Here is a 288,358-nt window from a genome sequence, read left to right as displayed (position 1 = left end):
GTCCAAGGGGGGGAGACAGCTCACACCTGACCGCATCCAGTTAATTGTAAACATGCCACCACCCAAGACACAAAAGGAGGTACGGGCCTTCATAGGTCTCACTTCGTACTGTAGGCAGTGGATCCCCCAATATGCATTTCTAGCAAAACCACTCATTCAGTTGACAACCCAGGAGGCAGCGACATCGACTGTCTTCCCTTGGACTCCAGAACATACACAAGCTTTTGAAGACTTAAAGAAAGCCTTATGCCAAGCACCTGTTTTAGCGACACCATGTTACAGTAAGCCTTTTACACTTTTTGTTACAGAACGTGAAGGTACTGCCTTGTCAGTACTCACTCAGGAACAAGCAGGATCACACAAACCGTGTGCTTACTTTTCTAGCACATTAGATCCCGTAGCTCAGGCTCTTCCTGCGTGCCTGAAATCAGTCGCAGCGACAGCTTTAGCGATCAGACAAAGCGATTCCATAGTATTAGGACATCAATTGACAGTACAAGTACCACACGCAGTAGAGGTTCTCTTGAACCGGACACAAACACAACACTTGACTATAGCACGACTGACGGGTTATGAACTAACATTGTTTCAGCCACACATAGAAATCAGACGTTGTAGTACATTAAATCCTGCCACACTTTTGCCATTAAATGGAACAGACCCATTGGCACATGATTGCATTGAAGTCATTACTATTACGACGAAACCCAGACAAGACTTGACAGACATTCCATTATCAGACCCATACCTAACACTTTATGTGGATGGGTCATGCATGAGAACAAGTACAGGAGAATTAGTGGCCGCTTATGCAGTCACAACAGACACTGAAGTCATTGAAACGAATTGTATTAACACTTTGTCAGCTCAAGCAGCAGAGCTCATCGCTCTGACACAAGCCTGTATTCAAGCCAAAAATAAAAAAGTTAACATATATACAGATTCACGTTATGCATTCGGAGTTGTCCATGACTTCGGAGTCCTTTGGCGAGAGAGAGGTTATTTAACTTCTCATGGTGCCAACATTCAACACGGTCCCCTCATTCAAGCTCTATTAGATGCAATACATCTACCTACTGCGATATCTATCATGAAGTGTAAGGCTCATACAAAAGTCACCGATATCATTTCCCAGGGTAACGATCTAGCAGACCGAACAGCTAAGCAAACAGCACAGAATAGGACTCATGCAACTGACTTGACAAAGACAATAGTCCCGACACACTGCATGACAGTTAGGGATCCCGCCCTTGATGTAATTGACATACAGACACATGCTACACCAGAGGAAATAAAGAAATGGACTGAATTAGGAGGGATCCAAACAGATCAGGGATGGATGACGAAGGGAAAATCTATATGGTTTCTCCCCGACTCCATGGTTCAAGTTATCATTAACACAATACATAGTCCAGCACATCTAGGAGAAAAAGCTATGTTAGACAGTATTCAACACATTTGGTTTAATAAACACTTACGAGCTGCAGCCAAACAGAAAGTCCGTACTTGTATGATTTGTTGTCAGTTCAATCCAGGTAAAGGCGTACCTGTAGAGCAGAGTGGATTTCAACCTCCCGATCACCCTTTTGAAGTCCTCCAGATGGATTATATCCAGATGGAACGATGTCGAGGATTCAAATATGTCCTCGTAGTCGTATGTGCTCTTTCCCGTTGGACAGAGGCATATCCCGTCTCAGATTACACTGCCCCGACTACTGCCAAACAGTTAGTTCGTGAATTCTTCCCACGGTATGGTTTGCCCCGTATCGTGTACTCAGATAACGGCCAGCCGTTCTCATCCGAGCTAATGAAACACATTTCACTCTTGTTAGGCTATCAATGGAAATTCCACTGTGTCCGACATCCCGAGGCAGCAGGTCTCGTGGAGCGTCATAACCAGACTCTGAAAATTCGACTTTCTAAAATCTGCAGAGAGAAAGGTGTCGACTGGATAGTAGCCTTACCAGTTGCACTATTTTACATGAGAATGGTAGCACATTCTCGCACAGGGCTATCCCCGTACGAGGTGGTCTTCGGTAGGCCACCAAATATGTGGGGGACGCCTATACCTCGTAAAATCACTGATGTTGATTGTAATATGCTGACAGATTACCTTGCTTCCTTGATGTCTGCACTACAATCTTGCCGTTCACAGGTAGCTGCAGCCTTTCCCGACAACACCGAGGTGAAGCCCCATGAAGTGGTTCCTGGAGACCTTGTTTTCATAAGAAATTTAGACAGGAGGAGCCCGTTGGAGCCTCGCTGGCAAACGCCAAAACTGGTACTTCTGACCACGAGGACAGCAGTGAAGGTCGAGGGTCGCAAGGGTTGGCTACACTCGAGCCATATCAAGAAATTTCATGGACTACCGTCCGATTTGAACTCTCAGCCCTGCCCCCTTCCACAGACTGATTCAAAACTCCCCCTGGTTGAAAAAACCGAATCACAAAACTATAAACTGAAACTAAGGTCTAGCAAGTCAGACAATTCGATTGTTTAAGTCCTCTCCTAGGTGAATCGGTTGAATTAGTCTCTGACATGTATCCTCTAGACCGAATTAGAGAGAGAAATAGACAAACAGCTCAAGAAACATGCATACTGTAAATCACTTCGTAGTCACTGTATAGTGACATTATTAATTATGTTTTTCCTAAGTTTTTTTATTATTGCTGCAAGTATACTGTTGCACATGTACTATCCTATTTCCAAGCGTGCTTACAATGTTACTGCCGAACATTCTTTTAGTGAATTACCTCCACAGGAGTTGTCCTACAGATTTGCGCTGCGCAACAACACATTCATTAGTACGTTACATCATTCCCATCAGACAAGCAATGCTACAAATTGTTGGATATGTGGCCGACTCCCTCCCTATCAGAAATACAAAGGAGTTCTGCCTCTCTTTCCGTATCCATTCACACATAATGGTTCCTGTGGAGCATGGTTTAGTTTGATTAATTCTTTAGATTCAAACACTGTAGTTTACCAGAGCAACTGGGTATGGGGAAACCTGAACTTAGTCTTGCTTAAAGCCTGTTACCCTAACAAGGAGGGACTTCCTAAAAGGACAGGAACTGACCTAGAAAATGAAGTATATGGATTAGGTAATTTTACACTTAACCTCATGATTCTGAATGTTGAATCCGAAGCTGCACCAGTCTTGCCCGCTATGTCAGTATTTCCAGTTAGAGGTGAATTATGTGTAAGAAAGAATGGTTCAGTACACCTGGGTCATAGTAAATGTACTACTGTGATCGAATTCAATGATCAAGGCAAGTCTACATTTAGAGCTTCTCGTCATTCCTACTTCATATGTGGTCATACCGCATATATACGTTTACCTCTAGATTGGGATGGTACCTGTTACATTGCATTCCTTCTGCCACCTGTTTTCCTAGCCCCTCCTGATTATCATAGAAATACTCATCTAGTACACAATAGACCCCAGAGAGATATCCCGATTGTTGACTACACTGAGACAGCATGGGAACAATATACAGATTTCAATAAAGGTTTCTTTCCCTACATAGGTGTTGTCACTAATAGTAAACTGATACGTAGATTAACCAGAACCCTTGAAGCAGTAGTGAATGAAACTACCTCTGCCCTAGGCAACTTAACAGAGGAGCAGTCTGCGATGCGGATTGTTGTTCTTCAAAATCGTCTTGTCCTTGACGTCATCCTAGCCGATAGGGGCGGAGCCTGTAGGGTCATCGGATCAAGTTGCTGTGTTTTCATTCCAGAAAACGCGCCATCCGTATATAAAGCCATAACTCGTCTTCACAAGATTGCAAGCCAGATACATCAGAATCCAGGCACCTGGACATGGTCCGGTAGGTTCTGGAGTGTGTTGTCAGCCTGGGGATGGAAAGTCCTATCCTTCCTAGGAATTGGCCTTCTCATAATATTCAGTTGTTGCCTGTGTCTACAATATGGACCAGCGATTTGCGGCCTGTGTGCCACATCATGTATTCCACGTTCAAGTTCTCATTCAAAATCCCGGAAGAAGAAAGAAGAGCAAATGATGTTACATGAACAGATTGATGGATTCCTGAGGATCGATATTTCATGAAGGGTCCGTAGGGGACAAGGAGGGAATGAGGAAATATGAATTTTTATGGTCAATTGTGTCCCCTATCTTAGACCCCAACGGCTCCATGTACATGCTACAAGTACATGTATGTTCCCTCCACTTCAAGCTATGAAGACGCAAATACAATTGTGTCCAACGTTAACATGACCTCTTTCAGATCTGCCATGAATGGGTCAGATATTCCGTTCCTAAGTATGCCTTGCCACCGTCTTTATATGGTATACTTTTCACGTTTTCCAGCTCTGCAAGGTAGGCCCTGAATTCTGCCATCGAGCCTTTTCCTGCTTCTGCCTCTGAATGCTCCAGCCTGGACCTGCATCTGTATCCATGAACTTTGTCCTACTCCCTGCGCGGCTAACGGAGCCCGGCCCGGCCGGTTGCCTGCCAAGACTGTATTCAGCCTTCAAGTTATCTGCTCCGCTCCTCATCCAATACATTCCTGTCTAGTAGTTTAGGTAAACATCCTTCCAGCTGCAGAGCAAAGGGCCCGGCCTTACTGTCTCCGTGCAAGTAATTCATGACTTTCGTTACCATGGTAGGCCCATGCCCCCTCGCATCTCATGTAGACACTTAGACGCTTGTACACGCACTAGCAGTCAGTATAGAATAGCCTCTGCCTGAGAGACCTTTCCTTCCAGATAATATAGTTCCTTAAACACAAGATATTAGATACGATTTGGGATTAGGTTGTTCTGACATCCCAGACATCCCAGACTTCTGTCTCCTCATGTAGGGCTAAATGTCAAAGCCCCCTTCACCCTCTAGTTACACGTCAATCACACGTCATGCGGCTGCACGCGCATATCTGCCATGTATTTTTGCTGACATTGCAGGATTCTCTTATGGATCCACCCACCTGTGACATTCTCTTAATGACGTTTCTAGTATACGCCTTTATGCACGCCTACTGTAACGCCTTTTTCATTACGTATGTGTATTCTTATCAGCTGTTACGCCTCCTACATCTGTCTTTACTGTAATGCATTTACTATATATATTGTAACTTGTCAATAATGTATTGCCGATCCCTTCCTGAACCTTCGTGGTGACGGAACCCGATTGCCTGGTTCGAACCATAATTCCTTTGTAAGGAATAAATTCCCTTTTATAACCTCAAATACCACGGATTCTGCCTCTTATTTTTACTGAGTTATTCTTATTGAATTTTACCGCATAAATTAAGTCTAGGTAATTTAAATTTACCACAATATGGAGCCAGGATTCGTGTGGCCTCTCAGAATATGGAGCCAGGATTCATGTGGCCTCTCAGAATATGGAGCCAGGAGTCGCGTGGCCTCACAGAATATGGAGCCAGGAGTCGCGTGGCCTCACAGAATATGGAGCCAGGAGTCGCGTGGCCTCACAGAATATGGAGCCAGGAGTCGCGTGGCCTCACAGAATATGGAGCCAGGAGTCGCGTGGCCTCACAGAATATGGAGCCAGGATTCGTGTGGCCTCACAGAATATGGAGCCAGGATTCGTGTGGCCTCACAGAATATGGAGCCAGGATTAGAGTGGCCTCACAGAATATGGAGAGAGGATTCATGTGGCCTCTCAGAATACGGAGCCAGGATTCGCGTGGCCTCTCAGAATACGGAGCCAGGATTCGCGTGGCCTCACAGAATACGGAGCCAGGAGTCGCGTGGCCTCACAGAATATGGAGCCAGGAGTCGCGTGGCCTCACAGAATATGGAGCCAGGAGTCGCGTGGCCTCACAGAATATGGAGCCAGGAGTCGCGTGGCCTCACAGAATATGGAGCCAGGATTCGTGTGGCCTCATAATATGGAGCCAGGATTCGTGTGGCCTCACAGAATATGGAGCCAGGATTCATGTGGCCTCTCAGAATATGGAGCCAGGATTTGTGTGGCCTCATAATCTGGAGCCAGGATTAGAGTGGCCTCACAGAATATGGAGAGAGGATTCATGTGGCCTCTCAGAATACGGAGCCAGGATTCGCGTGGCCTCTCAGAATACGGAGCCAGGATTCGCGTGGCCTCACAGAATATGGAGCCAGGATTCGCGTGGCCTCACAGAATATGGAGCCAGGATTCGTGTGGCCTCACAGAATATGGAGCCAGGATTCAAGTGGCCTCACAGAATATGGAGCCAGGATTCAAGTGGCCTCACAGAATATGGAGCCAGGATTCGTGTGGCCTCACAGAATATGGAGCCAGGATTCATGTGGCCTCACAGAATATGGAGCAAGGATTCGCGTGGCCTCAGAGAATATGAAGCCAGGAGTCGCGTGGCCTCAGAGAATATGAAGCCAGGAGTCGCGTGGCCTCAGAGAATATGAAGCCAGGAGTCGCGTGGCCTCAGAGAATATGAAGCCAGGAGTCGCGTGGCCTCAGAGAATATGAAGCCAGGAGTCGCGTGGCCTCAGAGAATATGAAGCCAGGAGTCGCGTGGCCTCAGAGAATATGAAGCCAGGAGTCGCGTGGCCTCAGAGAATATGAAGCCAGGAGTCGCGTGGCCTCAGAGAATATGAAGCCAGGAGTCGCGTGGCCTCAGAGAATATGAAGCCAGGATTCGTGTGGCCTCATAATATGGAGCCAGGATTCGTGTGGCCTCACAGAATATGGAGCCAGGATTCATGTGGCCTCTCAGAATATGGAGCCAGGATTCGTGTGGCCTCATAATCTGGAGCCAGGATTAGAGTGGCCTCACAGAATATGGAGCCAGGATTCATGTGGCCTCTCAGAATATGGAGCCAGGATTCGTGTGGCCTCTCAGAATATGGAGCCAGGATTCGTGTGGCCTCTCAGAATATGGAGCCAGGATTCGTGTGGCCTCTCAGAATATGGAGCCAGGATTCGTGTGGCCTCACAGAATATGGAGCCAGGATTCGTGTGGCCTCAGAGAATATGGTGCCAGGATTTGTGTGGCTTCTCAGAATATGGAGCCGGGATTCGCGTGGCCTCACAGAATATGGAGCCGGGATTCGCGTGGCCTCACAGAATATGGAGCCAGGATTCGTGTGGCCTCAGAGAATATGGAGCCAGGATTCGTGTGGCCTCCGAGAATATGGAGCCAGGATTCATGTGGCCTCAGAGAATATGGAGCCAGGATTCGCGTGGCCTCAGAGAATATGGAGCCAGGATTCGCGTGGCCTCACAGAATATGGAGCCAGGATTCGCGTGGCCTCACAGAATATGGAGCCAGGATTCGCGTGGCCTCACAGAATACGGAGCCAGGATTCATGTGGCCTCTCAGAATACGGAGCCAGGATTCATGTGGCCTCATAATATGGAGCCAGGATTCATGTGGCCTCAGAATATGGAGCCAGGATTCACGTGGCCTCAGAGAATATGAAGCCAGGATTCGCGTGGCCTCAGAGAATATGAAGCCAGGATTCGCGTGGCCTCAGAGAATATGAAGCCAGGATTCGCGTGGCCTCAGAGAATATGAAGCCAGGATTCGCGTGGCCTCAGAGAATATGAAGCCAGGATTCGCGTGGCCTCAGAGAATATGAAGCCAGGATTCGCGTGGCCTCAGAGAATATGGAGCCAGGATTCATGTGGCCTCTCAGAATATGGAGCCAGGATTCGTGTGGCCTCTCAGAATATGGAGCCAGGATTCGTGTGGCCTCTCAGAATATGCAGCCAGGATTCGTGTGGCCTCTCAGAATATGCAGCCAGGATTCGTGTGGCCTCTCAGAATATGCAGCCAGGATTCGTGTGGCCTCTCAGAATATGCAGCCAGGATTCGCGTGGCCTCTCAGAATATGGAGCCAGGATTCGCGTGGCCTCACAGAATATGGAGCCAGGATTCGCGTGGCCTCACAGAATATGGAGCCAGGATTCGCGTGGCCTCACAGAATATGGAGCCAGGATTCGCGTGGCCTCACAGAATATGGAGCCAGGATTCGCGTGGCCTCACAGAATATGGAGCCAGGATTCGCGTGGCCTCACAGAATATGGAGCCAGGATTCGCGTGGCCTCACAGAATATGGAGCCAGGATTCGCGTGGCCTCACAGAATATGGAGCCAGGATTCGCGTGGCCTCACAGAATATGGAGCCAGGATTCGCGTGGCCTCACAGAATATGGAGCCAGGATTCGCGTGGCCTCACAGAATATGGAGCCAGGATTCGCGTGGCCTCACAGAATATGGAGCCAGGATTCGCGTGGCCTCACAGAATATGGAGCCAGGATTCGCGTGGCCTCACAGAATATGGAGCCAGGATTCGCGTGGCCTCACAGAATATGGAGCCAGGATTCGCGTGGCCTCACAGAATATGGAGCCAGGATTCGCGTGGCCTCACAGAATATGGAGCCAGGATTCGCGTGGCCTCACAGAATATGGAGCCAGGATTCGCGTGGCCTCACAGAATATGGAGCCAGGATTCGCGTGGCCTCACAGAATATGGAGCCAGGATTCGCGTGGCCTCACAGAATATGGAGCCAGGATTCGCGTGGCCTCACAGAATATGGAGCCAGGATTCGCGTGGCCTCACAGAATATGGAGCCAGGATTCGCGTGGCCTCACAGAATATGGAGCCAGGATTCGCGTGGCCTCACAGAATATGGAGCCAGGATTCGCGTGCCCTCACAGAATATGGAGCCAGGATTCGCGTGCCCTCATAGAATATGGAGCCAGGATTCGCGCGGCCTCAGAGAATATGGAGCCAGGATTCGCGCGGCCTCAGAGAATATGGAGCCAGGATTCGCGCGGCCTCAGAGAATATGGAGCCAGGATTCGCGCGGCCTCAGAGAATATGGAGCCAGGATTCGCGCGGCCTCAGAGAATATGGAGCCAGGATTCGCGCGGCCTCAGAGAATATGGAGCCAGGATTCATGTGGCCTCAGAGAATATGGAGCCAGGATTCATGTGGCCTCAGAGAATATGGAGCCAGGATTCATGTGGCCTCTCAGAATATGGAGCCAGGATTCGTGTGGCCTCAGAGAATATGGTGCATGGATGTTGGCAGCGCTGATCTGAGCAATTTCTCCTCCTCTCAGCGTCGCTTTCACTGTGTCGATCTGCATCGGGTGCGAAGTCGATAGATCCAGCAGGAGGGAATGGTGATTATTTACTTTCCTCCTATGGTGGGGCTTCTGAAAGAGGTAGTGTGGAAATGTCTGGGCTATTAGCCTATTGCTGACACTATTAAGCCTCATGCAGAGGAGAGTTGGCTTTCTGCACTTGGTGAGGCTCGTGGGCTGGAGTCTTCCCCGGCCTCAGGGCTTGTCTCCTCCTAGTCTTGCTACTGAGGCGAGTTCCTCTTTTGTAGATATGTTAAGGAGAGTGGCTATGGTCTTGGAATGATCTCTTCCTCTGGTGAAATCTACTGATCCCCTGATTGCTGTCCTTTATCAGGGTCAGAGAGGGGTGGAGCCTGCTCTCCCATATAGTGAGGCCTTGTACAACATTTTTGGGCACTTGAGCTAAGCCGGATACGGGGGTCTCGGTGGATCCCGCTATATCTCGCAGGTACTTGCCTGCTCCTGGAGATCCGGCTCATCTCCTCAGGCCTCCTACCTCTCATAGTTTGATAGTTCAGGATGCTTCAGCCTCTCAGAATATGGAGCCAGGATTCATGTGGCCTCTGAGAATAAGGAGCCAGGATTCGTGTGGCCTCTCAGAATATGGAGCCAGGATTCAAGTGGCCTCTCAGAATATGGAGCCAGGATTCAAGTGGCCTCACAGAATATGGAGCCAGGATTCGCGTGGCCTCACAGAATATGGAGCCAGGATTCGCGTGGCCTCACAGAATATGGAGCCAGGATTCGCGTGGCCTCACAGAATATGGAGCCAGGATTCGCGTGGCCTCACAGAATATGGAGCCAGGATTCATGTGGCCTCACAGAATATGGAGCCAGGATTCAAGTGGCCTCACAGAATATGGAGCCAGGATTCGTGTGGCCTCACAGAATATGGAGCCAGGATTCGTGTGGCCTCTGAGAATATGGAGCCAGGATTCGTGTGGCCTCTGAGAATATGGAGCCAGGATTCGTGTGGCCTCTCAGAATATGGAGCCAGGATTCAAGTGGCCTCACAGAATATGGAGCCAGGATTCATGTGGCCTCACAGAATATGGAGCCAGGATTTGCGTGGCCTCACAGAATATGGAGCCAGGATTTGTGTGGCTTCACAGAATATGGAGCCAGGATTCATGTGGCCTCACAGAATATGGAGCCAGGATTTGCGTGGCCTCACAGAATAAGGAGACAGGATTCGCGTGGCCTCACAGAATATGGAGCCAGGATTCACGTGGCCTCTCAGAATATGGAGCCAGGATTCATGTGGCCACACAGAATATGGAGCCAGGATTCATGTGGCCACACAGAATATGGAGCCAGGATTCATGTGACCTCTCAGAATATGGAGCCAGGATTCAAGTGGCCTCACAGAATATGGAGCCAGGATTCGTGTGGCCTCTGAGAATATGGAGCCAGGATTCAAGTGGCCTCTGAGAATATGGAGCCAGGATTCGTGTGGCCTCATAATATGGAGCCAGGATTCGTGTGGCCTCAGAGAATATGAAGCCAGGATTCGCGTGGCCTCAGAGAATATGGAGCCAGGATTCATGTGGCCTCTCAGAATATGGAGCCAGGATTCGTGTGGCCTCTCAGAATATGGAGCCAGGATTCGTGTGGCCTCTCAGAATATGGAGCCAGGATTCGTGTGGCCTCTCAGAATATGCAGCCAGGATTCGTGTGGCCTCTCAGAATATGCAGCCAGGATTCGTGTGGCCTCTCAGAATATGCAGCCAGGATTCGTGTGGCCTCACAGAATATGGAGCCAGGATTCGTGTGGCCTCACAGAATATGGAGCCAGGATTCGTGTGGCCTCACAGAATATGGAGCCAGGATTCATGTGGCCTCTCAGAATATGGAGCCAGGATTCGCGTGGCCTCACAGAATATGGAGCCAGGATTCGCGTGGCCTCACAGAATATGGAGCCAGGATTCGCGTGGCCTCACAGAATATGGAGCCAGGATTCGCGTGGCCTCACAGAATATGGAGCCAGGATTCGCGTGGCCTCACAGAATATGGAGCCAGGATTCGCGTGGCCTCACAGAATATGGAGCCAGGATTCGCGTGGCCTCACAGAATATGGAGCCAGGATTCGCGTGGCCTCACAGAATATGGAGCCAGGATTCGCGTGGCCTCACAGAATATGGAGCCAGGATTCGCGTGGCCTCACAGAATATGGAGCCAGGATTCGCGTGGCCTCACAGAATATGGAGCCAGGATTCGCGTGGCCTCACAGAATATGGAGCCAGGATTCGCGTGGCCTCACAGAATATGGAGCCAGGATTCGCGTGGCCTCACAGAATATGGAGCCAGGATTCGCGTGGCCTCACAGAATATGGAGCCAGGATTCGCGTGGCCTCACAGAATATGGAGCCAGGATTCGCGTGGCCTCACAGAATATGGAGCCAGGATTCGCGTGCCCTCACAGAATATGGAGCCAGGATTCGCGTGCCCTCACAGAATATGGAGCCAGGATTCGCGTGCCCTCACAGAATATGGAGCCAGGATTCGCGCGGCCTCAGAGAATATGGAGCCAGGATTCGCGCGGCCTCAGAGAATATGGAGCCAGGATTCGCGCGGCCTCAGAGAATATGGAGCCAGGATTCGCGCGGCCTCAGAGAATATGGAGCCAGGATTCGCGCGGCCTCAGAGAATATGGAGCCAGGATTCATGTGGCCTCAGAGAATATGGAGCCAGGATTCATGTGGCCTCAGAGAATATGGAGCCAGGATTCATGTGGCCTCTCAGAACATGGAGCCAGGATTCGTGTGGCCTCAGAGAATATGGTGCATGGATGTTGGCAGCGCTGATCTGAGCAATTTCTCCTCCTCTCAGCGTCGCTTTCACTGTGTCGATCTGCATCGGGTGCGAAGTCGATAGATCCAGCAGGAGGGAATGGTGATTATTTACTTTCCTCCTATGGTGGGGCTTCTGAAAGAGGTAGTGTGGAAATGTCTGGGCTATTAGCCTATTGCTGACACTATTAAGCCTCATGCAGAGGAGAGTTGGCTTTCTGCACTTGGTGAGGCTCGTGGGCTGGAGTCTTCCCCGGCCTCAGGGCTTGTCTCCTCCTAGTCTTGCTACTGAGGCGAGTTCCTCTTTTGTAGATATGTTAAGGAGAGTGGCTATGGTCTTGGAATGATCTCTTCCTCTGGTGAAATCTACTGATCCCCTGATTGCTGTCCTTTATCAGGGTCAGAGAGGGGTGGAGCCTGCTCTCCCATATAGTGAGGCCTTGTACAACATTTTTGGGCACTTGAGCTAAGCCGGATACGGGGGTCTCGGTGGATCCCGCTATATCTCGCAGGTACTTGCCTGCTCCTGGAGATCCGGCTCATCTCCTCAGGCCTCCTACCTCTCATAGTTTGATAGTTCAGGATGCTTCAGCCTCTCAGAATATGGAGCCAGGATTCATGTGGCCTCTGAGAATAAGGAGCCAGGATTCGTGTGGCCTCTCAGAATATGGAGCCAGGATTCAAGTGGCCTCTCAGAATATGGAGCCAGGATTCAAGTGGCCTCACAGAATATGGAGCCAGGATTCGCGTGGCCTCACAGAATATGGAGCCAGGATTCGCGTGGCCTCACAGAATATGGAGCCAGGATTCGCGTGGCCTCACAGAATATGGAGCCAGGATTCGCGTGGCCTCACAGAATATGGAGCCAGGATTCATGTGGCCTCACAGAATATGGAGCCAGGATTCAAGTGGCCTCACAGAATATGGAGCCAGGATTCAAGTGGCCTCACAGAATATGGAGCCAGGATTCGTGTGGCCTCACAGAATATGGAGCCAGGATTCGTGTGGCCTCTGAGAATATGGAGCCAGGATTCGTGTGGCCTCTGAGAATATGGAGCCAGGATTCGTGTGGCCTCTCAGAATATGGAGCCAGGATTCAAGTGGCCTCACAGAATATGGAGCCAGGATTCATGTGGCCTCACAGAATATGGAGCCAGGATTTGCGTGGCCTCACAGAATATGGAGCCAGGATTTGTGTGGCTTCACAGAATATGGAGCCAGGATTCATGTGGCCTCACAGAATATGGAGCCAGGATTTGCGTGGCCTCACAGAATAAGGAGACAGGATTCGCGTGGCCTCACAGAATATGGAGCCAGGATTCGCGTGGCCTCTCAGAATATGGAGCCAGGATTCATGTGGCCACACAGAATATGGAGCCAGGATTCATGTGGCCACACAGAATATGGAGCCAGGATTCATGTGACCTCTCAGAATATGGAGCCAGGATTCAAGTGGCCTCACAGAATATGGAGCCAGGATTCGTGTGGCCTCTGAGAATATGGAGCCAGGATTCAAGTGGCCTCTGAGAATATGGAGCCAGGATTCGTGTGGCCTCATAATATGGAGCCAGGATTCGTGTGGCCTCATAATATGGAGCCAGGATTCGTGTGGCCTCATAATATGGAGCCAGGATTCAAGTGGCCTCACAGAATATGGAGCCAGGATTCATGTGGCCTCTCAGAATATGGAGCCAGGATTCCTGTGGCCTCTCAAAATATGGAGCCAGGATTCCTGTGGCCTCTCAGAATATGGAGCCAGGATTCGTGTGGCCTCACAGAATATGGAGCCAGGATTCGTGTGGCCTCACAGAATATGGAGCCAGGATTCGGGTGGCCTCATAATATGGAGCCAGGATTCGTGTGGCCTCACAGAATATGGAGCCAGGATTCGTGTGGCCTCTCAGAATATGGAGCCAGGATTCATGTAGCCTCACAGAATATGGAGCCAGGATTCATGTAGCCTCACAGAATATGGAGCCAGGATTCATGTAGCCTCACAGAATATGGAGCCAGGATTCGCGTGGCCTCACAGAATATGGAGCCAGGATTCGTGTGGCCTCACAGAATATGGAGCCAGGATTTGTGTGGCCTCACAGAATAAGGAGCCAGGATTCATATGGCCTCACAGAATATGGAGCCAGGATTCAAGTGGCCTCACAGAATATGGAGCCAGGATTCAAGTGGCCTCACAGAATATGGAGCCAGGATTCAAGTGGCCTCACAGAATATGGAGCCCGGATTTGTGTGGCCTCTGAGAATATGGAGCCCGGATTCGTGTGGCCTCTGACAATATGGAGCCCGGATTCGTGTGGCCTCTGAGAATATGGAGCCCGGATTCATGTGGCCTTTCAGAATATCGAGCCAGCATTCAAGTGGCCTCACAGAATATGGAGCCAGGTTTCAAGTGGCCTCACAGAATATGGAGCCAGGATTCATGTGGCCTCACAGAATATGGAGCCAGGATTTGTGTGGCCTCACAGAATATGGAGCCAGGATTCATGTGGCCTCACAGAATATGGAGCCAGGATTCATGCGGCCTCACAGAATATGGAGCCAGGATTCATGCGGCCTCACAGAATATGGAGACAGGATTTGCGTGGCCTCACAGAATATGGAGCCAGGATTCGTGTGGCCTCTCAGAATATGGAGCCAGAATTGGTGTGACCTCGGAGAATATGGAGCCAGGATTCATGTGGCCACACAGAATATGGAGCCAGGATTCATGTGACCTCTCAGAATATGGAGCCAGGATTCATGTGGCCTCACAGAATATGGAGCCAGGATTCATGTGGCCTCAGAGAATATGGAGCCAGGATTCATGTGGCCTCTCAGAATATGGAGCCAGGATTCGTGTGGCCTCTCAGAATATGGAGCCAGGATTTGTGTGGCTTCTCAGAATATGGAGCCGGGATTCGCGTGGCCTCACAGAATATGGAGCCAGGATTCGTGTGGCCTCACATAATATGGAGCCAGGATTCATGTGGCCTCAGAGAATATGGAGCCAGGATTCATGTGGCCTCAGAGAATATGGAGCCAGGATTCGCGTGGCCTCAGAAAATATGGAGCCAGGATTCGCGTGGCCTCACAGAATATGGAGCCAGGATTCGTGTGGCCTCACAGAATATGGAGCCAGGATTCGTGTGGCCTCACAGAATATGGAGCCAGGATTCATGTGGCCTCTCAGAATATGGAGCCAGGATTCATGTGGCCTCGCAGAATATGGAGCCAGGATTCGTGTGGCCTCATAATATGGAGCCAGGATTCGTGTGGCCTCATAATATGGAGCCAGGATTCATGTGGCCTCTCAGAATATGGAGCCAGGATTCACGTGGCCTCTCAGAATATGGAGCCAGGATTCACGTGGCCTCACAAAATATGGAGCCAGGATTCATGTGGCCTCAGAGAATATGAAGCCAGGATTCATGTGGCCTCAGAGAATATGAAGCCAGGAGTCGCGTGGCCTCAGAGAATATGGAGCCAGGAGTCGTGTGGCCTCTCAGAATATGGAGCCAGGAGTCGTGTGGCCTCTCAGAATATGGAGCCAGGATTCATGTGGCCTCACAGAATATGGAGCCAGGATTCATGTGGCCTCACAGAATATGGTGCCAGGATTTGTGTGGCTTCTCAGAATATGGAGCCGGGATTCGCGTGGCCTCACAGAATATGGAGCCGGGATTCGCGTGGCCTCACAGAATATGGAGCCAGGATTCGTGTGGCCTCACATATTATGGAGCCAGGATTCATGTGGCCTCACATAATATGGAGCCAGGATTCATGTGGCCTCAGAGAATATGGAACCAGGATTCGCGTGGCCACAGAGAATATGGAGCCAGGATTCGTGTGGCCTCACAGAATATGGAGCCAGGATTCATGTGGCCTCACATAATATGGAGCCAGGATTCATGTGGCCTCAGAGAATATAGAGCCAGGATTCATGTGGCCTCAGAGAATATGGAGCCAGGATTCGCGTGGCCTCAGAGAATATGGAGCCAGGATTCGTGTGGCCTTACAGAATATGGAGCCAGGATTCATGTGGCCTCTCAGAATACGGAGCCAGGATTCTCGTGGCCTCACAGAATATGGAGCCAGGATTCATGTGGCCTCTCAGAATATGGAGCCAGGATTCATGTGGCCTCATAATATGGAGCCAGGATTCGTGTGGCCTCATAATATGGAGCAAGGATTCGTGTGGCCTCACAGAATATGGAGCCAGGATTCATGTGGCCTCACAGAATATGGAGCCAGGATTCACGTGGCCTCACAGAATATGGAGCCAGGATTCACGTGGCCTCACAGAATATGGAGCCAGGATTCACGTGGCCTCACAGAATATGGAGCCAGGATTCACGTGGCCTCAGAGAATATGGAGCCAGGATTCACGTGGCCTCAGAGAATATGAAGCCAGGATTCGCGTGGCCTCAGAGAATATGGAGCCAGGATTCGCGTGGCCTCAGAGAATATGGAGCCAGGATTCGCGTGGCCTCAGAGAATATGGAGCCAGGATTCGCGTGGCCTCAGAGAATATGGAGCCAGGATTCGCGTGGCCTCAGAGAATATGGAGCCAGGATTCGTGCGGCCTCATAATATGGAGCCAGGATTCGTGCGGCCTCATAATATGGAGCCAGGATTCAAGTGGCCTCACAGAATATGGAGCCAGGATTCGTGTGGCCTCTCAGAATATGGAGCCAGGATTCGTGTGGCCTCTCAGAATATGGAGCCAGGATTCGTGTGGCCTCACAGAATATGGAGCCAGGATTCGTGTGGCCTCACAGAATATGGAGCCAGGATTCGGGTGGCCTCACAGAATATGGAGCCAGGATTCGGGTGGCCTCACAGAATATGGAGCCAGGATTCGTGTGGCCTCACAGAATATGGAGCCAGGATTCATGTGGCCTCTCAGAATATGGAGCCAGGATTCATGTGGCCTCTAAGAATATGGAGCCAGGATTCATGTGGCCTCACAGAATATGGAGCCAGGATTCATGTGGCCTCACAGAATATGGAGCCAGGATTCATGTGGCCTCACAGAATATGGAGCCAGGATTCATGTGGCCTCACAGAATATGGAGCCAGGATTCATGTGGCCTCAGAGAATATGGAGCCAGGATTCGCGTGGCCTTAGAGAATATGGAGCCAGGATTCATGTGGCCTCTCAGAATATGGAGCCAGGATTCGTGTGGCCTCAGAGAATATGGTGCATGGATGTTGGCAGCGCTGATCTGAGCAATTTCTCCTCCTCTCAGCGTCGCTTTCTCTGTGTCGATCTGCATCGGGTGCGAAGTCGATGGATCCAGCAGGAGGGAATGGTGATTATCCACTTTCCTCCCATGGTGGGGCTTCTGAAAGAGGTAGTGTGGAAGTGTCTGGGCTATTAGCCTATTGCTGACACTATTAAGCCTCATGCAGAGGAGAGTTGGCTTTCTGCACTTGGTGAGGCTCGTGGGCTGGAGTCTTCCCCGGCCTCAGGGCTGGTCTCCTCCTAGTCTTGTTACTGAGGCGAGTTCCTCTTTTGTAGATATGTTAAGGAGAGTGGCTATGGTCTTGGAATGATCTCTTCCTCTGGTGAAATCTACTGATCCCCTGATTGCTGTCCTTTATCAGGGTCAGAGAGGGGTGGAGCCTGCTCTCCCATATAGTGAGGCCTTGTACAACATTTTTGGGCACTTGAGCTAAGCCGGATACGGGGGTCTCGGTGGATCCCGCTATATCTCGCAGGTACTTGCCTGCTCCTGGAGATCCGGCTCATCTCCTCAGGCCTCCTACCTCTCATAGTTTGATAGTTCAGGATGCTTCAGCCTCTCAGAATATGGAGCCAGGATTCATGTGGCCTCTGAGAATAAGGAGCCAGGATTCGTGTGGCCTCACAGAATATGGAGCCAGGATTCATGTGGCCTCGGAGAATAAGGAGCCAGGATTCAAGTGGCCTCACAGAATATGGAGCCAGGATTCATGTAGCCTCACAGAATATGGAGCCAGGACTCGCGTGGCCTCACAGAATAAGGAGCCAGGATTCATGTGGCCTCACAGAATATGGAGCCAGGATTCATGTGGCCTCACAGAATATGGAGCCAGGATTCATGTGGCCTCACAGAATATGGAGCCAGGATTCAAGTGGCCTCACAGAATATGGAGCCAGGATTCAAGTGGCCTCACAGAATATGGAGCCAGGATTCGTGTGGCCTCACAGAATATGGAGCCAGGATTCGTGTGGCCTCTGAGAATATGGAGCCAGGATTCGTGTGGCCTCTCAGAATATGGAGCCAGGATTCAAGTGGCCTCTCAGAATATGGAGCCAGGATTCAAGTGGCCTCACAGAATATGGAGCCAGGATTCATGTGGCCTCACAGAATATGGAGCCAGGATTTGCGTGGCCTCACAGAATATGGAGCCAGGATTTGTGTGGCCTCACAGAATATGGAGCCAGGATTCATGTGGCCTCACAGAATATGGAGCCAGGATTTGCGTGGCCTCACAGAATAAGGAGACAGGATTCGCGTGGCCTCACAGAATATGGAGCCAGGATTCGTGTGGCCTCTCAGAATATGGAGCCAGGATTGGTGTGGCCTCAGAGAATATAGAGCCAGGATTCATGTGGCCACACAGAATATGGAGCCAGGATTCATGTGACCTCACAGAATATGGAGCCAGGATTCGCGTGGCCTCACAGAATATGGAGCCAGGATTCGCGTGGCCTCACAGAATATGGAGCCAGGATTCGCGTGGCCTCAGAGAATATGGAGCCAGGATTCATGTGGCCTCTCAGAATATGGAGCCAGGATTCATGTGGCCTCTCAGAATATGGAGCCAGGATTTGTGTGGCCTCTCAGAATATGCAGCCAGGATTGGTGTGGCCTCAGAGAATATGGAGCCAGGATTCATGTGGCCACACAGAATATGGAGCCAGGATTCATGTGACCTCTCAGAATATGGAGCCAGGATTCGCGTGGCCTCAGAGAATATGGAGCCAGGATTCGCGTGGCCTCAGAGAATATGGAGCCAGGATTCATGTGGCCTCTCAGAATATGGAGCCAGGATTCGTGTGGCCTCTCAGAATATGCAGCCAGGATTCGTGTGGCCTCTCAGAATATGGAGCCAGGATTTGCGTGGCCTCACAGAATATGGAGCCAGGATTCATGTGGCATCAGAGAATATGAAGCCAGGATTCGCGTGGCCTCAGAGAATATGAAGCCTGGATTTGCGTGGCCTCAGAGAATATGAAGCCAGGATTCGCGTGGCCTCAGAGAATATGAAGCCAGGATTCGTGTGGCCTCATAATATGGAGCCAGGATTCGTGTGGCCTCATAATATGGAGCCAGGATTCAAGTGGCCTCACAGAATATGGAGCCAGGATTCATGTGGCCTCTCAGAATATGGAGCCAGGATTCGTGTGGCCTCTCAGAATATGGAGCCAGGATTCGTGTGGCCTCTCAGAATATGGAGCCAGGATTCGTGTGGCCTCACAGAATATGGAGCCAGGATTCGGGTGGCCTCACATAATATGGAGCCAGGATTCGTGTGGCCTCACAGAATATGGAGCCAGGATTCGTGTGGCCTCACAGAATATGGAGCCAGGATTCATGTGGCCTCTCAGAATATGGAGCCAGGATTCATGTAGCCTCACAGAATATGGAGCCAGGATTCATGTAGCCTCACAGAATATGGAGCCAGGATTCGCGTGGCCTCACAGAATATGGAGCCAGGATTCGCGTGGCCTCACAGAATATGGAGCCAGGATTCGCGTGGCCTCACAGAATATGGAGCCAGGATTCGCGTGGCCTCACAGAATATGGAGCCAGGATTCATGTGGCCTCACAGAATATGGAGCCAGGATTCAAGTGGCCTCACAGAATATGGAGCCAGGATTCAAGTGGCCTCACAGAATATGGAGCCAGGATTCGCGTGGCCTCACAGAATATGGAGCCAGGATTTGTGTGGCCTCTGAGAATATGGAGCCAGGATTCATGTGGCCTCACAGAATATGGAGCCAGGATTCATGTGGCCTCACAGAATATGGAGCCAGGATTCAAGTGGCCTCACAGAATATGGAGCCAGGATTCAAGTGGCCTCACAGAATATGGAGCCAGGATTTGTGTGGCCTCTCAGAATATGGAGCCAGGATTCGTGTGGCCTCACAGAATATGGAGCCAGGATTCATGTGGCCTCACAGAATATGGAGCCAGGATTCATGTGGCCTCAGAGAATATGGAGCCAGGATTCGCGTGGCCTCAGAGAATATGGAGCCAGGATTCGTGTGGCCTCTGAGAATATGGAGCCAGGATTCGTGTGGCCTCTGAGAATATGGAGCCAGGATTCGTGTGGCCTCTCGGAATATGGAGCCAGGATTCAAGTGGCCTCACAGAATATGGAGCCAGGATTCATGTGGCCTCACAGAATATGGAGCCAGGATTTGCGTGGCCTCACAGAATATGGAGCCAGGATTTGTGTGGCCTCACAGAATATGGAGCCAGGATTCATGTGGCCTCACAGAATATGGAGCCAGGATTTGCGTGGCCTCACAGAATAAGGAGACAGGATTCGCGTGGCCTCACAGAATATGGAGCCAGGATTCGTGTGGCCTCTCAGAATATGGAGCCAGGATTGGTGTGGCCTCAGAGAATATGGAGCCAGGATTCATGTGGCCACACAGAATATGGAGCCAGGATTCATGTGACCTCTCAGAATATGGAGCCAGGATTCATGTGGCCTCACAGAATATGGAGCCAGGATTCGCGTGGCCTCAGAGAATATGGAGCCAGGATTCATGTGGCCTCTCAGAATATGGAGCCAGGATTCGTGTGGCCTCTCAGAATATGCAGCCAGGATTGGTGTGGCCTCAGAGAATATGGAGCCAGGATTCATGTGGCCACACAGAATATGGAGCCAGGATTCATGTGACCTCTCAGAATATGGAGCCAGGATTCATGTGGCCTCACAGAATATGGAGCCAGGATTCGCGTGGCCTCAGAGAATATGGAGCCAGGATTCATGTGGCCTCACAGAATATGGAGCCAGGATTCAAGTGGCCTCACAGAATATGGAGCCAGGATTCAAGTGGCCTCACAGAATATGGAGCCAGGATTCGTGTGGCCTCTGAGAATATGGAGCCAGGATTCGTGTGGCCTCTCAGAATATGCAGCCAGGATTCAAGTGGCCTCACAGAATATGGAGCCAGGATTCAAGTGGCCTCACAGAATATGGAGCCAGGATTCGTGTGGCCTCTGAGAATATGGAGCCAGGATTCATGTGGCCTCACAGAATATTATTATTATTATGTGTTCTTATATAGCGCTCAACTTACCCTTGGGCATCTTGGCGCTTGCATTGGGAACCCGTCCTGGTTTTTCCCTGTGAGATAACCCGTACTGGGCATCCCCAAGGTGAAAGCCAGGCATCCCGCCGCGGGGGGGGCCGTTGTGGAGATTAAGCAAGCTTGTTGCCCAGAGTTGAATAGTGTGAACTCGTGCTTAGAGTGGGCACCAAAGCGAGAATTATCGAGTCCGTGGACAATTGGGCTCCGGACCCTGCCGCGTCGGGAATTGAACCCTGGTCCCGGGTCTGACCTCTGCTTCAGGGTATGCCTCCTCTAACCAGTGAGCTACACTTCTCCGATGGACCCAGGATTCATGTGGCCTCACAGAATATGGAGACAGGATTCATGCGGCCTCACAGAATATGGAGACAGGATTTGCGTGGCCTCACAGAATAACGGAGACAGGATTCGCGTGGCCTCACAGAATAACGGAGACAGGATTCGCGTGGCCTCACAGAATATGGAGCCAGGATTCGTGTGGCCTCTCTGAATATGGAGCCAGAATTGGTGTGGCCTCAGAGAATATGGAGCCAGGATTCATGTGGCCACACAGAATATGGAGCCAGGATTCATGTGGCCTCAGAGAATATGGAGCCAGGATTCATGTGGCCTCTCAGAATATGGAGCCAGGATTCGTGTTGCCTCAGGGAATATGGTGCCAGGATTTGTGTGGCTTCTCAGAATATGGAGCCGGGATTCGCGTGGCCTCACAGAATATGGAGCCAGGATTCGTGTGGCCTCACATAATATGGAGCCAGGATTCATGTGGCCTCAGAGAATATGGAGCCAGAATTCGCGTGGCCTCAGAGAATATGGAGCCAGGATTCGTGTGGCCTCACAGAATATGGAGCCAGGATTCATGTGGCCTCTCAGAATATGGAGCCAGGATTCATGTGGCCTCTCAGAATATGGAGCCAGGATTCATGTGGCCTCTCAGAATATGGAGCCAGGATTCGTGTGGCCTCTCAGAATATGCAGCCAGGATTGGTGTGGCCTCAGAGAATATGGAGCCAGGATTCATGTGGCCACACAGAATATGGAGCCAGGATTCATGTGACCTCTCAGAATATGGAGCCAGGATTCATGTGGCCTCACAGAATATGGAGCCAGGATTCGCGTGGCCTCAGAGAATATGGAGCCAGGATTCATGTGGCCTCACAGAATATGGAGCCAGGATTCAAGTGGCCTCACAGAATATGGAGCCAGGATTCAAGTGGCCTCACAGAATATGGAGCCAGGATTCGTGTGGCCTCTGAGAATATGGAGCCAGGATTCGTGTGGCCTCTCAGAATATGCAGCCAGGATTCAAGTGGCCTCACAGAATATGGAGCCAGGATTCAAGTGGCCTCACAGAATATGGAGCCAGGATTCGTGTGGCCTCTGAGAATATGGAGCCAGGATTCATGTGGCCTCACAGAATATTATTATTATTATTATTATGTGTTCTTATATAGCGCTCAACTTACCCTTGGGCATCTTGGCGCTTGCATTGGGAACCCGTCCTGGTTTTTCCCTGTGAGATAACCCGTACTGGGCATCCCCAAGGTGAAAGCCAGGCATCCCGCCGCGGGGGGGGCCGTTGTGGAGATTAAGCAAGCTTGTTGCCCAGAGTTGAATAGTGTGAACTCGTGCTTAGAGTGGGCACCAAAGCGAGAATTATCGAGTCCGTGGACAATTGGGCTCCGGACCCTGCCGCGTCGGGAATTGAACCCTGGTCCCGGGTCTGACCTCTGCTTCAGGGTATGCCTCCTCTAACCAGTGAGCTACACTTCTCCGATGGAGCCAGGATTCATGTGGCCTCACAGAATATGGAGACAGGATTCATGCGGCCTCACAGAATATGGAGACAGGATTTGCGTGGCCTCACAGAATAACGGAGACAGGATTCGCGTGGCCTCACAGAATAACGGAGACAGGATTCGCGTGGCCTCACAGAATATGGAGCCAGGATTCGTGTGGCCTCTCAGAATATGGAGCCAGAATTGGTGTGGCCTCTCAGAATATGGAGCCAGGATTCATGTGGCCACACAGAATATGGAGCCAGGATTCATGTGGCCTCAGAGAATATGGAGCCAGGATTCATGTGGCCTCTCAGAATATGGAGCCAGGATTCGTGTTGCCTCAGAGAATATGGTGCCAGGATTTGTGTGGCTTCTCAGAATATGGAGCCGGGATTCGCGTGGCCTCACAGAATATGGAGCCAGGATTCGTGTGGCCTCACATAATATGGAGCCAGGATTCATGTGGCCTCAGAGAATATGGAGCCAGAATTCGCGTGGCCTCAGAGAATATGGAGCCAGGATTCGTGTGGCCTCACAGAATATGGAGCCAGGATTCATGTGGCCTCTCAGAATATGGAGCCAGGATTCATGTGGCCTCTCAGAATATGGAGCTAGGATTCGTGTGGCCTCATAATATGGAGCCAGGATTCGTGTGGCCTCATAATATGGAGCCAGGATTCGTGTGGCCTCACAGAATATGGAGCCAGGATTCATGTGGCCTCTCAGAATATGGAGCCAGGATTCGTGTGGCCTCACAGAATATGGAGCCAGGATTCATGTGGCCTCTCAGAATATGGAGCCAGGATTCATGTGGCCTCTCAGAATATGGAGCTAGGATTCGTGTGGCCTCATAATATGGAGCCAGGATTCGTGTGGCCTCATAATATGAAGCCAGGAGTCGCGTGGCCTCAGAGAATATGGAGCCAGGATTGGTGTGGCCTCTCAGAATATGGAGCCGGGATTCGCGTGGCCTCACAGAATATGGAGCCGGGATTCGCGTGGCCTCACAGAATATGGAGCCAGGATTCGTGTGGCCTCACATAATATGGAGCCAGGATTCATGTGGCCTCACATAATATGGAGCCAGGATTCATGTGGCCTCAGAGAATATGGAACCAGGATTCGCGTGGCCTCAGAGAATATGGAGCCAGGATTCGTGTGGCCTCACAGAATATGGAGCCAGGATTCATGTGGCCTCACATAATATGGAGCCAGGATTCATGTGGCCTCAGAGAATATGAAGCCAGGATTCATGTGGCCTCAGAGAAAATGGAGCCAGGATTCGCGTGGCCTCAGAGAATATGGAGCCAGGATTCGTGTGGCCTTACAGAATATGGAGCCACGATTCATGTGGCCTCTCAGAATACGGAGCCAGGATTCGCGTGGCCTCACAGAATATGGAGCCAGGATTCATGTGGCCTCTCAGAATATGGAGCCAGGATTCATGTGGCCTCATAATATGGAGCCAGGATTCGTGTGGCCTCATAATATGGAGCAAGGATTCGTGTGGCCTCACAGAATATGGAGCCAGGATTCATGTGGCCTCTCAGAATATGGAGCCAGGATTCACGTGGCCTCATAATATGGAGCCAGGATTCGTGTGGCCTCATAATATGGAGCCAGGATTCAAGTGGCCTCACAGAATATGGAGCCAGGATTCATGTGGCCTCTCAGAATATGGAGCCAGGATTCGTGTGGCCTCTCAGAATATGGAGCCAGGATTCGTGTGGCCTCTCAGAATATGGAGCCAGGATTCGTGTGGCCTCACAGAATATGGAGCCAGGATTCGTGTGGCCTCACAGAATATGGAGCCAGGATTCGGGTGGCCTCATAATATGGAGCCAGGATTCGTGTGGCCTCACACAATATGGAGCCAGGATTCATGTGGCCTCACACAATATGGAGCCAGGATTCATGTGGCCTCTCAGAATATGGAGCCAGGATTCATGTGGCCTCTCAGAATATGGAGCCAGGATTCATGTGGCCTCACAGAATATGGAGCCAGGATTCGTGTGGCCTCATAATATGGAGCCAGGATTCGTGTGGCCTCATAATATGGAGCCAGGATTCAAGTGGCCTCTCAGAATATGGAGCCAGGATTCATGTGGCCTCACAGAATATGGTGCCAGGATTCGCGTGGCCTCTCAGAATATGGAGCCAGGATTCATGTGGCCTCTCAGAATATGGAGCCAGGATTCATGTGGCCTCACAGAATATGGAGCCAGGATTCGTGTGGCCTCACAGAATATGGAGCCAGGATTCATGTGGCCACACAGAATATGGAGCCAGGATTCATGTGACCTCTCAGAATATGGAGCCAGGATTCATGTGGCCTCACAGAATATGGTGCCAGGATTCGCGTGGCCTCTCAGAATATGGAGCCAGGATTCATGTGGCCTCTCAGAATATGGAGCCAGGATTCGTGTGGCCTCTCAGAATATGCAGCCAGGATTGGTGTGGCCTCAGAGAATATGGAGCTAGGATTCATGTGGCCACACAGAATATGGAGCCAGGATTCATGTGACCTCTCAGAATATGGAGCCAGGATTCATGTGGCCTCACAGAATATGGAGCCAGGATTCATGTGGCCTCACAGCATATGGAGCCAGGATTCGCGTGGCCTCACAGAATATGGAGCCAGGATTCGCGTGGCCTCACAGAATATGGAGCCAGGATTCATGTGGCCTCACAGAATATGGAGCCAGGATTCATGTGGCCTCACAGAATATGGAGCCAGGATTCATGTGGCCTCACAGAATATGGAGCCAGGATTCAAGTGGCCTCACAGAATATGGAGCCAGGATTCAAGTGGCCTCACAGAATATGGAGCCAGGATTCAAGTGGTCTCACAGAATATGGAGCCCGGATTCGTGTGGCCTCTGAGAATATGGAGCCAGGATTCATGTGGCCTCTCAGAATATCGAGCCAGGATTCATGTGGCCTCTCAGAATATCGAGCCAGGATTCAAGTGGCCTCACAGAATATGGAGCCAGAATTCATGTGGCCTCACAGAATATGGAGCCAGGATTTGTGTGGCCTCACAGAATATGGAGCCAGGATTTGTGTGGCCACACAGAATATGGAGCCAGGATTCATGTGGCCACACAGAATATGGAGCCAGGATTCATGTGACCTCTCAGAATATGGAGCCAGGATTCATGTGGCCTCACAGAATATGGAGCCAGGATTCAAGTGGCCTCACAGAATATGGAGCCAGGATTCGTGTGGCCTCTGAGAATATGGAGCCAGGATTCAAGTGGCCTCACAGAATATGGAGCCAGGATTCGTGTGGCCTCATAATATGGAGCCAGGATTCGTGTGGCCTCACAGAATATGGAGCCAGGATTCAAGTGGCCTCACAGAATATGGAGCCAGGATTCATGTGGCCTCTCAGAATATGGAGCCAGGATTCCTGTGGCCTCTCAGAATATGGAGCCAGGATTCGTGTGGCCTCTCAGAATATGGAGCCAGGATTCGTGTGGCCTCACAGAATATGGAGCCAGGATTCGTGTGGCCTCACAGAATATGGAGCCAGGATTCGGGTGGCCTCATAATATGGAGCCAGGATTCGTGTGGCCTCACAGAATATGGAGCCAGGATTCGTGTGGCCTCTCAGAATATGGAGCCAGGATTCATGTAGCCTCACAGAATATGGAGCCAGGATTCATGTAGCCTCACAGAATATGGAGCCAGGATTCGCGTGGCCTCACAGAATATGGAGCCAGGATTCCAGTGGCCTCACAGAATATGGAGCCCGGATTAGTGTGGCCTCTGAGAATATGGAGCCCGGATTCGTGTGGCCTCTGAGAATATGGAGCCCGGATTCGTGTGGCCTCTGAGAATATGGAGCCCGGATTCATGTGGCCTCTCAGAATATCGAGCCAGGATTCAAGTGGCCTCACAGAATATGGAGCCAGGATTCAAGTGGCCTCACAGAATATGGAGCCAGGATTCATGTGGCCTCACAGAATATTATTATTATTATTATTATTATGTGTTCTTATATAGCGCTCAACTTACCCTTGGGCATCTTGGCGCTTGCATTGGGAACCCGTCCTGGTTTTTCCCTGTGAGATAACCCGTACTGGGCATCCCCAAGGTGAAAGCCAGGCATCCCGCCGCGGGGGGGGCCTTTGTGGAGATTAAGCAAGCTTGTTGCCCAGAGTTGCATAGTGTGAACTCGTGCTTAGAGTGGGCACCAAAGCGAGAATTATAGAGTCCGTGGACAATTGGGCTCCGGACCCTGCCGCGTCGGGAATTGAACCCTGGTCCCGGGTCTGACCTCTGCTTCAGGGTATGCCTCCTCTAACCAGTGAGCTACACTTCTCCGATGGAGCCAGGATTCATGTGGCCTCACAGAATATGGAGACAGGATTCATGCGGCCTCACAGAATATGGAGACAGGATTTGCGTGGCCTCACAGAATAACGGAGACAGGATTCGCGTGGCCTCACAGAATAACGGAGACAGGATTCGCGTGGCCTCACAGAATATGGAGCCAGGATTCGTGTGGCCTCTCAGAATATGGAGCCAGAATTGGTGTGGCCTCAGAGAATATGGAGCCAGGATTCATGTGGCCACACAGAATATGGAGCCAGGATTCATGTGGCCTCAGAGAATATGGAGCCAGGATTCGTGTGGCCTCTCAGAATATGGAGCCAGGATTCGTGTGGCCTCAGAGAATATGGTGCCAGGATTTGTGTGGCTTCTCAGAATATGGAGCCGGGATTCGCGTGGCCTCACAGAATATGGAGCCAGGATTCGTGTGGCCTCACATAATATGGAGCCAGGATTCATGTGGCCTCAGAGAATATGGAACCAGGATTCGCGTGGCCTCAGAGAATATGGAGCCAGGATTCGTGTGGCCTCACAGAATATGGAGCCAGGATTCATGTGGCCTCTCAGAATATGGAGCCAGGATTCATGTGGCCTCTCAGAATATGGAGCTAGGATTCGTGTGGCCTCATAATATGGAGCCAGGATTCGTGTGGCCTCATAATATGGAGCCAGGATTCGTGTGGCCTCACAGAATATGGAGCCAGGATTCATGTGGCCTCTCAGAATATGGAGCCAGGATTCACGTGGCCTCACAAAATATGGAGCCAGGATTCACGTGGCCTCACAAAATATGGAGCCAGGATTCATGTGGCCTCAGAGAATATGAAGCCAGGAGTCGCGTGGCCTCAGAGAATATGGAGCCAGGATTCGTGTGGCCTCTCAGAATATGGAGCCGGGATTCGCGTGGCCTCACAGAATATGGAGCCGGGATTCGCGTGGCCTCACAGAATATGGAGCCAGGATTCGTGTGGCCTCACAGAATATGGAGCCAGGATTCATGTGGCCTCACATAATATGGAGCCAGGATTCATGTGGCCTCAGAGAATATGGAGCCCGGATTCATGTGGCCTCAGAGAAAATGGAGCCAGGATTCGCGTGGCCTCTGAGAATATGGAGCCAGGATTCGTGTGGCCTTACAGAATATGGAGCCACGATTCATGTGGCCTCTCAGAATAAGGAGCCAGGATTCGAGTGGCCTCACAGAATATGGAGCCAGGATTCATGTGGCCTCTCAGAATATGGAGCCAGGATTCATGTGGCCTCATAATATGGAGCCAGGATTCGTGTGGCCTCATAATATGGAGCAAGGATTCGTGTGGCCTCACAGAATATGGAGCCAGGATTCATGTGGCCTCTCAGAATATGGAGCCAGGATTCACGTGGCCTCATAATATGGAGCCAGGATTCGTGTGGCCTCATAATATGGAGCCAGGATTCAAGTGGCCTCACAGAATATGGAGCCAGGATTCATGTGGCCTCTCAGAATATGGAGCCAGGATTCGTGTGGCCTCTCAGAATATGGAGCCAGGATTCGTGTGGCCTCTCAGAATATGGAGCCAGGATTCGTGTGGCCTCACAGAATATGGAGCCAGGATTCGTGTGGCCTCACAGAATATGGAGCCAGGATTCGGGTGGCCTCATAATATGGAGCCAGGATTCGTGTGGCCTCATAATATGGAGCCAGGATTCGTGTGGCCTCACAGAATATGGAGCCAGGATTCATGTGGCCTCTCAGAATATGGAGCCAGGATTCATGTGGCCTCTCAGAATATGGAGCCAGGATTCATGTGGCCTCTCAGAATATGGAGCCAGGATTCGTGTGGCCTCACAGAATATGGAGCCAGGATTCGTGTGGCCTCACAGAATATGGAGCCAGGATTCATGTGGCCTCACAGAATATGGAGCCAGGATTCATGTGGCCTCAGAGAATATGGAGCCAGGATTCGCGTGGCCTTAGAGAATATGGAGCCAGGATTCATGTGGCCTCTCAGAATATGGAGCCAGGATTCGTGTGGCCTCAGAGAATATGGTGCATGGATGTTGGCAGCGCTGATCTGAGCAATTTCTCCTCCTCTCAGCGTCGCTTTCTCTGTGTCGATCTGCATTGGGTGCGAAGTCGATGGATCCAGCAGGAGGGAATGGTGATTATCCACTTTCCTCCCATGGTGGGGCTTCTGAAAGAGGTAGTGTGGAAGTGTCTGGGCTATTAGCCTATTGCTGACACTATTAAGCCTCATGCAGAGGAGAGTTGGCTTTCTGCACTTGGTGAGGCTCGTGGGCTGGAGTCTTCCCCGGCCTCAGGGCTGGTCTCCTCCTAGTCTTGTTACTGAGGCGAGTTCCTCTTTTGTAGATATGTTAAGGAGAGTGGCTATGGTCTTGGAATGATCTCTTCCTCTGGTGAAATCTACTGATCCCCTGATTGCTGTCCTTTATCAGGGTCAGAGAGGGGTGGAGCCTGCTCTCCCATATAGTGAGGCCTTGTACAACATTTTTGGGCACTTGAGCTAAGCCGGATACGGGGGTCTCGGTGGATCCCGCTATATCTCGCAGGTACTTGCCTGCTCCTGGAGATCCGGCTCATCTCCTCAGGCCTCCTACCTCTCATAGTTTGATAGTTCAGGATGCTTCAGCCTCTCAGAATATGGAGCCAGGATTCATGTGGCCTCTGAGAATAAGGAGCCAGGATTCGTGTGGCCTCTCAGAATATGGAGCCAGGATTCAAGTGGCCTCACAGAATATGGAGCCAGGATTCATGTAGCCTCACCGAATATGGAGCCAGAATTTGCGTGGCCTCACAGAATAAGGAGCCAGGATTCATGTGGCCTCACAGAATATGGAGCCAGGATTCATGTGGCCTCACAGAATATGGAGCCAGGATTCAAGTGGCCTCACAGAATATGGAGCCAGGATTCAAGTGGCCTCACAGAATATGGAGCCAGGATTCGTGTGGCCTCACAGAATATGGAGCCAGGATTCGTGTGGCCTCACAGAATATGGAGCCAGGATTCGTGTGGCCTCTCAGAATATGGAGCCAGGATTCAAGTGGCCTCACAGAATATGGAGCCAGGATTCATGTGGCCTCACAGAATATGGAGCCAGGATTTGCGTGGCCTCACAGAATATGGAGCCAGGATTTGTGTGGCCTCACAGAATATGGAGCCAGGATTCATGTGGCCTCACAGAATATGGAGCCAGGATTTGCGTGGCCTCACAGAATAAGGAGACAGGATTCGCGTGGCCTCACAGAATATGGAGCCAGGATTCGTGTGGCCTCTCAGAATATGGAGCCAGGATTGGTGTGGCCTCAGAGAATATGGAGCCAGGATTCATGTGGCCACACAGAATATGGAGCCAGGATTCATGTGACCTCTCAGAATATGGAGCCAGGATTCATATGGCCTCACAGAATATGGAGCCAGGATTCGCGTGGCCTCAGAGAATATGGAGCCAGGATTCATGTGGCCTCTCAGAATATGGAGCCAGGATTCGTGTGGTCTCTCAGAATATGGAGCCAGGATTCGTGTGGCCTCTCAGAATATGGAGCCAGGATTCGTGTGGCCTCTCAGAATATGGAGCCAGGATTCATGTGGCCACACAGAATATGGAGCCAGGATTCATGTGACCTCTCAGAATATGGAGCCAGGATTCATGTGGCCTCACAGAATATGGAGCCAGGATTCATGTGGCCTCTCAGAATATGGAGCCAGGATTCATGTGGCCTCTCAGAATATGGAGCCAGGATTCGTGTGGCCTCTCAGAATATGCAGCCAGGATTCGTGTGGCCTCTCAGAATATGGAGCCAGGATTTGCGTGGCCTCACAGAATATGGAGCCAGGATTCATGTGGCATCAGAGAATATGAAAAGGAAAAAATTGGTTCTGTTGGGGGTGAACTTGATTTAAGGAACACTGAATGTGTACAAGAGGTTATTACAAAAAAGTGTACCTAATCACAGGCAAACACACACACATAAAAATTATTACTCTAACTAACGCAAAGTGATTTTCGTTCTCAATGTATTTTTAAATGTATTTTTAAATGTACACAATTATTATTGCAACATAAGACTGACCCAAAAGACAATACATAAACACATTTGGTGAACAATAGTGTACAATCACATTAACAATCAACATAGACTTGACATCATGGACATATATTTAGACAAAAACATTAAAAGATTGATGATCCGTGGTTCGTAGCATAAAACACCACAATATGTATTATTCAATATTCCAATGGTGGAGTTGCATGGATCAATCAAATAGATAACGTAGACGTTTCGACCCTAGGAATACGTGTGAATTTATACGCATCAAAGTCGGGTCTTCATCAGGACAACGACAACCAGTCAGTCTGTAATTACAGAACATATAATCAAAATCTCAAAGTTATGTGTGTGTTTACGTAATTATTATACAGCGATTATGTGGCTGCTGCTCACCTGAGGACTAAGAATCGATTTGTATATATATCCTTGTGTCGCATACGGTGAAAGCAATCCAAATTATCCCTGCGACATGGCAAAAACCTACAACAAATAACGCAAATTAACTCTCAAGTATGGTAAAATATATACTCATAGTCCGTAAGGTAACTTATCGCCGGCACATACCTTACGAAGCTCCTGCGTAGGGCAGACAATTACCATCAAGGCGATCAACAATGTCTACAAATAAACGCATATTGGATTTCGTTAGTAGCGTAGTTAATAACGAAATTAATTTAAACAGCCACGTCTTTATAGACTAAAATGTACATAGCCCGGTCTGAGACTGAATCTATGATACCGTCCTTCGACTGGTATCCACACTGAATGGTAACTCCCAGAGCGATGTCAAAATTCGTCTACAGTGACCCCTGAACGTAAAGGCATACTCAAAATACCAATACACAACAAACGTATTCAAGCTATGAAAAACAAACAAACCGAAAAAATCCGGTTTAGAAACTTGCATTAACGCCCTACAGAAACCCGTGAAATTGACTATAACAAGGGCAAACAACACAGAGTGAGTAACGACCGCCGCTGAAAAGCGTGCGCCTCTGATCTAAATGTAAATGCTCCCAGACTTACTTAGAGCCGAATATGAAGCCAGGATTCGTGTGGCCTCAGAGAATATGAAGCCAGGATTCGTGTGGCCTCAGAGAATATGAAGCCAGGATTCGTGTGGCCTCATAATATGGAGCCAGGATTTGCGTGGCCTCACAGAATATGGAGCCAGGATTCATGTGGCATCAGAGAATATGAAGCCAGGATTCGCGTGGCCTCAGAGAATATGGAGCCAGGATTCGTGTGGCCTCATAATATGGAGCCAGGATTCGCGTGGCCTCACAGAATATGGAGCCAGGATTCATGTGGCCTCAGAGAATATGAAGCCAGGATTCGCGTGGCCTCAGAGAATATGAAGCCAGGATTCGCGTGGCCTCAGAGAATATGAAGCCAGGATTCGCGTGGCCTCAGAGAATATGAAGCCAGGATTCGCGTGGCCTCAGAGAATATGGAGCCAGGATTCGTGTGGCCTCATAATATGGAGCCAGGATTCGTGTGGCCTCATAATATGGAGCCAGGATTCAAGTGGCCTCACAGAATATGGAGCCAGGATTCATGTGGCCTCTCAGAATATGGAGCCAGGATTCGTGTGGCCTCTCAGAATATGGAGCCAGGATTCGTGTGGCCTCTCAGAATATGGAGCCAGGATTCGTGTGGCCTCACAGAATAAGGAGCCAGGATTCATGTGGCCTCACAGAATATGGAGCCAGGATTCATGTGGCCTCACAGAATATGGAGCCAGGATTCAAGTGGCCTCACAGAATATGGAGCCAGGATTCGTGTGGCCTCTGAGAATATGGAGCCAGGATTCATGTGGCCTCACAGAATATGGAGCCAGGATTCATGTGGCCTCACAGAATATGGAGCCAGGATTCATGTGGCCTCCCAGAATATGGAGCCAGGATTCATGTGGCCTCCCAGAATATGGAGCCAGGATTCGCGTGGCCTCAGAGAATATGGAGCCAGGATTCGTGTGGCCTCTCAGAATATGGAGCCAGGATTCGTGTGGCCTCAGAGAATATGGTGCATGGATGTTGGCAGCGCTGATCTGAGCAATTTCTCCTCCTCTCAGCGTCGCTTTCTCTGTGTCGATCTGCATCGGGTGCGAAGTCGATAGATCCAGCAGGAGGGAATGGTGATTATTTACTTTCCTCCCATGGTGGGGCTTCTGAAAGAGGTAGTGTGGAAGTGTCTGGGCTATTAGCCTATTGCTGACACTATTAAGCCTCATGCAGAGGAGAGTTGGCTTTCTGCACTTGGTGAGGCTCGTGGGCTGGAGTCTTCCCAGGCCTCAGGGCTTGTCTCCTCCTTGTCTTGCTACTGAGGCGAGTTCCTCTTTTGTAGATATGTTAAGGAGAGTGGCTATGGTCTTGGAATGATCTCTTCCTCTGGTGAAATCTACTGATCCCCTGATTGCTGTCCTTTATCAGGGTCAGAGAGGGGTGGAGCCTGCTCTCCCATATAGTGAGGCCTTGTACAACATTTTTGGGCACTTGAGCTAAGCCGGATACGGGGGTCTCGGTGGATCCCGCTATATCTCGCAGGTACTTGCCTGCTCCTGGAGATCCGGCTCATCTCCTCAGGCCTCCTACCTCTCATAGTTTGATAGTTCAGGATGCTTCAGCCTCTCAGAATATGGAGCCAGGATTCATGTGGCCTCTGAGAATAAGGAGCCAGGATTCGTGTGGCCTCTCAGAATATGGAGCCAGGATTCGCGTGGCCTCACAGAATATGGAGCCAGGATTCGCGTGGCCTCACAGAATATGGAGCCAGGATTCGCGTGGCCTCACAGAATAAGGAGCCAGGATTCGCGTGGCCTCACAGAATAAGGAGCCAGGATTCGCGTGGCCTCACAGAATAAGGAGCCAGGATTCGCGTGGCCTCACAGAATATGGAGCCAGGATTCATGTGGCCTCACAGAATATGGAGCCAGGATTCAAGTGGCCTCACAGAATATGGAGCCAGGATTCAAGTGGCCTCACAGAATATGGAGCCAGGATTCAAGTGGCCTCTGAGAATATGGAGCCAGGATTCGTGTGGCCTCTGAGAATATGGAGCCAGGATTCGTGTGGCCTCTGAGAATATGGAGCCAGGATTCAAGTGGCCTCTGAGAATATGGAGCCAGGATTCAAGTGGCCTCTGAGAATATGGAGCCAGGATTCATGTGGCCTCACAGAATATGGAGCCAGGATTCATGTGGCCTCACAGAATATGGAGCCAGGATTCGCGTGGCCTCACAGAATATGGAGCCAGGATTCGCGTGGCCTCACAGAATATGGAGCCAGGATTCGCGTGGCCTCACAGAATATGGAGCCAGGATTTGTGTGGCCTCACAGAATATGGAGCCAGGATTTGCGTGGCCTCACAGAATAAGGAGACAGGATTCGCGTGGCCTCACAGAATATGGAGCCAGGAATCGTGTGGCCTCTCAGAATATGGAGCCAGGATTCATGTGGCCACACAGAATATGGAGCCAGGATTCATGTGGCCTCAGAGAATATGGAGCCAGGATTCATGTGGCCTCTCAGAATATGGAGCCAGGATTCGTGTGGCCTCAGAGAATATGGTGCCAGGATTTGTGTGGCTTCTCAGAATATGGAGCCGGGATTCGCGTGGCCTCACAGAATATGGAGCCAGGATTCGTGTGGCCTCACATAATATGGAGCCAGGATTCATGTGGCCTCAGAGAATATGGAGCCAGGATTCGCGTGGCCTCAGAAAATATGGAGCCAGGATTCGTGTGGCCTCACAGAATATGGAGCCAGGATTCGTGTGGCCTCTCAGAATATGGAGCCAGGATTCGTGTGGCCTCTCAGAATATGGAGCCAGGATTCGTGTGGCCTCATAATATGGAGCCAGGATTCGTGTGGCCTCACAGAATATGGAGCCAGGATTCATGTGGCCTCTCAGAATATGGAGCCAGGATTCACGTGGCCTCACAAAATATGAAGCCAGGAGTCGCGTGGCCTCAGAGAATATGAAGCCAGGAGTCGCGTGGCCTCAGAGAATATGAAGCCAGGATTCGCGTGGCCTCAGAGAATATGAAGCCAGGATTCGCGTGGCCTCACAGAATATGGAGCCAGGATTCGCGTGGCCTCACAGAATATGGAGCCAGGATTCGCGTGGCCTCACAGAATAAGGAGCCAGGATTCGCGAGGCCTCACAGAATAAGGAGCCAGGATTCGCGTGGCCTCACAGAATAAGGAGCCAGGATTCGCGTGGCCTCACAGAATAAGGAGCCAGGATTCATGTGGCCTCACAGAATATGGAGCCAGGATTCAAGTGGCCTCACAGAATATGGAGCCAGGATTAAAGTGGCCTCACAGAATATGGAGCCAGGATTCAAGTGGCCTCACAGAATATGGAGCCAGGATTCAAGTGGCCTCACAGAATATGGAGCCGGGATTCGCGTGGCCTCACAGAATATGGAGCCGGGATTCGCGTGGCCTCACAGAATATGGAGCCGGGATTCATGTGGTCTCAGAGAATATGGAGCCGGGATTCATGTGGCCTCACAGAATATGGAGCCGGGATTCATGTGGCCTCTGAGAATATGGAGCCAGGATTCGTGTGGCCTCTGAGAATATGGAGCCAGGATTCGTGTGGCCTCTCAGAATATGGAGCCAGGATTCGTGTGGCCTCTCAGAATATGGAGCCAGGATTCAAGTGGCCTCACAGAATATGGAGCCAGGATTCGTGTGGCCTCACAGAATATGGAGCCAGGATTCATGTGGCCTCAGAGAATATGGTGCCAGGATTTGTGTGGCTTCTCAGAATATGAGCCGGGATTCGCGGTGCCTCACAGAATATGGAGCCGGGATTCGCGTGGCCTCACAGAATATGGAGCCGGGATTCGCGTGGCCTCACAGAATATGGAGCCGGGATTCATGTGGTCTCAGAGAATATGGAGCCGGGATTCATGTGGCCTCACAGAATATGGAGCCGGGATTCATGTGGCCTCACAGAATATGGAGCCGGGATTCATGTGGCCTCACAGAATATGGAGCCGGGATTCGCGTGGCCTCACAGAATATGGAGCCAGGATTCGTGTGGCCTCACATAATATGGAGCCAGGATTCATGTGGCCTCAGAGAATATGGAACCAGGATTCGCGTGACCTCAGAGAATATGGAACCAGGATTCGCGTGGCCTCAGAGAATATGGAGCCAGGATTCGCGTGGCCTCACAGAATATGGAGCCAGGATTCGCGTGGCCTCACAGAATATGGAGCCAGGATTCGTGTGGCCTCACATAATATGGAGCCAGGATTCATGTGGCCTCAGAGAATATGGAGCCAGGATTCATGTGGCCACACAGAATATGGAGCCAGGATTCATGTGGCCTCACAGAATATGGAGCCAGGATTCGCGTGGCCTCAGAGAATATGGAGCCAGGATTCGCGTGGCCTCAGAGAATATGGAGCCAGGATTCGCGTGGCCTCAGAGAATATGGAGCCAGGATTCGCGTGGCCTCAGAGAATATGGAGCCAGGATTCGCGTGGCCTCAGAGAATATGGAGCCAGGATTCGAGTGGCCTCAGAGAATATGGAGCCAGGATTCGCGTGGCCTCAGAGAATATGGAGCCAGGATTCGCGTGGCCTCAGAGAATATGGAGCCAGGATTCGCGTGGCCTCAGAGAATATGGAGCCAGGATTCGCGTGGCCTCAGAGAATATGGAGCCAGGATTCGCGTGGCCTCAGAGAATATGGAGCCAGGATTCGCGTGGCCTCAGAGAATATGGAGCCAGGATTCGTGTGGCCTTACAGAATATGGAGCCAGGATTCATGTGGCCTCTCAGAATACGGAGCCAGGATTCGCGTGGCCTCACAGAATATGGAGCCAGGATTCATGTGGCCTCTCAGAATATGGAGCCAGGATTCGTGTGGCCTCAGAATATGGAGCCAGGATTCGTGTGGCCTCATAATATGGAGCCAGGATTCGTGTGGCCTCACAGAATATGGAGCCAGGATTCATGTGGCCTCTCAGAATATGGAGCCAGGATTCACGTGGCCTCTCAGAATATGGAGCCAGGATTCGTGTGGCCTCAGAATATGGAGCCAGGATTCGTGTGGCCTCATAATATGGAGCCAGGATTCATGTGGCCTCTCAGAATATGGAGCCAGGATTCACGTGGCCTCAGAGAATATGAAGCCAGGATTCGCGTGGCCTCAGAGAATATGAAGCCAGGATTCGCGTGGCCTCAGAGAATATGAAGCCAGGATTCGCGTGGCCTCAGAGAATATGAAGCCAGGATTCGCGTGGCCTCAGAGAATATGAAGCCAGGATTCGCGTGGCCTCAGAGAATATGAAGCCAGGATTCGCGTGGCCTCATAATATGGAGCCAGGATTCGTGTGGCCTCATAATATGGAGCCAGGATTCAAGTGGCCTCACAGAATATGGAGCCAGGATTCATGTGGCCTCTCAGAATATGGAGCCAGGATTCGTGTGGCCTCTCAGAATATGGAGCCAGGATTCGTGTGGCCTCTCAGAATATGGAGCCAGGATTCGTGTGGCCTCACAGAATATGGAGCCAGGATTCGTGTGGCCTCACAGAATATGGAGCCAGGATTCGTGTGGCCTCACAGAATATGGAGCCAGGATTCGGGTGGCCTCATAATATGGAGCCAGGATTCGTGTGGCCTCACAGAATATGGAGCCAGGATTCATGTGGCCTCTCAGAATATGGAGCCAGGATTCATGTGGCCTCTCAGAATATGGAGCCAGGATTCATGTGGCCTCACAGAATATGGAGCCAGGATTCGTGTGGCCTCACAGAATATGGAGCCAGGATTCGTGTGGCCTCACAGAATATGGAGCCAGGATTCGTGTGGCCTCACAGAATATGGAGCCAGGATTCATGTGGCCTCACAGAATATGGAGCCAGGATTCATGTGGCCTCACAGAATATGGAGCCAGGATTCATGTGGCCTCAGAGAATATGGAGCCAGGATTCGCGTGGCCTTAGAGAATATGGAGCCAGGATTCATGTGGCCTCTCAGAATATGGAGCCAGGATTCGTGTGGCCTCAGAGAATATGGTGCATGGATGTTGGCAGCGCTGATCTGAGCAATTTCTCCTCCTCTCAGCGTCGCTTTCTCTGTGTCGATCTGCATCGGGTGCGAAGTCGATGGATCCAGCAGGAGGGAATGGTGATTATCCACTTTCCTCCCATGGTGGGGCTTCTGAAAGAGGTAGTGTGGAAGTGTCTGGGCTATTAGCCTATTGCTGACACTATTAAGCCTCATGCAGAGGAGAGTTGGCTTTCTGCACTTGGTGAGGCTCGTGGGCTGGAGTCTTCCCCGGCCTCAGGGCTGGTCTCCTCCTAGTCTTGTTACTGAGGCGAGTTCCTCTTTTGTAGATATGTTAAGGAGAGTGGCTATGGTCTTGGAATGATCTCTTCCTCTGGTGAAATCTACTGATCCCCTGATTGCTGTCCTTTATCAGGGTCAGAGAGGGGTGGAGCCTGCTCTCCCATATAGTGAGGCCTTGTACAACATTTTTGGGCACTTGAGCTAAGCCGGATACGGGGGTCTCGGTGGATCCCGCTATATCTCGCAGGTACTTGCCTGCTCCTGGAGATCCGGCTCATCTCCTCAGGCCTCCTACCTCTCATAGTTTGATAGTTCAGGATGCTTCAGCCTCTCAGAATATGGAGCCAGGATTCATGTGGCCTCTGAGAATAAGGAGCCAGGATTCGTGTGGCCTCTCAGAATATGGAGCCAGGATTCAAGTGGCCTCACAGAATATGGAGCCAGGATTCATGTAGCCTCACAGAATATGGAGCCAGGATTCGCGTGGCCTCACAGAATAAGGAGCCAGGATTCATGTGGCCTCACAGAATAAGGAGCCAGGATTCATGTGGCCTCACAGAATATGGAGCCAGGATTCATGTGGCCTCACAGAATATGGAGCCAGGATTCAAGTGGCCTCACAGAATATGGAGCCAGGATTCAAGTGGCCTCACAGAATATGGAGCCAGGATTCGTGTGGCCTCACAGAATATGGAGCCAGGATTCGTGTGGCCTCTGAGAATATGGAGCCAGGATTCGTGTGGCCTCTCAGAATATGGAGCCAGGATTCAAGTGGCCTCACAGAATATGGAGCCAGGATTCACGTGGCCTCACAGAATATGGAGCCAGGATTTGCGTGGCCTCACAGAATATGGAGCCAGGATTTGTGTGGCCTCACAGAATATGGAGCCAGGATTCATGTGGCCTCACAGAATATGGAGCCAGGATTTGCGTGGCCTCACAGAATAAGGAGACAGGATTCGCGTGGCCTCACAGAATATGTAGCCAGGATTCGTGTGGCCTCTCAGAATATGGAGCCAGGATTCGTGTGGCCTCAGAGAATATGGAGCCAGGATTCATGTGGCCACACAGAATATGGAGCCAGGATTCATGTGACCTCTCAGAATATGGAGCCAGGATTCATGTGGCCTCACAGAATATGGAGCCAGGATTCGTGTGGCCTCACAGAATATGGAGCCAGGATTCGTGTGGCCTCTGAGAATATGGAGCCAGGATTCGTGTGGCCTCTCAGAATATGGAGCCAGGATTCAAGTGGCCTCACAGAATATGGAGCCAGGATTCACGTGGCCTCACAGAATATGGAGCCAGGATTTGCGTGGCCTCACAGAATATGGAGCCAGGATTTGTGTGGCCTCACAGAATATGGAGCCAGGATTCATGTGGCCTCACAGAATATGGAGCCAGGATTTGCGTGGCCTCACAGAATAAGGAGACAGGATTCGCGTGGCCTCACAGAATATGTAGCCAGGATTCGTGTGGCCTCTCAGAATATGGAGCCAGGATTGGTGTGGCCTCAGAGAATATGGAGCCAGGATTCATGTGGCCACACAGAATATGGAGCCAGGATTCATGTGACCTCTCAGAATATGGAGCCAGGATTCATGTGGCCTCACAGAATATGGAGCCAGGATTCGCGTGGCCTCACAGAATATGGAGCCAGGATTCGCGTGGCCTCACAGAATATGGAGCCAGGATTCATGTGGCCTCTCAGAATATGGAGCCAGGATTCGTGTGGCCTCTCAGAATATGCAGCCAGGATTCGCGTGGCCTCACAGAATATGAAGCCAGGATTCGCGTGGCCTCAGAGAATATGAAGCCAGGATTCGCGTGGCCTCAGAGAATATGAAGCCAGGATTCGCGTGGCCTCAGAGAATATGAAGCCAGGATTCGCGTGGCCTCAGAGAATATGAAGCCAGGATTCGCGTGGCCTCAGAGAATATGAAGCCAGGATTCGCGTGGCCTCAGAGAATATGAAGCCAGGATTCGCGTGGCCTCAGAGAATATGAAGCCAGGATTCGTGTGGCCTCATAATATGGAGCCAGGATTTGTGTGGCCTCACAGAATATGGAGCCAGGATTCATGTGGCCTCAGAGAATATGAAGCCAGGATTCGCGTGGCCTCAGAGAATATGAAGCCAGGATTTGCGTGGCCTCAGAGAATATGAAGCCAGGATTCGCGTGGCCTCAGAGAATATGGAGCCAGGATTCGTGTGGCCTCACAGAATATGGAGCCAGGATTCGTGTGGCCTCTCAGAATATGGAGCCAGGATTCATGTAGCCTCACAGAATATGGAGCCAGGATTCATGTAGCCTCACAGAATATGGAGCCAGGATTCACGTGGCCTCACAGAATATGGAGCCAGGATTTGTGTGGCCTCACAGAATATGGAGCCAGGATTTGTGTGGCCTCACAGAATAAGGAGCCAGGATTCATGTGGCCTCACAGAATATGGAGCCAGGATTCATGTGGCCTCACAGAATATGGAGCCAGGATTCAAGTGGCCTCACAGAATATGGAGCCAGGATTCAAGTGGCCTCACAGAATATGGAGCCAGGATTCAAGTGGCCTCACAGAATATGGAGCCAGGATTCAAGTGGCCTCACAGAATATGGAGCCCGGATTCGTGTGGCCTCTGAGAATGTGGAGCCCGGATTCGTGTGGCCTCTGAGAATATGGAGCCCGGATTCGTGTGGCCTCTGAGAATATGGAGCCCGGATTCGTGTGGCCTCTGAGAATATGGAGCCCGGATTCATGTGGCCTCTCAGAATATCGAGCCAGGATTCAAGTGGCCTCACAGAATATGGAGCCAGGATTCAAGTGGCCTCACAGAATATGGAGCCAGGATTCATGTGGCCTCACAGAATATGGAGCCAGGATTTGTGTGGCCTCACAGAATATGGAGCCAGGATTCATGTGGCCTCACAGAATATGGAGCCAGGATTCATGCGGCCTCACAGAATATGGAGACAGGATTTGCGTGGCCTCACAGAATAATGGAGACAGGATTCGCGTGGCCTCACAGAATATGGAGCCAGGATTCGTGTGGCCTCTCAGAATATGGAGCCAGAATTGGTGTGGCCTCAGAGAATATGGAGCCAGGATTCATGTGGCCACACAGAATATGGAGCCAGGATTCATGTGACCTCTCAGAATATGGAGCCAGGATTCATGTGGCCTCACAGAATATGGAGCCAGGATTCATGTGGCCTCAGAGAATATGGAGCCAGGATTCATGTGGCCTCAGAGAATATGGTGCCAGGATTTGTGTGGCTTCTCAGAATATGGAGCCGGGATTCGCGTGGCCTCACAGAATATGGAGCCAGGATTCGCGTGGCCTCACATAATATGGAGCCAGGATTCATGTGGCCTCAGAGAATATGGAGCCAGGATTTGCGTGGCCTCAGAAAATATGGAGCCAGGATTCGTGTGGCCTCAGAAAATATGGAGCCAGGATTCGTGTGGCCTCACAGAATATGGAGCCAGGATTCATGTGGCCTCTCAGAATATGGAGCCAGGATTCATGTGGCCTCTCAGAATATGGAGCCAGGATTCATGTGGCCTCTCAGAATATGGAGCTAGGATTCGTGTGGCCTCATAATATGGAGCCAGGATTCGTGTGGCCTCATAATATGGAGCCAGGATTCGTGTGGCCTCACAGAATATGGAGCCAGGATTCATGTGGCCTCTCAGAATATGGAGCCAGGATTCACGTGGCCTCACAAAATATGGAGCCAGGATTCACGTGGCCTCACAGAATATGGAGCCAGGATTCATGTGGCCTCAGAGAATATGAAGCCAGGAGTCGCGTGGCCTCAGAGAATATGAAGCCAGGATTCGTGTGGCCTCTCAGAATATGGAGCCAGGATTCAAGTGGCCTCACAGAATATGGAGCCAGGATTCAAGTGGCCTCACAGAATATGGAGCCAGGATTCGCGTGGCCTCACAGAATATGGAGCCAGGATTCGCGTGGCCTCACAGAATATGGAGCCAGGATTCGCGTGGCCTCACAGAATAAGGAGCCAGGATTCATGTGGCCTCACAGAATAAGGAGCCAGGATTCATGTGGCTTCACAGAATATGGAGCCAGGATTCATGTGGCCTCACAGAATATGGAGCCAGGATTCATGTGGCCTCACAGAATATGGAGCCAGGATTCAAGTGGCCTCACAGAATATGGAGCCAGGATTCAAGTGGCCTCACAGAATATGGAGCCAGGATTTGTGTGGCCTCTGAGAATATGGAGCCAGGATTCGTGTGGCCTCACAGAATATGGAGCCAGGATTCATGTGGCCTCACAGAATATGGAGCCAGGATTCGTGTGGCCTCACAGAATATGGAGCCAGGATTCATGTGGCTTCTCAGAATATGGAGCCGGGATTTGTGTGGCTTCTCAGAATATGGAGCCGGGATTCGCGTGGCCTCTCAGAATATGGAGCCGGGATTCGCGTGGCCTCACAGAATATGGAGCCGGGATTCGCGTGGCCTCACAGAATATGGAGCCAGGATTCGCGTGGCCTCAGAGAATATGGAACCAGGATTCGCGTGGCCTCAGAGAATATGGAACCAGGATTCATGTGGCCTCAGAGAATATGGAACCAGGATTCGCGTGTCCTCAGAGAATATGGAACCAGGATTCGCGTGTCCTCAGAGAATATGGAACCAGGATTCGCGTGGCCTCAGAGAATATGGAGCCAGGATTCGTGTGGCCTCACAGAATATGGAGCCAGGATTCATGTGGCCTCACATAATATGGAGCCAGGATTCATGTGGCCTCACATAATATGGAGCCAGGATTCATGTGGCCACACAGAATATGGAGCCAGGATTCATGTGGCCACACAGAATATGGAGCCAGGATTCATGTGACCTCTCAGAATATGGAGCCAGGATTCATATGGCCTCACAGAATATGGAGCCAGGATTCGCGTGGCCTCAGAGAATATGGAGCCAGGATTCGCGTGGCCTCAGAGAATATGGAGCCAGGATTCGTGTGGCCTTACAGAATATGGAGCCAGGATTCATGTGGCCTCTCAGAATACGGAGCCAAGATTCGCGTGGCCTCACAGAATATGGAGCCAGGATTCATGTGGCCTCTCAGAATATGGAGCCAGGATTCATGTGGCCTCATAATATGGAGCCAGGATTCGTGTGGCCTCATAATATGGAGCAAGGATTCGTGTGGCCTCACAGAATATGGAGCCAGGATTCATGTGGCCTCTCAGAATATGGAGCCAGGATTCACGTGGCCTCACAGAATATGGAGCCAGGATTCATGTGGCCTCAGAGAATATGAAGCCAGGATTCGCGTGGCCTCAGAGAATATGAAGCCAGGATTCGCGTGGCCTCAGAGAATATGGAGCCAGGATTCGCGTGGCCTCAGAGAATATGGAGCCAGGATTCGCGTGGCCTCAGAGAATATGGAGCCAGGATTCGTGTGGCCTCATAATATGGAGCCAGGATTCGTGTGGCCTCATAATATGGAGCCAGGATTCAAGTGGCCTCACAGAATATGGAGCCAGGATTCGTGTGGCCTCTCAGAATATGGAGCCAGGATTCGTGTGGCCTCTCAGAATATGGAGCCAGGATTCGTGTGGCCTCTCAGAATATGGAGCCAGGATTCGTGTGGCCTCACAGAATATGGAGCCAGGATTCGTGTGGCCTCACAGAATATGGAGCCAGGATTCGGGTGGCCTCATAATATGGAGCCAGGATTCATGTAGCCTCACAGAATATGGAGCCAGGATTCATGTAGCCTCACAGAATATGGAGCCAGGATTCGCGTGGCCTCACAGAATAAGGAGCCAGGATTCATGTGGCCTCACAGAATATGGAGCCAGGATTCATGTGGCCTCTCAGAATATGGAGCCAGGATTCATGTGGCCTCTCAGAATATGGAGCCAGGATTCATGTGGCCTCTCAGAATATGGAGCCAGGATTCATGTGGCCTCACAGAATATGGAGCCAGGATTCGTGTGGCCTCACAGAATATGGAGCCAGGATTCGTGTGGCCTCACAGAATATGGAGCCAGGATTCATGTGGCCTCAGAGAATATGGAGCCAGGATTCATGTGGCCTCAGAGAATATGGAGCCAGGATTCGCGTGGCCTCTCAGAATATGGAGTCAGGATTCATGTGGCCTCTCAGAATATGGAGCCAGGATTCGTGTGGCCTCAGAGAATATGGTGCATGGATGTTGGCAGCGCTGATCTGAGCAATTTCTCCTCCTCTCAGCGTCACTTTCTCTGTGTCGATCTGCATCGGGTGCGAAGTCGATAGATCCAGCAGGAGGGAATGGTGATTATTTACTTTCCTCCCATGGTGGGGCTTCTGAAAGAGGTAGTGTGGAAGTGTCTGGGCTATTAGCCTATTGCTGACACTATTAAGCCTCATGCAGAGGAGAGTTGGCTTTCTGCACTTGGTGAGGCTCGTGGGCTGGAGTCTTCCCCGGCCTCAGGGCTTGTCTCCTCCTAGTCTTGCTACTGAGGAGAGTTCCTCTTTTGTAGATATGTTAAGGAGAGTGGCTATGGTCTTGGAATGATCTCTTCCTCTGGTGAAATCTACTGATCCCCTGATTGCTGTCCTTTATCAGGGTCAGAGAGGGGTGGAGCCTGCTCTCCCATATAGTGAGGCCTTGTACAACATTTTTGGGCACTTGAGCTAAGCCGGATACGGGGGTCTCGGTGGATCCCGCTATATCTCGCAGGTACTTGCCTGCTCCTGGAGATCCGGCTCATCTCCTCAGGCCTCCTACCTCTCATAGTTTGATAGTTCAGGATGCTTCAGCCTCTCAGAATATGGAGCCAGGATTCGTGTGGCCTCTGAGAATAAGGAGCCAGGATTCGTGTGGCCTCTCAGAATATGGAGCCAGGGTTCAAGTGGCCTCACAGAATATGGAGCCAGGATTCGCGTGGCCTCACAGAATATGGAGCCAGGATTCGCGTGGCCTCACAGAATAAGGAGCCAGGATTCATGTGGCCTCACAGAATATGGAGCCAGGATTCATGTGGCCTCACAGAATATGGAGCCAGGATTCAAGTGGCCTCACAGAATATGGAGCCAGGATTCAAGTGGCCTCACAGAATATGGAGCCAGGATTCGTGTGGCCTCTGAGAATATGGAGCCAGGATTCGTGTGGCCTCTCAGAATATGGAGCCAGGATTCGTGTGGCCTCTCAGAATATGGAGCCAGGATTCAAGTGGCCTCACAGAATATGGAGCCAGGATTCATATGGCCTCACAGAATATGGAGCCAGGATTCATGTGGCCTCACAGAATATGGAGCCAGGATTTGCGTGGCCTCACAGAATATGGAGCCAGGATTTGTGTGGCCTCACAGAATATGGAGCCAGGATTCATGTGGCCTCACAGAATATGGAGCCAGGATTCGCGTGGCCTCACAGAATAAGGAGACAGGATTCGCGTGGCCTCACAGAATATGGAGCCAGGATTTGTGTGGCCTCTCAGAATATGGAGCCAGGATTCATGTGGCCACACAGAATATGGAGCCAGGATTCATGTGGCCACACAGAATATGGAGCCAGGATTCGTGTGGCCACACAGAATATGGAGCCAGGATTCGTGTGGCCTCACAGAATATGGAGCCAGGATTCGTGTGGCCTCACAGAATATGGAGCCAGGATTCGTGTGGCCTCATAATATGGAGCCAGGATTCGTGTGGCCTCATAATATGGAGCCAGGATTCGTGTGGCCTCATAATATGGAGCCAGGATTCAAGTGGCCTCACAGAATATGGAGCCAGGATTCATGTGGCCTCTCAGAATATGGAGCCAGGATTCCTGTGGCCTCTCAGAATATGGAGCCAGGATTCGTGTGGCCTCTCAGAATATGGAGCCAGGATTCGTGTGGCCTCACAGAATATGGAGCCAGGATTCGGGTGGCCTCATAATATGGAGCCAGGATTCATGTGGCCTCACAGAATATGGAGCCAGGATTCATGCGGCCTCACAGAATATGGAGCCAGGATTCATGCGGCCTCACAGAATATGGAGACAGGATTTGCGTGGCCTCACAGAATAACGGAGACAGGATTCGCGTGGCCTCACAGAATATGGAGCCAGGATTCGTGTGGCCTCTCAGAATATGGAGCCAGAATTGGTGTGGCCTCAGAGAATATGGAGCCAGGATTCATGTGGCCACACAGAATATGGAGCCAGGATTCGTGTGGCCACACAGAATATGGAGCCAGGATTCGTGTGGCCACACAGAATATGGAGCCAGGATTCGTGTGGCCTCACAGAATATGGAGCCAGGATTCGTGTGGCCTCACAGAATATGGAGCCAGGATTCGTGTGGCCTCATAATATGGAGCCAGGATTCGTGTGGCCTCATAATATGGAGCCAGGATTCGTGTGGCCTCATAATATGGAGCCAGGATTCAAGTGGCCTCACAGAATATGGAGCCAGGATTCATGTGGCCTCTCAGAATATGGAGCCAGGATTCCTGTGGCCTCTCAGAATATGGAGCCAGGATTCGTGTGGCCTCACAGAATATGGAGCCAGGATTCGTGTGGCCTCACAGAATATGGAGCCAGGATTCGGGTGGCCTCATAATATGGAGCCAGGATTCATGTGGCCTCACAGAATATGGAGCCAGGATTCATGCGGCCTCACAGAATATGGAGCCAGGATTCATGCGGCCTCACAGAATATGGAGACAGGATTTGCGTGGCCTCACAGAATAACGGAGACAGGATTCGCGTGGCCTCACAGAATATGGAGCCAGGATTCGTGTGGCCTCTCAGAATATGGAGCCAGAATTGGTGTGGCCTCAGAGAATATGGAGCCAGGATTCATGTGGCCACACAGAATATGGAGCCAGGATTCATGTGACCTCTCAGAATATGGAGCCAGGATTCATGTGGCCTCACAGAATATGGAGCCAGGATTCATGTGGCCTCTCAGAATATGGAGCCAGGATTCGTGTGGCCTCAGAGAATATGGTGCCAGGATTTGTGTGGCTTCTCAGAATATGGAGCCGGGATTCGCGTGGCCTCACAGAATATGGAGCCAGGATTCGTGTGGCCTCACATAATATGGAGCCAGGATTCATGTGGCCTCAGAGAATATGGAGCCAGGATTCGCGTGGCCTCAGAAAATATGGAGGCAGGATTCGTGTGGCCTCACAGAATATGGAGCCAGGATTCGTGTGGCCTCTCAGAATATGGAGCCAGGATTCGTGTGGCCTCTCAGAATATGGAGCCAGGATTCGTGTGGCCTCTCAGAATATGGAGCTAGGATTCGTGTGGCCTCATAATATGGAGCCAGGATTCGTGTGGCCTCATAATATGGAGCCAGGATTCGTGTGGCCTCACAGAATATGGAGCCAGGATTCATGTGGCCTCTCAGAATATGGAGCCAGGAGTCGCGTGGCCTCAGAGAATATGAAGCCAGGAGTCGCGTGGCCTCAGAGAATATGAAGCCAGGAGTCGCGTGGCCTCAGAGAATATGAAGCCAGGAGTCGCGTGGCCTCAGAGAATATGAAGCCAGGAGTCGCGTGGCCTCAGAGAATATGAAGCCAGGAGTCAAGTGGCCTCACAGAATATGGAGCCAGGATTCGCGTGGCCTCACAGAATATGGAGCCAGGATTCGTGTGGCCTCTGAGAATATGGAGCCAGGATTCGTGTGGCCTCTGAGAATATGGAGCCAGGATTCGTGTGGCCTCTGAGAATATGGAGCCAGGATTCAAGTGGCCTCACAGAATATGGAGCCAGGATTCGTGTGGCCTCACAGAATATGGAGCCAGGATTCATGTGGCCTCAGAGAATATGGTGCCAGGATTTGTGTGGCTTCTCAGAATATGGAGCCGGGATTCGCGGTGCCTCACAGAATATGGAGCCGGGATTCGCGTGGCCTCACAGAATATGGAGCCGGGATTCGCGTGGCCTCACAGAATATGGAGCCAGGATTCATGTGGCCTCTCAGAATATGGAGCCAGGATTCACGTGGCCTCACAGAATATGGAGCCAGGATTCGCGTGGCCTCTGAGAATATGGAGCCAGGATTCGTGTGGCCTCTGAGAATATGGAGCCAGGATTCGTGTGGCCTCTGAGAATATGGAGCCAGGATTCATGTGGCCTCTCAGAATATGGAGCCAGGATTCGTGTGGCCTCACAGAATATGGAGCCAGGATTCGTGTGGCCTCACAGAATATGGAGCCAGGATTCGTGTGGCCTCACAGAATATGGAGCCAGGATTCATGTGGCCTCAGAGAATATGGTGCCAGGATTTGTGTGGCTTCTCAGAATATGGAGCCGGGATACGCGGTGCCTCACAGAATATGGAGCCGGGATTCGCGTGGCCTCACAGAATATGGAGCCAGGATTCGTGTGGCCTCACATAATATGGAGCCAGGATTCGTGTGGCCTCAGAGAATATGGAACCAGGATTCGCGTGACCTCAGAGAATATGGAACCAGGATTCGCGTGGCCTCAGAGAATATGGAGCCAGGATTCGCGTGGCCTTACAGAATATGGAGCCAGGATTCGCGTGGCCTCACAGAATATGGAGCCAGGATTCGCGTGGCCTCACATAATATGGAGCCAGGATTCGCGTGGCCTCAGAGAATATGGAGCCAGGATTCGCGTGGCCTCAGAGAATATGGAGCCAGGATTCGGGTGGCCTCAGAGAATATGGAGCCAGGATTCGCGTGGCCTCAGAGAATATGGAGCCAGGATTCGCGTGGCCTCAGAGAATATGGAGCCAGGATTCGCGTGGCCTCAGAGAATATGGAGCCAGGATTCGCGTGGCCTCAGAGAATATGGAGCCAGGATTCGCGTGGCCTCAGAGAATATGGAGCCAGGATTCGCGTGGCCTCAGAGAATATGGAGCCAGGATTCGTGTGGCCTTACAGAATATGGAGCCAGGATTCATGTGGCCTCACAGAATACGGAGCCAGGATTCGCGTGGCCTCACAGAATATGGAGCCAGGATTCATGTGGCCTCTCAGAATATGGAGCCAGGATTCATGTGGCCTCATAATATGGAGCCAGGATTCGTGTGGCCTCATAATATGGAGCCAGGATTCGTGTGGCCTCACAGAATATGGAGCCAGGATTCATGTGGCCTCTCAGAATATGGAGCCAGGATTCATGTGGCCTCACAGAATATGGAGCCAGGATTCACGTGGCCTCACAGAATATGGAGCCAGGATTCATGTGGCCTCAGAGAATATGAAGCCAGGATTCGCGTGGCCTCAGAGAATATGAAGCCAGGATTCGCGTGGCCTCAGAGAATATGAAGCCAGGATTCGCGTGGCCTCATAATATGGAGCCAGGATTCGTGTGGCCTCATAATATGGAGCCAGGATTCAAGTGGCCTCACAGAATATGGAGCCAGGATTCATGTGGCCTCTCAGAATATGGAGCCAGGATTCGTGTGGCCTCTCAGAATATGGAGCCAGGATTCGTGTGGCCTCTCAGAATATGGAGCCAGGATTCGTGTGGCCTCACAGAATATGGAGCCAGGATTCGTGTGGCCTCACAGAATATGGAGCCAGGATTCGGGTGGCCTCATAATATGGAGCCAGGATTCGTGTGGCCTCACAGAATATGGAGCCAGGATTCATGTGGCCTCTCAGAATATGGAGCCAGGATTCATGTGGCCTCTCAGAATATGGAGCCAGGATTCATGTGGCCTCTCAGAATATGGAGCCAGGATTCATGTGGCCTCACAGAATATGGAGCCAGGATTCGTGTGGCCTCACAGAATATGGAGCCAGGATTCATGTGGCCTCACAGAATATGGAGCCAGGATTCGCGTGGCCTTAGAGAATATGGAGCCAGGATTCATGTGGCCTCTCAGAATATGGAGCCAGGATTCATGTGGCCTCTCAGAATATGGAGCCAGGATTCGTGTGGCCTCAGAGAATATGGTGCATGGATGTTGGCAGCGCTGATCTGAGCAATTTCTCCTCCTCTCAGCGTCGCTTTCTCTGTGTCGATCTGCATCGGGTGCGAAGTCGATGGATCCAGCAGGAGGGAATGGTGATTATCCACTTTCCTCCCATGGTGGGGCTTCTGAAAGAGGTAGTGTGGAAGTGTCTGGGCTATTAGCCTATTGCTGACACTATTAAGCCTCATGCAGAGGAGAGTTGGCTTTCTGCACTTGGTGAGGCTCGTGGGCTGGAGTCTTCCCCGGCCTCAGGGCTGGTCTCCTCCTAGTCTTGTTACTGAGGCGAGTTCCTCTTTTGTAGATATGTTAAGGAGAGTGGCTATGGTCTTGGAATGATCTCTTCCTCTGGTGAAATCTACTGATCCCCTGATTGCTGTCCTTTATCAGGGTCAGAGAGGGGTGGAGCCTGCTCTCCCATATAGTGAGGCCTTGTACAACATTTTTGGGCACTTGAGCTAAGCCGGATACGGGGGTCTCGGTGGATCCCGCTATATCTCGCAGGTACTTGCCTGCTCCTGGAGATCCGGCTCATCTCCTCAGGCCTCCTACCTCTCATAGTTTGATAGTTCAGGATGCTTCAGCCTCTCAGAATATGGAGCCAGGATTCATGTGGCCTCTGAGAATAAGGAGCCAGGATTCGTGTGGCCTCTCAGAATAATAATAATAATAATAATAATGTGATTTATAGAGCGCGAACAGCTACCTCACAGGGAGGTGTCCCGGCGCTAGAAGAGGGGAACGTACCACAGAGGTCCAGGGGCAGGAGAGGGAGACCTAGCGAGGCTGAGAGAAGAGCCAAGTCTTTAGCAACTTCTTAAAGCAGGGTTCAGATGGAGCCTGCTGGATTGCTTGAGGTAGGGAGTTCCATAGCACAGAGACATTTGCTGAAAAGGTGCGACCACCAAGGCGCGCCTTTTTTGCTCGTGGGACAGCCAGCAGGATACGGACATTAGACCGTAATGCACGGTGTTGGGTATACCTAGGAAGGCGTTTTTTTAGGTAGAATGGGCAGGAGCCATGCAGAGATCTGAACGCGAGTGTCAGGGCTTTGAATTTTATCCGGTTGGCGACAGGCAGCCAATGCAGGGTTCGAAGATGCGGAGAGACTGACTGTTTGAATGGAATTCGCAGTAGCAGCCTCGCAGCCGCATTTTGAACTACCTGCAGTCTATGGATTAAGAATTTAGGGAGGCCCAGGTAAAGACCATTGGCGTAGTCCAGCCGTGAAGTGACAGTTGCGTGGACTACCATTTTCCTGCAACTCTCGGGAAGGAGTTTAAGAAATTTACGGAGGTTTCTTAATTTACTTAGGCAGCCGCCGGCCACTTGTTGGACATGGGAAGAGAAAGACATCTTATCATCCCATCTCACTCCAAGATTTTTTGCCGAATGACTGGGCAAGGGTGAGGGACCCATTTCCACCGGCCACCATAGCTCTGGGGCTGGGACAGGGCCTTTACCGAAGAAGATGACTTCGGTTTTATTGGCGTTTAATTTTAGTTTGTTGGTATTCATCCAGTGTGCAATGTCCTGGAGACAGCCTTTGAAATTTGCAAAAGATTCCTGTGTCATTTCTGTGTAGGGGAATACCAGCTGGGTGTCATCGGCATAAGAAGAATATGGAGCCAGGATTCGCGTGGCCTCACAGAATAAGGAGCCAGGATTCATGTAGCCTCACAGAATATGGAGCCAGGATTCGCGTGGCCTCACAGAATAAGGAGCCAGGATTCATGTGGCCTCACAGAATAAGGAGCCAGGATTCATGTGGCCTCACAGAATATGGAGCCAGGATTCATGTGGCCTCACAGAATATGGAGCCAGGATTCAAGTGGCCTCACAGAATATGGAGCCAGGATTCAAGTGGCCTCACAGAATATGGAGCCAGGATTCGTGTGGCCTCACAGAATATGGAGCCAGGATTCGTGTGGCCTCTGAGAATATGGAGCCAGGATTCGTGTGGCCTCTCAGAATATGGAGCCAGGATTCAAGTGGCCTCACAGAATATGGAGCCAGGATTCACGTGGCCTCACAGAATATGGAGCCAGGATTTGCGTGGCCTCACAGAATATGGAGCCAGGATTTGTGTGGCCTCACAGAATATGGAGCCAGGATTCATGTGGCCTCACAGAATATGGAGCCAGGATTTGCGTGGCCTCACAGAATAAGGAGACAGGATTCGCGTGGCCTCACAGAATATGTAGCCAGGATTCGTGTGGCCTCTCAGAATATGGAGCCAGGATTCATGTGGCCACACAGAATATGGAGCCAGGATTCATATGGCCTCACAGAATATGGAGCCAGGATTCGCGTGGCCTCAGAGAATATGGAGCCAGGATTCATGTGGCCTCTCAGAATATGTAGCCAGGATTCGTGTGGCCTCTCAGAATATGGAGCCAGGATTGGTGTGGCCTCAGAGAATATGGAGCCAGGATTCATGTGGCCACACAGAATATGGAGCCAGGATTCATGTGACCTCTCAGAATATGGAGCCAGGATTCATATGGCCTCACAGAATATGGAGCCAGGATTCGCGTGGCCTCTCAGAATATGCAGCCAGGATTGGTGTGGCCTCAGAGAATATGGAGCCAGGATTCATGTGGCCACACAGAATATGGAGCCAGGATTCATGTGACCTCTCAGAATATGGAGCCAGGATTCATGTGGCCTCACAGAATATGGAGCCAGGATTCGCGTGGCCTCACAGAATATGGAGCCAGGATTCGCGTGGCCTCACAGAATATGGAGCCAGGATTCGCGTGGCCTCACAGAATATGAAGCCAGGATTCGCGTGGCCTCAGAGAATATGAAGCCAGGATTCGCGTGGCCTCAGAGAATATGAAGCCAGGATTCGCGTGGCCTCAGAGAATATGAAGCCAGGATTCGCGTGGCCTCAGAGAATATGAAGCCAGGATTCGCGTGGCCTCAGAGAATATGAAGCCAGGATTCGCGTGGCCTCAGAGAATATGGAGCCAGGATTCGTGTGGCCTCATAATATGGAGCCAGGATTTGTGTGGCCTCATAATATGGAGCCAGGATTCATGTGGCCTCAGAGAATATGAAGCCAGGATTCGCGTGGCCTCAGAGAATATGAAGCCAGGATTCGCGTGGCCTCAGAGAATATGAAGCCAGGATTTGCGTGGCCTCAGAGAATATGAAGCCAGGATTCGCGTGGCCTCAGAGAATATGGAGCCAGGATTCGTGTGGCCTCATAATATGGAGCCAGGATTCGTGTGGCCTCACAGAATATGGAGCCAGGATTCGTGTGGCCTCTCAGAATATGGAGCCAGGATTCATGTAGCCTTACAGAATATGGAGCCAGGATTCATGTGGCCTCTCAGAATACGGAGCCAGGATTCGCGTGGCCTCACAGAATATGGAGCCAGGATTCATGTGGCCTCTCAGAATATGGAGCCAGGATTCATGTGGCCTCATAATATGGAGCCAGGATTCGTGTGGCCTCATAATATGGAGCAAGGATTCGTGTGGCCTCACAGAATATGGAGCCAGGATTCATGTGGCCTCTCAGAATATGGAGCCAGGATTCACGTGGCCTCACAGAATATGGAGCCAGGATTCATGTGGCCTCAGAGAATATGAAGCCAGGATTCGCGTGGCCTCAGAGAATATGAAGCCAGGATTCGCGTGGCCTCAGAGAATATGGAGCCAGGATTCGCGTGGCCTCAGAGAATATGGAGCCAGGATTCGTGTGGCCTCATAATATGGAGCCAGGATTCGTGTGGCCTCATAATATGGAGCCAGGATTCAAGTGGCCTCACAGAATATGGAGCCAGGATTCGTGTGGCCTCTCAGAATATGGAGCCAGGATTCGTGTGGCCTCTCAGAATATGGAGCCAGGATTCGTGTGGCCTCTCAGAATATGGAGCCAGGATTCGTGTGGCCTCACAGAATATGGAGCCAGGATTCGTGTGGCCTCACAGAATATGGAGCCAGGATTCGGGTGGCCTCATAATATGGAGCCAGGATTCGTGTGGCCTCACAGAATATGGAGCCAGGATTCATGTGGCCTCTCAGAATATGGAGCCAGGATTCATGTGGCCTCTCAGAATATGGAGCCAGGATTCATGTGGCCTCACAGAATATGGAGCCAGGATTCGTGTGGCCTCACAGAATATGGAGCCAGGATTCATGTGGCCTCACAGAATATGGAGCCAGGATTCGTGTGGCCTCACAGAATATGGAGCCAGGATTCATGTGGCCTCACAGAATATGGAGCCAGGATTCATGTGGCCTCACAGAATATGGAGCCAGGATTCGCGTGGCCTCTCAGAATATGGAGCCAGGATTCATGTGGCCTCTCAGAATATGGAGCCAGGATTCGTGTGGCCTCAGAGAATATGGTGCATGGATGTTGGCAGCGCTGATCTGAGCAATTTCTCCTCCTCTCAGCGTCGCTTTCTCTGTGTCGATCTGCATCGGGTGCGAAGTCGATGGATCCAGCAGGAGGGAATGGTGATTATCCACTTTCCTCCCATGGTGGGGCTTCTGAAAGAGGTAGTGTGGAAGTGTCTGGGCTATTAGCCTATTGCTGACACTATTAAGCCTCATGCAGAGGAGAGTTGGCTTTCTGCACTTGGTGAGGCTCGTGGGCTGGAGTCTTCTCCGGCCTCAGGGCTGGTCTCCTCCTAGTCTTGTTACTGAGGCGAGTTCCTCTTTTGTAGATATGTTAAGGAGAGTGGCTATGGTCTTGGAATGATCTCTTCCTCTGGTGAAATCTACTGATCCCCTGATTGCTGTCCTTTATCAGGGTCAGAGAGGGGTGGAGCCTGCTCTCCCATATAGTGAGGCCTTGTACAACATTTTTGGGCACTTGAGCTAAGCCGGATACGGGGGTCTCGGTGGATCCCGCTATATCTCGCAGGTACTTGCCTGCTCCTGGAGATCCGGCTCATCTCCTCAGGCCTCCTACCTCTCATAGTTTGATAGTTCAGGATGCTTCAGCCTCTCAGAATATGGAGCCAGGATTCATGTGGCCTCTGAGAATAAGGAGCCAGGATTCGTGTGGCCTCTCAGAATATGGAGCCAGGATTCAAGTGGCCTCACAGAATATGGAGCCAGGATTCATGTAGCCTCACAGAATATGGAGCCAGGATTCATGTGGCCTCACAGAATATGGAGCCAGGATTCAAGTGGCCTCACAGAATATGGAGCCAGGATTCAAGTGGCCTCACAGAATATGGAGCCAGGATTCGTGTGGCCTCACAGAATATGGAGCCAGGATTCGTGTGGCCTCTGAGAATATGGAGCCAGGATTCGTGTGGCCTCTCAGAATATGGAGCCAGGATTCAAGTGGCCTCACAGAATATGGAGCCAGGATTCACGTGGCCTCACAGAATATGGAGCCAGGATTCGCGTGGCCTCACAGAATATGGAGCCAGGATTTGTGTGGCCTCACAGAATATGGAGCCAGGATTCATGTGGCCTCACAGAATATGGAGCCAGGATTTGCGTGGCCTCACAGAATAAGGAGACAGGATTCGCGTGGCCTCTCAGAATATGGAGCCAGGATTGGTGTGGCCTCAGAGAATATGGAGCCAGGATTGGTGTGGCCTCAGAGAATATGGAGCCAGGATTCATGTGGCCACACAGAATATGGAGCCAGGATTCATGTGGCCTCACAGAATATGGAGCCAGGATTCGCGTGGCCTCAGAGAATATGGAGCCAGGATTCATGTGGCCTCTCAGAATATGGAGCCAGGATTCGTGTGGCCTCTCAGAATATGCAGCCAGGATTGGTGTGGCCTCAGAGAATATGGAGCCAGGATTCATGTGGCCACACAGAATATGGAGCCAGGATTCATGTGACCTCTCAGAATATGGAGCCAGGATTCATGTGGCCTCACAGAATATGGAGCCAGGATTCGCGTGGCCTCAGAGAATATGGAGCCAGGATTCGCGTGGCCTCAGAGAATATGGAGCCAGGATTCGCGTGGCCTCAGAGAATATGGAGCCAGGATTCGCGTGGCCTCAGAGAATATGGAGCCAGGATTCGCGTGGCCTCAGAGAATATGGAGCCAGGATTCGTGTGGCCTCTCAGAATATGCAGCCAGGATTCGTGTGCCCTCTCAGAATATGGAGCCAGGATTTGCGTGGCCTCACAAAATATGGAGCCAGGATTCATGTGGCATCAGAGAATATGAAGCCAGGATTCGCGTGGCCTCAGAGAATATGAAGCCAGGATTCGCGTGGCCTCAGAGAATATGGAGCCAGGATTCATGTGGCCTCATAATATGGAGCCAGGATGCGCGTGGCCTCACAGAATATGGAGCCAGGATTCATGTGGCCTCAGAGAATATGAAGCCAGGATTCGCGTGGCCTCAGAGAATATGAAGCCAGGATTTGCGTGGCCTCAGAGAATATGAAGCCAGGATTCGCGTGGCCTCAGAGAATATGGAGCCAGGATTCGTGTGGCCTCATAATATGGAGCCAGGATTCGTGTGGCCTCATAATATGGAGCCAGGATTCAAGTGGCCTCACAGAATATGGAGCCAGGATTCATGTGGCCTCTCAGAATATGGAGCCAGGATTCGTGTGGCCTCTCAGAATATGGAGCCAGGATTCGTGTGGCCTCTCAGAATATGGAGCCAGGATTCGTGTGGCCTCACAGAATATGGAGCCAGGATTCGTGTGGCCTCACAGAATATGGAGCCAGGATTCGGGTGGCCTCATAATATGGAGCCAGGATTCGTGTGGCCTCACAGAATATGGAGCCAGGATTCGTGTGGCCTCACAGAATATGGAGCCAGGATTCGTGTGGCCTCTCAGAATATGGAGCCAGGATTCATGTAGCCTCACAGAATATGGAGCCAGGATTCATGTAGCCTCACAGAATATGGAGCCAGGATTCGCGTGGCCTCACAGAATATGGAGCCAGGATTCGCGTGGCCTCACAGAATATGGAGCCAGGATTTGTGTGGCCTCACAGAATAAGGAGCCAGGATTCATGTGGCCTCACAGAATATGGAGCCAGGATTCATGTGGCCTCACAGAATATGGAGACAGGATTCAAGTGGCCTCACAGAATATGGAGCCAGGATTTGTGTGGCCTCACGGAATATGGAGCCAGGATTTGTGTGGCCTCACAGAATATGGAGCCAGGATTCATGCGGCCTCACAGAATATGGAGCCAGGATTCATGCGGCCTCACAGAATATGGAGACAGGATTTGCGTGGCCTCACAGAATATGGAGACAGGATTCGCGTGGCCTCACAGAATATGGAGCCAGGATTCGTGTGGCCTCTCAGAATATGGAGCCAGGATTCATGTGGCCTCACAGAATATGGAGCCAGGATTCATGTGGCCTCAGAGAATATAGAGCCAGGATTCATGTGGCCTCTCAGAATATGGAGCCAGGATTCGTGTGGCCTCAGAGAATATGGTGCCAGGATTTGTGTGGCTTCTCAGAATATGGAGCCAGGATTCGCGTGGCCTCACATAATATGGAGCCAGGATTCATGTGGCCTCAGAGAATATGGAGCTAGGATTCGTGTGGCCTCATAATATGGAGCCAGGATTCGTGTGGCCTCATAATATGGAGCCAGGATTCGTGTGGCCTCACAGAATATGGAGCCAGGATTCATGTGGCCTCTCAGAATATGGAGCCAGGATTCGTGTGGCCTCATAATCTGGAGCCAGGATTCAAGTGGCCTCACAGAATATGGAGCCAGGATTCATGTGGCCTCTTAGAATATGGAGCCAGGATTCGTGTGGCCTCTCAGAATATGGAGCCAGGATTCGTGTGGCCTCTCAGAATATGGAGCCAGGATTCGTGTGGCCTCTCAGAATATGGAGCCAGGATTCGTGTGGCCTCTCAGAATATGGACCCAGGATTCGTGTGGCCTCACAGAATATGGAGCCAGGATTCATGTGGCCTCAGAGAATATGGTGCCAGGATTTGTGTGGCCTCACAGAATATGGAGCCGGGATTCGCGTGGCCTCACAGAATATGGAGCCGGGATTCGCGTGGCCTCACAGAATATGGAGCCAGGATTCGTGTGGCCTCACATAATATGGAGCCAGGATTCATGTGGCCTCAGAAAATATGGAGCCAGGATTCATGTGGCCTCAGAGAATATGGAGACAGGATTCGCGTGGCCTCAGAGAATATGGAGCCAGGATTCGTGTGGCCTCACAGAATATGGAGCCAGGATTCATGTGGCCTCTCAGAATACGGAGCGAGGATTCGCGTAGCCTCACAGAATATGGAGCCAGGATTCATGTGGCCTCTCAGAATATGGAGCCAGGATTCATGTGGCCTCATAATATGGAGCCAGGATTCGTGCGGCCTCATAATATGGAGCAAGGATTCGTGTGGCCTCACAGAATATGGAGCCAGGATTCATGTGGCCTCTCAGAATATGGAGCCAGGATTCACTTGGCCTCACAGAATATGGAGCCAGGATTCATGTGGCCTCAGAGAATATGAAGCCAGGATTCGCGTGGCCTCAGAGAATATGAAGCCAGGATTCGCGTGGCCTCAGAGAATATGAAGCCAGGATTCGCGTGGCCTCAGAGAATATGAAGCCAGGATTCGCGTGGCCTCAGAGAATATGGAGCCAGGATTCGTGTGGCCTCATAATATGGAGCCAGGATTCGTGTGGCCTCATAATATGGAGCCAGGATTCAAGTGGCCTCACAGAATATGGAGCCAGGATTCATGTGGCCTCTCAGAATATGGAGCCAGGATTCATGTGGCCTCTCAGAATATGGAGCCAGGATTTGTGTGGCCTCTCAGAATATGGAGCCAGGATTCGTGTGGCCTCTCAGAATATGGAGCCAGGATTCGTGTGGCCTCACAGAATATGGAGCCAGGATTCGGGTGGCCTCATAATATGGAGCCAGGATTCGGGTGGCCTCATAATATGGAGCCAGGATTCGTGTGGCCTCTCAGAATATGGAGCCAGGATTCATGTGGCCTCTCAGAATATGGAGCCAGGATTCATGTGGCCTCTCAGAATATGGAGCCAGGATTCATGTGGCCTTTCAGAATATGGAGCCAGGATTCATGTGGCCTCACAGAATATGGAGCCAGGATTCGTGTGGCCTCACAGAATATGGAGCCAGGATTCATGTGGCCTCACAGAATATGGAGCCAGGATTCGCGTGGCCTCAGAGAATATGGAGCCAGGATTCGCGTGGCCTCAGAGAATATGGAGCCAGGATTCATGTGGCCTCTCAGAATATGGAGCCAGGATTCGTGTGGCCTCAGAGAATATGGTGCATGGATGTTGGCAGCGCTGATCTGAGCAATTTCTCCTCCTCTCAGCGTCGCTTTCTCTGTGTCGATCTGCATCGGGTGCGAAGTCGATGGATCCAGCAGGAGGGAATGGTGATTATCCACTTTCCTCCCATGGTAGGGCTTCTGAAAGAGGTAGTGTGGAAGTGTCTGGGCTATTAGCCTATTGCTGACACTATTAAGCCTCATGCAGAGGAGAGTTGGCTTTCTGCACTTGGTGAGGCTCGTGGGCTGGAGTCTTCCCTGGCCTCAGGGCTGGTCTCCTCCTAGTCTTGCTACTGAGGCGAGTTCCTCTTTTGTAGATATGTTAAGGGGAGTGGCTATGGTCTTGGAATGATCTCTTCCTCTGGTGAAATCTACTGATCCCCTGATTGCTGTCCTTTATCAGGGTCAGAGAGGGGTGGAGCCTGCTCTCCCATATAGTGAGGCCTTGTACAACATTTTTGGGCACTTGAGCTAAGCCGGATACGGGGGTCTCGGTGGATCCCGCTATATCTCACAGGTACTTGCCTGCTCCTGGAGATCCGGCTCATCTCCTCAGGCCTCCTACCTCTCATAGTTTGATAGTTCAGGATGCTTCAGCCTCTCAGAATATGGAGCCAGGATTCATGTGGCCTCTGAGAATAAGGAGCCAGGATTCATGTGGCCTCTGAGAATATGGAGCCAGGATTCAAGTGGCCTCACAGAATATGGAGCCAGGATTCATGTAGCCTCACAGAATATGGAGCCAGGATTCGCGTGGCCTCACAGAATAAGGAGCCAGGATTCATGTGGCCTCACAGAATATGGAGCCAGGATTCATGTGGCCTCACAGAATATGGAGCCAGGATTCAAGTGGCCTCACAGAATATGGAGCCAGGATTCAAGTGGCCTCACAGAATATGGAGCCAGGATTCAAGTGGCCTCACAGAATATGGAGCCAGGATTCGTGTGGCCTCTGAGAATATGGAGCCAGGATTCAAGTGGCCTCACAGAATATGGAGCCAGGATTCATGTGGCCTCACAGAATATGGAGCCAGGATTTGCGTGGCCTCATAGAATATGGAGCCAGGATTCATGTGGCCTCATAATATGGAGCCAGGATTCGTGTGGCCTCAGAATATGGAGCCAGGATTCGTGTGGCCTCATAGAATATGGAGGCAGGATTCGTGTGGCTTCATAGAATATGGAGGCAGGATTCGTGTGGCCTCACAGAATATGGAGCCAGGATTCGTGTGGCCTCACAGAATATGGAGCCAGGATTCGTGTGGCCTCATAATATGGAGCCAGGATTCGTGTGGCCTCATAATATGGAGCCAGGATTCGTGTGGCCTCATAGAATATGGAGCCAGGATTTGTGTGGCCTCATAGAATATGGAGCCAGGTTTCGTGTGGCCTCATAGAATATGGAGCCAGGATTCGTGTGGCCTCACAGAATATAGAGCCAGAATTCGTGTGGCCTCACAGAATATGGAGCCAGGATTCGTGTGGCCTCATAGAATAGAATATGGAGCCAGGATTCATGTGGCCTCACAGAATATGGAGCCAGGATTCATGTGGCCTCTCAGAATATGGAGCCAGGATTCAAGTGGCCTCACAGAATATGGAGCCAGGATTCGTGTGGCCTCATAATATGGAGCCAGGATTCAAGTGGCCTCACAGAATATGGAGCCAGGATTCATGTGGCCTCTCAGAATATGGAGCCAGGATTTGTGTGGCCTCTCAGAATATGGAGCCAGGATTTGTGTGGCCTCTCAGAATATGGAGCCAGGATTCGTGTGGCCTCACAGAATATGGAGCCAGGATTCGTGTGGCCTCACAGAATATGGAGCCAGGATTCGGGTGGCCTCATAATATGGAGCCAGGATTCGTGTGGCCTCACAGAATATGGAGCCAGGATTCATGTGGCCTCTCAGAATATGGAGCCAGGATTCATGTGGCCTCTCAGAATATGGAGCCAGGATTCATGTGGCCTCACAGAATATGGAGCCAGGATTCGTGTGGCCTCACAGAATATGGAGCCAGGATTCATGTGGCCTCACAGAATATGGAGCCAGGATTCATGTGGCCTCACAGAATATGGAGCCTGGATTCATGTGGCAAAAATATTTTTTCCTCAACTAGTTCTCCTTTAAGGTCCACTAACACACCTTGTGTTTGGGGCGTTTTTCTCATGCCTTGTGGATGTTGCCATCGTTTTCTGGATGACCTCCGGTCTAATCTTGAACAGCTGACTAGAGACAGCTGACAACAGGCAGCTAAGTGGATTATTAGATGTGGCATAGATACCACTGATTCAGTGGGTCAGGCCATGGCATCCTCTGTGGCACTTCGGTGTTGTTCCTGGTTACGGCCCTCAGGTGTTTCAGAAGCGGTCCTGACTGCTTTGGTCGATATGCCCTTGGATGGCACCCATCTATTTGGTGCCCAGTCCGACTCGACTTTATGGCCTTTCCGTGATAGACAAAGAGAAACAGGTTCATAATTTCTCTTTTTTTCTAATTATATTCCTCCTTGATGTGTTCCCTATACTAGGGTTGCATGTGGGATATTATTCTTATAATTCTTTCATGGTTGGCCATGTTATGGCAGTGCCATGGTGGTAAAAGTTCCACCTGTTGGTGACACCCGATGTCGTGTTTCTGTGGTTAACAGATGTTGTTTCTATACTGCTTTTGACATATTATGTGGTACAAGGATCCCTATGGCATAGGTTTTCCCTCTGATGATGGGCTTCATGCTCAAGAGGTCATTTGCTTGCGAGGTTTCTCCCGGGCAGGAAGATTGCCCGCGTCTCGTGCTCCTTTGGAATCAGTTTGGTGTGCTGGTGTGCATTACTTTTGATTTTCAGTATCTCTTATAGGGTCATCTCGTTTATGGCCTACGGGAGACCTTCTATACAGAGGATGCTTATTCTTTGATCCTACTCTGAAGTTCCACATCAGTGCAATTTTGGGTCTGTTTTGACCAAGATTTCCACTAGGACGTTCCGGTTTGATCATTCCTTCATTCGACTGCAGTCCTTGTCACTAGTTTTGGCGGGGAGCACTTTGCTTTGGATTCAGGGGGTGCACGGATTGCTTTTGCGTTAGATGATTTTTGCAAAGGGTAGGCACCCTATGAGGGAGTTATGCCAACTTTACTACGTTGTGTGTTCCTTGCCTGTGGGTGGGGTTTTGTCCCTCAATATGTATTTCTCTTTCTTAGAGGCGTTACATATGCCAGGTTCAAGGTCTCCATTCTCTATTCTTCTGGAACATTATGTCACTAACGCGTTCCTCCATTTATGGAGATTCTATGGTCTACTTCCTTCTTAGAACATGGGCTGTTCTGAGATCACTGCTTGTAATGTTATCTGGAATGCAGAGTCAGAATATTTTAACCCTAGGGGGTTAGCTTTCATGGAGAATGTTCATCTCTATGGTTCTTCTCTTACTTAAGAACATCCAGAGTTTCCTTTTCATATACGTTGATAGGATAGCGTAGTTACACTTCTCCTGTCAGGAGGTTGGTCGACCTCCATCTCCTTGGGAATATTTTTTCTCTCTCTCTCATCATAAATTGCTCTTTGTGTGACTTACAGGCCATGTATATGTCTTCATCTGATTTACGGTCAGATTTCGGTTCTGTTTAGTATACCTCGAGGTCAAATATTCCAACTGGATATCTCTTTTTGAGATTTCCATGGGATGGGTTGTTCTCCATTTTGACTTATTGGTCCAAGCGCGGTCGTAAATGTTGGCTGTTGCCACAGATTCATTTTCCTGTGTTTTGTTTTAGGCTGACGATAGTTACGGCCTCTCAGGATACTTTTGGGCAGTTGTCATTCTCTTAACCTCTTCTGTGCCCATGACGAGATAGTCTCGTCATGGAGCACGGTTGCGCTGTGCCCATGACGAGACTATCTCGTCATGAACCCCACCCACTAATGCAACGCCCGGCACAGGAGGGGGAAAGGGCGTGGCACTGAAGGGGTTAAGGCTAAGCCACCCAGGGGTGTTGTTGAAGGCGTGGTCTTCTTTTGTTCTATTTTGGTTTTCTATTGTGTAGATATCATGGGCTGGCTTTTCTGTTCCATTTTATCTATACGGGTACATGGCACACACACAGGAGTAATGCATCTTTGTTGTGCATATTTAGATATTGCTCTGCTATATACAATAAGAGAGGATGTGTATTATATATATATTTTGTGAATCTTACAATGAGTTGCTTCTCTCTTTTCTGTAGTCTTATCTGTGACTGTATGCCATAACCTGTAGATATAGGTCTGTCTCTCTGTATGTGTGTGTGTGTGTGTATGTGTGTATATATATATATATATATATATACACACACATATATACACACACATTAGGAGTATGGATCTATATATGTACATAGAGTATGGGCTATATAGATGTGGGCATGGTTTGTTTATTATTTATGGCAGATTCAGATCTGGATAATTGCCATCTGTCTCTACGGGTTCTATGTGCTGTGGGAGCCTTGTAGTGGTCATTTTGTCGAATGACGTTTTCTTCAAGGATACACTTTGACTTGCTTGTACTTTGGTTGGTCTTTCTGATCTTATGATAAATGCATTTATTCATCTAAGCTCTAATGTGGATGTGTTCTGGAACCTCTTTTTTTCTGGATTTCTTAGGACAGGTTCTTTTGAATACTTCCTTACTGGTGTAGGGTACTATAGTTTACAGGATACTCGTTATTGCCTTTGGCCCTTGGCTCATTTCATCCTTTATGGGTCATGTCCTACTGTGGATTGTTGTCTTCTGACAGTGTTATTCAGCTGCTCTCGGAGCATGTTTTTTTCTGTGCCTGTAGGGATGTTTTCACCTATATTGCCGGTGGTCCTTGCCATGGTTTTTATAAGGGGCGTATGCCCTTTTCCATCTAATGCCTACATACGTCTGGTCTATTGTTAATGTCGACCAGCTTGCAGACCCTCCTCCAGGTGGGCATAGCTATGGTATTTAATTCAAAGGTTAAAGAATCTGAGGTTTGATGTCTGTATCAGATTAACAAATTACTTATCTTCGGAAAACACTATATCCGGTAGAGAGACAGCCTAGCCACCGATTCCTTAACTGACTACCCATCCTCCTCACTCTGCAAACGATTTGTAGTGTAAGAGGCATTCCCTTTTACAACCCTGGTTTACACACCGGTGGTCAGTGTTTCAAGTAGCTATGAGCTTTGTCGGACAATTTGATCTTTTCTCAGGGACCTTGTTTACGTGTAAGGGTTTTACCCTTTTTCAGTACTGGTTTTGTACACCAGTGATCGCACTTTCATGTAGTTGTGTGATTCAATGAACTTTTTGGTCTTACCTTGCAGATCTTGTTTTGGTATTGTCACATCATTCATTTCTGTTTTCTAGTTATTGTTTCAAAGATACATTGATCTTTTTTGGCACACTGTTTCCACAGCCAGTTTCTATAGTGGCTCCATGTTGTGGCGTGGAAGGTTTCATTGAAAAAAACTGACATCCGCGTGCTAGAGGGGACTTATAGGACTCTACTGATGTAACAACCGGAGTCAACCTCATCAAGGAGCTGTACAATGCCGTCCCTCGGCGCGCAGAGGTACTGCTCAAAATTTTTTGGATCAACTCTGATGCCTGGGGAGAATTTAAAAGTTAAAGAATCTGCGGTTAGACTGTCTCTACCTGATAATGCGTTACCGAAGGTAAGTAACTTGTTCAACAGGAAGTGAGAAAAAGGAACACAACCAAGAGAAGGGACGTTCAGGGGCATAGCTTCGGGGGGGGGGGGGGGAGGGGGGAGGGGGGGGATGGGTGATACACCCCATAATCCATGTATTATTCAGTAAATAGTTGGGTGCAGGAGATTTCAGTTGGGTATGATACGGTCTCTATTGGATTTTGTCTTCGATTTTTAAATACTCAGTGAAAAACCCACACTTTTGTCTCTGCTTTGAAAGTCTTAAACTATGGTTACTTTACGAAATACTGCGTTTTGAGTACCCTTTACACTTCCTTCCCTTTCCACGGACCCTCATGCCCCACCTCACGTGCTTCTCATATAATGATTAACATGATATGCCAGCGTGATAGTCGAAAAATGTAGAGCTCGCACCCGCCAGTGTTACTGACCAAGCTACGTCCCTGGGAAGGTTACATGTGCTTCAGAAGAATGGGAGAAAAAAGCAAACTCAGATACCTCAGTTTCCACTCAGACCAGAGGCGGCGGCAGGGATTTATTCTGGAATAGCCAATTCGCTGAAGCAAGGTGGTCTGGTGCCTACTTTGAGCAGATGCAACCACCTGATTTTGTGGATACGCACAGCAAGCAAGGCCAACGTGCACACGTCCACCCTATACCGGCAAGCGGTTAATATTGTGGTCGTCCCTTGCATCCCTGTGGCCTTCAGCCCTGTCCCCTCCCCCATGCACACCCGATGGTTCCATCTGATAGATCTCAGTTCTGCTTTCTTCTCCATCCCCATACCCGAAGAGTCAGTTCCTCATGGTCTTCTCATTCCAAGGATCTCAACTTTCCTGCCGAAGACCCCCTCAGGGATTTACAGAGTCTCTGTCAATCTGTTGCCAAACCTTAAAGAACTTGGGTGTGTTGGTTTACTTTGGGCTCTAATTTGTTTATACTTTGACAATTTACTTTTGTCTTACTTTTTGTCATGACAAGGTGAACTCAATCAGCTCCACACTGAATTGGTCTAAAGGGGTAACAAGGCTTCAGAAGAGAAACCAGAGTTTTATCTCCCCAGAGTATTAAATCTTGGCCATGAAATGTCAGCCGGCCAAAGTCCTTCCTCGTTTGCTCCATCCAATGACCGTTTGCCAGGTACATACCTTTGAGGGTATGGCTAAGAACTATAGGCCATGGATTCTGGGCTATGCCAAACTGGCAAAACCCTTGCAAGGTTTAGGTCAGAAAAGACACCCCTGAACCCATACAGTGCTTTGAAGTGGACAAAAAGGCATTTGTACAAATACAACTGAAGTGAACTTCTTACTCTCTTCTGGTGCTTCCTTATGGCGTTTTTTTGGGCATTAAAAGGGACAATTGATCACTCGGGTTTATATGCGACTCTATTCCAGACGAGGACACTACAGTTACCACTATATTTACCCAGAGGCCAAAGGAAACCACTCAGGAAAGTTCGTATTAGGCAGGGTTCAAAGTACAAACCAGAATGCTTTATTAAAAATTAAGAATCAATACAGAATGCATGGATTAGTCAGTCATAAAGAAATTCCAACATTTACATCGCCAATAGCTCTAACTTTCAAAAACGCAAGACCAATTTCATTGCAAATGCTTATTTCTATTGTGGGTAGCTGTAGATTTTAGGCCCTAGCTTAGCCTGCACCTGGAAACCCAGCAAACTTGAAACATTTTAAAAAACGAAACACATGGGAGACTTCAAGGTGGGTTGACTTGGGTGGCTCTCACCAGGTTTTTTTTTACCCAGGATCTTGTGAAAACCTCAAACTGACAAAAAAAAAAAAAAACATTTTCCTCACATCTCTGTGATCGAAAGTTCTTTAATCTGTGGGGAAACCCACAAACTTCCTCCCTCCCTGCACCCTTCTTTCCCCCAGTCTCTTGATAGAAATGGTACCTCACATGTGTGGGTGGGCCTAGAGACCTTAACACAAAAGGGTGGATCAATGCTTCGGAAACGCTCTTGTGGTGATCCCCAAGCAGGGATCCACTGGGCAGAAGGATGACTGGAAAGGAGGGATTCTCCCCCTTTCTACTAATAGCTCTGCCATGAAAATCAGTGATCAGTGTTCGGGGGGGGGGGGGGCTAAAATATGCCCCCAGCACTAATTAAGTGAAAGCTAAACGAGTCCATCGGCTCGCTTTAATTTCACTTTTACTGCAATACCGTCAGCACGCCCTGCGCACTGATCTTCACCGCAGTAAAAACAAGAGAGGGACCTCGGGCTGCTCTCCCAGATCTGTCACAGATAGAAAAAAAATATTGGACACCCTCTGATGCAGAGCACCAGATGGGCATTTATATATCTCCCCAGTGTCAGCCAATGGGTGCCGACAGATGCACTGAGGAAGTAGTGTGGGTCATAGGCCAACACCCGCAGTACAAGGGTTAGGAGTCTGGGAAGAAATGCTGGCTCGTCCCCAAAATGGTGAGCTTTTATACCGTTCTGGAAAGAGAAGCTGAGCAGTCACTATGGTGCGACAAAGAAAATTCCATATTATAGCCAACAAGTAGACAGAAGACATCACAGAAATATGGACTTTTGCCCTAAATCTAATGAACACGATGTACTAGTGGCGTACACAGAAAAAAACACCACATTGTAAATATAAACCCCAGCTCCATTTGGTCAATGAAAGTGAACACAAATTGTATATAGTTGTAAAATCGGTCCTGTCCAGGAACTTCAGGAACAGAAAGAACCACATTTTATTAACGTTACAGTACAAGCACACCATTGACCCAACTGAATTTTGTAGTTATGTTATACAGTTTCCACAGAAAGAACAAGGTAGGACTGAGTATTAGGATGACAGAACTTCAGAAAGTAGGGACGGAGTCCATCTACACCTTCAGAAAATGTCAGCCCAATTCCAAGCTAACTCACAGTGCTTAACCAAAGCCCTAGCCTTCCTGGGGTGGCAGGTGATTTGGGCAACCTCAAACATGATACGCTGGTCCCCAAGGGAGTCATGGAAACAGATCTTACCCCTTTAGTTATGTACCTGTTCATGCCCATGGTAAACACAAGAAAGACAAAGTTTTCAATACATTTATTGAAACAATTGTATTCTTGCGTAGAAAGAACAAGCTGCACTTATTAGGCAAATAAAACAAAGCAAGGTAACCAGCATCATAAACATGGTGAAAAGAACAAACAGTCCAACCATGGCAGTCCGATTTCTATGTATTCCTGCCCATCACTACCCCTACTCTGAGAGCATACTGGGTGTACCCTCTGCCCGATCTCTTAGGTTAGCCGGAGAGAGCTGGACCAGGGGATGGGCAATCCTTCTCTGGAGGATGGAAGATCAGCGTCAGCAGAGCTGCATGTTGACAGCATTAGTTCCAGGACAGTCGTGACCAGAGGGCTCATTTGTGACTTCTGAAGGCCAGCTGCCGTTTATATAATAAAAGCCACTACATGAGAGGTACAGCTCAGTGGCAATGATGTGTCTAGATGTTAGAAGCAGTCTCCGAATGGGCAACACAAGCCCTAGGTTATATTCTTCTGTGTTCAAAGCCTTGAAAGGAGTGTACAGATAACTGAAAAGAGAAAGGTTTTCTAAAAACAAGCAAGTATGTCTTCTCAGAATGATGTATAGTGGATGCAAAACATGTAAAAAAATAATATTGCTAAATCGATGTCAGCCTAAAACGTGTAAAATGTAAAACTAAAACATGAAGCCTAAAGAACACATCTGAGCTTTGTGGTACGCAGCCTAGGAGGGGGAAGGTAAGTTTGTAAACTGCACCATTAAAATTTGAAATCTAAAAACAGGAGTAGGACCAAAGCTTCACTCATGTCAAGCATATAGAACTTTATTGTATAAAATACCGTATTAGCATTGCATTTAAAACTCTTTAGTATTAGTGTGCAGAATTATGTATCGTGGAACGTGCGTCCATACAGATTATGCTAAGACCTTTACTCTGAAGTCATGAACACAATGGTTTTGCCCTCAGGGTACTTGTCCAAGATTATTGGAATCGTAAAAACCTGCTGTTCCACAGCCTTGTAGCCAGTGGCAACTGGGCTCCCACCACGTCTCTGCTCTGTGGCTGCCGCTGAACAGCCTTTTTGAAGCCTCTGAAAACAAAGTATTTAAATGCTCTTTGTTGCTGTTGCTCTTCTCACCACCAGAACCCAGCATCTCTCCACAGCCAGACTATCCTGCTGTGAGATGTTGTCTGCTTCACACATTTCTCTTGTACACCATCCCGCCCTGAACCACACTTCCCTGATAACCAGCAGAAAGAGAGAACCACACGATTGCTTAATGATCACCAAACCTCATGTTGCTTTAGCCGATCGCCCCATTCCTAATTGTAAAACTGTAAAAACTTGGTACTTGTATAGCGCACGACTCACCACTGAGGCATCTCGGCGCTTGTACTCATACCGCTGTAGGAACCCTTCCTGGCTTTCCCTGTGAAGTGTCCACTCCTGGGCACCCCCATGGTGAAGCCAGACATCACAGCGCTGTTGGGGCCGTTGTGGAGATTAAGCAAGCTATTGCCCAGAGTTGCAGCGTGGGACCCATGATTAGAATAGGCACTGAGGCGAGAATATCAGGTCCGAGGAATTATTTAGCCCGAGACCCCGCCGAGGCGGGAATCGAACCCTGGTCCCGGACCAGAGCTCTGCATCAAGGTCTGCCGCTCTAACCATTGAGCCACACTTCTCCACAACACACATTTTGTCGACAGGTCTAGTCTCTGAAATGGGGGTATCCCCGAGGCAGGTTATAGTGCATGTCGGGCATTTCCGATTGTGGAAAGTTGCCGATTACCAAATGTAAGTCCACCCAAGTGGCTGAGCTTGTTGTATCCTGGCAGAGGAACAGACTCAACTGTGTTTGGAGTCACACATGGCTTTGGACTCGTTTGGGTGCAAAGGGGGATGTCCCTAACATCTGCCAGTATGTCAGTATGAACAGAATAGGAGTGCTCTAAAGATACCTAGTAAGCTTGCTGGACTCGCATATCAATACCCTCATGACGAGGTACCGAAAGGAAATGCCCTGCCTGTCTCAGCTGCTAAAAATGCGGTCTCGTCTTAAAATACCTTGCGATGGCTCCTACGTGCTGCTGCTTGAGAATACCGTCAATCTCTCGTCTTGCTGGGTTTGGGAACTGCTGCTGGGGCTGCGGATTGTGCATTTGATCGGAGTCCTGCTCGATACAAATGAAGGTGGCATTGACTTCTTCTACCAAGGCACGGACTTCCAGACGTGGCGGCATCTTCCCCCAGTTTTTTCAAGGACTTCAACAGTACAACAGTCAATGGGAGAGTGAGGAGGTTTTGAACACTGCAAGGCAGGCAACCGTAGCGTTTTTGTGGTCTGAAGTGAGTGACATTTGTCAGGACCATAGGTTCGGAATCTGCCCACATATGAACAGACTTCCCCCCTCGTGTGGTGTTTCACAGACCGCATCATCCAGGAGAGGAGTCGGGTCTGTTATTCTGGCCAAGTCGTCCCCGCTATCAGTCATTTGGGTATCCTTCATCCTCTCCAGCAATGGAGGGTCAGGAGACTTCTGAAACAAACATTCTTCGGCATTCGCTTTACCATGTATGACGTAGAGCAGGGTATTCGAGAAACTAGACATAATGCTGAAATATTAAACAAAGCAGCAAATAATGTTGCTTTGGGGTGGATTAACGGTTTAGAAAACCCAGCAGTAACTGAACAGAAAGTCTTTAAATGACTTCCTGGCATCAAAGATGGGCATTAGTAGGTACGAGTGTGTACACCGCTCTCCACACCTAGCTTAGAAGACACAAACAAATAGGCCATGTTAAGGATGGTGTTCAGACAGCATAACACTCAAAATGCCTAAAATTTCAATCGCAGTGGCATGTGGCCCTGGTTGTCAGGGATATTATTAAAAGTGGTAATGTAGATCTTTAATACAGTAAACGCGACGCCTATGGTACTGCATATGTTTTAATGAAACCAACGACGGGCACTATCCAAGGCACTCACACCTGTAAATGATTTCTCAGAGCATCCCTCTTTCTACATGGGAGGAGGATGAAGAGAATGAAAAAATTAAAACAAATAACCCTACTGTCTGATTTGTTGAGTTTTGGCTTCTGGGAAAATAAAAAGTGCAGGGGTCTGAGAAAGTGGACTTACTTGTTTCTGTGCCATAACACCATTATATGTATTGAGAACATGCTAATGCTCACGTGTGCCTTCATGTGTCCCATTACGTTTTATTAGTGACTAGCAACGTCGTCTCATACCAGTCTGCTGATCACTACATTTGTAGTAAGTATGCTGAGTTGCATGCATTTGACGCCTCGCAGCCATTTTATTTGAAGAGGTACTACTGCACGCTTCTTGCACTGTGTTAAGTAAAGCCTCGTTCTAAGGACTGGCGCCACGAAGCATCAACTTTAGAAAACCGTGAACTCGGCGCTCGTTGATGCCTCCAGTACCAGTTCGTCAACATCCCCATTCCTTCTTGTGAGAAGACCCTGGTACCAGTTCATTAGTGATCAGTTAGTTGCAATGCCAATAACGCGCTCCCAATCACTTGCATTGATGGAAACCTGCATAAAAACAAAATCACGAAATGTATGGATCTTAGGATTACACACTCAGACTGTGGGCGGGAGCGCTGGTCCATTGGAACAGAAACTGCTGTGCATTACTCGGCTTGAATATTGCCCATTTTTTAATCAAAAGTATGTTCTAACTTTGTAGGCCATCCCTAGCGTGTTCTTTTACAGTAGTTTCCGGCCTGAGCCTTCAGAGTGAATAGTAGGGTCTGATCTCGTTGTAGGCGCTGCCCATTCTCTGGGTGGTGCTAGCATACCGCCGACTGTTGACCATGTGGGATGAAGTCGGCGCCAACTTCACAGGTGACAAAGCCCCTCCCTGAAAGAGACCACACGGTAAAGCACAGGAGGGTCCTGGTGTTCAATATGAAGACATCATGGGACAGGCAGGTCTTCACCAAGGACCATAGAACGTGAAAACCCTGGCACTTCACTCAGCGACAATACAATAAGAAAGATGCTGGCACTTTAAAACAGCAGAAGGACAGGTAGGGTCCTGGTGCATCAGAGCCCACAGGGCCAGGCAGGGGCCCGCACTTCAGAGCCCACAGGGGCAGGCAGGGGCCCACGCTTCAGAGCCCACAGGGGCAGGCAGGGGCCCGCGTTTCAGAGCCCACAGGGCCAGGCAGGGGCCCGCGCTTCAGAGCCCACAGGGCCAGGCAGGGGCCCGCGCTTCAGAGCCCACAGGGCCAGGCAGGGGCCCGCGCTTCAGAGCCCCCACAGGGCCAGGCAGGGGCCCGCGCTTCAGAGCCCCCACAGGGCCAGGCAGGGGCCCGTGCTTCTGAGCCCCCACAGGGCCAGGCAGGGGCCCGCGCTTCAGAGCCCCCACAGGGCCAGGCAGGGGCCCGCGCTTCAGAGCCCTCATAGGGCCAGGCAGGGGCCCGCGCTTCAGAGCCCCCCACGGGTCCAGGCAGGGGCCCACGCTTCAGAGCCCACAGACCCAGGCAGGGGCCCGCGCTTCAGAGCCCACAGACATAGGCACGGGCCCGCGCTTCAGAGCCCACAGACCCAGGCAGGGGCCCGCGCTTCAGAGCCCACCAGGCCAGGCAGGGACCCGCACTTCAGAGCCCACCGGGCCAGGCAGGGGCCCGCGCTTCAGAGCCCACAGGGCCAGGCAGGGGCCCGCGCTTCAGAGCCCACAGGGCCAGGCAGGGGCCCGCGCTTCAGAGCCCACAGGGCCAGGCAGGGGCCCGCGCTTCAGAGCCCACAGGGCCAGGCAGGGGCCCGCGCTTCAGAGCCCACAGGGCCAGGCAGGGGCCCGCGCTTCAGAGCCCACAGGGCCAGGCAGGGGCCCGCGCTTCAGAGCCCACAGGGCCAGGCAGGGACCTGCGCTTCAGAGCCCACAGGGCCAGGCAGGGACCCGCACTTCAGAGCCCACAGGGCCAGGCAGGGACCCGCACTTCAGAGCCCACAGGGCCAGGCAGGGACCCGCACTTCAGAGCCCACAGGGCCAGGCAGGCACCCGCACTTCAGAGGTCCTGGGCTAGGCAGGGACATTGCACTTCCTTTAGAGAAACACAACATGCTGGGAACCTGGTGCTTTACTAGAGACGCTCTAATATGAAGGGTCCAAGGTGCTTCACGTTTGGACCATACAATAGGAATAGACTTGGAATTTGACTGAAAAACCACACAATTAGCCGTCCGGACCGCTGCACACAGATATGGAACATGCGGAGCTTGGGACTTTGCTTACGAGATCGTGGGCTCGGCAGCGGGCTAGCCCTTCCCTTGGAGTCCGGTGACCCAGCAGAACAGCTTGGAGGTAGTGGCTCCCTGAGGCACTCTTAGTAGTGTTGAACCTACCGCACGAGTATCCCTTTCCTGTAATGTTGACGCGAGCTGCGCTGCTCGCCCTCAGTCAAGTGCTCCAGCTGAAGAAACCATGTGATAGGCAGGGGTGGAGCGACGTTAAAGGACAATTTGGTGGGCAAGAGCCCAGCTTTTCATTGAGGGATTACGGGATGGGTAGCGGCTCAGATCTTCGGTTAGAGTTCATGAGACTGGTAGGGGCCCAACTTCTCAAAGGGACCATTTGGTAGGACCGGCCCAGCTATTTGCTTAACAATCATGGAATATGCAGCGCTCACTTTTTTTCCCCTCATAAAAACAATATTCAGTAGGAGGGCCTAGCTCTTTATTTCGAGATCATGGGATAGGCAGGGGTCAAGGTCTTTTCTTAGAGCTGGACCCCTAGCTATCCCGTGATATCTTTCCTTAATGCCGTGGATAGCTAGGGGTCCAGCTCTTTGCTAAAGGCCGTGGATAGCTCGGGGTCCAGCTCTTTGCTAAAGGCCGTGGATAGCAAGGGGTGCAGCTCTTTGCTAAAGGCCACGGATAGCAAGGGGTGCAGCTCTTTGCTAAAGGCCACGGATAGCAAGGGGTGCAGCTCTATGCTAAAGGCCACGGATAGCAAGGGGTGCAGCTCTTTGCTAAAGGCCGTGGATAGCTCGGGGTCCAGCTCTATGCTAAAGGCCGTGGATAGCAAGGGGTGCAGCTCTTTGCTAAAGGCCACGGATAGCAAGGGGTGCAGCTCTATGCTAAAGGCCACGGCTAGCAAGGGGTGCAGCTCTTTGCTAAAGGCCATGGATAGCAAGGGGTGCAGCTCTTTGCTAAAGGCCACGGATAGCAAGGGGTGCAGCTCTTTGCTAAAGGCCACGGATAGCAAGGGGTGCAGCTCTTTGCTAAAGGCCACGGATAGCAAGGGGTGCAGCTCTATGCTAAAGGCCATGGATAGCAAGGGGTGCAGCTCTATGCTAAAGGCCACGGATAGCAAGGGGTGCAGCTCTATGCTAAAGGCCACGGATAGCAAGGGGTGCAGCTCTATGCTAAAGGCCACGGATAGCAAGGGGTGCAGCTCTTTGCTAAAGGCCACGGATAGCAAGGGGTGCAGCTCTTTGCTAAAGGCCACGGATAGCAAGGGGTGCAGCTCTATGCTAAAGGCCACGGATAGCAAGGGGTGCAGCTCTTTGCTAAAGGCCACGGATAGCAAGGGGTGCAGCTCTTTGCTAAAGGCCGTGGATAGCAAGGGGTGCAGCTCTATGCTAAAGGCCATGGATAGCAAGGGGTGCAGCTCTATGCTAAAGGCCATGGGTGCAGCTCTATGCTAAAGGCCACGGATAGCAAGGGGTGCAGCTCTATGCTAAAGGCCACGGATAGCAAGGGGTGCAGCTCTATGCTAAAGGCCACGGATAGCAAGGGGTGCAGCTCTATGCTAAAGGCCACGGATAGCAAGGGGTGCAGCTCTTTGCTAAAGGCCACGGATAGCAAGGGGTGCAGCTCTATGCTAAAGGCCATGGATAGCAAGGGGTGCAGCTCTATGCTAAAGGCCACGGATAGCAAGGGGTGCAGCTCTATGCTAAAGGCCACGGATAGCAAGGGGTGCAGCTCTTTGCTAAAGGCCACGGATAGCAAGGGGTGCAGCTCTTTGCTAAAGGCCACGGATAGCAAGGGGTGCAGCTCTTTGCTAAAGGCCACGGATAGCAAGGGGCGCAGCTCTTTGCTAAAGGCCACGGATAGCAAGGGGTGCAGCTCTTTGCTAAAGGCCACGGATAGCAAGGGGTGCAGCTCTTTACTAAAGGCCGTGGATAGCAAGGGGTGCAGCTCTATGCTAAAGGCCATGGATAGCAAGGGGTGCAGCTCTATGCTAAAGGCCATGGGTGCAGCTCTATGCTAAAGGCCACGGATAGCAAGGGGTGCAGCTCTATGCTAAAGGCCACGGATAGCAAGGGGTGCAGCTCTTTGCTAAAGGCCGTGGATAGCAAGGGGTGCAGCTCTTTGCTAAAGGCCATGGATAGCAAGGGGTGCAGCTCTATGCTAAAGGCCACGGATAGCAAGGGGTGCAGCTCTATGCTAAAGGCCATGGATAGCAAGGGGTGCAGCTCTATGCTAAAGGCCATGGATAGCTGGGGGGGGGGGGCAGCTGTTTGCTGCAGGCCATGGATAACTAGGAGGGTCCAGGTTTTTCCCATGGACAGCTTAGGTGTCCAGCTCTTTACTAAAGGACACGGATAGGTAGCGGCCCAGTTCTTCACCTAGTGATCCTGTGCTATGTAGCCGCCCAGCTGTTCACAGAGATCCTGAGAAAGGAACCTAGCTCTTTCCTGAGAGCTTACAAGCTAGATAAGGACCAGGCTCTTCACTTCGAGATCATGTGATAGGATGGAGATCAGAGCAACTCAAAGACTTTAGGAAGGGGCCCGGTCTTGGTTTCAAAATCATGCGTTAGGTAGGGGCCCTACACTTTGAATAAGCATTACTGGATATGAAAGGGCCGGAGGGACTGGAAAGGCAGTGGCCGCGCACTGCGGTTGAGGAGACATGGGTAGGCAAGCGGTTGGAAGAGGTGCCTAGCTCACAAGCTGTGCAGTATTCTCCATCCGAGAGGACTCCTCCTACAGTAATGGAACCCGCTCGCATCACAGCAAAGTGCCACTCTGAAATCACTCGCAGCACTGATGCCCACGGTGCATACCAACAGAAAAAAGAGATACCAAGAAAATTATGAAATAGTATTTTTTTACTAGCCAAAACCAAAAAAAACACGTGTCAAGCACCAGAAACTACCCCAGCAGCGCCTTCAGGCAGTGCTGCTGGCCCGCTCGGCTGGACATGGCTTCCTGTGTGGAAAAGTGAAGAGATGTTTGCCTACAAACAGAAATAATGCAAACATGCCGCAATGCAACAAATGCCCCCGCAAAACTCAGCTTGCTTCATCTTTCAAAATAGTTTTAAAAATAAGGGTGCGTGAGTAGGAAGCGTGAGCAGGAGTGCGACTGCATCAGGATCCAGGGCGTCGATGAGCCGCGTCGCGGACAACAAACCAGTTCAGGTCACATGGACCATACCATGAGGCTGGAGAGGGAGCTGGCCACATCCTCATTCTTCCTTCTTGTCTTTTGGACCATCCACCACGGCCTGTTTGCAAAGAGAAAAAAAACATCCATGAGGTCATGGCGTTCAATGACGAGCCCATCGTAATTCAACTTATTGAGCCTGGAAAGCGAGTCAGAAAGGCGCAGAGCGCGGGAACGTCAATCCTGCTCAAGGACACGACGTGCCCTGCAAGCAAACATGCTGGGAAGGAGCCGCACAGGAAGAGAAGCAAGGAGACCGGTGCTTCGCCAGTGACACATCCAAGGAGGATGCAAGGGCCTCCTGGGAATGCCACTCAAACACCAAGATATGAACCAGCCCCTGCCTGTATCCAATAGCTTCCTAACTCGAGGGTTAATTCACAAATGATCTATTCATGAACATGGCACAGTGGGCATTGCATGCATCTGTTCTTTATCAAATATATAGTCGAGTAGGCACACCTCAAGAGCACTTCTGTGCACTCCTTATCAGCACCCCGGAGATGTCGCCCATGCACAACACTCTCCCTTTGTTCATTCTTGCTGGTGAAGTGGGACTCTGAAACATTCTCTAACGAGCCTTCAAAGGAAGAGAGGGTTGAAGGAACGTGGCTTGAAACTACAAGCCCCGAACCTCCCTGTGCCGTCCCTCAGATCCAGGCTACAGGGTGCCGAAGGAGGTCTCTACTCTGGCAGGCAGCAAGGTGCGTCCTTATGGGATCCCCGCTTCAAGGTGCTGCAGGCGCGACACCCGCTATCACACAAGGCCACCACTACTGCCCAGCTCTCATTCATGACATTTTACCTACAGACTGGTTGACAATCTACAAGGTGAGCTTTAGCAGTCCATGGATCACGACTGGTTGACTATCTTCATTTGCTTACTTGTTAGGTCGAATCCTACCAGACAGCTGAGCTGTCTGGTTTGCTAAAAACGTCTTGGGGATATTCTGAAAGCTTCCCTGTGACTACATTCCGCTAACTGCTTGCAATTGGCTTTGCGTTTTGTAACTTACAGTGGCTTGCTTTCTATTTGCTGGCTCGATTTGTTTTAGGCTTTCCAGCTTAAGGTAGCCCCTCCTGCAGTGCATAGCCTATTTACCGGGCTCCTATTTTTTCATGAGGCCTCACCTTCTGTAAACATGTGTTTGCATTTTGTTTTTACCATGTCACTTTTGCTGTGCATTCAAAAACAGAGGTCAAATTTCAGGACCGGTTTTACAAGGGAGCTTGGTGTTTACTTTTCTTTGTCTGACTTTAAAGTGAGAGAATTTATGTGACAATCTTGCTGGGGTTGTGAAAGAAAAGGCTTTTTTTGTAGCACACAAACTCAAGATGTCTGCAAATGAACTTTGCAGCTTTCAGAATTAGGAAAGCACAAATGAAGCACATATTTTGTGATTCTGAAGTGTGGGAGAAGGATTAGATTACTTACCCTGCAAGTATCTGCTCTTGTCATGCAGAGCTAAATATTTGAATGCAAGCAAAACAATACACTAGATGATGCCATTTCCACACATTATCATTTGTGCGCTATACAGTTTGATCAGTATAATTGTATGTCTGTGCAAATGTAATGATCAATTCAATTGAAAATGTGTTGTGTTGCCTGTAATGGCAGTGCGTTCCACACCATGCATACTCTATTCTACGGCACAACACTCGACACTCCATTCCATGACACTTTATTCCACTCTTCGCTACACCACTCAACACTATACTCCACCTATGCAACTCCCTCTATGCCACTTTACTCCACTCTACGAAACAGTACTCGACTCTAAATACTCCACAACACTTCTCCACTCTATGCCACACCAAGCTCTCCACTCCAGGCCACTCCACAACCCTCTACTGCCTCCACAACACACTGTCACTCCACTGTATGTCACTCTCCTCTATGCCACAAACTTTTAGCCATGTTCAAAAGCAGCCACACTAGTGTACAACATGGCTAAAACACTTTGGCAAAGACATTAACTCTTACATAGGTTAGATCTATTGCTTTCCTAATGCTTGTTAACTAATGTGAGCCAACAAAAACACAACAGCCATAACGACTCACGGTGCCACTTCATGTGTCACTGTAGGTGAACCATGGGCTTCCTTTGGAGGGCGTCAACAACCCCAGCTGCGCTCACGTGCAATTCCACCCCAGATCTGGTCAATCACAGTTTATCCAAGAAAGAGAGGTGGTGTGCACACAGACCTGCCATTCACTGCTCACTCGGATGTACCTGGAGAGACTTCCAAAATATGCTCGTGAAGTAGCATTCTTCTATTGAAAGTCAACGAGGACATCTGCTGCATCAACTGAGCGTACAATCAAAAAGAACGGTTTGGCTTATTTCAGTTCTGAAGACCCCAACATCCTGAAGAACATTAACCTGCAGGAGGGAGTGTGGCAAGAATACGAGAATAACTGTTGACATGCCTGCTGTGGGGTGAGGGGTGGGAGGCAGCATTTCACAGATGCCTGTGGCTATTACACACATCTGGGTACCGGGGAAAAAGCCAGGGCAGAATCAGCACTCAATGAATCAATCATGCAACAGCGGAGTCCATGACGAGAAGGAATCCTTTGGCCAGCATAGCACAGTGGTCTCTACAGACTCAACCAACTCCCAGGAGGAGCACCATAGGTGCAGGGTCAGGCGGTAACAGCTGCTTGCGTCCGAACAATGCAGAACGGCTACAAATTAGAACTCGGTTAGGAGTTATAATGGAGAATGATGAAGGGGGTTGGAGAAGCGAGTACGTACATGGAATTGAAGTTCAATTGAGACATTTGTAAAGGTGGTTTTCAAAAGTGTGGAGAACATTTGTGAATGGGAACACAAGTTCAGGATGTCAAGTCTTGGGTAGGGCATGAACAAAGTAAACACAAAGTTTAACATGCAGTATGCTGGAAAACTAACAATACGTCTAAGGGAGTCCGCCAAAGCACCATTCTAAAGGTGTGTAGTCCGGCAGCCATTTTTATTAGGCTGAGTCAAGGTGGTTCACCACCCCCCCTCCCACACATGGTCATGCAGAACATCTATACTTACTGCCCATTCCCAATTTACTTCAGTGAGCTCGAGAGATAGTTTGCTCAACTGTTCTTGAATATTTGTACTCCGTGATTTTAATCTACAGCTAATGCAAATTGAGGAGTCCTTAGCCAAACATTGTGTAGGTACTTTCAGCTTCCTTAAACATGGCTGCCTGGCCATATACGTGTTCCTACTCATAGGGAGCAGTCACTGAACCAATGTGGTAATTAAACGAAATTACTGCAGATTCATCAATTAACCAGTGTTTGGTCAAATCGTTATTAGATCTGGTGAAACAGTCAAACGGCTGCTGTCAAGTCGTCTGCTACCTACGAGCGGCTCCCCAAAGAAGCCCCTTCAGCTAATCCTTCAGCTAACTGCTATAAAAGAGCCACTGAGCACAAATACTTGTGTTCTGTTATGCAGAGTTGTAGACCGCACCATCACCCGGGAGGGTATCCTGGCACTGAGCAGGTGAGAGCCAAGCCAAGGGCCCAGTGAGACTCCTCAGAAAGCCCGGCCTTCAGCTCCTTGCAGAATTCAAGTGAGGAGGAGGAGGCCTTTATGTGTAGTGGCAGATCGTTCCACGCTTTAGGGGCGATGTAGGAGAAGGCTCGCCTGCCAACTCTGGTTTTTCATATGCTTGGGATGTGTACAAGTAGAAGTACGGGCAAGTGGAGGTGCCTGGAAGCTTTGTGAAAGCAGATGCAATTGATAAGGTATGCAGTGCCTTTGAAAGTGTGGGTCGAGTTTGAATTGTACTCGTTTCTATATCAGGAGCAAGTGAAGCTTCTTCAGGTGTGGTGAGTGCGGAGGAGGAGGTTGAGAGTGATTTTGGCTGCCGAGTTATGGATAGTCTGCAGCCTTCTGGTGAGCTTTTGGCTGAACCTGGCATAGAGGGCGTTTCATAGTAGTCCCGTTTGCTTGTGACAGTTTTCCAGGTGCTGATCGGGAGCCATTTGAAAATCTTCCACAGCATCTTGAGGGGATGTTAGCACAAGGTGTTGATGGCCTTGATTTGGACGGTCAGGTTTGTGGTCACCGATGATCCAGAGATTGTTGGCATGGGGAAGAGGGTATCTGTCCTAGTTCAGCTGGCCACCAGATGGAGTCCCACAGTGAAGTGCTCTTCTCAAAGATCACGATTTCTGTGTGGTCGGTGTTCAGCTTTAGACACTTGGTCTTCTTCCAGTGGGCGAGTTTGTCACCCCTAGAACAGTGGATACCCATGGGCCTTTCAAATTTAGCTTCCGAAGGCAACAGATCGGCAGACCACCTGGAGTAGGCAAACCGGTCGTAAATACAACCACTGTACTCCCTACTTCACCGCGGAGTTTAGATTAACTAAATCTAATCTTCAGAATCTACAAAGCTGCTGGAAGAGATCTTTTTTTGCCGCCTGATCGGAGTGAATAGAAAGCAGAGCTAAACCCGTAGAAAACATTTGTTTTCTCTGCTAAACAATCTTCCAAGACGGTTAGTTCACTGTGCGCTCAAAACAGCACTTTCCACCTATTAAAAGTGCTGAAGGATACCTCCAATATTGGATTGTGAGCGACTCCTCTTGATCTACGCAAGCAGTTGAATACGTACTTCTCGGATAAGGCGGATGAGAGTAGAAAGGATACGGATGCAACTTCTTTCACTCTGGCTTATTCGGCCAGAGAGGATACGTTTCACCAGTCCCCTCATTCCCAGTCCTATCGGACAGCACAAAAAGATCTAGAGCGTGCAGTGAAGTCGGGATCTCCACAAGACGCCGTGCCCTCCTGAGGTCTAGAAGTCTTATGCTTTAGGAATCATACAGCCATTGGGTTCCCTGTTAAATGTTCCTCTGAAAAAGGATTCTTAGAGGACATTTTTCAAGATGGCACATAGATTCAATTACTGAAAATACCTGGCCTGGACCCCACTGTTTCAATAAACTTCTGCCCTATCTTGCTACTGTCCTTTCATAAATGAGATGCAGACTGGCTTTCCCCTAGTAAACACCAATGAGACAGTCTTCGTCTCCATTCTGAATTATCCAAGACTTGATTTAGGTGCTAGTGAGATCAGAGCTCTGATTTTACTGGATCTGTCGCTGCTACAGTCAGGTCTATTATGACATCCTTTTAAACGGCATCTAGGCGCTGGTCATTGTAGCACGACGTTGACACTGTTCCAGTCTTTGACAAATAGAAAGCAAGCTGTTATGATGACCCCCCCACCCCTCCCCCAAGTCTTCTCAGAGAGGTAGCATCTGTTTTGGTGAACCTGAAGGGTCACCCCAGTCCCTACACCTCTAACATTTACATGTGCCAGCACGCTAATGATAGAGATCGAAGCCTAACATGTACGCGGAGGGCCCCCTCATCTTGTTACAGTTAAACAGTACCTCCAAGATCCAAAAGAAAATGCATTTTGTTTGGGCCTGGTTGGGGTGCAACAAGTTGAAATGTAACACTGAGAAGACAGAGGTCTTGATCGTGGGTGGCTGCTCTCACCTTTGGTATGATGCCGATTGGTGGACAGTCTGGCGCGATTCCGAACCTTGCCACTGAGAAGAAATATTGGGGCACAGCAATGGACGCCAAGCTCAGTCTACCATCGAGTGTTACCATGCGAGAATCCCTAGGAAAAGGCTTCCTTCTCTCACCCCAAAAGCATAGGCATCGTTTCAAGGTGCCTGAAGTCTGCCCATCTCAGACTGATTGTGCACAATCTGCTCTGGCAGCCAATCGAACAAAGACTTCATTTCAAGGTCCTATGCTTCTGCTGAAGGCACTTGATGGCAATGCGCCCTCTTCTCAATAAGCACATCTTGAAGTATTGTTGTAAGAGGTCGCTTTAATGCTCTGAGGGAAATCTATGAACCCCGTAGAACAGTTCAGGTGGTCGAAACCCTTCCTGCTGCACCCATAAACTATGGAATTCTTTACCCCTGCAGCTTCACTCCGAGATGATTTTCCTAATTCAGATGGGGATTAAAAACCTGGCCTTTTCTCCAAGCTTTTCCTCATCTAGATGGTTCCTAGAGCACTGCTCGTCATATACACAAGAGACCCGGAGGTAGTGGTGCACATTATCAGTGACCTATAACATAACTCCATTTGAGTCACCCATTCCACCACCAGGGGAAGCACCCACTTCTAGTAAATCTACCCCCCCCCCCCGAACACCAAGGTTCAGTGATATCAGCTGCTTACGACATCCTGCGAAGAGGGTTCTTTGTAAAACCAGCTCTTTCTGACCATACCCCTCGTAGCCAACGAGAGGGTTGCAAAATACATTACAAAAATAACACTTCATTTGAGAAAGCTTAAGGGCGCGGAGGAAGGGGGGGGGGGGGGGACAGTTGCTGCATGTTGGGGATTTCTTTTGGTGACTCAAGTTGACGAGATAAGTAACTCATTACTCAACTCCCTGCCTAGAGAGCGCCAACACCTGAAACCTATACCAGATGCTCTTTTTATAGTGCAGCACATGGTTTCTCGAAATATTGTTAGGGCAAGAGGGCACATAAACACCTCTCCCTTGCTGTGCCAGCTCTGGACAACCAAGCATACTAGCAGGACATAGATACCAGTCTTGTCACCACAGGCACTAAAATTTCAGGAAAAGCCCAAACTAGCAGATCTGCGCCCTGATATACAAGCTGGGACAATGGTACCCAAGCTGCCCAATCCCAAAGGAAGTAAGCCATAGGCACATCACTGGCAGACTGAGGTGTGCACACTGCGCAATGGTGTAATACCCCAAATCAGGAGACACTGGAGCCCAGATTCCGGAGGCCCTGCTTGGATTAATACAGAATAAATATCCAAAAAACAAAATGCCATGAATTAAATGTCCAGCCCAGTTCTCATCTTTCAAGGAAGCACTTTAGTGCGCACTAGAATGTAAGATTACACACTAATACAACTGTTGGAAACAGCCCACTCCCACTCCGCAGGGTGGTGGTGGACTCCCCGAACACACTGTGGTAGCTTGGCTCGAGTGGTCAGGAAACAGGCACAGTGCTAAGCATACAATATACCCATACAATAACCATGCGTGCATCCGTTCCAAAAACGACTCTACACCGTAAAAATTATGAAAATATTCTTCTTTATCTTTTTCTCTTAGTTGCTGATTGGAAAAATAAATAAGACAATCACAATATACAAATTTAAATAGTGCAGGTCAAATAAATACTGGCTGTTTGATGAAATAAATAGGGGTGATCATAAATAACAGGGCATAAATACAAGTGCAATATATACAGACAATTAAATACTTTGAGGCAATAAATACTGTACCAATAAATATTGTACACCATCAAGTCCTGTGGACCTATAAATATAGTGCAGCAATAAATAGGTAAAAATTCAATAAATACAGTACCCCCAATAAATAATTAAAAGTATACAGCAACACTCATGTAATCAGATGACACTTCAATTCTTAAGGGCAGATTTGGCCCAGGCACAGCTTGTAGGGTTGTGGAAGGCTTGAGGGGGGCTACTCCCTGGCTGGGACAAGGCTGAGGCCTAAGCTGAGGTAGATCAAAGGGGGGAATACCAGTGCCCTGGCTTTCTCTCTCCACACAACCTCTCTAGGTTAGTCCCAGTTCACCCCTTGCACAGTCAGGTTGGTTTCAGCACCTCCCTAGCCCCTTAGAGCAGTCTCTCAGGTCTCCACAGGGCCTTAGGCGCCCTCTACTCCACTTACTGCCCTTTTTCTGATGTTCCGACGCCGCTGGAGTCGTGTCGACGCCGTGAGGCGGTTCCGGTTTGGTCTCGGCGGCCTCGGCACAATGTCAGTTCTTTGACGACGCCGGCAGGCGGTTCCGGTCCGATGTCGGTGGCCTCGGTTCGATCTCGACCTCCGATTCGACGGCGTCGGGCAGTCTCTTCACGATGTCGACTTCGGGCGGCTCCGGTCCGATGGCGCTCTCGGCTCCGATGACGTCGGCCGGCCTGGCCTCGATGTCGACTTCCGGCGACTCCGGGGTGCGATCCTCACCCCAGACCTCCGGTGCTCCTCCTCACAGGCTCCGGGCGACTCCGGAGTGCGATCCTCACTCCCGACCTCCGGTGCTCCTCTACCTCGGTCTCCGACGACTCCGGAGGGCGGACTTCACTCCTCCGATGACGCCGCTCGCTCGACCTCGGTTCACTTCCTCCTCGACCTCTGGTATTCCTCACGACCTCCGTCGGCGCCCTCTCACGACCTCAGGCGGCTCCGGGTACGACGTCTGCTACTTCAGTCAGCGCCGCTTCTCCACCTCGGGCTCCAGGTCTTCAGGCTACTCGACGCCCGACTCCAGGGAAACCAGTTCTCAGGTCAGAATCTTGCTGTTTTCTTGGTTCTAAGGCCTGTTCCTGCTGTCCAGGTCCTTAGGATAAGTTTCCTTTGTCTTCTTCCCACACAGGGCTATAGGCTGGGATCCATCAGTAGGGACAAGTATCAAGGGTGGGTTTATGGACCCCACTCCAGGCACAAGTTTCCACCCCTGCTGCTTCACTCCTTCCTCCTTCACTGTTGTGCTCCTCTCTCTTCACCAGTCAGGTGCCAACTGCCAGCTCCAACTGCCAACTGCCTCTCTTATCCTCCCAACATTCTAAACGGTCTCCAACTGTCACAGAGTTCTGGAATCTCCTGGAATGTTCTGGAAGGTGCTGGTAGGTTCCAGTGGATGCTGGTGATGTCACAGGTGGCCACCATTTTGTGCTCCAGGCCCTCAGACAGAAGTTTCAGGGGTAGCTAAAATGGCTCCCTGAATCTGCAGCAACACCAAAAAGTCTGGTGGTTCCCAAAAAGGAAAAATTCAAACAGGGGTTGAGGCAAAAGTGGGACAAAATAAATAATGATGAGGAGGGACCACCCAAAGGGCTGACAGGTCTAACACGCGTCCCCCCCAGCTGAAAGTGGGGAGAGCTACCCAACCCCTTGGGAGTTCTCATCACTAAGGCGGAAATACCTTGAGAGACCGTCTGCATTGGCGTGGTCCACTCCAGGCCGATGTTCCACCTGAAAGTCCATCCCCTGTAGGGAAATAGACCACCTCAACAACTTGGGATTCTCCCCCTTCATTTGCATCAGCCAACGAAGGGGTCTGTGGTCGGTCTGAACTAGGAAGTGCGAGCCAAACAGGTATGGCCGCAACTTCTTCAGAGCCCATACCACTGCAAAGGCTTCACGCTCTATTGCACTCCACTTCTGTTCCCTGGGAAGTAGTCTCCTGGATAGGAAGACCACGGGTTGATCCAGACCCTCTTCGTTGAGTTGCGATAACACTGCCCCAATGCCATGTTCTGATGCATCTGTCTGGACAATGAACTTCTTGGAAAAGTCTGGGGCCCTTAAGACCGGGGCCTCGCACATGGCTTTCTTCAATTTCTCAAAGGCTTGCTGACAAGCCTCCGTCCAGACTACCCGTCGAGGTTGTTTCTTGGACGTGAGCTCCGTGAGAGGGGCTACGATGGTACCGTACCCCTTCACGAAGCGGCGATAGTATCCCGTGAGGCCCAAAAATGCTCGGACCTCAGTCTGTGTCTTGGGGGGTTCCCAGGCCATGATGGCCTCGATCTTCGCCTGGAGGGGTTGCACCGTTCCCCTACCCACCAAGTGTCCAAGGTACACTACCGACCCCTGCCCGATCTGGCACTTGCTGGCCTTGATCGTCAATCCAGCTTGTCTCAGGGCCTGGAGAACAGCTTGCAGGTGACGCAAGTGATCCTCCCAGCTGCTACTGAAGACGGCTATGTCATCCAGATAAGCAGCAGAGAAACTCTCCATTCCGGTGAGGATCTGGTTTACCAGGCGCTGAAACGTGGCAGGTGCGTTCTTGAGCCCAAAGGGCATCACACAGAACTGGTAGTGGCCATTGGGCGTGGAGAAGGCTGACCTTTCCCTTGCTCCATCGGTCAAAGAGATCTGCCAGTACCCAGAGGTAAGGTCAAAGGTACTTAGATATTGGGCAGCTCCCAGCCGGTCAATTAATTCATCCGCCCTAGGGATCGGATGTGCATCAGTCTTTGTCACTGAATTCAGTCCCCGGTAGTCCACACAGAACCTCAGTTCTGGTTGGGCACCCGGTGGTGCAGCTTTCGGTACTAACACCACCGGACTGGACCAGGGGCTGCTAGAAGGTTCAATCACTCCTAGCTCCAGCATCTTAGTGACTTCACTATGAATGCTGGCCTTCACCTTGTCTGACATCCGGTAGATCTTGGACTTCACAGGTGGGCTGTCTCCTGTGTCCACGTCATGGACGCACAGGTGAGTCCTACCCGGGACAAGGGAGAACAACGCAGAGTACTGCCCCAGGGCCTGGCGACAGTCCTCCTGCTGTTCAGGAGTTAGAGATGGGGAGAGAATCACTCCCTCCACCGACCCATCCTTTTCCTGAGACGCAAACAGATCAGGGAGAGGCTCGCTTTCCACGTCCTCTCCTCCGTCAGTCACCATCATCAAGATGACTTCGGGCCTCTCGTGGTGGGGTTTGAGGCGGTTGGCATGCAGCACCCGCAGGGGCTGACGAGGGGTCTTCAGGTCCACCAAGTAGGTAGCCTTACCCTTCTTCTCCAACACCTCAAAGGGTCCTGACCAGCGATCCTGGAGGGCACTAAGCTCTCCTGGTTCGATCACCCACACCTTCTGGCCAGGCTCCAACTCCACCGGGTGAGCGTTGTGGTCATACCACGCCTTCATCACTGCTTGGCTGGCTTCCAAGTTGTCAGAAGCTTGCTTCCACAACTTAGCCATTTGGCTCCGGAAGGCCAGCATGTAGCTCACCACATCCTGGGGGAGCTTTCTGGGAGTTCTTTCCCATCCGTCTCTCACCAGGTTAAGAGGTCCACGTACAGGGTGCCCATACAGAAGCTCGAAGGGGCTGAAGCCCACTCCCTTCTGTGGCACTTCCCTGTATGAAAAAAGTAAACAGGGTAGGAGGACGTCCCATTTCCTCCGCAGGCTTTCAGGCAGACTTCTGATCATGCCTTTCAAGGTTTTATTTAACCTCTCCACCAGACCATTGGTCTGGGGGTGGTAAGGAGTCGTGAACCGGTAGGTCACTCCACACTCCTTCCACATTGCCCGCATATATGCTGACATGAAGTTGGTCCCCCTGTCGGACACAACTTCCTTGGGAAAACCCACTCGGGTAAAGATTCCCATCAGGGCCCTAGCCACAACAGGTGCTGTTATGGTCCTCAGAGGTATTGCCTCTGGGTACCGTGTGGCATGATCCACCAGAACCAGGATAAACCTGTGACCAGCTGTAGTTGGTGGATCTAATGGACCCACAATGTCGATGCCCACCCTTTCAAAGGGGGTGCTAACGACAGGAAGTGGTTCCAGGGGAGCTTTCAGCTTCACCCCTGTTTTCCCACTGGCTTGGCAAGACACACATGTCCGGCAGTAGGTATCGGACGACACTTTCATCTGAGGCCAATAAAAGTGTGGGACAAGACGGGCGAAGGTCTTGTCTTGCCCCAGGTGTCCTGCCAATGGTATCTCGTGAGCCAACTCTAAAAGGAAGGCTCGATAACGTTGAGGAACTACCAAGGCTCGTGACGATCCATGTAGGGGTGCCTTGGGTTCACTGTAGAGGAGGCCATCCTCCCAGTAAACACTGTAGTTCCCTTCAACATTCCCTGCTGCCTGGGCTTCGGCCTGTCGCCTCAGCCCCTCAAGGGTAGGGCACTCCCTCTGGCCCTGGCAGAATTCCTCCCTGGACGGGCCTCCCTCCACGTGCCACTCGGCCGGGATGAGTAAGTCCTCCAGGTTGGTAACGTCCCCCTCCGCAGACTCCTGGCCCACCACCTCCGGTGGCCTATCCGTCCTACGGGGTGGAGACGCCGAGGCAGGCTCCTCCTGTCCTCGGTTCTTCCCTTGACTGGCAGCTGGCTGGGCCTTTGTTCCAGGCTCCAGCCGGAATGAACTCCCTCTTCGGGTAGTCTCGGACCTTGTGCTAACACAGGCCCAGTCAGGTGTACCCAGCATCTCGGTGTGAGTCCGGTATTCCACCTCCTTCCAAGCGTTGTGCTCCATGTCATTGCCCAGCAGACAATCGACTGGCACGGCAGGGCTTACGGCAACTCGAAGTGAACCTGCAACCCCCCCCCATTCAAAGGGAACCTCGGCCACGGGATAGTGGCCTGTTCTGCCGTCAGCCATCGCGGCTGGGTGGAGTACATCGGGAATTACCTGCTCTGGAGACACCAGCTGGCTACGCACCATAGTCATACTGGCCCCTGTGTCTCTCAGAGCCTCCCCTCTTTGGCCGTTGATGGTGATCCACTGCCCATACTTTGCGGTATTAGCGGGCACCTGGATCTTAGGAACCATCTCCCGTTCTCCCAGGGACACTAAAGTGACACCCGCCCACTCCCTTCCCTTAGTTAAGGGCATCTCCTCCCCGAGCACTACACTAGCTACTCCGGGGGTCTTTCCTCCAGTGGGAGGGGGTGATCGTTTCTGACACTTCGGGTCTCCTTTATAGTGTCCAACGCCACCGCACTCGTAGCAATGGACAACCCTTGGCTGCTGACTCTGGCCAGGATTAGGGTTTCTGGGTGGGTTAGCCTTAGAGGTGAATCCTGTTCCCTTCCCTTGGAAGTTATTTTGGGGGCCTTTGGAGAACTCCTTTTTCTTTTCCCCTCCCTCTTTCTTCTGGGGGGCGCCCTGTCCGGCCTTTTGAGTATCCCCTCCAGTCCCCCTTGTGGACACCCGGGTACTGGCCCAAATGTCCGCCTCCTCAGCAAGCTTCCGGGGGCTGGTCAGCTTGCTATCCACCAGGTGTTGCCGCAGTTCAGGGAAACATTTCTCGAGTAGGTGTTCCTTCAGTACTAGGTCAAACAGCTCCTCGTAGTTCCTTACTTCACTGCCCTGAATCCAACCTTCCAGTGCCTTCTTTGCATAGTCCAGGAAGTCCACCCAATTCTGTGTGCCCAGTTTGTGACTACCCCTGAACTTCTGTCTGTACTTTTCAGGTGTTAGTCCAAACTTTCTGATGAGCGCCAGTTTCATGGTGGGGTAGTGGGTCTGCTCATCCTCTTCGAGGCCCAATAAAGCATCCCTACCAGCTGGAGGCATGTACCTATACAATCCTCCTCCCCAATACTTCACTGGAACCCCATGGGCCCTCAACGAGACCTCATAGGCTGCTAGCCACTTGGCGATGTCGTCACCCGCCCCATAGCTAGCTACTATGTCCTTTGGCAGGTAAGGTTTGGATTCCCTGGTGATTTCTTGGTCTTTGCTGCCACCATTAGGAACAGTTGGTGCCCCAATTCTTAAGATCTGAAGCTCTATCTCTTTCAGTCTTATCTCATGAGCCATCCTCTCTTTCTCCGTCTCATGAGCCAACCTCTGTTCCTCCTTCTCCTTCTCCAGCTTTGCTAAATCCCATGTGAGCTGTCTTTTCTCTCTCCGATCTGCTAACTCCACGCTGGATAAGCCCCCGCTAGAGACAGTGCTGCCCTTCCTAGAAAGTGTCCTGGGCCCTGCTGACAAGTTCCCCACCTCAGGTTGGTACATCTCAGCCCCCTCGGGGTCAGGCTCTCCATCCCTGTCTTCCTCCTCAGCCTTGCTTTCTCGGCGTGCCTCCCCCCAAGCCCTTAAGCTGGTTTGGAGTGCACCCTTCTTTGCTCCTGGGGGACAGTACACCCCCTCCCGCTGGCAAAACTCCCTGAGTTGGGCCACAGTGTACGTTTCTAGATTCTCTAGTACAAACTCCATCTTGCCCACTCAGGTTAGAGGACAGGTTTTGTGCAGTAACAATGTAGGGTGGTACTTTTAGTAATACCTCCTCCCACCACCAGAGTAAATTTGGAAAAAACAAAAACCCACAATTAGGAAGGCCGCTGTGAGAAAACTCCCGGTGTAGGCCTATGGACTACCCACAGTTATTGTTGAGTATATGTAGGCACAGCTCTATCCCACCACTGAACACCAATTTATGTTGGAAACAGCCCACTCCCACTCCGCAGGGTGGTGGTGGACTCCCCGAACACACTGTGGTAGCTTGGCTCGAGTGGTCAGGAAACAGGCACAGTGCTAAGCATACAATATACCCATACAATAACCATGCGTGCATCCGTTCCAAAAACGACTCTACACCGTAAAAATTATGAAAATATTCTTCTTTATCTTTTTCTCTTAGTTGCTGATTGGAAAAATAAATAAGACAATCACAATATACAAATTTAAATAGTGCAGGTCAAATAAATACTGGCTGTTTGATGAAATAAATAGGGGTGATCATAAATAACAGGGCATAAATACAAGTGCAATATATACAGACAATTAAATACTTTGAGGCAATAAATACTGTACCAATAAATATTGTACACCATCAAGTCCTGTGGACCTATAAATATAGTGCAGCAATAAATAGGTAAAAATTCAATAAATACAGTACCCCCAATAAATAATTAAAAGTATACAGCAACACTCATGTAATCAGATGACACTTCAATTCTTAAGGGCAGATTTGGCCCAGGCACAGCTTGTAGGGTTGTGGAAGGCTTGAGGGGGGCTACTCCCTGGCTGGGACAAGGCTGAGGCCTAAGCTGAGGTAGATCAAAGGGGGGAATACCAGTGCCCTGGCTTTCTCTCTCCACACAACCTCTCTAGGTTAGTCCCAGTTCACCCCTTGCACAGTCAGGTTGGTTTCAGCACCTCCCTAGCCCCTTAGAGCAGTCTCTCAGGTCTCCACAGGGCCTTAGGCGCCCTCTACTCCACTTACTGCCCTTTTTCTGATGTTCCGACGCCGCTGGAGTCGTGTCGACGCCGTGAGGCGGTTCCGGTTTGGTCTCGGCGGCCTCGGCACAATGTCAGTTCTTTGACGACGCCGGCAGGCGGTTCCGGTCCGATGTCGGTGGCCTCGGTTCGATCTCGACCTCCGATTCGACGGCGTCGGGCAGTCTCTTCACGATGTCGACTTCGGGCGGCTCCGGTCCGATGGCGCTCTCGGCTCCGATGACGTCGGCCGGCCTGGCCTCGATGTCGACTTCCGGCGACTCCGGGGTGCGATCCTCACCCCCGACCTCCGGTGCTCCTCCTCACAGGCTCCGGGCGACTCCGGAGTGCGATCCTCACTCCCGACCTCCGGTGCTCCTCTACCTCGGTCTCCGACGACTCCGGAGGGCGGACTTCACTCCTCCGATGACGCCGCTCGCTCGACCTCGGTTCACTTCCTCCTCGACCTCTGGTATTCCTCACGACCTCCGTCGGCGCCCTCTCACGACCTCAGGCGGCTCCGGGTACGACGTCTGCTACTTCAGTCAGCGCCGCTTCTCCACCTCGGGCTCCAGGTCTTCAGGCTACTCGACGCCCGACTCCAGGGAAACCAGTTCTCAGGTCAGAATCTTGCTGTTTTCTTGGTTCTAAGGCCTGTTCCTGCTGTCCAGGTCCTTAGGATAAGTTTCCTTTGTCTTCTTCCCACACAGGGCTATAGGCTGGGATCCATCAGTAGGGACAAGTATCAAGGGTGGGTTTATGGACCCCACTCCAGGCACAAGTTTCCACCCCTGCTGCTTCACTCCTTCCTCCTTCACTGTTGTGCTCCTCTCTCTTCACCAGTCAGGTGCCAACTGCCAGCTCCAACTGCCAACTGCCTCTCTTATCCTCCCAACATTCTAAACGGTCTCCAACTGTCACAGAGTTCTGGAATCTCCTGGAATGTTCTGGAAGGTGCTGGTAGGTTCCAGTGGATGCTGGTGATGTCACAGGTGGCCACCATTTTGTGCTCCAGGCCCTCAGACAGAAGTTTCAGGGGTAGCTAAAATGGCTCCCTGAATCTGCAGCAACACTAAAAAGTCTGGTGGTTCCCAAAAAGGAAAAATTCAAACAGGGGTTGAGGCAAAAGTGGGACAAAATAAATAATGATGAGGAGGGACCACCCAAAGGGCTGACAGGTCTAACAACAACCAAATACAATTTAGGGTCCCTGAGAATTATTATGCAGTAAATCGCTTCTATCTGCTATCTCCCCTCGCCCCACCTCGGATATAGGTGGGTCCTCCGCCGGATAAGAGATTAGCGCTCAGGTGCAGTATTCACAACTTGATGGGCTTGCAAACAGTTTTGTGGCTCAGTTTTAATTTTCCTACCACACATTTTTCCACAAAGTGCATTCCCCCCTCTTCTTCGCAGGTAGCGCGCCAACCAACAGCTCCATTGGTGTGCTCTTCTCAGACACTTGCTTGGCACCCACTCTCCAGACGAGGAGGAAGCTGAAGCCCTGCACAAGCCACCACTGAAGTCCTACACTAGCCTGTTCTGGTTCTGTTGCAGCACCAACAGGCTGATGCCCAGGTGACTATGCGTCCATGTACAAGCCAATGCTTTGGTAATGGTGCAGATGCGCACAGGAAGATTCTCTTGAATCATGATCAGGTCGTGGCAACCACAGGCTCAGTCTACGTGACTAGTCCAGAAGCACTACAGACAGATTGCAGGGCCAATGACTTTGGAACCGACAGGGCGCTATTCTCAAACTTTCTTCTGGGAGTCCCCCGGGACCGCAGCACTTCTATCCTCCTGGGCAGTCACTCCTCCTGCAGGGATGGCAGGGTCCTTCCCTGTTTCAGAAGATAAGCAGGATCTAGGCATTTCAAGGAAGGTGTACCGCTCTTCTAGCAAGAGGCCAGAATCAATTGATGTCCTTTCAGCTCTGGGAAGCTGGCTGTCAGGCAGACACCAGTTTTGGTTCAACAGCAGCCCTATGAAAACCCTGCAGAGAACTCCCTTCCTTGGTCAGAAGCACTCTGCTCTGGAAGTACAATTGAGGTCCCACCTTTACAGAGCAAAATCAGACAGGAGATATGTATCCACTAACTGCATCTTGAGAGCCGGTTTGGGGTGGGTGGGTTATATTTTCAAGTGTCCTTTCTAGGCTGCTCTCCAGACAGTCTTTGTGAAGATGCATTATGCAGCAGGGTGGTCTCCTGCATGGAGCACCCACAAGAGAGGCACATTTCTGCATGTGGATATCATTAGCAAAACAAAGAAATCAGGGCAAGAAATGGCTGGACATCACCTAAAGGTTCCCTTCACCTTGCACAACAGGGGTAGTGAGGTGCCACACTTACCCTTTCCATCTACCAAAGGTCCGTGTTCAGGAAGATTAACCAGCAACTCCTTGCCAAGCAAAAGGTTTGATTGAACTTCTAAAGGAGCTCTGCCTCCTCTTCCCTCACTTCAGAGTCTGGGTCTCCTCCCTCTAGTTTCAAGAACATCAAAAACACACTTCCAGTATCTGAGAAAGAAGCCTCACCTCTTGTTTCTTGTCCTCTCCCTCGGTCCGTTGGACTTCATCCTGCCGACCCTCAGACATTGCTCCTCGGCTGGACTGCCTTATCTCTTTCTCCTCCCAGGCCCCTGTCTCTCGTGTCACCCATCTCATCTCCCCCCTCCCCCCCTCTACCCCCTTGGATGTCTTATTTCTCCGTTCACTCTGTAGATAAGTAATATACAATCGTTTTTAGCCTAATCATTATGTAAATGGAATTCTGAGTGAATTTACTATTTGCATAGTTACAAATCTAACCACTAGTATATGTAGGAGTTCTTTGTACTTAATATCACTATTTTGTGATTCTGAGTGTTCCCGTTTGCATCTCTCCCCTGAATGACTCTACAACGTATACATTTCCTTTTCTGCTATCTGCATCTCTTCCTTGTGGGACTCTTCAACTCGCTGACTCCCACCCTTTGTTCTCCCGGACCCCTGCCTTTCGTGGATCCGGTCTTTTTCTGGATTGCTAATTTACCCTGGTATTGAACGGATTTTCTTTCTGTAATTATGATTTTTTTTTTCTTTTGCTGTTTGTTCCCCCTCTGTTGACCTGCCAGTTCCGACCCGCCTCCTACCCCCTGTCCCTTGTTGCACTTGACTAAGCACTCCTTCTCCCCTTGTTGGGGAAAGATCCAATATTCATACTCTGGAGTCAGTGACCCCTCTGAGAGAGTCCACAGCGTCAAGGGAGCCACGCACAGTTGAGGTATGGTATGGTGCCCCTTGCCAAAGCACTCCCTCTCCCCTTGTTGGGGGAAGGATCCAGTAGGTAGGCCTTGGAGTCTCAGAGACCCCTCTGAGAGAGTCCACTGCGTAAAGGGAGACGCACGCAGCGGAGTTGGGGGAATGATACCACTTCCCCTGGGATCACAGCTTACTGGACTTTGGACGCAGCTATTACTTGTCTATCGGTTTGTGCCCCCGTCACCCTCCCCCTCCTCTTTCTATGTCTCTCCCCCTCCTCTTTCATGCCATGTCTCTCACCCTCCCCCTCCTCTTTCCCTCCTTCATTCTCTGCCTACTTCCCCTGCTCCTACCCCCCCACTGAATCTTTCCCCTTGCCTGCTTTTTCCCTTACGTATATGTCCTTATTGTTTGTCTCGACCCAACATGTAACTATGTTGCTATGCTCTAAAACTGTGTAACCTTTGTAATGATGTAATCTGCAACTATGGTCTGATACGCATTTAAAGCGCTCCGATACCCCCCGGGTCTAGCCAGCGCTATATAAAACCTTTCAAATAAATAAACAAACAAAATGAATCTAGCAGGCCACGATTACTCTGGCTCATTCACACACCTTTCATGTGCCACGTTGGCTACACTTGCACACAAGATGCCAGCTCTAGGAAGTAGGAGAATGCATAGGAACAGACAAGAGTGAGCCAGCAGGTCTACTCTCAAGGGGCTCAGATAAAAAGGTCTGGTCACAACAATGGATTCACAATACATGGTACTCTGCCACTACCACTCTATGTGCCGAACCCCACACAGTAACAGTAGTCCACTATCCATCAATTGTGGGCACACTTGGTGAGCCCCTCCAGGTCACGGGACGTTTCCACGACCTTATTCATGTCAAGGGGTAGGCATTGTTCACTGACTTTATATTAAGATCTGCACGACATTAAGGCCAAAACCAAAAACCAGATACACACAGGCGGGCACTTGTGGCAGGTGGAGACAAAGAGTACTCTGAAAAGTCAGCAAGGTGAGTTTTGTCAAGAACGTCCTCTGCACATTGTGCAGCCATGAGCCTTAGGTGAGCTATGCAAGGTGTCCTGTAAGTGGAACTGCTGCGCCCCCAGGTGCAGTCCTTCGCTTGCACACATGGTTGGGAGGACACATGCATGTACCACCATTATAAGCCCGAGGGGCCCTGGTCAGAGGGGTCAAGCATGGGCAAGAATATATACATCAAGATTATCTTGTGTAAGTGCATCACAACAGCACTCACTTTAACTCATGCCAGTTCCCAAGAAGGGTTGCCATGGTAACGATCTGCTGCATGAATCACCGCATAAACACTGCAACACATGATGGCAGTAAAAGGGCTGTAGATTTGCATACTGGTTGCCATCTCACTCGGATTTCAGTGACTTCAATAGTTGGCCTGATCAAGCCTCTGCCACATTATGCAAACTTTGGACACTACCTGCGGCGAAGGCGAGGAACAACTTGGCTTCAAACTGCAAATTAATGACGTGAGTGTGTGTGGGGGTGGGGGGGGGGGGGGGGCTTCAAGGCGCTCGATCCTGCAGGTGCAGGTCTGAAATAAGGGTCTGAAAGAACCTTCATGTGTTAAGTAATTCACAAGGAGGATGAGAGCAGAATCCACAGGAGGTGTTAGAGGCCACTGAACCCATCACTCAGGACAGCAACTGAGAGTGGTTGAGATGGACAGCAAGGACGACCACTGTGGTGCGAGTGAGATGCAGGGTGCTCTCCCCCGGAGAAAGCTCTTTTGGGAAGGTTGAAAGAAGTTAGTCTTGGACTGGATAAGAAGGGAGGCTGGCTAGGAATAGAAGGTGGCGTCAGATGACTTGGGGGATATGAGTGGCACACTCAGACTTCACTGGTTATCTTTGCAGTGGTAAAAAAAAAAAAAAAAGAAAAAAAAAAAAGAGGCTTTGCTGTTCAACAAAACAGGGATAACCCAGGACTAGATGTGGCTATTTGAGAATCGGCTGAACAAATGTTGCCGCCATCGTGATCTACCTGGCATCCATTGATGGCCAATCAGAGTCCCCATATAGAAACACAGCCGCAACAGCTTTTAGTGGAATGACCACAGAAAGGATACTGCCATTTGCAGCATCCAAGAATGTTGGCAAAAGGGCTGAAACCAAAGCCAGGACCCACGCACAAGTACAGGCAAACACCAAAGTCAAAATACAGAAGGGCATTGCGTTAATCAAGAAAAAGGGGTAAAAACGTTAGCGCTACACTGTACTGGCATGGATGAGACTGCTCCGAAGACCTGAACAGAAGAAACAAACCAGAACTGTCGCCCCAATACAACAACCGGGAAACAAAAACTGAAAAACCTTAGACGGTAGGCCCAGTCCTCAAAAGGAGGAAGAGACCCAAGAGGGCCCAGCAGGCCAGAGCAGCTACAAGGAGAACACACAGGTATTTTTTTTTAAAAAAGGTCACCCAAGACCCACCTTATCACATAGAACTAGGGGACTGCCAATGAGAGAAGCTATAGCACAAACTTGCTAAATGCAGAAGAACGCGGAGAGAAACAAAGAGCCGCAGTGAGTGGTAAAGGCATCAGACGCACTCGTACAAGCCCTGCACCACGGGCAGTTTGAGGTTTGCGAGTACGAGAGGCGGCAGAAGGGGTCGCATCCTAGTTCAGGCACTAGGTAATTGTACACGTCAAGGAGACCACATCCATCCATTCAACAGAAGCGAGTCCTCCATGTCAGACAGTGTTTGGCGCTTGCTAAACTGCCGTTTCTAATGCGCGTCATAGATTCCTATAGAGCGCAAGCACCGAGGCGCCTCAAGCCGCCAAGCTGGAAGGTACTAGAGTCATCGCAGGAAAAGCACAAAGGTTGGTAACCTCTTTCTAAAACGTAGATGCCTGTCGATCAGCCAAAGGTGGTCAGACATTCCAAGCTTGCCCATACCAATTTCTGAATAACTGGCAACGGACACGGGCCTCGGTGGTCAGCATGGTTTCCACTTATTATTACAAAACAAGGAGCATTATCTTTGTAAAAAGAGCCCTGGATTATGGCCAGCTTTCTAAAGCGGCTGCTTGGTTTCGTCAGTAGTGTGTGAAAACACTGCTCTGATCAGCCCCTCCCAACAGTAGCCAACTCTGCTGCCACATTCAGGAGGATGGAAATAAAATCTTGTGGGAGCCCCATAGGTTTCCAGTGTTCCAAATCCGTTCCGGATGGGCAGAGTGAACGCGGCCCTTGGACTGTGCAGCCGATATGGGCTACCTTTATTTTTAGTTTTGTTTCAAACCCATGGTGGACCCGCTCGGGGCAGGGTCCCCCTGGCCCATCATGGACTGAGGTACCTACCGACATCAGTTTGGTTTTTGAAGAACTCATTCCGATACTGAATTCTCCCATTCTCTATTATTTTGTCAGTAATGATCTGGTAACCTTTTAGCAGATGCCTTGACTTACCAACTTCATATTCAAGATAAGCGAGATATAAATCGACAACTGCAAAGCACTAAGGTGAAGGGGGGCATGCTGCGATAAAGGAGCCAGGCACTCATTACAAAACCGGGCAAGAAAGCGGAGTCCAGTGGAACTGTACACCGAGAGGGAGGGTGAGGCAGGAGAAGGGGGTGGGGTAAAGGGAGGGGAGGAAGAGGAAGGCAGAGGAGGCAGACAGCAGAGGGACATGAGAGGAGAGGGGAAAGGACGAGGGAAGTAAGAGGCAGGATTAGATAAATGCGGAGAAGAACGGAATAGCAGGAAGGAAGTGGGAGGGGAGCAAGGAGAGTGAGGGAAAAGGACTAAGAAGGAAAAGAAGGAAGGGAAAATAAGAGAAAGGAGGGGTGGGGCTGAGGGAAGAAGTGAAGGAATCAACAGAGATTGGAGAGGGGAAGGAAGGATGGGGAGAAATTGAGGAAAGGAAAAGGGTGGAAGAAAAGAGAGAAGGAAGAAAGAGGCAGAGAGGAATGAAAAGCGTAGGGTTAGGGGTGGAAGTAGCAAAGAGGGAGGGAACTGCGAGGAAGCAAGTGGGGAGAAGAGGAAAGGAATGGGGATGGAGGGAAGAAGGAAGTGGGGCAGAGAGGGACTCGATGGGATGGGGAGAGGTAAAGAACATTATCCGACCCTACCCCATGTTCAATGCTCACTTTTAATAAACTGGATTAAATGTAATTCGATGAAGACGCATCGGCTTAGCCCTGGGATGGAAAGTGGAGAGGAAAAATAAATGGGGCGAGAAGCAGACAATGCTACAATCGTCAATGTGTATATTGAGTGGATGCATTTGAGGTGAAGTCCTGAAAAGTGCTCTTACGAGGAGTGAAGTCTGTGACTGAAGCTGAACCAGTCTGACTGGAACTGGGTGCGGGTGGGTTGACGTGTTGGGATCACAGCGTTCACTTTTTTCAGTCTTCATCACGCTTGTGAGAATACCTTAACATGTTTCATTCAGAAGAACGTTTACTTCATGCAGGACTCCTTTTCTCCAATCTTGGTCAGTGATTTTCAAAGTTTGGTTAAAAAAAAAGCGTTGACAAATCTTCTAGGATGATCTCGACCAGTTACCCAAATCAGGAGCTTCTCGCCAGTCTGGCTGCAGTTTTGAGTAACATCCACTTGTATTCGTTCGCCAACTCTCGGTGCTGAAATGCGACACTTTCATGTGTAATTTAAAGCAGGGATTCCAGGCGGGTGACTATCTAAGGGAGAATGCTGCTGGAGACAAACCTCACGCTACGCGTCTGTCCGGGTCACGATCTCAAGGATGTACTGTTCACTCGCCCAGGACTAATCATTCACTCGCCCAGGACTAATCATTCACTCGCCCAGGACTAATCATTCACTCGCCCATTCGTCTTCTGAAGAATACCCCTATAATAAACGGCTAGCATTTACAGGTTTACATTTTAACTTTGAGATATTTCTGTGCAATTCCCGGATATCTGGACACAGTACTGTTGTATGAAATGTTGATACAAAAAAATAAACAACCCTTGGACAAAGTAGCTGTGCCAGAAAAATCTGCAACTAGGTTGCTATGACGAGGTAATGTAGGCTCGTAATGGAAGTCCCACTGCCCAAGAGCCGCAGAGGGTCTTCTGGCAGCGACCGGAGGAGCCCCTGCGCTTACCACCTCTAGATAGGCAGCTTGTGCCTGGTGAGGGGGATTGGCAGGAGCTGGAGACCCCCAAACCCCCTCCCCACTTGCTTTACCCCGCTCTCCCCTAGCCCCACCACACTGCTCCTCTCCTCTGCACTCCAGCACAGAGCGGGGGAGTGCTGAACCCAGCAACGATGAGCCGATTCTAAGGTGAGGGGAGGCTCCGCTTCTGACGGAGCAGCAGGAGGCCCTCAACTTTGTGTCCACACTGTAAGGTCCGTCTCTGGACTGCGCGCTCCTATGCACGTCTACAACAGGCCAGAGATGGATTAAAAGGCTTCTGCATCCAGACATGGGTCTATCCAGAATTGAATGTGCGGGGGATGAAAGAAACGCTGAGGTCAGGACGGGCAGGGGCCGGTTCAAGACACGGCTCTGCTGGCCCAGTGGCTATAGCTTCAAGTCTGCCGTTATTACTGGTAAACAGTGCTTGGATGAGATTTAGTTCTACGGAACCGATCACAGCAAGGTATACAATCCACCAGCGGGAAAAACTCAGGGGTAAAATCCCCAATCTAAGGCTGCACCAAACCTGCCTTGCCCTAGGAGGACTCTATACTCGCAATGCATTCACACCAAGCATGAGAGCCGGGGCAAGGCTCAAGGCGGCATCGGCCGGTACCTGCAGCCTGGTGTGCTCGTCCATCAGCCGGTCGTACTCCTTGGATAGGCCCTCGGACTGCTTCTTGATGGCATGGACCTCGTTCTCAGACTTGTGGAGACCTGATGATAAACACACAAGCGGATGGTCACTAGGATGCACGAGGCCACAGACCTCATTCAAAACTGTCCATTCAGAAACCTCCACCCGCGTGTTCATGCCCTCTAAGCCTACACAGCACACGATTCGGGATTACTTGCAGGGTATGAATCTCATCGGAGTACAGATGTGGAAGGCACGTGAGGCTTTACCTTCAGGAGAGGGAATATCAAAATACTCAAATGTGAAGGCTTCTCAAAAACGTGTCCGCCTCAGAAAATCCAGTGAGTGAGTGTGTGAGTGAGAGAGAAAGAGAGTGTGTGACATCTAGAGAAGCCCCATATATTACCACATCAGGTGTTAAAGGCCTGGCTGGGATGTGTTCCGAGGTTTCCCCTAGAGGTGGCACGACTGAAAGACCAAGAACGCCCATCGCGCATATTCAAGAGAATGAATGCAGGAGAGGCCGGAGGGAACATGGAGCGTGGAAGAAGGCAAGACTGAAACGGAAGTTACTTTTCTTGGTGGTCTCCAGCTCCTCCTTCAGCCGCTGGACTTCAGCCTTCAGTTTCTTGTTGTCTCCCTCATGGTCAGTGTGCTTCAGATTGAGATCGCCGACTTCAATCCCCGCATCTTTCAGCTCCTGTAGAGGGTAGTAACACACACGTGATGCATGAGAACATTCTCCCAACAGGCCAACACCGGCACAGCTGCCCAGCAGACCAAAGCTAGCAGCAAAGCTAGCAGCAAAGCCAGCAGCAAAGCCAGCAGCAAAGCCAGCAGCAAAGCCAACAGCAAAGCCAGCAGCAAAGCCAGCAGCAAAGCAAGCAGCAAAGCTAGCAGCAAAGCCAGCAGCAAAGCCAGCAGCAAAGCCAGCAGCAAAGCCAGCAGCAAAGCCAGCAGCAAAGCCAACAGCAAAGCCAGCAGCAAAGCCAGCAGCAAAGCCAGCAGCAAAGCCAGCAGCAAAGCCAACAGCAAAGCCAGCAGCAAAGCCAGCAGCAAAGCCAGCAGCAAAGCAAGCAGCAAAGCCAGCAGCAAAGCCAGCAGCAAAGCCAGCAGCAAAGCCAGCAGCAAAGCCAGCAGCAAAGCCAGCAGCAAAGCCAGCAGCAAAGCCAGCAGCAAAGCCAGCAGCAAAGCCAACAGCAAAGCCAGCAGCAAAGCCAGCAGCAAAGCAAGCAGCAAAGCAAGCAGCAAAGCTAGCAGCAAAGCTAGCAGCAAAGCCAGCAGCAAAGCCAGCAGCAAAGCCAGCAGCAAAGCCAGCAGCAAAGCCAGCAGCAAAGCTAGCAGCAAAGCCAGCAGCAAAGCCAGCAGCAAAGCCAGCAGCAAAGCAAGCAGCAAAGCTAGCAGCAAAGCCAGCAGCAAAGCAAGCAGCAAAGCAAGCAGCAAAGCTAGCAGCAAAGCCAGCAGCAAAGCCAGCAGCAAAGCCAACAGCAAAGCCAGCAGCAAAGCCAGCAGCAAAGCCAACAGCAAAGCCAGCAGCAAAGCCAGCAGCAAAGCCAGCAGCAAAGCCAGCAGCAAAGCCAGCAGCAAAGCCAGCAGCAAAGCTAGCAGCAAAGCCAACAGCCTACTCAAAGCCACAACCTGCACGGGCCACAGGACAAGAGTGCGCACCAGTCCCCCATCCAAAGCATGCTCCAGGGTCAGGCTGCTGGCATCCCTCCCACAGCATCTTATTCAAACATCCCACACAAGACGTCCCAGAATCATACACGGACACTCTTGCTAACGTGAAGACGAGAAGGAAAGTCAGAGGGCTACAGGAGCACTGGGTGGTGCACATCTTACGCAAGGTGGCAGCTGCAGGGGCCAGAAACGGAACCTGCAACTGGCTTTGGGTGGACGAGCGCCGAAACACTACCTTCTTCAGCTTCTCATTCTCCTCCAAATACTTCTTGGCGGCATCGCTGGCTCCTAACGCTTGCTTCTTGAATGCCTCGTTGGATGCCAGCAGCGTCGCTTGCCGGGAGATGAGGATGACCAGTCTTCTCAACAAGCTGGAGTCAAACAGAGATGGAATTCAGTCACACAACGGTGTATTAAGGGGCGCTTTTTATAGATGCATTTGAAAGACTTGTAGACCAAAGTGAGTTACCTGACAGAATTTCTAGTATGGGGGGGGGGGGGAGGGGGGAGGAGACTCTAGTAGGGAGTTATTTTAGGACCCTGTCCGGCGACAGGCGCAGGATCGAGGAGCAGCAAGTAGAACTCCATCCCCACGTCACTAGTACACTAGCAGTCTTCAGTGCCACGTCATGAGGAACCCACATCTCTTACAAAGCAGTGAGCGAAACATTCGAGTTAGGGGCCCGAGGGCGTGCGCGCCCACGACCTCCATCCCTTTATGCACCAACCAACTACTCCACCTTGTTCACAAGAGGACAATCAGCCCTTTTAATGTGAAACTGGCAACATAAAGAAAATATATGTACAGCCCGACCAAACTAAGCAGCAGCATTGCTGGGCTCAAGATCATGGTAAGGACTACAGTGCGTTCTGTTGGGGGTCGCAATTTCTTTGCGAGAGAAAAAATATAAATATGTGTCCAAAAATGTCACACCTATGTACAAAGAGAGATCAATGTACAATCTAAAAGCATTGAAGGAGTGTGGGCCTATCCGGACCATTTATTCAAAACCCCTACAATCCAATTATTAAAATGGAATACATAAAATGACGAATGGCCTTGTCCTGTGTAGTCTAAGACCTATACCCAAATAATAGAAGCAAATATACTTCATATGCGGCGGTCATGTACACCAGCATGACAAACAGCGGGACGTGGTGAAAAAGGGACACAAAGTGCAAAACTGATTGAGAGTACACAATACAAATGAGAAGGGGAACGTCTGTCCTAACAGATGAAATACTTCAAAACACACCCTGTCCTATGATCAGTCTTCTTAAGGATGTCTGACCAACAACACGGACCAATAAGGTTTTCAACACAGAAGGAATTATACCTTAATGTATCTCCTCCAACACCGAAGGCCCCGATTTTATATTAAAAACAGAGCTTTGGACTATACCATTTCCCTCTAAAAGGCAATATTTCTCTCCATGTATTCCCATACCTGGGGTGTCACGCAGTTTGGTGCTTACTTTCCCTCCATGTTAAAGAACAGTAGATGTTTCAGCACCCAGGCTAATGTGATGCATAGCTAAATACATATAAGGTCCCAAAGGTGAGACCGATTGCATTGCAAATGCTTGTTTTACATAGGTGTGACAATTTTCGGACACAAACATTTTCTCTCACACACAGAAATTGTAACACCCAACAGGACATTGTAGTCTTTAACATTATATACTCCGTTTCCGAGAGACACAGGGCGACCCCATTATTTTTTATGGGGTTCATAATTATAGCACACAGCACAGTAGTTGTAGAAAATGTGGAGCAGCTCATGCGGACACCCTAGAGGGGACCGTCAAGGACACACGGAACAGAAAGTCAAGCAATACCACCCCGTTGTTTATCCGTCAAGTGGAAGATTAGAAAACGTAATGCACCCAATACTAGAACAGGCCCCTGTGAGCAACAAGTCCCTGTGAGCAACAAGTCCCCGCGAGCAACAAGTCCCCACGAGCAACAAGTCCCCACGAGCAACAAGTCCCCACGAGCAACAAGTCCCCGCGAGCAACAAGTCCCCGCGAGCAACAAGTCCCCGCGAGCAACAAGTCCCCGCGAAGTCAAGCAATACCACCCCGTTGTTTATCCGTCAAGTGGAAGATTAGAAAATGTAATGCACCCAATACTAGAACAGGCCCCTGTGAGCAACAAGTCCCCGCGAGCAACAAGTCCCCGCGAGCAACAAGTCCCCGCGAGCAACAAGTCCCCGCGAGCAACAAGTCCCCGCGAGCAACAAGTCCCCGCGAGCAACAAGTCCCCGCGAGCAACAAGTCCCCGCGAGCAACAAGTCCCCGCGAGCAACAAGTCCCCGCGAGCAACAAGTCCCTGCGAGCAACAGACCCCTGCGAGCAACAGACCCCTGCGAGCAACAGACCCCTGCGAGCAACAGACCCCTGCGAGCAACAAGTCCCTGCGAGCAACAAGTCCCTGCGAGCAACAAGTCCCCACGAGCACGGAGGCCCTCCTGTATTTACTAAAGAGCCTTTAAGGAGGACAGCCTTGCCGCCACCTTCAAGGTGGAACAGGACATTTTCCAATATCAAACGGATGCAGTTTTCTGCTTCAAAAGAAGGGTTTGAAAGAAAGAGAAGAGGCCTCTCTTCATTGAAGAGAAAGTCAGATATCTTTTGCAGTTAAAGGATGGGTGTGAAGAAAAATCTTCTGAAAAAAGTAAATAAAACTTGTGACGACATGCAACAGTCCTGTAACTCGTAACTCCCACTTTCTGGGCTACGAGAACAGCCACCAGAAACACTGCCTCGCAGCACACCAGATCAACAGCCCTTGATGACAGGGACTCAACAGGATAACGAATCAAGAGGGAACAAATGTTTGCATTCTTGGGGGCTTCCAAAGTAGAAAGAACCGATTCAACAACCTAAAAACATGGCCACAGTGTTTGAAAAAGTGAAAAGGTTTGTCAGAACGTCTGCAGGTTCCTCTGGAAAGCAGAGACACCTTGAAGTATGGCGCTTTGTGTCCAGTCTAGGGACACTGGAAAGGATGGATGAAATCCCACATCAATCACGCGAGTTTGACCACAGTCAGAACCTACCCACGCCATCCTTTCAGCAGAACCCCTGCGTCACTACATGCCGGGCAGGGTTTAGATCATCTCCTCAGGTACCGGCCACAGGCTCAAGAATAGAAGCTCTGGTCTTAGCATCCCTTGCTCAGGCCACAGTACATGTCCGGCTGGGAGAGGACGGGAACAGCTGCAGCCAGTAGTGAAAGGACAGAGAACCGGAAATGACCTCTCCAACAAGACGTCAGTAGCATCACTGGCCATGCAGGGCCATCTCGGCTTCTGGAGAAGTCTGAAGGGGGAGAGGGGAGCCATGCTCTGCGGGAGAGTAGATTCACAAGTGTACCTGGGTCATGTGAATCTACAGAGAATCTCCAGTGAAGAGCGTCATCGGTGTGCGGGATCCCTCACCACTTAACAGAGACCAGCCGGACTCTAAAACATTAATTAATGGCACTCTGGGATTTGAACAGTTCCATCTGTGAACAACTCTCTCCTTACAAGGAAGCTACGACGCGGAGCCTCGAGGAGGAAAACATACAAATCACGTGGTTCATTTGGGATATTTATACAATGTTTGAAGTGCACCCCTGCTCTCAGGCGTGCTTGTACATAAATAAGAAAAGAAAAAGGCTGAAATCAAAACACAACATTGAACAAATACCAAAAAGAAAGACGTTATTATCAATGAGAAAAATAGCAAGCATTGGCAAAGCCATTAAGCTTAGTTTGGTGAAGTGTTTCTATGCCTGGTCTAAATGCACCTGGCAGTCGGAAGCGCTAGATTGGAATGTGTTCTTTTTTATTGGAAGCCTATGCCATAAACACCAAAAAGCAATGCCTTAACATGGCACTCATTTGCCTGCATAAAAAAACAATGTCATAAAGTAAGCATCGCAGGTACTTTTAACACAATTGTACGAGCGCTTCTGACCGCCAGGTGCATTTAGACCAGGCGTAGAAACACTTCACTTTCCAATATCACCTTTTCTTTGCATCAGTGAGAGTCGTATAGACCTTCTTGTGCTGTTACCTGAAGACAATTTAAAAACACACGAAGACTGTAAAAATAGGAAGGAGATGGAATGCAAAGACTCAAAGCATTAAAGTAAAGAGCGGACTCACCAGCCCTGGCACGGAAGTGCACTTTTAGCGAGACGTGCCCATGTGGGTGAGGCAAAATGCAGCCGCTGACCATGAGGAGAGTGCCCATCTGAGGATGACCTGCCCCCCCACTGTCCCACAGCCGCTGACCACGAGGAGAGTGCCCGGCTGAGGATGACCTGCCCCGCTGCCCCACAGACGCTGACCATGAGGAGAGCGCCCATCTGAGGATGACCTGCCCCCCACTGTCCCACAGCCGCTGCCCATGAGGAGAGTGCCCATCTGAGGATGACCTGCCCCCCACTGTCCCACAGCCGCTGCCCATGAGGAGAGTGCCCATCTGAGGATGACCTGCCCCCCACTGTCCCACAGCCGCTGCCCATGAGGAGAGTGCCCATCTGAGGATGACCTGCCCCCGCTGCCCCACAGACGCTGACCATGAGAGCGCCTGGCTGAGACTGAACTGCCCTCACTGTCCCACAAACGCCGACGGTGAGGAGAGCGCCCGGCTGAGGTGGACCTGCCCCCCCTCTGTCCCACAGCCACTGACCATGATGAGAGTGCCCATCTGAGGCTGAACTGCCCCCCCTCTGTCCCACAGCCACTGACCGTGAGGAGAGCGCCCGGCTGAGGTGGGCCTGCCCCCACAGTCCCACAGCTGCTGACAGTGAGGAGAGCACCCGGCTGAGGTGGGCCTGCCCCCACTGTCCCACAGCTGCTGACGGTGAGGAGAGTGCATGGCTGAGGTGGGCCTGCCCCCACTGTCCCACAGCTGCTGACGGTGAGGAGAGTGCCCGGCTGAAGTGGACCTGCCCCCACTGTCCCACAGCCACTGATGGTGAGGAGAGTGCCCGGCTGAAGTGGACCTGCCCCCACTGTCCCACAGCCACTGACGGTGAGGAGAGTGCACGGCCACAGCCACTGACGGTGAGGAGAGTGCACGGCTGAGGTGGGCCTGCCCCCACTGTCCCACAGCTGCTGACAGTGAGGAGAGCACCCGGCTGAAGTGGACCTGCCCCCACTGTCCCACAGCCGCTGACCTTGAGGTGAGTCTGACCTGCCCCCCCTCTGTCCCACAGCCGCTGACGGTGAGAAGCGCGCACGGCTGAGGTGGGCCTGCCCCCACTGTCCCACAGCTGCTGACCGCGAGGAGCGTGCACAGCGGAGGTGGGCCTGCCCCCACTGTCCCACAGCTGCTGACCGCGAGGAGCGTGCACAGCGGAGGTGGGCCTGCCCCCACTGTCCCACAGCTGCTGACCGCGAGGAGCGTGCACAGCTGAGGTCGACCTGCCCCCCTCTGTCCCACAGCCACTGACTGTGAGGAGCGCGCACGGCTGAGGTAGGCCTGCCCCCACTGTCCCACAGCCGGTGACGGTGACGGTGAGGAGCGCGCACGGCTGAGGTGGGCCTGCCCCCCTCTGTCCCGCAGCCACTGACGGTGAGGAGCGCGCACGGCTGAGGTGGGCCTGCCCCCACTGTCCCACAGCCGCTGAGGAGCGCGCACGGCTGAGGTGGGCCTGCCCCCCTCTGTCCCGCAGCCACTGACGGTGAGGAGCGCGCACGGCTGAGGTGGGCCTGCCCCCACTGTCCCACAGCCGCTGACGGTGAGGAGCGCGCACGGCTGAGGTGGGCCTGCCCCCCTCTGTCCCACAGCCACCGACGGTGAGGAGCGCGCACGGCTGAGGTAGGCCTGCCCCCACTGTCCCACAGCCGGTGACGGTGAGGAGCGCGCACGGCTGAGGTGGGCCTGCCCCCCTCTGTCCCGCAGCCACTGACGGTGAGGAGCGCGCACGGCTGAGGTGGGCCTGCCCCCACTGTCCCACAGCCGCTGAGGAGCGCGCACGGCTGAGGTGGGCCTGCCCCCCTCTGTCCCGCAGCCACTGACGGTGAGGAGCGCGCACGGCTGAGGTGGGCCTGCCCCCACTGTCCCACAGCCGCTGACGGTGAGGAGCGCGCACGGCTGAGGTGGGCCTGCCCCCCTCTGTCCCACAGCCACTGACGGTGAGGAGCGCGCACGGCTGAGGTGGGCCTGCCCCCACTGTCCCACAGCCGCTGACGGTGAGGAGCGCGCACGGCTGAGGTGGGCCTGCCCCCCTCTGTCCCGCAGCCACTGACGGTGAGGAGCGCGCACGGCTGAGGTGGGTCCGCCTGCATTGCCCCACAGTCCCACTGCCCCATGTCATATGCTGCGATGGGCAGAAGCAAAATGTGAATGACCATGGAAAACACTATGGGTTTAGGAGGCGTGACCCAAAGCCCCTCCGTGGGGATTAAACTTGCATTCTACATTGCTTTCTATGAGCGTGAGGCGGCAGACATAGTTAACACCGTTTCTAGACAAGACCTAAAAACTGTGGCAGAGCACAGCTCTCCTTTACATTAGGAACATTCCGATCTGGATGGGTTTACCATTTTGTGACCAGAACAGCTTCATACCAAAAGGTACAGCTGCAAAGAATCCCAGCATGCTACAAATACATTTTAAACACATGAAATACATACATGCACTTCTTGAAATTAAGATGAGGACTAGGCTCTCAAGCAAGAACATGAAACGTGTTGCGATTAAGATGCCAAGTGCAGGGACCAGTCCAAAACCAGCCTGGATTTGTGGCCTGTCTGGAGGGGGACCTCGCCTGGCAGTCCGCGCTGGATTGTACCAATTGAGCAGTACCACGGGTGATGTGCATTGGGCTGGGTGTGGGCGAGGGGGCACGGTGAGCAAAACAAACGATGGACTGGTGTGCAGCCCAAAGTAATCAGCAGTTGCTGAGATCAAGTCCAGCATTCCATCCTTAGTGGGCGGGCACCGAAACTGTATAGATAACTTTTATTGGAAAGTACCACCTTGACATACCCCGCCCACAAAACACGGGAAAGGGATTTGAACCCTCCTATGAGTGACGAGTCTGTTGTAGCCAAACCGAATCCTCAAGCTTTAGGGATAAACGGCTACACTTCACATCCGTGTCTGGGATGTACCATCCCAAACGAGGCTATAAAGAACCGACCCCACCGAGCCCGGCCTACCACAGATACACCTCTAGCCAACCTGATGTTAGCCCCTTAGCCTGGCAATGCCCCGAGATTACGGTTCTGGAGACCAATTACTGCAACTGACATTTCCTGGACCCACATTAAACCCTCCCGCTCAGCACCATTTTGGAATATGTCGCTCAAGTTCCTGAGCAGTTGAGACAGCCAGCAGCATCGTTGCTGCTGCTATCAAAACGCCAGGAGTCCCTCAAATAAGGGACAACCCAGAAATCCAAGGGATCTGGGTAATAAATCAGATATGCAACACAAAGATCCTGGAGGAGAAGGCCTGTGCTCCCCAGGCAATGAGACCCATATGCTAATTATTGGTACAGTATCTAAATACGATCGATTCCTCTTGTAATGATTCGATACATCACCATTTGAGTTGAACATTTCATGTAGTAGGTGCTCTACAAACGGCGCAGTGCAAAGTGACATACGTGAATATAGTGCACAAGTGCTTATTGACAACAGTCACAGTCTGGGAACTGATGGAAAGGAACATTGCAAATACAAGACTCGCATTTAAATTCATTAAATAAAAAAGAGAGGCGTCAGCACCAGCCCTCTAGTAAAAGTCAACGTTTGGACCACACACAATTTATTATCAGGGTCCTCAGGACCTAGATGGAAGCGGGCACCAGTACAGTGGCTTCCAGACGCCAACTTCCTCTGGAAAGTGGGAATCAAACCTCTTTATTGAGAACACCATGCCACTACTGGTCTTTACACAAGATGACTGGAATGCAAGGCCTTTCAGATGCTGTGCTTGTTAACGCCCATAATACATTTATGATGCGCTATCTTGTTCGGTCTGTATGGACTTGCAGTTCTATTACATTGAACCATGTACTTCTGTCGCGGTATGCTTTACACTGTAATGGGCGTTTGGTATAAATGGCCAACTAGATCAGCAGTGTTTGCTATAAATATTATGAGCAAAAATCAAAAATTGCTTACATTTTTTGATAACACCATGCAGAGATTGGTAGTCGAGGCCGAACTATTTTCAGAGCTGTGATCAAAGCAATCCGTGCACCTTCGCCAAATGCCTCAAAATGCCGGGTGGCAATGACATAGCGAAGGGATTCCGCCCCCAGGGTATTGATTCCAAGGGGGAGGGGGAGTTCTTTACTTCAGTGCCGCCCCTGAGGGCTTCACACGATACTGCGGGGGTCTGGACTGTCCATGCAACTGGTATGTTGGGGGTTCCTAGACGAATATGACAATGATGGTTGCATCTTGTGGCACTCCATCTGTAGGACAATAGTGGGATGCCTTTTATTGTCCCAAAATTAAACCTGGCTGATTTATTTGCTTAACATTGTTACTAACTCCAATTAAAATAAGACGCACTCCTGTCGCGGCGCGGTTTCCTGAGGCAGTGGATTCTACAGTTCTACCCCCAGAGGCTGTGCGGCCCAGCAACTGGGTTTTTCATTTTTCCTTTAATATAGATTTAAAACTGGCAAAAAAAGGAAAGGTGTCTCTAGATTATCGAAGGACTAAATACATTCTTTGTAAAGCGCTCCGGTAACTGCGAGGTAAGTGAATCTGTCCAGTGTTTGTGGATAGGCCTGCATGCTCTCTCACTGCACAGACAGAGCAGCCTACCTGTGTCTGGAGGAGTTAAGAGTCCTATCGGGCACAGTAGTCACGACACATTCAGGTTGTAACGTCACTGCAGAGGCGATGAGCCTGCAACGTTGAGGAAAAAGTTGGGAGTTGTGAAAATCCTTAGAGGACTCTTGTGACGGTGACACATCAAGGAAGACACTTGGCGCATGAATTAGATCTAACTGGTAAAGATGGTAGCCCGGAACCCCGGTACCAGTAGGCCCAGCAGGTCCCTTGAACCTCAGGACTTGCCTGTGAGCAGCCCCTGTCTCAAGACCATCCCTTACAGTCTAGAAAGGCTCCCTCGTGACCTAGATTTCTCTCCCAAGTGATGCGAAAGACAACTTGTGAAAGAAATAGAGGTCACGAGGGAACCTTTCTAGATTGTGTAGTTGCCCCCCCTCTTCTCCCGGACCTCAAATTATCTTGTATAGAGGGGGTCCCCAATTTTTGCATAATCAAGACTATCTCTTATCCAACTGTTGATGCAAACTGCAAAAAAAACAATTCCATCGGAAGAATCCAAAAATGAAAGGTGACCAGAGAAGCATCCTAGGACAGGACTGATGAGAGGTAGAAGGTACTCGAAGACTACGAATGGTACAAGATGCACCTTTTCATGGCGGTTCTAGGAGCACTATGCGCAGGTGAGCTTCAGAGAGGGTTTGAAGAACACCTGAGTACTATGTGAAGGACACCAAGACTGCAGGACTGGAGTCCGAAGTCTGTCGGAGGGCCACAAGCAAGGCTCACTAAGGCCACAGGTGTGCTTCGAGCGCAGATTTCCACTCGCGCTCTTAACTCGTTGAGCTCCAAGGTATGATCAGGAGACCTGGCTGCCGCCCTTGGAGAGGTGGAGCTGGATGACGCATCTCTACGGTAGGAGAAGTCAGCCTGATAAAGATTCAAACATGGTTAATTGAGGACACACAAGGAGGTTGTGCATCTCACTAGCATGATCTGCAGCCGCCACAGAGCAGAAGGATAATCCAGGCTGAAAAGCTATTCATACTGGCAAACAATGTTTTTTTCCAGCACGGACTGGGACACTGTATGCTCGTCAGAGAAGAGAATCGAACACTGAGCAACGAGACAGTCAGAGAACAAACCGGCTCTCAAAAATGCCGACCGGCTCCTGGACGTGGGTAAGCATAGGGCTTCAGCCAAGGCGACCACAAACAGGGCTCCACCAGCACCCTTACAGGTTGAGCATCTGGCCTCTGGTGCAGCAAGTGCCAGCAGGACCACATAAGATCCAGGAAACGATCATTCAAACCTTCCCCGGCAACGGGTTCTTCCTACATATAAGCCTGCGTGCTACAACACTCTCCTCACTGGATCAGTCTACAAAGGAGATTTAGTTTTATTCTGCATCAGGAGTGCCCTCTGTGTACTCAGCGGCTACAGTCCGAACACAAGAAAAGTAACAGACACCCAAGGAGGTCCAGAACCCCCACAGGCAGGGACCTTGTGAGCGCCTGAACAGCACCCATCAAGAAATACACTGAAAGGTTCATTAAAAGGAAAAAGCACACAGCGTCAAATTCTTACAGCAATGACTGCAAATAAACTAAACTTATCTGATGAGCAGACTGGACATGAGCACACCCCAGACTGTCAACATCACACGGTTTAAGTGTGGAGTTAGCGTTCTCACAGGAAAGCAATTACACTCAAGTCATTCATGAGTAAGTCACCATAACTTCCTGGAACAAAGAATGCTCGTGTGGCCTCCTATTCACAATAGTAATTAGGCTAAACTCTGAATGAAGTACTACAGACCTGCCCTGGCAGGGGGAGTCCAGGGTAACAGTTTACACATTACAAGAAAGATAATGAGAGCTCCTCTCTCCTGACCCACTTGCAGTCCTGCAACAAAGGACATTTGAGAAAGGAAGCGGCTACACAATGCGAGGCTGGCCCAGGAGAGGGGAGCGGAAGACACGGGTCTAGCCTGGAAGATAACATCTCTCATGGTCAACTCAACAGGGGAAGGCTCTACAAGGGAGGGAAATGAGAGGTACACCCCCAGACTGACAGAACCCTCCCCACACAGCCAAGCAAGACGTCATTAGCAGTTTTCAAATGCACCAAGAACAGACATGTCACAGCACCGGGAGCAGCTGTGTTAAGCACCTTACAGCCATCTATGCACAGGAGCAGATGTGTGAACTATCACAGTCATACTTATGCATAAGAGCAGCTGTGGTAAGCCCCTCACAGCCATCTATGCACAGGAGCAGATGTGTGAGCTATCACAGTCATACTTATACATAGGAGCAGCTGTGGTAAGCCCCTTACAGCCATCTATGCACAGGAGCAGATGTGTGAACTATCACAGTCATACTTCTACATAGGAGCAGCTGTGGTAAGCCCCTTACAGCCATCTATGCACAGGAGCAGATGTGTGAACTATCACAGTCATACTTATACACAGGAGCAGCTGTGGTAAGCCCCTTACAGCCATCTATGCACAGGAGCAGATGTGTGAGCTATCACAGTCATACTTATGCATAAGAGCAGCTGTGGTAAGCCTCTTACAGCCATCTATGCACAGGAGCAGATGTGTGAACTATCACAGTCATACTTATACATAGGAGCAGCTGTGGTAAGCCCCTTACAGCCATCTATGCACAGGAGCAGATGTGTGAACTATCACAGTCATACTTATACATAGGAGCAGCTGTGGTAAGCCCCTTACAGCCATCTATGCACAGGAGCAGATGTGTGAACTATCACAGTCATACTTATACACAGGAGCAGCTGTGGTAAGCCCCTTACAGCCATCTATGCACAGGAGCAGATGTGTGAGCTATCACAGTCATACTTCTGCATAAGAGCAGCTGTGGTAAGCACCTTACAGCCATCTATGCACAGGAGCAGATGTGTGAACTATCACAGTCATACTTATACATAGGAGCAGCTGTGGTAAGCCCCTTACAGCCATCTATGCACAGGAGCAGATGTGTGAACTATCACAGTCATACTTCTACATAGGAGCAGCTGTGGTAAGCCCCTTACAGCCATCTATGCACAGGAGCAGATATGTGAACTATCACAGTCATACTTATACATAGGAGCAGCTGTGGTAAGCCCCTTACAGCCATCTATGCACAGGAGCAGATGTGTGAACTATCACAGTCATACTTATACATAGGAGCAGCTGTGGTAAGCCCCTTACAGCCATCTATGCACAGGAGCAGATGTGTGAACTATCACAGTCATACTTATACACAGGAGCAGCTGTGGTAAGCCCCTTACAGCCATCTATGCACAGGAGCAGATGTGTGAGCTATCACAGTCATACTTATGCATAAGAGCAGCTGTGGTAAGCACCTTACAGCCATCTATGCACAGGAGCAGATGTGTGAGCTATCACAGTCATACTTATACATAGGAGCAGCTGTGGTAAGCCCCTTACAGCCATCTATGCACAGGAGCAGATGTGTGAACTATCACAGTCATACTTATACATAGAAGCAGCTGTGGTAAGCCCCTTACAGCCATCTATGCACAGGAGCAGATGTGTGAACTATCACAGTCATACTTATACATAGGAGCAGCTGTGGTAAGCCCCTTACAGCCATCTATGCACAGGAGCAGATGTGTGAACTATCACAGTCATACGTATACATAGCAGCAGCTGTGGTAAGCACCTTACAGCTATCTATGCACAGGAGCAGATGTGTGAACTATCACAGTCATACTTATACATAGGAGCAGCTGTGGTAAGCCCCTTACAGCCATCTATGCACAGGAGCAGATGTGTGAACTATCACAGTCATACGTATACATAGCAGCAGCTGTGGTAACTGCCGCACAGCAATAGTAATACATAAGAGTAGCTGCATTAGACTACAGGGAGTGTCAGATGCATCCGTTCTCCTCCAGTTCTCTGTTCACCATGCATCACTGCATGGCAGCCAATGCTGGACCACGAGGGGGAAAGGCAGACACGTTTCAAGCTATCAACAAGAGGACATTTTACACGCATGACTCACGTCAGTGGGTATGCCAAGAGAGCAGACTGGATCCACCCCTCGGACTGGGCACGCACCCGTTCATTGCAGGTTTACTTCTCCTCGTTCAATACTTTAGATTCTCGAAGCAGCCTCTTGCCCAGTATTATCCAGTGTCCCTCAACACTCAAACCAACAGCACGCACCATTAATGTTTGAAAAGCCTCACACTGGCTAATAACCACTAGAGGCGTCTACACACAAGCCTTTGTTGTTGTAAACAGACTAGGAGAGATGGTGTGGTTATGAGAAGGAAGCAACCGACTCTTGAGGGCAACTCTTGAGGGCAACTCTTGAGGGCAAGACTCCTGCGATCGGCTTCAGGGTGACTTCCCCAAACCCGCATGAACACCAAAGCTTGAAAAACACAGGGAGGGCCCAGGAAGGGCGCGTCCGTCACAGAGCGCTCTTGAAATACAAACACTGCCGCCATTGGCAGAGAAAGAGGGATATGCAAACAAGTAGCTAATTTCACTATACCAGGCAGCCCTAAAGTGATCAGGGGAAAAAAGTAGTAGCATAAAGTCCCAAAATGGAAATCTGTAATGAGGCGGGGCTGATCTCCGCTGGAGTGCTTCCCAAGAGCAGAACAGGAATCTGGAAGTACAGTAGGAGCTTGAGAGACCACACTGGTTTACATGTTCTGAAACAGACAAATGAAAGAGGAGACAGCTGACAGGTGATTATACCGAGACAGACCGATGAACATAACGGCGGGACTATAAATAAATAACATTTTTACAAGGCATGGCATTAGGGACGCAGCTGTCCACAAGAAGAGAGTTGGGTCTGCATGTCGGTTCCAACAAGTGGAAACCAGGAGAAGGCACACCTGTGTTCCCTGAATCACAGGACGCGGGAGGTCCAAGTCAGCCATGCAGCACTTAAATCACCTGCCCAAACCTTTAAGTCAAGATGAATGAGCATGCAATTAATCCATCTGATATTGGAAGAGTGCGGACAAAGGGAAGCTGGTTCACAAAGACAAACTGGGCCAGCCTAACCCCAAGGTCTGAGTCCAAGGTAACATTCTCGGAGACCTTAGGAGCCGAGCAGGTCGCAAGGGCCTCTAGTGGTTAATACATTGATACAAGGCTCGATATGGACTTTCCGTCTTCTAAATAATGCACGGCTCACCTTCCTAAGACTGTTAGCAGGCAACACTCAAGGCCTCGCTTTGTGGCACATGGTAGCCCTTGGCATTACATTTGAAACAACGCTATTCACACAAATGACCCATTAGTATCACACCACAGGGCGAGTGCACATGCACATGGTGACATCACAGATCGATATTTAAAGTAAGGTGCAGCTTCAGAGGCTGGAGAGGAGCGGGATTTCAGTGCAAGAGCGGCACGAATGGGAGAAGAATGGCGAGCGTAGTCCACATATTTGCATGAATGGTCAGGCTGGCACTAACACAAGCTGCCTACATGGTCTGATGGGCACAGACAGCTGTGGTGGTATACAGGACCGCACATTAGATGCCCACCAGCACATGCTACAGCAACACAGGAGGAGAGCCGGCTCAAAGAACCAACTTCCCCTTCACAAGTAACTCGCTAAATTCTTCTAGAAGTGACTCACCAACCTTTCACGCAGAAGCCATGAGATACAGCGACCGCCGCATTGCAGGAGTGTCTGCGACCACATTTGGAGACATTCGCATACGGAGATAGACAACTGGAAGGCAAGAGACATGCGTGCTCTAGAGCGGCAGAAGCCAGGGGGCGCCCAGATTCCTTCGTGGGAGGGGACAGCAGTGGATTCAACAGTGAAGGGACATCTAAGAACAGGGTTGGAAGTGGCCCACACACTTGCATTGACCTCTGGTTCCCAGAAGACGCCCAGAGCTTGCTTAAAAGTTAAGACAGCAGAATAGGTTGTGTTCTGACTGTTAGAGTTCAGCAGGTGTGAAGAGTAGCACAGTCCTCGAGCAGTCCGTTCTTCCAGAGCATAGAGACAAAGAACACGCATACTTCCAGCAGATAAACACAAAGACAATTACCAAATTAATAACACCACAAGTAGCTAATAAACTACATATATATATATATATAAAAAAAAGTACAACAAAGTCAAACAAGTGCCTGCTGACTAGCTGTAGCCCTTACCCAAACAGTGATTGGTAGTCCAGGAATGCAAGAAGTACAATATGCACGGAGGGGAAGGCGGAAGATCCCAGCTCTGTGGAAATGGCCAACACTTGGAAAAGATGAAGGGGACAAACAGCAGCAACGTAGAGGGACTCGCGACAGCAATGAACAGTCACTGAGAAGCATGAACACCCCGGGAACAGCCTAGGCATTCTGGACACAGCCTAGGCATTCTGGACACAGCCTAGGCATTCTGGACACGACCTAGCAATGAACAGTCACTGAGAAGCATGAACACCCCGGGAACAGCCTAGGCATTCTGGACACAGCCTAGGCATTCTGGACACGACCTAGCAATGAACAGTCACTGAGAAGCATGAACACCCCGGGAACAGCCTAGGCATTCTGGACACAGCCTAGGCATTCTGGACACGACCTATCTATACAGTCACCAGGTGTCCTCTCGGTGTCTGGGGGAGGATGTGACAGACTGCAGCCCAGTCACGTTCCGTATGGACATACCGTTCCAACGACTGATGCTCCGATGGAAACCGAGTCACAGGTACTGCTAGTCAAATCCAGAGTCACAAACTAGAGGGTGCAGCCACACGGAGCATTCAAAGCGCTAGGCGAACGCATTCCTCTTTTTGTTGAAGTGCAAATCAAACAGATGCCTAACACACCAAAGCGCTATAAGGGACAGGCTCTGCACTAACCGAAACCTCCAGCGTCCTCAAATACCAAATCATTAAAAGGACTGCACTGCACGGACTGAAGGCTCCAGCCGCACTAGCGTCCTCAAATACCAAAGCGCTAGAAGGCCAGGCTCTGCACGGACCGAAGCCTCCAGCCGCACTAGCGTCCTCAAATACCGAAGCGCTAGAAGGCCAGGCTCTGCACGGACCGAAGCCTCCAGCCACACTACCGTCCTCAAATACCAAAGCGCTAGAAGGCCAGGCTCTGAACGGACCGAAGCCTCCAGCCGCACTAGCGTCCTCCAATACCAAAGCGCTATAAGGGCCAGGCTCTGCACTGACCGAAGCCTCCAGCCACACTAGCGTCCTCAAATACCGAAGCGCTAGAAGGCCAGGCTCTGCACGGACTGAAGCATCCAGCCACACTAGTGTCCTTCAATAACAAAGCACTATAAGGCCAGGCTCTGAACGGACCGAAGCCTCCAGCCGCACGTACGTCCTCAAATACCAAAACGCTAGAAGGACCAGGCTCTGCACGGACCGAAGCCTTCAGCCGCACGTACGTCCTCAAATACCAAAGCGCTAGAAGGCCAGGCTCTGAACGGACCGAAGCCTCCAGCCGCACTAGCGTCCTCAAATACCAAAGCACTATAAGGCCAGGCTCTGAACGGACCAAAGCCTCCAGCCGCACGTACGTCCTCAAATACCAAAGCGCTAGAAGGCCAGGCTCTGAACGGACCGAAGCCTCCAGCCGCACTAGCGTCCTCAAATACCAAAGGACTATAAGGCCAGGCTCTGAACGGACCGAAGCCTCCAGCCGCACGTACGTCCTCAAATACCAAAACGCTAGAAGGACCAGGCTCTGCACGGACCGAAGCCTTCTGCCGCGCTAGCGTCCTCAAATACCAAAGCGCTAGAAGGCCAGGCTCTGAACGGACCGAAGCCTCCAGCCGCACGTACGTCCTCAAATACCAAAGCGCTAGAAGGCCAGGCTCTGAACGGACCGAAGCCTCCAGCCGCACTAACGTCCTCAAATACCAAAGCGCTATAAGGCCCGGCTCTGAACGGACCGAAGCCTCCAGCCGCACTAGTGTCCTCCAATACAAAAGCGCTAGAAGGCCAGGCTCTGAACGGACCGAAGCCTCCAGCCGCACTAGTGTCCTTCAATACCAAAGCACTATAAGGCCAGGCTCTGAATGGACCGAAGCCTCCAGCCGCACTAGCGTCCTCAAATACCAAAGCGCTATAAGGGCCAGGCTCTGAACGGACCGAAGCCTCTAGCCACACTAGCGCCCTCAAATACCAAAGCGCTAGAAGGCCAGGCTCTGAACGGACCGAAGCCTCCAGCCGCACTAGCGTCCTCAAATACCAAAGCGCTTGAAGGCCAGGCTCTGAACGGACCGAATCCTCCAGCCGCACTAGCGTCCTCAAATACCAAAGCGCTAGAAGGCCAGGCTCTGCACGGACCGAAGCCTCCAGCCAGTCAGTTCAGAGCCTGGTCCTTATAGCGCTTTGGTATTTGAGGACGCTAGTGTGGCTGGAGGCTTCGGTCCGGTCAGAGCCTGGCCTTCTAGCACTTTGGTATTGGAGGACACTAGTGCGGCTGGAGGCTTCGGTCCGTTCAGAGCCTGGCCTTCAAGCGCTTTGGTATTTGAGGACGCTAGTGCGGCTGGAGGCTTCGGTCCGTTAAGAGCCTGGCCTTTTAGCGCTTTGGTATTGGAGGACACTAATGCGGCTGGAGGCTTCGGTCTGTGCAAAGCCTGGCCCTTATAGCGCTTTGGTATTTGAGGACGCTAGTGTGGCTGGAGGCTTCGGTCCGTGCAGAACCTGGCCTTCTAGCACTTTGGTATTGGAGGACACTAGTGCGGCTGGAGGCTTCGGTCCGTGCAGAGCCTGGCCTTCTAGCGCTTTGGTATTTGAGGACGTACGTGCGGCTGGAGGCTTCGGTCCGTGCAGAGCCTGGTCTTCTAGCGCTTTGGTATTTGAGGACGCTAGTGCGGCTGGTGGCTTCGGTCAGTGCAGAGCCTGGCCTTCTAGCGCTTTGGTATTTGAGGACGTTAGTGCGGCTGGAGGCTTCGGTCCGTGCAGAGCCGGGCCTTCTAGCGCTTTGGTATTTGAGGACCCTTGTTTGGCTGGAGACTTCAAACAAGACGCTTAGCGCACCAAAAGCTATACAAACGAGGATCTGTAGTCACTGAAAGTAGAACCTTTGCTTATAAAAGCGCTATATGAATCAGGTCCTGCACTTCCTGACACCAGTTCCAACACAGCCTTCGAACACCAAAGCGCTAGATGAAGCAGACTCTGCCCTCACTGAAGAGCCGGGCAGACAGAGCTGTTAACAGGACGCCCAGACATGCTCCAGGAAACAGCCGTCACTGTCCACTCCAAACACCTACGGCCACGTGCTTGCTTTCTTGTCCAGTGCTTTTGCTCATTACTAATAAAATAAGGCTAAAAAAAAGGAAGATTTATATGTAGATAAAAAAACAATTTAAACAGCTTTTTAAGTCTCCTCCACTACACAGGGTAAACTATTTGAGAAAACCCAATTGTGGGATTACTGAGAAGTTACATGGCTTCACAGCCCCCCACTGGTTGGCTCCTTCGTTCATTCGCTTGCCTCCTATTGGATGGCTTTACTTGCCACAGCTTGTCTGTCATGCGGTTGTCCCTCCACCAGGAGGGCATACAGCCTCTTTATCATCCGTTTGATTGGCTGACTGACCTCCTTCCACTGATAACATTTAGGAAACGTTATTTTTCTTTTGGTTAAGCCTTCCATGAGAGTGCATGTGTTTTCTAGCTCTCTTCCTCGTGTGATTCCCTCTCAGTGCAGAGCCCATGGCCTGTACTGCTCTCACACAAATGCCGCTGCCCGCGTCCCACGCAGGGAGACATCAGCAGGGCAGCCTTCTAGTGGCCGCCCGTCGGAGCCTTTCTCCCCCCCCCCCCCCCCCCTGCTCCGCCTCACGTGAGGCCGCACCTCGGGGAGGGGAGGCCCCCAATGGGATTGTCTGGGGGAGGCGTGCCACTAGGGTGGGCGAGGCTAGACCCCCCTTTTTTAGGCGCCTCACCCCCGCTGATCTTCCTCCGCTTCCTGCGCCGCTCCTCCTGGAGTGATATGGTCTACCGAGACTTAGCCTGGCTTGTCTTCTGCGACCTTGTGAAGTTCATTTATTTATTGTATGAAGGTGACAGAGGCTGTCACAGTTGTTTGATAGGCACCAGGGCCAGATGACATTAAAGGGCATTGTGTGCTGGAAACTGAGGAGCGGGTCCCTTTTAGTAAGCACAAGGAGCTGTAAATATCTGGTGTCGCTCATAGATGCCCTGTGTTGGGTGGATGATATCTGAGAGCTGTACTCCTTCGAAAAGGACATTGCCAAATAGTCAAGCCAATGGCACATCAAGTGGTTATGGTGAAAATCTCGAAAGTAATTTGGTTTTGGAATCCAAAAAAAAAAAAAAAAACAATACTGCTCTCTTTATCCATTCTACGATTTGAATGTGGCGATGTGAAGGGTTCACCTTGGCCACGTCACGACCCCCATGATTAAACTACATGTGGTGTCCCCCAGGGATCCTGTAAATGGAAACACTTTGGGGGAACAGGTTTCGTCACACTAGGTCCCAGATATTTGAACCTCCAGAGATTAGGTCCTGCACAGACACCATGACTTCCCGCAAACTCCTAAACATGGCTAGTTAGTGAGGTAGACGAGTAACATACCACCCTAACCGGTTTCAGAGTAGCGCCAGGAAACCAATCTGATACGGGTGCCCTACAAATTTAGTATACCCTGACATAACAAATGTGGGATTGGATTTCATAATCTTTCAGGAGCGGAACATAATGTGTCTGTGCTCTACTGAGAGATTCGAAAACAGAGCTGGTGGATCCACACAGGTTGTTCCACAAGGTGACATACTGTTGAACTAAACAATTATAAAAAAAGAAATTAATGTTGAAATTAATTCAACTGAAGTCAACAAGTTTAACGATATTTTGGAGTAATAGTTATGGTAAAAGGTGAAAGGTGAAATTGCAGTGCAAGTTGTATCAGTCAATAACATTAACTAACAACATTATATAACGAACATTACACAAACGGTAAATATTTTCAGGGCCTGTTAAAGAACATTTGCACTTATGTTCCCGATTGTTGTGGTTAGCATTAGGTTTTGAATTTTTATAACTGATTTGACTTTTACATAAAAATTAGTACAAATTACATGTCGTCTTCAGGAAAGAAGCTTCAATTTTTGAGGAATTAAAAGGAGGAATGAACCGAAATATTTCAATAATATTTATCTTAGTTTGATTTTATATAAACTATTGAAGAACAAGGCTAGAATAAGACTCCATCATCTAAGTTAATGTAACTTCACTTGCAAGAATATTTAATAAAACCGGTATTATTTGGTAGTTAAGATGATCCCCCAGAATGCTGGGTCAGTATTGGCAGTGGGGAGGCCAATCCAAGGAGATGTGGCTGAGATTGGTCATTGAAAGTAAACAATGTGATAATAATACAACGTGAGAGGAAGGAAAAGTAAGGTTAATGGACAAAAAGGTAATATGGCAGAGTTAGCAGTTTTATCTGTTAAATTGATGTGTATTGGCATGCTGTAGGGAGACGAGATTGTCTCAACGAATCCCTTGCCAATAATGCTGTCACTAGCTAAGTTTGCGGCATTAACCATTCAGGGGCAGTGACGTGAAGCAGCCAGGGACAGTGAGCGTATGTTTCCCGTGTGCTGGGTGAGAGTACAGAGACGAGGCTGGTGCGCCCATACCGTCTGATGTTCACAGCTTTTAGTGCCCATCCCATCATTAGACACCCGTGATGTCAGTTTGTGTGGATAAACGTAGGGAAGGCAGTTAACTCACGCGTTACCTCCATCCTGCTATACGGTGCTTAGCTGTTGGAAACACACTTACAAAGCCAGAATGGCCGTAGTTGGCCCAATTGAAAATCACAGTAGGATTTCAGGTCCATATACGCCAAAGCTAGCTCGTAGGGGCAGGGCACCTATAAGAGCAAAGGGAGGAAGGGGGGGCTCTGGCAGCGACGGAAGCCTCCCCAGAGCTGTGGCGGAGTTACAGGGCGATCTGGAGGCAGAAGGGCACAGTAAGGGTACCTCTGCGACAGGCGGTACAGTAAGGGTACCCCTGTCCGGCACAGTAAGGGTGCCCGAGCCAAGGTCCGGGAGCCGAAGGAGGTTCTGGGAAGACCGCGACGGCGCCCCGTTAGTCCTTCGGGCGGTTGGGGGGCCTGACCAACCGGGGGTGTGCCATAACAAGCTCCGCCCCCGTCAAAAGGGGCGGGAGTATGAGACAGATCACGTGATCCAAAGGATGATCTGAAAATATGTGCCGCACTGCAGGGCATCGACCCACCGTGCGTGCTGGCTCGCCAGGCGGGCGGAGCAGCGAGGGGCTGCTTGCCCTGGATCGCCCGTAAGATAACCCACTTATCGTCATACTTATGTTGGATGAAATAAACCTGCAGCAGTTCTTCACCCATAACGAATGTGTCAGAGTAATCTTTGGGTGACGTCTGTGCATGCGTGTTGAGTGGAGCGGATGACGGTGTGGTCACTATGCCGCTTTCTTGAGTAGCTCGCCCTCACATGCTTTCCCTGGCATTGCTCTCACTTACATTTGCTTCTCCCCCTCGCTCAGTGCTACTCTTGCCTCTGCTTCCCCCACCCCCCAGTTCTTCTCTCTATCGTGTGTTCTTGTTAACCCTCTTATGTCCGTCTGCCTCCTGCTCTGGTTTCCGCCTACTCCCACAACAGCCCTCCACTGACCTCCCTCCTTCCTGTTTTCTTATTTTTTTTAATTCGGAGCATTCGCGCTAAAAAGATCTTTTTGAGCGCTCCAAGTGACGTCCGTGGATGCTGCACAGCCTCATCAAAAGGTATTGGGAAAGACAACATGTCCCTAAGGTGCAACCATTGGCGTGGCCAGTGCTTGTTCAGTACTGGAATACACTGTTAGGCAACGGGAAGTGGGGAGGGGGAAGGAGGGAGGGGTAGGAGCGAATTCCCTACAGCTCTTCAAATATGTAACAAATACCTGCGCACAGCAGCATAAAGCTCGCAGTAAACCCTGAACGCGTCCTGAGGTCCAGCTGAAGCCCAGAGTCCGCGGTGCTCATTTTATGGACTTGGGGAAGGTAAAAGGAGGAGACGAAGGCAGATACCCGCTCCGAACCAGTTCAGCTGGTTATACAGCCTGGGCGGCTGGCACTCTGCCAGCCTTTACCTTCACAACAGCTCCTTGTGAGATGTACCGAGTGCCCTGGCGAAGGAGTGGGTGACCTTGGGCAGATGTCGGAGCAAGGTGTTCTCACAGCTCCTCCCCTCTCAGTAAGTCCGCCTCAGTGCCCGTCTCACAGCCGTGAGGTCGGCTCGAAGCGCTACGCACGAATGTGCACAAGATAAGAGCTTATCAAATGTGGGCCATTTCCAATCACCTGGCATGGAAACATGGACAAATGACGCCACCACGGGGAGTGAACGGGAACTGCAGCAGGCGTGCCCAAAGGACCGACTCTTGAGGGCACCTCAAAGAGGGCCATGCCATACCCTACCAACCTGGGGCTCCGACTTTAGGACAATCCTTTGCTCCCACGATTTAATGCAAACAAGAACGGAGCGTTTGGATATCCATCAGATGGCGCTGTCTTCATGACAAATGTATCCCCTTTAATGGGGATACACATTACATGTATGAATGCATTAGGGCAGAGGTCTTCAAACTTTTGGATGCAGAGACCCCCCTGTCAACCTTTTGAGACGTAAGGACCCCCTCTTGACAAAAATGTCTAAACCTGTTGACTAAATTGCGTGGGATGAAAATGTAAATAAGGTTATGTGATGCCGCGTATTTTGGGATAGCATTGCTTCATTATTTTGATATTTGTTACACACAGTAACGCTGAGGAAAGATTTCACCCAATCAGTACCCATTTATAACCAAAATACAGCAATTATCATCAGAAAGATTTCAAGTCAACCTTTGTGAAGGGCCTTCCACTCTGCAGCAATACGTGCTGCCACATTAGAAGCTCACCTGCCCTGACCGGAAGAAGCAGGGGTCCCTTAAAACCCTGGCGGTTTTGTGTAGAGTTAAGCCTTTTACCCATGCAGCTTTCCTCTCACCCCCTCCCTTCCATCCCTCTCTCCTCTCCTAACCCCGGATCCCTCTCTCACTTTGCAGGTCATTTTCTTTCACCCCTTTTTACAACTTCTGAACTCTCCCCATTCAACCTCTCACTTCACCTTTAATCACCTCTTGCCATTCTGTCCTTTCACTGCCCTCATCTCTAACAGTCTCTCACATGTATCTCATGGCCTCTCTGGCCCTGTCACCTCCCGTGCCCCTCAGCACTTCTCATTCACCTCGTCTCTTCATTCAAATTTTTGTCTATTTGTATCTTACACCTCTCCAGTCCCCCCATTCCTCTTTCACATCTCCCCTTTGTTCTAACAGAAGCCCTCACCTTTGGATCACACTCACTTCTTGCGTGTCCACACTTCTCTTCGGCAATTCACATTTCTCCTCATCCCTGACCTCTTCAATCAAATTCTCTCACTCCCTTGCTGTCCTCTCTCATTTTGGGTGCGGATGCAAGTTCAGAATGGGATGAATGAATGTATGATTACTGATGGGCTTGTTTGAGTGAGTTGCATATTGTGTAGTGAGGGGGACAGGTGAGTGAAGTGTCACATGAGTGCAGGATGAGTAGTGTACTCGTGTGACTGCAGGTTGAGGTATAGTGTGAGCAGGACAAGTGCATTTTGAGTGCAGAGTGATCACTGTGAGTGCAAGGTGAGCGGGTGAATAGTGCAAGTGCATGGTGATCAGTGAGTGCATTGTGATCGCTGTGAGTGCAGGGTGAGCGGGTGAATGGTGCAAGTGCATGGTGATCAGTGTGAGTGCATTGTGATCACTGTGAGTGCAAGGTGAGCGGGTGAATGGTGCAAGTGCATGGTGATCAGTGTGAGTGCATTGTGATCGCTGTGAGTGCAGGGTGAGCGGGTGAATGGTGCAAGTGCATGGTGATCAGTGTGAGTGCATTGTGATCGCTGTGAGTGCAAGGTGAGCGGGTGAATGGTGCAAGTGCATGGTGATCAGTGTGAGTGCATTGTGATCACTGTGAGTGCAGGGTGAGCGTGACAATGAAGGGCGAGAATGAGGAATGAGTTGTCTGAATGCAGGGTGCATTCCCAGACCCATGAAGTAACTCAGCATGTTATTGACGGGGACGTAGACTTTAATATCTAAGTTAAACTATTGCGGCATTAATCGGGGATCGAGGGTGAAGGAAATAAATAATGTGCTGATCCTGCAACAAACTTCCAGTCCTATGGTTAGGGTTGCCAGCAGATTATTTTGGTGGCCCAGTCGGTACAAAAAAAAGCAGTCACCTAAAGCGGCATTTTCAGCGCTTATCTGTGCATACTTCCCAGGGCCGGCTTTAGTGCTGGTGGTGCCCTGTGCGACAATGTTTGTTGGTGCCCCCCACAATGACCACCACCACGGATTCTCTCACTAGCACCCTTTAACAGTGACCAAGTCTCCATAACCCCAAACTCTCAGATGCATTGAATTAGTTATATAGTGCCACTCATACCAGTGTAGGGTGTCCGAGCACTTTGCATCACACACACATTACACAGAGACAATCAATCATAAGTGTGTAAATCAGTGTATAGGAAATGTTACATAAGCCAAAGGACTAAAAGTATAGGAGTCACATGTCATCCATACTGGTAGGCAGTATAGTTCAAGAGTGCTTGGTGTGGAGAAGCACAAACGCAGAGTCGAAAAAGAAACAGCATAGTTGGGAGTTTCCTTTAATAATAAGAATTGATTTCTAGCCAAATTAACCTTTTTTGCAACATTAATCAATGGTCTAATAATGTATTCTTTGTAGTGTGCATGCTGTTCTAGGATGAAAGTTAATAGCTCACTATTCTCTATTAGGACTTTAAGTTATAAATTGCAAGTAACAAAAGGATGTCTCTTTTGAAAGCAGTAACCTGCTGATCACTTCACATCATACGCACTCTGTAATCTACTTGGTACACGTTCTTTGCAGCAGGCATATTAACCCTCTGCACGAACATCACCTAAGTCAAAACCTCAACTATACAACATTCTGATCTCTCTCCAGGAAGATAATTAATCACACAAGTTATCTTGACATTTATGTGAGGCCTGGTATTTGCAGGCGGAAAGAAACGCTGCAGCAGGTGCTTCAAAAGCACAATAAACTTTCACACACGGCGCCCCCAGGAAGCCAACTTTGTATTCCTTTCCATGAAATGCATTCTCACACTAGGGCAGTGAATGTAAAATCCAAATGTAAGGAATAGGCACAGTGGGGACCCAGGGGGTACTGGAACCAGCAAAAAAACCTAAGCCTCTGTAAGCAGTTTACAAAGGCATGTTAAATGGTCTTTAAAGACCTGTGAAAAAACACGGGGGTGCCGGAGATAGGAATCCAGACACTGCCCACCTGAGCCCCCAGCAGCTCAAGTTTCACTGCAGCAGCCCGGGCTGAGACACAGGACGGGGGAAGGGGGGTGGGGGGGGGGCTGAAGCCCTTGGGCCTGAGCAGAAGTGTGACTGGGAAGGCGCGATCCCCTTTGCATCACTCCACGGCCCCCCTGGGGGTCGCGCCCCACAGTTTGAAGATGGTGTAGAGCTGCAAGGAGAGCCAACGGATTCCTATTAGGATGTGGGTGGTGTGATCATACTTTCTTCAAGCCCTTGATGAGAGGCGTTGCAGTGCATAGCATGCCCTTAATGGGTGCCCATGTGGAGTCGGGAGGATATGGAGTAGAGTTTTACCACCATACAAATGCAACAGTACAGGGGCTTAAACAGCCGTTCTAAAGTCATTTTCTGGAATAAATGTTTTCACTTTCTTTAGAAGAGAGAGCTGGTACCACAACAACTGTTTTTGGCAATGTTTTCTTTGAGGGTGAGGTTGCCGTCCAGGGTGAATCAAACTAACTTGGTATTCAGTGAAAGTTGGGGTTCAAAGCCAGCAAGGTTCATGTTACTGAGCCATGTTTGTACCATTTATTGCTTATTGTTCTTGGCAAACAACGGGAATTTTACTAGTTACATTTCAGGTAGGCGTTGGACTTCTAGGTCTGGAGGATGTGCAGGTAGTGTTTGAGGAGTTGGATGTTTGGAGTGGAGAAGAAATTTCACATAGAAATGTGTATCACTTGGATATTGGGGCTTTACTCTCACATATCTGCATCAAGATTCACTAACGGGCTCCAAGGAGAGACTGAAGATGACAAGACACAGCATGGAACCCCGGGGGGACGCCACATGTGATAGGACACAGCATGGAACCCCGGGGACTCCACAGGTGAAAGGACACAGTATAGGACACCAGGGGACTCCACAGGTGACAGGAACCTTTGGTGGCCGAGAGGTGCCCCTGTGAACAGCTTATGTCAGTTAGAAAGGTCAGAGGAGAAAAGGGGAAGGACATCAACAGTGACTCCCATTCAAGACTCCAGGGTGTGGACGAGGGTGGGTCAGCTGAAAGGTCCCGCAGTATCAGGAGGCCTTGAGTCGTCGCCTGTGATCAGGAGGGCATCATCTACGAAGTTGAAGCTAACAACCTCAGTCGTGCAGTGTGATCTGAAACAAGATTGATATTCCTGCAGGAGATGGCTAGCATGGATGTGATCTTAGAGTAAAGCGTGGACTGCTTTTTCAATAATATTGCGGATGAAAGTAATGGACCGTTCATGAGGATCTCTGTAGGTTTCATTAGGAGCGGGAGGATCTGGCCTGTCTTTAGAACTTCTGGTAAGATGCCGCGAGTGTGGGAGGCATTGACAATGGTCAGTAGCCGGGAGAGAGCTTACCTGGATGAAGAAGACGTTTAAGAGCATATTCTTAGGAAGTGACTTTGATGGAGTTGAATTTGTCAGCAAAATCTGTGAGAGACAGAGCTTTGAGGGATGAGAAGTGGTGGGTATAAGAGAAGCAGGCTTAAGGCTGGTAACGTTCTGTCTGTCTTTATTCCCTAAAGGTAAAGTTGTGGAGTGTGGGATAGCTGGGTCAGGCAGGGGCTTGGTGCGATGCTGGATAGTTCTAAAATTGTTCGGCTTCCATTGGTGGCTTCATCAATGGAGTTGGTACAGTACTTTGCTTTGAGGGATGCAATGAGCCCTCGGCCGTTTACATGGAGGGACATCAGTCTCTGGAAGTCACTCGGAGTTCCTATCTGTGGATGAAGTGTTGCCAGAAAGGTCTTTAGAGTACCAGAGTGCTGGCAGTTTGAGCTCACAGTGGTGTTCTCTTTGGAGCGTGGATGTCCACATAGTTTTCCAAAAACAAGGGTTGAAGTTGTTTCGAAGGGTGTTGGCGTCTAGCTTGGAAACGGCATGGTGAGAGTGGAGTTCATGCATCAGGTTGTCAACTGAAAAGTCTTTGAAGGCTCTGAATAACTGCTTTCCCCTTTTGAATTGACCCTGGTTTGTTGGCAGGATGCTAAGGGTGGTTTGAGTTGACCCTGGTTTGTTGGCAGGATGCTAAGGGTGGTGGTCCAGTCCAGCTTTAGATTGTTGCTGATGTTGCAGACTATCGAGGCTGTGGCCTTTTGAGCGTGTTAGCTGCGTGATGTGATGTATCACCTCAAGTGCATCAATGAGGCGGACGAGGAAGAGTCTTTTTTTAGCTTCTATTTTCCGTAAGGTTGGAGTCATGCAAAAGGGTGGTGCGCTGGACTCGGCCCAGATTCCACCTGCACCTTCCATTCTAGCCAGGCCGACGGAAGCCAACCTTTTTAGCAGAGGTCATGCACTAAGCCCTCGCCGAAGGTGGATAAGCATCAATCAGACGAGACCTAGATGGGCCCAAGTCAGACTGGCACCCGGCGCAGGAGAGGGCAAAGCACGTGGAAGGTTACCGACTGAGAGCACAAGAGGGAAACTGCCTACCTCGTGTTCCCTTCTGTCCTCACCCCTAAATGTGAGACCAATACTTTTCATAGATCCCAAAGGCCCTTGCTTCTCAAGTTTACATAAGGCATCTCATGACCTTCTAGAATTACCTCTCAACAACTTGGCTTTCACAGATCGCAGTAAAGGACATTTGAGAGTAAAGAAAAAAGAAAAAAAAATGGTGAAAGTAGACTAACCCTGCTTCCAATGTTTTAGCAAGGACAGCAGCATGGCACAGATCTGGTAGTTCTAAATTTGTTCACTCTTACCATGCTTTTCTCTGATCCGTGAGCTTTCCTTTCGATCTGCTCTGTAAAGTCCATCCCCACCAACTCTTCCTTCCCCACCTCCTCTCCCCGGAAATTAAACTCTGCTTGCAAAAGAAGCTTTTGATTAGGCTTAGGGGAGCTAGCGGAGTTACACTATGCAGATCTCCTTGAAGTGACCCAAAAACTCCGGCCCGCTATGTGGAGTTGCGCAAGCAGCATAGTGCAATAGGTCGCATTGATTTTTAGCGCCGGTTGTTTGTCCCGCACTGTCTAATCAGGATGACCGGCACTGCGCGCAGTGCTAAAGGATGTTGCTTCTTTCTGCCGCACAAGTAGATCTTCTACTCGAGCGCAAGGTTTCTCAACATGAGCGCAAGGTTTCTCAACATGAGCGCAAGGTTTCTCAAGGCGAGCGCAAGGTTTCTCAAGGCGAGCGCAAGGTTTCTCAAGGCGAGCGCAAGGTTTCTCAAGGCGAGCGCAAGGTTTCTCAAGGCGAGCGCAAGGTTTCTCAAGGCGAGCGCAAGGTTTCTCAAGGCGAGCGCAAGGTTTCTCAAGGCGAGCGCAAGGTTTCTCAAGGCGAGCGCAAGGTTTCTCAAGGCGAGCGCAAGGTTTCTCAAGGCGAGCGCAAGGTTTCTCAAGGCGAGCGCAAGGTTTCTCAAGGCGAGCGCAAGGTTTCTCAAGGCGAGCGCAAGGTTTCTCAAGGCGAGCGCAAGGTTTCTCAAGGCGAGCGCAAGGTTTCTCAAGGCGAGCGCAAGGTTTCTCAAGGCGAGCGCAAGGTTTCTCATGGCGAGCGCAAGGTTTCTCATGGCGAGCGCAAGGTTTCTCAAGGCGAGCGCAAGGTTTCTCAAGGCGAGCGCAAGGTTTCTCAAGGCGAGCAGCAGCAACCAGGTGCAACTGCCCGCGTTGAGAAATCTCACAGGGAGAATGTCTGGCGTATGATTTTTTGCTTGCCAACTTAATGTTGGCCAGCACTGGGAGAGCAAAAACTCAGCTCTGTGCCATGGAGTTTTTTGGAGCTCCGCTCTCTACACGGAGTGGGAAAATCTGCAAGCAAAGCAGAATTTCACACCCAGGCGTACCTTTGATCTAACAACAGTGGTCAGGAGGTGTTCATTTCCAGTTCTACAAAACTCATAATTAAACTTCTATGAATGGCGGTTCCAACCATCAGTGCTGACGCAGACTGACCTGGGACAGCAGACTCTTTGCCGGCTTCATACAAGGACTCTAGCCTTGGGCCCTGTATCAGGGATGTGGAGTTTCTCGTCCGACACCCGGGACATATTGCTTCAAGTCAAGGAAAGTAATCTTTCATGTATATTTTGTTCGCTGGACAAGTAGACCCCCCCCCCCTACAGCTCAAACCCTTTGGCTACCAGTTCACAGTATCGTAGGTGGAGCAGTGCAAGAAGGGGTCTGCCACAAAGGCAAGGGTTGTATCCATATGTCGTTGTTTAAACTTGGCATTCAGTAGTGCAAACAATTTGCTATTAGGGCAAGAGCTCTCAGGAAATGCCGCAAGCTAAGCTTGCCTTACCTGCAGCGCTTTCCAGAATGAACACAAGTACAAATGTGTGCAAAATGTAAATGTTTCATTTGAATCTTTTTAGAATGCACATGCATGGATAAACAAGATTGCTTACTTCCAAAATAAAATGTACACCAAAACTTTCCAACCTAAAAATGTTTTGGTAAACTATTGTGCAACAATAAATATAGTGTCTTTAAAGCAGCATTTAGTGAAGTGTAGCAAGCCAATATTTACAACACAAAAACCACAAACAAAATGATGAATGATGGCGAATGCCTGTAATTCGATGACGGGTTAACATTATGTGCAATAAGGAAGTAAACTAGTTGTGGATTCTTCAAAAAGCAGGACAAAAAGTGCACCTGCAGTCATATGTGGTTGGACAGGTGCAGAATTACAACTTCAACGAATTCACTAGAGCGTAGAGCAGTAGGCCTAGAAACCGCACTTCCCGCGAACATTTGCGACTTCCATTTTCACATGAGGAAGTATACACACACATACATTTAACAGTGTGCTGAGTAACTGAAAGGTCGCTTTTCCTTCACTGCTTTAATGTTCTACTGGTGAAAGTCTGCATTCTGCCCTTGTGAAGAATACATTTCCTACATGTTCCAGCAGGAGAAGAAATAGAAGAGTTGGTGAATCCCATTAAACATGTACGTGGGTGTGCACAGACTCGCAGGGCTCGCCAACCCTGAAGCCACTGCTTTCCTACTTCGAACACCTGTATCTAGATTTGTGGAAAGGTGGCAAAATCAGCAACTTACCAGAATCCAAACCCTGATACAATAGGAGCCACAATCGACGAGGCTGATGTACGAGCTCTGATGTCGTGGCAGCCTAGTGATGAGGTCACCCTAATGCACAGTACAAAAGAACAGTGGACAAACAGATTTCTAAAGCATCCCGTCCATTGGAGAACTAGACATTTATGAAAAAATGACACTCCTACCCCTTACTCCCTGAAGACTGGTCGCTGTACCTCGAGCTGGCCTTGCTGACTCCTGGGCTCCTGGCTCCATCCTGCTGGCCGGTCTCCTTGAAAGATATGAACTAGAATGAGCCCTTTTCTGCCTTTGAAGATAGCATCATGCAGAGCAGGGTGAACCAGGAATACACTTTAAGGCTGCTGGCAAAGCCTCGGGCTAGTCTTACTGTTTCCTGTGCACCGGCTTCCATACTGCTGACCCGAGGCGCTGCAGAGATGTCCCCCACAACCTTCCCGTACACGCATAGGACGATGAAGTATACTGAGCCCTGGTCTTGATAACTTTACCCACCCCTAACTCTCACCAGGAAAGTCTTGGGGGCAGTGGTGTCGTGCACACACACAGGTTAAATCTACTGCTAAGAACATAAGCCACAATGTCATACACAGAAAAGGGGTGGTGACTCTTACCTACACACTCCTTCCAATGGTGGAGGGTTGCCAATACTGCCCCCACAAGTCTCAGCAACAGGGTTTGTGCCATGCTGACCACCAAGTACAGCATCAGAATCACAGAAGGACTCCTCCCAAAACGCTTTATGAAAGCTGCGGTTTCATGTCTTTTGAAAGGAATTGTCTGGCAAACCAGCCTACAGAAATGTATGTATGGGTCTGGAACTAAGCTCTAGGAATGAATCAAAGACAGTTGGAGGAAGAGGCCGTCTCCCAGACCTATGTCTAGGGCCATCTGTACCAGAGTATGCTGTGAAAAAAACCAATCCTTAGCCTTCCACCTAGGGGTATTCCTTACCAGGTGACTCCAACCCATGTGGCCTGCAGCCCAAAACAGAGACTGGAAAATCCAGACCAAGTAAGACAGGAGACAAGGAATGCCCAGAGGAGGCAAACAAACACCTTGCTCCCTCCGAACACCATCAGTCTCCAGGCCGCATCCCACATCCAAAGGTGGACACAATTTCATATCTGCATAGGCACATAGCATGGAGCGTGCCAGGAAGCCCTATCCCAGGGGATGCAGCACACAGAGAGGGATGGGTAAAGCCCAAAACACTGGACAAGCCAGGAAGAAGTACTGAAGCGTTTGAGAGTGGGCAGCTCTTCTGCCCACTTAGCAGAGGTCTAGGGGTTCTTCAGCAGGAAGCTCTCTGGGCTGTTCAGGTGCCAGCAGAGACCAGGGCATGAAGGCCCCAGTCAACGCCGCTTCACCTCAGGTGAAAGGGGGAACAATGCGGGTAGTGGGTGGTCAACGCCGCTTCACCTCAGGTGAAACAATGCGGGCAGTGGGTGGAGGATGATGAAGCATTGAGAGGAAGGCCATAAAGGCGATAGCCAGGGAGAATCTCAGTTGTATGAGCAGCAGGGATTGACCACCGGTCTCATACATCAGAAAGAGCTCATGGCTCTGATCAGTGGGCTGCTATATCAGAGAGAGCGGAGGGGTCTGACCAATGAGCTTATACGTCACAGAGAGACCTCAGGGTCTGACCAGTGAGCCATTATATGGGCATGAGGTCAGGGCTCTAACAAGTGTTTCAAATACCGGAGGGCGCAAATGGTGTAGGGTGCAAGGGTCACTATAGGGAAACCAAAAGGTATTAGAGCTTCAGGTAACTGGTGCCATGCACTGACCACAGATTAAGAACCCGTCGGAGGAATCTTGTCTTCAGGCGGTTCTCAGTAACCCAGACTGATTCACACAAGCACAGAGTACGAGGGGCTTGATGGAAGTAACTCACAGAGCAGATGCACTTCCCGAAACACCAGCCCTCAAGCAGGAAACAGAAAGGCCATTTTGTACTGGTGGGGCGGTAGACAGAAGGGCAATATCCCTCACCAGTTCCAGCCCCGGGAACAGGGGAGAAGGTCAGAGAAAGTCTAGGGTATGTACAGTTTGCACGGGGTGTGTGCACAGTTTCAATAAAAGATTATGACAAGAGGGTTGCACATCTACAAATCTGGCACAGAAAGACATTTAATGCCTTTACGGTGCATAAATATAGAGGTGATGAAATGCATGGTTCTGCGCGGTCACAAGCACACTCCCACGCATCTCAAACATCACAACAGAGCAAACACCTAGAAGTGATGCAATGCATGGGGCTGCGCTGCCACAGGACTAATCACCGCGGTCGAATACCCAAACCAGGCACACACCTTGAGGCATGCAATGCATGGTGCTGCGCTGCCACAAGACTAATCACCGCGGTCGAATACCCAAACCAGGCATGTTAGAAAAGGTAGACGGACCGGGAGGGCCGGCCGGGGTCAGGAGGAGAGGTCTCCGGGGAGAGCCGTCTCCAGCGATCGTACAGACAAGTAACTTCCCCCCCACAGACAGATATCACACACGGATAAAGTTCAGTGTTCTTTATAGGTACTTAGTTACGATACGGTAGAATGGTACAAGGAGGTCTGGACTCAGGGGTCCCCTCGATTAGAGTCTCGTACGGTAGGGAAGGGGGTAGCGGGTCAGTCTATTTACCAATCAGGTAGTTCGGATGAGATGATGATGAGCTCACAATCCTCGAGCTTGGTGGTTAGGTGGTACGGTCCGCGGCAGCGCCAGCAGGTCCCGGTAAGGATGGTCGATACAACGGGCCGCGGCAGCGCCAGCAGGTCCCCGGAAGATGTACGGTCCGCGGCAGCGCCAGCAGGTCCCGGTGAGGATGGTCGTTACAACGGGCCGCGGCGGCGCCAGCAGGTCCCAGGAAGATGAAGGTTGCAGAAGGCCGCGGCAGCGCCAGCAGGCAGGACGATGGTTCACAAGAGCGGGCTACGGCAGCGCCAGTAGACCGTCAGGGTTGAGTTCACTCGGTGTCTCTCGACTCCAGGATACAACTGCCTTCCTGCTCCGGAGCTGCCTCAGTTATAGGGCTGGTGCCCTTTGATGTCCGGACCCTCGCACTTGGAGGTCGGAGGGTCCGGGATGAAGGTGTCCAGACACCCAGCAGGGGGTGGAGCCAGCGCCTGGGGGAGCTGGAGGCGATCGGCACCTGGCGGGGGGAAGAGCCCTTGACACTTCGTTCTCCCATTGACCTGCCAAGTGGTCCGCTCACCTCCTGGGTGGATGGTGGTGCCGGGATGTCGGGGCCGGCCAGGCCCGGGGTTAGGGTCGAGGGGAGGCCATGCGGCCGCGTGGTGCAGGGCCCAAGATGGCGGCTTGACCCGGCCGGGGAAGCCGGTGGGGCTGGACCCCGTGATGAGTAGGGGTCCGAGGGCAGAGGGTCCGTCGGGAGGCGGAGTACAGGTGCTTGCCGCGGGGATATGCCAGGTGGGCCGGAGTTCGGGCCCTGTCGAGCGGGGAGGGAGCAAGCCGTCTGTGAGGCCTGTCCAACAAGGCACACACCTTGAGGCATGCAATGCATGGTGCTGCTCTGCCACAAGACTAATCACCGCGGTCGAATACCCAAACCAGGCACACACCTTGAGGCATGCAATGCATGGTGCTGCTCTGCCACAAGACTAATCACCGCGGTCGAATACCCAAACCAGGCACACACCTTGAGGCATGCAATGCATGGTGCTGCGCTGCCACAAGACTAATCACCGCGGTCGAATACCCAAACCAGGCACACACCTTGAGGCATGCAATGCATGGTGCTGCGCTGCCACAAGACTAATCACCGCGGTCGAATACCCAAACCAGGCACACACCTTGAGGCATGCAATGCATGGTGCTGCTCTGCCACAAGACTAATCACCGCGGTCGAATACCCAAACCAGGCACACACCTTGAGGCATGCAATGCATGGTGCTGCGCTGCCACAAGACTAATCACCGCGGTCGAATACCCAAACCAGGCACACTCCTTGAGGCATGCAATGCATGGTGCTGCGCTGCCACAAGACTAATCACCGCGGTCGAATACCCAAACCAGGCACACACCTTGAGGCATGCAATGCATGGTGCTGCGCTGCCACAAGACTAATCACCGCGGTCGAATACCCAAACCAGGCACACACCTTGAGGCATGCAATGCATGGTGCTGCGCTGCCACAAGACTCATCACCGCGGTTGAATACCCAAACCAGGCACACACCTTGAGGCATGCAATGCATGGTGCTGCGCTGCCACAAGACTAATCACCGCGGTCGAATACCCAAACCAGGCACACACCTTGAGGCATGCAATGCATGGTGCTGCGCTGCCACAAGACTCATCACCGCGGTCGAATACCCAAACCAGCCACACACCTTGAGGCATGCAATGCATGGTGCTGCGCTGCCACAAGACTCATCACCGCGGTCGAATACCCAAACCAGGCACACACCTTGAGGCATGCAATGCATGGTGCTGCGCTGCCACAAGACTCATCACCGCGGTCGAATACCCAAACCAGGCACACACCTTGAGGCATGCAATGCATGGTGCTGCGCTGCCACAAGACTCATCACCGCGGTCGAATACCCAAACCAGGCACACACCTTGAGGCATGCAATGCATGGTGCTGCGCTGCCACAAGACTAATCACCGCGGTCGAATACCCAAACCAGGCACACACCTTGAGGCATGCAATGCATGGTGCTGCGCTGCCACAAGACTAATCACCGCGGTCGAATACCCAAACCAGCCACACACCTTGAGGCATGCAATGCATGGGGCTGCGCTGCCACAAGGCCACTTACACAGGTCAAACATCCCACCAGAGCAAACACCTAGAAGTGATGCCATGCATGGGGCTGTGCGGCCACAGCCCCCCACACCTCGGTCTACTATTCAAACCTTGCACACACCTTGAGGCATGCAATGCATGGTGCTGCGCTGCCACAGGACTAATCACCGCGGTCGAATACCCAAACCAGGCACACACCTTGAGGCATGCAATGCATGGTGCTGCGCTGCCACAGGACTAATCACCGCGGTCGAATACCCAAACCAGGCACACACCTTGAGGCATGCAATGCATGGGGCTGCGCTGCCACAGGACTAATCACCGCGGTCGAATACCCAAACCAGGCACACACCTTGAGGCATGCAATGCATGGTGCTGGGCTGCCACAAGACTCATCACCGCGGTTGAATACCCAAACCAGGCACACACCTTGAGGCATGCAATGCATGGTGCTGCGCTGCCACAAGACTAATCACCGCGGTCGAATACCCAAACCAGGCACACACCTTGAGGCATGCAATGCATGGTGCTGCGCTGCCACAAGACTCATCACCGCGGTCGAATACCCAAACCAGGCACACACCTTGAGGCATGCAATGCATGGTGCTGCGCTGCCACAAGACTCATCACCGCGGTCGAATACCCAAACCAGGCACACACCTTGAGGCATGCAATGCATGGTGCTGCGCTGCCACAAGACTAATCACCGCGGTCGAATACCCAAACCAGGCACACACCTTGAGGCATGCAATGCATGGTGCTGCGCTGCCACAAGACTCATCACCGCGGTCGAATACCCAAACCAGGCACACACCTTGAGGCATGCAATGCATGGTGCTGCGCTGCCACAAGACTCATCACCGCGGTCGAATACCCAAACCAGGCACACACCTTGAGGCATGCAATGCATGGTGCTGCGCTGCCACAAGACTAATCACCGCGGTCGAATACCCAAACCTTGCACACACCTTGAGGCATGCAATGCATGGTGCTGCGCTGCCACAGGACTAATCACCGCGGTCGAATACCCAAACCAGGCACACACCTTGAGGCATGCAATGCATGGTGCTGCGCTGCCACAAGACTAATCACCGCGGTCGAATACCCAAACCAGGCACACACCTTGAGGCATGCAATGCATGGTGCTGCGCTGCCACAAGATTAATCACCGCGGTCGAATACCCAAACCAGGCACACACCTTGAGGCATGCAATGCATGGTGCTGCGCTGCCACAAGACTCATCACCGCGGTCGAATACCCAAACCAGGCACACACCTTGAGGCATGCAATGCATGGTGCTGCGCTGCCACAAGGCCACTTACACAGGTCAAACATCCCACCAGAGCAAACACCTAGAACTGATGCCATGCATGGGGCTGTGCGGCCACAGCCCCCCACACCTCGGTCTACTATTCAAACCTTGCACACACCTTGAGGCATGCAATGCATGGTGCTGCGCTGCCACAGGACTAATCACCGCGGTCGAATACCCAAACCAGGCACACACCTTGAGGCATGCAATGCATGGTGCTGCGCTGCCACAAGACTAATCACCGCGGTCGAATACCCAAACCAGGCACACACCTTGAGGCATGCAATGCATGGTGCTGCGCTGCCACAAGACTAATCACCGCGGTCGAATACCCAAACCAGGCACACACCTTGAGGCATGCAATGCATGGTGCTGCGCTGCCACAAGACTCATCACCGCGGTCGAATACCCAAACCAGGCACACACCTTGAGGCATGCAATGCATGGGGCTGCGCTGCCACAAGACTCATCACCGCGGTCGAATACCCAAACCAGGCACACACCTTGAGGCATGCAATGCATGGTGCTGCGCTGCCACAAGACTAATCACCGCGGTCGAATACCCAAACCAGGCACACACCTTGAGGCATGCAATGCATGGTGCTGCGCTGCCACAAGACTAATCACCGCGGTCGCATACCCAAACCAGGCACACACCTTGAGGCATGCAATGCATGGTGCTGCGCTGCCACAGGACTAATCACCGCGGTCGAATACCCAAACCAGGCACACACCTTGAGGCATGCAATGCATGGTGCTGCGCTGCCACAAGACTAATCACCGCGGTCGCATACCCAAACCAGGCACACACCTTGAGGCATGCAATGCATGGTGCTGCGCTGCCACAGGACTAATCACCGCGGTCGAATACCCAAACCAGGCACACACCTTGAGGCATGCAATGCATGGTGCTGCGCTGCCACAAGACTAATCACTGCGGTCGAATACCCAAACCTTGCACACACCTTGAGGCATGCAATGCATGGTGCTGCGCTGCCACAGGACTAATCACCGCGGTCGAATACCCAAACCAGGCACACACCTTGAGGCATGCAATGCATGGGGCTGCGCTGCCACAAGGCCACTTACACAGGTCAAACATCCCACCAGAGCAAACACCTAGAAGTGATGCCATGCATGGGGCTGTGCGGCCACAGCCCCCCACACCTCGGTCTACTATTCAAACCTTGCACACACCTTGAGGCATGCAATGCATGGTGCTGCGCTGCCACAGGACTAATCACCGCGGTCGAATACCCAAACCAGGCACACACCTTGAGGCATGCAATGCATGGTGCTGCGCTGCCACAAAACTAATCACCGCGGTCGAATACCCAAACCAGGCACACACCTTGAGGCATGCAATGCATGGTGCTGTGCTGCCACAAGACTCATCACCGCGGTCGAATACCCAAACCAGGCACACACCTTGAGGCATGCAATGCATGGTGCTGCGCTGCCACAAGGCCACTTACACAGGTCAAACATCCCACCAGAGCAAACACCTAGAAGTGATACCATGCATGGGGCTGTGCGGCCACAGCCCCCCACACCTCGGTCTACTATTCAAACCTTGCACACACCTTGAGGCATGCAATGCATGGTGCTGCGCTGCCACAGGACTAATCACCGCGGTCGAATACCCAAACCAGGCACACACCTTGAGGCATGCAATGCATGGTGCTGCGCTGCCACAAGACTAATCACCGCGGTCGAATACCCAAACCAGGCACACACCTTGAGGCATGCAATGCATGGTGCTGCGCTGCCACAAGACTAATCACTGCGGTCGAATACCCAAACCTTGCACACACCTTGAGGCATGCAATGCATGGTGCTGCGCTGCCACAGGACTAATCACCGCGGTCGAATACCCAAACCAGGCACACACCTTGAGGCATGCAATGCATGGGGCTGCGCTGCCACAAGACTCATCACCGCGGTCGAATACCCAAACCAGGCACACACCTTGAGGCATGCAATGCATGGTGCTGCGCTGCCACAAGACTCATCACCGCGGTCGAATACCCAAACCAGGCACACACCTTGAGGCATGCAATGCATGGGGCTGCGCTGCCACAAGACTCATCACCGCGGTCGAATACCCAAACCAGGCACACACCTTGAGGCATGCAATGCATGGTGCTGCGCTGCCACAGGACTAATCACCGCGGTCGAATACCCAAACCAGGCACACACCTTGAGGCATGCAATGCATGGTGCTGCGCTGCCACAAGGCCACTTACACAGGTCAAACATCCCACCAGAGCAAACACCTAGAAGTGATGCCATGCATGGGGCTGTGCGGCCACAGCCCCCCACACCTCGGTCTACTATTCAAACCTTGCACACGCCTTGCGGCATGCAATGCAGGATGCTGCGCTCCCACAAGACGACTCACGCACGTCAAGTATTCCAACACAACATCCACCTACAGGACATGCAGTGCGTGCAGCGGCGCCGCCCTCCCAGTTTCCGCATGCTGGGGGCACGTTAGCGTGTTTCAATAAAACCTTGGAACATCTGAGCGAATTAAAAGACGAAAAAAAGTCTAACACTGGAAACCAATGCATTGAAAGAGGGTCCTGAGCAGGCACAGGGGAAGGGACGGGGCGAGTGCTCTGCTGGGAAGAGGATAGTTCCTATCATTGCATATGGGATTGTGAAGTGTCAAGAAGCGGCCGCAGCCTGCAGTTAACTGGAGATGGAAGACTTTAGTTTAGCCCACAACTGTGGGTCCACATCGTTGTGGGCTAAACTAAAGTCCTCCATTGGCCAGCAGCATGGGGCGGCTCTCAGTCATTCCATGGCTGCTCAGTGGATCATGGGTGGGTTCATGCGGTGGACTGGTAACGTACTGGGAGATGGGCACGGCCTGCAGCAGGTCTGTCCTATGCGAGTCTAAAAGTGTCAAGGGTTTTAAGGGACTGATTATGCGGTCTGTACGAACTACAACCGACTGCCCGACCGCCAAGAGTTATAGAATTATTGCGGGCTAGTAAGGTTATACATTGTAATTTTATTTTCGAGCGCTTACTACCCCAGCAAGGCATTCAAGCGCTGCGCGCTGAGCCGTCCGCTGCTCCGGTGACCACGGCTAGGGTCTTAATCTAGTTATTGTGCTGAAGCAAAGCCCTCCATGGACAGAACCCGAACAAGAAGGGTCTCGCCCAGGAGAAGCGAGCGTTTCCTTCTGTGTCCAGGTTGCTTTCAGGGATCTGGTGGCCTGTGTGGAGTTGAGATCAGTCGAGGTGGAAGTCAGTTAAAGTGAAAGCTTAGTCGATAGCTCGGTGGGTATTGGGATAAGTGTGGTGCTCATGAAAGGCGGTGCTTGCGTTTACTCCCGTCTCTTGCAGGGGATTTCAATCAAGGAAAGGAGCGCTGTGTGGCCCTTAGTGGGTTGGGGTGTGTGGGTTCATGCAGGTGGGTGGTTGGTGGGATTAACAGGTGTCATAGAGGAGACAAGGGCTCAATGTACATCTCGGTGGACAGGTTACTCTGTCAACAGTGACGGGTATCCCATCTGCTGAATTAAAAATTAAATTATATCCTAAGGGATTTATATGTCAGCGGGCAGGACACCCGTCGCCATGTTGTAACCCGCCGCCGCAGGTATCGTCAGTTTCAAAGGAGGAGTTTGCGATTCTTGAAATGTTTTGAAATGTCCCTCAGAGCCCCAAGAGGAGAGGCGCTGATCGACAAAGCGCAGTCGTCACCCACCCGTGAAGTTCGATCAAGTAAACACATATTTGTAGTTGGAAAACACGACGCGGCAGCTAAAAGTAAAGAATGCCGCAGCTGTGCAGCTAGAGCCGCCGTGGATGGATGCGCTGTGCATGTTCTGCCATCTAGCGGCTGCTCAATAAATTACAACATGTTGACATCAGAGTTTATACCCAAACTAGGACTTCGGTAAGAAGCCCACAGGGCGACAGGTTTCTGAAGACATTTTTCGTGTAACGAGAAATAGGTTTGAAAAGGGCAAACTGCCCACACTCCCTGTGAAGATACACACCACTGCAATGCACCTTGTGTATCCTTCATGTACGTGCGATACAGGTTGGTTCTATACGGGGTGTGAGCTCTTCAAACTCGTTTGGAAGTGTACTTTTTAAAACCAACTTGTCGCCCCGTTCTTGGTATACGCTTCGTATTGGGCCCAGGTTCGGGTCATGGACCTGTGCCCTCTTTGGGGTGGGCATGCGGGGAGAAGCGCACCTGGACAGATCTCTTCGGCTCGAAGGGTAAGGCGCGTCACACCCCTTGAGGGGAAACTGTACTTGGTACAGATGGTGAAGTCACCTCCTGCAGTTACCCAGTGTCCAGGATGTTGGTAAGTCACGTGGTTCGTGCGCTTGCTGGAGACGTGTGTGCAATTCATCTAAAATGATGCCCACCTTCCCTATCCCCTCTCAGCCTTGCTGTGTGTGTGGGATGTTTGTCTCACCCAACTGTCTTTCTCCAAACCGGCCCTCTCCCTGGGTCATTAAGAGAACCTTTCGCCGCCTGTGCCCTGCTTTGGTCCGACGCCCCCCTCTCCCGAGGAGACCACCACAAAGCGACCACCGAGTCAGCGGACATCCATCCATGCAGCGTTAACAATTCGATATCAGTGGGGGTGGGCTGCGGATTACAGACCAGGGGTCCCCTGCCCTCTGAGCAGCGAGAGCTAGCGCAGGGCTATGACACCTACTGTGAGCTCCTGCCTCAAATACATGGCTTTGGTAACACAGAAGGGCAGCCGCGGGAACACGGACCCTCCCGCACTCAGGCTTGCTTCACTCAGTGCACAGCACTGAAGGCAGAGCTGTACTGGGAAAGATTCCTCAGGGTGGCTCTCAGTGACCAGTTCGGCCTCTGTACTCCGGTTTATATCGAACCTGTGCGGTTCGGGTGTCTCGCCTGGGTTTACGGCCTCCTGCTCATGCGACGACACCACTCACTAGGAGAGCCAGGCCCCAAAGACCTTCAGAATCTGCCCAATAGCCTTACAGTCCATCAGCTGATGTCCGGAAACTGGCCCAGTCTTAATGCTCAAGATGAAGAACACGCAGAGGCAGGCTTCACATGGCGCTACAAGGAAATATATCAGCGCAGTCTCCCCAGTACTGGTAAGAATACCTTTGAGACAAACCTGAAACACTGATGAATCAATGAAGAGATTGCTCTAGGAACGAAATTACCTTTGAAGGAGAAAAGAAAGGAGAGAAAGAAAAATAAAGCAAGAAAGAAAAGGGGAGCAAGGAAAGAAGGAGGAATGAGAAGAAAGGATGAAGGACCAGAGGGTAGGAAGAACAGAGGGGGTGAAGGAGAGGGGGAAAAGGAAGGAGAATACATCTACGTAAGGTGAAGAAAGAATCAAGAAAGGAAACAAGAGAAAAAAGAAAATAATGAAAACTTTAACAAAAGGAAATGGGAATAAAGGGAACAATAAATAGATAAAATAAGGGAAGAAGAAAAGGAGAGACAAAACAAAGCGGAGACTGGGGAAGAAAGGCCAAAGAAGACAAGAAGGAAAAGAAAGGAAAGAAGGAACAAACAAGATCAATAAAAATAGGAAAGAGAAAGATAGAAGAAAGCTAAAAAAAAAAAAGAAAAAAAACGCAAGCATAAGAGTGAGGGAGAAAAATGAGAGTAATACAAATAAGAATAAACTGAAAGAAAGGGAGACAGACTTCTTTCCCTTGACATTTTTAGGTCTCGCCTGGCTATCGCGTAAGCGATCGCAAGGCGAGACTTATGTAGGGGCTTCAGAAAATGCTCCCAAAAACTTCCCAGGCGGATCGTGTGGCGGTTACGCGCACAACCACGCGCATTCCATTTGCCACCAGCTACTTCCTGCGCGTGCGCCGCCTCACGCATTCAGAGAGATTTAGTAAGGGGCACAAGACCTTAGGCATGCGGTTTATGGCCAGTGCATGTGAGGCATTCAAGCGCGAAGCTGGCATCTGGCATCGGACTTGAAAGCAGCAGACTGATTTCGCCAGCGCGCGCTCGCTTCCTGCATCCCCTCTTCAAACAATTAACTTTCGTTATAACTCACACCCCATATGCTCGTTCCCTCCCACCCTTCCTTTGATGTCCGCTTTTCTTGTTGTGTACAAACCACGCTACACACTGCTGCACGCCACACACTGCTGCACGCCGCACACTCCTGCACGCCGCACACAGCTGCGCACACTGCTTCATTACACACTGCTGCACGCCACACACTGCTGTACGCCACACACTGCTGCACGCCACACACTGCTGCACGCCACACTGCATTACTCAGTGCTGCACGACACTGCTGCATGCAGCACACTGCTGCACGCCGCACACTGCTGCACGCCGCACACTGCTGCACGCTGCTTTTATGCGAGTTTATGCTACTGACATTGTAAACCAAACCAAAACATAAATAAAAGGCATTGTAATTTTACAATGCCAATAGCTCAAACTCTTATAAATGCAAGACCTATTGCATTGCAATTGCTTGTTTCGATTTGTTCCCTTCATTCCTTTTTAGGTCTCGCCTGACCCCGCGCATGCGCTGGTCTGGTGAGACTTATTGAGAGGGCTCCAAAAAGTGCTACCAGGTCAGCCTAGAGCTACAGTGCAAGTGTGCGCGCGCCGCGCTTTACCGCGATTACTTTCACTTTCGCGGCCGCTTTGCAAAGTCAATAGGTCTCGCTTTTGGGACCTTATATGTATTTAGTTATGCAACTGTTGCATGGCTAAACACTTATAAGGTCCCAAAGGCAAGACCTATTGGCTAAGCCAATGCTTGTTTTTCTTCACTTGAATAAACAGCACTGCTAGTTTCAGGCCCGGCCCCTCCTCGGGCAGCGCACAGGGGAGGAGGCAGCACACAGGGCAGGGGGCAGCACACAGGGCAGGGGGCAGCACACAGGGCAGGGGGCAGCACACAGGGCAGGGGGCAGCACACAGGGCAGGGGGCAGCACACAGGGCAGGGGGCAGCACACAGGGGAGGGGGCAGCACACAGGGGAGGGGGCAGCACACAGGGGAGGGGGCAGCACACAGGGGAGGGGGCAGCACACAGGGGAGGGGGCAGCTTTGGCTGCCTCTCGCCCCCTTCCATTCCGGGAGCAGGCGCGACTCCGCAGGGACCAACTCTTTCAAACTTGAGGACGATTAGATTTAAATGCCCACATAATGGGGGAGGGGGTGCACCCCTTTGGTCCTTAGAAGCTCCACTCCTGCTCTTGGGACGCCTCCTCTGCTCGCCTCAAGCTTGCTCTGCATGCTGCCAATCAAGAGGGCGTCTCTTGCGGTTCGCTCTGCACAGTGAGGTATTCAGGGTACACGGAGGCTATGCTCACTAGGGGCTCCTCGTGAGAGCACGCAGATGCCTGTGGCCAGCTCACCCTGAGTGGGTCTGAGTCGGATCTCAGCCCCTGGCTGATTAACTTCCGAAGGGACAGATAGACCGCTTCCTGCCCAGAAGGCTCAGCCTTCCTGCCCAGAAGGCTCAGCCCTGGAGCATCAGGCTCATCTGGAGCAGGGCAGCCGTCCTACCTCTTCCTCCACTCCCAGGGTTTATTTCTAGAGTTCCTTGGGGGTAGGCAGCGCCTCATAAGGCACCTGAGTGTGAGCATCAGGACGCTTCTAGGCCTTTGACTGCAAAGTCCACGCTGGTTCTGTTTCCCAAAGCACCCAACACAAGAGGGAGATGGAGGGGCGTCACCGCAACCCCCCAATCAATAAAGTAACCACAATTAAGGGCGATAGCCTGCACAATAAGGCCAATTTTGGTCCATGCCAAAGTTAGATCCCCAAAAATTCCCAAATGGGTCCCAAAAGAATAATTATCCATATCCACAAAGTGCCAATTAGATTGGCTGAAGAGGCCTCACTTGCGGCACGCTTCATCATCAGTGACCCCATCCCAGCCTGGTAAGAAGGTCCGACCAGGGCGAACTCACCCTCCATAAGAGGGAGCTCGGAGATAAAAACTAACTGGACAAGAGGGGATCCAGACACGCTAAAAATAGCTTCAGGTAAATCCAGGATAAGAACTTCATTTGCGAGTACCTTCAGTAGAACAAAAAACCAACAGGAGGATGGCAAATGCGTACAATGACCCAACCATCCATTATAAGCCAACTTGTTTCTGCCCTCGATCTTCCAATACTGGTCAGGGGTATTCATCAGGGCCAATGGGGTACTCGGTCTCTATATCTCACACTAAGTCAGAGTGTGACAAGGATAGAGGTCAACGCGAGTCCTACCTAGACAATCCTGGGACAAGGTTCCCAGACTCTAGGGAACTAGAGCTTCACGGTCTAGGATGAGATGGTATATTCTGTAGTCACACTCTGGGGTCATGTGAAATGAGGGTTATCACTTTCTACAATAAATATGGCTTCAGGAAGGATCTACACTCGTACAATGTTTGGCTTCATGAAGGTTTTAGTTACACTGGTCACAATATGGGCTCCAAGTAACAAGTAGGGCATCATGGCTTTAGTTACACCCATCACAACATGGGCTGGAACTAACAAGTTGGGCGTCATGGCTTTAGTTACACAGGTCACAACATGGGCTCCAAGTAACAATTAGGGCGTCATGGCTTCAGTTACACCGGTCACAACATGGGCTCTAAGTAACAATTAGGACGTCACGGCTTCAGTTACAACAGTCACAACATGGGCTCCAAGTAACAAGTAGGGCGTCATGGCTTTAGTTACACCAACATGGCCTAGAAGTAAAAAGTAGGGCGTTATGGCTTTAGTTATGCCAACATGGGCTAAAAATAACAAGTAGGGCGTCATGGCTTTAGTTCTACCAATATGGGCTAGAAGTAACAAGTAGGGCGTGATCAATCAAACATTTGTAGAGCGCACTGCATACCCATGAGGGTCTCAAGGTGCTGGGAGGGGGCGCTACTGATCGAACAGGATCTACACTCGTACAATGTTTGGCTTCATGAAGGTTTTAGTTACACCGGTCACAATATGGGATCAAAAGTAACAAGTAGGGCGTCATGGCTTCAGTTACACCGGTCACAACATGGGCTCCAAGTAACAATTAGGGCGTCACGGCTTCAGTTACACCAGTCACAACATGGGCTGGAAGTAACAAGTAGGGTGTCATGGCCTTAGTTACACCAACATGGGCTAAAAGTAACAAGTAGGGCGTCATGGCTTTAGTTCTACCAATATGGGCTAGAAGTAACAAGTAGGGCGTGATCAATCAAACATTTGTAGAGTGCACTGCATACCCAGGAGTGTCTCAAGGCGCTGGGAGGGGGCGCTACTGATCGAACAGCCACGTCTTGAGTAGCCTCCTGAAGGTCAGCAGGTCTTGGGTCTGTCGTACGCTCAGTGGGAGGGTGTTCCAGGTCTTGGCGGCTAGGTGGGAGAAGGATCTCCCGCCGGTGGTTGTTCTTCGGATGCGCAGGACGGTGGCAAGTGCGAGGTCGGTGGAGCGGAGCTGGCGGTTGGGGATGTAGGAGGAAAGTAGTCTGTTGAGGTAGGCTGGGCCGGTCTTGTGGAGTGCCTTGTGTGCATGGATGAGGAGCTTGAAGGATGTCCTCTTGTTGATGGGCAGCCAGTGCAGGTTTCTCAGGTGGGGGGGGGGGGTGATGTGGCTGTGGCATGCTACGTCAAGAATCAGTCGTGCCGAGGCGTTTTGGATGCGTTGCAGTCGTTTGAAGAGCTTGGTCGGGGTTCCCGCGTAGAGGGCGTTTCCGTAGTCGAGTCTGCTGACAAGGGCCTGTGTGACTGTTCTTCTTGTATCTGTCGGGATCCACCTGTAGATCTTGCGGAGCATGCGGAGGGTGTTGAAGCAGGAGGAGGAGGAGACGGCGTTGACTTGCTTGGTCATGTAAAGCGTTGAGTCGAGGATGAATCCCAGGTTGCGTGCGTGGTCTGTGGATGTTGGGGCTGTTCCCAGTGCCGTCGGCCACCAGGAGTCGTCCCAGGCTGAAGGGTTGGAGCCGAGGATGAGGACCTCAGTCTTGTCCGAGTTCAGCTTCAGACGGCTGGTCTTCATCCAGTCGGCGACGGCCTTCATTCCTTCGTGGAGGTTGCCTTTGGTGGTGATGGGGTCCTTGGTGAGGGAGAGGATCAGTTGAGTGTTGTCGGCCTAGGAGATTATGTTGGGTCGTACTGTCAGACGACGTGTGCAAGCGAGGCCATGTAAATGTTGAACAGTGTCGGGCTGAGGGAAGATCCCTGAGGTCCGCCGCAGATGATCTCGGAGGCTTCGGATCGGAATGGGGGGAGGCGGACGCTCTGGGTTCTGCCGGAGAGGAAGGCTCCTTGCTGTTGTGTGCGTTGTTGTCGAGGCAGACTTTGAAGGAGGTCCTCTTGGCAGTCCTGATGAGGTGATGGTGGTTGCGGGTGGCGTGCTTGTGGGCTGCGTGGCTGTCCGGAGTCTGTTCGCTGTGCCATTTCTTCTCTAGTTTCCGTCAGGCTCGCTTGGAGGCTAGGAGATCTGGGGTGAACCAGCAGTCCCTCTTTCTGGGGTCTCTGTGGGGGTTTTCTTCAGTGGGGCGAGGGTGTTGGCGCAGTCGTCAACCCAGTGTCTGAGGCTGTGGGCAGCGTCGGTGTTGGAGGGTTCAGTGGGTGGGCTGAGAGCGAGGTTTGCGTGTAGTTTGTCTTCGGTGATTTTGCTCCAGCAGCGGCGAGGGATCTGTTGGTGAGGTGGTGTGTGGTGGGTTTCTGGAAGGTTAAGTGGATGCAGCGGTGGTCAGTCCAGAGGAGTTCGGTGGTGTGGCTGAAGGAGGAGTGGGGGCTTGAGGAGAAGACTGGGTCGAGCGTGTGGCCGGCGGAGTTGGTGGGCGTAGTGATGAGTTGCCTCAGTCCGAGGTTGGCGAGGTTATCGATCAGGGTTGTCTAGTTGCTGTCATTGTTGTTCTCAAGGTGAAAGTTCAGGTCTCCGAGGAGGATGTAGTCGGTGGAGGTCAGGGCGTGCTTGCTGATGAAGTCGGCGATGGAGTCGCTGAACTGGGGTCGGGGTCCGGGGGGTCTGTAGACAAGGGTGCCTCTGAGGGTGGAGTTGGGGGTCTGTGTGGATCTGCAAATACATGTGTTCGGCGGTGCGGAGTGTGTCGTTGGTGCTGGTCGAGACCATGATGCTGTTCTTGTAGACGATGGCGATTCCTCCTCCGACTCTATGGCGATGTCGGGTGCGGAGGAGTCGTTCATCCAAGTCTCTGTCAGGAAGGCAACGTCCGGGGACGATGTTTCGAGCAGGTCCCAGAGCTCGACGGCGTGTTTGCGTGCGGATTCAGTGTTCAGTAGGATGCATCGGAGGTGGTTGAGGTCTTTCTTGGCGGGTTGTTCGGCGGCTCGGAGGCTGGTGTAGCTGCAGTTCCAGCAGGTGAAGGGACAGTGTGTGCGTTTCGGGGCAGCCTTGAAGCAGGTGTGGGTCCGTCGGGGTTGAGAGGGGTCCGTCGGGGGTTGAGAGCGTGGAGTGTGCTGGCATCGTAGTGGCGGCTGTCGTAGCGGCGGGTGCGGGGACCAGGGGTTCTGGTGCTGGGCGCGGTCCGGGCACAGACAGGCCTGCCTTAGGAGCAGCGCGCGCGGCCTCACAGCAGCCGCCATATATGGGGAGGTGGGAGGAAGGAGCAGGCGGGAGGCAGGGGCATCGAATGGGCAGTGAGGGGGCGGGGCCACAGGGGACGCAGCGTTGGGACCGGCGAGGGCACCAAAGGCAACCGGGCACAAATCAGTGGGCAGCGAGGGGGAACAGAAGGCAAAGAGGGCACAGAATGAAGGGGCAACGAGGGGAACAGAAGGCAAGCAAAACGGGCACAGAAAGAATGCAGGCGCAGGGGGGAGACAGGCAACAGCGGTCACAGACACCAGAAGACAGTATGGGCAGTACAGGGAAAGACAGAGACAGCGACAGTGATACAAACCTAAGGCCTACCACTGGCCACCAGGGATGAGGCGCAGGTGGTAGCTTGCGGGTGGAGGAGGGCCTCAACTTCTACAGCAGCGGCAGCTGGGGCTGGGGCAGGGTCAGGACACCCAGGCAGAGCTGTGTGGTGGGGGAGCGACCGACCTACCTAACGTGGTCAAGGCTTTAGTTACACCGGTCACAACATGGGATAGAAGTAACAAGTAGGGCATCATGGATTTAGTTATACTAATATGGGCTAGATTAAGTAACAAGTAGGGCGTCATGGCTTCAGTTACACCGGTCACAACATGGGCTAGAAGTAACAAGTAGGGCGTCATGGCTTTAGGTATATCAATATGGGTTGGAAGTGACAAGGTGGGCTTCATGGCTTTAGGTACACCGGTCACAACATGGGCTAGAAGTAACAAGTAGGGCGTCATGGCTTTAGGTATATCAATATGGGCTGGAAGTGACAAGGTGGGCTTCATGGCTTTAGGTACACCGGTCACAACATGGGCTAGAAGTAACAAGTAGGGTGTCATGGCTTTAATTACACCGGTCACAACATGGGCTAGAAGTAACAAGTAGGGCGTCATGGCTTTAGTTACACGGGTCACAATATGGGCTGGAAGTGACAAGTAGGGCATCATGGCTTTCCTTTTCCAAGCCATGCGTCAGGTGCCTGTCCCTACACAAGACACACAAATATTAATTATTCCTATACACTCGCACGAGGAGAAGCAGGTCCCTCGCCTTCAGCCAGATCCTAAATGTATCATTAAAGAGGCAGACGTTTGAATCCAAATGATTTTCTAAAGTTTTTAATTAGAGAGGGTGGGGGGCAAACAGTGATGCGTGTTGGTCGACATCAATTTTCTAGGATTCTCAGTTTCGCACCAAAGCGAACTCTTTGGCTCAATCACATCCTCAATTTGTAACTATCAACATGAGAATGATATCAATACTTTTGTTGGTATTTTTCAACATCTGTTGTAGACTTTAGAAAGGCATCACTCACTTGCTAGAGGATTGATAGGTTTTTGAGTAACACCAGGAGCAAGTGAGCAAGAATGCCCAGGTATCTTTAGCAATAAAGAAAATCTATGGATTTATTTGGGAAAACCCAACACACAGTACTCCGATCTACGCAATATTTGTAAACCAAGACAATCTTGGAGCCTCAGACCAACATTAAACTTCACTTCGATTTTGGACAAGTACCCTTGTCCATCAGTTTCCCGTAGCCTTCATCAAATGTGTGACCCATCCCTATATCAATCATAAACCCTACCCTCATAAAGAGCTTGCATGAACTGCCATGCAAAGAACTTAAAGCAGAAAACGTCCAAATTGTCACATTGAATGGCAGCTCACTGACTGCAAATCGCTCCAGCACTGTACTCACAAGCTTTGAATATATTGAAGATTCCACATCAGTGTCTCATTTCACCTCAGGTTTGCCTATGGTAATGTTTCCAACGTTTTCATCCCATCTAGCATAATAACTCAAAATAATTGAGGGCAGAGTGGAATAACTAAGAGAATGAATCCACAGGTTATTTATTAGTTTTGTGCTCACACTGACATTTTCTTACAGTGAGCTTAGAGGCAGCCCATTGCTTACCAGTGGTTGGCTCCATTGTCACTCATCTACTTGCTTCTTATTGGTCGGCTTCAATAGATTTTATTCCAATTCGTGTTTGTCCCTCCCCTGGAGTATGGATTGGTTACTTGCATCCTCCCGCTGCTCATTTTTCAGGTGCTACTATTTTCCTTGTGTTTAAGCGGTCAACGAGAACCTATGTTTTTCAGCTGTCTCCCCCGTGTACTCCCCTTTGCATGTTACTTCCTACCCCCTCCATGGTGCCGCACGCTCCACGTCCATCCAGGTTGCTTCCTTTCCCCCTCCCACTGGTGTTTTTTGCCTACCCCTCCGCCCCCCAAACTGCATCCCTCCTGCAATATGATGGGGCCACGGCTGGTCAAGTCCTAGTGCCCACCCACACGCCTCTTGTCCCCTACACAACCCCCTTCCTTCTGTTGCCCCCTACCCTTCCAGCCAGCATAAAAACACTGACATCGCTAGCGCTGGCCACATCGGAGTTCATTTTTTCTTTTTTCAGCCATGCTGCATGGCAGCAGGGCTGCTGTACTGCATGGGTAAAAAAACATTGACAATGCCAAAAACTTTTTTAGGGAAGACCTATTAATTTTGCCACAGAGGTTATGAAGCCAAAAGGGAAATTTTACCATGAAACAATATGAATTGCTTTAACTCTTCAGAAAAACTACTCACAAGGAGAGCAGTAGGGAGAAGCCGGCAATGTAGAGATTCCGCTGGGCCCGGAAAAGCTTCATGTGAATATGCTCGACTGCCACAGGGTTGTTCTTCAGGTCCACATTCTCACTGACATCGTACTTCTTGATCTCTCGTAAAGCATCTGAGGGATAGAACAGAACCAGAATTTTAATCATTTTCCTAGAGAGGCTGACTGGCGCATGTATGCCAACCGCACGGATTGGTACTGAATTGAGCGGCAGAGCAAAGGTAGCGCAAGATTCAGAACGGTCTCCCAACAAACTGTTTTCAGGGCCCCTCAAGCATCAGGCATGTTTTCATCATCAAGAAAGGTAAACACCAACATAGCTGGACAGAGAGGTGCATGAAGGCAAGTATATGCTCACATAAGAAAAATTCCATCACAAAAGTTAAACGGAGAGAGGGAGTTTGGCTATTCACGCCCTTTCTTACAGAGCGATGAATGCTTTTGAAGCACAGAACAAGTTTCATGCTATAAAAGTCACTGCAAATGTCTGGCTGTTAAACCCAGCATGGGAGAGAGCAGATTCAGCTGTGAAAGCAAAGTGAGATTTGCACATTGGGTCTTGAAGGGCAAACGCGAACATACTTCAAAAGGCAAAGATCATCATAGAAGCCACTATATAAGGGGACACTTTCACGTCAGCCAAAAATCAGGCTTGGAGTGCAGAAAGGTGCATTCCGCTACATGTTGTGGCAGCACACTGCAATTGTATGTATTGCAATTTGTATAGCGATACGACCCCTGACGAGGCGCTGAAGTGCCTTTTCGGCGAGTAGCATGCTTCTCCGGGACCCATAGAGGATTAGTGTTGAATTAGTATAGTGAAACATGCAAGTAAATTTTAAGTGGTGGGTAGGTTAGTCCGTTATTTTGATTCAGAAGGATAGAAGAGGAAAAAAGGTTTGTATTTATATAGCGCTTGTTACCCCTGATTGGGTGTTGAAGCGCGCTACTCCGGAAACCCATAAAGGATTAGTGGTGAATTAGTTTGGTGAAATATGAAAGTAATTTGAGTGGTGGATATTAGTCAGTTATTTGGAGTGAGAAGGATAGCGGAGGGATAGAAGGGGAAGAAAGGTTTGCATTCATATAGCACCTGTTACCCCTGATGGGTGTTGAAGCGCTTTTCTGGCGAGTAGCACTCTACCCCGGAGCCTATTAAGGATTAGTGTTGAAAATTAGTATAGTGAAATATGAAGTCATTTGAGTGGTGGATATGTTATTCAGTTATTTGGATAGAGAAGGGTAGGCAGCGGGATAGAAGAGGGAAAGAGGTGTGTATTTATATAGAGCTTGGGGTTTTGAAGCACTTTTTTGGCGAGTAGTACGCTACTTTGGAACCCATAAGGATTTTTTTGTCCTCTGGTTTTTAGAACATTGTTTTTTACATTGTACATAATCTGAATTAATATGTAACTGTCCTTTCTTTGTATGATCAACATATGCAATGATTTTAATTAATTATGCATAATAAATGTACTTACTTACTTAATATAAGGATTAGTGTTGAATTAGTATGGTGAAACATGAAATTAATTTGAGTGGTGGAAATGTTGGTCAGTTATTTGGAGGGGTAGAAAAGAGAAAAAGGTTTGCATTTATATAGAGATTGCAAATCTGATGGGGCGTTGAAACGCTTTATTGGCGAGTAGCACGCTACTCTGGAACCCACAAAGGATTAGTGGTGAATTAGTATAGTGGAATATGGAATTTGAGAAGTGAACACGTTAGTCTTATTTTGATTGAAAGGGATAGTAGAGGGATAGCAGATTGAAGGGTTTGTTTTTTTTAAGTCATAGCAGTAGGAGGGGGCTTTTGGATGAGTAAAACGGGTTTTTGGAGGGGAAGAGTTTAGAAAGGTTTGTTTTTGGGATCGGTATAGTGAAATAGGTGACAGATGATGCAAGGAGGGGTAGAGTAGGAGAGAGTCTAGAAAGGGTGATTTTGGGGATCATAGTAGTGGAAAGAGTAGTAGAAAGAAGTTTGAGGAGTCAGAAAGTTGAGCTAGAAGATATATTGTTAGAAGTATAGGCTGAGAAATAGGGTAGTGCATTGGAAATGCCAAATTAGAAGAAAGTGATAAATATATAGATCCATAAGTACATTGAAAGTACATAGATGCATAAAGGTGGTAAGTATATGTAGATTAAAGATATTGTTAGAGGTACAGGATGAGAAATAGGGTAGTGCATTGGATATGCTTTTTCAGGAGAAAAGTAACAGACACACAGATCCAAGTACATGGAGGTACATAGATGCACAATGGAAGCAAGTACATGTAGACTAAAAAGATGATTTATATATATATAAATAAATAAATAAATATCTCACCATAAACTCCATCCTCACGGACAGAGCAGAGGCCACACAGGGGAGAACCGGGGAAACACTTTAATTACGGCAAAAGCATTTCGGCCGGTCTGCCTTCCTCAGTGCCAGAGCAGTGTTCAGGAGGTTTCACAGTCCCAGTTGTTATGAGTCCCGCTCCGTTGTTATTGGATAACGTCAGCTCCACCCCCAAACAGGTGTGTCTACTCACGGATAGTAGCTCACAGGCTTTGAGTGAACTACTGGTCCCAGAATGCTGTTGGCTTTCAGGTAGGTGATGCAGGGGGGTATTATAACGCCAAAATGATAGTACTGCGTGCTGGACAATCAATGGTACTGCTGAAACCAATGTCCTGCTGTGATGTCTGTCAAGCGCTTCCCTGGGTCCCCGAACCACATCAACCTCCGTGCCTCGGAATCCATCCGGCGGGGGCAGGTATGGCCATGCATCCCGCCCAGTGTGCAGTGGAATCACTTCACAACCACCATTCTCCTTCCGAAGCGTTGAAGTGGGCCCCCAACCTTTCAATAACTTGAAAATTGCCGCAATGCTGCCAAGTCAGCAGCCAGTGAAGTTGGGGCCAGCTTGCAATGTGGGGGCCTCTGTACCGCGTCTCTGGCTGACGCGTGAAACATCACCATAAACTCCCTCCTCACGGACATAGCAGAGGCCACACAGGGAAGAACCGGGGAAACACTTTAATTACGGCAAATGCATTTCGGTATATTATATATATACATACATACATACATACACATACACATATACACATATATACACATACATACATATATATATACACATACACATCTATATATATATATTTTGTTTTTTTAAACAGTTATCCTCCAGGTTTATACAGAGCAACAAAGATAGGTACACTTCTATAGTGAAAATAAATGCTTAGATACAAAAGGGATATGCTGTAAATTTCTGTTTGCGTATGGGGAAGAGCCAATTCTTGAGTAGTTTTCTGAAGATAAGGTGGATCTTATGTTGGGGGTTAAAGAGTTCCATAGTTTGGCTGCTTGACCAGAGAAGCAGGCGCCACCCATGTGTTTTTTCTTGTATCTTGGGATTTTGAGGCGAGATGCCCCTTTAGAGCGTAGGTTCCTTTGTTGAATGTGTTTGGTGATTTTATTCCTGATGAAGAGTGGTCCCATTCCATGTATTGCTTTGTGGGTGATACAAAGCAGCTTGAACGTAGATCTTCTGGCAACCGGTAACCAATGCAGGGCTTTCAAGGCAGGGGAGATGTGGTCTCGCGGTTTGATATGCAAGAGTAGTCTGGCAGCCGAGTTCTAAATCCGTTGTAGTCTTTTCATGGTCGTTAAAGGTGATCCGTGGTAGAGGCTATTGGCGTAATTATGTTCGGACAGAATAAGGGAGATGGTAGCTTGGACTTTGTGTGGAAATCCTAAATGAGGGAAAACTTGTTGCAGAGTTTTTATAGTGACAAAGCTTGATCTTGCTAGTTTGTCCACTTGGGCATTCATCGACAGCTTGGAGTCCATGGTCATTCCGAGGTTTCTTACTTCCTTCGATACTTTAGGCGGTGATCCCAGTTCATCAGGCCAGATGGCAAGCGGGTCAGAATGTTTCCAATCGCCACACATGAGTATTTCAGTTTTGGAAGCATTCAATTTGAGAGGTCTCCAAGTAATCTACTGATCCACGGCTCTGAGAACTGAAAATTAGGGATTTTCCAATGTCTTTGTGGCATTCCAGTCGAAAGAGTATTTGCGTGTCATGTGCATAGTTATAGCACGTGAGGTAAAATTGATTCATCAGTTCCAGTAATGACTTCATGTAGATGTTGAAAAGCATCGGAGAGATGATAGAGCCTTGAGGGACCCCTGCTTTTGTGAAGTATGGTTTGGACAAGAAAGGTGGTGTATGGATGACATTAGTTCTGTTTCGAAGGTAGGACGCGATCCAGTCTTGAGCAGTTCCCTCTATGCCGGTTTCATGGAGTCTTTGCTTCAGAGTGTCATGGTCAACCGTGTCAAAGGCAGCCGAGAGGTCCAAGAGGAGTAGCGCAGCGACCCCGTTGTGGTCTACTGTATTCTTCAGGTCATCCCAGATGGCAAGGAGGGCAAATCCAGTGCCCCTTCCCTGACGGAATCCAGTTTGGAAGTTTGAAAGTATGTCATTCTCTTCAATTATGTGTTCCAGCATGTTGCGAGGCGATGGCTGGCACACAATGGATCATCAACTCACACTAAAATCGTAGAAATTTCCGATTAGCAGATACTGCGCAATTAACTAGCAATTCTGATTGGGGTCTGCGGGCGCACTTTGAGATGCTAAATAGCAGTCTAGAGGTGTTACACTGCAGGCTGTCGGGAATCCGTCAGGAAAACTGGCACTAGGTTAGCTCTGACAATCTGCAGGTTTGCCTCTTCTGTAGGACTGGACAGTATCTTTGATCTTTTACGGGGCATAAGAGAGCGATCATAGGTGGTAATTTATGGATTGGTTCTCACTCAGCCACCCCAGGCTTAACTTCAGGGGCTGTGAGATGCAATCAGTCTCTACTTTCCAGGGGGCACAAATTGTCTTGCTTCCAACAAAGATCACACTTTTTGTTGCACTGATATTCAGCAGTAGTCAACTGACATTAATCAGCAAGAGACTTCAAGGAACAAAGCAACAAGAATCTTAGCCACAATCACTTACTGCCACCTTGGGTGTAAGGCTTCCGACAGGGCTGAACCCAATTCAGCAGTACAGAAAGAAAACCACTAGGGTGGGCAGTGTGATTACGCAAGTTTACTTGGGATTCTGTGGAAGTGCGCGAGGAGTGAAGTCTTGTATTTGGAGCCATTTTCAAAAAATACCAAATATACCTTCCATCCCGATTGAAACCAGAGGATGCATTTTGTCCTAAGAAAATAGAGCTCAACGCAACATAAAAGAACCAGGAGGAGCTGCTCATGCTTCTCTTTAGTAGCCATTTTTGCCTGACAAAACTGAAAATTACGTCAGTTCACTTAATTTTGCGTAATTTTGAATCACAAGAGTATTGAAAAATCACAGAAGCTGCTCAGAATACTCCAGTGTAGTTAAAATTCACTGAAGCCTAGAAAACTCCTGCACCCTTCCTTAAAGTCCCTATTAGCGTAAATAACCACATTGAACATTAAACAAATCTGCCTTTAGGACCAATTCCAATCCGGCTTACGCCCGGGGTACAGCATCAAATTGTTTCTTAGACACAAAGTGGATGATGACCTAAAAATGTTGGATCAAAACTAATCTTGGCTCCTAATTCCCCTTGACCCATTTTCTGCATTCAATACAGTTAGGCACGACAACTTACTGAAGCCTAGAATGAGCTTATCAGGATCTGTCTTAAACTGGTTCACCTCATTTCTCCCCCCCCCTCATTTCTCCCCCCCACCCCCCAAAAAAAGAACTTACAGCTGCAAGGTTAATCAGTCCCCATCTAAGTCCACTCCTGTCACACTAGGGGTCCCACAGAGTTCCTCTCACTCACCCACTCCCTTTAACTCCTTCATGAGCCTCTAACCGAAGCTCTGAGTTCATCCACGGTCACATGTACGCTGATGACACCCACCTTTACCTGAAAGTCTCCTCCCCTGAAGACATCCGATCCCTCAATTTAACTCTACAAACGAACCCAAAGGCGGCTGGCAGACAATCACCTCAAACTAAACACTATCAAAACCGAACTCCTACTAATTGCTCCACCAAACCAGTCACCAATCCTTGAAGAATGGCTGAAACAAACAGTCCACAACTGCCTGCCCAAAGTTATTGACAGAACCTTAACATGCAGAGGCACACCAGCGCCGCCACCAAAGGAGCGAACCTCCATATGAACATCTTGAGAAAATTAAAACCCTTCCTCCCTCCCAATGGCTTCAAATCTGCAGTGCAAGACCTATTAATTCCTAGGTTAGACTACTGAAGTGCAACCCTCTGTGCCCACATCCAAAACAGTTCCTCGAAGAGCCTCTCTTACCTCTGCTGCAAGAGACTCATTACGGGATCAAAAGAAACAACCACATCACCTCTGCCTTAAAAGCCCCCAACTGGCTCTGAGGTTCCGTATGAGACGGGACGGCACTTTTTGAGTTGTGACGAATATGGATGAGTTTGGTATCTACGAACCGCAAATGACGAGTATAGTGGGTGTACGTAGTTTCGCTATGCAGCCACGTATGGTTTGTCTCATTTTTGGGTTTGTTCATCCGAACCCTCGGGTTCCATTTTAGATACAGCATCCATTTTGTTTCTTGCCCTCAGGTAGCCAGCGAACGGGCTTTTTGTCCGCTTCGTGACCCTGGGACTTTCAAGCTTGCACGAAGGACACGTGTTTCTTTGAGGTGACTTTTACGATGAGGGAAATGACACGAGTAAGGCAGATGGCCCCGCTCAAGGCTCATCTTGCCGCTCCGGTCTATTGTTTCAGCCACGCATACATTAGACACGAGGTCTTTGACCCTTCTATCGAATTTCCTTTATTTCCCCTGACACTTTTTTCTAACCTGTTGTGTATTCTTGTCCTTTCCTTGCATCTGTTTTTCGTCCTTCCTCTTAATGTGTTTATTGCGGAGGGAATATGTTTTTACAGTTGGGAACCGGCAAGACTGTTGTAATTATGTTCCGGCCTCCTGAAACATGAACGCGACCCTTTTGAAGTTTATTGTGGGAACTGAGTTGTAACCTTTGTTCGCCATACTGTGCTATGGCAAAAACTTGTATAAAAGGAGCGATCCACTTCTACGAATTTGAAGCAGTCTCCGAGAACCTACACGTTGTGTACTTCTTGTGACCTCTGTATCCCTGCAGTAAATAAACGCTGATCTCTGACGTCGCTGGAAGTGTCCCGTGTCTCTGTGTTTGGTACGCCAGAACAGGTAACCCACGAAGGTTTCAGGTGTTGTTCCCTGGCACCGCTGGGTCTTAAGAATAACCCAGTCCTTCAGATGGCGCCCAACGTAGGGCGACATAAACGGTACCGGTCCAAAGCCCGACGATCGTGAGGAACTTCGTGTGAAATCGCCGAGGGAAGGTGCACCCCGCTTCATCGATCCAGTTGTCGAAATAAGTGGCCCGACGTCTTTTCCCGCAAAGATCCCCGCCTCCTGACGGCTGCGACGGACCGATGCCCTGACTGTCGACCTGTTTTGGCGCCTGGCGTAGTCCTTTGTACGGCGAGACGCTCAACGGGCCTTCCTGGTGACGCCATTGTTCTCTCAGTTAAGTATTTGTGGGTCGCTCCCAGTGTTGCTTTGTTGTTTGCATGGTTCCATAGCATTCGTGGTTCTTAGTTGTTGGGTTTTATTTGACGATTGCAATTGCCAAAAACCGAGGGTCTTGCATTTTTTTGCGAGGACATCGTAATTCGATAGCCCTTGAAGTTTGTATACTCGGTTAGTGTGCACGATGCCTGGCCGTAGTACTTTGTTTGGGTTTCTCAAATGTTGCAGCATGGATTCCCGGCTGGAGGATTCATGTCCGATACCTCCGGTTGGAACTCCAATTTACGAGCTCTATAGTCGTCATGGCGTGGGTCCTATCGTATATAATGAATATTGGGTCCGCTACACTAAAAATGCAGAACAATATCAGTTAGACAAAGATGAGAAAGAGCAGGAAGTTAGTGCTCGGCTTCACCATATGGCAGTGGATAAATGTTATCCGGTGCTACCTTCTAATATTGATAAGACAGGAGAAGAAGCGATGGAGGATTCGCTCTTGTCTTATCTGATGAAATCGCCACCTCCCTATGCTCCCGATGTTATGGGTCCCGTTCGTCCACCTCTTCCTCAACCCGCTGTTTTGGCGGCTGCTGGTCAGCCCGCCGTTCCTCCCGTACTTCCGAATCCCCTTGGGCCACAGATCGTACATCCTCTTGTTTCGGCTTCTCTCCCTACTGCGCCTTTCCAAGTCCCTCCTCAGCCTGTCATTCCCGTTGTTCCTGCTGCTGCGTCTACTTCTACTGTTTCCACCCCTATTGTTGCTACGCCTGCATCTTCTTCCTCTTCTCCTTCTGTTCGTAGTCGTCTCTTGACTGCTGTTGCTTCTCTTTATTCTCCGCTTTTCGGGCCGATACTTGGCTCGACTCTTTCAGATGTCGCTCAAAGACGCAGTCAGCTTCCTGATGGTAGAGAACGTGAATCGTTGGTGAAAACGGCACGTAGATGGATTCGTAACCCTGTTAAATACACCCCACGTGTAGTGTTTGAAACGTTTTCTCAGTTTAATGTGCCCACGCAACGATTTGTGTTCGAAGAATTGTGTAAGTCATTGAAAGAGGAGTGGGACGATGATATAGCTGATGGTATACCACCTGAGGTTTCCGAGCTACAGCTTCGGTTTGCCACGGGTGTAATCGTGGGTGACAAAGTTCGAGAGGCCCTAGAACGCTTGTTATCCTTTCGATGTACGGTGCAACCTCGTGCGTTGTTTAAGGACGAGACTGCGGAATGGATGGCACAACCTGGTCAATATCCCATGCGGGAAGTTCCCCCGGTATGGATGCCAGGTGATCCTGCTGCTAACCCTCCTGTCCCAGGCCATTTCCAGAGAGTGTGGATACACCTCCCTTGGAAACGATCGGAAGTTTTACAAGTGAAGCAATCCTTGCCTGATCCCCGTAAGAATCCTGCGGGTTATTACAAGGAGCTGTCCCAATTGGTGGATGCTACTGTTATGAACCTAGCCGATATTGACATGTTGTTTGGCAATGTGGTGCCTCAGCCGATTTGGGCGAAAATTTGTCACGAGAATCACGCAGCCGAGCTAGGCGGTGACTGGGCTGCCCTTACAGCGGCAGATGCCCGGCAGGTCGGTGGGGCTAAACCTGAACAGATTATTGTGGCTTTGCCTCAGAGGATAATTACCCTCATGAAAACACTTATGCCGGCGATGCGCGTCAATTGGGACAAATTATCAGCGTGCAAGCAAAAGAGGGATGAAAGCGTTTCTGATTTCTTTACGAGATTTGAGGAAGCGTTTGTTGATCATAGTGGTCAGGACATGGGTTCTGAGGGTGGTCAGCGGCTGTTCGTTGGTAAGTTTGTATCGAACTTGTTGCCCGACCTTAGCAACAAGTTGAAGAATTCTGAGAGTTCGTGGGCTGTTTCTACCACTGCCCAAATATTGGCTACGGCCCAATATTACGAAAATAGAGAAAAGGAGGAAAGTGAGCGTGCAGATAAGAAAACGAAGGATCTTAAAACTAAGGTCTTATTGCAGCAAGCCTATCCTCCGCGTTCGAATTTCAGTGATACACAGCAGCTAAACAGATCACAACCACAGTTCTCCAGATCACAGACGCGAAATGTTTCGCCCGCACCTCGCTTTGTGCTGGGATATAATCAATGCGCATATTGTCGTGGGGAGGGCCATCTGAAGTTCGATTGTCCGGTTCTCCGTGATAGGACCAATGGTGTGTCGGCTCGAGGAGGACGTAGTGGTCCTCAACAGGCTTCCCGTGGTAGAGGTCGCGGAGTTACCCAGAATCAGGCCGAGCGCTTTGCCACGTCTTCGGACTCGCACAATTGTTTCGATCGGCGCGAACCATCGTCCGGTCGGTCTGCACAGTATCATGTGGATGATTGCTATGTTGAGTGTGATGTTGATGCGGATGGTATCTACTAGGAAAGCCATAGACAAAGGAAGGGAGAAGTATCAGTTCCGGTTGATCAGAGAGGGCCTTATGTTGCAGTAGCCACTTTGGGCGTCGTTGAGCCTTTTCTGTTGGACACTGGTGCAGCAAAAAGTTCCATCATGCATTCGAAACTCCCTGGCGCGCCTTTGTCTGGCTTAACGAATGTTTCCGTTGGATTTTCTGGCGCCCCCGTTAGCAATCCAGTTTCTAGCCCTTTGCCCCTTACAATTGGGTCTCATGAGCTAGAAGCTCCTTTGATTTTGACTACTGGTTGTGGTGAGAATCTTTTGGGCTTAGATTTGTTGAAAAGGTTACATGCGACTTTGTACTGTTCTCCTACGGGTGTGGAGCTTACGTTGGGTAAGAGCGTGATTTCCCCTATGTATTTATCGATCGACAAGCTCCCATCGGCATTGAGATCTCTTCCGGACTCCTTGTGGGCGACAGGTCCCAATGACGTGGGCCTGTTGGATATACCACCTTATGTTATCCAACTGAAAGTTGGTGCGCGTTTGCCACGTATACCTCAGTATCGTATTTCCCTTGATGGTGAAAGGGCACTGTTAGCGATCATTTACAATCTGATCGGTAAAGATGTTATTGAGGAGACACGGGGTAATGTGTGCAATAGTCCCGTGTTGCCTATTCTGAAACGAACGGATCCCTCCAAGCCTCCTGTGTACCGTCTAGTTATCGACTTACGGGAGGTAAATAAAGTCGTTGTTCCGCAGTTTCCTGTGGTGCCAGACATTACAGCTTTACTGACTCTGATTCCAGCCACTGCATCATGGTTCTCGGTGATCGATCTGAAGAATGCGTTCTTTAGCATTCCGATTGCTGAGGAAAGTAGAGATTTGTTCGGTTTCTCATTAGGTGGTCGCAGCTTCAGATTCAAGCGCGCACCACAGGGCTACTGTGAGAGTCCATCAATTTACAGCCAAGCTCTTAAGAGTCAACTTGATGCGTTTGTGTTACAGACTTGTGTAGCCTTGATATAGTACGTTGATGATTTGTTGGTCGCTGCTGACACTGAACAGCTCTGTAGAGCCGCTACAGTGTCTCTGTTACAGCATCTCTGTGCTTTACATCATAAAGTGTCACCTTCCAAACTGCAATATTGTTGTCAAGAAGTTACCTATCTAGGTCACTTATTGTCAAAGGCGGGAAGAAGGTTGACCCCTGAACGAATTGCAGCAATTGCTCGAATGACTGTGCCAACAACTCAGAGAGATGTGCGTGCCTTTCTAGGTATCACGTCATACTGCAGACAGTGGATCCCGAACTTTTCACTGTTAGCGAAGCCATTGGTAGCTCTCACGTGCAAGGACGTTTCGACTCCTTTGCCTTGGACGGAGGAATGTCAGAAAAGTTTTTCTGAATTACGTAATGCACTGTGTTCGGCTCCTGTGTTAGGTACTCCTGATTACAGTAAGCCTTTCACATTATACGTCCATGAGAGGGACGGTTGTGCGTTGAGTGTTTTAACGCAACAATTTGGTGATAAGCAGCGTCCGTGTGCATATTTTTCCTCAACCTTAGACCCAGTAGCTAGAGCGTTGCCGAGTTGCTTGAGGGCGACAGCGGCAGCTGCGGCGTCTATTCGACAATCCGCGGGTTTGGTCATGGATAATATGCTCATAGTAATGGTTCCGCATGCAGTTGATACGCTCTTGAATCGGACAAAGACTCAACATCTGACGAGTGCAAGGTTGTCTGGGTACGAGCTGACCCTTTTGGCAAGTCATATACAGATCAAACGTTGTAATGTACTGAATCCGGCGACATTGTTGCCGATTAATATGGAATCAGATGATGTGCTGCCACATGATTGTTATTTACGGACTGAGGAAGAAACAAAAGGTCGTGTGGACCTGAAAAACACTCCCTTGGCAGATCCCGATGGTACTTTGTATGTGGATGGTTCTTGCTTCAAATTGCCGAATGGCGATGTGACGACTGCGTATGCTGTGGTGACGTTGAGCACGGTTGTGGAAACTGCGAGATTGAACCAGAATTCCGCGCAAGCGGCAGAGTTAATTGCATTGACAAGAGCGTGTGTTCTGTCGAAGGGAAAGCGAGTGAATGTGTTTACTGACAGTCAGTATGCATTTGGTGTTGCGCATAACTTTGGAAGATTGTGGAGAGAAAGAGGATTTATGACATCGCATGGTACGAAGATCCAACACGGGCATCTCGTGAATGATCTTTTGGATGCAATTACGTTGCCTAAACAAGTGGCGATCGTTAAATGCAGTGCACATCGGAAAGTGACGGATGATGTTGGTCGTGGTAATGCATTTGCGGATGAGATTGCTAAGGAAACGGCTAAGAATATTGCGACTCGAATGTATGTTACGAGTTCAGTGAGGTGGCCGACGGAGACTGGTATGTGTGAAAATACTGTTGAGAGTGTGAAAGCAATTCAGAACGAAGCTACTGAAGCTGAAAAGACCAAGTGGAAAGAAAGTACAGGGAAATTGGATATGCATGGATGTTGGGTTGACCTGACGGAATGTCAGAGGTGGATGTTACCAGATGCGTATGTATTAGCTGTTGTGACGATGGCTCATGGGTTGTCACATATTAGTGCGAAAGGAATATGTAAGTTCTTGTCCCCTGTATGGAGGAATGAGGGTATTGCTAAGTGTGCCGAAAGAGTGGTTAAGAATTGTATGGTGTGTTTGATGCATAATCCCGGAAAAGGCACCCCCACTCCGCCTGGTCATTTCGCCCCTCCTGCTTGTCCCTTTGAGGTTATCCAGCTGGACTTTATCCATATGGAGAGATGCAATAACCTGAAGTATGTTTTGGTTGTGGTTTGCGCGTTCTCCAGATGGATTGAGGCCTATCCTCTTAAGGATAACACTGCCCTGTCCACAGCAAAAATCCTGCTGAAGGAGTACTTTCCTAGGTACGGAATGCCACGGATTGTGTGGTCGGATAATGGAAGCGAGTTTGTGGGAAGTGTAATGCAGAGTGTGTGTAAGGGCCTGGGAATTCGACAGAAATTCCACAGTGCTAATCATCCTCAGGCAGCGGGTTTGGTTGAAGGGTACAATGGTACCCTGAAGCTGAAACTCGCTAAGGTTCAAGCTACGACTGGTCTGTCATGGCCTGATGCCTTGCCTCTGGCTCTCCTATCGACCAGAGCAACCGTACACTCTCGAGTAGGGCTTAGCCCATATGAGATTGTGTTCGGTCGCCCTGCGAATATTTGGGGAGTCCCGAGGCCTAGGGCTTTTGATAGTCTTGAGTATCCAATGTTAATTGATTACTTGCATGATTTGACCACTAAACTACGGTTAATCCATCAACAGGTCCTTGAAGCTCTACCGGCGCAGACAGAGGGTCCTGGACACCAGCTCCGGCCAGGAGACTGGGTGGTTACCCGAAATTTTGGTCGAAAGCGTAACTTGGAGCCAAGATTCGTTGGACCTTTTCAAGTCTTATTGACGACGAGGACAGCGGTTCGACTGGAGGGTCGGAAAAACTGGGTGCATGCCAGCCACACAAAGAAGGTACCGATCCCCTTACCAACTGACGGTTGGGTGAGGACTGGGATTTCGGCCACAGAAACTGAGACTCCTTTGCACTTTGTGCCATTTAGCGACGCTCAGCTTGTGGAGGAGGATTCGTCACTGCCAGATCCACATGTGGAGTCATCAGTAGTAGGGAACCCAAGGTCTGACTCGTTGTCCACTTCATCGAACACTGTTGCGTCAGCTGAACAATTGTTTGTAGAGCAAACTCGACCTGGAAGAAGTCGATACTTTCTTCGTTCAAGGACTAATAAAAATTAACAGTACAGTGGTTTTTGACGTTACGAATATTATGGACGATTACATCCTTTCTTTTTGAGTTTTTTGTGCTTTTCCACTGCTAAGAGACTTGTAATAAATTTGAACGTTTCGTGGAAACCTCGCCATCCGGGTCACCGTAGGGCCGTGCGGGTACTCCTTTCTGTTTAGCAGGTTTCTGACGCTAGGTTGGTTACTTTTGTCTATCTCTGGGAACTCCTGGGGATTGATAATTGCTACTCAGAGCGAAGTGCGTCAAGTACGTCACGGACGGTTTGTAGAGGATGGCATTCTCTAAGCTGTTGGAAGAAGAAAGGGTGTTGGCACAGAGATCAGAATTATGGAGGGTTGTACGAACAAAATGTTTTTTGTTTCAGGTGTTTCTACTGTTTCTGGCCTTATCTATGTTATTGGTGGGTGGAGTGTATTTCGGAGTGCCGTTGTTCTTGCCTTCTGCTTCACCTACTTTTTCTCCTAACCTAAGTTCCCTCACCACTGTCTCCCCACATTCCTTTCATCCTTTGCCTCAACATGAGCAGGTTAGGCGTGCGGAATTCATGAATAATTCCTCTGTTCAACTTCTACATCAGCATCAGTTGGTGGTGAATACTACCAATTGTTGGGTATGTGGGTTAATGCCACACACCATGGATAGGGGTATTCCGTATTTGGTCCTTCCATACAGCTCCCAGGGTTCAGCTCGAGCATTCCAAACTATGTTCCGTAGTGCACTAGATTCCTACCCCAGTCGAGAGCCACGGTCTGTCAATTTTGGTTCTGGGCCGTACCACAAGCCTTTGGCGATAGCCATAGCAGATCTGGATAGAGATGTTTTTGATGCATCACTCATTCCAGATGAGGAAGTGCAGGCCTATAAGGATCTGAGTGAGACTGAGTATAGTACGTCAGTGGGTGATAGACAGCTTAAGAGCTCGTCCCCAATATGGATTGTACCGCACCTTGGTAATTTCTGCTTGAAAGGTTTGGGTCGAAATCCAAGGGCACAACTTGGGAACAGTGCTTGCACTGATACGTATGTCCTACCGATGCTCTCCTCCCCTGTTTTTCTGACTGCTAAGGGCACCTATTTTGTATGTTATGAACGCGCGTATACATTGTTACCCCGCGATTTTTCGGGTACCTGTTATATTGCGAATCTTTTACCTCCGACTTTCACAGTTGCTTCGGACTACCACAAAACTAGAGTCGTGAGAGGCGTTATTAGCAAAGAGGATACTGCTGGTCAAGAAGCAGGAGACTTCTTTAAGGGTTTCTTGCCGTTTTGGGGACCTATGGTTAATAGTAGGAACCTAAGACAGTTGACCCGTGTGGTAGAGTCGACTGCTAATATTACTGCAAATGCCCTTGGTAATCTAACAGCTGAACTACAGGCGGATAGACTCATGACGTTGCAGAACCGTATGGTTCTAGACGTTGTTCTTGCAGATAGAGGGGGTGTGTGTAAAATTATCCATTCGAGTTGTTGCATTTTTATTCCTGACAATGCTCCAACTGTTTACCAAGCCATCTCGAAGTTGCACAAGATTTCCGAGTCCATACACGTGGACGAAGGTAATTGGACGCTCCTGGGATGGTTTTGGGGCCTGATGTCAACCTGGGGTTGGAAGATTCTAATGATCGTAGGGGCTGTTGTAACGTTTCTGTTCACGTGTTGTCTTTGTGTACAGTGTGGTCCTGCCTTATGTGGCCTATGTGCTGCGACGTGTATAAGGCGGCCATCTGTTACCAAGGAGACGTTGATGAATAGGATGATGTTCCAGCAGCAGCTGAACGATCTGATGAATATTGATATAGATTCCGATCTCGACTAGTGCTTGCCTACATGAGGGCAAAAGGAGCGTCTGAGGTTCCGTATGAGACGGGACGGCACTTTTTGAGTGGTGACGAATATGGATGAGTTTGGTATCTACGAACCGCAAATGACGAGTATAGTGGGTGTACGTAGTTTCGCTATGCAGCCACGTATGGTTTGTCTCATTTTTGGGTTTGTTCATCCGAACCCTCGGGTTCCATTTTAGATACAGCATCCATTTTGTTTCTTGCCCTCAGGTAGCCAGCGAACGGGCTTTTTGTCCGCTTCGTGACCCTGGGACTTTCAAGCTTGCACGAAGGACACGTGTTTCTTTGAGGTGACTTTTACGATGAGGGAAATGACACGAGTAAGGCAGATGGCCCCGCTCAAGGCTCATCTTGCCGCTCCGGTCTATTGTTTCAGCCACGCATACATTAGACACGAGGTCTTTGACCCTTCTATCGAATTTCCTTTATTGCCCCTGACACTTTTTTCTAACCTGTTGTGTATTCTTGTCCTTTCCTTGCATCTGTTTTTCGTCCTTCCTCTTAATGTGTTTATTGCGGAGGGAATATGTTTTTACAGTTGGGAACCGGCAAGACTGTTGTAATTATGTTCCGGCCTCCTGAAACATGAACGCGACCCTTTTGAAGTTTATTGTGGGAACTGAGTTGTAACCTTTGTTCGCCATACTGTGCTATGGCAAAAACTTGTATAAAAGGAGCGATCCACTTCTACGAATTTGAAGCAGTCTCCGAGAACCTACACGTTGTGTACTTCTTGTGACCTCTGTATCCCTGCAGTAAATAAACGCTGATCTCTGACGTCGCTGGAAGTGTCCCGTGTCTCTGTGTTTGGTACGCCAGAACAGGTAACCCACGAAGGTTTCAGGTGTTGTTCCCTGGCACCGCTGGGTCTTAAGAATAACCCAGTCCTTCAGCTCCCTTATGAAGCAAGAAGTCAACTAAAAATTGCCTGTGTGACACAAAGCACTACACTTCAATACTCCACAATACCTTGCTCACAAGTTGGAACTTCCTGGTGGCAGTAGATCCTCCAGCACCTTACTACTGAAACCACAGATTCTCTAAAAAGAAAACCTACAACCGGGCACTCTCTGGGATCGCCCAGAGAATTTAGCTCCCTGCCCCCTGAAACCAGACAGAATCCCTTAACGGTTTCTTTCAAGAAACAAGTTAAAGTATTACTCCTGAACAAATGTATGCCTTAGATCCTAGGATCTCCTCTCGCCGTACCTCTCATGATTCGTCAATTACTCCCTTGACTACTGCTGGCCGTTATTGTTTTTGTACTACCATATCCATTTGCCTCTATATTTTGTGCTGATCGCACCCATATCTTGGCTTATCTTTTTGCATAATCTCTGCTCTCTGAACATGTGTAAAGCGCTCCGATACCCACATGGGTCATGCTATATAAAACTTTTAAAATAAATAAAATAGGAAGTGAGGAGCCATCCCCCTAGTTTCATCCTGACCCTAAGTTCCACAACACAAGACTTGAGCAGCGGTAGCAGGACAGGGGAAATGCCCAGTTCCGTTTGCTGCTTAAACAGATTTCCACCCAGCTCTTCAAAGGCAGCGCTACAGTTCTGTTATCGCAATGTGTAAAGCGCGCATCTACAGAAAGGTGTGTTGGCACTAGAGCTACAGAAGCAAAGCTACAGCTAGAGGCTCTGACAGGTTAATCACAAGTCATCCTAAACAGACAGGTCTTCAGGAGTTCCCTACATTTAAAATAACAGGAGCCACAGCAGATATCAGATGGTAGTGTACTCCAGATAAAAGGGGGAGGCGTAGGGGAGCGTAGAAAAGCTGTAACCAACTAGCATCTTTTTATTAAAAGAGGGGACGGACAAAAGGTTCCAGGAGGAAGATCTTAAATTAGGAGCAGGTCTGTATTTGTGGATGTGGGCCGAAATGAAGGGCGGGCTGCAACACGGTTAAGATTTAAAAACATTGCAACAGGCCTTCCGAACAGAGCTGATCAACTAGTAACCAATGCAGTTTACCGCAGCAGGGGTAGGATGTGAAACGTCAGGGGTAGTGGATACTGAAGCCTGGCAGCCGGATTCTGTATCAATTGGAGTCTGCCAAATAAACTCTTTGGAAGGCCCAAATAGAGGAAATTAGCGTAGTCAACTCTGGAAATGACCAGTGCGAAGGTAACTTGTTTGAGAGCCTCAAAGGAGAGCAAGCGACCGACCTTTCTAATTTTACTGAGTTGGAAATAGCAGGCTGAGACTGTGGCCCCCACATAGGATTTGACTGACTGTTGTGAGTCGATCACAACCCCAAGACTTTTGACTGACTTCTTCGGCTGGAGAGGAAAGCCAATAGAGGGGAGCCAATGAGCTGTTTTCCACAGATTAATTTGCCTGACCAAGATAAACATTTCAGTCTCATCTAAATTAATTTTTGGATGATTATTAATCCAATCACGGATGAACACCATTGTATCCTAAAAAAAAAATTTAGATTTCGAGGAGTTATCAATGGAAGAAAAAAAACTGTTGCAAGTCATCTACAAAATTATACACTTTGACTTGCATTTCGTTCAGGGTACACACGAGGGGACGAATGCATAAATTAAAAAGATAAAGGGGCGATCCCTGAGGGGATCTTAACTGATTGTGAGCGATCCTTCAGGAACGAGAGGCCCCATTCCTGAGCGATGCCCAGGAGGCCTGCAGCCCCGAGACGGTGCAGCAGAAGCCTATGGTCGACCGGGCCAAAGGCAGCCGAGAGATCAGGCGATACCAGAGCCTGGACGGTCCCCTTGTCAGCAGCACTCCCCCGCAGCTCATCCACCAGCGACAGGATGACCGACTCAGTGGAGGGAGCTGCTCGGACACTGGCTTGGTGAGAGTTGAGGAAAATGGTTTCTTCTATTAAAAAAAAATGCGAACAAATACAGCTTGCCAGATGGGCCTGAAGTACTCTAGCCATGTATAGAAGCGAGATACAGTCCACACAAAACAAGCATCCTGGGGCCACAACCCAAAGAAAAGGCCTGCTTTACCACAGTGAGGAGTAAGAGGCTTTAGCCTCGACATCCAATGACGCAACAGAGCGAGACTTTGTTGGGTTCATATGGTATCCCTTTTGACAAGCATTGGCAAAGCCACTAAGGCTCGTCTATGCGAGATCTATCTGATTTGACAATGTTTTATGGTGTTTATCTATTGAGTGATACGGTCAGGGCCACTGCAATTATGAGATTGTGCAGCCGCTGTGGTTTCCCACATAATTGTGGATTTGTCACAATCTTATCTGCAGAATTTACCAAACAAACTGTTGCATTGCGAAAGTTAGCATGTCAATGAAACTTGGCTTCTGGCTCTTAGACCAGTCTGAAAGATGGTTGAAAGAAAAAAATATGCCCCAAGAAAAAGATTTAAGTGGAGCACACCAAATAATACTCAGCACGTTTGCAAATGATGCCACTATACAAGTAAGTGTTCGGGGGGTGGCACAGAGAACGGACGAGGGAGATATACTACGTCGGCTGCCTGCCAGCCAGGGTTTACAGTCCGGTGCAGTCTCGATTCCTACCACTGGGCGGTGCACCAGTACCACGTTTGGACACATTTCTTCTGCTTTTTCCCCCACAGACGCATCGGAGTGAATTCTGGAGTCAGATTTACAGAAATAAATATAGAATTTTGATGGAGGGGAGGGCGGGGGGGGGGGGGGGGGGCTGGGGGGAGAATGTACCAGAAACTAAATAAAGATGAACATTAAATAAATATTTCAATGGAGGCGAGGAACCGATGGCGTCGATTCAGTCACTTGTCCCGTCGCTAACTTCTGCCTCTGATGTGTGGCGAATCAAAAGAGGTGAAACCGAACGGGCTCGCGGAAGGACCTGCTCGGCGCCCAGAAGGAGAGCCGGTAAGCGCTATATAAATACAATTCTAAATAAGGAGCTCTTTAGTAACCCCAGAGGTGTAGGAGTGCGTGTAATATCATGAAATGGGAGGCAACTTAAGAACGTCTGGAACATCATGTACTTCCCCGGAAAGAAAGAAGGATACGTTACTTACCTGTAATCCTAGTTCTCTTCCACGGGAATCCCCATCAAGGTCATACAGAAGCATTAGCATATTATGCCTACTTGCTGGGACCCCGGAGCACATAATAAATATATACTGTTGGACCTACGTCCTAGGGGTAGCTTGGCTCCGGTCAACAGGCTCTCATCTCAACCTGGTATCTCGTGCTTGCATCCTACCCAGTTCGCAATCTAGCGCAATACCACTCAAAAAGGACACTACACAGATTACATTTAAAGTTTACTAGAAGTCTTTATCTCTTTTTAGTAAACTCAGGTATTCAATTTCACATTACAGCCTGAAACATTTCATTACATTTCCAGATGAACGTTCCCCTTTATTTTGGGGTAAAACATGACATTACAATTCAAAATAATCTTTTCATCAAACTTTTTAGAATAAACACTCTGTTAAATTTCAGAATAACATTTCCAGGCATTACTCGAACAACAACGGACCTGGAATATTACTTCTAGCTCAGCCCATATCTAAACACTCTATGTGGGTTCCACATGGCACCGGGACTCTGGAGGGCCGACTAACTCCTTGCAGACTGCACGCTGTAAAACGCTCCCCGATCCCACAATTCAGGGTAACCCTTAGTCTATTGAGGGTTCGTCTGATAACTGGCTGCCCTGGGTATCAGGTTTCCTGGCCCTTAGACGGTCATTCCCCTCTGCTCCTGACATATACAAATTATCGGGACATCGGAAGTACTGTTGGCAATCAATGGGCTACTTTCATCCAGGTAACTGTTAGAGTGTTCGACCACTGAAACTACTCCACCCCCGTTACGCTATAAATCTAAGCGCTTTCTGATACTGGAGCTTAACCCACCACCTCCCACAACAGACGTGAATCTCCTTTCTAATTCATCCTGGTCACGGGCATGGTTGCGCTATGCCGCCAGTAAATACATCAGGCTCTGATGGCCTTCCCCCTCTCAAGCCTTGACAAAGAATTCCCCAGCGCCCAGTTCTCTCTCCCTTCTCCCGCGCTGCAATACCCCGCTTACTGTCCACCAGTGATGTCCTCCTCCTGGAGCTCGCGATGCTGCGAGACGTGTTCCCTCGCCCTTGACACGGAGCTGGAAGGGGTATCACGGGGGAATCCTCACACGAGTGAAAGGAACGATAATTCACATCCTCAGGGCCACCTCCCACAAGGGGTTCCCCCCCATATGCACTTCCCTTCACTGACGGGAGCCTTCTTCCTTCGTTGACGGAGGGCACTCCCCCTTCCGAAGCAGAACCTCTTCCTCACAGGGCACCCGACTGGTAGGCTCCGTTGTCGGCCGTCCCACTGCTCCAACCCGGAACAGCGCGTCTTGCGTGGGCGCGGCCTCTGCTCTCGTACAACAACCAGGGGGCGGCGCTCCGGCCCCCTCTCAGGTGACTCGGGCAGCAGCTTCACTGCCGCTCCGCTTGCACTTCCTGACTGTTGGCTTCTCTAGTCCGACAGTTGCGTCGCTCTCTCTCTCCCGCCACACACCTGGGGCCGACCCATCTCCTCAGGCCACTCGATCACGGCGGACCACAGCCGAAGATCACCAGGTAACCTCTCGACCTGACAAAAGGGTGGCGGCCAGGGTTCGAAGGCAGAACTCGTGGAGGATGGGGAGGTTGAAGTAAAAGGGGCCGGTCCTCTCACGGCACCGTGGCTGAGGCTGAAGGGACTCTCAGGGCATGGGCACATACATCATTCCCCGATGTCTGAGAAGGTGGCAATCCCAGGCAACAACAGAGTTGAAAGTCGATAGCCCCCGGCAATGGCCCTCTCCCAGAACTAAGAGGTCAGGGGTTCACTCTTCCTGGAGACCTCTAAAGATACGAGTGTCTCAAAAGTCACTGGCGGCGCTCAGGGACCGGTCAAAAGGTTGGGGGTGATGTCACTGACGAGGGGAACCGTGCAGACCCCGAGACCTGTCATTCCCTGTCCAGCGCAGCCACCTCCCCACTCAAGTGCCTTACTCCTGACTAACCGGCAGCTCAACTCTACTCTAAAATGGCCGCCCTCCTGTCACCTCTATTTATCACCTTGGGCCTGACTGGCCAGAGGGGCCCAGAAGGTTCCGGAACCTCTCATGGCAGTCATGGTCCAGGTGCTGAGGTGACAGTTGGAACCACCATTTTGTGAATCTAACCTCCCTTATCTAGTTTCCTCAGTGGAGTACCTTGCGCCTCTCCCTCAGGTAGTGAGGATGAGGCGCCCAGAACCTCTACATCAACACCCAAAAAGTTGGTAGTAGACAGAAAAAAATGAGAAGGGGAAGGGACAAAAAATAATAAAATGAGGAGGGAACTGCCAAAGGGCTGACAGGTCTAACATATACCATATATGTATATAGAGCATAAAATATGTATATCTCAAAGTAGCACATAAAAACACACGCACACACGCGCACACACGCACACACACACACACACTTTATACATCTAACTATGCAGCGTGTGTTAAGGGCTAAAAATGCCCCCTGCACATTGAACTTTCCTTTAATAAACCTCTCACCAGGCTCAAGCATTTCTGTAAATAGAAAAACAGGGCATAAGGTTCAAAACCACAGCCTTTATTGAACGAAAAATTGCAAGGGAATGCCACGGCATTTTTAGCCAATACGCTGAATGAAAAGCATACAAAAGAATACTGGCACCATGCCTTTAAGACCTCCAGTACCTCCTGTATCCCGCCATGCCCCAAAGGGGACAGTAAGGTCCGTTCTTTACGGGGACATGAATAAACCGAAAACATTGACCTGTTTGAACTGCTGCATACACGAATCGTCCGTCCGGGGAGGTGGGAGGGTTGCTTAGGACTTGGATGAGGATACCCCAGAAAGAGAACTAGGATTACAGGTAAGTAACTCCTCCTCCCAGGGGATCCTCATCAATAGTCATAAGCATTAGAATAGAATAGCGTCATCCTACAGCCCTGCAGAAGAGTCTGGAATACTACAAGTAGCAGCTATCATGGCTGAAACAGGTTTCTTAAGGAGGCCTGCCCTACTTGGGTGTCTGCCCTCATGTCGGAATCCTGACAGTAATGCCTTGTGAAAGCATGCACCAGCCTCCAAGTAGCAGCTTTGCAAATTTCGGGGATGGGGGACATTCCTTAGTAGAGCTGCTTTGCCACCTTGCCCATTGTGGGGTGGGCTTTGAGTCTGGTAGGTAACTGTTTGTTGGCTAACTTATAAGTTAGGATACAAGAAACTATCTACCCAGAGACGGACTGTTTAGGTGATGTGAGGCATGTCCTCATAGGACCATAATTAACAAACAGATGGTCAGATTGTTGGTTTTGGTCTTGTCCAAATAGGATTTCAAAACTCTTTTGAGATCTAAAGAGTAACGCTCTTTCAGCTGGTGTGGAAGGGTTTGGAAAGAACATAGGGAGGTAAATTGTTTGGTTAATGTGGAAATCAGACGATGGGGCGTGGCTTGGACGCCGAGGGAAGATGGCGGATCTCCGTTAGCTCCGCTCGGACGCGGTGCTGTGTAGCTGTGTGGAAGGCTTCCCAGCGAGCTACGGGCACTGTCTCCAGAAGAACTTACCAGCGGAACATGGCGTGATTCTGAATTGCTCCTCGTTGGTTGTTTTTACCACTCCTATCCCTCGGAGACGTGGCGGTTTGAGTTCCTGAGGTAATGCCCGACGGCGGCCATTTTGTATCGAGGCGCCGGCATTCTATTCCTGAAACACCTCGCACGCATTTCCTGGATCCAGTCATGCTTTGATGCTTTACTGCTTCATGTCTCTTCGAGAGGGAGTCTGCTCCAAGTTCAACAGTCGCCAGTAGCCCCTGGCCATGCTTGTTCCATATCGTTCTCTTCCCGGAGAAGGTCCCATAATTCTGTCTTTTCCTCAGAGGAGCCGTGATTAACCCCTACGTTCCGGTATCTTCAGAGCCACAGGCTGGATGCATTGCAGCTTTGTGTATCTTTCTCTTTTTGTTCTAAGGTGATGCTGTAGTGGCTTTGTGAGTATCTCTGTCAAACCGTACAGCGTATGAGAGAATTCCGTGTACTTTTTCCCGCCAAAAAAGCATCTCGTCAAATTGCCAAGATGTCTAATGACTCCCATCCTCCAAATAAACCATCTTCTTCTGGCGCAAAGCCTAAAAGGCTGAAGAATGACCCGCCCTCGCCTATTCTTTCATCACAAAGCCCAGTTTTGGATAACATACTAGAGGAAGTGCGTGGTCTTCAACCCTTTATGGCCGCCACAAACGAAAAATTGCAACAAATTGAGGACCGATGGATCGTCATGGAAGGTAGGGTGTCTGAATTAGAACAACGCGTCAGTGACGTTCAAGAGGTTACCACAAAAATTCCGTTATTGGAACAGGAGATCCATAAATTGAAGCTTCATACTGAGGACTTGGAGAATCGTAATCGAAGGAACAACCTCCGTCTTTTTGGCTTGCCAGAGAATATTGAGGGTCCTGATATGTTGCTTTTCCTTCGAAAATTCCTTCATGACCTCTTGGGCCTTCAGTCATCTACACCTTTGAATATACAAAGAGCCCACCGCTTAGGTCGCCTTCAACCGAATTCCACCAAACCTCGTGGTATTATTATGCTGTTCCTGGAGTTCACAGAACTCATGACTGTTCTTAAAGCAGCTAAACTCAAACGTAACCTATCGTGGTCTGGACATAATATTTTTATCTCACAAGATGTCTCCAATGCGACCAATGCTCGTCGCAAAGAATTTCTTGCATTGCGTCCACAAATGAGGCTTTTGAACGTCCAATATGGTATACTTCATCCCTCCATCTGCAAGATCACCCACAACGGCCAGACGAGATCCTTTGATGACCCGGGAAAACTGAAGCTGTTTCTCAATAACATCTCCTCTCGGAATATGGACACAAATCATTGAATGTTTCTTTTTTGCTACTTCTGTGTAGTGCTCTTAACAGCTATTAACAGCTTTTTTCTGGTTACCTTAGATTCCTCTTATACATAGCTTTCCATATGTTTTAGTGCTTATTGCTTACTGTACATTTGTTAATCACGTTTCTTCCTCTTTGTTACTGCTTATTCCTGTTCAAATTCTCTCTTCCCCTTCTCATATCTTGCTCCCGCTATATGATTTCCTATGTTATGTCCTGCTTCCAATTGTACCCATGTGAACTATACCGCTGTCTTCTCTCCGGTCTCATCACGCTCCAATTTTACTTTTCTATCGATGTCTTTCAGGTCTGGACTCTTTTCCTTGACCTGTTTTCCTTCTTTGCTTTCCTATGCTTTTTTCCTCTGCTCACCTTCTCTCCCTTCCCTGCTCTTTCGCGCTCTTTCTTATTTCAGTCTTCCTTTGGTCGGTGCGTCTCTCTCTTCTTCTTTCGAGTTTTTCCATGTTTCCTCTTTGCTCTTTTCCCTTCATTTCTTCATGATTATGGTGCTTTTGGACTTCCTTTTATTCATTTCGTTGTCAAAGGCTTGCTGATCCTTCTTAATAAGGTGGTATGTTTTGTTGTTCCCCTGTGTAACCCTTATGCGCATTTTGTCTTTCAGTGTCGTTGTGTCTCCGAAGTATTTCCACACCATGTGTATCACATTCCCCTGACCCTCGCGTATGTGTAATTTTGTTACGTGGAACGTTCGTGGTCTTGGAAACCCGGTTAAAAGACAAAAGGTAATTTCTCATTTATCTAAGCTTAATTCCCAAATTTCTTTTCTTCAAGAAACTCACTGCAATGACGTCGAATCACTGAAATTAAAAAGGCAGTGGGTAGGCCAAGTTGTTTTTTCCCCTGCTGTTGACAAGAAGGGGGGGGTTGCCATATTGTTTCACAAAACTTTATCTGTGCAAATTATTTCCTCTCAAAATGATGACGCAGGTCGATGGGTAATGGCCAAGGTTGTTGTGCACAATAAAACGTTAATCTTGCTAAACATTTATGGCCCTGTGAAACCAGATCCAAAATTTTGGAATGATATCAAAATTCTCCTCTCCACAGCTGACTGTCCCAATATTATTGTAGCAGGCGATTTTAATCAATGGTTGGATCCTTTCTCGGATCGCTTATCTAAGTACAAATTTCAACCGGATAAGACCCATAAATCCTTTCAATCGGCCATTGCCTCTCGCCCATTGTATGATGTTTGGAGAACCTGTAACCCTGATTTGTTGGAATATACGTTCTTTTCTAATGTACACCAAACCCGATCCAGAATTGATTATATCTTGATTGGCAAATCCCTTCTTCCTTGTATCCAAAAATCTGAAATTGGCTCTATTTTTATCTCAGACCATGCCCCTGTCTATGCTATGTTCGACCTTTCACTCACCTCCACCAAATATAATCGCTGGAAGTTTAACACTCACCTACTTTCTGATACAACTTATATTAAAGAAGTCACCTCCTTTATTAATGAATTTTTCACCTTTAACAACCCATTAGACACTTCCACCTCTAACAACTGGGATGCTTTTAAGGCGGCTCTCCGTGCTTTTACTATTTCTTTTGTGTCCCGGAAGAAAAAGGCCAATGTGAAAAAGTACAAAGACCAATTACAACAGTTGAAAAAATTAGAGCATGACTATTTTTCCTCCAAAAATGCTGATTCACTTAGGAGTTTAATTACAGCCAAAACCAACCTCAACAAAATTGCCACTGTTGATGCCTGCAATGTTTTACTTAGAATTAAGTCTAAATTTCACGGAGGGCAAAATAAAGCAGGTAAAATGCTAGCGAATTATTTAAAAATTCGCTCTGAACGTAAGACCATTGGTCCTATCTTGGATGAATCCACCAATAATCTGGTGTCCTCTGATGAAGAAATTGCAGCGGTCTTTCAGGACTACTACCGATCTCTTTACTCAGATGATACATTCCCCTCCTCTCATAATCTTGATAAGTTTTTTTCTGGACTTCCCGCTCCCCCATCTCTGAATGCTGAGTTTTCTGCCTTAGAGGCGGATATTACCCTTCAAGAGATTATTACCGCCCTTCAAGCTTTAAAAAAATCAAAAGCCCCCGGCCCGGACGGATTACCGGTGGAGTTTTACTGTACTTTCAAATCTTTGTTTGCCCCTAAATTATTGCAGCTGTTTAATTCCTTCATTGCTGATGCGAAAGCATCAGGCTCCTTTATGGATGCCCTGATCGTCATTATCCCTAAGCCTGACAAGGACCATTCTTTATGTAAAAACTTTCGCCCAATCTCCCTTATCAATTACGACTGCAAGATCTTCGCTAAGATTATTGCATCCCGACTTGATTCTATCATACCCCTTCTGATCAAGACGGACCAGGTGGGTTTTGTCAAAGGTAGACTGGCTTCCGATAATGCTAGAATGTTCATGAATATCTTATCCCATGGTAAAAATTATAAAAATCCTCTGGCTGCTTTGTCTCTGGACGCTGAAAAAGCATTTGATCGTATAAATTGGCAGTATATGTTTCATACCTTACAATGGTTTGGTTTTGGCCCTAATTTTATTTCCTTTATCAAATTGTTATACTCATGTCCGAGGGCAAGTATTTTTGTTAATAACCAATTTTCTCAATTTTTTCCCCTATCCAGAGGCACCAGGCAAGGTTGTCCTCTTTCCCCATTACTTTTTATTCTGTGTTTGGAACCCTTCCTTGAGCGTATTCGAACCAATCCCAATATTAAAGGTTTTGTCTCTGCTTCTGTTGAAACTAAAGTATCTGCCTATGCAGATGATATATTGGTATACATGTCCAATCCCAGTGAATCCCTTCCCCCCTTTTTAGAAGAAGTCCATCTTTACTCTTCCATTTCTGGGTACAAACTCAATCTAACCAAAACGGAGGTTCTTCCTTTAAATTCGATTTGTTATCAATTCATGTTTGCGGATACAGCATTTGCATGGTGTCCCTCCAAGATTAAATACCTTGGCATTTGGTTTGCTTCCAATATTGTGGACACTATTAAATTCACCTTTAACGCACTAATGAATAAGTTGAAATCCCTTCTCCTCGTGTGGTCCCCCTTATTTTTGTCATGGTGGGGTCGACTAGATACTATTAAGATGATGGTCACTCCTCATATTCTTTATACGGTTTCTATGCTCCCTGTCAAAATCCCTAACACGTTTTTCTCCCAATTAAACTCTTTATGCATTAAATTTTTATGGAACAATAAACGCCCCCGCATAGCCTTAAACAAACTTATTTGCCCCAAGGAAGAGGGGGGTGTGCGTTTCCCTAATTTTAAAATATACCACTCTGCTTTTTTGATTAAACAATCTTTCTCATTGGCCTTCGACTTTGGGGATACGCCTATGCCTCGTTGGATTATCTTTGAGCGATCGCTTCTAAAAGAATTCCAGTTTCAGCATGTTACTTTTATGTCCAACTGCACCTTTCTGTCTAAACACCCTGTATTAAAATACTCCCGTGAATTGCTGTGCAATACATTTCTTAAGGACCTATCCCCTATCCAATGTTTTTTAACCTCTACCCTGTGGTATAACAAATTTCTCAAATACAAAGGCAGATCTTTCTATTACAAATACTGGAAGGAAAAGGAGATCATTTTTGTCCATCAGTTTTTGAATGGGTTCTCTATCATCTCCTTCCAGGAATTACAAACACGATATCAGCTACCTGACTCCTTCCACAAGGAATACCTTATTATCTCTAATGCTATACAAATTCAATTGGCTACCTACTCTCTCCCATCAGTCCCACCTTCTTTAACACCCTCTTCACCATTGTACCCTCTATTCCCGGCGCATAAACTTAAAGCTGCCACTGTCTATAAGTTATTGTTATCTAAGGTCAATGTTCGTTCTAAAACCACCATTGAAAATGCATGGGAAATGGACTTATCCTTTTCTCTTCCTATTGAAAGTTGGGACAAACTATGGTCGAAATTATTTAAAATTTCGGCTGCAGCCAGGATAACCCAATCTCTGTTTTTTCTGTATCATAGAGCCATTATTACTCCTGTTACTATTTGTAAATTTTCCCCCACATTCTCTCCCCTTTGCTGGTCCTGCTCTACCGAAACTGGTACATTAGTTCATCAGTTATATGAATGTGCATCTGTTCTATCTTTTTGGGATTCAATTTGGAATGTATGCATGTCAGTTTTCAACTTTAATGCAACCTTATCTTTTGTAAATATCTTTTTAGGCTCTTTAGCTCCTGATATGGAAACTGTTTTACCTAGTTCTAGGTTATTTGACCTTTTTATTGCATTAGCTTTTAAAGTGATCCTGTCTGCATGGAAAGATAATTCTAAACTGTCGTCAATTACTTGGTGGAATTTTATTTGTGACGAACATAGGATTGCTTCAGTTTCCTCCTCTTCTGTCCCCCAAAAAATCAAAACAGATCTTCTTTGGCTTCCTTTTACTGTTTATCTCTCCTCGCACCCTCCCTTGCGGTAATTCTTCTTCTTTTTATTCTCTTCTCTCTCTGGCTTTCTCTCTTCTCTTCCCTCCTCACCTCTTTGGTCTTTCCTCTCTTCCTCCCTTCTTTTCCTCCTATCCCATTCTCCAGTGCCATTTTCCTTAATTTACCCTATTATTGATCCTTTTTTCCTTCTGTTGACCTATCATTATAAACCAACTTCGTTTATATAATATCTCTTTTGGCGCTATATTGTAATAATTGTTTTATTGTATCATTTGTTTTTTCTTTTTTTTCTTTTTCTCTGAAAAATTCAATAAAAACTTCTTAAACAAAAAAAAAAATGCGGAAATCAGACAACTTTGGGGAGGAAACACTGATGAGTCCTCATCACCACCGTTCGCATGGAACATTGTGCAAGACTCTTTGGTGCAAAGAGGCCGAATATCGGTTTCCAGATAAGGTGTTGTATAGTTGCTCATGTATGGGTTTGAACAGGGCCCCATGAGCTTTGAAAAAAAAACACATTCAGTTCAAGGAGGAGAGGGAGAACGCACTGGTGGAAACATTTTCTTCAATCCTTTTAAGAAATCCTTCTCTACAGGAATCTGGAAGAATTACCTTTGTGTAGGGGACTTTCTGGAAAGAGTAAAGGCTACGAGATGTACCTTAGAAGATAAGAATTGCAGGACAGATTTTGATGAATAGAGAAGGTAAGATATTACATCCTCCTGCCCCTAAACTGGATGAAAATCATTTTGAACACACAACATGTAAGATCTCTTCCACTTAAAAGCCTAAATGCATCTGGTGGAGGGCCTCTTGGACTCCCAATGAACGTCTATGCATTCCTGCGAAAGGCCTTAGTGTCTATACTGCAGGAATTCAGGAGCCATGCTGTCAAGCTCAGAGAGGGAAGGTTAGGGTGAAAAATCTTCCCTCCGAGTTAGTAGAGGAGATCTGGTCTGCATGGCAGGCTCCAATGTAGTTTTTGACAGGTGGAGGAGATCCTGGCACCGCCACCGCCACTGGAAAGGCCATTCTGGAGCTATTAGGACCATTCTGGTCCTGGCTTGGTACAGCTTGTTGACTGTTGGTACCAGGGAAATGGGAGGAGACGCATACAGAAATATCCCAAACCAATTGATCAAAAGGGTATTCCCCTTTGTTCCTGGTCGATAGAACCTGCAAGCGAACTCTGGCCATTTTTTCGTTGCTTTCATTTGCAATCAGGTCGATCCCCACGTGCCCCTGTTCTCGAAAAATGTCTTGCACAACGTAGTCATGCAAAATCCAGTTGTGCGTTTCGGCGAAGTTTCTGCTTCTGCTTAGAGGGTCTGCTTGTGTGTTGTGGACTCCTGACAGGTGAGTTGCTGAGATCAGCTTCCTCGCTACGAGACGATTCTAGATGGCCTGCGTTTCAAGGGATAGGGGGAGGGGGGCGGGGTAGAAAGAGAGCAGCTGCCCCCTTGCTTCTTTAGATAGTGCATCGTGGTAGTGTTGTCCGTTTGGACAAGGAGCACATTGGTTTGGATGGAGGGATTAAAGGACTGGAGGGCTAGGTGGATGGCCCACAGCTCCATTATGTTGATATGGTAGAATTGTTCCCTGGCAGACCACAGGCCCCTTCTGTAGGGTACCCATGTGAGCCCCCCAGGAAAATGTCCATAACTGTCTGGAGTGGATTTAGAACCAGGGGTAGCAATGGTCTTGTGAAGGACCATTGATGAAAGGTCTCGAAAATGACCAATGTGGTTGTTGCAGGCGCTGGAATATCTATGCTCATCTTGGCGGCCCCTCTAACCAACACTTCATGTTGAACGTATTGAGGTCATCTATGGGGATACTTTCACTGGTGGTAAGAGTTGCGGAGTAGTCCCTCGGATGATCTGGTGGATGTAGACCATGCAGGGGATCTACATGCTCAGTGTTGTGATCGAGCCCTATGAGAACTCCCTGCAGGTGTAGGGCATGCTGCCCTGTGTCGAGATTTGCCTCTTGTTTGTGACAGTGTTGTGCAGCGAGGAGTGGTTTCTCTAGGTAACCTGGATCTTGTTGAGAACCTTTGAGCGCTGGCCTCTGCTAAGCGGGCTAAAGAAGTCTTCAGTGGAAACCCTCAAGGTGAATAGGTCCGTGAGTATTGTGAATCGGGACTGCGTGGTACAGGCACTCCCCAGTCAACATGGAGACCGGGGTCAGCTGAGGCAGCACAGAAAAAAGGGGGGGGGGTTATTCCTAAACCATGCTTAAAAACAAAAGACTGATCCCGAAAACCTTTGAGTTTCCAAAACTTGGTAAGCACTTGAAACCGAATAACTACATTGCGAGACCAATTAATGTCACATTACTCCATATTTGCTTGTAACATACCAGAGGAATCTCTGCCACAAAGCAAACTTGGTCATTTTGTTCTGAGGAACAGGACAGCTGCCTCTTCCTATGCAATTGAAAAAAGCCCACAGCCTCTTTCTATGAACCTTCTGTCTGAGGGATCAGACTTGCCCTCTGAACCTTTAGTCTGAGGGATTGTATGCACGGATTGTCACTGGTTTTCCACTGTCCTACTGAAGTTCTGATCTCACTTTCCTGGATTATTTCATCAAGCTTCCCCTCAAAGGTTTCAATCAGGAGCCACAGATACTGTGTGTAGATCTCTTTAGAAACACGCAAGCAAGTACATGAAGCAGACAGAAGGGAGGCCAAATTATGAATGTGGCTGCGGAGAGATCTAAATGCTACATTTTTAGACAACAACTTTCCCATGAAAAATGCGAAAGCAATATTTGGGCTTGCAGTTTGTTGGGCAGATGAATGGAATTTTGACTGACCAAAGGAATTTCTACAAGAATGCCACTTGCAAACTTGGTTAATACAAAAAGTGATAGTTCAATTGTATTCAGAGTCAGAAAAGCTTTATCCGGCACAAATTATTTGAACCATAAAAGCAACAAGTTCATGCAGTAAATTGTATACGATGTAGCTAAAAACATGCATGTCAAAAGTGAAATTCACGGGACAAGACTGGGAAGCTGCTGGCATGGTTGGATAAAAGGGAAGGAGGTTCTAGGTGGATAGCGCGGCTCAGCTCGGAGGGAGGTCAGGTAACAACTGACCCGCGTGACATAGTGAACATCCTTGCAGGACACTTTCAAGCAGTCTACTCTTCCGCTTTATCCATGACAGCGGAGGAGGCGCTGACATATGTTAAGGATCTGGATATGCCCAGATTAGCCCCTGCAGCGATGACGGCCCTGGAAGCCGATCTCACGGTGGAAGAAATACAGGCTGCGGTGGGGGCGCTTCAGTCGGGCTGTACAAGAGGATGGTGGGGACACTTGCCCCTCACCTGCTCAATATGTTCTCGGACAGTATGCAGAGAGGCGAACTCCCGCCTGATCAGCGCACAGCCACCATTGTGGTCATACCAAAGCCAGGCAAGCCGGTGGATAAGAAAACAAGTTACTTACCTGTAACTACAGTTATCCAGTATTGGTATCTTTCATAGATTCACATGCCTGAATCATTCCCCGTCGCCGAGGCGGGAGTCTCGGTAGATAAAAAAGTAGTGCCAAAAAATAATTAGTAGTAGTAGTAGTAGTAGTAGTAGGCCCAAAGAAAAAAGGCCCTAAGGCCTATATCTTAGAAGCCTATCTACCTTGTTATGTAAAATAACCCAAGAATTGGTAGCAACCAATCAGACATCAGCACCCTTCTAGAACCCTCTCAGCAGAGCCAGCTCTCCTCAGATTTTCCTAGCACGAGTGGGAAGTTTATATCCCAAACATAGAGAACTGACTCTGCGGGGAGGAGGGTGGGTGCATGTGAATCTATGAAAGATACCAATACTGGATAACTGTAGTTACAGGTAAGTAACTTGTTTTCTTATCCAGTATTGGGGTATCTTTCATAGATTCACATGCCTGAATCAGAGTAGCAAGCAGTATGCCAAGCATACAGTCGTTTGTGGATGGTGGGAGACTATTGCTGATACACTCCCAATTACACCCGCAACTTGATAAGTAGAAGGCATAAGATGTTTTCTGTTAAAATTCAAACATGTATCTTACATAAAGAAAAGACAATGTAGCTTAAAATATAGCAATTATAAACAGTAAATTGAAGAAACATATATAAATATCTGACCTTAGTTTAACAGATGCTGAAGGACGGCTTGTCCTACCGCTGTATCCTCCTGCAGAGTAGATTGCAGACAGTAGTGCTTTGTGAATGTGTGAACATTCCTACACGTTGCAGCACGACAAATATTCTCCAAGGATACTCCTGCGAACAATGCAGTAGATGCTGCCATAGTTCTAGTAGAATGTGCCTTGACCTTTCTTTGTAATGGTCTATTAGCTTTATCATGACAAAAATGAATTGTAGAAGCCAACCATCTGGCTATAGTCGCTTTAGTCACAGCAGACCCAAGTGTAGCTTGACCATAAGCTACAAGCAATTGATTGGACCGCCTGATGCCCTTCGTCCTTTGCAAGTAAAATTTCAGACAGCGTTTTATATCCAGTGAATGCAACGCTCGCTCAGCTGGAGTGGCTGGATTTGGGAAGAAAACCTTTAGTTTCACTGGCTCATTTAAGTGGAACTGAGTCGGAACTTTAGGGATGAATCGTGGATTTGTCCTGAGAGTAACAAAGTCTTTGGAGAACTGCAAAAAGGGTTCTGAGATGGTGAACGCTTGAATCTCACTGACTCTTCGAGCCGATGTAAGAGCCAAAAGAATAGCTACCTTCCATGTTAAAAATTTTAGCTCAGCCTTGTGGATAGGTTCAAAAGGCCTTTTCATCAATTGAGCTAGAACTGTGTTCAACTCCCACTCTGGGGGAGGTGCTCGAATTGGTGGAAAGACGCGGAATAGCCCCTTCATAAATTGTTTTATTAATGAAGAGGAACAGAGCGAAGGCTTAGAGGTACTCTTCCTGAATCTTGATAGAGCCGCAAGATGAACTTTAATTGAAGAGAATGCAAGTCCCGATTTGGCTAGGGATAACAAATAAGGAAGGATTTGCTCTACTGGAGCTTGTAAAGGATGGACATCCTTCCCCTCGCACCAATGACAAAATCGTTTCCACTTCAAACGATAAGTTTTTAAAGTACTTTGTGCGCGTGACTTAGATAGAATCTCACGGCATTCCTGTGAAATGGTTAGATCTTTGTATTCTAGGAAATCAGGAGCCATGCGTGCAAGTGCAGCGACTGTGGATCTGGATGGAGTATTTGACCCCTTTCCCTTGTCAACATCGTCATTGTTGGTATTAGACGGATGGAGCTGTGAGCTAGAAGAAGCAGCTCCTGGAACCAATATTGCCTTGGCCAACGGGGTGCAATCAGGATGAGGCGGCAATGTTCCATCTTCACTTTGCGGATCACTTTCGCAATTAGTGGTATCGGGGGAAAAGCGTACGCACAAAGCCCTGACCATCTCATGGACAGGGCATTTCCTCTTGATCCCTGTTGAGGGAATCTGCTTGCGTAATAGCGGCATTTCTTGTTTTCCCTTGTAGCAAACAAATCTAGTGCCGGTTTGCCCCATGACTGAAAAATTTCGTCTAGTTGCTTCTGCTCTATTTCCCATTCGTGACAGCCGGCCAGGGATCTGCTTAGGTTGTCGGCCAACGTGTTGTGAAGGCCCCTGACGTGCTCCGCTCGTAAGGATATCTTGTGTGTTGTAAGCCATTCCCATAGTTCCTGAGCTTCCTGCGAAAGGGACAGTGACCTCGTTCCTCCCTGTTTGTTGACGTAATACATGCTGGTAGTGTTGTCCGTTCGGACCAGCACTGAGGCCCCTGCAATCCTCGGGAGGAATGCCTGCAGAGTGAGAAAAATGGCGCGAAGCTCCAGTCTGTTGATATGTTGTTGGCGGTATTCCTGGGACCATCGTCCCTGAATCTGTAGATCTTGGAGATGTCCTCCCCACCCCTCCATGGAGGCGTCTGTTGTTACCACGAATTCTGGAGGAGATGTTAGAAAAGAAAGGCCCAAAGTCAGGTTTTCCATCCGTGACCACCAATGCAGAGAGACTCTCATGTGAGGTGTTATCCTGATGGAGTCGTTGAACGACCCCAAGGCCTGTTTCCATTGTAGATGTAACTGTTCCTGCAGAGGTCTCATTCGGAGCCTTGCTAAAGGTACAAGATTTATAGTTGATGAACACATCCCCAGCAGAGACGCAAACCTCCGGACAGAAACTGACTTTCTTCTTGCGATTGAAAGTGCTAGCTTTTGTAAACGAAGTTGACGTTCCTCTGACAAGAATGCCTTGCATTATTTGGTGTCCAGCATTGCTCCCAGAAACTGAATTCTTTGTAGAGGGAGCAGTTGAGATTTGCTGTTGTTGAGAGTGAGGCCTAAGTTTGAGAATAGACTTAGGCATGCTGAAACTGCCTCTACGGTAGTCTGCTTCGAAGGGCCTTTGAGCAGCCAGTCGTCCAGGTACGGAAATACCTGTATTCCCTGTGACCTTAGAGTCGCTGCTACTGGTGCAAGACACTTTGTAAAAATTCTTGGGGCAGATTTCAGCCCGAACGGAAGGACTTTGAACTGATAGTGGACGCCAGCCACTACAAATCGCAGGTACTTGCGATGCTTGGGAAGGATAGGAATGTGGAAGTACGCGTCCTCCATGTCCAGAGAAGCCATAAAATCCCCCTTGTTTAGGCAGCTCAACACTTCGGCCAGTGTAACCATCCGAAAACTCTGCTTCTTTAGAAATTTGTTGAGCTTGCGGAGATCCAGAATCGGGCGCCACTCCCCTGACTTTTTCTTTATGAGGAAAAATCGAGAATAGAACCCGGTTCCCTTCTGGGGCGAAGGAACTTTCTCTATTGCGTTCTTGCGGAGCATTATTAAAGCTTCTTTGAACAATAAGTGAAGACGAGGGGGAGGGGGACCCCTGGGCGGGGCAGTAGGAGGTTGTTTTGAGAACTCCAGGGTGTGACCATTTCTGACTAAGTCGATGACCCAACGATCCGAGGTGATCTCCTCCCAATTGTGTGCAAAAGCTGTTATCTTTGCTCCTACTGGGAGGGAAGGAGGGATGACTGGCGTCCAGCGTAACTCATTGCTTCTTGTTGGCGTCGCGACCCTGATTGTTCGATCGCCTTCTTCCTCCCTGACGAGAGAAACTATTCGAGGAAGATTGCCTGTAAGATGATCGTCCATAAGGCTGTCTATATTGAGACTGATATTGTCTATTTTGCTGACTTTGATAATTTCCCCTTGAAACAAAGCCTCGACCTCTTGCACCACGGAAAGATCCCCGTTTGTATTGGAGAGCAGCTAGTGACTTAGCTGTATCCGTATCAGTCTTGATTGCTAGGAGGGCCTCGTCTATATGTTTCCCAAACAAGGATTCTCCATCATAGGCCATATCAATGATCTTGGCTTGAACCTCTGGCCTAAAAGATGTTGCTTTAAGCCATCCTTGACGCCTAAGAACTGCAGCCCCTGCAAGCTGCCTAAAGTTGGTATTTGCAATATCAAGAGCACAGTCTATGATCTCTGATGCGGCTCGTTCTCCCTCTTGAAGTATTTTCCTTGCCTCTTGTTGACGATCCTCAGGAATGAGGTCTATAAATTCAGAGAATTCTGACCACATCTGGCGGTCATAGCGACCAAGAATGGCCAAGGAGTTTGCAGCTTTGATAGAAGTTGCCGCCATCGTAGAGAACTTCTTGCCGATCAGATCCAATCTTCGCCCTTCTCTATCCGGCGGCGTCGATATCGGCATAGCCGGATTTTTGGACTTTTGTTGAGCAGCCTGTGATATAACGGAATCTGGTCGGGGATGACCGATGAGACAGGAGGGCGTCTCTGGAGGAGCACGATATTTCTTATCAATACGAGGGAGGACCGCAGGTACAGAAGCAGGTGTTTTCATAATCTTTAACCCCTCATTCCAAATAAAATCGATGATGGGAATTGCTCTGGTAATTTTCCTTTGCTCCTCTTTAAAGTCATGGAGGAAACAATCCGTATGCTCCACAGTGACTGGTAATTGAAACCTGACTGCTGCACGCTGCATTAAATTGTGAAAGCCACCTATATCCTCTGGAGGAGAATCCGATGGTTGTGGAATAGGTGGAGAAGGCATGGGAATAATGTAATCATCCCAAGGATCCAGATTGGTGTCTTTATCCGGTACTTCACCCTCTTCGATATCTTCCTCATCAGTGGAAATGGTATCATGGTGTGATTGTGTACCCGAACCAGCAGGGTGAATCGGCGAATTCGGCATGTCCGTGTGCGACTCTTCCGTCGGTTGTATATTAGGAAGAGGTTGTTGTGGAGGAAAGCGTTGGCGGTAATCCGCCAGCATGGCCTGAAGGTCCTGAATCAGTGTAGGCGGGAGATGACTTGATTCTCTACGATCCCAATCCCTTGAGGGATGCCTGTAAACTGGTGCAGCAAGGCCTTCCTGGTAAGCATGCTCATGGTAGTCATCCTCCTCATCCATCTCCTGACACTTAATATGCAACTCCGAGGGGTGCCTAGCTATCCCGAAAGGACCCTCATCATCCTCCTCTTCATAATCATCCCCTTCCGTATATGAGTCCAGGATATGCGAAGGCAGCAAAGGAGAAATATTGCTGTAATCCTGTTTATGAAAAGTTTTTAGCTGAATATGCGTGTACGCAATAGGCGTAACATGGGTAGTTGGAATCGCTCTAAGGAAACCTCTCGTCGACGGGCTTCCCCTCATAGACGGACTTGCTGTCTTTTGAGGCGTCGACGGGATTGTCATAGTCGTCGACGGGGTCTTCGCCGTCGACTGGATCGTCATCGCCGACGAGGTCTTAGCCGTCGACGGAATTGTCGTCGTCGTCGACGGGGTCTTCGCCGTCGACGGAATTGTCGTCATCGTCGACGAAATAGTCGCCGTCGACGGGGTCTTCGCCGTCGACGAGGTCTTCGCCGTCGACGAGGTCTTCGCCGTCGACGGGGTCTTCGCCGTCGACGGGGTCTTCGCCGTCGACGGGGTCTTCGCCGTCGACGGGGTCTTCGCCGTCGACGGGGTCTTCGCCGTCGACGGGGTCTTCGCCGTCGTCGAGGTCTTCTCCGTCGACGGGGTCTTCGTCGTCGACGGGGTTGTCGTCGACGGGGTTTTCGTCGACGGGGTTTGTCGTCGATGTTGTCATCGACGATGCTGACAGAACTTCCTTTAAGCTCGACGTCGACGCAATTGTCGACGGAGTCTTAGACGCCCTAGGAGACATGATAGGTGACGATATCGAAGTAGTGGAGACTGTAGCCGTCGACAGAGGAGCCGCAGAAGTCACAGAGATAGTATAAGATGATCTCACTGACAAAGTTTTAACCTGAGATTTACTCACGGTTTTTGTAGTTGAAGACTTCTTGGATCTGTCAGAGTCTTGTGACTTCTGTGAGTGGTCAGAAGTTACATGAGAGGCCTTATGATGTTTTCTCCCTTCACTGGAAGAACTATCAATTGATCTAGCTCTCTTGCTAGATGTCGAGGCCCTGTCATCCTCCTCAGCCGAGGAAGATTTTAACCATAACAAAACTCTTGCCTCTCTGTCCCTTAAGGTCTTAGGAGGGAAAGTCCGGCAAATTCTACAGTCCTTAGCAACATGCTTAGGATGTAGACAATAAATACACTCCTCATGCTGGTCGTCTACATGGACCCTCTTCTTATCACAGGTCCTGCAGGGTCTAAACAAAGCTTTTTTGTCAGACATGACTGAAGAAAAGAAGAAACTGAGTAGGCACTCAGGGAGACTCCCTTCCACACGACGTGCGGTGAAAATCTGAGGAGAGCTGGCTCTGCTGAGAGGGTTCTAGAAGGGTGCTGATGTCTGATTGGTTGCTACCAATTCTTGGGTTATTTTACATAACAAGGTAGATAGGCTTCTAAGATATAGGCCTTAGGGCCTTTTTTCTTTGGGCCTACTACTACTACTAATTATTTTTTGGCACTACTTTTTTATCTACCGAGACTCCCGCCTCGGCGACGGGGAATGATTCAGGCATGTGAATCTATGAAAGATACCCCAATACTGGATAAGTGTACTTCTTACCGCCCCATCTCGTTACTTAATGCAGAGGCTAAGATTCTGGCAAAGCTGCTGGCGACAGACTAACACCTCACCTGTCCGAAATTATACATCCGAATCAGTCTGGCTTTATGCCCGGCAGAAGTACGTCCCATAACCTAAGGCGATTGCACGGCGTGCTAGCTCGGACGGATCGTGTGGGGGAGCCAGCGGTGCTTCTATCATTGGACGCGCAGATGGACCGTCTCAAGTGGGATGTCCGTCACTGGGGTGCGCTGCCGCTGACCCTGTTGGGAAAGAGCGGCGCTTTTTAAGATGATGGCCTTGCCTCGCTTCATTTACGTGCTGGAAAACACACCGTACCAAATACCGCCGGCGTATTTCCGTACAATCGCGGCGCAGGTGACTGGCCTTCTGTGGAACAACGGGCCGGCGCGTATTGCACAGTCCAAACTAACCCGCGGCTGGTACGACGGGGGGATAGCACTCCGCGACATCCAACTTTACTATTGGGCGACACAGCTAAAGGTCATCAACCAATGGCTTCACGTCCCACAATCTGACCCAGCATTCAAAGCGGACAGAGACATACTGGGTGCAAGGGGTATGCTATCGCCCTTGTATGACGGGAGGCTAAACCCAGACCTAATTGGCCCCCTGAGGCAGACTGTGGCCATATGGCATGCGGCCCAGGCTCGGCTGGGGTGGAGAGGAGTTTTGACCCAGCTCACGCCTTTGTGGGATACGAAACGGCTCGGGAGACTTAGGCACAGCAAGGGCTTTGACAATTGGGACGACATCGGAAGCTCCACGGTGGGCGACATGTGGCATAAGGGTGCAGTGGTCTCCTTCTCGCGCCTGCAACAACAATACGAGCTGGCGTCTTCGGAATGGTTCCGGTATACACAAATCAAACATGCGCTACTCTCAACACTAGAGTCTGGCGCTATAGTTCTGGAGGCGTCGCCACTGGAGGACAGGTTGCTCACAGATTATATGCCAAAGAAGGCCACATCATTCACGTACCGAAAGTTGATAAATAACCTGCCGGACCCTATGGGACCCCTGTGGGAGAAGTGGTCCAGCGATATAGGGGAATTTGATGACCCGGAATGGAGGGAGGCACTGGCGTCCCCCCGGGAGGCGGGGATACCCTCTAGGCTTAGATTGGTACAGCTACGGATTTTGCATCGGTCATACTACACCAGGTACACACTACACAAAATAGGTAGAGCACCCCATCCATTCTGCCTGCGCGGCTGCGGGGAGGAGGAGGGTACCTTCTATCACACCATATGGGAGTGCCCCAAAATCCTAGAATACTGGAGGCGAGTGATGCGGACGCTGTCCCAGTCGGGGGGGGGGGGGGGGGGGGGGGGGGGGGGGGAGGTCGCTGGTGCCAGAGCCCAGGCGCTGCCTGCTTAACGTGTGGGAACCCAATGCCCTTAGCCGGCAGGCTCAGAGCTGGGCTACGTTGGGGATTGTGTTAGCTAAGCAGAATATAGCTCAGAAATGGAGGGTGAGAGAGGTGCTGCTGCTGTCCGTATGGGGAAGGGACATGGCTATGCTGGCCGAGCGATCAGTGTTCTCAAAAATGGACTAAAGTGTGGGGGAATGGAATAAATACAGAGGGGACATATGTGAACCACCACCAACGCTTGATAATGAAACCCCTGATGCGGACTGAGGGGAGGGACTTTATGGCAAACGTGTGGGGTGTGGATGTCGGAGCTGGAAAACTGTGAAGAAATGTTATTGGAGGGTTGGAGTTTGGGTCACGTGCGACACTGTTATATGCTGGAAAACGAATATGTAATCAACAACTGATGCAAAGTACTGTTTTGAAAGAAAACAATAAAAATCTTAAAAAAAAAAAAAAAGTGACATTCACACAGTACCAAGACAATTAGAAATATAAAATAGGTATTAAAAAATAAAATAAGATACAAACGTCATGCATACTTGCACCAAGTTCAGACAATAGCCATTACGGTTAAAACTAAGTTCTTCTGACACAATTTGAATATAACCATCAACACACTAAGGGTATAAACAGCAAAACAGGGCATGGGATAACATTTAGTACCTTAACCCTTTTTATGCAATTGGATTCCCTGAATCATCTAACAGAGCTCTAATATGGATTACTATAGAAGGAAACCGGGCAATCCTATAGCAGATGTCACGTTCCCTAGTTCATACAAAAGTTTAAAAGCCACCTGATAATGAATAATTGTTTTTTGTAGGAAGAGGAGTTTAAGAAGGGATTTCCTGGGATAAGATAACATTTACAAAAAAGTACTGCATGAGTGGCCTTTGATCGGTTGTCACAGGGGCATTTTTTGATTATTGTACCCCAGCTTCAATTTTTTTAGTAATGTAGTCGGATAATCAATAATAATAATAAGGTGAAAATGAGTTAAAAGGTGCATACGTTACATACTATGTACCAACCCACTGTTACCTCAAGGAGGTGTACTTGTTCCCTCATCCCACAGCAAACCTCAACCACATGCACTTTAATTTCTTCTTTGGAATATCCTAAAACAGCCTCTGGGTGAGACCATAAATCCTTCTCTGTCAGCCCAAACCCAGCAGGGCCTGCTTTATACTCTGTAACCACAGGATTCTGCTAATCATATCTAGCCCAAACAGTCCTTAAGAATTTACTTAGTGAACAAAGTTTCTTGCTTGGAACAAACAGATCGCAATAATAGTAGGGGTTTAGTTTTAAGGGTGTCCGAGAGCCAATCAACATCCAAATGCCAGTGAACAATGGATGCCTGAGTAGAGCAGGGTACTGACAGGAGTCTCCGTAGAAAGGCATTTTCTATTTGTAAAGCACTCTTTACCCCCACAGCCAAGATCCCTACGCCATACGCAGTTTTGGCGAAACAGTTTTAGCATTATGAAGGGTGAGCATCTGGGCAATAGATTGAGACAAACCTCTTCAGCCCTTCATTATTCCCGATCGTAGTTGAGACCCAAATCTCCCTACGGCACTTCCAGTCCAGTTTAGAGAACTGGATCCACAGATAACTAAAGGTGCTGGTGTTTTGTAGCTTCCTCCCTTTAATAAAAAAAAAAGGCAAGTTGTTTTCCTCCTCCACAACTCATTGCGAAAGTTTTGGCAATACTGATTTTTCACGTTGCTCTGTCCTACAAAAACTGAATGAATCTATTAAGAGCTGCAGACTTTTTGGGGTATGTGCCAAGACTGCTGCATCGTCGGCATACAGGAGTCTTGGGATCTGCCACCTCCCATTCCGGGGTGTATCTACACCCACCACCTGAAGTGTTTCTTCCACTTCATTTATGTATAAAGAGAAGAGAAGGAAGGGTCCCAGTACACACCCCTGTCAAAACCCCTCCCCTTACACCAAAAGGTTCAGCCAGTTCACCCTGTGTGCCAAGTCTAACTTTTGCCTTTAAAACATCCTACAAGTGGGCTAACCATGAAGAGGATCTCTTTGGATGGGGTAGGTGGATGGGCTACAGACGGACCTGAAATGTCCACATGGTGGACGATGCTAAATTGAAATGGAATTTTGTGGGGATGGAACACATTAAATCTACGCTGTATTGAAATGATTATATTGATCACGAACAATGTACCCAATACCCTCACTGACACTTGCTAAATGATTCTGTGCATCAAAGTGTGTTGTCAAGTATCTGTTTAATAAAAAGACTTGTAGGCCCCCCCCTTTTGTCCAGACATTCCCAGAGCTTCCTGTGATCGACTAAGTCGAATGCATTGCTTTAATAGATTAAACAGATGTAGAATGGCCCGTCCCTGGCTTGAGTATACTTTCCACTTAATAGGTTCAAGTTGAGTGGATGCTCAACTGTCCCCACACCTTTTCTAAACCCATACTGGGCGCTTGAGAGAATTTCATTCTCTTCTGCCGGATGTTCCAGTCTCTGTAACAAGACCTGGTGGAAGAGTCAAGCAGTGAGACAAGCCAGCAGCATCTCGGATCCTTTCTAGAACCCTTCTTGAAGATCGGTATGATCAGGGAGGTTGACTCGAATGAATCTCGGCCACTAGGAACCACTCCGGCAGTGTCCACAGCCATCATTTTGTCCCCGCCCTGGCACCTCAGATTAAACTCCGCCATATGCAAATGAGCCTTGGCCCTGCATCAGTGGGAACAGTTCACAGTGAAGTCCCAAGACAGGTCCTCTCTGAACAGAACACAAGCATCCCAAGACTGGTTTCAGCCTGGTCGGGGCGCTCCAGTCGGGTGCAGCTCTATTCTTGTGGCACAGTGAGAACAGGAGCACATCCCACACGGGGCGTCAAAATGACGAACACAAAAAATAGTGATCTAGAAGTGGTCTAGAATTGCACGGTGTGCCACAAATGATGATCTAGTATTTGGCCGAGGGACTCAACAGTGTCCGAGATGATGGCAACCATTCCTTCCACCGTCCACTTCTCAAATGTCATATTGTCACTATAATAATTCACCACTAACCCTTTATGGGTTCCAGAGTAGCAGGCTACTCGCCGAAAAAAAGCGCTTTAACACCTTATCAGGGGTAGCAAGCTCTATATAAATGCAAACCTTCTTTCCCCCTCTATCCCTCCGCTACCCTCCTCAATCCAAATAACTAAATCTACCACTCAAATTACTTTCATATTCCACTATACTAATTCCCCACTTATCCTTCATGGGTTCCGGAGTAGCGTGCTACTAGCCAAAAATGCGCTTTTAACACCCAATCAGGGGTAGTAAGCACTATATAAATGCAATTACAACACAATCTTCTTGTTTTCACACTTTTTTCGACCTAAGTGCAACAGTTGTGCCCAGACATGGGTTACGTGCTCACTGTGCTACAGGACTCAATATGTACCGCACGGACAAGACCAGAGTAGGTTAAAACTGATCTGTGGATCCTTGAAGTTCTCATCTGGAGGAGAGCAGGCCTAGCAGTGCAAGCGGGAATGTTCCTACTGGAGCAGGACTAAGACTGATTTGAATAAGCCGGGTCTCATCACAAAATAGAAAACTAGGGGATAATCGATGTTCTGAAATGGGGCACAGGTGATCACCAGTGGCTAAGGCGAATTCCAGCATTCCTTCCATCACCTTGTTTTTTACACTCGCAAACCTGACACCCGCCCTGGTATCAAAATCAACATATAGACCAGTGGCGGCAGGTGTATTATGAAAGTGGTAAGGCCCAATAGCACTATCCAGCACTCTGCCTCAGGCCTAGTTAATCCCCAGGTCAGATTTTCAGATTGCACACAAGCACACCTGCAGACACATACAGTTACAGGCATGCTCAGAGACATTCACACATACAAATGAACTCTCAGCACACAAACTTTTAGTGTTCTTGCTAATTAATACATTAAAAAATAAAAAAACGCCCTGAAGTTCCATTATCTAACATGCTGGACTGTGTGATGCTGGTGCAACATCTCAGATATGTATGGTGTATGTGTGAGGCCGGGTTGTAATAGCCCCCACCTGACAATGTGCAATACAACTAGTGGAGTCCTCTTCTGCTGGTAAGGTAATATTACAGCTTTTTACATGCAAACGATTCGTGAGATAGTTTGTTTTCATATAAAAGCTGTTATACGCTGAGCAGTAATGGCAGAGGGAGGCAATTGGTAGACACCTAGGTGCCCCCTAGGGGCAGAAGCTACTGATGTGGACTCAACCCTGTGCTGCAACCCCACTAACCTCAATCATTTCTGGTAAAAGCGAGTGATGCACATTTGAAAGGGTGGGGAAGGACTTTACCTATTCAGAAACCATCTACCTGGTCTGTCTGTAGCAGAACCAGCCATGTTATAATTCATCTGCTAAAGCAAAGCTACTTCTACAAGAAATTTCTCAAGCGGAACCACTAAAGTCGCGGCAAAAGTTGAACTATAGACCTAGAAGACTATGTTCTTTGTACTGAACGCTCTGCTTCATGCCTGACTTGGTGGAAGATGCCCGATACCCTCATTCCCAGCAGATAAAGGAACAGACGCTGGATCTCTCAATCTGGGTGCACTCTAGATGGAGGGCTGGCTCACCACCAACCTCCCATCCAGCGTATCCCAGACAGGTCAGATTCTCAAGTCCGTCTGCGTCGGAGTCAAGCCAACATCACGTCCGGTCATAAGCTTCCGTCCATTCTGATGGACACTTAAGAGGGCAAATGTTCTAACTCGAAAACCCAAATGGCTTATCTCCTTTATTAAAACAGTGACCTCCGCCACACATTTTGTAAACAAACTGAGGCACAACAAGCACAAGGAAAAACAATACCAGTAGAATACAGTTAAAGTAAGACTGGCTCAGCTTGCTGTGGAAGCTTGCACCTCAAAATCTAGCACACCCCTCAACTTCCATCTTTTAGTAGATATAAGCCTATTATAATGATTTGTTCTTTGTTCTCAGACCTCTTGGACACAAGTTGTGGGTTTGTCTTTACCAAATGTGAATATAGTAAAAAAAAGAAAAAGAAATAAAAAAAAAAATAAAAAAAATCTTTACCTGTTGAGCTGGAGCCTACCAAACCCTTAATAAAGCTTATATTCAGAAAATCTTGGACCTACCCTTCTCCAGCATAAAGAAAAGTAACAAAAATGAACTTTTGTGCGTTGCTAGGAGTAATTTCTACTAATGGAACTCCTTCAAAGCAGCCCATCTCAATCAAACTGAGATCCAGAAAGAGCAAAATATTTTTAATGCCAGAGTATCTTAGGCTATGAAATTCATGCAAGTCAGGTCTTGGGATTCAGTGGAGTGATGTAACCACTGCAGGGTCTGTGCGTAATCCCCTGGTCACGAGTCTGAATCCCAATGTGGCGGATGGCCTTTCATCCACTAGAAAATAGCCTGATTGGGCAACAAGCACTGGATAGTAGCGCCATATCCCCCAGAGGTGCACATGTGCTGTACAAACACTCCGTTATGTTTAGAAGTCTAGACATCACTTCTTGGAATCAGCGAAGCCAACGGGTGGCATTCCCGAGCGAGAGGTGAAATGACTCAAAAAAGCTGTGTGATGGGGTTGGGGGCACAGAGATTATACACTTTCTTGCTCACTCATTGCATTACCATTCCTGCACCCACTAGGGTTTTCTGGGGTACATCACAAAGTGGCCCCCCAACAACTCAATACTTCGATGCTTGGTTGAGCTGGGAATCCGAGCAGATCATTCCCCCACCTCGTCGCCAGGACCTGGAAAACCCTCCTCATCCTCCTACGGCAGACCCAGGACCTGCTAACCTTCAGGAGGCTTCTCAAGACCTGGCTATTCGAGCAGTAGCAGCACCCCTCCCTCCCCAGCGCCTTGAGACCCTCACAGGTGAGTAGTGCGCTTTACAAAATTTCTTGATTGGCTTTCCTAAAGAACAGGTCACAAAAGTTCCCAGTCATTCTCATTTCCACCTTTTAGCATGAAAAGTTCTCTTCACTGGAAGGGACGGCCACCTTTTAAAAAAAGGGTTGCGTTTCAGGTACATGGAGTGGTATTGTGTCCCTTAAGGTTTGCCTTCAATTGGAATGTGCTGCATGGACGAATTCAGTCTCTGCAAAAACCAAAGTACTGTTGTTAAAAGAGATCAGCACAAAGATATGCAAGATAGACCTCACTCCAGTCACTTTTGACCGATGAATCTATACTCCCAGATATCGGAGCATTGCACTTGTGGCTGCAAAGCAACTGGTCTGATGTAACAGATTATCTCTGTGACCTCAAGCAGCTCTTCTCATGTCAGATAAGCTCTTATCAGCTCATATGCAATTCAAGACTTTGACCTTAGCAAGGAAGATTGTAGTCGAACACTTATGAATCAACAATTTTCAGAAAGACAAACATTTACTCCTCATTCCTTCTCAAGATAAACATTGTGGGTACACGGAGGAACGAAGACCGTGAAAACTTCCTATTCCTATCCAATCAACACATTAATGGCTATGAGCTCCGTCAGAGACCCAGACTTCACTTCATGTCAATATCTGCACCAGGGCAAACCTTTAAGAATGAGGCAGAGGAAGATCTAGTGGGAGCAGGGCCAGGTGATCAGGCGAGGAAGAATGGCTCAAAGCTTTAACTAAGATAGCTCAATTTCAAATTAAATTAATGGTGTGACCCGACTGTCTCAACTCCTCATGCCACAAATTATCACTGCCAGAGCCAATGTCTAAAGGTCTGTCCACCACCTCCTTCCTTACCTGATCATTTGTCCCTCCTCCCATTGCATTCTCCCTCACCGGATTGCACAGCCCTACTCCCACAATGACCTCCGTCGCCTGATCACCTGACCGTGCTTCCTCTACGTCCTCTTTCGCATGATCACTGTGCCCTGCTCCAAGATGAGGACACAGGAGCATTCACAGTCATCATGCACTGTCGACAAGACAACTGAACTCTATCTCGGTCAGTCTCTACAATAAAGAAACTTGGGCGCCAATGCAATCCAATGCTGCAAGCCCACTGATCATCTCCAAGAAAATGAGACAGCCACCACCACACAGTGGCCTGAGGAACATTTTAGACTGCCTCAATCAGAACTGCTTCAAAGACAAAAACTTCAAATACTATTACAGTAAAAAAGAAAAACAAAATGTACCATACATTCTTGATCTGCCAAACAAAACTATGCCAAATGGCAGAACACACTACAATTCCAAAAGGTGATGTTTCTCCAATTTAGTGACCCATTTGTAGAACTCACCTAAACTCAGTATCTGAAGGAAGACAAAAAGAAAGAAACAAACAAAAAGAAAAAAAAAGCCTTGTATCTCCTCTACCTGAAAGTCCAACTCACCAAGAAGCAAGTCAGGGTTGGTCACAGTGGGATATTTGGATAACAGCAGTGTAGCGACTATGGAGGCGCAACTAGAGGTGCAGGACCAAAATTATTCCCGGGTGCTCATGCAAAATAATGCACTGATCTACGTAGCTGGGACCTACGGTTAAAACATACTCGAGAACCACAATCAATGTACAGATACGGTTTTGACTCTACACCAACCACGCTAGTCTCCCCAGTTTACTGGCTAAGCGTAGAGTATAAACCCCCATCAGCTTGTTCTCAGTTCGCACACTAGGACACGCCTGTCTTTCAGGCTTTCATTGCCTCTGGTTTCTAGTCACCTTCCACCAACCGCACCGCTGTGGTTTGTTTGCAACTTGGACAACATTGAAAATATAACGGAACTGCAGTGAGCGCCATTTTCTAAGCAATCAATTATCAGGTATGTAGCTTCTACACTACAGATTCATACAATACAACTAGTGGCACTTGAATTACACAGACGCTTCCCAGGCAGCACACTACTAGCTTTTACCTCAATGTCAAACATATTCATCAGTCTAAAACTATCGAACTATAGATCCCATTCTCAAAAAATACCGGACTGACGCAGTGACCGCATCGTGCTGACCTGCTATGATCCGAGAAGGGCATGACTTCAGGATTCAGGGCAGTCTACGAACTAAAAGGCAAACACTCAGTTTCACAACGTATCAGTTATGAACCCTGTAGAGTTCGTGGATACCTGATACAGGAAAAAGAACTGCCACCAATATTATACAGAATAGGTGCATCTACCACTGCTATTAATGTTTTTCTTCCAAGTGGTCTGTTTTCAACAACAGTTACTTTTTTAGCCATTTGACAGACAATAGAATAGAGCACAATGCCAATTATCATCAACACTTAATAGACAAACGTTATATGTGAAGAGTGCCCACAGAAAGCTATAGTGCAATGTTTGACAGCATAATAGCAAAGTGAACGACTGTTCATGCGTGTAATCCTTTTTTAAAGTAATTAAAACACACAGAGAATTCAAGTCTACAATACAGAGCGACCAGTCACTTTCTTTCCGCAAAGAGTCCACCTGGGGAAAGTTCAACATTGCTTTCAGTTCCTCACTTTCAATGTTCAATAGCAAAGGGATGGGGTCAATACAACCAGGGGCTTCCTTGGTTTTATAAAATGTCAACCCTCTGAAAGAATTAAACATTTTTAAGCTCTTCATGTCTTATTCCCTTGGGCTCCTATGTGTTAATGCGTTTCGACCTTATTCTATCAAGGCTTCCTCAGGACATGGGCTGGCAAAAAGGTTTGAGGAGATTTGAAGTAGGAGGACCAATGTCTAATGATGGACCACTGGAGAAGGGGAAGAATAGTCATTTGATTGGTGAGCTTAGGGTTGTGCGTGTTACCATGTAGAATTGCGGACTGGAAACAGCAGTCCTTCTAAATAAAATAGTTGATGGGAGGATACTTCTTATTTCAGAAAGCTATTAACCAGAAGAGTCTGCGCACCAATTAGTCAACTGCAAACTTTGGAGAAATTGTACTTGCTGCAGAAAGCTTGTAAACATGGTGTGCTCGGTCATGGAAATGGATTTGAGTTCTGGGTTTATGCTAGGAGAAGTCACTAAACACATACTCAAAGCATCTACAAGTACCTCTCAGGTCCTCCAGGGCTCCGCAGCGCCTCAGTAGTATCATGCGAATCGGACAGTGTGTCACCAAAGCCGCGACCAACGTTGAGAAGCCTGCACAACACGGCTCTGCCCTTGAAAAGAAGCTCAAAACTAGTGAAAAACTACCCTGATCCACTGTGTCTCCCCTTCACTACTAGAAACACACCAATTTTACCTTCATCTCTTGATGGGCTATGCACCAGAAGCGTCCGATTGAAAAACAGAATATCGCAGCTGAGACAGCCAACACAGTACTATTAGCAATGCAACTATTGAACTACAAAGTACATAAACACCCTGGAAGGACTAAGGAAGGTGCAAGCTTCTTTATTTGCATTACAGTATTTGCCACAATTTGCCTTCCACAAAACCTTGATATCCAATCATGAATCAACCAACACTGTTAAGCCCATATGTAAGGTGCCAAACATTCAGCTATGTGATCTAAAGGTACCACAAGCATACGATACTGCCCAGCAGCAACATGGGTGTTACTCATTCAAGCCAGGCTTTTATTCTCTTGTGGGAGGGGAAATGGTGCTCAGCATTGAGTAAGGTACTGCTGGACTGCCCAAAAGATGCCTGTGGATTCCCCACAAATATCCCAACAGGATTAGAGTTGCATACCGGAGGCAGAAGTTGTTGAAGTCTCGGGTGAGTTTATAATAATATCTGAAATGTTAGTCACAGTGGATTCCTATCAAAATTATGGATATCCCACCTCACAGATCAGGACGCATAACAAGCATTTACAATGCAATAGGTCTTGGGTCTTGGGCAATGACATTATTTTGAGCTATTGACATGGCCATTTACAATGCCTTTAAAAAAAAATGAAAAGGCATGGTTATTTACAATACCAAAAGCAACATCTATTGCATTGCATAGTACGGTGTCCGTGAAGACAGCGCCGAGCTTATTAAAGTGAAAAAAAAAAAAGTGTGTGGGGGGGGGGGGGGGGGGGGGGCAGAGAGAGAGAGAGAGGAAGACATGTGAGATGGTGAAATAAGGCACGGAGAAAACAGTACGAGGAAGGTGTCACTGTGCAGTAACACTATTTTCAACTGAGGCCACACCTCCGCTAACAAATGCTGCAGACCCAATCGCGAAGGTACTAAACGCTCTACTCAGAAAGAGCATTAAGTGAGTGAGTGTACCTGTGTGTGGGTGAGTATCTGCATGTCTGTGAGTGAGTCTGCCTGTACCTGTGTGCTAGTGTCCATACCTATTAATATAAGACCAAGCAACGGAAAAGGCATAAAGTTTTAGTGAAAATGCGGAGTTTACCTTCACTTTATCACTGCGACAGCGAGCCGCCCCGTGTGTCGTTTTGTTATACACGGGTAGTAAAACAAGCATTGCAATGCAATAGGTCTCGCATTTATGCGAGTTCGAGCTATTGACATTGCAAATGACAATGCCTTTTATTTAGGTTTTAAAAACCAAGAACAAAAATAAGAGGCATTGTAATTTGCAATGTCAATAGCTCAAACTCGCATAAATGCGAGACCTACTGCATTGCAAATGCTTGTTTAGAGTTGGGGTGCTGCTATTAATGTGATACCACTGAAGTCATAGGGGTTGTGTATGAATCAAGCATCATACAGAAAACAAATATGCGGCAAATGAGCCATGCCGATTCAGCAGGAGAGTGGTAAGGCTGTGCAATGTAGCTGCTAGTGCTTTCCGAGCACTGGCGAGATAGCACACTGTCATTTGCAGACAACACATTTTCTGTTGAAATGGCCACTACATTTGCATAGGCATGCAGTTTTACTGGTAAAAATATATAGCACAGAAACAATAATCTACATGGATATCAGGCTTCAGTGAATATTTATAATGTTTGCATCACCAAGTAAAGTATCTCAGTTTTCTTTTGATCCTACTAAAATCTGTTTCCATCATACTTCAGAATAACAAAAAAGAGCTTTGTTTTCTTCATCACTGATATAATTAGAAATGTGTACAGTTCATTTCCCGATATTTAAATGTTGTGCGTTGGCGAACAACGGTCATGCTCCTGCCTTTCCTTCCGTTTCCTGTCCCCCAGAAGGATGGTCACCTAGATCACTTTTAGCAAACCCTGCAGCACGTGTGACGAGAGGAAAACAGTTTACATTTGCTCCTTTACCTCCTGAACTCCAGCATGATTATTTCTGTGGGTGCTGCAGGACCCCTACTTAAAGCGCCCAAATCAGTACATACAGCAGACTACATGCCCTCACGTGCCCCCCTCACCTGTGATGTGCATCTCTTTCCGGCACCACTGGATGAAGCTGGAGACGTTGTCCTGCGCCTGGAAGGTTCCCGGCTGGGCCACTGTTGACCCTCACGCGGGCTCGCGGCAGGTGCACCTTGCCTGTCAAGACCGGGTACTTGGCGCTGAAATCGGCTGCCACCCGCGTGATGTTGTTGGCATTCTGGCAGAGCACAGAGCCCATCTCCAGCACCTCCAGGAAGGTGTCCACGCTAATGTTCAGCTCGTAGAGTTCCTTCAGCCACTCCGCCATGTCCTCCTTCATGGCGAAAAGGTACTGCTCTCTGGACTGAAAGGGCCGAATACTGCACATCCCAGCGCCCTGCATCCCGACATGGTGCCAGTAAATGGACAGCTCACCTCTTACTTACTTGCGCAGCAGGAGAACCTTCTGAAATACCCAGTGCCTGTGAAGCCAGACTTATGTTTAACAGCCTCAGTGCTCTATTGGCTTAAATGAGTAACACACGCAATTCATCAACTAAGTTAAGTTTTTTTTGGGCTACAGTTTGCCTGTACCAAGGGATGCGCCGTGGTCCATGGACTGCAAAAAGTCTCCCTTTAGAGCCACAAACCCCCGAGAGATGCTTTTGTTGCCATTTGACAATGTCGGGAAGTTTTATTCCGCCTGCACAAGCAGCTTCCAAAAACCAGCTGTCGCCACGCCATTGAGCAAATAGGAAAAAGAAAAATAGGAAACTGAAAGCGCGCCATGCGCGTTGTGCCTGCCTGCGGTGGGAAAAACGTGGAGAGCGTGCTCATGTACGAATCCAGGTGGGCGGGGCCTAAAGGAGACCGGGAGGGAACAAAAAAGCCTCACTTTCAATAGAAAGCGAGCCTTTAGCATAAAGTGGGACGCGCACCAATGAAAAGCATGGGCGGAGCTTCCACCCCACTTCCGAAGTCGACTCGACGACAATAGATCTCGCAGAGCATGCGCTGCGATCTAGGCAAAACCTGAAAATAAACCACAATTCCTGTAATTCCGAAATGTGATGGAAACAACAATTTTAATAGGATCGAAACAATTCAAGACACTTTACTTGGTAATGCACAAATGATAAATATTCACTGAAACTTGATTTCTACATGTTATCATTTGTGTGCAATATAGTATCAGTAAATCTGCAGGTCTGTGCAAATTTACTGGCCATTTCAATGGAAAATGTGCTGTCTGCAATAGACAGGGCGCGGCCACATGATGCTTTTGTTACATATTACATAAAAAAAATTACCTATCTCATGTTTATTAAAGCGAGGTGTGCCGCAAAAATGGGCTACATTCTACTCGAGTGGGGCTTTAAATGAAGGGTCTCAAAGGCCAGAAGCTGCAGAATGGCCTCAATAGTTCCCTCATGACCTCTACCTTTCTCAAACTTGGCCCATAAAAGCAATTTTCGTCTGTATTCAGGGCGACCACGTCACATGGGAGCAACATGAGACCAAAGACACTCAAGTCTGCCACTTATCTACTTCACCTGCTCGATAAAGTTAAACCTTTTAACACCGGGAGGACTTGTCCATCAAAGTGAGAACCAAGTGATGCAAATATAATCAGAATTGGCACCGCAAGTAAAAGGTATAAAAAAAAGTACCATTAATAATGCAGTTCATAGATAATTTTAAGCCAAAAAAGTAAGGAATAACATGGTAAATGCAAACAAATAAAGAAAATTCCTAGGTGTTTTCTATGCTTACATAAAGACATTTAAATGGTATAAGCTGATACAGACAATTCATAACATAAATGAGCTGTAATTAGAATGAGACCTAAAGGTACATTAGCGTGCAGCATGACGGTACAGATAAATTGAAAAAGTGTCTCGCTATTGTGACAATACAAGTATAACGACCTGCAAGGGCCGAGTTGGGTCGTATATGCAGGGCCCTATGCCATGTCTACTAGCTTGACACACCTCAAAGTGCCTTACATTTTATTACCGTTTTCTCCTTGTGGGGGTGCTGGATCGATTGAAAAGTGACACATGCTGTGAATGATCTGGGGCGGCGTTTGTTAGTAATAAGGTATAAACAATCTTAATCTGCTGCCGTGTATGGATAACAAATTCTTATGATTAGTGCAAGAATAAACAAGCATTGGCAAACCCAATAGGTCTCGCCTTTGGGACCTTAGAAGTGTTTCGTTATCCATCACAAAACCCTTAGTGCAACAACATTAACCGTTGCATGGCTAAACACTTATAAGGTCCCAAAGGCGAGACCTATTGGCTATGCCAATGCTTGTTTAACGTGTGGCTCGAAACGGGTCTCTATCGGGCTGTTTTGTTCCCTGGCATAGGCGGTCCATTTTTTTCCAGACTGTGGTGACAGCAGGCACATCGAAGTGCGCGTGCTCACACTGCTCACTAGTGGAGAAGTCACAGCATGACGTCATGCCAGGAGAGGGGGAAGGGAAATTCTTTAAAGAGTCATTCTTTCTTTGGATTTCCCTTTGCTTCTTGAAACTTAGGAGGAGCAACATTGTGGTGGTGTTACCAGGGCTTTAAGTGGAAGCTTTTTCAATATTATATACAAGCCATGGGTGCGGCTTATTTATCTTATGCAACTAACAACCATTGACAAATCCAATAGTCTTGACTTGTTGCAGGTATGATGTTACTAGTTGTATCATATATCTGGATGCAATGACAAACAGAAAAATACAAGTCGGGCGGCACACTATGCTAAGCACAGCTTTTTAGCTTGTGTTAAGCCACGCCCTTAATTGCATTAGCCACGCCCCCTTTGAAACTCCCCCCCCAGTTTTTTTATCCCACTTGAAGCCCTGGGTATGTCTACTTACTGCAGAACATTCTCAACTAAAGAATCTAAATGCTTTTTCGATGCTCGGTTCTTCTAAAAGCCAGCTCCCAAGCTGACAACACGATGGACCTCTACACGGCAATTACAAGGGATGGCGATTGCTGCATCTGGACATGCAAAACACGAAGCAGGTGAGTCAGAAGATAAACCCCCATATTATTCATTTGAACAATACTAAAAAGCTTAAAATGACTCTGGCAATTTGCACATCAAGAGAGTGATATTTCAGCACCAGTCGTTCATTTAACGCTAACATTACAGGCTGCTTGTATTAATGGAAACTGGGATTTGATCACAGTTTTGTGAAAACAAATGTACCGTTAGAACACAAACCAGGAATCGAGGGAGAACGGCTGATTAGCAGCTCGCCCCAATCGTACAACTTGAAATATCCCGTCTGTTCATACATCCAGGCAGACCTGTAGGATTCTCTGGAAGCCACAGCGACAAACAAGCATCAAAGAAATAAGACATTCTACGAAGTAAGTTCCCTACACACAAATAAAGATCAGACATCCAAATACAATTGCCCGAGGCCGGATTTGAGGGCTTGCCACAGGTTGCCCAAACAAGCAGGTAAAACGGCCATATTGGAAGGAGAGCGAGAGTGCAAAATGCGACGGCCTTCAGTTAAAACAAGTTTATTTCAGTGTGGGGCATCTACAGGACGGGAAGACGTTTTTCTAGAAATCATTCCCGGTTAAGGAAATCTCAGAGCGAAAATGTTACGTTTCCAAATTCCAAACACGAGTAGAATGATTTTGAGTTTTAACCTTGGGCTGCCAGAAAAAAATACAACCAGTGGCAATGCATTTGCGCTTGCTTTCTGTTCCCTCCTCCGATGCATTTCTAATCCCTTCATGAAACCTACCTTCGTCGCTTAAAGCAACAGGTGGGCGCCCTCTGCCGGTACAAATGTATTTTGATACAAGAAAAGTTTCCATGCAAGTATTCTAACACAAAAATAACAAGAGCGCGAGGCAGCGAGGGGAGGGAGGAGGGGGGCTGCGCGATTCCCTTGCGGAAGTGAGCAGCAAGGCGCGATAATTGATAACATATGGCGCCAGCTGCTCGCTCCCGCAAGGGAATCGCCACATGTGCACGCGTTGCCATTGAAGGCAAAGGAACACGTGCACGTTTTTGGGCAAAAGAGGCAACCAATGGCTAAAGGTCTCTTTCCTATGCAGCGCATGCGCGCTGCATAGGCGAGATCTAAAATGTAATTAAGTGAGGATCCTATGGCCTCGGTTACAATTTTCTTCTTGCCATGTTCACACTTCAGGTATACAAGCAACAGCAATTAAAGATGGCATTTCATGGCAAGTCTTTCAGGTTGCAAAAGCTTACAATTAAATTGTTCAGCTATTCCAATAAACGTGCACGTTCTCCAAAATAAACGTAGATACATATATGTGGTTTGATGCACACAGCTGATTAGTGTATTATCCAATCAAAAATGGCGCTTTTGATTCAGGGAAATAAAATAGTGTTCGGTGACTGGAAACATAGCTGCAAAAAGATCAATATAATATCCCTTTTCAGTTCACCGCTAATCTACATTTCCTTTTGATATTTTAAGACAAAGTAGGTTGTGGAGTCAAACTTCAACTTCCAAGCACTTCATAAAGTTCAAAACTTTGAAAGAAATAACTGGCTATAAAAAAATAAAAGCACACGCCCACTACAGAAACAGGCCTTTTGAAGAGGTGGCATTGGTTCAGCAGTCGGAGCCTCCTCCGGGCCCATGTCCCCCGGGGCTTAACGCAGTGGAGGCTGCTGGGCTGACACGTCTACAGATCTGGTGCTATAGCAACTCAAACCCCACCTTATCCCAGCATACCCTCATCTGCAAACCGGAAACTGTTGTGCAGCTGGAACTGAGCTCGCAGAGCGGGTGCAACACCCATGCACTGCAGGCAACGTGTAACGCTTTATTGTATACATCACATTTAGAGCATACATCTTTTTACAGAAGGGAGACCGATTGAACTATTTCACATTGTGACATTAACCTTGCAAAGAAAATCAATGGATTTGTACACAGATTGACTGTCACAAGTTTCAGCAACTTCGAAGTGAGAAACCGAAGGAAAAGCTGGGGACCATTTGTCAGTGTTTCAGAGGTAGGCCCTGCAGCCTGGACAGGCCTAGCACCTCTGTACACCTCTGCACAAGTCGACGAATTTACGTTTATCCCCAAATACCAGATTTAGTTGCCATGCAGAAACTTTACGGTTTTTCTTCGAAACCTCGCGTACATTCCTGCATAAGGCCTTTTCTTCCAAGAGTCGGATATCTCACTGTGCCATTTTGTTTGAGGGAAGAGTGGCACGCTCCTCGCCTTATCAATAAACTGCTTGAGCAGCCAATGGTGCTCTTTTCTTTCATAGATCACACTGTCTGTCCTAGCATGCGATGTCTGTGCAGGTCTATCTTTATCAACAGCTTCGGCAGTCATACACTAAGGCACCAGAGTAGTCTGATTTAGCTGCCACGTATGGTGTCTTAGTTTTTTTTTTTTACAAACCGCAGTGTTACCCTTAACAGGACTCTCTTCCATAAACCACTTTAGTAGGAATACACCAAGTCTGCATTTTTACACAATGCTTTATCCTAAAGGTCTAATCACCTACAAACCGCTAAATCTGTTCTCATACACACTGCATCTGCCTCCTATAACCCCATAGTTTTCCTGTATTAAGGCTACCTTTACTTTTATAAGTCGCATGCCTGCGGTTTTCTAAAATATGCTTTTATTTTTAGAAACCGCTTTTATCCGTTTTGCAAGAAGTTTGCATTCTTGGAGACCGCTTTGCAGCCGTGGGGGTGGTTGCTTTTCTATAAATTGCTCTGGTCGCTAACGCATATATCCTACATGTCTATAAAGCGCTTTGCAGCCGCGCAGAAACCTCTCTCCTATAACCCGCGCTCCTACCTGGAATTGAACTTCTTGCCGTCCTTGAAGGTGCTGTTGTAGTGGTAGCGGATGAAGTCCCCGATCTGCACCTCCCGCGGGCAGACCTTGGGCACATCGTAGCAGTCTAATACCATATCTTCCAGGGACCCAGGGGACCCCAGCGCGTGCAGGGCGGACAGGCTGAGGAGCAGCGGGGCACACAGCGTGGCGGCAGTGGTGGGTGACGGTGGCCGGAGGGGGGGGGGTTGAGAACTACTGAAAGGTCCCAGTTCTGGAGGTGCGGAGAGGTCTTGTGGAGGATGGGAGAGTGGCCTGTTCGCTGCTCCTCTGCCCTGCTACTTTGGTTCCTCCTTTCACTACCACCCTGGAGTATATCCAGGAATTCTGCATACGTGTAAAGTGGGCTTCGGGCTACCAGTGTTGCAGCGATTTAGCTGCCCAGTGTGTTTGGAAGGGGCGAGGGGCGGGGAGGACCAGAAATGCAAACGGAGTCTGTAAAGTTCAGCCCATCTCGTCTCACGCGGGTCAAGAGCCTTAAAAATTCCAAGATTGCAGGATGTCCAGTTTAGACAGTTTTATTTTTTGCAACAATTAAAGAAAGGCTTCAATGGGCCCTTTATTGTCTGAGACAAACAAAAACATTTTCTCTCTCAATATTACATATTTTATCGTCAAATTCTCAAATATCGTCACATATGTTAGGATATGGTCAGTGTGCAGGGTAGTGCCTACAGACTTGGTCTTTGGGGGGGGCATTTGTTTCGAATTAGCATGGCCGCGCTAAGGCCATGCTGATTAGAAACAGCAGATACACCCCCCCCCCTTAAAGTTAAGAAAGTGCTTCACGACAGCCGTGAAGCAGACAACCCAGTCCAGATGGGTCGGACGAAAGGGCAGTGGCCAAAAAGCATCATTTTCAATGGGAAGCCAACATTTAGCATAACCGCGGAAGCAACCCAATTAAAATGATGGGCAGGGTTCGAGCTCCCTTCTGAAATCTCCTCACTCACTATATGTCTCGCCGAGCGTGCAGCACATGCGCTGCAACGCTAGGCGAGACCTAAAAATGCGGATAAGAAATAATCATTTTTTTGTATATAGAGCTTAACTCGAAAGCGGTTTCAATTCTACTTGCAGTAAATAACAGGTGATAAAATTACTGACTAAGGTACTCTATGTATTGACTTCGACATGATGAATAAGTTGTCCCCATCAAGAGTCAAAATTGTGAAAAACAATCAAGCTAGAGGTCAGCAGTGGGCGCTTAATTTAAGATAGTTCACGTCTCATGGTCACTGGCATCCAAAAACAAAACAATGTGCTTATGCGAGGCAAAAGCAGATGAAAGTTCAGTCTTCGAACACACCCTGCAGATTAAAACATGGTATTGTGGCACTCGAAGCCAACACAAGGCGCTGCAGCTCCTCTGGGCCCACAAGCACATGCAGGAGCTACTAGAGGTGCAGGTCAAAGAGGACTGCGAGGTTCACGCTGCCATTTCCTGCAGTAGCCACGGTCATTCTAAACTGGTCACTGCAGGAGAAAGCACAAAAAGAAGCCAGTCACATGTTCTAGTGATTAAACTGGGCAGGTACCTGGGTGGTATTAAAGGAACAAAGACCGTGTTAAGAATGAAGTAACTCTCACCCGGCTTTAGTTTAATAAGTGATTAAAGACTCAGTCAAATCCACTCCAAATGCACAGAAGAAAAGCACATAGCTCGGGTAACTTAGCAACTGATGATTTTTGGTCATCTGTTCAAGTATGCACATGTGGGGCTTGTTAACTGTTACTGCAATATTGAGGCTTGGGGAAATGTTCTACCAATTGAAGCATTAGTGCCCTCTCCGCCTCGCTGAGGGTATGAGACTGTGCAGGCCTTAAGTCTGGCCATTCATCCGCCAAAGGGGCAACCTCTGAGTTTTGGGGACCTCATTTGTTCAGTGATGGCCGGTCTCTAGAAGAAGAAAGGGCAGTTAAAAAAAAAATAAAAAAAAAAGGACCCATCAAGATTTGGCTTATGAAAATGTAACAAAACCGATCCGTACGGTCTCTCCTCTAGGGAGCGGAGAACCTAAATCTTAAGTAAGATCCTCGTGCCCATCACCTCTGTCTCAGCCTTTACAGTCGCGGTGCAGGTTGTACTGTGCACCGAGACCACTCTTTTGTTTGGTATAACCTCAGTGAGCAGAGCTTGTTCAAAAACAACAGCCGTCCTTCAGAGCAGGTGGGGGGAGGTTGTAGCTCTCGGTCGCTTTCTTCAGCAGCCCCTGGAGTCCGCCTATTCTACTGCCAGGGTATATTATCACAACGCCAGAACATAAGGTTATTAAGCGGCAGAGGAGACCTCCAGTTTCGGTATTCACATAGGCAGTTTTTGCCTTCATAATCTAGTCATTCCCACCTGGCCACTACAGTGCGAGCTGGACCACCAAGGCTATGATACGTACTGGATGTAGTAATTCAGTAAGTACTTGGGGGTGCAGGGCTGGGCAATTTCGTCACTTTCCATCTTATTAACGAAGAATCTGCTAGGTGCCTGCTAGCCCATGCTATGAATAGGCAGAAGTGTTTGGTGGAATCTGCAAGTTAAACTTCAGCAGAAGACTACTCATGCATAGCTTAGAAAGCTCTCATACTTGGGGACTGTACTATGAGGGAGAACTACGCTTTGAACACATCCTACTGCATGTTGAAAAATGAGCTGTTGCACAGATACTAAGCATACCCATAACAAAACGAAATAAAAAAGACACCACACCCAACGGTGGCGTGCAGTGACTTCCAACCAGTCACACCAAAAACCAAACTGGATCCCAAAGGGTCTTGTTGCAAAGTACAAGAGCAAAAGACATGTAATAATGTCCATGTAAATGAAGAAAAAAAAAAAAAAAGAGCAGATGCCCACTTACCCTTTCAGTGCTATAACGTCATACAGCAATCCGAAAAAAATCAAAAAAGTGTCAAAGCCAATCAGTGTGGCTTTAACGTGCTAATCCATGCAGCATTAGCAAATTAGAGCAAAACAAACAGAAGGGAACCAGCAGGAGCAGACAGAGGGCTGTAATTGTAAAGCGGTCCCTCGTGAGGTGCAAAGCAAGCCCTCAAGTGCAACGGAAAGATACCCTCAAACAGCCAACAGTATTAAGTGAGAAATAATTACTCTACTGACTGCGCAAAGACCTGATTGACAGTCTAAAACCAATGACTGAAAGAGTCTAGTCTCAGAAAACAAATGGTAGAAAGGGGAAACACAAAGCCCAGGTCTATGCATTTTATTAGCAAAAGGTCTTCGACAGATGTGCTCTCGAATCTCAGGCCAACAAATAAGAAAATGCAGCATTTAGGTCTGCATGACCAAAAAAAAAAAATGTGTATTTTGGTTATATGCCAAGAAGCTTAGTAAACACTGCCTGCAGACATGCCCAGCAGAAGCAGCTGCTCCGACTGTCCAGTCACATATACAGGCACAAGCTAAGCCTGATTCTGCGTCTGGCACTTTGTACACCGCAGGCTCCCTCCATGCCTTGGCCTTTGGTGCACGTCTTGGAGGTCTAGTTGTGTCATGCCAGGCTGTTGCAAACTTTCCTTTGATTCCAGCTCTTCTAGCAAACGATGGACTCTGCGCCGGACAGGGCAGACCCCAACCAAAAAATACTAATTGCGAGTTGCATCAGCACATGGAGAGAAGGACACCTTAAGGGGAAGAGTGAACGTGTTAGAAGCTTGTGCACTACCATTTTTTAAACCTTCACTGAAGCCACCCAGCATCTCTTCAAAGAATTTGTACATCCTAAATGGCTATGGGAGGTGCATTCAATTCCACGTTCCCAGTTTACAAAAGGATTCGGTAGATCAGGAAGAGTGTGCCAGTCTGAGCGATAAGGCCTAAATATAGCCCACGGTAGCCGAGAAACTGCAGGGCCTAACCCTGCGAGCTGGCAGGAGTCCAGGCGTTCCGCAGATGCCAAAATGGGTGGGAAAGACACTATCTTTCGCAGGGGACAACTGAGAGGTGCCCAATGCTAACTGAAAAAGTACACCGCATGTGGTTTGGCTGAGGGGATTAAACAAATTGAAAGGCCATGTCATGTCTGAACAGAATCTAGTTACAGTTGTGTCAGCTGGCAGGAGATTTAGAATGGATTTTAACAGTTTAAAATCCAAAAGGCCGCTGTAAAGAGAGTGCTATGACAGGACAAATGTATTTGGTTAGGCAAAGCTATGGGGTAAAACCCTGGTCTCGGAGTTCAGGCCAGGCTGACAAGCAGTGCTGAGCCATTAACTTTACTCAGTTGATGACTTCTGCAGTAGTTTGAGAAGTGGCCCGACGTACACGCCAGAGTGATCTGCAGGCGCAAAAAAAACACATCCAGGACTAGGTGATTGTCCTATAATCAGATGCTTTTCAAAGCTTCACATACAGCTTAAGTCACTGCAGCGTAAGCATAGATCTACACGGAGTCTTTTCCCGCCCATGGGTGAACTTGGTTCCAAGGCAACAGCGATTAATTTGAAAGACAGGTAGTCCTGCAGAACACAATGATGAAGCATGCCACAATTTGTGGGCGAGGGCAGTTTTTCCACACGAAGCACATGCCACTTAAACTTGTATTGTGTGTCAAGAGACTGTGCTGGGGATAGACACTGCCAACAGAGATGGGTGTTGTAAAGAGAACACACAAACTTAAGTTGGAAATGTGTGAACGTTGAAGTTCAGACGAACGGAATAAACCAACAGGATCCACAGAAAAAATAAAAGTGGGCGTAAAGACAGGTTGTAAAATAACAGAGTTCCAGAACAAATTCCACTGTCCTTACCAACTAGAAGAAGCACCAAGATGACTATCAGAACCACGAAGAAGGTATTTCCATAAGTGACCACCAGCTGCACCAAGCGGGACTTGAAGATCTTCTGCCACCTGCAAAAAAAGCCATGGTTAACTCCGAATGATCCATGCAGAACAGCTCAGTCAGTTTCTCAACAGCATAGAACCTCCATACACAGTGTTTTCTACGACAGCAATTAAAACAAGACCACTCACCAAAGAAAGCGTACTAAAACAGGCCTGAACAGTACATACACTCCCAGATAGAATACTGCAATACATGCTGGCCATGAGCCGTCAATGGGCAGAAAAAACTGGATTGGTTGCAAATGTCATCGTACCGAAGTGCTGGGTCTTGAATGTTACACCATAGTGTGCTGGCTGTGGAGGCCAGCAGGTGAGAGGTTTCTGGAATGATCTAGTGCAGGAGAGGTGCAATGCAAAAAAAAAACAACAAAAAAAACCCACAAATCTTCAGTACACACAGACTGCAGCCAACACAGCACCCCATTGATGGAGAGCCGCAACACACAAACAAAACTCCAAATCTCACAACCTGTTCAAATTAACAGTTCGAATAGGAATCCTTGAAAAGTCTGTCTTTGAGAAAACAGGGCAGGTTCCTATACGGAGTCAATAGCAGCAACGCAAGTTGTGTGGCGAGTTATTGTTTCGGCAAACATTGAGACCGTGTTCCATTTTCTGCTTTATCATTATTGGCTTCCACTGGCTGCTTTCATCAGCCTCTGACAATCCTATCAGGCGCCCTGCCTTTCATCGGTTGCCTCTTCATAAACGTGTCGGCACCCGACCTGCTTATTCTGCAGTGTCAGAGGATCTGTGCACACTCTTTTGCACTTGTACCACTGTCATCATCCAAGCCAATCACTGGGCTCTGCTTCAGTCCTCTCGCTCCAGTGTCTCACATATGTCAGTCTCTCATACCGCTGGTGGACAAGAGTCAGTCTGAAGCGCATGCCAGTGCTGGTCACGCCATCCCTTCACCACACATGTATTTGCTTAACATCCCTCACTGCTCTTCTTTTCTCTCTGCCACAAGAATGTTTCATCTCATATCCTGCCTTCTATGTCCTAGGCTAACATCTCCTCCAACGCCCTTCTTGACATTCACACCAAATTATCAAGAGCTGACAACCGAGGCCATGCTGCCCTGGGAACACTGAGTGCAGAAGCTGCCGCCTAATGCCTGGATGACAATGGCCTTTTCCCAAACACACACGGCCATTTCAGTCCAAAGATCCATGAGCTAGAGAGACTTGGGCATCCCTGGTCTCGGTTTTCAGTGAAGGGTAGGAAGGCCTGCCAGTTCCTGTCCTCCTCTCCAGAGTGTAAGTATATATGCATGCATGTTTCTGTGCATGCTTGTAGTTATCTTAGTCTAAAAGCAGCGAGACACTGTGCAGGATTCAAAGGCAAAGACACACTCCACATGGGATTGGATGGGTTTTAAAATGACAGAGGATGGTTACATGTATAATATATTAGGCCTACAGAAAACGAATCTATAGTAAACTTGTAAGGAGGAGAGGCATGAAGCGCACCGGAAGTACGGCGATTACCGCTGCGGACCGGAAAGGGTGAGCGGCCTAGTTTCGGAAGACGAAGGAGGCCCCCTGACGTCATCCGGAGGAGACTGCCAAAAGCACGGTGAGACAGAGCCGGAAGAGAGGAGAGGCGGATCGGAGATGGCAGGAGGACACCGGACGAGCAAGCAGGACAAAGCAAAGGAGGAAGACACGGGCGGCGATGGAGACCCAGGAGAGAGCATTGTACAACGCGGGCAAACCCGGCGGCTCACCGAGGAGAGAGGAAGCCCAGGTCCCTATGCCACCGTCCTGGACACGGACCGTGGTACAAGGCGAGTACTTTTGGTAGGATCGTTTTGGTGGGGGTGGTGGGGAGGCACGAGGAAGTAGGTCACACGTGTGTTTTTTTTTTTTGTACAACTACCACGCCGGCTTTTCCACTCACTGTCCGCTATAAACTGGTGGCGGTAGCACATGCTGAGAAGCCCCTAGCCTGTCAGTAACCCCCGGTTATATTTATTTTTCTTTTGTGTTTTTTTTTTTTTTGTTTTGTTTTTTGTTTGCTGCACCACCAAACCTACGGGAGTGGTACAAGGAGGAGCCAGGAGCTACTCAAAGGCCTGAAGAGAAGACCAAGAGAAAGAAGCAGCCTGTTATCAGATGCTATCCCTGCTGTGAGGAACGCAGCAGTTCCTTTACTTTTGTTTTGACCAAAGAAAAAACAGTTATTGCTTGAGAACCACCCCAAGAAAAGAAATAAACCTGGTTTTCGTTGCAAGTACACCTGATCTGTTCCGTGGTCTCCTTCTTCATACCCCACCCCACTACAAAGTGGTGTCAGAAGTGGGATAAGGTGACTACTGTGTCGAATCATGACACAACCTGTGCCTATTGAGGGCATAATAGCCCAACTGGCTGAAGGACAGCGTCACCTGCAATTAGTGCTGGAACAACAAACACAGACAGCACAGAGGGATCAGGAAGCCTTAAAAGAGCAGGCCAGTCTGCTCACAAACAACCAGCAGGTCCAGGACACTGCAATCCGGCGCCTCACCGATGCTATCGTGAACACAAGGGTGAGACCTAATGTACCGGGGTCCGTCCTCCAAAAATATCAGGACGGGGAGGACCTGGACTATTTCTTTATCAATTTCGAGAGGGTCGCAACCACCGCAGCATGGCCCCAGGAGAGGTGGGGCAATACATAGCCCCCCTCTTATCCGGAGAACTCCAGGCCGCTTACCAGGAAGCCAACCCAGCGGCACTACCGCGTACGAAGGGCCATCCTGGAACGCCTAGGTTGAGACCAGGAATATTACAGAGCCAGGTTCAGAAAAGAAAAATGACTCCTGGGGACAATCCCCATGCCCTCTATTATAGGATACGAGACATGGGCAACAGATAGCAGACACCCCATACGTCCAGCACGGAGGAACTCATTGACAAAATATACCAGGAACCATTTCTGGATGTGTTACCTCCCAACACTAGATCCTGGGTCAAACAACACCCCAATCTGACACCTGCCACCGCGGTTGACCTGGCATGCGCCTTTCACAGGTCCCCGATTTCAAGGCCCATGCACTCCGACCCCCTTTGAACCCTTCACATACCACAGGTCGACCAGAACGCTGAGCCCCAATAGGCCCACGGATGCCCCCTAAACCCACCTTCCCTACTCCTAAGCCCAACTTTCCAACCCCTTCTTCCAGTGGACAAGGCCACCAGTGTTATCATTGTGCCAAATGAGGGCACATTGACCGACAATGCCCTCATCGAACCCCTGCCAGTGAGCCCATGGAGAAAGGTTATTCTCGAGGACAGATATATCTGACAGGGAAAGGGCACCAACAATATAGGAAAGAAATCATCCTAAACGGGAAAAAGCGACAGGCTCTCCAGCATACCGGATGCCATGTTACAGTGGTAGAAGGTTCCTTGATCCCCCACCCACAGATGAGGGAAGAGGAACATGTGAATGCCACATGTGTGCACGGGGACACAAAAACATACCCAGTGGCTGAAGTCCTGTTGGGCGTGGACAACGATCCCCACTTACGAAAAAGTAGGGGTCATCCCCTCCCACCCCGAGGCAGTCATTATCGGAACGGATCATCCTAAATTCAGGCAGTACCTAGAGGAGAATAAGGAGGCCCCTAGCACGTGGTTACAGGATGCACCCTTCAGTGGCAGTGATGTAGAGACCCCAAAGAGCAGGGAAAGGAAAAGCAGACAAGAGAGGCGAAGAGAAAAGGAACTTTGCACACTTACACCACTCTTATCCTGCGTACCCCCTTTCTCTCACAGACGCAGCAGAGACGACACCAGGTAGCTTCTGTACAGCTCAGCGGGAGGATAACACGCTTTCACACACCTGGGAGCAATCCAGGACCAAGAGCCGGAGCAGGTAGGACCCTACTTTATAGTAAAAAGGGAGCGGTTATATAGAGTTGTGAAAGGGGACACACACACACCATCACACAACTGATAGTTCCCCTTTCCTTTTGTGAGCATGTCCTACACCTGGCCCACAACCAAGTCGGAGGGGGTCATTATGGCAAAGAAAACCCCTTAAAATATCTGCTAGAGAAGTACTATTAGCCAGGGGTTTAAAGAGACGTGGCCAGACATTGTGCTACATGTGTACGATGTCAATACGTAAACCCCGGAGGTGCGAAGAAGGCCCCTCTCTATCCCTTGTCTATCATCGACATTCCATACCAACCCGCTTAAAGGACTTAGTGGGACCCCTACCCCCCTCAGCCAGGGGACACAGATATATCCTCGCCATAGTGGACTATGCGAGTCGGTACCCCGAGGCGTTTCCTTTACAGAGTATGACCACTCCCACCATAGCCCAGGCCATGATCTCCTTGTTCTCCAGGGTAGGTTTCCCATCAGAAATCCTAACAGACTAGGGGACCCAGTTTGTATCTCGTCTTATGGCACAGATATGCAAGGTCTTGGGGGTTGATAGAATTCGTACATCTGTATACCATCCCCAAACAGACGGCCTTGTGGAGCTGTATAACAAGACCATCAAGACCATGTCCGCAAGGTCATTTCTGAATCTGGGAGTGATTGGGACCACAAATTGCTCCCGGTTCTATTTGCCATAAGATCACATGAACAAGGATCCACTGGCTTTTCACTTTTTGAGGTCCTTTTTGGGAGGAAACCATGGTCTTTACTCAACATGGCTGTGGAACAATAGGAGGATGAGGATGGAAAACCCTTATTGAAATACGTAGCTGACCTCAAAGACACGTAAACACGGGTATGGGGGTTGGAACACGAACACATGGAGGGGGCTCAACGAAGACAAAAGACGTACCACGATAGAAACAGCAAAATGAGGGAGTTCAGTCGTGGGGATAAGGTGCTACTGTTATTGCCTTCCACTGAGAACAAGTTGCTGACCCAGTGGCAGGGACCCTTTGTCATCGAAAAGCGGATCACCCCTGTCACTTATAGCGTTCTTCTACCCCAGCGGGTTGGGGGCAAACAGATCTACCATGTAAACCACTTTAAAAAAATGGAAGGAACCCCGTAGGACAGACACTCCAGGGACACCCGTACACCTCGTAAGCACCAACAAACCCATAGACATCCCGTCCTTACCCACATAGGAAACCAGAATAGAGACAGTACCCACAGGGGATATCTGGTCACCAAAACAAACTATTCAGTTAAGGGATTTGTTAGACTCCTTTCCAGGGCTCTTTTCTACCATCCCTCGCTTAACTTCCCTGGTACAACATGACATAGTATCCTTGGACAACAAAGTAGTAAAGCAAAAGCCTTACCGAATCCCAGCAGCCCGGAGGGAGGCAGTAGAGAAGGAAGTAACAGCCATGCTACAGTCCCATATTCTAGAACGATCACAAAGCAACTGGTGTTCCCCGGTAGTTATTGTGCCCAAACCCGATGACCGCATACGTTTTTGCATGGATTTCAGGCAAGTGCACGCAACAACCAAGTTTGACACCTATCCCATGCCTCGTATAGATGAACTGATTGAACGCTTAGGAAAGGCCCGCTATATGCCGACCCTGGACTTAACCAAGGGCTATTGGCAGATTCCCTCGTCACCCCAAGCCAGAGAAAAGACCAACTTTACAACCCCCTCTGGTCTATGTCACTTTAGGGTGCTCCCCTTCGGGCTAAAAGGGCACCTGCCACATTCCAACGCTTAATGGACAGAATTCTTAAACCCCACAACGAGTATGCCGCTGCATACCTCTATGACATAGTCGTATTCAGCCCTACCTGGGAGGATCATTTACGGCATCTGGACTCTGTATTCACCACCATTCAAACAGCCGGCCTCACTATAAACCCAAAGAAATCCCTGCTAGGCACAAACACCATTCAGTATCTAGGATACACCATACAGGAAAGCCTTATCAAACCCCAAATAGACAAAGTTGAGACGATTAAGGCAATACCCATCCCGAAACCTAAACGAGAGGTCTGCTCATTTTTAGGTTTCATAGGATACTATCGGAGGTTCCTTCCACACTTTTCCTCCCTAGCCAGCCCCCTTACGGACCACCTAACAAAAAACAACCATCTGTCATATCTATTTGGACTCCTGAACAAGAAAGAAGCTTTTATACCCTAAAAAGGGCTATCTGTATATAGCTCCGGTATTGCACCATCCCGATTTTCACAAAACATTCATTCTACAGACCGATGCTTCTGGAGTAGGTCTAGGTGCTGCGTTGTACCACCCAGATCCGAACAATGACCTCAAGCCACTCCTCTTCATCAGCCGAAAGCTCTATGCACGTGAAACACATTATTCCACCATCGAGAAAGAGTGCCTAGCCATAAAATGGGCTATAGAAGCGCTACAATATTACCTGTTGGGACACTCATTTCTTGTTCTCACAGACCATGCCCCTCTTACCTGGTTGGCACACAACAAAGACAACAACCCTCGAATCCTTTGCTGGTTCTTAGTTTTACAACCTTTCTCGTTCCAGACCATACACATGCCGGGGGCAAAGCAAATAAGCGCTGACTATCTGTCATTGATATATAAAGTGGACAACCCAATATACCCTTGAGGGCTTGGGTAAATACAAATGTACTGGTAGAAGGATGCCTTCAAGGGATTTTTTCAGAATACTTTGTTGTATATTAATTCAATATAGGATAAATATATACCTATAGATCAAATCTCACATGGAGTTCAAGTATTGTAGGATGTACACTATGCTTTCGTCATATATATGTGTATCACCTCAGAGTAGACAAATCAAATAATCAAATAAACATAGGAAGCAAAAGGTGTGTAGAAAAAGTCAAATTTATATCAATAAATGTTATTAAGGGTACCTAAAATATGGACAGTTATACATAAATTCAGAAGGAGAGGGGTACATTCAATGGTTCCTTCACTAAGGGTAGATCAAACACTTTTTCAACAATATTCAAAGATTATGTAGAAAACAGTGTGAAAAGTCGACGTTTCGGTCTTTTAGATTTCAATGCTTAAGACCATCTTCAGGACAAAGTAGATTAAAAAGTTGACCCCTAAAAATAAAGATATAGATTTAGATATACATAACACACACCTTTGCGAAAAGAAAACATAAGCTAATGGTTACATAAGTCAGCTTCAGTATCTATGGCTGCAACCTCTATAAGAGTAAATATTGAAAAACACAACTAAATTTAATTCAATTTGGATGGTATAATTTGCTTTACATGATAGAGACATATTCTGTTGTTGCTCTACACACATCGATAGAAGCCTCAGACCATATTGATATTGATCTAGAGACAGTAGACCCAACCATACATTGTCTATCATAATATTTTTTTTAGAAAACTAGGTTCAAATATTATAGCGACCTATTAATCGGTTGTCATTTCCGCATTGACAATTATCCTCAAAGTTTAGATTATATAGGAACAATTTTGCAAAAACTATTAGTGTTACCTGGAAATGTGCTTTTGTGTAAATTAAGAGTGGATGTTAACAATCTCCGCTTTCAACAGTCGATAGTCGAGTGATACCTTCTTGTAGTCAATCTAATATAGACAAAGTATGCTTATTTTTAAAAAACGTTTTAAAAAAAATTGCAGATCTAAACACTAAATTAGAAGCGATTGATTAAGTGTGTTTTACCTTATTTAAACACAGCAGACAAACGCATCTCTTTGTGATTAACAGGATACTAGTCGTTTGTTAATCGGCCTTCAAAGTGCACAAATTAAGTTTGAAGTATTACTGTGAAAAAATATATAATATTTTAACGGTTTTAGTTGTACTAGAAAACGAGTTGTGTAGTTAAGTCAAGGTATATAGGTTTCGTGTTACCTTATTGTGCATGGACAACTCGACTACTTAGTTAGTCAGGAGGCTTAGGGTTCGAAGCGAAGTTACGAAAAGATCTCTTCGTGGCGTCTAGATATCTTCCCTCGAATATTACTGTAGGGGAATGATGGTAAGCTTAAAGTATATGTATAAAGCGTATTTTAAAGTCAGAGTTAGAGTCTGTAGATCACAGAGACATACCTGACAGCAGTTCAGCATTTGTTCAGACGGCATGGAATCGGGAGACACAAAGTATCAATCTCGCGGTGTGATACTATTTAAGCTTTTTGCCGCCAAACGCGGCCGAAGCAAATTAACCAATCAGCAGAGAGTATAGCGCATTTTACTTGGCAGCCATGTTTGAATGGCCTCAGTTATATACACATTGAATAAATGTATTGAAGTAAACTATTTTTTAAAGTAACATAACGAGTCAGAGAGTGACCTGTAAAAAAGAATGAGTATATCATTTTCGTTTAGCACTATTTGAGCTTATTGACGCCGAAACGACAAAAGCAAACTGCCAAATCAAAAGAGAATTTTAATTGGCAGCCATGTTTGTATGGTCTTAGCTATTCAGTATGGCAAAATATACGTAAAATGGTAATCGAATATATTAGGTAACTTATAGCGAGTCACAAAGTTACGTTCTAGTCGATTTTTGAAAACGAGAGAATCAAAAAAGTAATGAGCACATTTCTCATTAATTTTTAGCCTGAGCGTTATGTAGATGTTTCATGACCATCATTTGAGTGAAAAGCCACAGTGATGTTAGTGGCCATCTTTAAAGGAGACAAAGTCTAGACTCATTTATGTTTGTCACAATCGAGAATAACAGTCTGGAAGTTATCATACAATTTGAATCAAAAAAGAATTGCAAGTGTGTCAAACGTCAAACCATATGTATTGCTACAGTAACTGGCAGAGGGTACACATATCATTACAATATCTAACAATTGGAGCTAAGCAGACTAAAAAATAGAGTCGAATACATAATAGTTCTGAATTGTTGTAGGAAAGAGAAAATATATAAACGACTTGCTGACCTGCATATAAAAAATCTAGTATGTCAAAACACATTTCCATATTTATACTCAGCATGGTTATACAAGGTTATATAGTGAAAAAGTAAGCTTTTAGATAGTTTACATAGCAAATTACAGAAGTAGGATACATTTGTTCCAGTACATGAATTCAAAAGATCATAGAGATGAACAAAGTCACACAACCTTATTTAGTCATATTCTAGTCTAGATTGTAACAGAACATCCATTAACATAGTGTTGTTCATATTCAAGTGCAATTCGTATAGTGACCTACATCAGGAAGAACCTTTAGAGTATAACTAATGTCATGGGAAATCTTAAAGACTGTAGAGATCAAGATCAGAGGAATACAAGGTCTAACAATGCATCCATATTGGTAAGATAAGTTACCAAAGCTCTATATATAACTTGTGTGGATATTGTTGTTCAAGTATATAGAGAGATGTTAAAGACAGGCTAAGGAATGCCATTCAGTTGCGGAATTCAGTCCTCGATTGGTCACATCAGTCAGGCAAATAAGTCTGCCTTCTTTGATACTCAATATCTGGTCAACGTTACTTTGTCTTTTGGTAGATTTGATCACATCTAGTACCCACCAACTCATATCCCTTTCGGAGTGACCCTGTTTTTGGTAATGTTCAACCAATGGGGCATTTTCTGTGCGGCACCGTATACGTGATTGATGTTGTAGGATTCTTTTCTTTACAGGTTGGACAGTTTTCCCAATATAATGTAGGTTGCAAGGACATTTTATGCAATATACCACATTAGATGTGTTGCAATTGGAAAACGTTTTCAGTGAGATGGTGACATTGTTGATCGTGCATGTTTTAGTTATTTGTGTGGTACTGCACGCTCGACACATATTACATTTATAGTGTCCAACAATAGGGGAGAGTTGCTTCATATTGTCAACAGTGTCTTTAAATTCATTGTCATAGGCCTTCACTAGTCTATCTTTTAGGTTAGTACCCCTTTTAAAAGAAAAAAGGGGTTTTGAGGAAAATTCAGATAAATTTCTCAATAGGCTCCAATGTTTGCTAATGATCTTTTTAATAGCATTTGCGTGAGTGCCAAATGTAGAGACACAAGCCAGTTGTGGTTGTTGTGTGCGGTCTTTGACTGTCAGTAATGCCTCCCTGTCATTAAACCATGCACGTTTCATGGATTTCTTCAACAGTTTAGATGGATATCCTCTAGCTTTTAATTTTTCTTTGAGTTTGTTTGCCTCTAAAAAGTAATCATCTTTAAATGTGCAGTTCCTGCGTAACCGCAAGAACTGCCCAAATGGCAGTCCATCTTTGAGTGCTTGGGGATGGTGGCTTCGGTATTCCAGGAGAGTATTTCTAGAAGTGGGTTTTGTATACAAAGTAGTAAACAGATGGTTCGTGACATCATTCTTGATGGTGATGTCTAGGAAATTCATCTCAGATTTATCGTACTCAATAGTGAATTGCAGATGGGGGCTTCTTTGATTTAACCAGTTGTGAAACGCTACTAGTTCTTCTTGTGTACCACGCCATACCAGAAATACGTCGTCTATATAACGTAGCCATTTTTTGATGTTTACAGAAAATGGGTTAGATGGATTAAGAATGAAGTCATTCTCAAAGGTGGACACATAGATATTGGCGATGTCTGGGGCGTAAATTGCACCCATTGCTACTCCTTTAAGTTGTTGGTAGAACGTGTTTTGGAATAGAAAAAATTTTCACAGAGAGAGATACGTACACATTCTATTATGAAATCTGTTGGCACCTGATGTGGTCTTGGTCTAGTGTCCAAGAGTCTGTGTAAAATTTGTATAACTTCTTGTTGTGGAATATTTGTATACAAACTTTCTATGTCCATAGAAACCAGATATTCATTTATAGGATCAAAGTCATAATTCTCGACTGTATTGATCACGGCCATAGTATCCCTTATGTAAGAGGGTTGGTTGATGGCAAAAGGTCTAATGAAGTAATCAGCATATTGGGCCAAGGGTTTCAAGATGGAGTTACAACCCGACACTATTGGGCGTCCTGGTGGATTTGTGGGATCCTTATGCACCTTTGGGAGCATGTAGATTGCAGGTACCGTGGGTGTTTTATTAATAAGGAAAGAAGATTCCTTATCTGTAAGCCATCCTCCGTCAAGACCCTGTTTACTTAATTTCGATATTTCTTGTGCCAATCTGTTAGTGGGGTTAGTTGAAAGTTTCTTGTAGTGGGATGTGACCGAGAGCTGTTTAAGGGCCTCCTGGTTGTATTTTTCTCTATCCCACAAAACTATACCACCACCCTTGTCCGCAGGTTTTATAAGGACATTAGTAAGTGACTGTAGATTCTGTAGTGCTGATTGTTTCTCTTTAGAGAAATTGGATTTATATTGCATCCTCTTATTGAAGAGATTGTCAATCTCTATGAGTATGGCATTCTCAAAAGTTACACTTTATATATCAGTTTTGAGCGCAGACACTGGTCTGTTGTGGACCACTTTTCAGTGGTTTTGTTTGTTTGTTTGTTTATTCATTCATTAAATAATTCTATGTCTGAAGCAGAGACATTATCATATTCTGATGAATATATTCTAAAAATTGCAGGGGGTCCCTCATTGTTGGGCAATAAGGGATATACGACCACACTCCCCTATGAATCAGACCTAAATCAACTAGAACGTCTCAAAAAGAAATTGGTACGGACTGAACTGCATGCCAAATTTTTGACAGGCTGCGTTAATGCTAACATCATTCCAACTGGTTTACAGATCCGTAATATACCAATAATCTTTACAGATGACGATGAATTCAAAGTAGGTTTTAGCTTTTCGGCCAACAAGTGCTCCCGCACTTGGATGGTGTTAAGCATAGAAACGGCCCTTAGACAACTTAAGACCTCAACAAAGGAAATAGAAACCCTAGAAAAAAAGATACTAGGAGATTCAGCCATCACAAATGGTAAATTCCTCTTAGATAAGGTTCAACAAACGATAAAAGAATTTGAGGAATTTAATGCTCACAAAAAAACTGAGAAACTCCAGAACGACATCAAAAGGTACAACAAAGAAGAGACATATCCGTATACAAAAAGATTTTTATAATCCTCAAAACTCTGCACAAACGACAAAGAAAAGAATTACTTTTTCCGATACAAACTCAGACACAGGTAGTGATCAATCAACTGATACATCGTATCGTCACTACGACCAACAACCCTCAACCTCCAGACAGATTTTTTTAGGCCAGGATCGCCGAGTGACAGGTCCACCTCGGCGCCAGCGGCCCTCCAAACGAGGATGGTACCGCAATCAATACACGCCAGGGTTCCGCCAGACTCGCAATCAGTATTACGAATGGTAGATCCCAATCAAACAATACCGATTTTTAATCTATCTGCACACAACCTATCAGAACAAGAGATTGCAGTGCTCTCAGCGGGCTTGAGTTTTGTTCCCACCTACAGGAATGATTTATTCCAGACTAAACTGGAAATTTATAAATTCTTCCGTACTGTGAGATTAAAAAACTATTGTACAAATAATGATATAAGATCTGATTGTGGAGTGACAGGTCTAAGAAATAGATAAACATTCTATCCCACCAATTCTATGATCCGAAAGGAAATTGTAACTTTTGAGAATGCCATACTCATAGAGATTGACAATCTCTTCAATAAGAGGATGCAATATAAATCCAATTTCTCTAAAGAGAAATAATCAGCACTACAGAATCTACAGTCACTTACTAATGTCCTTATAAAACCTGCGGACAAGGGTGGTGGAATAGTTTTGTGGGATAGAGAAAAATACAACCAGGAGGCCCTTAAACAGCTCTCGGTCACATCCCACTACAAGAAACTTTCAACTAACCCCACTAACAGATTGGCACAAGAAATATCGAAATTAAGTAAACAGGGTCTTGACGGAGGATGGCTTACAGATAAGGAATCTTCTTTCCTTATTAATAAAACACCCACGGTACCTGCAATCTACATGCTCCCAAAGGTGCATAAGGATCCCACAAATCCACCAGGACGCCCAATAGTGTCGGGTTGTAACTCCATCTTGAAACCCTTGGCCCAATATGCTGATTACTTCATTAGACCTTTTGCCATCAACCAACCCTCTTACATAAGGGATACTATGGCCGTGATCAATACAGTCGAGAATTATGACTTTGATCCTATAAATGAATATCTGGTTTCTATGGACATAGAAAGTTTGTATACAAATATTCCACAACAAGAAGTTATACAAATTTTACACAGACTCTTGGACACTAGACCAAGACCACATCAGGTGCCAACAGATTTCATAATAGAATGTGTACGTATCTCTCTCTGTGAAAATTTTTTCTATTCCAAAACACGTTCTACCAACAACTTAAAGGAGTAGCAATGGGTGCAATTTACGCCCCAGACATCGCCAATATCTATGTGTCCACCTTTGAGAATGACTTCATTCTTAATCCATCTAACCCATTTTCTGTAAACATCAAAAAATGGCTACGTTATATAGACGACGTATTTCTGGTATGGCGTGGTACACAAGAAGAACTAGTAGCGTTTCACAACTGGTTAAATCAAAGAAGCCCCCATCTGCAATTCACTATGGAGTACGATAAATCTGAGATGAATTTCCTAGACATCACCATCAAGAATGATGTCACGAACCATCTGTATACTACTTTGTATACAAAACCCACTTCTAGAAATACTCTCCTGGAATACCGAAGCCACCATCCCCAAGCACTCAAAGATGGACTGCCATTTGGGCAGTTCTTGCGGTTACGCAGGAACTGCACATTTAAAGATGATTACTTTTTAGAGGCAAACAAACTCAAAGAAAAATTAAAAGCTAGAGGATATCCATCTAAACTCTTGAAGAAATCCATGAAACGTGCATGGTTTAATGACAGGGAGGCATTACTGACAGTCAAAGACCGCACACAACAACCACAACTGGTTTGTGTCTCTACATTTGGCACTCACGCAAATGCTATTAAAAAGATCATTAGCAAACATTGGAGCCTATTTGAGAAATTTATCTGAATTTTCCTCAAAACCCCTTTTTTCTTTTAAAAGGGGTACTAACCTAAAAGATAGACTAGTGAAGGCCTATGACAATGAATTTAAAGACACTGTTGACAATATGAAGCAACTCTCCCCTATTGTTGGACACTATAAATGTAATATGTGTCGAGCGTGCAGTACCACACAAATAACTAAAACATGCACGATCAACAATGTCACCATCTCACTGAAAACGTTTTCCAATTGCAACACATCTAATGTGGTATATTGCATAAAATGTCCTTGCAACCTACATTATATTGGGAAAACTGTCCAACCTGTAAAGAAAAGAATCCTACAACATCAATCACGTATACGGTGCCGCACAGAAAATGCCCCATTGGTTGAACATTACCAAAAACAGGGTCACTCCGAAAGGGATATGAGTTGGTGGGTACTAGATGTGATCAAACCTACCAAAAGACAAAGTAACGTTGACCAGATATTGAGTATCAAAGAAGGCAGACTTATTTGCCTGACTGATGTGACCAATCGAGGACTGAATTCCGCAACTGAATGGCATTCCTTAGCCTGTCTTTAACATCTCTCTATATACTTGAACAACAATATCCACACAAGTTATATATAGAGCTTTGGTAACTTATCTTACCAATATGGATGCATTGTTAGACCTTGTATTCCTCTGATCTTGATCTCTACAGTCTTTAAGATTTCCCATGACATTAGTTATACTCTAAAGGTTCTTCCTGATGTAGGTCACTATACGAATTGCACTTGAATATGAACAACACTATGTTAATGGATGTTCTGTTACAATCTAGACTAGAATATGACTAAATAAGGTTGTGTGACTTTGTTCATCTCTATGATCTTTTGAATTCATGTACTGGAACAAATGTATCCTACTTCTGTAATTTGCTATGTAAACTATCTAAAAGCTTACTTTTTCACTATATAACCTTGTATAACCATGCTGAGTATAAATATGGAAATGTGTTTTGACATACTAGATTTTTTATATGCAGGTCAGCAAGTCGTTTATATATTTTCTCTTTCCTACAACAATTCAGAACTATTATGTATTCGACTCTATTTTTTAGTCTGCTTAGCTCCAATTGTTAGATATTGTAATGATATGTGTACCCTCTGCCAGTTACTGTAGCAATACATATGGTTTGACGTTTGACACACTTGCAATTCTTTTTTGATTCAAATTGTATGATAACTTCCAGACTGTTATTCTCGATTGTGACAAACATAAATGAGTCTAGACTTTGTCTCCTTTAAAGATGGCCACTAACATCACTGTGGCTTTTCACTCAAATGATGGTCATGAAACCTCTACATAACGCTCAGGCTAAAAATTAATGAGAAATGTGCTCATTACTTTTTTGATTCTCTCGTTTTCAAAAATCGACTAGAACGTAACTTTGTGACTCGCTATAAGTTACCTAATATATTCGATTACCATTTTACGTATATTTTGCCATACTGAATAGCTAAGACCATACAAACATGGCTGCCAATTAAAATTCTCTTTTGATTTGGCAGTTTGCTTTTGTCGTTTCGGCGTCAATAAGCTCAAATAGTGCTAAACGAAAATGATATACTCATTCTTTTTTACAGGTCACTCTCTGACTCGTTATGTTACTTTAAAAAATAGTTTACTTCAATACATTTATTCAATGTGTATATAACTGAGGCCATTCAAACATGGCTGCCAAGTAAAATGCGCTATACTCTCTGCTGATTGGTTAATTTGCTTCGGCCGCGTTTGGCGGCAAAAAGCTTAAATAGTATCACACCGCGAGATTGATACTTTGTGTCTCCCGATTCCATGCCGTCTGAACAAATGCTGAACTGCTGTCAGGTATGTCTCTGTGATCTACAGACTCTAACTCTGACTTTAAAATACGCTTTATACATATACTTTAAGCTTACCATCATTCCCCTACAGTAATATTCGAGGGAAGATATCTAGACGCCACGAAGAGATCTTTTCGTAACTTCGCTTCGAACCCTAAGCCTCCTGACTAACTAAGTAGTCGAGTTGTCCATGCACAATAAGGTAACACGAAACCTATATACCTTGACTTAACTACACAACTCGTTTTCTAGTACAACTAAAACCGTTAAAATATTATATATTTTTTCACAGTAATACTTCAAACTTAATTTGTGCACTTTGAAGGCCGATTAACAAACGACTAGTATCCTGTTAATCACAAAGAGATGCGTTTGTCTGCTGTGTTTAAATAAGGTAAAACACACTTAATCAATCGCTTCTAATTTAGTGTTTAGATCTGCAATTTTTTTTTAAAACGTTTTTTAAAAATAAGCATACTTTGTCTATATTAGATTGACTACAAGAAGGTATCACTCGACTATCGACTGTTGAAAGCGGAGATTGTTAACATCCACTCTTAATTTACACAAAAGCACATTTCCAGGTAACACTAATAGTTTTTGCAAAATTGTTCCTATATAATCTAAACTTTGAGGATAATTGTCAATGCGGAAATGACAACCGATTAATAGGTCGCTATAATATTTGAACCTAGTTTTCTAAAAAAAATATTATGATAGACAATGTATGGTTGGGTCTACTGTCTCTAGATCAATATCAATATGGTCTGAGGCTTCTATCGATGTGTGTAGAGCAACAACAGAATATGTCTCTATCATGTAAAGCAAATGATTATACCATCCAAATTGAATTAAATTTAGTTGTGTTTTTCAATATTTACTCTTATAGAGGTTGCAGCCATAGATACTGAAGCTGACTTATGTAACCATTAGTTTATGTTTTCTTTTCGCAAAGGTGTGTGTTATGTATATCTAAATCTACATCTTTATTTTTAGGGGTCAACTTTTTAATCTACTTTGTCCTGAAGATGGTCTTACGCATTGAAATCTAAAAGACCGAAACGTCGACTTTTCACACTGTTTTCTACATAATCTTTGAATATTGTTGAAAAAGTGTTTGATCTACCCTTAGTGAAGGAACCATTGAATGTACCCCTCTCCTTCTGAATTTATGTATAACTGTCCATATTTTAGGTACCCTTAACATTTATTGATATAAATTTGACTTTTTCTACACACCTTTTGCTTCCTATGTTTATTTGATTATTTGATTTGTCTACTCTGAGGTGATACACATATATATGACGAAAGCATAGTGTACATCCTACAATACTTTAACTCCATGTGAGATTTGATCTATAGGTATATATTTATCCTATATTGAATTAATATACAACAAAGTATTCTGAAAAAATCCCTTGAAGGCATCCTTCTACCAGTACATCTGACTATCTGTCATGGCACCCTTTCACTGAATGGCCCCAACGTCCATTCCTGAGGGGGGAGAGGCATGAAGCGCACCGGAAGTACAGCGATTCCAGCTGCGGACTGGAAAGGGTGAGTGGTCTAGTTTCGGAAGACGAAGGAGGCCCCCTGACGTTATCCAGAGGAGACGGCCAAAAGCGCGGTGAGACAGAGCCGGAGGAGAGGAGAGGCGGATCGGAGAAAGCAGGAGGAGACCGGACGAGCAAGCAGGACAAAGCAAAGGAGGAAGACACGGGCGGCGACGGAAGGAGGGCGGAGACCCAGGAGAGAGCATTGTACAACGCGGGCAGGCCCGGCAACTCACCGAGGAGAGAGGACGCCCCGGGTCCCTACGCCACGGTCCTGGACACGGACCGTGGTACAAGGCGAGTACCTTTGGGAGGATCGTTTTGGTGGGGAGGCACAAGGAAGTAGGTCACGTGTGTTTTTTTTTTTTTGTATAACTACCACGCACATGCCGAGAAGCCCCTAGCCTGCCAGTAACCCCTGGTTGTATTTCTTTTTCTTCCTTTTGTGTTTTTTTGTTTTTTTTTGTTTGCTGCACCACCAAACCGACGGGAGTGGTACAAGGAGGAACCAGGAGCTACCACACTCAAAGGCCTGAAGAGAAGACCAAGGGAAAGGAGCAGCCTGTTATCAGACGCTACCCCTGCTGCGATGAACGCAGCAGTTCCTTTACTTTTGTTTTGACCAAAGAAAAAACAGTTATTGCCTGAGAACCAGCCCAAGAAAAGAAATAAACCTTGTTTTCGTTGCAAGTGCACCTGATCTGTTCCATGGTCTCCTTTGTCATACCCCACCCCACTACAAAGCTATTGGGCCCAGTTTTGTTTAGGCTCAACCAAGACTTAAAGAGGGCTTATGAGCCTTGCAAGACGGTGCTAGGATTGCTAAGTGCAAAGATATAAATCTAACCTGCATAATAGGAGCCAATCTTGCCATGTCATAGTGGGGAGATATAGTAATCCATACAGCAGAGACCACTCATGGATGGACTTCGGAGAAAATATGAACATGCTGCATGGGTACATGGGGGGGGGAGATTTGAGAGTACTGTTGGTGTGTATATATGTGCCCATTTGACTCCACTAGTGCTCATAAAACTCATTAAAAAAAACAGTGAAACCTAAAGCGGTGCATCTCCCAGGTCTTTCACATATTGGAGCGGGATTGAGTAAATTCTGACAGATATGGGGGAAGGAGTTGTGAATCTTGAATGCAATGACAGATCTGCGGTCTTATTTTTTTTCTTTTTCGCACTCCATTCCCAGTATAATGGAGTCCTGGCTGTTGGTGTGCTGAGAGCTATTGTAGATGGGAAGATTGTTAGCCAGATAGGCAGGAATGACGATCAAGTTAGCTTTGCCAATGGCAAATCTGGCTTTGAAGATGGCACAGGCTGACAAGGGGGAGGGGGGGGCAGTGTAGACCCCTAAAGGCAGGGCAGAGGGTGTTATAGTACTATTTATTGAGGTTCGGGATAAAGGGTGCTTCCGTGTGTAGAATGCCCTCAATGGTACGGAGATCATGTGGGGTATGGGTGCATTTCCATCAAGAATACGAGGGCTTTATCGGCAGACATGACAGAAATGCCTTTGATATCTTTAGTACAGAAAACTGGTCCTAGCCAGTCTTCATTTACTTGGTGATGTGTTCCTTAAAGACTATGGAATCCTGCCACTACCGCCATCGGGCAACCGAGAATCCCAGGAACAATAAGGATAACTAAGATAGGAAAAATAAAATCAGACTTTCATACTAGATTGGGACTACAAGATAGCTGAAATTATTCAAAAGGGGTCCAAGGATGGTCACGTAACCACTAGGACGAGGAACTCAAACAAAGAAATCAGTCTGTTCAAGCAGTCTGCTTGTAAGGATGACAGACTGGATTTACAGAGCATTATGTAGCAACAGTATGATTCTCAACCCTTTATTCGGCGTCTTCGGACAATGCTTTCACTAAACTCAAGCCCTATGAATGAGTGAACAACATCACTATATCTTGTGAACGCAAGTTTGAACCTGCAAGAAGTGGGACTGATGGGACTTTAAAAAGACATAAATAGCATTCCAAAAGGTTAGAGTACCATTGCCAAGCAATGTCTGGAATTTTATGGAACAAAGGGAATTAATTAACCGGCATTTCATACTTTCAGTAGATGAAGAAAAAAAGGGTACTCAAATAACAATTTAATATACTTTATGGGAGGATTTCGAATATATATAGAAAGTGTCAACTATGTTTAAGTTCAGAGTTATTGTTTGTGTACAGTATATTTTGTTGAAATGCTGGTCGCACAAAATAGACATACTTCAGAGCAAAATGCTCAGTCCCTCACGAAACACCAAGATGCACCACACCGGACAACCCACAGGAGCTGGATAAAGAGGACAGTGCAAATGGATAGAGCGGGCAGGTACCAGCATTGCCAAGCACAACCTGTGGAGCAATACAAAAGAGCATGTTTCCACACTCCGCTCTTACAAACCAGCAACGCTTCACTCAAAACAGACAGCATGACATGGACCCTCAAAGTGGCCATCACTGCAGGAACTATTCCCTTCTGGGATCTGACAGCGGCGTCAGTACATCAGAAAATACACAGTGAAACTAGATAGAACACCCCTTCCCCAAAAAATCTATTTTGGATCCACATGGTGACATTTACAACATTGACATCCGTGTAGAAACTCAGTCTTAAAAGTGAGCTTATCAAGAACATAAAAGTTGACAGAGTGGAGGAACAAATCACAGATGAAAACACTGGACTGCTGTGGCCATGAGGACATTAAAGAGCAAAGGTTGAGTAAGAGTGGGCAGCAGCCAAATCAACTCTGGTTTAACGTGTCACATTTTTATATCTTCATTTCACAACGGTTATGTAACTCCATACATGAATGATTTTAGACAATTTTTGTCGGTCTAAAACATTCACCCACTGCCTGAAAGTAAAGATAGCGTTGGGTTTGTGCAATGGCAACCTTGCTGCAAAAATGACTGTTCTTTCACAATGCAGAAAAGGTAATTTCACAGTGGGAAAAGATTTGCACTCAAGCTGCCAAGTGGCAGAGATCTCATCACAAGCAAAGAGTATCACGTGGGCAATAAATGGAAGGGATTATACACCGAACAGCAAAACATGCCTAAAAATGCTTTGAAGCCATCTCATTCTTTCACTTATTTTCTCAAGTGTTCTTCACTCATGTTGTGGGGAAGTATATGTATGGCGGGGCGACTTGAATGACAGCGGTTCTTGATTTTTTAATGAATGTCGATCCGAGAGTTCTGGGACTGCGAGAAATTGAACAGGGTGCCAGATAGTGGGTGTAAAAATAGGATTCCCACATTGGAAACAGTTCTCAAGAGTGATATTGAAGAAACTCTCCTATTACCAGGTCTTTATTGTTTTGACACCTTATTATGTGGCCATAGCTCTGGCCAATAATGTGAAGAGGCTCACATGCCCAACCCCTCCCAGAGGATTCTAGCTGACAGATTTTCTACTCTAGTCTTAGTGTAAGGGAATCCTCTAAAGCAAGGCCTGCAAACTTTTCAACAAACTTTTTTGTTCATAACAACATTTTCTTGCTACAAGTACTGTTTGTGACTGAAGAACTGCTGTTGCATTTTTCTATAAGACGAAAAACAGTGTTTCTCCTCATCACCCTAATCTCTCTACAAAAAAAATCAGCAGATCATGCTCAAGAATATCCACAAACTAAATGCTTGTATGTCTGCACGCTGGACATGATCCCAAGTGATGCACAAAATCATTTTTTTCCCGCCAAAACACTTAAGGATACAGAAAGGCCACCTCACGATCAGGTACTAAACACCAAAAAGTGGAATGTACTGTCTAATTCAGACTATTCTGGCCCTCTGGCTTCCTCAGTGGCTAAAGAGTGCTCTCTGATCATGCTACTACAAGTCAGACATCAGATGAGTCACCTGCTACAGAAACAAGCAAAAGCTCGATGGTGCTGCCAGGAAAACATTAGCTTAACTGAGAAAAAAAAAGTAAAGTTTGACATGAGTTGCTATTAAAAAAATATATATAAAAACAAAAATTATTAATATATTTTACACATACACACACATATATGTAAAACAGCTAGGTTCCTAAACAAATGACAGCATTGTCAGTTGCGACCCCTGCACTGTCGTCATTGTAAGAGTCATAAGTTGTCCAGCCTTCGCAGAATCTTCGTCAGCCGTTACCGTTCACTGTCCAAAAGACTCCTTGCTCAGGAGTCTTCTGGTTTTCTTCCAGACCCTTGCCCATGAAGGCCATTGCGTTTCTTCTTTGCTAATGTCCTCCAGGAAGGAAGAGATTGAAACCTCTTGCTTACCAATAGCAAGCTCCCATCTAAAAAAAAAAAAAAAAAAAAAAAAAAAAAAAACGTGCACCTTATCCTAGAGTCATGGCCAACTACAAGCCCAGTCTCATTGTAGAAAAATCGTATCCATCAATAACTCAGAATTTATAGCATTTTCCAATGCCCTCAACTTCTCTCAATCAGGCTTCTGCCCCTTGATCAGAACAGAAACTTTGCAAACTTCTGCCGTGAATAACATACGGGTCACTCTTGAACACTCTTGAATGAGACACCACACTTCTCCTACTGGACCTGTCTGCAGCATTCAATACGGAATATCAACTTTTCTCCCGAGTCACCTTGCTACCATCAGCATAAAAGATAAAAACACAAAATAAAAACCTGCATTCAGTTGCAAAGCTTCTTTTTTGGATACCTGTTTCCAAGCAGTCTCCGCAGTCCCCTTTCGTGCAGAAAATAAATACATCCCATGCAAGGCGCTACGAGGATCAGCTTTAAACCCAACCCTTTTAAATAACTGCGCAGCTTCTCTGGTTACCTTGAAGCCACCTTTTGGCCTTAACTTCTATTCGTAAGCAGACGATACTCAAATAATGCAGCTGGATGGGCACACTGAGCATCTCCAATCCAACTTAACAAAAGTACATGTGTGTAGTCTACAACTGTATGAACTCAAATTATCTTAATCTGAATACAGAAAAGTCCAAACTTGTAGTCTTTGGAAAGCAATCTTACGGACTTGCAGCTGGTAGCTCAGCCCTCGGCTCACCTCCAGCCCCACCTAACTCTGCACACAAACTAGGCATTGTGTATGACTATTCTTGCAGTCCAAGTGGGCAAGCTGTCCATTGCCAGTTTCTTTATGCTGCCCAATATCAAAAAAAGCATTTATCGTCTACCTTCAAAGAACGGGACAACTGTTGTCGAAAGGCTTATATTCTAGCAGCTCTGCTATTTCAAGTCTCTATAACAGCCTAACCAACTAGCTCACCAATGGACTGCAGCTGTGTACAAAATGCTGCAACATTCCGTCCATCATTTGTTTGCATAGCACTTTTCACCCTAAGTAAATGTAAATCCGTGTATGTAAAGCGCAAACTACTCAACCTTACGGGTCTCAAGGCGCTGGGGGCCGTTGTGGAAAGTAAGTGAGCTATCGCCCAGAGTCACATGGTGCTGAGCTGAGGCCGGGGATCGAACCGTAAACCCTGTGCTCCGAAGTCGGCTTCCCTGGCCTCTGCACCATACCTCTCCACAAGTGGGAGTGGGATAGGTATGCCTAGAATCGGCCATGCGAGCCATATCCTGCTACCTCCTGGCACTGTCCTGACACTGAGGGCCACAGTTAACATAGACACTGATGAAGAGCTAGAAACACTGTATATTTCGGCAATGTAAAAACACCGTGGCATCTTGAAATAGGCTGCAACATGGGCTGTGTGCGGACCATGGAGGACAGGGATGGGTGGTGCTGCTGCCGTGAGACAGCCATGCTGCTCTGGTAACGGAGTCTCTGCTCTGCCACTGCCTTTGCCCAGGTAGGGCACGACCACAGGAGGGAGGGGGGGGGGGGGGGGAGGGGAGGAGAGGGACACACGCAGGCAGCTTATAGCTCGTGCCTCCTCTCACAGCTCACTAGTGAATGGAGGGCACAAGGGATGTACGCGCAGTTTACACTAGTTCATTGTTCTGTGGATAAGCGGATGCTCCAGCACATCGAGTCATGCATGGTGGGGGGGGGTTGGGGGTGTGTGTGTGTAGAAGCCAGGCCAGAATGGGAACACAAGCTGCTGCACCGAGGGAAGAGGTCAGGGAGGAGGAGACAAACAAGCAGCGCTGCTGACAGGCTTGCTCAGAAAGAAGTTTGATGAGCATAAAAAGGAGTACTTGGGCCCTGGGATACTGATAAGAACACGCTTAAAAGCTAGATAAAATGGCATGCTACAACTAATAGAACCTAAGCAAACATAAGTGGTAAGCACACCAACCAATGAAAAGTAAGGGTGGGATGTACGACCCCCTTAAGATTTATATCAAATTCAATAGATTTCATAATCACAGCATAAGCGCTGTGCAGGCGAAACCTAAAAAGGTGCCTATTCAAAGTTCCACATCTAAGTCAGAGCTCTTTATGGATCCTTGCCTTTTTATTTACCCAAGAACTGTTTGCACTACACTCCGAATAGATCTATGCACTCTTCTGCAGCCAATCCTGTCATTATTCTGTGCTCGAAAATCACAATCACTCAACTGTGGACACTCTGATACAAAGTGGACATCATAGCCAAACATATGTCAGGATCCTTGAACAACTGCACAGACGCCCTAAGCATGCAGCCACGAGTGGGAGGTAGAGAAAAGACTCATACCTTCAATATCAAGACAATAGGGAAAATTGAATGGACAAACTGAAGAAGCTAAAACACCAATTGCCCTTTATTCATCAGCTGATGGCTGTAAAGGAAGCCTTCATGGTGAACTGATGTTTGCTTCCCCACCAGTTTCCTAAAGCCCACAGTCATGTGCAAGAGGTGGGAGGTACCTTGCAAAGTTATTGTTGCAGCTCCAGCATGAGGTAGAAAACGCAGATGCACAGAATTGTGGGAGATGGCAGTTCACACAAAATCAATTCAAGCTGGAACTAAAGCAGTGAATAATTTTTTTCTAAAAAACTGTTTGTGTAAGATACTTCGTTTTTTTAAATAAATATGTATTTGTGGGTAACACAAACTGAAAGTAGCAACGGCTAACAAAATATCAACCGATATAAAAAGTGTTTAAAGTCAAATCTCCACTAGTAGAGGACCACAGTAACAGTAAACAATCAAGAACCCTATATTTTTCATAACACAGTACCATTAGATGTTCGAACAAGTCCAATTGATGTGGAAGGGGACAAGAGAGGAGTTAACAGAATAGTTCACCAAGAGAAGGCCTTGTGTCTCATGGGGAGGGGATATGGGTGCAAAGAGCTTTCTACTAAGAAAGGGGGAGGGGAACAAAAGTAGACACCATCCACTTTTCCTGGATAACCTCACAGGTGACAAGTAGCGATCGAAAAATCTACTGATTGATTGACCCAGATTAGTGGAACTGACTGACAGGTAAAAGCAAGGAATATACAATCAAAATTGACAGTCTATAATTTGAATGTTCATTGGACACCATGGTCACTTTTTCCTTCAAAAATTAATTGGGTGTTAATTCCGTTTTCTCAATATGCACTCCAGTGAGAGGCCATATTAGGTAATCCGCAGATATGTAGTAGTACCAGGTGAACATTGATCATTAAGACCATACTATTGGAAGCCTGCGTGTGAGGCTAAGCTTGGCTTCTGTACGTTGCTCAGTTTGAGCAGGGCCATACAATGCAAACTGTGTCACAGTTCGGCAGGTCACATCATCAACATAGCATGCTTGGAATTAGGCGGCATTTCTCTAGATTTCGGTATGGACATCCGTCAGCCATGTCGTATTTTAAATACACCAATCTTTAATCCAGCCTCACTAAGACCTCTGTCATGAAGATCCACCATGGGCAACCACTCCTCTTCAGAGTATTACAGCCTCTTCCAGTTTCAAAAGGCATATGTCTTCTGAAGTTGCTGAGGCCTGAATTTTTGTCACCTTGAGAATAAGTTTCACGTTGCCCGAGTAGGAACCTAATCACGCATGGTAATCCTAGCAGAAGAGATTTCATCCTCTTTAAGGAGACCACATTAAAGCGGCAATAAAACATATGCTTCAGTCATCTTTTATAGCTCTTAGTCACGTAAAAAGAGGTTCAATTTGGACCAAAGCACAAAAGTAATTTAAAATAAATATACTATCAGCTTCCAAAATGGATACGCAAGTACAACAATGAAATGCTCTGACCTACATTTGCCAGGGGCAAGCACATCACTGCCACTCATTGTACAACTTTTTACGTAGAGAAAAGGCCATCAAGGAAGAAAATGTCATGGTGGCATCAGACAAGGAAATCACAGCCATTACTTTGTAGTGTTCCAGGGAAAATGGAAGCACAAACAAAAGGACATACCTTGTAGGAGAGATGAATGGAATGCAGAGCAACAAAACAGCAAACACTTCAGCATACAGGAAGGTTGCAACTGCGGTCCACTGGAGACTCATTGTGTATCTTCAACTCTGTAAAGAATTAAAAGTTACTGAGCAGCGATGCAAATTCAAGAGCAGGCAGGAGGATGTGCAGGTTACTGTGACAATAAGCAAATTCTGCACTGGGCAGTGCAGTGGAGCACCTAACAGGAACAAGGCTAAGACTAGGTTTACACATCTACTGCACACCTGTAGAAATGTATACCTGCAAATGAGCAGCCTAAAGGCTTCTTTCAAAACGTTATCATCAGATACATGGTTTCAGTTCATACAATTACCCCGTCATCTTGTTTTTTCCACATGACGAGGTGAATGACTTTGGGACGGAGTCTGAAACACACGCCTCACTCCAACAAGGCTCCATAGAGGTAAGGCGCATCAACAGACAAGGCCCAGGAAATGCCTTAAATAACTTAAAGACTCCTCATTGGTACAGGCCATCTCTGAAGTACGTACCCGTACATCTCACCTCAAAGGTTCCCCATCGGTATAGGCCATCTCACCTCACAAATGTTCCTCATAGACGCAAGCAATCTCTGGTGTAAGGCCCTGCACGTCTCACCTCAAAGGATTATAGTAGAAGTATGCCTTCCCTGTATGAGGCTTAATAAATGCCTCACAAGCTAATGCTCCCTCATAAGCAAAGGCCAGCTCAGGTGGACACTGCAACATGAGGTTGTAAGGTAGGCGCTTCACAGGCATAAGCCATGTGAGCTCAATACCAGACAAACGTCTCACCACCATCTCACAGACAATCTCTGGAAGATGGACAACAATATACGATTCAAAGGCTGATCATGGGTCCAGGCTACGTCTGAACGAGGCCAAACGGATCCATTACGAATCATAAATTCCTCAGATACACGCACCTCTGCAGAAACCTCAATAGAATGTTAATGTTGCTAAAACCTAAAGCTGGGAGCAAGTGGTTTACCATGAATCAAAACGTGGAAGGAAGTTGTCTGGAGCTTGGGAAAGTTGTAATGCTACAGAAGATCCCCCAGCTTTGGAAAAGTCAAAGCATGCATGACACACAGGAGAGCAAGAACATTGTTTTGTCTGAAACAGAAGCTGAAACTTACTCTGTACATAGACGATGAGGAAGATGCAAGGGATCAAGGTACAAAGCAGAGTGTGTGATTTCACATGGGCTTCAAGGCATGAGTGGTGGTCGGTGAGGAGTAGACCTCTTGCTCCGTGTACCAATCCCCTTCTTTATAAATATCATACAGTATACTGCATTGCAATGGGGGATACTCATTTAAACTGAGAACAGCTGTTTGTACCTAGCAGCAGGGACTATATCTTAGCTGACTGTTAGAACACTGGCAGTATAAACTTGACCTGTTTGGGAACTACAAGCGAAACACTGTCTCACATGGGTGTACTGGTACAACACCTACAGATGTGTGGTTCATGGAGTAGAGCAGTGGTTACCAAACTTGAACTCCCTTCTTAGAAGGAACTTTCCCAACCAACCTACATTTAATGGAGTTGTGGTAGGACAAAGTTTTATTTAACTAAGGCATTGTGTGGTAGTGCATTGACATTTACAAAGAGCACATTTTCTATTGAAAATGGCACTACGTTTGCACAGACATTCAGTTTTACTGATAAAACTTTAAAGCACACAAATGATAATGCGTGGAAATCTGGTTTCTGTGAATTATCATTAGTTGTGCATCGCCAAGTGTCATGATTTGTTTAGATCCTATTAAAATTTGTTTCCAGCACACTTCAGAATTACACACAAAAAAAGTGATTTATTGTTGCTTTCCTAGCTGCTGGATACATAAAAATCATTTACAATATGTTTTGTATTGCAAACAACTTTGTACACTGTCAGATGATTCACTTTAAAAACTCCTCTCACTTCGCAGTCAGAGAAAGAAAACACCTGTCTCCATGTTAAAAGAATAAAGTAGCCTGACATTTGACCTCTATTTTTGAATCACCAGCAAATGGGACAAACACGAAATTTAAAGGCATCTTTACTGCTCGTGCTTTAGTGACCCACCAAAAATCAGCTCGTGTCCCACAGTTTGGGAAACTAGACTAGATGATGGGGGGGGGGGGGGGGGCATGCACCCACAGAGGGGGACTGGGATGCGCTCATCAACGCATGGGTGGCAGGAAGGGACCGAGAGGATCACAGAGAGGGCGGTGGGGAGGGAGGGATGGGAGCCGTGTGACAGCACCAGCCCGTCCCGGCTCTACTAAGCAGCACCATGCTAGGAAGCACTTCATTTCCCTGTCAAGAGATTCGCCCTCTGACACACGGAGCAGAGGACGCCACGTGACAGGCAGACACCGCCTGGAGCTAGGGTGGGGCGCTTAGAGCTAGGGTGGGGACGAGCACCCCTCACATTCAGGGAGGTGAGGGGTCTGGTGGTCACCCGAAAAAAAGGGAATTTACCCCAACTCTCGTGGGTCAGAGGCATGAAATTCAAAGCACGTTAAGGCCGCGTCAGACGTAAGAAGCGCTATATAAACACAATTATTATTACCCACCAGAGGGGCAGCTCGCCCAGAGTACACTCTGCCCCGCAGTGAGTGTGGTCCGGTGTGCACCTCTCATACAAGAGTAAACGAGGGGGCGGAAGGGTGGCAAGGGCCAGGCAGCGTGGCTCCATGGGTGTGTCGATCGGTGCAATCACCTGCACTCACCTGGAAGGCGGGCAGCTATTGAGGTGGGGCCACAGGGGCCTTTCATCCCTACGGGGTGGGGAGGGACATTCGGGGGGGGGGGGGCAGTGCCTTTTATCCCTCAGGGGCCCCTCACCTGGAGAGCGGGGGTGGGAACTGCTTCTGGGACGGGGCCACTGGTGCCTGTGCCATGGGGGGGGGGGGTAGATTTGGGGTTGGGACAACAGGTGCCTTTCAATCCTCCAGGGTGGGCCCCTCGCTTACATCAGACTCCCTCGCGCAGGCCTTACCTCCCGGGGCAGACCTCCAGCACCTGAGCACTTCTGCTGCTTCCTCACTTGTCCAAAACACTTCCACTGGAGGCACTGACACTACCCCTCGGTAACTGAAGGCGGCGGCAGCCAATCCGAGACGCAGCTTCTTCTGTTTGACATGTTATGGGGCGGTGCCAAGAAGGGCGGGTGATCGCTCCGCCCCGTGACTGGCTATTGAAAATGCTGTCCCGGAAAAGAAGCTCCAGTCCACAAGGATGACAACTGTTGCCCCGGAAGTGACGGACCAGTAGCACTTGGGCCGGCAAAGCAGGGCGCGTGTACAGAAGTGACTGGTTCCCGTTTAGAGAAAGAATATTAGCAACGGCGTAAAGCAACTGTCTGGTGACGAAGGCGCGTCACTTCCGCTTTCTGCGCGTCCTCTTGCGGCCGCAGATCACGCGGCTCCTGACCACGAGTGGGAGGCTCAGGCCCCGCTCCTGCGGCTGGAGCCGAGGCCTCGAGCTCGGTGAACGCGTGGGAGGCTGACTGGGCGGCAGGTCAGGTCACGAGTGCTATGATAGAGGCACCAGGAGCGCCGAGGGCTGGCAGTGGGCGAGCCAGGACGCCAACAGAACCCCGCTACGGGTCCAGATTGGCACCGACAGCCTACGCAGGAGCGGAGACAGCAACAGTCTTAGCAGGAATAAATGAGGAATGTCCTAGCTGTGGTGAAGGAAACTTTTCATTCTTTCAAGGACTAGAAGGCGAGGATTATGCATCTCTTTCTTCACTCTTTATTCTACCAGGAGTTTCAAAGTTAAACCAAAAAAACCCATTAAAAACTTCAAGTCCCACGAGTCCATATTAATTGTTAACCGATACATGTGCGTTCCTTCTATTCTCTGTAGTCCTTCCATCTTCTTTGCTACAGGAAGTTGTCATGCCGCCTCAATCTGTCTTGGAGTCATATCCTACAAACAAACCAACCCATTAAGTTCATGTAACCAGTGGGACAATGTCTGCCAATACCAGCACATGATAGTGTATGCACAACAAAAGAGCTAACTAATCAATACATTGATAACTATAACATGCGTTAATTGCAACTCGTACCATGTGAATGCATAACATTACATGACAAAAAGAACCATACTATGAATTCAATAGAGGGAAAAACCTCACCAAAACCATATACTTCCTGTAATCCATAGATGGCGATATCTCACCACGCATTATAAGAAAAAGAAACATACCTGTACCTCCAGTAATCCAGCCCGGTGGGAGGGTAGCATATTCTTAGTATGCACCGGGTGGGATAATTCTTGCCTCCACGTCCTTAATAGGATGAGAAACTTCCTAGCTGTAGTGAAGGAAACTTTTAATTCTATGTCAGGACCGAAGGCAAGGATTATGCATTTTGAAATTGCATTTACCACCAAGGATGCAGCCTCATAAATACGTTTAAATTAAAACCTTTTAAAGGTGGTTTCTGAGGACCAATACACCGCATTCATAATATCTTCCAGTCTACCGCCCACCTGGACACTTTGGAGGCCAGAGTCCCGCCAGCTGAATGAGCTCCAAAGCGATGAATGTCTATACCGGCCTCAGCCATAACCTATCTTACTGAACAGGATATGAAGGGTTAAGAGACAGCCTTGAATGGTTTCCCGAGAATAATCAGAAGCTGTTTTCCCCCGAAGATCTCACCTCCACCGTCATGTCCTCATTGGCTTTGAGGCATCTCACCACACAGACTTTAGGGTTAAGCTCTAACGAAGGGTATGTTACAGACCTGGTATGAATCTTGGTCCCACTAGAAATAGAGAATGTCACCCCCTCCAAGGTAAAGATGCGTGCCGTGATGTAGAGGGTTCTGACATCAGAAACTCTTTTACATGAGATGAGACATAGTAGCATGGCTAGTTTTGCAGAATGCTCTTTTCTAGACAAATACTGGTTGGCTTGCCACCCTGAAAACAGGTGTAGTAACAGGTTCACGACCCACAAGCCCGAGTACCTAGGCTCTGGAGGTCGAGTGCTCTTGATTCCCTTTAGTAAATTACTCACCCAAGGGTGTTCCCCACCGGGGTGTTCTTAATGGGCATGTGCCCCGCTGATATCGCTGAGCGGAAAGATTTTACTTGGGCAGTAAGCTAAGCCGAGGTCGCCAATTCCGCAAGAAAATGCAAGATGTCTGTAATTTGCTACCCCCAAGGATCCCGGTGTCTCCCTACACACCAATGAACCCATCTTCTCCAAGCCAATCTGTACAGTTTGGTGGTCCCTGAGGCCCATGCCTACCAGATGAGTTCCTCAGCCTCATTCAGAATTCTGCCGTTTTGCCAGCGTCACCTGAAATCTTCAACGTCATGAGACGCAAGTGGCTTTGGATGTAGACGGCCACTGGGGTCTCGAAGAATCCCAGGAAATGATGGAAGTGATAGCTGGTTCTTCCACAAAAGTTCCAGCAGACCGGGAAACCAGGCCTGGGATGTCCAGATTGGTGTCACCAAAATTAAAGACACCTTCTGACGTCTGACTTGAGCTGCCACTCTGGGGAGCAAAAGGTGGGAATGCATAAGCCTGGCCTGTTGTCCAATCCTGCAGAAAAGCATCCACCATTGAGGCTCCCAGCTCGGTCTCCGGCTGACATAACACAGGAGCTGGGCATTCAGTCTAGAGGAGAACAGATCTATGGAGCAGTGGCCCCACCGTACAATCAATGCCTGGAAGATCTCGATCCAGTTGCTAGTCACTGGAGTCTGTGAAATGCCTGAAATTCCAGTCCGCCACTGAGTTCAGGGACCCTGGGAGATACTTCGCCAGTGCCGATATCTGACGCTGGAAGCAATAGTGCCGTAAGTCAGTGGCTTCTCGATCCGGTGCCTCCCAGACGATTGATGTACTGGATCACTGATGTGTTGTCCATCCTCAATTTCACACAGCAGGAGACTGCCCTTCGTCAGTGAGTGGATTGCAAAGGGACCTGCCAGGGGTTCCAGGCAGTTGATGTGCAAGCTCAGTTCCTCCTCCGTCCAGCGTCCTCCCATGGATGCAGCTACGTATCTGGCTCCCCAGGTCTGGCTGCTGGCGCTGGACTCTATCACCAGGTCCGGGAAGGGAACCAAAGATCGCCCTCCCATTCCAAGCCTCCATATGGTCCGTCCACCATTGCAGCTCCATCCTGGCTTCGTCCGTCAGTGAAATCAGCTCTGAATATGTGAGACCCTTCTAAAGAGCCGCTGCTTTCAATCACTGTAATGCTCAGTAATGGAGCGGGCCCGGGAAGTTGGCTTGAATTGAAGAAGATAATAATCCAACCATCCTGGCAAGTTGCCTGGGGGAGATTTTTTCCCACACAAGACCTTGTTCAGTTCTTTCTTGATCTTCGTTATCTTCCCCTCCGGGAGGCTGCAAGTGGATGACCTGAATTCTGTGAGAAACCCCAGGAGTATCATGCTCTGGAATGGAGTCAACTGATTTCTGGGCATTGATCACAAACCCCAACCCCGCAGGAGTGTAATGGTCGTGTTCAGGTTGGCCACTAATCAGTTGCACGACTGGTCCATCAGGAGGATGTCATTGATATAGATGATCAATTGTATGCCCTTCGTCCTTAGGACCTCCACCACTGGTTTGAGGAGCTTCGTAAAGCCACCATGGTGCTGAGGATAGGCGGAATTGAAGGGATTGAAACTCGAATACCTGGTCACTGCATGCAAACTGCAGAAACTGGTGGTGAGGAGGAAATATGGGAACCGTCAGATAGGCGCCCTTGAGATCTTGACGCACCATCTAGTCGTCCGGTAGTAATAGGTCTTATAAGAGGTGAATGCCTTCCATTTTGAAGTGGCGATAGACCAGCTACTCGTTGAAGCCCTTTAGGTTTATTACTGGGTGGAAACCTTTGTCCGTCTTCTCTACCAGAAACTGGTTGCTGAGTAAACCCGGGGGTGCAGAACCGACCACTGAATGGCTCCTATGGAAAGTAGCTCTTGTACCTCTAGGACGATCAGCTGCATATCCGTCTCTGAGAAGACCAATGGACGCGGTCTGGTTGACTACCCGAGTTCCGTAGAACTCTATGTGGAAGCCCTTTACTGTCTCTAAGACCCATGGATCAGACGTGATCTCCTCCCACCTGTGTGAAAACCATTGTAGTCTCCCTCCCTAGATTGTGAGGGAAAGAAAGGTTACTCCTTACCGTTAAATCCTCCAGAGGCGTTAGCCTCACCTCTGACACGATTGGCTCTGCCTCTTCCGGAACCCCAGTTTGGATAGAAGATGCCTTGTCTGCCATCATTCCAGCCGTTATTGTGCTTGACGTTGCTTCTTTTGGAGCCTGTCTGGGAGGAGCGGCCGGAGGAGCGATCCCTGCCTCTTCTGGCGAAAACCTTTCCGGTACAGATTTTTCTGATTGAGGTTAGCACTTTATCAAGAGCCGAAAAGGTGGCCACAAATTTCCCTAGTTTTTCTCAAAAGGATCGCCAAATAAATTAACCTTTGCTATGGTCCCTGCTTCTGATGAGGACAGTTTCCCCCAAACTTGGGTCAACCTTTAGAAGAAGTAAGCGCTGTCTTTCTGCTGAGAGAGCACAATTGACATTGCCAAAAAGGCGCATTGCCCGTTGTGCCCATCCAACCACCACATCTGTGAGCAGGGGTTTCCCTGATTGCTTGGAATGTTTGGCCAGCTCAATTATTTTCGTTAGGGGGCCTACTCCATCGAGTAACTTATTTTGGCATGCCCTCCAGGAGTGGTCAATCAGGGATGAGGGATTCCTATAGCCCGACGCCCAGGACATATTGTTTAGGGTCAAGGGCAACAAGTTTTAATGTGTATTTTGTCCTTGGGACAAGTAGGCCCAACCCCCTAAAGCACAAACCCTTTGCCTGCCAGTTTACAGTACCACATTATGGATCAGGGAAAGGCACTGCCGGCAGTTAAGGTAATATTTGTGTCTGTGTTAATGCTGTTCAAACTTGTATTTATGGTTCATTAATGCAAAACCTTTATTATTAGGGTGAGCGCGCCAAGTAAATGTTGTAAGCTCAGACAGCTCTACTGGTTACAGTATACAAATGTGTACACGTTTTCAGCGGTTAGCTATATGAGGCTATGTATAATGCTCCCAGAATGATCTCTGATTAGATGCAATTATTTGTAGAAGCTTGAAAGCAGAATTGAAGATTCTTTGCTTTCAAAATAAAATGTTCACAAAACAAAATGCAAAAACATTTCACTAAACTACTGTAAAATGTTAGGTACCATTTCTTTGCAGCAAATGGGTTGATGTATGCTAGTATTTCACATAAAATATTTAGACTAGAAAATTTGTGTAACCAGTTTTAATAAGATTATGGGAAACAAAAATAAACAAGCATCGGTAAAGCCAGTAGGTCTCTAATTGTTGGTCAGCCTTTTGGTTTTGTCAATGCGTGGCTTGTTTCAGCATGGTTTTTGTAAAATCTTATTTGTGTGGGAGCTGCCAGACCTTCACCATTATAACAAACATTGGCAAAAGCAAAAATAGTTTTTGTCTCAAAAAGCACACATTGCCACAGTAGTTCCTGGCACTGAACAAAACAACTGTGGCAATAAGCTCCTTGTAAAAGAACAGAATGCTGTCACTTACAGTGAAGCTAGCCAATAGACCGAGAGAGAGACAGAATTTTAATAATCACAAAAGGTAATGGTTGACACCAGACCTAATTAAGGGCCCAATTATTAAAGTCTCAAAAGTGCACCCATGTCCTTGCATTAAGTGCAGATATACAGCTTTCGTGAATTCATAAGACTTTACTGAAGTACGCCAAGAAATAGTACTCCTAGAAAATATTTGTCAACTGCATTTTAGCATTTGCAAATATGGAGGTGTAGATTGCCTCATGCAAAAAAATCTGAGAGTCTGCAAGTCCACTTTCCCTCAAACCACTTTTTTCACAACCCTGGAAGAAGTTTTATGTCTGCCACTGTCAGGAGTACATTTTCAACCTTTCTCAGTAGGGAAATAGATTAGAGAAGACTTGGTGAAAAAACCCTTAAAACACACTAATTAGTAGGTATGCATAGACTCAAAAGGGCATTCCAACCCTGGAACTTTTGCTTACCATTACCTTCAGCCCCAAAATGTAGGTCTGCGGAAACTTGTCAAGATAAGGGAATTGCTAGTATTCAATCCCTATTATGGAAGGAGTTCTTGCATAATCAGAGAGGCTATATCAGAGCTCTTATATAATGAGATTGCTGCCATAATTTGTCGCCGCATTACATGACACAAAAGGGACAAGTGGATTTTGTTACAGGACAAGTAGATTTATGAAGCACCCTGCCCCGTGGACAAGTAGATATTTTATTAAATTCCACACCCCTGGGTCAATGCCCCTTTTAGGGTTCTTCATGTACATAGCAAAGAAGGAGCATAATTTAGGCTCAATCTCCAGGGTGGCCGCGACCTTCCCCTCTAATGATGCTCTAGGGCATTCCCCCTGTGGTAAATAAAATATTACGCTCTCAGAATTTTAAAATATAAATAAGATCATGCATAAAGCAAGAGGCTGAGTCTGTGGTATCAGGTTCATAAAGGGCTTTATTCCAATAACTCGAGTCAAAGGGAGAATATTACCATCACCAAAAAGGATCTGGAAAGGGACTCAAAAGTTTTCTCAATATTCTCAAAACATTATTCACAGAGTACAGTATATATACATTTCTCAATTGTACGTAAGCAAAAGAGCAAGAGAGAATGAGATAAGAGCATGTGGGCGTGTAAGTAGGCGTGAAGGTGGGCGTCCATGTGGGCGTCCACTTGATGATAATGGGTAATTTGTCATGTGTGGGTGGATACCTGGAGGGGGTTGCGTGATCTGCTGGAATTGTACTGGAACTTTGCCTTACTTGTGCTCAACTCGAGCATGACGTGTAACTGACGTGGGGAGGGTTGCTATGCAACCGGACAAGTCTGGAAGTGAGGCCTTCAGTGAGTGAGGCCTTCAGTGTCAGGACGACCAGCACATCTTGTATTATCTGATATCCGATGTCTGGAGCAGGGACTGATTTGTGACATAGGTTGCTCATCACCAAGAGCCGATGTGGCATCTATTTCTTCATTTACTTCATTTACTGCAGAGGCCTTACATGGGGGCTATGGGCTTTTTACTGACGTGAGCTTTGCAATCTCACAAAGAGAGACAGTAGGGCTGGGCTCCCTCCTTGCAGATGGGTCGCGTTCATTCCTCCTTCACCAGGCAAGAATGTGGTTTCAGTAAGAGTAAGCAGATAACCGTGCTCAATACTGTCTCGGCACCTCGGTCGGGGCCCCTTTGGCTGAGGCCCAAGTGTGCAAGGCCAAGGATACGTAGCTGCAGCTTTCAGAGCGTTCTGAGGCATGAAACCTCTTTTCGGCTCTGGCTGAGCCATAAACATGGGCTTCATGAAAATGCAGGAAAACATGATGAAAAACGTGTAGGCCTCAATACAGATTTGTCGTTTCTCTCATGGGAGACTGGATGATGGCAGGCCACGTTATAGCATAAGCATCATGATAGAAAGGCCATGGAGGGGAAATACATAGGTTACATGTATGTGCACATAAGCGTTGGGGGGGGGGCACATGGGGACACATAGGCCTCATAGATTTTTATTTTCCTCATTCCCTCCTTGTACCCTAGTGAACCCCCTATGTAACGTCTATTTTCATGAGACAGTCGATCTGTTCTTGCAGCATTATTTTTCCATTTTCAATGCTTTGTAAATGGGGATGTGGAACACATGCAGTAGCACACAGGCCACAAATGGCCGGGCCACACTGCAGACATAGGCAACAACTGAATATCCTTAATAGTATCATCCCACAGACGGTCAACACTTTCCATCCCCAAGCCGATATTAATCCCCAGAGCCAACCGGACCATGTCCACGTGCCTGGGTCTTGATGTATGTTTTGGGCAATCTTGTGGAGCCTTGTTATTGCTTTGTATTCTTTGGCATCACCGTTGATGGATGTCATTAAGGCAAACCATGCTCCGCAAGAACCATCATGGGAGAACGGAAAAGGAAAAAGAGGCAACACTCCCTTTACCTTCTGATACGGGGGAAATCGGCCACAGACCCAGCAGTCTGTAGCATTGCTAGTCTGATGTGAATGGTGCAGTATCTGAATAAAGGTATTGTTGCGTAAGGCAAGTCGATATGATAGCTCATAGGATGGCAGATCACTAAATGTGTGCTTTATGGTATCATTAGTGGAGGAGTATAAGAGTGAGGCAATAGGAGGAAAAATAGCATGTAGTATTAAGCTGATACATATTATCGTGATGCACAGAAGAGATAGAAAAATTACAGTCACTATACATCTACCACGTAATATTTTACAGTATTTGTTTTTTATCTTGCTCTTTTTATCAATGTTATTGTCCAAGATCTTATGCAAGCCAGAATACATGTTCAACCGCTTCACCACCTAGTGGACTTAATTGATCAAACGGGTTCTGACTTTTTAGATCTAAGTTTAGCTTTGTGGAAACTGCTGGGGAGTCTCCTCTTAGAAAATGGTGTTCAAAGTCTGAAAAAGGTATTTTCCTTTGTAAAAGAGTGGTGAAGGTGCAACCATCCTTTCCGCCCTTTGACTTTAACGGCCGTCCCCGTGGTCCAGAGCACTGACTTTGGCGCCTTCCATCCAGGAGCGATGGAGTATTCTTTGACCTGGGTGTTGTCAGGGAAGGCGGCAGCAACCTGCGAACAACAAGAGAGTAGTGCAGACATCAAGGAAGCCAGGTAATCTGTCAGCATGTTACTATCAACATCAGTAATCTTTTAGGCATTGGAGTGCCCCACATATTTGGTAGTCTACCAAAGACCACTTCATAGGGAGATAAGCCTGTTCTAGAATGGGCTACCATTCGCATGTAAAAGAGGGCAACCGGCAGGGCTACCATCCAATCTACACCTTTGTCTGCGCAAAATTTTAATGTCCGATTATGTCTTTCTACAAGGCCTGCTGCTTCAGGATGTCGCACACAATGGAATTTCCAGGTATACCCTAACAGAAGGGACACCTGCTTCATTAGTACCAGGACATATTTGTAACCTCTACATCTGTTTATTTGGATATAATCCATTTGGAGCACTTCAAAAGGGTGGTCAGGTGGATGGAATCCACCTTGTTCCATCGGAATGCCTTTCCCTGGATTGAATTGGCAACAGATCATACATGTTCTGACCTTTTGTTTCGCTGCTGCACGCAGGTGCTTGTTGAACCATATATTCTGTAAGCTATCTATCATTGCTTTCTCTCCTAAGTGTGCAGGACTATGTGCGGTATTTATAATCACTTGTACCATCGAATCAGGAAGAAACCATGTGGATTTGCCCTTATTCATCCAACCCTGATCAGTCAGTACCCCTCCTTGTTCCGACCATTTCTTTAATTCGTCCATAGTAGCATGTGTCTGTATGTCTTGTACATCCTTGGAAGGATCCCTAACTGTCATGGCTTTGGACAGTGATAGTATCTGTGATTTTGTCATGTCTAGTGGGGTCTGAGCTGTCTGTTTAGCTGTTCGGTCTGCCAGATCATTGCCTTGGGAAATGGTATCTGTGGCTCTAGTATGTGCTTTACATTTTAGGATAGCTATGGCTGTTGGTAAATGTATTGCTTCCAGTAGGGCTTGAATAAGGGGGCCATGCTGTATCTTGGCCCCATGAGAGGTCAAGAAACCTCTTTCTCGCCACAGAATCGGTGTAAATGTTTACTCTCAGGTGCTTAGCTCTTATGCACGCTTGTGTCAGGGCGATGAGCTCTGCTGCTTGTGCTGACAATATGTCTATTCTTTTAGTCTCTACTATTACAGTATCAGTAGTCACTGCATATGCTGCCACTAATTCTCCCACCCCTGTCCTCATGCATGAGCCGTCAACTTATAGTGTTAGGTCGGGGTCTGGGAGTGCAACGTCTGTCAAGTCTTGTCTTGGTTTAGTCACGGTATGTATTACTTCAACACAGTCGTGTGGTGAAACGCTTTCTGTACTGGAGGGCAAAAGGGTAGCAGGATTCAGTATGTTGCATCGTCTGATCTCTATGTGTGGTTGAAATAACGTTGGCTCATAGCCTGTCAGTCTAGCTACAGTCAGGTGTTGTGTTTGTGTCCGGTTCAAGAGAACCTCTACTGCGTGTGGTACTTGTACTGTCAGAGGGTGGCCCAGCACTATCGAGTCACTTTGTCTTATGGCTAAGGCCGTTGCTGCAACTGATTTTAGGCACGCAGGCAAAGCCTGTGCTACTGGGTCTAATGTACTAGAAAAATAAGCACAGGGCTCGTGTTTTCCTGCATGATCTTGTGTTAGGACAGATAGTGCTGTTCCATCCCGCTCTGTCACAAAAAGCATAAACGATTTGTTGTAATCAGGGTTTGCTAAAACTGGTGCTTGATATAAAGCTCTCTTTAATTCTTCAAATGCCACAGTGTGTTCTTGTGTCCAAGGGAGGACTTTAGTAGAAGCTGTATTAGGGGCTTGGACTAATTCCCCTGAAAGATCACAATAAAACATGAGAAAAAGGGGAAAGCACCATACCTATTTCCTCGGCTTAATTTCTAAGGGGGCTAATTTCTAAGGGGCTTAATTTCTTAAGGGGCTAGCGGGAAGCGAACCTCCTCAGGGGCCAGCAGAAAGCCAATATTCTCCTCCTTCCCCCCCTTTTTGACAGGAGGAAATCCGAAACAGATTTCACTGCTGTCAAACACTATCAAACCCTGTGTCTTGTCAACACTATTAATCCCTGTGTGTAGCTACTGGGCGTAAGCAAAATTATAGGAGATACACAGCGTATTTGAAACGGCGAGAAATCCTTCAAATTAATGTACAAACCTCATTGTGTTAGCTCATAAGCTGGCCAAATGACATCTCATATGCAAATGTCCCTATTACATGAACCTACACCAACCTGAAGTCAATATTAATGCTAGGAGGCCCTAATAGGAATGCTAAATTACCTAAATATTCGGAAAACCAAGTTTAAGAACAGTTGTTAATGTTGATAATTAATAATTCATCTGCTAAAGAAATCAGTCATTTTGCAATAATTTCCACCTATACAATAAACAGCCTAATTTAAAAACAAGTCAACTTTTGGGGCCACCACTTACAAGAATGAGCTTACTAAAGCAAACTTTAAAAAGGAAATCCTGTCAGATATTTTCTCATTACCCTAAATACCGAGCCTCATTTGTCACTCTGGGGTGGCAGTCCTTATTTAAAACAGGCCTTTCAAGAGGTAAGATGCGAGTGCACAGATCATAATGGTTCCTTAATGTCCAATCTGGAAACATATGACCGAGGCTGCCTGTCTATAAGAGAAAGGCAGTCATGTGATACATATTTAAGTCTTGCATAACTATTTTCTTCTTTTATTCATCACCAATACCAATTAGACATACACTGATAACGTGTTGTCCGCTATTTTGACAGCATGATAAAGGTAATATCATGTCTGTGAAATTTAGTAATTGTGAACAAGTTCCAGCCAAGCGCAGCGCAAAGATATACGTCGTCACGTCCATCTCTGTAACGCCCAGGAGAACTTGTATTAATGCCAAACATACTGGTCAATACAACACAAAAACAAAACATATATACAATACATATGCCAAGCCATCAGTATACCAAGCACAGAAAGCATAGACAATTACACTAACATATATAAATGAGCAGCGATGCGCAATTATAGTACCTACAGCTCAGAGGCGAACACTCTGGCCTGCTTAATTTGTCAGGCTTATAATCAATAATTGATTTACCTGCCCTATACACCCCCATCTGAAATCACCGTGTCAAGTCTGACACACAGAATCAGCAATAATAATCAAAAACGAAGAACACACAAACCTGTTTGTTTTCTTTTATAAAAATGAGCTATGCATCTTCGTCAACACAATGTACCCTAATGTCCCAGACGAAGACGCACCTCTCATCTCTCCTCACAGACTTTTAACCACTGGATCATTTATCCAATGCAACTGGTGGCAGCTTGTGGCCACAATTAAAAAATGTCTGAATTTGAAAATCGTTTTTATATAGGCATATAGCCCTTAAAATTCCAAGCAAGAGCAACATTTTACTTTCTGGCCAGAAGCAATATAACATTTGCTAAAAAATAAAACAAATCTTCTCCATAGACATTTCCCCGGGGCACTGGTTTAGCACAGAATAGACCAAGGGAATCTTTCTCGACTTACATTTCTCAGCTGCCCTGTCTTATCAGAGAAGCTAAAAATAGCCCCTCAGCGCGGCCTGAGCCTGGGCTGCAAGCCAACTTTTTTGTTGTTCCTACTCCTGGCCCCCAAGGCTCTCCGGCTGCAGGCATTACACAGATGCGATGTCAGAGAAGCTTTCTAAGCAGTGCCTCTGTTCTGCTCCTCTCACCGGCCCCCACCTACACTGGCTACAAGGTCAGAATCTGTCTCCGATTTCTGTATCACATACTGCTCTACACAGCCCCCACCTTCTCCTCACTCTGAAGCTGTCAAAGACAAAAAGACTACTCAATTCCATAAAAACTGCAATAATTCGCCCAATTGAAAAATTATTTTTACATACAATTTGCACTCAGGGGGTCACAATCTCACCGACTTGACCCAGCACATTGGCTCACTGGACCACCAAGAACACAAACCTGTATTCTTGAACAATTTGCAAATTCGAAATACCCACAATTCTTTTTTCAAGCTAAACTTTTCACTAATTATTTTTTCGTTAACACTTTGTACATTAGGGGTGTCATCAAATCACAGGTGTTGCTCCTTCTCTAGCTACACCCCTCTCAATTTCCTATTGACAACGTAGTCAAATGTTGGACCATGTAAACACCGGCTATGCGCTGTTCGTTTGGTGGGAGGCTCAAGAACCTTTGGGCTACTATATCATTATTATATGCATCGTGGTACTTGCGGTGGCACTCTAACTGGTCTTTCTACTGGGGCCACTCTTGCTAGGTCCTCTGAAAGGACGGGATAAATACCAGCAACGTCAGTATTTCTTCCTCTGTCAGCCTGCGCTCATTTTACCTGCTCCACTTCCTCCTGTAACATCTTTTCCTTGGCTTTTCCAGACTCCAGTCTACTTCTCTCTGCTTCGTGAAACACTTACTCTGTCCTCCTATGTGACTCCTTGCGCAAAAACTCAATGGCATCCTTCCGAGCTGGTCTACATTTTCTCTTTCATAAGAGTGTTTCGTTGTCTGTCTACTTGTTCTGCTTTTACTCGGATACCTTTCTCAACTAATACGTTTTCTCGGACTTTGTCTGAATCCTCCCTACTTTTCTCTTCTTTTCTGAGCGCTTTCTCTGTGCGTCTATGCCATTCTTTACGCCATAATTCAATGGCATTTTTCTGTGACTGTCTGGCTTTCTTTTTCCATAATGCTTCTTCTACTCTCATGATGCAACTGCATCCCATGTCCCAACAGCGGGCCATCTCTGATTCTCTGCTAAATCTTTGGTGTAGTCCACCCACAAATCGAGATATAATACGGCATCTAGGCCATGCTTATGGTACATAAAGTACCCTGGGGTGTCCCTAGGTGGAATGGGAACAGCTTCCTCGAGTACCCCTTTTCTAGTTTTGATCTGTCTTAATTTTGAAAAGAACGGCATCTTTAAACTTTGCTACTTGATTTTGAACACAATAAATTACAATAAACACAATAATGAACACTCATTCATACCACAATTTTTAAAACATATTAAAACATTTAACATTTAACATTTAACGAACAATGATAATTAGAAAAAAACTAGTTACTGACATAACACTAATACTAGAGAATACTGTATTATACACAAGACTTACTAGATATACTGCTAAACAGTACAGATACACTGCTGAAACAGTGCAGACCGGATCTGTGTACCCAAACCCGTCTTGACCGGCACAACCTAATGTGCACGTCTAACTGCCTCCCCAGCAACGGTACTCACCGGGTAGCACGGAACGGAAGGCCTCGGAACTGAACTGGACTAGACCAAACTGGACTGGACTGGACTCGACTCGTGACTTGGATACTTCGGAACTTCGGAATCTGGTGGGCCTCTGTATACCTCGGACACAGCTCTCTCGCAGGTGGGCTCTGGGTAGGACAATCTGCGTTCCTCACCGCCTCGTATGGATGCCTGGTCGCAGTCTGTCCCCTTCGTTGGCCTGAGGGAGTTGGCGGGAAGACCCGCGACGTGCGCGCTTGAAGTCCGTCACGGCTATGGAAGGGGGCAAAACTGGACCTTCATCTCCGGCGTGTGGGGAAAGAGATGTCCCTATTCGGGCGCCATTATGTGGTAAATAAAATATTACGCTCTCAGAATTTTAAAATATAAATAAGATCATGCATAAAGCAAGAGGCTGAGTCTGTGGTATCAGGTTCATAAAGGGCTTTATTCCAATAACTCGAGTCAAAGGGAGAATATTACCATCACCAAAAAGGATCTGGAAAGGGACTCAAAAGTATTCTCAATATTCTCAAAACATTATTCACAGAGTACAGTATATATACATTTCTCAATTGTACGTAAGCAAAAGAGCAAGAGAGAATGAGATAAGAGCATGTGGGCGTGTAAGTAGGCGTGAAGGTGGGCGTCCATGTGGGCGTCCACTTGATGATAATGGGTAATTTGTCATGTGTGGGTGGATACCTGGAGGGGGTTGCGTGATCTGCTGGAATTGTACTGGAACTTTGCCTTACTTGTGCTCAACTCGAGCATGACGTGTAACTGACGTGGGGAGGGTTGCTATGCAACCGGACAAGTCTGGAAGTGAGGCCTTCAGTGAGTGAGGCCTTCAGTGTCAGGACGACCAGCACATCTTGTATTATCTGATATCCGATGTCTGGAGCAGGGACTGATTTGTGACATAGGTTGCTCATCACCAAGAGCCGATGTGGCATCTATTTCTTCATTTACTTCATTTACTGCAGAGGCCTTACATGGGGGCTATGGGCTTTTTACTGACGTGAGCTTTGCAATCTCACAAAGAGAGACAGTAGGGCTGGGCTCCCTCCTTGCAGATGGGTCGCGTTCATTCCTCCTTCACCAGGCAAGAATGTGGTTTCAGTAAGAGTAAGCAGATAACCGTGCTCAATACTGTCTCGGCACCTCGGTCGGGGCCCCTTTGGCTGAGGCCCAAGTGTGCAAGGCCAAGGATACGTAGCTGCAGCTTTCAGAGCGTTCTGAGGCATGAAACCTCTTTTCGGCTCTGGCTGAGCCATAAACATGGGCTTCATGAAAATGCAGGAAAACATGATGAAAAACGTGTAGGCCTCAATACAGATTTGTCGTTTCTCTCATGGGAGACTGGATGATGGCAGGCCACGTTATAGCATAAGCATCATGATAGAAAGGCCATGGAGGGGAAATACATAGGTTACATGTATGTGCACATAAGCGTTGGGGGGGGCACATGGGGACACATAGGCCTCATAGATTTTTATTTTCCTCACCCCCCAAAGGCGCGCGTGCATCTCTTCATCTACGGGTTGGCGAATCTTACAGGTGACATACTCCGCCTCCTTTTGATCCGGGAGCCACTCTGAGGATCTTGGATGCTATATCTCCTCTGGCTCGAGGAGGCCGCCAAGCCGGGACGCCAAGGCCTTCCTGAGTCCTCCTCATCTGAGACTCCATCCTTGTCCGTACCACCCTCCCCATGTCGGGGAACCCATCATCAGGGTCAGAATTCGGTGCAACAGAGTCACCAGTATTGCCGTGCCAGTCTTCCTCTTGGCAGGGTGCATTTCTTAAGGTGCACGCACTCTTACAGAAGTTGTCGAATAAGCATCCAAACCCTTACAGGTGCCCTGCGCTACGTTTATGGAACTTTAGAGAAGTTGAAGATGACATGCCACTAGGCCCTGCCCCCACGTCCCCTAGGATCCCAGAACTTCCAGAGACCTGGGGAGTTAGTTTGTCCACACTTTCCAGCAGGGGTGCCAATGCTTTGATTTTTTTTTCTAAAAGGAGCATGTACACACCTGCAGGATTGTGGCGCTGCGTGGCCCATTCCTCTGAGGCCAATTTGGGGGAATAATCGTGATCCCTGAAGGGATTCATACAAATTGAGGGGAGAGCAACACACAGTCAAAATCACCACGTAAAAAAAAAATATAGGGTAGCCCCCTCGCAGGTGCTCTTAATTGTGCTGAGAAAACCCTGATTTCAATTCTCCAGGTGGCTGTAGGTCTTACTGCGTTCGCAGTGTCTTGCGAGGGTTGGTAGGGAGGGGGGGGGGGGGGGTCTTAACACGGTGATGTGATTCTGGAAATGCCCAGCGCTATTCCCTATCGCGAATCTGGGGAGGACTTCTATGCCCAGCGCGCTGCCTCTCAGTTCGCGGCGCATCCAGGGGGCCTCCAACAGTGGTAAACAGCGCCCCTAGCGTGCCCGCTGTGTGTCAAAAAGAAAGTACTCAGGCCGGGGCCTGTCGCTTGTCTCTGCTATCTCGTGTGTACACTCACAGAGAAACTGACACACAGCTTGGTGCTCAACAAGGGAACAACCCTGAACAATGAAAATATACTGCTAAGCAATTCTTAATCCCCCAAAAACCGTAACATCAAGAGAGTCATTAATAGAAAGAGGGACTTAACTGACAGCAGTAAAGAAAGAGGAAGGACTACAGACAATAGGGATTTATATACAATGGACGGAATGTACTGTTATTGGTTCATGTTTACTATGAACACTTCCCAAGGGCTCATGGGACTGTAAGTTTTTACTGTGTTTTTTGTGATTAACTTTGAAACTGCTGGTGTAATAAAAAATGAAGAAGGATATGCGTAATCCTCGCCTCCGGTCCTGACATAGAATCCTGCAACAAGTGTCCTGTAGCAATATCATGTACACTGACCTAGCTATTGTGACATCCTAGCATCCAGTGGCAAACGTATCCCTTGGATATGCCGGGAAGCGACTACAAAATCGTTAGCTAAATATCCGTAACAAGTCTACTGTAGCATGTTCCTAAGTTGGTCCACCCAAACCAAAATGGGTTCATACCCGGCACATCCACATCCTTTAATGCCCTTAGGCTACACAGACTTCTTGAAAAAGTTCCGCCATTCTGGCCGTACTCCGCTTGCCTGGTTTTAGACCTCGAAAAGGGACTGTTTGGTGGGTGAGGGTTATTTTAGAAGACATATTGTTTCTCCCATGCTAGAAACTGAAAGGTTCTCTTGGGTTTAGTCACTGTAAGGACAGCACGGTTCTTTGGAATTAAGAGTGGACTCCCTTTGGCATTCAGAAGAGCCATTGGTGCGCCAGCGGCGCTGTCGCACAGCAGCCTCCAATAAGTAGGGGGCTGGACAGGTGGGGGGTGGGAAAGCAGCACTGGAGGGGGAAGGGCCACGGGGAACGAGCAGCGGTGGGAACACAGCGAGAAAAAAGTGCAAGAAATACAGAAAGGGAAAGAAAGTGTCAAAAAGGCACAAAAGATTACATTAAGGAAAATAAGAGATCAGAGGAGAAAAGGCAGAGAGCTAGAGGGCAGAGCAGCAGCAGAGCAGAAATGCTCCCCACTGGACTACCAGGGATGAGGATCATGCAGGTGCCTGCGGGTGGAGGAGAACCTCAACTTCAGACCTGGAAGGGTCAGGGGCAAAATCTACCAGGCGGAACTGTGCGGTGAGGTAAGCTACTTACGGACAAGGTCAGTAAGAGCACTCCTTCACCACGCAGCACCTGCCATTAAGTAGCATGAGGAGGAAGGCTGGACAGCTGGGAGGCAGGAAAGCGGAGCTGGAGGGGGGCAGGGCCGCGGGGGATGAGCAGCGGCGGGAACACAGCGAGAAAAAGGAGCAAAAAGTGTAGAAAGAAAGTGACGAAGGTAGAAAAGATGAAATTAAGGAAAAGAAGATATGAGAGGAGAAAAGCCAGAGGGCACAGCAGCAGCAGAGCAAAGATACTCCCACTGGACCACCAGGGATGAGGCGGGTGCCTGCGGGTGAAGGAGGGCCTCAAACTCAGGACCCGGAATGTGTCGGGGGGCCACAGGTACCAGGCGGAGCTGTGCGGCGAGGGAAGTTACTTACTGACAACACAAGATCGTTTCTCTCCACTCACCAATTACACCAGATCTGCCATGTTGATTGATATTGTGTTAGTACCAAAGGATCAGGAATGCTGGATATAGAAGGAAGCTCTCGCCAAAACTCCAAACAGGCTCCCACCAGTCCATAAAATCTGCCATGCAATTAATGAGAGGAAGTGTCTAAAATCATGGGATGAAACTCTCCTACCAGAATCTGTAAAAGACCCTAGACCTTCGGAACGAGAATCAGGTAGTTGCAAGACATCTCCAGAAGGACTGGAAACCATGCCTGCATACAAAGTCACTAGAATAAATTAGCTTGTTGGCTCATGGTCTAAGGTGATACCAGAGTGATCATTAGGAATAGGAGAAAGGCATACTTCAACCCCTGCCTCTTCTCTTGTAGAACAATATCTGCCTGGGTAGCCTACTGAGTCATTGACTGAAAAACACCGTAAGCTGTCCATTCAGCCTTGAGGCAAAGAGATCCAACTGAGGAATGCCTAATATGAACAAAAGCTTCCTGAAAATCTGCAGGTGGAGTTGAAAGCCGTTTGAATCTCTCATGAAATGGGAGTTAATATCTGCCACACAATTGTCTTGTCCCAGGATGTAAACAGCTTTGAAAGATATCTTCTTTTTCTAAGCGAAAGTACCAAAGTCTTTTGCCAAATCTGAAAGTCTCTTGGACCTGGTTCCTACTAGACGGATGTCCTATCTCAACCCTGAATTGTTCTCCATTCTCAGGAGAACACTACACTTCACTCTGGTATTGAAGGAGGAGCGGATAGCGAATTATCCCACCAAGAACTCCAGGCAGTTGATGTGGTGGCTCAACTAGTCTTTCGACCAACAAGCTGCAGTGGAAAGGTCTCTGCAGCATGCCCCCTTAGTTCCAGTGACTGGCGCTGGATTTGATCCTTATGTCTGGGGACGATCTGATAATCGCGAGGCCATTCTATGCTTACATGTGGTCCAGGCAATCATCATTCTGACCTCTGAAAGAAGGACCTCTTCAACATAAGAGAGACCCTTCCACAGGTGGCTTATCCTGAGACATTACAGTGCATGATAATGCAAGGCATGTGGGAAATGGCTTGGATAGATGATGCAAGGAGGCCCACTATGCTTGCCAGGGTTCTCAGGGAAATAATGTTTCCTGCAAGGACCTGCCTGAGCTACTTCTTGATCACATTCATCTTGTCGGGTAGAATCTGGAGAATCACCTGTTCTGAATTTATTTGGAAACCAAGGAACTCTATGCACCTCTTAGGAAGGAGATCTAACTTTTCCTGATTCATCAAAAAACCTAGATCTTCCAGGAGCCATATGGCGGACTGTACCTGTTTCAGGAGAGTGCCCTTGTACTTAGCCATGAAAATGTTTTCCACATAAATTACCAGTCTGGTGCCTCCTGCCCTAAGACAAGCCGCCAGAGGCTTGAGCAGCTTTGAGAAACAGCAGGCGGAACAATAATCTGAAGGGAGAATATTTTGAACTCCTACACCTGATCTCCAAAGAAACTGTTAAAAGCGACGGTAAATACTGAAGATGGGAAATGAAAGGTGCAGGAAATCTGCCTTGGAATGATCACCTTGGAATTTTCACCTTTTGCTGGTCACTATATTTTTGCTGGTTTAAGAACACTGTGCTCTTTACCCTTGCTAATAAGTGGTAATGTGCATGTGCTCCCCCTTGAAACATGGTCTGACTGGCATACTCCTAATTGATATGTTTAACTTCCGTCAAAGTCCCAAGTATGTGGTACAAAGTGCACCTAGGGCCTGAAAGTTAAATGCGAATTGTTGACTGCAGGACCTATTTTGCCATCCATTACAGTGGAAGTGCAAACATGGCTTCAGGCATACTCTGAGTAGCCTTACTGTAGCAGTGTAAAAACTGCCAATTTGAACTTTTGACAGGTCAAAATCTCCCATTTAAATTATATTAGAACATTGGAATGTTGGGAGCTCCATTGAAGACAATGGTGTGCTCCCTGCTTCTACGGACCGGTAAAGGCCAGCAGAGCAACATTCTAATGTTTTACAAAGGCCTCTCAGAACTCAAGGGGATTTAAATCCCCTTTAGCTTCGAGAGCCTTTGTTCTATTTGTTAGAACATTCTGCCCTCTAGTGGCAGAATGTTCTATTAGCCTTATAGTCCTTCGTAGCAGGGCTATTCCGGCTAATAAAGTCCCGTTCCCTTGTTAAAGTCCCTCGCCTTCGGCTCTGGCCTTTAACGCAGGAGCGGGCCTTTAATAGCCGGTATAGCCCACTACGGCGGGCAATAAGGCTATAATAAGTCCCATCATGTAATCCTTGTAGTCCACAAGGTAAGGTGCATGGTATTCAAAAAGAGGGACATGTAGAAATGTAATGTTAAAATGTCCTTACACTGACTAGCACCCAAAAGATATTTTTCACTGTGGCACGCCTAGCAGTCCTATGTAGAAAACCAGAGCGGGGATTACAAATCCTAACACCGTATCACAGCTACTGGTAAGAAAAATAATTAAACCACTATTTTTAGTAGTTAGTAAAAAATGAACTCAAAGGTGAAGTCATATTTTTAATACATATTAAAGAAAAGTAACTTTTGGAAAGTTACCTTTTCCCAGCCTAAAATTCCTCCAAGCTATATTTGCATTTAATCTTCTGCCAGCCAGTAATTAGCATTTGCATAGTTGTGAAAAAGGTGTGAAGTGCCTCCCAAAATCAAACAGTAGGCTGACCTGAATGGGCGGATATGACCCCACTGAACCCTACTTTTATACTGCCATACTTGTGTGTCTGGGTTTATTGTCGGTATAGTGACTGCTCCAAACTGGATTTTAGCGTTGGATGCGTCTCAACACGAGGATTACCGTAGTACAGTACCCACACATATCATTAGCCCTTAGAACCCAAGTTTTATGTGGCTGAAGGCTTTCGTCATCTTGAAAATACCTAAAGTGTGTAAGATTTGCCTTTAGAACTTTTACCCCATTGGTTAAGGTGTACCCAGAAGTGATTCCCACCAACTAGCTCATGCTAAGCATACATGGGACATTTACAGACACTGATTTCAGAAAACTACTGGACCTGAATAAGCTCAAAAGAGTACTTAACCTACTGTCTGAGACCTGTGATGAGCCCAAAAAAACTTTTTCCTAAAGAAGTAGACTCCAAGGGTCATAAGACTGACCTGTTAGTGCTACAGGGATACACCAAGTTACAAGAGGCCTTTACCTGCAACTACCCAGCTGACCAGAGGCAATTGGATCTGAACTGGGCCCTGGTGTTTTACCTCTTCTGTGTCTCCAAGTTCCTCCTTTGAGGTTCTGGTGGGCGTTAGAAGTGTACTCCTGTGGAGGAATGGGACTTAAAGGACTAAAGTCAGAAGGTAAAATCTTTGACTGGGACAAACCTGGTTGGTGCATCCAACCCGTGCTCCATCGCGATCACGGTAAAATTGTGCCTAAGTTACGGTTTACCGCAACCATTGACTATCATTTAAACTATATGCTTCTCAGCACTATTCCTACATAAAACATAAAAAATTCATATCGCTGGTTTCCCTTATTGGATTTTTGTTGTTTTGGTGGCATATTGTTGTTTTATTTTCCAAACTGTTTCTATTTATTTTTCCTTTGGGTTTTAACATACAAACAAAGAAACCGTGGATCCATGATACATCCTGGATGTTTGACATTAACAGTTGGTGTAAGGCAGAAAGTACGGCATTGATGTCCTTAAAAGAGAGCATTAATTTAGATACAGCTTTCACACAGTTATAGATAATGAGTGTCATACATAGAACGTTTACGCCCATCAACATTAGGTCAGGGACAACATTTTTCAAGACACTCTCCCCGATCTCTCCGTGATAAAATCTACCTCATCTCCCATTTCTAAGCCATAGTGATCTATCCATCGTGCCCAGATCTTTCGAAATTTTCGCGAGCACCCCCTTGCTTTGTATGTTGTTTTTTCCGCCACCATATATAGATCCATGCAAGTTCTCCATTCCTTAAGTGTAGGGAGTTGGTGGATGCCCCTGTACCGGGCTATATCCCTCTTAGCTACCACTAGCCCCAGATTAGCCAACGTGAGTTTGGTACGTGGTAGGTCTACCTCTGTAGGAATTCCCAACAGGACATACCAGGGCTCAAATTCAATTTGGGCTTCCAGTATGTTGTTAAGTTCTCTTAGTATCTTGGTCCAGTACGTTTTAATCTGGCCGCACTCCCACAGAGTGTTTATAAATGTGCTGCGTTCTGCGTGGCATCTGAGACATTCCAAGGTGTCTGCTCTCCCCATGTTGTGTAATCTGGCTCTGTCAAAGTAAATTCTATGTAGGATTTTGTATTGGATAAGGCCAGGGCACGAGTTGGGGGTACATGCGGGAGGACGGTGTCCATCCACTTTTTTCACAGGGTGGACACTGTCCACCCTGCTAAGAATTTTGGCCCCACTGAAAAACATGCTGAATTCGTCCCGATGTAATTTCCAAACACCGGGACACTTTCAGCAGCGCCTGCACGTTGTTATCTGTTTTCGCTCGCAACAACGTGCAGGCGGGGACGGGGCTCTCTTATTTCTGAATCCTGCTTGGCCCATGACAAAGGCCGAATCTGAGGGGTCATCAGGCCTCCTTTTGTTGGAGTCTTCTGGCTGGGAGCAGCCAGGAGCTTCACACCTAGAAGCAAATGCATCAGGGGGCAAACAAAGGCTCACACCTTGTAGCCACTTCACACATACTTAAGAGAGGCAGCTTTTCACTTTGTTCAGGCTCTATTTAGGAGATATGCATGCACTGTAAGAATGTCAGATGTGTTGGTCTTTCCCAGTATTTGCACAAAATAAATAGCATTTATATAGCACTTACTACCCCTGAGGAGGCGTTGTAATAATTTAAATATCACTATTTTTTCTTTTAAAGCACGATGGGTAGAGGAAGCTTTACGCTGACAAAAGGCAACCTTGGTTTATGTGAAGCTTACAAAAGTGTGAATCTTCTGCCTAAATCAGGAGGGTTTGCAAGTATACTCGAAATGTGCTCAAATGTACTCATGATCTTAAGTACTCATGTATCATGAGTACTTAAGATCTGATGTCACTTCTTGTGATGTCACTTCCTGTGATGTCACACGCCGTGATGCCACTTGCATTCTGATTAATTAGGTTAGTCCCCCCACTTCTTTTTTTAGGACTTGTGCCCTGGATAAGGCGTAGTCTTTGTTTTATTGCCACTTCGCGTGGATGCATGAGGGCGGCTTCCCAGTCAATGTCTTCCATAGGGCTTGTGGTGAGCTCCCATTTAGTTCTAAGCGGACCTAATTTGTCGGGCATGTTATTAATTAGTGTTTTGTATGTCAGGGAGATAGTCTTGGTAGGTATTGATGTAGCGCCTAAATGTATTGAAAATTGTAGGGGTGCATCATATTCACTGTTAGTTGGCACCCGCATATAATGAACGTATCTTTAGTTGTGCTGTGCGAAATGTATCAAGAAAATGTATCAGCTATGTCGCAATGTAGAAGCATTAGGAGATGCGGAAAACATATAATGCATGTATTTAAGGAGATGTAAAACGATAAGTTTCTGTTTAATGCAATGTACCCGATTAAATGAGTAATTCGATTGGATTAATTCATGTATGGCGTTTATTCATGTATGTGAAAGTAAAAGCACGGACGTTAAAATGTAATTTAATAGTGTATTTAACCCAGTAGAGGCCCGAAGTCACATATATCGTGGACGAGAAAGGCCTGGTATTTCTTATGTTAGCTGTATGCGGTAGGCCGCAAGTGATTTATTTTAGCAGAGGTTTTAGGCTTCAGTAAATTGTAGAAGTAAGGGATGCGAAGTATTTCTTCACTCTGTGATCTCACCGCAGGTGCAAGGACAGTTGGTTCGTTAGTAAAAAGGTCTTTGTTTAGCAGTTGAATTATGGAGAAAGCCAGACATGGGAGTGCATTGGAATGTGCCAATCGTAACTCCTAGTGCCGACGGTGTCTGGGACTCAAGGCTAAGCTGATGGACGAGGGAAGATGGACGGAGCGGAATGGAAAATTACTGGAAGAAGACCTGGTCGAGGAGGTGTGCCAGAAGGTGTGTTCTATGTTTTGGGGTTTCGTATTAGGGACAGCGCCCCGAGGGTTGAGCAGAGAGGAGATAGGCGAGGAGCTAGCAGGAGCGTTTTAGATCGAGCTCTCCAAGTGAAGACTTCTTAGGAAGTTCACTTCTGACACCTTTTCACGAGTTCTTGGGTCTCAAGGGAATGGTAAGCAGGGATGTCATCCAGCATAGAGTAGGGACAGAAATGCTTTGGTTTAATGATTCCTAATATCGACATTAGCTTGGTAGTTATCTACCTCATGCTTTTAGAAGCTGTGCTTTTGTTCATATTCAGTCGTATGCTGAGGTTCCGTATGAGACGGGACGGCACTTTTTGAGTGATGACGAATATGGATGAGTTTGGTATCCCCGAACCGCAAATGACGAGTATAGTGGGTGTACGCAGTTTCGCTATGCAGCCACGTATGGTTCGTTTCATTTTTGGGTTTGTTCACCCGAACCCTCGGGTTCCATTTTAGATACAGCATCCATTTTGTTTCTTGCCCTCAGGTAGCCAGCGAACGGGCTTTTTGTCCGCTTCGTGACCCTGGGACTTTCAAGCTTGCACGAAGGACACGTGTTTCTTTGAGGTGACTTTTACGATGAGGGAAATGACACGAGTAAGGCAGATGGCCCCGCTCAAGGCTCATCTTGCCGCTCCGGTCTATTGTTTCAGTCACGCATACATTAGACACGAGGTCTTTGACCCTTCTATCGAGTTTCCTTTATTGCCCCTGACCTGTTGTGTATTCTTGTCCTTTCCTTGCATCTGTTTTTCGTCCTTCCTCTTAATGTGTTTATGGTTAGGATGGGATGTGTTTATTGCGGAGGGAATATGTTTTTACAGTTGAGAACCGGCAAGACTGTTGTAATTATGTTCCGGCCTCCTGAAACATGAACACGACCCTTTTGAAGTTTATTGTGGGAACTGAGTTGTAACCTTTGTTCGCCATACTGTGCTATGGCAAAAACTTGTATAAAAGGAGCGATCCACTTCTACGAATTTGAAGCAGTCTCCGAGAACCTACACGTTGTGTACTTCTTGTGACCTCTGTATCCCTGCAGTAAATAAACGCTGATCTCTGACGTCGCTGGAAGTGTCCCGTGTCTCTGTGTTTGGTACGCCAGAACAGGTAACCCACGAAGGTTTCAGGTGTTGTCCCCTGGCACCGCTGGGTCTTAAGAATAACCCAGTCCTTCAGTTGGCGCCCAACGTGGGGCGACATCAACGGTACCGGTCCAAAGCCCGACGATCGTGAGGAACTTCGTGTGAAATCGCCGAGGGAAGGTGCACCCCGCTTCATCGATCCAGTTGTCGAAATAAGTGGCCCGACGCCTCTTCCCGCGAAGATCCCCGCCTCCTGACGGCTGCGACGGACCGATGCCCTGACTGTCGACCTGTTTTGGCGCCTGGCATAGTCCTTTGTACGGCGAGACGATAGACGGGCCTTCCTGGTGACGCCATTGTTCTCTCAGTTAAGTATTTGTGGGTCGCTCCCAGTGTTGCTTTGTTGTTTGCATGGTTCCATAGCATTCGTGGTTCTTAGTTGTTGGGTTTTATTTGACGATTGCAATTGCCAAAAACCGAGGGTCTTGCAATTTTTTTTGCGAGGACATCGTAACTCGATAGCCCTTGAAGTTTGTATACTCGGTTAGTGTGCACGATGCCTGGCCGTAGTACTTTGTTTGGGTTTCTCAAATGTTGCAGCATGGATTCCCGGCTGGAGGATTCATGTCCGATACCTCCGGTTGGAACTCCAATTTACGAGCTCTATAGTCGTCATGGCGTGGGTCCTATCGTATATAATGTATATTGGGTCCGCTACACTAAAAATGATGGCGTCCTTAGTTGGCCATCTCATGGTAGTTTCGAGACTACCGTTTTAGATAACTTGGAAGCTAAATTATTTAAAAAGAAAGCTAGGCCGGCCATGTTTGATTCCTTCCGGTTATGGCGGAAAGAGGCCAAGCAGAAAGAAATCAAACAGAATAAGAAAAATAAAAGAGAAGGTGTTATCACGGTGATGCGCAATGCAGAACAATATCAGTTAGACAAAGATGAGAAAGAGCAGGAAGTTAGTGCTCGGCTTCACCATATGGCAGTGGATAAATGTTATCCGGTGCTACCTTCTAATATTGACAAGACAGGTGAAGAAGCGGTGGAGGATTCGCTCTTGTCTTATCTGATGAAATCACCACCTCCCTATGCTCCCGATGTTATGGGTCCCGTTCGTCCACCTCTTCCTCAACCCGCTGTTTTGGCGGCTGCTGGTCAGCCCGCCGTTCCTCCCGTACTCCCGAATCCCCTTGGGCCACAGATCGTACATCCTCTTGTTCCGGTTTCTCTCCCTGCTGCGCCTTTCCAAGTCCCTCCTCAGCCTGTCATTCCTGTTGTTCCTGCTGCTGCGTCTACTTCCACTGTTTCCACCCCTATTGTTGCTACGCCTGCATCTTCTTCCTCTTCTCCTTCTGTTCGTAGTCGTCTCATGACTGCTGTTGCTTCTCTTTATTCTCCGCTTTTTGGGCTGATACTTGGCTCGACTCTTTCAGATGTCGCTCAAAGACGCAGTCAGCTTCCTGATGGTAGAGAACGTGAATCGTTGGTGAAAACGGCACGTAGATGGATTCGTAACCCTGTTAAATACACCCCGCGTGTAGTGTTTGAAACGTTTTCTCAGTTTAATGTGCCCACGCAGCGATTTGTGTTCGAAGAATTGTGTAAGTGTAACGCCCTGAACGTCTCAGGATCGTTTAACAGACACGACAATGAGGACGCAACCACTTGTGAAGGGTTAGTTCTTTTAATGAAGGCAAATAAAATACAAAGAACAAACAAAAGTTATAGTCACTGGAATCCTCCAGGCTAAGTACGTTACCAGCCCACAGCACGGATGGTCCTAACCGTCCTCTGCATATACGCCGATCCCGGCGTATGCCAACAGAGGGCAGAAATGAAATGGCCGACAATGCCAATCGGTAGGCTGTGAGGGGCACGAAGAGTGTTGGGGAGAATCGAGGAGTCAGGGAAACACCCAGCCGGGGTCTCTACCTGAAGGGAGCAGCCGCTCAACCTCTTCCTCAGACTGCACCGGGACGCGGAGTCACCTCCTGGTGATGCGTCACCGATACCCCAATCACAAGCAAGAAGACTGAACCGAGAGCAGCCGCTCGATCGATCCTGTGGACTTCCGAGTCTGTAACGCGGCAAACACCTCCTGGTGTGCGTTACAGCTGGCAGTCCCTGTGTCTCTGGTCTGGCTGGGAGTTACGACTCCAACCAGCAAAAGCGCCACTGCGCTTGGACTCAGCCGAGTCAAAAAGCGAAGCTCAATGGTTGACCGGTAGAGCTTCCAGGTCCTTCACAGGTGACGATGGGGCAAGACACGGCCCAGGGAGTAACGACTCGACCTACCTCCGTTCTTGCCTTACTGGAGCACCACTCCGGAACACTGCTCTTCACGAAGCAGGTACGTCGGTGTAAACACAATATCCGACAGCCTTGTACCTCCCGGTTCCTCCCTTTATAGGGCGTGTTTTCCTTGAGTTATGTAACAGCTCTCCTGTTTACATAAGGGCGTGTTTCCCTTGAGTTATGTAACAGCTCTCCTGTTTACATAAGGGCGTGTTTCCCTTGAGTTATGTAACAGCTCTCCAGTTTACATAAGGGCGTGTTTCCCTTGAGTTATGTAACAGCTCTCCTGTTTACATAAGGGCGTGTTTCCCTTGTATGACAGGAATTCTTGACAGTACATCCTCCCTCTCAGCGGCTCCCCACGGGTCCAGCGCTGGCAGGAAAACGCCGATGGAACAAGGAGACCAAGCGCGGAGCATGAACCCCTTCAGCCGGTTCCCATGAATGCTCCTCCGGGCCATAGCCTTTCCACGCAACCAGGTACCACAGCTTCCCCCTGCGCCATTTGGACGCCCGTATGCCCGACACTTCATACTCCACCTCCGACTCCACGCATACCGGCCTAGGTGTCCCAGACGGCTTGGAGGGTGCTGGTTTGAGCAATGATACATGAAAGACAGGGTGTATCCGCAATGACTGGGGCAAGCACACCTTCACGTTCACAGGACCCATACACTTGGTAATTCGATAGGGGCCCATGTACTTGGGATGGAACACACTGTTCTTTCGAAACCTCATGTTTCTTGTGGATATCCAGACGTAGTCTCCAGTGCGGTACAGTGGCCCGGGCCTTCTCTTCCTATCTGCCGCAGCCTTGTATCTTCTCTTGGCCTCTATTAGGACAGCCCTTGAGCGCATCAACGTGTCTTTTATGTGTGCCACCCTGTCCGCTGTGGCGGGAATCCTGTCCTCTCTGAACGGATGTAGAAATGGCAAGAACCTGGGATGTTGGCCATAGTTGCTATAGAACGGAGATGACTGTGTGGAGCTGTGAGTGGCGTTGTTATAGGCTATCTCTGCAACCCATAGCAAGTCGACCCATTCTTCCCTGCCCTGGTCCACAAAACATCGCAGATACTGTTTGAGCGTTTGGTTCAGGCGCTCGGTTTGGCCGTCCGTTTGAGGGTGGTAGCTGGTGGACAGGGCGGTCTTAACATGCAGCGCAGTGCACCAAGTCTTCCAGAATTGCGCAGTAAACTGCGACCCCCGGTCCGACACGATCACCCCAGGTAATCCATGCAGTCGTACCACATTCTTTAGGAGTAGTGACGCCAATTCCCCGGCCGTAGGGACTCTCTTGCAGGGGATGAAGTGCCCCATTTTCGTCAAGTAATCCACCACCACCAGTATTGCCGTCATCCCCTGGTCTACCGGTAGGCCCACCACGAAGTCCAGTGATATGCTATCCCATGGTCTATCCGGGGTCGGAAGTGGATGTAAGAGCCCTTGGGTTCGGCCATGGTCGGCCTTCATGGTAGCACACGTAGGACACTCCTGTCCCCACCTCCTGACATCCACTCTCATGGTTGGCCACCAGAAATGCCGTCCCATGCTAGCCACCGTTTTTTCAAAGCCCAAATGACCTGCGCATGGAGAGTCATGGCACCAGATGAATGCTTGTTTCCTTAGCCTAGGCGTGGGTATCAATAGGCACCTGCCCTTCAGGGGTATCCCGTCCTTCAGCTGCCATTCTCTGTGACTGAGGAGCCACCTCCGCCATGCGAATGACCTGATCCCTCTCTTTATTCCCCTCAGGAAAGTATCCGGTTGGATAACCCCCAATACCATCCTCGGGGAAATGATGGAACGCTCGGTTGCAGGCAATGGTTCCTTAACTGCAGATTGACGGGACAGGGCGTCCGCCTTCCGGTTTTCAGTCCCCGGCCGATATGTGATGCGGAAGTTGAACCCCGCAAAGAAGATCATCCACCGCAGCTGCCTGGGAGAAAGGTGTCTAGTGGCCGTCATGAACTGTAGGTTCCGATGGTCCGTGTACACCGATACCACATGTCTTGCCCCCATCAACCAATGCCTCCATTCGGTGAAGGCGTCCTTGATTGCGAGAAGCTCCTTCTCCGCAATATGGTAGTTGCGTTCGGCGTCGTTGAGTTTGCGGGACATGTACGCAACGGGATGAAGCACCCCTGTGTCGTGGTTGCGTTGGGACAAGATAGCCCCCAGCGCCACATCCGACGCGTCCGCTTCCACCACGTAGGGGAGATCCGGATCGGGGTGAGCCAACACCGGCGCCTTACCAAAGGCGCTTTTCAGGGCCTCAAAGGCTTTGTTCGCTTCAGGGGACCAGACAAACTCCTTGGACTTCCTCAGTAGCTGTGTGATTGGGGCCACCACTGAAAATCCATCTATAAACCGCCTGTAAAAGTTGGCGAAGCCAATGAAACTTTGGACGTCCTTCACGCTTTGGGGCACCGGCCATTCTTTCACCGCCTTGATCTTTCGTTCTGCCATCTCCTGTCCCTCTGGACTCAGCATCACTCCGAGGAATTCCACGGATGTGACGTGGAAGTCACACTTGCTGAGTTTACAAAACAGCATGTTTTCCCTCAGCTTTTGGAGCACAGCTTTGACGTGGTGTACGTGCTCCTCCACACTGGACGAATAGATGAGGATGTCGTCGATATATACGACCACGTAGATATCCAACTCCTCTCTGAATACCTCATTCAAAAAGTACTGAAAGGCTGCCGGGGCGTTGCACAGACCGAACGGCATGACGAGGTACTCAAAAAGGCCGAACCTGGTCTTAAAGGCGGTCTTCCACTCATCTCCGTCCCTCATGCGCACCAGATGGTATGCCCCTTTCAAATCCAACTTGGTGTAGATACGAGCTTTCTTGACCTGTTCCAGAAGTACACTGATGAGAGGCAAGGGGTACCGATTTTTTATGGTTATCGCATTCAATGCCCTAAAGTCCACACAGGCTCTCAGCTCCCCATTAGCCTTCGGGATGAAGAAGAGTGGCGAGGCGGCCGGAGACTTGGACGGGCGGATGAATCCTAGCTTGAGGAGTTTATCCAGGTACCCCCGGAGATGCACGTTTTCAGGCTCCGTCAGGGCATACAGCCTGCCGCTGGGAACGCTGGCCCCTGGCACCAGGTCGATCTGGCAGTCAAACTGTCTATGTGGTGGTAGCACTTCCGCCTTCACCTCATCAAATACATCCTCAAAACTGTGATAAGCCTGGGGGAGAGCCACATCTTTTTCTGCCGCTGTAGCCACCGTCTGACTCCCGCTCTCATCTGCGTCAAGGGATTCCGTTCTTATTCCACAATGCAGGATGCAATACGGTGACGTCATTTCGATGCGATGTGTTGGCCAATCCACAAAGGGGTTGTGTTTCTGTAGCCACGGCAATCCCAATATGACGCCATATTGGGGCGCTCGGATGATGTTAAAATCGATTTGTTCCAAATGGTTCCTCCCATATCTCATCGGAAGGACCCCCGTGTGCTGTCCGATGGGCCCCGTCACCAATCGCCTTCCGTCTACCGCATAGACGTCTTCGGGTACTGCTTTGGGAAGAAGCACTAGCCCTAGCCTGCATGCCTCGTTGTGGTCCATAAACATGCCAGTGGCCCCTGAATCCACCATGGCCACAACGGGTATCCACTGGTCATGCACTCCCACGTGCACCGTGATAAACAGGTGTCGTTGTCCCTTAGTGACCGAGTTGGAAAGTGAAGGGATGGATGAGTGACTCCGAGATGCCCCTTCTCTGGTCTTGGAGTCCTCTAGTTTTCCGCCGGTATGTCCACCACGGCTGTTACCGACCGGTTGGCCCGATAACGTGACGTCTTCGGTTTGGCAGGGCATTCACGTACGTAGTGGCCTTTTTTGCCACAATATAGGCACAATCCTTGTTTACGGCGTGACTCTTTCTCCGTGGCTGTGAGGCTCGCTCGTATTGCGCTGATGTCCATGGGTTCTCCCTTGGATGCGGTGGAAGTTTCAGGACTTCCCACCGTCACATAGGATGGAAGGGATTTTCCTTTTCTCCCATGATCCCCCTTTCTTTCACTTAGCCTATGTTCCAGCCGTAATACCAGGTTGATAAGGCCCTCACATGTCTTGGGTTGAGGGTCAATATGAGCCACGGCGTCCTTGAGCTCATCGCACAGCCCTTGATGGAAGAGCGCCGTCTGTTTAGCAACAGGCCACTTGGTTTCCGCAACCAGCCTTCGGAACGCGTTGAGATACTGCACCAGGTCGTTGGATCCCTGTCTCAACTCAAGCATTTCACGGTCCGCCGTGTACGAGTCAGCCCTTCTGTCGAATACCTTCAGGAATTCCTCGCGAAAAGCACCCCAATCACATAAGAGGGGGTCGTCCCTGCTCACCAGAGGTACGGCCCATTGTGCCGCGTTTCCAGCCAAATAGGATATAAGGAAAGCCACACGAGCCTGACTCGTGGGGAACGCCTTTGGTTTGCACGATAAATGTAGCGCCACTTGTGTGAGGAATACCTGCACTGTGTTAGGATCTCCACTGTACCTCTCTGGTGTTGCCAAGGGGATGGCTACCGGCATTTCCACTACTACCGCAGGGGTCTGGTTCGTGAGGGAGGTGCTGGGCGTGAGCGGGTCCAATTGGATAGCATCCAGTCTGGCTTTTACATCGGCTGTTTCTTGCCTAGAGGCAGCCACTTCAACTTGCATGGCCGCTAAAGCAGCCAGCACATCATCAAGTGTTGCCATGTCTGTTATCGACCGGGAGACAGTTAGTGTTATTAAGGTCGGATATTTTGTAACGCCCTGAACGTCTCAGGATCGTTTAACAGACACGACAATGAGGACGCAACCACTTGTGAAGGGTTAGTTCTTTTAATGAAGGCAAATAAAATACAAAGAACAAACAAAAGTTATAGTCACTGGAATCCTCCAGGCTAAGTACGTTACCAGCCCACAGCACGGATGGTCCTAACCGTCCTCTGCATATACGCCGATCCCGGCGTATGCCAACAGAGGGCAGAAATGAAATGGCCGACAATGCCAATCGGTAGGCTGTGAGGGGCACGAAGAGTGTTGGGGAGAATCGAGGAGTCAGGGAAACACCCAGCCGGGGTCTCTACCTGAAGGGAGCAGCCGCTCAACCTCTTCCTCAGACTGCACCGGGACGCGGAGTCACCTCCTGGTGATGCGTCACCGATACCCCAATCACAAGCAAGAAGACTGAACCGAGAGCAGCCGCTCGATCGATCCTGTGGACTTCCGAGTCTGTAACGCGGCAAACACCTCCTGGTGTGCGTTACAGCTGGCAGTCCCTGTGTCTCTGGTCTGGCTGGGAGTTACGACTCCAACCAGCAAAAGCGCCACTGCGCTTGGACTCAGCCGAGTCAAAAAGCGAAGCTCAATGGTTGACCGGTAGAGCTTCCAGGTCCTTCACAGGTGACGATGGGGCAAGACACGGCCCAGGGAGTAACGACTCGACCTACCTCCGTTCTTGCCTTACTGGAGCACCACTCCGGAACACTGCTCTTCACGAAGCAGGTACGTCGGTGTAAACACAATATCCGACAGCCTTGTACCTCCCGGTTCCTCCCTTTATAGGGCGTGTTTTCCTTGAGTTATGTAACAGCTCTCCTGTTTACATAAGGGCGTGTTTCCCTTGAGTTATGTAACAGCTCTCCTGTTTACATAAGGGCGTGTTTCCCTTGAGTTATGTAACAGCTCTCCAGTTTACATAAGGGCGTGTTTCCCTTGAGTTATGTAACAGCTCTCCTGTTTACATAAGGGCGTGTTTCCCTTGTATGACAGGAATTCTTGATAGTAAGTCATTGAAAGAGGAGTGGGACGATGATATAGTTGATGATATACCACCTGAGGTTTCCGAGCTACAGCTTCGGTTTGCCACGGGGGTAATCGTGGGTGACAAAGTTCGAGAGGCCCTAGAACGCTTGTTATCCTTTCGATGTACGGTGCAACCTCGTGCGTTGTTTAAGGACGCGACTGCGGAATGGATGGCACAACCTGGTCAATATCCCATGCGGGAAGTTCCCCCGGTATGGATGCCAGGTGATCCGGCTGCTAACCCTCCTGTCCCAGGCCATTTCCAGAGAGTGTGGATACACCTCCCTTGGAAACGATCGGAAGTTTTACAAGTGAAGCAATCCTTGCCTGATCCCCGTAAGAATCCTGCGGGTTATTACAAGGAGCTGTCCCAATTGGTGGATGCTACTGTCATGAATCTAGCCGATATTGACATGTTGTTTGGCAATGTGGTGCCTCAGCCGATTTGGGCGAAAATTCGTCACGAGAATCACGTAGCCGAGCTAGGCGGTGACTGGGCTGCCCTTACAGCGGCAGATGCCCGGCAGGTCGGTGGGGCTAAACCTGAACAGATTATTGTGGCTTTGCCTCAGAGGATAATTACCCTCATGAAAACACTTATGCCAGCGATGCGCGTCAATTGGGACAAATTATCAGCGTGCAAACAAAAGAGGGATGAAAGCGTTTCTGATTTCTTTACGAGATTTGAGGAAGCGTTTGTTGATCATAGCGGTCAGGACATGGGTTCTGAGGGTGGTCAGCGGCTGTTCGTTGATAAGTTTGTATCGAACTTGTTGCCCGACCTTAGCAACAAGTTGAAGAATTCTGAGAGTTCGTGGGCGGTTTCTACCACTGCCCAAATATTGGCTACGGCCCAATATTACGAAAATAGAGAAAAGGAGGAAAGTGAGCGCGCAGATAAGAAAACGAAGGATCTTAAAACTAAGGTCTTATTGCAGCAAGCCTATCCTCCGCGTTCGAATTTCGGTGATACACAGCAGCTAAACAGATCACAACCACAGTTCTCCAGATCGCAGACGCGAAATGTTTCGCCCGCACCTCGCTTTGTGCTGGGATATAATCAATGCGCATATTGTCGTGGGGAGGGCCATCTGAAGTTCGATTGTCCGGTTCTCCGTGATAGGACCAATGGTGTGTCGGCTCGAGGAGGACGTAGTGGTCCTCAACAGGCTTCCCGTGGTAGAGGTCGCGGAGTTACCCAGAATCAGGCCGACCGCTTTGCCACGTCTTCGGACTCGCACAATTGTTTCGATCGGCGCGAACCATCGTCCGGTCGGTCTGCACAGTATCATGTGGATGATTGCTATGTTGAGTGTGATGTTGATGCGGATGGTATCTACTAGGACAGCCATGGACAAAGGAAGGGAGAAGTATCAGTTCCGGTTGATCAGAGAGGGCCTTATGTTGCAGTAGCCACTTTGGGCGTTGTTGAGCCTTTTCTGTTGGACACTGGTGCAGCAAAAAGTTCCATCATGCATTCGAAACTCCCTGGCGCGCCTTTGTCTGGCTTAACGAATGTTTCCGTTGGATTCTCTGGCGCCCCCGTTAGCAATCCAGTTTCTAGCCCTTTGCCCCTTACAATCGGGTCTCATGAGCTGGAAGCTCCTTTGATTTTGACTACTGGTTGTGGTGAGAATCTTTTGGGCTTAGATTTGTTGAAAAGGTTACATGCGACTTTGTACTGTTCTCCTACGGTTGTGGAGCTTACGTTGGGTAAAAGCGTGATTTCCCCTATGTATTTATCGATCGACAAGCTCCCGGCGGCATTGAGATCTCTTCCGGACTCCTTGTGGGCGACAGGTCCCAATGACGTGGGCCTGTTGGATATACCACCTTATGTTGTCCAACTGAAAGTTGGTGCGCGTTTGCCACGTATACCTCAGTATCGTATTTCCCTTGATGGTGAAAGAGCATTGTTAGCGATCATTTACGATCTGATCGGTAAAGATGTTATTGAGGAGACACGGGGTAATGTGTGCAATAGTCCCGTGTTGCCTATTCTGAAACGAACTGATCCCTCCAAACCTCCTGTGTACCGTCTAGTTCTCGACTTACGGGAGGTGAATAAAGTCGTTGTTCCGCAGTTTCCTGTGGTGCCAGACATTACAGCTTTACTGACTCTGATTCCAGCCACTGCATCATGGTTCTCGGTGATCGATCTGAAGAATGCGTTCTTTAGCATTCCGATTGCTGAGGAAAGCAGAGATTTGTTAGGTTTCTCATTAGGTGGTCGCAGCTTCAGATTCAAGCGCGCACCACAGGGCTACTGTGAGAGTCCATCAATTTACAGCCAAGCTCTTAAGAGTCAACTTGATGCGTTTGTGTTACCGGCTGGTGCAGCCTTGATTCAGTACGTTGATGATCTATTGGTCGCTGCTGACACTGAACAGCTCTGTAGAGCCGCTACAGTGTCTCTGTTACAGCATCTCTGCGCATTACATCATAAAGTGTCACCTTCCAAACTGCAATATTGTTGTCAAGAAGTTACCTATCTCGGTCACTTATTGTCAAAGGCGGGAAGAAGGTTGACCCCTGAACGAATTGCAGCAATTGCTCGAATGACTGTGCCAACAACTCAGAGAGATGTGCGTGCCTTTCTAGGTATCACGTCATACTGCAGACAGTGGATTCCGAACTTTTCACTGTTAGCGAAGCCATTGGTAGCTCTCACGTGCAAGGACGTTTCGACTCCTTTGCCTTGGACGGAGGAATGTCAGAAAAGTTTTTCTGAACTACGTGATGCGTTGTGTTCGGCTCCTGTGTTAGGTACTCCTGATTACAGCAAGCCATTCACATTATACGTCCATGAGAGGGACGGTTGTGCGTTGAGTGTTTTAACGCAACAATTTGGTGATAAGCAGCGTCCGTGTGCATATTTTTCCTCGACCTTAGACACGGTAGCTAGAGCGTTGCCGAGTTGCTTGAGGGCGACAGCGGCAGCTGCGGCGTCTATTCGACAATCCGCAGGTCTGGTCATGGATAATACGCTCATAGTAATGGTTCCGCATGCAGTTGATACGCTCTTGAATCGGACAAAGACTCAACATCTGACGAGTGCAAGGTTGTCTGGTTACGAGCTGACCCTTTTGGCAAGTCATATACAGATCAAACGTTGTAATGTACTGAATCCGGCGACATTGTTGCCGATTAATATGGAATCAGATGATGTGCTGCCACATGATTGTTATTTACGGACTGAGGAAGAAACAAAAGGTCGTGTGGACCTGAAAAACACTCCCTTGGCAGATCCCGATGGTACTTTGTATGTGGATGGTTCTTGCTTCAAATTGCCGAATGGCGATGTGACGACTGCGTATGCTGTGGTGACGTTGAGCAGGGTTGTGGAAACTGCGAGATTGAACCAGAATTCCGCGCAAGCGGCAGAGTTAATTGCATTGACAAGAGCGTGTGTTCTGTCGAAAGGAAAGCGAGTGAATGTGTTTACTGACAGTCAGTATGCATTTGGTGTTGCGCATAACTTTGGAAGATTGTGGAGAGAAAGAGGATTTATGACATCGCATGGTACGAAGATCCAACACGGGCATCTCGTGAATGATCTTTTGGATGCACTTACGTTGCCTAAACAAGTGGCGATTGTTAAATGCAGTGCACATCGAAAAGTGACGGATGATGTTGGTCGTGGTAATGCATTTGCGGATGAAATCGCTAAGGAAACGGCTAAGAATATTGCGACTCGAATGTATGTTACGAGTTCAGTAAGGTGGCCGACGGAGACTGGTATGTGTGAAAATGCCGTTGAGAGTGTGAAAGCAATTCAGAACGAAGCTACTGAAGCTGAAAAGACCAAGTGGAAAGAAAGTACAGGGAAATTGGATATGCATGGATGTTGGGTTGACCTGACGGAATGTCAGAGGTGGATGTTACCAGATGCGTATGTATTAGCTGTTGTGACGATGGCTCATGGGTTGTCACATATTAGTGCGAAAGGAATATGTAAGTTTTTGTCCCCTGTATGGAGGAATGAGGGTATTGCTAAGTGTGCCGAAAGAGTGGTTAAGAATTGTATGGTGTGTTTGATGCATAATCCCGGAAAAGGCACCCCCACTCCTCCTGGTCATTTTGCTCCTCCTGCTTGTCCCTTTGAGGTTATCCAGCTGGACTTTATCCATATGGAGAGATGCAATAACCTGAAGTATGTTTTGGTTGTGGTTTGCGCGTTCTCCAGATGGATTGAGGCCTATCCTCTTAAGGATAACACTGCCCTGTCCACAGCAAAAATCCTGCTGAAGGAATACTTTCCTCGGTACGGAATGCCACGGATTGTATGGTCGGATAATGGGAGTGAGTTTGTGGGAAGTGTAATGCAGAGTGTGTGTAAGGGCCTGGGAATTCGACAGAAATTCCACAGTGCTAATCATCCTCAGGCAGCGGGTTTGGTTGAAGGGTACAATGGTACCCTGAAGCTGAAACTCGCTAAGGTTCAAGCTACGACTGGTCTGTCATGGCCTGATGCCTTGCCTCTGGCTCTCCTATCGACCAGAGCAACCGTACACTTTCGAGTAGGGCTTAGCCCATATGAGATTGTGTTCGGTCGCCCTGCGAATATTTGGGGAGTCCCGAGGCCTAGGGCTTTTGATAGTCTTGAGTATCCAATGTTAATTGATTACTTGCATGATTTGACCACTAAACTACGGTTAATCCATCAACAGGTCCTTGAAGCTCTACCGGCGCAGACAGAGGGTCCTGGACACCAGCTCCGGCCAGGAGACTGGGTGGTTACCCGAAATTTTGGTCGAAAGCGTAACTTGGAGCCAAGATTCGTCGGACCCTATCAAGTCTTGTTGACGACGAGGACAGCGGTTCGACTGGAGGGTCGGAAAAACTGGGTGCATGCCAGCCACACAAAGAAGGTACCGATCCCCTTACCAACTGACGGTTGGGTGAGGACTGGGATTTCGGCCTCAGAAACTGAGACTCCTTTGCACTTTGTGCCATTTAGTGACGCTCAACTTGTGGAGGAGGATTCGTCACTGCCAGATCCACATGTGGAGTCATCAGTAGTAGGGAACCCAAGGTCTGACTCGTTGTCCACTTCATCGAACACTGTTGCGTCAGCTGAACAATTGTTTGTAGAGCAAACTCGACCTGGAAGAAGTCGATACTTTCTTCGTTCAAGGACTAATAAAAAGTAACAGTACAGTGGTTTTTGACGTTACGAATATTATGAACGATTACATCCTTTCTTTTTGAGTTATTTGTGCTTTTCCACTGCTAAGAGACTTGTAATAAATTTGAACGTTTCGTGGAAACCTCGCCATCCGGGTCACCGTAGGGCCGTGCGGGTACTCCTTTCTGTTTAGCAGGTTTCTGACGCTAGGTTGGTTACTTTTGTCGATCTCTGGGAACTCCTGGGGATTGATAATCGCTACTCAGAACGAAGTGCGTCAAGTACGTCACGGACGGTTTGTAGAGGATGGCATTCTCTAAGATGGTGGTAGAAGAAAGGGTGTTGGCACAGAGATCAGAATTATGGAGGGTTGTACGAACAAAATGTTTTTTGTTTCAGGTGTTTCTACTGTTTCTGGCCTTGTCTACGTTATTGATGGGTGGAGTGTATTTCAGAGTGCCGTTGTTCTTGCCTTCTGTTTCACCTACCTTTTCTCCTAACCTAAGTTCCCTCACCACTGTCTCCCCACATTCCTTTCATCCTTTGCCTCAACATGAGCAGGTTAGGCGTGCGGAATTCATGAATAATTCCTTTGTTCAACTTCTACATCAGCATCAGTTGGTGATGAATACTACCAATTGTTGGGTATGTGGGTTAATGCCACACACCATGGATAGGGGTATTCCGTATTTGGTCCTTCCATATAGCTCCCAGGGTTCAGCTCGAGCATTCCAAACTATGTTCCGTAGTGCACTAGATTCCTACCCCAGTCGAGAGCCACGGTCTGTCAATTTTGGTCCTGGGCCGTACCACAAGCCTTTGGCGATAGCCATAGCAGATCTGGATAGAGATATTTTTGATGCATCACTCATTCCAGATGAAGAAGTGCAGGCCTATAAGGATCTGAGTGAGACTGAGTATAGTACGTCAGTGGGTGATAGACAGCTTAAGAGCTCGTCCCCAATATGGATTGTACCGCACCTTGGTAATTTCTGCTTGAAAGGTTTGGGTCGAAATCCAAGAGCACAACTTGGGAACAGTGCTTGCACTGATACGTATGTCCTACCGATGCTCTCCTCCCCTGTTTTTCTGACTGCTAAGGGCACCTATTTTGTATGTTATGAACGCGCGTATACATGGTTACCCCGCGACTTCTCGGGTACCTGTTATATTGCGAATCTTTTACCTCCGACTTTCACAGTTGCTTCGGACTACCACAAAACTAGAGTCGTGAGAGGCGTTATTAGCAAAGAGGACACTGCTGGTCAAGAAGCAGGAGACTTCTTTAAGGGTTTCTTGCCGTTTTGGGGACCTATGGTTAATAGTAGGAACCTAAGACGGTTGACCCATGTGGTAGAGTCGACTGCTAATATTACTGCAAATGCCCTTGGTAATCTAACAGCTGAACTACAGGCGGATAGACTCATGACGTTGCAGAACCGTATGGTTCTAGACGTTGTTCTTGCAGATAGAGGGGGTGTGTGTAAAATTATCCACTCGAGTTGTTGCATTTTTATTCCTGACAATGCTCCAACTGTTTACCAAGCCATCTCGAAGTTGCACAAGATTTCCGAGTCCATACACGTGGACGAAGGTAATTGGACGCTCCTGGGATGGTTTTGGGGCCTGATGTCAACCTGGGGTTGGAAGATTCTAATGATCGTAGGGGCTGTTGTAACGATTCTGTTCACGTGTTGTCTTTGTGTACAGTGTGCTCCTGCCTTATGTGGCTTATGTGCTACGACGTGTATAAGGCGGCCATCTGTTACCAAGGAGACGTTGATGAATAGGATGATGTTCCAGCAGCAGCTGAACGATCTGATGAATATTGATATAGATTCCGATCTTGACTAGTGCTTGCCTACATGAGGGCAAAAGGAGCGTCTGAGGTTCCGTATGAGACGGGACGGCACTTTTTGAGTGATGACGAATATGGATGAGTTTGGTATCCCCGAACCGCAAATGACGAGTATAGTGGGTGTACGCAGTTTCGCTATGCAGCCACGTATGGTTCGTTTCATTTTTGGGTTTGTTCACCCGAACCCTCGGGTTCCATTTTAGATACAGCATCCATTTTGTTTCTTGCCCTCAGGTAGCCAGCGAACGGGCTTTTTGTCCGCTTCGTGACCCTGGGACTTTCAAGCTTGCACGAAGGACACGTGTTTCTTTGAGGTGACTTTTACGATGAGGGAAATGACACGAGTAAGGCAGATGGCCCCGCTCAAGGCTCATCTTGCCGCTCCGGTCTATTGTTTCAGTCACGCATACATTAGACACGAGGTCTTTGACCCTTCTATCGAGTTTCCTTTATTGCCCCTGACACTCTTTTCTAACCTGTTGTGTATTCTTGTCCTTTCCTTGCATCTGTTTTTCGTCCTTCCTCTTAATGTGTTTATGGTTAGGATGGGATGTGTTTATTGCGGAGGGAATATGTTTTTACAGTTGAGAACCGGCAAGACTGTTGTAATTATGTTCCGGCCTCCTGAAACATGAACACGACCCTTTTGAAGTTTATTGTGGGAACTGAGTTGTAACCTTTGTTCGCCATACTGTGCTATGGCAAAAACTTGTATAAAAGGAGCGATCCACTTCTACGAATTTGAAGCAGTCTCCGAGAACCTACACGTTGTGTACTTCTTGTGACCTCTGTATCCCTGCAGTAAATAAACGCTGATCTCTGACGTCGCTGGAAGTGTCCCGTGTCTCTGTGTTTGGTACGCCAGAACAGGTAACCCACGAAGGTTTCAGGTGTTGTCCCCTGGCACCGCTGGGTCTTAAGAATAACCCAGTCCTTCAATGCGGATTCTTCGTAGAGTGGCATTTGTATTAGTACCCATTTATTTGCTGAACCTTGTGCTAAGGTGCTTGTATCTGCAGATGTTTTTCCTGATAATAAAATTCCGAAAGGAATAGAAATTGACCTCCGAGTCTTCAATTATGTGAAATTGCGGAAGGTATTCTTTGATAATTGTGTTTGCTCCCTCCACGCTATTGGGCAAGTAAAAAGGTTCATTCGACCAGAGTGGGTTCTTGAGATAAATGATTCAAGAAAATTGGGCCCCAGCAGTTGGTAGCAGAGTAGGATGGTTATTTCCGATAGCGAGGGACGATTAGATAAGATAAGTGATCCTCGAGATCCATAGACGATAAGTAACGGTGAATCATCAGATGGTGAGCAGCGGACGACGGCGGATGATGAACATAGACGGCGAGTAGCAGTGCGGCAGGAAGCAGCAGTTCGTGGAGTGAGTATCAACAGGATGAGATTTTGTAGATTGCGGTGTTGATTTGTTGTGTGATGTCTTGCGGAGTTAGAGTGAATGTTGAGTAATTGCGAGATCAGGCTGTGAGCGCGCGCAGCCCGGGAAGTGTGGTGTAGAAGACACCCGTGGTAGATTTTGTTGACCACCCAAAGGAGATCGTGAGGTACCATCGATCACCTGGACCGAGATAGGGGGAGTGAATGTGTGAGTGCATGGCAACTTGACGCTGGTCGTGAGTTGCTGCATGTGGACTTGAGTATTTGTAACCTATCAGAGGCGACAGATAGTTGCCAGCCGAGGTCAACAATTTCGAGAGACTGTGGACGAACAGTCAGAGGCTGTGGACGGACAGCCAGGCAAGTAACTTGTATTTAGGGTATGAATGGGACGAGTGCGGGTGTGAAAGGTAAACGGTAAGGAGAGGGAACTGCTGCGAACAAAGACAGGTGACGTCAGAGAGTGTCGCGCTGTGATAGGTCAGTTGGTGTTAGTCGCGCTGTTATTGGAGGATTTGATATCAAGAGGTAAACAGTGTGTGAGACCGAATTTGTCAATCATGAAGTGTTTTAAGGTTTTTCGAGAAATTTGTAGAGGAGATAAGCATGTGGTTACTCGAGAGGGAGAAGAGGCCCCTCCCGAGGACACTCCAGCACATTATATGGCAAAGAATGTGGGTTTGCACACGATTATTTGGCTTGAGAATTGGCATAAAATGACCTAAAGTGAAGGGGAATTAGCATTCCCGAAATAAGGCTCGTTCAGGCTAGCAGTGTTGTACCAGTTGAAATCTGTAATGGCGGGGTTACGACCTTTGCCAAGGCCCACACAGTTTGAAGCACTACATGCGTGGATTAGAGCAGAGCATGATAGGGATAGAGGGAGGAATCAGGAAAGAGTGAAGAAGTCGATCAGGGCTTATCAGAATGCTAGATGGGACGCAGCGGAGAAAAGATGGAGGGTGCAGGCGATAGAGGAGGAGAGACTTTACCCCTTGTTGATTACATCAGAGGGGGTAAGGAATGTAAAGTCAGAAGAAGAGGATGAGAGTGACATAGACGATGACTTATTGGAAAGGTTATTGTCAGAGAGACCACCTCTGTATAAACCAGAAGTCCCAGAGGGGACATTGGTTCAAATAGAAGATACGAGAAGAGTAATAAGCAATTCAGAAATGAGAGTAGAAGGGAGACTCTCAATAGGAACAGAGAGTACGAGGAGCCCGTCTGAGGCAAGCGTAAAGGTAGAGAGAGAGCGGAGGTTACCGGACGCCTTTAAGGTACCGATTACCATTGGACCCATAGTTTCGATTTACCACCCAGATACAGGAGAGGGCGAAAACCCGGAGCGGACAACCGAGGAGGTCAGGGGAGAGGTCGCAGAAAGTGGCCTGGCGGGTGCAATGACCCGAAATCCGAACCCTATAGAATGGAGTACACCTTTGCCAGCCATGTCAGATTCCTCAGGGGAGCAACGAGAGCAGAGACCAGAGAGGCCGAGGTCCCTGATGGAGTCGAGATCAGATTTACGATCATGGGTACCGCCACAGAGAGGCCAGGACCCGAGGGTAAGAATGGCAGAGAGAGAGCAGGTCAGCTTCGGAGATCGGTCCGCTCCAAGGGAAATGTTTCGAGAAGGGAGGTCAGGGGACCAGGAATGTGAGGAAGACGGTAGAGGAAGGGTGGTCTGCCGAGAGGTCCTGAAAGGAGCCCTAGGAGCTGGAATGATAGATGTAGTAAGGCTAAAAGCAGAGGTGGATGAAATGATAAGCGGAAGCTTATCCCTTGAGAGAGTGGTAACATATGGACCGGACGAAATACTTTTTGTGGCGAAGGATGTGACTCGGAGGGCACGAGCGGCACATGAGAAATTGTCAGAATTGGCTAGGCGATATGAGGTAGATTTGTCTAAGACTAAAACATTGCAAGGAAGCCATAGGTTGCAGTACAGTGACCAGGAACTGGAGGAGAAAAGGGTCGTCGGATTAAGGGCTCATAGTAGAGAATTGATCCTGGCCATTCGAATATGGATGACGCTTGATAAATGGGAAGAAAAATGGTCCAGGAAGAAAGGTTCTAGAGGAATGATAGGAGGGACCCCACCTCCGGGTGGAGGCCAGGTGAAAATAGGAAATTTCCCTTTAAGGGAAGTGCAGAATGGAGGTTACGTGTACGTACCCTGGAGTAGGGGTGATTTGGCGGCGTTTACCAATGATTTTCCCCGGCTTAGGGAGAAGCCGGTAGAGTGGTATAAGCAAGTTGATCGTTTCGTTAAGATCTCAAAGGTATTGTGGACCGATCTGGATACTTTGTTCAACATCGTGGTCCCGGGAGATCTGTGGGCGGCATGTAAGACTGCCATTGATTGGCCAACTCAAGAGCCTGAGAGAAATGCGTACACGAATGGTCCATCACCGGCAGTAATGAGGATGTATGAGCGAGTGATTGCCTGGCTGAAGGAGAAGGTTTCTCCTCAAGACATCGATTGGGTAAAAATAGACAGGACAGTGCAGGAACCGAAAGAGACGGTGCATGAGTTTTATGAGAGACTCTTGCAGGCTTTTAAGCAGTACAGTGGTCTAGATGCGTTGGACACAAAGGATATGGGACAGTTTGTCTCAAAATTTGTGTTGGGATTGAGGCCAGAGGTTAGCCTTATGATACAGCAACATTTGATCTGTTGGCAGAATAAACCGGTTGACGAAATTTTGCGGTACGCTAGGTACTGTGCTGATGAGATTGAATCTAAGCATAGGAAATTGAAGGA

General features: G+C 48.3%; 1 protein-coding gene across 2 annotated transcripts; it reads right to left on the bottom strand.

Moving 5' to 3' along the window:
- Positions 1 to 76,583: 76,583 nt before the first annotated feature.
- Positions 76,584 to 244,078, bottom strand: BCAP31 (B cell receptor associated protein 31). 2 transcript variants are annotated; one of them, XM_085629795.1, is made up of 8 exons: positions 243,854 to 244,078; positions 240,841 to 240,947; positions 215,166 to 215,266; positions 152,837 to 152,981; positions 102,648 to 102,783; positions 101,306 to 101,432; positions 100,712 to 100,812; positions 76,584 to 76,999 (listed from the first exon to the last, which is right to left on the bottom strand). In XM_085629795.1, the coding sequence occupies exons 2-8, from the start codon at positions 240,930 to 240,932 to the stop codon at positions 76,961 to 76,963; spliced, it is 741 nt and encodes a 246-aa protein (XP_085485921.1). In that variant the 5' UTR covers positions 240,933 to 240,947; positions 243,854 to 244,078; the 3' UTR covers positions 76,584 to 76,960. The 2 variants fall into 2 exon arrangements, with proteins under 2 accessions (XP_085485921.1, XP_085485922.1); XM_085629796.1 differs by having other exon boundaries at positions 243,429 to 243,878.
- Positions 244,079 to 288,358: the final 44,280 nt, after the last annotated feature.

Source organism: Triturus cristatus, chromosome 10 (genome assembly GCF_964204655.1).
Source record: "Triturus cristatus chromosome 10, aTriCri1.1, whole genome shotgun sequence".
Taxonomy (NCBI): domain Eukaryota; kingdom Metazoa; phylum Chordata; class Amphibia; order Caudata; family Salamandridae; genus Triturus; species Triturus cristatus.
The sequence above is the reverse complement of the archived record's forward strand: the minus strand, read 5'-3'. Positions and strand labels throughout refer to the sequence as shown.

Coding starts and splice junctions, on each gene's coding strand:
- BCAP31 (XM_085629795.1), bottom strand. CDS start 240,932: ATGAGTCTCCAGTGGACCGCAGTTGCAACCTTCCTGTATGCTGAAGTG. Junction 102,784..152,836: donor TTCTCCCTACTGCTCTCCTT/GTGAGTAGTTTT, acceptor GTTTGACTCCAG/CTTGTTGAGAAGACTGGTCA. Junction 101,433..102,647: donor AGAATGAGAAGCTGAAGAAG/GTAGTGTTTCGG, acceptor TACCCTCTACAG/GAGCTGAAAGATGCGGGGAT.